The 283,106-nt window shown below is 39.6% G+C and overlaps 7 protein-coding genes across 18 annotated transcripts; 3 read left to right on the top strand and 4 right to left on the bottom strand.

The window, feature by feature from the left end:
• Positions 1 to 22,097: 22,097 nt before the first annotated feature.
• NPTX2 (neuronal pentraxin 2) lies at positions 22,098 to 33,307 on the bottom strand. Its single transcript, XM_080382704.1, has 5 exons — positions 32,617 to 33,307; positions 30,920 to 31,136; positions 27,181 to 27,425; positions 25,568 to 25,747; positions 22,098 to 23,731 (listed from the first exon to the last, which is right to left on the bottom strand). Exons 1-5 carry the CDS (start codon positions 33,067 to 33,069, stop codon positions 23,504 to 23,506), a joined length of 1,323 nt encoding a protein of 440 aa, XP_080238830.1. The 5' UTR covers positions 33,070 to 33,307; the 3' UTR covers positions 22,098 to 23,503.
• A 56,333-nt stretch (positions 33,308 to 89,640) lies between these two features.
• BAIAP2L1 (BAR/IMD domain containing adaptor protein 2 like 1) lies at positions 89,641 to 134,552 on the top strand. 2 transcript variants are annotated; one of them, XM_080382989.1, is made up of 14 exons: positions 89,641 to 89,919; positions 99,040 to 99,115; positions 102,701 to 102,787; positions 120,490 to 120,551; positions 120,649 to 120,720; positions 121,054 to 121,191; positions 122,536 to 122,688; positions 123,150 to 123,317; positions 124,081 to 124,231; positions 125,405 to 125,612; positions 125,922 to 125,999; positions 126,354 to 126,519; positions 131,707 to 131,747; positions 132,285 to 134,552. In XM_080382989.1, exons 1-14 carry the CDS (start codon positions 89,869 to 89,871, stop codon positions 132,358 to 132,360), a joined length of 1,527 nt encoding a protein of 508 aa, XP_080239115.1. In that variant the 5' UTR covers positions 89,641 to 89,868; the 3' UTR covers positions 132,361 to 134,552. The 2 variants fall into 2 exon arrangements, with proteins under 2 accessions (XP_080239115.1, XP_080239116.1); XM_080382990.1 differs by lacking the exons at positions 89,641 to 89,919; positions 99,040 to 99,115; positions 102,701 to 102,787 and adding an exon at positions 102,795 to 119,766.
• On the bottom strand, positions 134,229 to 149,256 carry BRI3 (brain protein I3). The gene is made up of 3 exons (XM_080382995.1): positions 148,802 to 149,256; positions 147,171 to 147,285; positions 134,229 to 134,617 (listed from the first exon to the last, which is right to left on the bottom strand). The coding sequence occupies exons 1-3, from the start codon at positions 148,965 to 148,967 to the stop codon at positions 134,485 to 134,487; spliced, it is 414 nt and encodes a 137-aa protein (XP_080239121.1). The 5' UTR covers positions 148,968 to 149,256; the 3' UTR covers positions 134,229 to 134,484.
• Positions 149,257 to 152,935: 3,679 nt separating this feature from the next.
• TECPR1 (tectonin beta-propeller repeat containing 1) lies at positions 152,936 to 182,018 on the top strand. Of its 5 annotated transcripts, none has more exons than XM_080384241.1 (25): positions 152,937 to 153,231; positions 156,093 to 156,325; positions 158,017 to 158,199; positions 158,716 to 158,838; positions 159,492 to 159,617; positions 161,133 to 161,307; positions 161,404 to 161,504; positions 162,916 to 163,017; positions 163,408 to 163,553; positions 164,409 to 164,932; positions 165,229 to 165,374; positions 166,335 to 166,490; positions 166,986 to 167,135; positions 167,773 to 167,930; positions 169,161 to 169,288; positions 169,572 to 169,674; positions 170,360 to 170,456; positions 170,850 to 170,929; positions 171,243 to 171,299; positions 172,673 to 172,847; positions 174,042 to 174,177; positions 174,524 to 174,616; positions 175,332 to 175,438; positions 175,882 to 176,001; positions 176,700 to 182,018. In XM_080384241.1, exons 2-25 carry the CDS (start codon positions 156,095 to 156,097, stop codon positions 176,895 to 176,897), a joined length of 3,615 nt encoding a protein of 1,204 aa, XP_080240367.1. In that variant the 5' UTR covers positions 152,937 to 153,231; positions 156,093 to 156,094; the 3' UTR covers positions 176,898 to 182,018. The 5 variants fall into 5 exon arrangements, with proteins under 5 accessions (XP_080240368.1, XP_080240367.1, XP_080240365.1 ...); XM_080384239.1 differs by having other exon boundaries at positions 152,938 to 153,235; XM_080384240.1 differs by lacking the exon at positions 152,937 to 153,231 and adding an exon at positions 153,265 to 155,044.
• Positions 181,965 to 185,484, bottom strand: BHLHA15 (basic helix-loop-helix family member a15). 3 transcript variants are annotated; one of them, XM_080384259.1, is made up of 3 exons: positions 184,881 to 185,483; positions 183,770 to 183,837; positions 181,965 to 182,716 (listed from the first exon to the last, which is right to left on the bottom strand). In XM_080384259.1, exon 3 carries the CDS (start codon positions 182,655 to 182,657, stop codon positions 182,157 to 182,159), a length of 501 nt encoding a protein of 166 aa, XP_080240385.1. In that variant the 5' UTR covers positions 182,658 to 182,716; positions 183,770 to 183,837; positions 184,881 to 185,483; the 3' UTR covers positions 181,965 to 182,156. The 3 variants fall into 3 exon arrangements, with proteins under 3 accessions (XP_080240385.1, XP_080240386.1, XP_080240384.1); XM_080384260.1 differs by lacking the exon at positions 183,770 to 183,837 and having other exon boundaries at positions 181,965 to 182,693; positions 184,881 to 185,484; XM_080384258.1 differs by having other exon boundaries at positions 181,965 to 183,837.
• A 1,006-nt stretch (positions 185,485 to 186,490) lies between these two features.
• Positions 186,491 to 243,580, bottom strand: LMTK2 (lemur tyrosine kinase 2). Of its 4 annotated transcripts, XR_013927617.1 has the most exons (15): positions 228,578 to 233,959; positions 215,233 to 215,357; positions 214,278 to 214,422; positions 212,412 to 212,485; positions 211,752 to 211,870; positions 210,287 to 210,374; positions 202,338 to 202,471; positions 199,195 to 199,279; positions 198,468 to 198,589; positions 196,902 to 197,051; positions 193,743 to 196,638; positions 192,266 to 192,401; positions 191,600 to 191,848; positions 190,365 to 190,490; positions 186,491 to 189,691 (listed from the first exon to the last, which is right to left on the bottom strand). XR_013927617.1 is itself a non-coding variant. In XM_080384237.1 (14 exons), exons 2-14 carry the CDS (start codon positions 215,308 to 215,310, stop codon positions 190,462 to 190,464), a joined length of 4,305 nt encoding a protein of 1,434 aa, XP_080240363.1. In that variant the 5' UTR covers positions 215,311 to 215,357; positions 243,479 to 243,580; the 3' UTR covers positions 186,491 to 190,461. The 4 variants fall into 4 exon arrangements, 3 of the variants coding, with proteins under 3 accessions (XP_080240363.1, XP_080240361.1, XP_080240362.1); XM_080384237.1 differs by lacking the exon at positions 228,578 to 233,959 and adding an exon at positions 243,479 to 243,580 and having other exon boundaries at positions 186,491 to 190,490; XM_080384235.1 differs by having other exon boundaries at positions 186,491 to 190,490.
• A 21,572-nt stretch (positions 243,581 to 265,152) lies between these two features.
• Positions 265,153 to 270,024, top strand: LOC308062576 (parvalbumin, thymic). 2 transcript variants are annotated; one of them, XM_080384262.1, is made up of 5 exons: positions 265,153 to 265,226; positions 267,015 to 267,082; positions 267,902 to 268,034; positions 268,301 to 268,410; positions 269,718 to 270,024. In XM_080384262.1, the coding sequence occupies exons 2-5, from the start codon at positions 267,022 to 267,024 to the stop codon at positions 269,741 to 269,743; spliced, it is 330 nt and encodes a 109-aa protein (XP_080240388.1). In that variant the 5' UTR covers positions 265,153 to 265,226; positions 267,015 to 267,021; the 3' UTR covers positions 269,744 to 270,024. The 2 variants fall into 2 exon arrangements, with proteins under 2 accessions (XP_080240388.1, XP_080240387.1); XM_080384261.1 differs by having other exon boundaries at positions 268,301 to 270,024.
• The last annotated feature ends 13,082 nt before the right edge of the window (positions 270,025 to 283,106 follow it).

Raw genomic sequence — 283,106 nt, forward strand, 5'->3', positions numbered from 1 at the left:
GTTCCACAGAGCAGAAAGTTAGGCTACACCCCCTCCCACATGAATATGGTTCTTCATAATTGGATAGGCTTGGCCTGCTTTTAAAAATCTGTTTTGGGTTTGCAGATTCCTGAAAGGTTATTGAAAAAAAACAGAAGAATATGCTAGATCTGGGTAGGTACAGCACTAGGGGCAGGGGGTGCAAGATGGTCGACTCCATTATTCACAAACTAAGAGAGGTAGATGACTCATGAAAAAGGGACAGTCACTAATTTAGTGCACCTAATCTTCTGGTCAGTTGGTAAACACCTAAAGGAAATTTGGAGTTTAATATTAAACAAGACTGCTATTCCCAGTGTAAATAATAGATAAGTCTCTTAATGCATCGGAAAACCCATTCCAATCTTTTGCAGCTGTGTCCTTTGATATGGACAAACAACAAATACACAGTGGGACAAATCTCTCCCAGCGCACCTCTGCTAGCATCAGAGATCAACGTGACCTATAGTATTTAAGTGCGGGTTACCCTAATACAAACCCACTCACAAGCCTGATCCCAATCCATTTTTAAGGAACACAGAGGCTGAAGCAGATGTCACTGACATTAGCATCAGGCTCAGTAACTGAGTCATTACATTTGATACAGGATCTACTTATATCCCAGCTAAGATTAACTGGAACATGTGGTTACCTGTCAGCTGCATTTTGTAACACAAATAACAGTCATGCCTCCCAAACCATAATGGCGAGATACGCCACCTCCATCATCTGTAGAAGCCAGACTGACAGCTGCAGCATTAGAACTAGCATTAAAATGAGCATTAGATGAAAGCAAAGTTTAAAGCTCACTCCTCTACTTGTCCTCTAACCAAAGTCTGTGCACAGCAGCGTTCGAGAGATATGTGCCCTTTGCCTGTCCAAAGCAGGTTCGTTTCAGTGCTAGCGATAAATTGCTATATTGCTGTACACTAGAGGTGCTTCATACTGGTAAAACAAAGATTTCTCTTGATTTATTAGTTAAAATTGAAGGTACTACCCTAAACAGCATGTTTTCCCCTACAAATACTGAGTGCAGGCTACTCTACTACTTTGTTTCTTGTGGTTTTCCTTGTTTTGAATCATCTCAACTCCTGCAGTTTGTACAGGTCGATTCAGTAAGCAAGTTGCAGAGTGTCTGACCAGCACAGCTGCACCAGCTAAAGCCAGTGCACCAGAAATCATTTGTGCATTGTCCTCAAGTGTATTCAATGTGCAGCTTTGCAGGTATAGAGCTGTTCCTGGGAACAGAGCTGGAATAGTAGAGATGCATTCCCATTTTTGTAAAGTACGCCTACTTAACACTGGGCATTGCAATATAAAAATACTTAGAAGGAAAACTGTTGCTAGGTATAATGAAGATTCAGGGGACTGAATTTCAACATGTAAAAAAACAGACTGAATACCAGACTAAAATATCCAGTAGGAAGCATGGTAGGTTCACTACCCAGAGATGTCTGTCAGACACACACACTATTGAGCAACCATGCATAGAAATTGCCATGAATATTTACCAATATTTGTCTGGACTAAAGGATCAGATCTTTGTACAACATAATCACACACTTTAAGTACTGGAAAAGTAGGAAAGTTTCTAGAAGCGTCAAGACAAGGGTGGATAGGATGCTGGTAAATACATGGAGCTATTTTCTACAATCAACTCAACCTAGACCACAGCTTCCATTCGCATGCAGTATTTTAGTGGACAGACTAGCTGTCAGCAGCCTGAGCCAGAGCTCTGCTCCAAGCTTTCACCTTTACCTGCACAAGGCTGTGCGTTATGTACTTGCATCCCCATGAAACCACACTGTCCTGGTGAATCATTTTGTTGGACTGCTAAGACCCATCACATCCCATGATATAGGGTGATGCAAGTCTCTTGGCAATGAACCTAATCTCCTTACTGCTGAAGGGATGGAAGGAGTAAAGCACTGAAGCTTTTGAAATGTAATTAAAAACACGTTGTCTTCCAAATGACTGTGTGATCTTAGAATGGTTCTGGGAGCATTTAAAATAAACTGTGCCCCAGAAAAACAAGACAACAAACTACAACAAACTTGAAAAATATTAACGAGGTACTGTCTAGTTAAAGTTAATTTATCTGGATTAATTAGTGGACTGTTAAGATATTGGTTTGTAAAGCTTTGTAGATACAAGACATTTTCAGTAGAGTACAGTTCTCGCAGTCACTACCAAGACTAATCCCAACATGCTTAACCAGGACGCAAACTCAACAGGCACATGTGGTTATATAAAAATTGCTTTTTAAATTTCCTTTAAAGGAAAATGCATTTCTAGCTGGGAAGAGACCTCAGATAACAGCCAAATGGTGAAAAATCTGAAGGAAGAAACCCTGAAAAATAACTATATGTATATATAGAGTGCATATTTGCATTTTAAACCAAATTTGTGATTTCCTTAGAGTACCTAATGCTGAGAACACAAAAATCATATGTAATCCAAAAGCATTCAACGATTTTGAAGGCTTTCTCAACACATACTAAAAGACGTTACTGAAAGATTCATGCCAGGACCACAGATCACTGGACACAGATTTCTTTGTTGTGCATATGACTTCTCTCATATAGCACTTTAGATATTAGTATAAGGAGCATAGAAAGGGACTGTCATATGTTAAATCCCTGCACAAAAAGCAGTATCATATCTCTCCTTAAATCTAATTATCTGACTGGGCTTCCCAAGGAGGACTCCAACTTCTATCGTATGAAAGATAAAGCACAACTGACACTACCGCAATACTATTTTGGAGCAGACAGGCATGACATGGATATCACCCCTCAGTGCTGTCATTCTCACTGCTTTAGTCCAGGCTGTTTTAATAACACCAGAAAAAGTTTTATTCATATTCATGATAAAGCTTTAGAAGAATGCACGTTTCACTTGTGTTACTAGCTAAGTGGCTGTATTAAGTATCCTAGTTTTCCATGACAGCTCAGTTGTTAGAGCCTGAATTTGAGGAAACATGTTCAGAAGGGTTTCCAGTCAAAGGACTCAGTTTTACAGGGGAACAACCTCCATCAGTACAATCTCAACTTAGGTTCTCTTATCACTAAGACAGCAGAGGGGCTGGATTTGACCCCGGTGATGCAACTTCCCAACCCAAGAGGCAAAAAAGCAACTCTGATTCTCTGCCTCAGAACTCCCTAAGCGCAGGATGACTGTCACAGCCCAGAGGAAAAAGAACACACCTCAGGTGCTACTGTGCTTCAGAAGTCCCAGAGCTGCTACAACAGCCTCTCTGGGATTCTTTCTACAAGGGAGAAGGAAGAAAAGGAAAAAAAAAAAGAAAAAAGAGGCAGTATGGGGGAAGAGAGATCAACACTTCATTGTTCTGCTGGATTACACCGACACTCAGCAGGCTAAAACCTCAGAGAGGTTAGCCCAAACCATTCTGTGCAGGATGCAAAAATAGTACCCAAAGGTTTGATTGTCTAATTAAGTGAGTGTGAGTGGATGGTTGCGCCCTACCCTACAGGCAATAATTCAGACTATCCAACATGCTTTTCAGATTTTGAGGTTGTGAATTACATACAAAACCACTTGGAAACTGATGCAATCATGTTCCCCAGTGCATTTGCAAAAGGCACCAATAAAGATTTCACAACAACAGAGGCTGGTCACAAAGAACTCTTTTTTTTCCTCATCACAGTCTCATGGAAGAGCACCTAATTTTACCTGTAAGTTAGATGAACCTGAACAGAAGCCCAGCTCCCAGGGATATGACCAACAGGAGAGAATTCAAGAGAGCTGCTCTGCATAGCTCATCAACAGAACATGATCAGTCCAGGAGGAAAATCCATACATAGTTCTAGGTTAGGTACCTCTGATTTGGTTCAACATGTGAAATTAAAATAGGCATCACGGCATCTCCAGTTTCGCTAATCTTACAAACACTGTCTCCATTCTGATTACCATTCTCAGGGTCAAATTTGGTTTTCCAAGGAAATAAGTGTGCCTGCTGCACAGGATTATGGACCACACTGCAAAGATCACTCCCACCTCCCTAGGCACTTGAAGGGTTAAATCCAGAACTTTCTGCTTACTGGTGATCTGTTGTTTTTCATCCCAAGAAAGTCACAGTCATAGCAATTGTTCATCTCACTGTGCTTACAGACTGGTAGCTTTCCTTTCCATTGCATTTAATGCTAAATACTTCAAAAATTTCTAGGAAAAGAAGCTGTCAACATCCTATCAAATGTTCAGAACCCCGCTCTTTTTGCCACAGGTATCCATCTTTTGCTCATTCAGGTTTTCTTTATCAGTCCCAGATGAAGTTTTACACTTTTGTGTATTTGTCTATTTGAAAATACTGTTCCTTTAGCCCAGGAAAGCTGTCCATCCCTTGGGAGATATTTCTAAAAACAAGCATCTTGGGCACAAAGGAACACACCATCTAGCTACACTTAGACTCTCCACCCAGCTCCTATGAAATTCCTGTACACTATCCCCTGCCAGTCATTTCAACAAGCCCTTGTATTTGATTTTCAGAGAGAAGCTGGGATATGAACTAATCGGTGTTATGCTCAAGGTAATAGCATCAGAGACCTAATATATATAACCTACTGAAAACAGCACAGACACTTCCCAGCACTGATGGCAGTAAGCTGTTTGGATGTTGCATGTGAGTAGCTGAGTGGGAAAAAAAAAAAAAACAACACCAACGACCTACAAATGGACAAACCTTAACATTAAGGCTCTCTCCTGTGACAAGGCAACCATCTCTGGATATGAAGCCTGGTCATCACCCAAAGAAAAGGGTTTTGTCACCAGGGTAACAGAGGGTGCTATAGGCTGTCCTGCAATAGACAACTTTTTCCAAGAAAGTTCAAGCACCCTTGAAACATCAAGAAAAATCAAGAAAACATCTTCTCCACACATTTCCTTCATTAGCCTTGAACTGACAAAAGCCAGAAATCCCGTGATGGCCTCTCATGGCATAAAGCTGATAACCTACTGTAACCTCTGTCTTGCCCTTAAAGCAGCGTTCACAACTTCCCAAAAATAGAGCGTGTGAGCAGATGTTTCGGAGAAAAGCAAGCAAACATCTGTCTTGCTAGAAATGCAAAACCTCCATACCCACCCCCTGCCACTCTCAGCCTGGCACTGATCCACCCTCAGCTCCTGCAGCACGTGGGCAGGCACAGGGAGCAGCCTGAGCCCCCGTCACAGCAATCAGCTCCACGCTGGATTTTGGGTAATGCATAGCATTAGGCACAGCCCAATATTGCTAATGCAAACCCAGGCTGTCATCCATATTATAGGATCTAAGCAAACAGGCTCTGGGTTAGGCTGGATGTCCTCTATATGTTTACCAAAAGCACTTTTGCAAGTAAAAGGAGATAAACTGCTTGATCATACAATGCCACGTGCACATGTGAACCATGTGTGTACATGTGGTTCTGCTCTTTGTTGCATGTTGCAAGCAACTGCTGAACAAGTGCAAGAAGTCATGGTTGTGCCAGAAGGAAAATCCTAGCTGTTACTTTAATTGAAAGTGTGCTTGTTTGCTATTTTCTCTGCTGGCAGCGCGAGCATTTTAAATAAAACATGACCAGTAATTTATTTAGCAAGCAAGTCTTTGAAAAGTTCCTTTGCACTGCACTGACTAATTTATGCCACACAAGATTAACCATCCTTTTGCTCCACATGTCCACGTGCTTGAAGTGACAGTGGGCAAAATCCACATTAAATGTTGCTCTGAGATACAACATTTGGGCACTTTACTAGCTCTGTTCCAGCCACCTGACCACCTCAAAGCACTTCAGAAAAAATATGATCCAACCAAGGATTCACCTCCTTGTTCCCAAGATTCAGTACGATTCTTAGCACCATCAGTGTTTTTCTTCAGGAATATACATTATTCATTCTACATATTATGTTGCTGATCAAGTGACTGTAGTGCACAGACACCTCTACACAATTGGTACAGCTCCAGCTGTAAATCTGAAATAAGGTGAAAGGTTTTATGCTGTATACATGAAGTATTTACACATGCACAGATGCAGAGTACATGCCAGTATCAGAAAATCCACCACAGTAAAGGACAGAGTCCCTGTGGTTACTCGGAAACATTCCTCTAAGTTTCCACAGCTCTGTGGGTGGGTTTGCACTGTCAGAGCAGTTTACAGCAGATACTGATTCTCTGTTTCAGTCACTCCCTCTTCGCACAGGGGTGAGGAATTATCTGCATATTTGTCTGTACACAAGCAATTTTAGATATGTGTGTGTACATACATGGATATGTATGAAATGTGTTCATACAAGACAAGTATATATACACACAATGTTTGTATACACATAAAATTATTTTCCCTGGGTGAAGGAAAAAAATACTTGTGATGAATAAAAAAAAAACAACACAAAAACACACCCAACCAAACAGTCACCACCCCAACCAACCAACCCCACAACATTTTGCAAATCCAAAGTAGTCAGTTTATCCCTCCTCAAAATGGCACCAACTTCCAAGATAATGACCACAATCGACCAGCAATTTCTTTGGCATTTATGGGCTTGTCTTTCATTTTTTTTATTTTCTATCCAGCCTATATTATTATCTAAATATATCCAGCCTCTCTTGTGCTGAGGAGGAAACTTAATATTTTGAAAGTTTTATGCAGTAATAGGGTTAAGTCATTACAACTTAACCTTATTAAGAGATGCACACTTTATTTCTGTACTCTCAAGCCTTGGTTATGCAGCAATAGCTCTTTACAGCTTCAGAAAGTTCATTTTAATCATGGCACTTTTTCAGCTATTTAGGAACTCTGCTTCAGGAACTTCACGGTCTCTTTGGCTTAAGTCTCAAATTTGGTCAGCTACAAGTGTCAAAGGGATGATGAAAGTATATGTGCATGTATATATATGTACACACACAATATATGTATATATTTTATATATTATAAAATACTACATTTGATCATATTGTTGTTATACAGTAACATTTATAAATGGTCTCATTTTTGTAGCGTTTCTTTTCAGATTGCATTTTGGGAATATGTAAGAGCCAGTTATTTGGATTTGTGTTTGTTCTAGCATATTTAGTAGAAATCTTAGGAGCAGGTTGCAAATAAATTGAAAATAGGAATGTACAAAATTATAAACAATAATATGGTTGAAAGCCAGAACTGCCACTGAGACGTTCTTAAAGATTTGGATTCGCCTCCCACCTCTCACATCAGCACAGACCAGAGCATTCACATCAACAAAACCAACCTTCTAGATACTTAAATTTTAGGCAGAGTTCAAACTGGGTAGAGAACTGTAAAGACCTGAACAAAAATAAATCCACTGAGCCCTAAGTCTCGCTGCAAGTAGACTCTCACTCATATACGACTTCCCATTTTGTTGGAAAAGGTCTATTTGTTTAAGCCAATTTCAAAGGAGTATGTATCTCAATGAAATGCTTTTTCTTCTAGAAGCACTCAAAACTTTCCAAGCCTCATGTAAAAGGTGCATAGTTATGAACATTTACTCTTAACCGTGCTCTTTCATACACTTCTCTGTGTGAGCAGAGTACCAGCGTGTACACAAATTCAGCAGAGCTGATTGATGCTACAAGTCATTTCAGTGTCAGGTAGTTTAACTGGAGGAAAATCAGGTCTGGGGATGTTCAAGCAAACCATCACATCCAGAAAGACCAGCTGGTGAGAACAGCACGTGAACGCCTTCCTGAACATTATCGGAGTTTAAAATCATCATTAAGGAATTAATGATATTTTAAAACCAATTTGATAGTCAAAGACAGTATGGGTTTTCAGAATGAAGTTAATTAAGATCTCGCTTGTCTTGATGAATCCAAGTCTTGAAACCAAGAGGGAATTTTAAGACCTAAGCCGACTAGAAGGAAGCCCAGTCCTCACTGCAGGGATGTCTTTGAGTTTCCCACTGCACAAAGCCTAGCTGAGACCGCGTAACACAGGCCAGCTCTTCACGAACACGAGCTGCTGCCCAGCCAGCTCAGACAGGCACTTCACTACCAACAGCACAACAGGTCCAGCTGAATTAAGGCTGCCCTTGGAAAGCTTTGCTCCTCTCCTTCTGTACGAGGGTGCATTAAGCCCCTCTCACTCCACAGCACTCACTGGACAGCATCTACGTGTCCAGCAGCTCACTGCCTCTGACCATGCTCCCGCTCTCACAACTGGAGCTTGTGCTACAGCTACATCATTGCCAAATAGGATAGGCATCACTGAGCCATGCTGAAATACATTTTCAGCCAGCTGGACTTGATTATTAGCCCGAGTGTCAACATGAAACATCATTTTGCCTAAAAAACCCCCCAATAATAAAAAGATCTTTATTAGCAAATGCAAGCATACTAAATATTTAAGGCACAGTTAAACGATCTATTGCTTAATGTACAGTGCAAAGAGAAAGCAGTACACTGATCTGTTGAACATACAGCTTGGTTCAGCTTAAAGGATCATTGATTAACAGTCAGGATACAGCAGCGCTAGGCACCGGTTATTCCACAACCCAGCAGAGATCATATTTAACAATAATGAACCAACAAGGAAGCCCATCGTTTTCGTGGCTTCAATTTTATTGTCTTCAATAGCTGTTTACAGAGTAGTGGTTGTGGAGAAGAGGGTTCAGCTGTACTTGAAAGAAGTTGTGCAAAGCCTGGTTTAGGAAAGATTAAATCTCATTGTAACCTGCCCAGCCTAGCCAGGCGCAACTCCACTAAAGTCTTTATAGCTGCGTGGCATAAAACTAGCACAGAGATCAGCAGTAAGGATCACATTTGTGATGGAAAGAGAAGGTAAGAAAGACATAATCCAGCTCTTCTGAAGAATATGTTTGTAAAATGGGGTGGTTTTTACACTGTAAAACAAGTAGTTATCAACTCAAAATGCTATATTTAAAACGCACTGTAATTTTAGACTTATTTTGTTTGTGAAGTTGGTGAGGATGGAATAAAAAAAGGGAGAAATTCTTGGATCTCTACCTCCCCCAGACATTTGAGTGCCTAAAATATACACTACTTTGTTACTTGATTCCATGGCAGCAACTGTTCCTTTTCCACAGCTACTGTGCTCACCGGCTGCAAAACCCCTTAGTTCCCTCCAGGCATCCAGCCCCCACCCTTGTACCGCTGACATCCAGAAAATAAACATACTTCATTGTGCCCATATTGATTTTGTAGAGCTAGAACATCTTTAGGAAACAGAGTCTACAACTCGAATAAAGATGATCTGATTAACTCTGCAATTGTACTTATTGCTACTAGACCCCTTTTTGCTTCTTAACTGGATTATCGATTTAGAGTTTATAGCAACTTAAATGTAACAACACGACATGCTGTGCACAAAGATAAAGCAAAGAAAGAAATATTCACTTTTAAGAGGGAGGACAAAATAATACTTCTCCAAGCATATAAATGAAGATAGCACAGCTGTTAAAATAATTGATCTGTCAAGTAGCTCCTTGTAAAACCCAGGGAGGCACGTGCTTGGTGGTGGTCCAAGGGACAGACATTAGCTTTCACCTGATACAGCAGCATCTCCCTCCCTGAGCGTGCTTCTGTCTTCCCCAAGGTGGGTGGCCAGCCTAGTCCTGGTTAGATGCAGCCATGGAGAGATGCCTGGCAGGGAGGAAAGATGTAGGAACTGCCCGTGGGCCAAGGGAGAGGGCCTTCGTTTGGACAGCAAAGTCCCTGCGACTTACACAGCACAGGGGATACAGGCCAGTCATCTTCCCCATCCCATAAGCCTCAGATTTTCTACAAACCTCATATAACAAATAAATGCATATGTAAGAAAAACATACTCATATATAGCAGTCAACACCATTATTATTGACCCGTGATTTTTTTTTTTTTAAATAAATACACACAATAGCACTTTAACACAGCTGCCTCTGGAGTAAGGGACAACAACCAGATAGCACACATTGCGGGGGTAGGAAATGCAGCACAAAATGACAAGTTGTCTTCCTTGGTGGAATTACTCTGCAAAACAGTTGCTGTGCATAGAACTTGCGTTGTTTTGCAGAGCAAAAATCCAGGTTGGTCCTTCAAGGAAAAAAAAACAAAACCACAAAAACCCAAAAAAACCCCACAATGCAAAACCCACAAACCTATACTGGACTTGAATAACTTTCTTCTCCCCCTCATACTGCTATGATTCACAGAGAAAAGGGAAAAAAATCCACCCAAAAAAAAAAGGAAAGAAACCAAAACACCTGGGAAATTATGCATTCACCCTAACAAAATACCAGTCTCCAGTTCTATTTTACAGTTAAAAACATGCTGAAGTGTTTCCCTGAATGAGGCTGGGGCTGTTTACTAGAAGTGCAAAGAAAATCCTCCTATCTCAACTCCCATGAAAGACAAAGTTAACATGTACATCACAGGAATTTTAAAAAAATAAATGGATAGAACAGTTCAGAGACATATTAAAGAGGAATTCAGTGCTAAAACCTGAGCTTGCTGCAGAAGTCTCATCAGAATGTTAATGTCAAGAACCACCTATTCGTAGGGAAACAGTATACACTCTATTGAACAGTCCAAGAGATCCAGCCTGTAAATAAAGGGGCAGGGGTGGGTGGGGAACAAAAGAGAGAAAGTAAGAAGCAAACAGGTATTGACCAGCTCTAGGGAAGTGCTGGGAGGAAAACCACACACAAATTAGGCAGCTGAAGACTACTGGCATCTCAATTTTTTAGATATTTATTGTACCACTTTGTAGTTTCAATCAAAGCCAATGTTAAATGAATTAAAGAGCAGGGGAAGTGGCAGATCTCCAAAAGCAGATGTCCACAGGGAAGTATCAGCAAACAACTGTATGGTGGCATACTCACCACTGTCATTTATGATACTGAAATAAATATACATTCTACTAGCAGCAAACTTACAGACTACACAAAGGACAACACAGTAGTAAATAAGGGTGGAAATAGGCCAATAGAGTGGCCCAGATGGCTTAATAGATTGGGCTCTTTCCAACAAAACAGGTTTCAATAGAGCCAAGACACAAAGCTATATGTCTAGGAACAACAAGCATTCAGCATGAGAAGCTGCATCCTAGAAAGCAGACTGAATAAAGGATTTGGACAACATAAAGAACAAGAATTTGTTAGGCATTCCCAGTGGCAAAGCTATCTAATATCATCCCTGAATAAATGAATCCAAGAACAGCATCTGGGAGCAGAGATGGTATTTGACTTCTTTACAGAGCGTTGGCAATAACCAATTCCTGCCTCAGCCCTGACGTTGAAGACTCATGATAGCAGAAAAAAAAAAAACCACAAAACTGTCAAGGGCTGCAAGAAATACCCAGAATTGCTCCTAGTTGTGCAACGGGCAGAAGATGGCCACAGCTGACTTGCAAGGAAGGTGCCTAAAAGAGATAAGCATGGCAAGGACCAACAAGTGAAACCTGAAGCAGACAAAATCAAATTAGGAAAAAAAGGCGTGCTGCCTTAACCCCGAGAGAACTGGCTGAAACACACTGCAGAGGGAGATGTGTTCTCAGAGCTTGCTGACGTCGTTAGACCCTTTTCCAGGGAATCCATTTTATAGAGCAGATTACAGGCTCAGTAAAGAAATAACCAGGACCTGTGAGGGTCTATAGAGCTTGTTACTTGGAAAATGTTTCACACTGAGAATTGTAATTTACTTTTCTTTGGTAGCTGTTGGGAATAAGGAGTTCTTATATTCCTGTGCTACGCTTTTCAGGAGTACACAGAATAAAATAAGGAATGTAGCCCTTCAAACTCCTTCCTCTCTCCTACAATAGCTCAAATCCAGTCCACCTAATGTTAGGTGCCTTCTGTACCGCCGAAGTTAAGACCATGCTCAGAATTGCCAGTCTCAGCAGGAGAAAGTCATTTCCAAATAACAGCTCAAATGGTAAAGGCATCTTCAGCACACCTCTCTCTTCCACCCGTTAAGGAGAGTTCCTGCGATGACTGCATCACTAACTTGGATCCCTTAAGAGGAATCAGTTCCAACGCTAACTACCTGCAGGGGACTAACAGCACGTTTCACCATGCCCCAGGCCATCAGGCCATGCTTGGACCAGCCTGGTGACCTCACTAAGGTTTCTATAACCGCAACTTTTTCCAAACCTTTTTCTAACTGAAGTCAAATGCTCCCGTTTAATTTTTAACCCTTGTATAATGACAATTTTTTCCTCCACAGTGCACCCTCTGCATTATTAATTTCAACACAAGACAGTGTCTGCTATTAAAAATTTCATAATAAATATTGCCAAGTGCTGATGAGCAGATGTTAAGCAGCATTTAAAGATTACAGGACCAAGGTAGGTCAAGTTATTTTAGTTCTCTCTGGAATCTAGAAAGCTCTTTTAAGCTGATTTTATGATGAACCCGTTTGCCTGCTTTCATTACTAGAAATTCACCATATCTAATCCCCTTGTTTCATGTAGCAGAGTGTGCTGAGTGACACATGAGTGTTTCTCTTCGTTCAGTTTAATCAGCCAGCTGCATTCAATCACCTTTACTGGAGAACAAGACTTCACTCACTATGGCTTCATCTACAGAACAAATTGGTATGCACAAGGAGACCAGGGCTGCTGACGATTGCACCACAATGTTGATTCAGACCTGTAATAATAGTCTGTTTGCATCAGTGACCCAGGATACATGTAAACAGTTTGTGTAAGTCTGAAAATAATGGACAATAATGCAAACTAATTCAGCTTGCAGCTGAACGGAGCAGCACACTACCTAAATGTCAGTTTCTTTGGTGGAGCACCTGATTAAAGCTAGCAAGAACTCACTCCAGCTTTATGAACCTGTTTGTCCTGTCAACAGTCAGAAGGCAGCAAGGGGACATCCTCTGAAGGACAACTGAGCAAAACAGCCAGCAAACTCACTGGATAGAGCTCTCTGGAGGATGCCCAACACACACAGCCTTCCTGGTTGGAAATTAATTTTTGTGATCTGCACCAAAAACGTCAGTCTTGGGGTGGGCTGCATGTCCATGTCTTGAGCACATCCTACTCAAGGGCTCTTACTGACTTCCCCTTCCTACTGTTAGTCTGCATGTAGCTTCCTCCTAGTTTAAATTCTTGCCACCTGCTGTGGTTAAAGGCTATGATAACACACCTAGCTCAAATAGGGAGGGAAGGAAAATGCAGAAGCAGGTACCACCATCATGATTTTTGTACCAGTAGCAAGCGCTGGGGTAACAAAGTCTTTCCAGAGGTACAAAGCCTTTGGGCAGACATATCCAGACGAGATGTTCAACTAAGATTTGGGAACCTCACCCGCTTGCTCTAATGGAAGCAATCAATAGTCACAGTGAAGGTTCCTTTCTCCCATCCCCTGTGTGTTTTAGAGGAAGGCAGACATCAAACCCAAATCTGTGCATTGAAGTACGGCCCCTGCGACAATTATGACAGCAAAATATAGACCAGACTAGAGCTTAAAGGCTCTATACAAGTAGCATTTATCTCTTAAGGGGCTGTTTCAGAAAGACAGCTGAACTCAGAGGCATGGGCTTCAACCTCTTCCCCCCACCCTGCTAACTCGGAAAATAATTCAAATTCCACAAGTGCTAAACCGACCTTGCCTTCTCCTCTGCTTGCCCGCTAATTAGAGTTTAACAAGTGGTGCTTCCAGCCCTTCATAGCACATCCAGAACAAAAAGTGACGCAAATGTGAACTGATAGGATCAGAGAGCTTTACACTACCATCAATTTCTACATATATCCAGATGGGACATCAACAGGAATTTTGCAGACAGGGGATGGCCCGAAGCCAAGATGAAAGCAGCACTAATAAATCTTACTGTGGTCATGTTGTTCTGTTACACTCCCATCCTTTTTTGAGGTTTAAAATACTACAGCAATTCCCATCTGGGGCAAGGCCCAGAATGTAATTTCATTCTCTTCTAATGCTTACAGCTGACGAGACTGTCAACAGGCAAGTTTCAGTCAGTGAAACCGACACAGCTTCAGTGAGCCAGGCACGTTTACAGCTGCAGAGATACACTATACATTAGCAAATGCAATATACCTTAGCACAGCTCTTAATTAAATCAACTTGCAGTCATTGTTTAGGCATTGATAATGCAACATATTACAATGATTTTTTCCAGGAAGAAAGAGAAGTGCTCTAAAAATCTCCCACCAGTCTGGATTTTCTGCCCCAGCTGGATTTTCAAAGTCCTACTTGGAATTCACCCTCCTTGTTATACAATATCCACGTAGACTGTTCTTAGAGGCATAATTTGATTAAACAAAGATTTATGGGGTTTTGTTTCAAATTTGTATTTTTCAAAGCCAAAAAGCATACAGAAGTGTTTTACTAATGTCTGAAATGCTGCTCAGAATACAGTCGAATAACAAAAAGCTCACGTAATTTGATTTGTGCCATGCATTATTATAGCAGCATTGCTAATCCAAGAAGATGCAGAGGTATCAAAGAGATGCTGAGGAAAAGCCACAGCAACGCTTCAGAATCAAGTCGTGTCTGTCAGCTTTTCAAGACACACATTTTACATACAATTACAATGGCCTTTTATGCTTAGGAGAGAAAAGAGAAGGCGCTGTAAGAACAGTTTTCTAGGAGTTTCCCCCACACATCAACAAGCCCTTATTGAAAGTTAAAAAAAAAACTGGGACGCAATATGTTGCATATTGCATAGACTCCAGTGAACAGGGACACTTTATCAGAAGTCCACTAAAGCCAATGGATGGCTCCCAAGGCTTTAGCAGATTCCTGATCAGCCCCTCATACAGTCTACTTCCCTGCCTTTCTGAACTGTAGCAACCACTTTCTGCTAGTTCCAGGTTTTTTTCAGTAGCGAAGAATCGTTTCTTAATACCACTAAAAAAATAAACACAGCTGAAGAGTCTTTATGGCTAACATAGCCCCAGAAGCGCACAAGAACCATTTGCAAGTCTGAGATGGGTTTCTACAGCAACCCACTTTCACCCTGGCAGAACTGACTGCTCTAGAGCACTCCTGTCTGCATCTGGAAAAATAAATTATTGTATTTCTAGTCATGAAAAGGGGTTTGATACATATACACATACACCCCACAGGACAGTAGGATGAAAACAAGCATGTTTGAAGCCAGTTGATGCAGTCCAGCCTCCCAGAAGTACAAACTTGACTTCTGGGCAAAGTCCAAGGGGGAAGATGGTTCTTTCCATATCTGCAATGATCACAACAGACATTATTCCCAATTTCTACTGCTGAATTCTGAGACAACTGTCCCCTTACCACACATGTTGCAATGGTCACTGTTTCCTTCCACTTCTCCTCTCAAACGATTTATGCTGTTTCACCTTCCTCCCTTCAGTGCAAGTCTAAACAGGGGAAAATAGTTACATGAAGAGAACTGCCACTTCTTAGCTCAACAAACACCACTGAAATTTGCATCCCTCACGTGAAACACAAGTATATGACTGACCAGCCTTTGAATTCAAGCACCAAATGGAAAACCAGGACCCAATCCAACCAACGTCAGTAACATTCTGCTGTTACTTATGACAATGAAGGCAGATGATTTTTATTTTTAGTCCCCATCCTCAGCTGCAGGGAACTTGCCCCCAGGGGCTGGCACAAGGGGGAAGAAAACAAGGGGACAAAGAAACCCCCAACACAACCCACCCACCAAAGAGGTGGCCTCAAGATTTACTAAGCAAATGACAAGCATCATCCAGTATGCCACAGAAACAAACAAACAAGGAAGCAAAGTTAATATTTCAATTAAAACAATAAATCAACTGCCTTGTCTTGTTTTCTGAAATGGTTTGATATAAATTCTTGTCTACAATATTTTTGCCATATCAGAAAAGGGACTGCTCCTTTGGCAGTGATATTTATTGTGCTCAGCAAATGCTAGCACATCCCCCCCTTTAACACATATAACCCATCTCTAAAGACTTCTCACTGAGTCCTCAAAATTACTGAGTGGAAATAAAAAAAAAAAAAAATTAAAAAAGGGACATAACAGACTCCAGTGATTCAGAGTAACCTACTCCAGCCTGTGCTTTTAAAAATAGCTTTCAAGTCACACCAGAATTCTCTGTTTCATTTTTACCAGCATGCTCAGACTTGTCTCAGTTTCCTGTTCTTCTCCCATTCAAGTCTATGGGAATTTTGCCTTCAGTGTAATCGGAAGAGGAAATTCCATCATATTCATTTCTCCAGGGTAAATTAACCAGAAAGGCATTAAAGGGCACAGCCTATTGTGGGCACAACTGGATGTCTGTAACGTCGCTTTACCATGCTCCTTTTTCAAGTTCTGCCCACGGGGCAGTACAGAACTGAACTTACTAAATTTCTGAAAACTAAACACCACTACATGCCAATTCAGCTCACAGATTCAATCAGGATTCACTTAAAATCATGGCTACAGCCCTTAACAGGTCACCCTTGCAGTACACTCTGTCTTCATCACTCGGAAAATCCCAGCCTCCAGGAGCAAGCAGCACCTTATCCCTAAACCATCAGATGGCAACCTGAGGTCCAAGACTCATGTATGTAGCAGCCCCTTCCACTTCCCAAGGGCTGTAAAACATGGCCCTTAAATGTCTGCACAGGTGTCATGCTGTGGTGGAGATCTGCAGTCAGCCCTACTCATATCAGCGGAGCTATGCCTGATGGGCACTGATGCAGCTGAGGAAGCCTGTACTCTTCAATAGGTTGCTCTGTTTTGAACATCCTGCTTCCACTTGTGCGCACAAAGCCCTGCCGGCCTTCAGGCAATTCCCAGAACAAATAGACTGGTTTCTATTTTCAGCAGGAGCCACTGTCATTGCTTGGACTCACGTCAAGGCAATGTTTTTCTTACGTTTTTTTCCAAATCCCAAGCATCGGGGAAAAAAAGACATTATCTTCTATGTATTTTGTTCAAACTGATGTGCCAGGTCTTAAATTAACAAGCAAGAGCTGCATTCTGTCCCAAATACTTTGTTTAAAGCTCTTCCAAGCTGACCTGTGCAGTCTATGGTGACTGAGTAACCATAGCAGCATATTTGAACAATGCCAAATACTTGTGAACAGACACACTCAAATTCAAGAGGTGGAACGCACAAAGCGTGGATCTCAGTAAAAAGCAGAACAGCCACTAGAAAAAGCACTGGAGGTGCTGATGAACAGGAGAGCATGGTTAGATCTGCTGTTTATCAAGACCAAAATGAGAGTCACAACAGGCAAGAGAGAGTGCTAGTATAGCCTCAGAATTAAAATGACAGCACAGATATATACCAGTAAAACTGGTGACCACACCAGCTGTGGAAGCCCCCTGAATTGTCCGGATATCTGCGGCCACCAGTTACCCAACTAGCAAAAAGTTGGGTCACTCCCTCCCAAAAGCCCTGTAGGTGCTAATTTCCCCCTTAACAAGAGCCCCCAACAGGCCAGAAGCCCGAAGCACATACTGACAGTTGTTTTCCAGTTACATTAAACTACGCTTGATGCAGAGAGGTATTTACCTGCTGCAATTATCCCTGGAGGTAGAAGTATCTCCAAGATCTTAGAAGCCTTGAAAAAGCTAATTAATGCACTGCCATAAATAATTTGATCTCTTAGGAGCGTATGTACTCTCCACACAGTAACAGCTTTCTTTAATGGAAAAAAAGGATGATTTACCAATGTATATCTACATTTTATTACAAGTGTTTATCAACCATTTATAATTTGCCATAAAGAAAGCAGAAAAGAAAAAAGAGAAACCCTAGCCTAAAACACTGCACGTTCCTGCAAGCTACACCATCCCTAGAAAGCAAATCTAGGTCTGTCCTGCTTTGTCAGACACAAATATCTCCTGCAGGGAAATCTCACACAAAATTCAGAGTCAGTGCAGATCATTTCTCCCAGACCCTTTTGCAGTTGCAGGGATAAAAGGTGGCTGCACAGAACAACTTCTTCCCACCTCTGAGCCAGAGAGGAGGCAACTGCCTCTGTGCTCTCTGAAATGGGAGGAAAACCAATTGCTTTCTGTTGCAGAAAAAATAGCTGCGTCTGGGGCCACAGCATGATGGCAAGGCAGACTTCCCACTGCAAATCAGCACTGAACACCAGTTATAACAAAAAAAAAAAAAAAAGAAAGAAAAAGTTATAGATCACCAACTTAGCTAGTGTCATTACCCAGAAGGTTTTAGCATACTCCTTTTAACATGTGAGGCTGTCCTTTAAATGGGTTTCTTTTTGTCAGGTGAGGTCAGGAAAGCAACCTCTTTGCTGTGGAGGTATGTCTAGGTGAGGCATTATGTGGCAGTAGCACAAGGATTCACACAGTTACTCATAAACTGGTTTAGATGTTTTGAAAGACACAAAGTAAAAGAGCATCTAGTACCTTAAAAACCACCTAAACCCTCCCTGGAAATAGTCATTCGTTACCTTTCTGAATACTTCTCTTGATAAGCACTCCAAAACCGCTTATGGTCTATAAAACAGGGCAAACCGCTTGCAAAGGTCTTTTAATACAGAAGAAAAAGCACACACCGGGCCACAGGCGCTTAAGACTGCCCTTTGCGAGGTAAGCTCCGCTCCCTGTGATGCAGTACAAGCTGACTGGCAGTGATGGAACAAGTGGGTACCGCAAAGTCGACTGCTCAGCATCCTTCACGTGGCAGGAGCACCTGGGAACAGCACTGCTAGGAGCTCAACTGCTTGGACAAACACATGCTGCAAACCACCTCAGGTGAAACATCAAAGTAGTTTTAATAAATAAAACAGTTTTTCGCAGTGGCATTGAGCCATCAGGGCGCTTATGTATTTGAAGCTTTGCCAAAACATCAGCCCAGTCCTCCTGCAGAGAAAGAAATGGACCTTTGAACTCCTTGTGCAAATTTATACTTTTCTAAGTGCAGGCTTTCAGAAATGGCTATAGCCAGGGGTGCAATTAATTCAATTCTTTCCAGAAGATTTTTAGCTCTGTAAAACTCATGTATTATTTAAGACTTACAGCTAAACCATGAACATTACCAAGGTCCAGCTTCTTTGTATGAAAGAAAAAAAAAGAAAAAAAGACATTTTGGTGAAAGTTCTCTGGAAAAATCCTGCAACACCTTCAAAACCCCCAGGCTCCCCATCTACCAATAAAGATCTTCTGTTTCTGCAGTGAGTTTGGCAGTAGCTGATTCCCTCCATCAGCAGGTCTCTGTTTCACTGTGCCTAGCCTCAGGTTCCTAAAGCAGCACCAAGGAAATATCATCTACGGCAACAGCCTCAGTCAGGCCATCTTCTCCTGGCTCTGCACTCCTAGCAGGATGCAGGTGCCCTCAACCACGGTGCAGCAGAAGACGGCTGGTCTTCCCTCCCAGTCTGGATAACTGAAATCAGCTGGGTGAAGAACCCTTACACTCAGGGACAGGTGCCATTAGCAAACAAGAAATGAGTCCAATCTGTAGTCAGGCAAATATTTTTTTAGAACAACAGTTACCCCGACTGAGCTTTAATCACCTAACGCAACGCACCAGCCTCGCTGCTGGCCTGCATTTTGCCTTGAGGAAAGGCCTGAGGGAAACCAGGTTCCTGGAGCAAAACGGAATCAGCTTCTCCCTGGCAGTCTCACATAGTCGAAACACTGGAGAAGCGCATGTAAAAATCAGGGTAGAGCTTTACTGTGTGGTCTTCTTTGCACTTCTGAGACCTAAACTAACAGTTGAACGAGTAAGCACTGCCCAGCAGTTGCCTGCATGAGGCCTGCACAAGGCCTGCACGATGGCACCTCAGCGGCCTGAGCCCTCCCCACAGCAACATTGGGCCCTAGTCACACAGCAAGCGCGTAGCTAAAGCCTTAAATCAAATACCAAACATACCATATGATCTACATTTTCTAATGGCCAGCCAATTAGTCAAAAACCCTTGCCTTTGAAGAAACAGAACCTAGATTTAAACACACCAAATGCTGGATCCTTTGTTGCTCGACAACCATTAAATGCATGCAGTAGACACAAACAGCACAGTGCAGTACGGAAACCAACAGCATTCACACCCAACAAGTCATCCGGAGACACGGCCAGATCCCAGCTCCCAAGAAGCTGACTTGTTAGGATCGCTGATAGCGCTTTCAGGAGTCCTAGCTCTGTCTGTTTTTAAACAGAAACAGATTTTTTAGAAATCTGCATTACTGCATGTTCCAAGTGCTGTAGCTCTCAGTCAGCTTCCCACAAGTTATTACTGCTGTGTATTCAGAGCAGTTTGGGAACTGAAGGTTGTCTTGTCACTTCCACGCTCCATAAACAGTATAGATGCTGGAATATGGTAATATTTACTCCTGTTTTGCCATCTGCTTATATATGCACAAAAAACATGTGACTCCCAGAATCTGGAGCAGCAGAGTAACGGCTGTAGCTTTTCTTTGCAAGATAAAGGTACAAAAATCAATACACATCTTTTCTTTTTAATGAAAAAGGTACTATTGCATAGAAGAAGTATACAGTAAAGAAAAAATTTTAAAACCCCAAGTTTTCGACAGAATACATACTGCTTAGCTTTGATATTTTACTAAAGAGCTGGTGGCTAAAACCAACCACCCCAAACCCTCACCCCAAATCCCTACCATCTTCATTATGTGATCAGTTAAAAAACCAAACCAACCTAAAACCAAAGAACTAAGTTGTTCAGAAGAACAGATCCATCCCCACTCCAAGTCAGGCTACAACAGGATAAACATGCTCACACACCCTGTCACCTGAGCATCATGACGTACCTTAGAAACACCCCAACCTTCAATATTGATTTCCACACCGAAGAGAAGCTCCATCACACTCCTCCGTCACACAGCCCGAGCAGAGAGCGAGGAAGCAAGTGACCAGACCCTGGGCAGGGCCAGCCCCACACCAGCCCCCAGAGCAGGTGCTCCCACTCTGCACCAAGCACAGCAACCACAGCCCCCAGCCGCAAACACACCCCACCCCCCCACCCCGTCCAGGTGGGGCTGCCTACTCAGGTGTTTGCTGTTACAGTCAGCGCTAAAGACAGACCTAGGATTGGGGGTGTTTAAGTAACTAAATAGATCAACGTGGCCAACTGAAGTGTGAAGACCCCCTGCTTCCCTCAACCAACAAATAAATCCAAACACCAAAATAGTGTTTAAAATGACAGAGCATGTCACCACGCAGGCTCATACCCACACAGGAAGGTATCCAAAACAATTTCACCTTTTCAGAACACAGTGAAATATGCAAAACGTGTTTCCTGCAAGGGCAGACCTAGCACAGATAACTCAGGAATTCAGTTCCTTTGGTTTATTTTTAAAAAGGTGATAAAGGTGGATTGACCAGAGGGCTGATGCCTCTGCTGGTCTCTAGGCCCATGTGAGATGTGAATTTTGCACTCTCCCTGATCTTAGGACACAGATTTTTTGGATATTGAGGGGTTTTCTGGTGATTTGTGGGGTTTTTTTTTCCTCAGGGCAGGGGAAGGTGTCTGTTTTAAGGCCAATCAGAATGACAACATTTGAAACAGTTACATGATGTTCCATAGACATCTCAAACCCTCCATGGCCACAGAAGGATGTCAGAGCTGGGTATATTTCTGCCACAGCTGGTTGTTCTCTTCCACAGAGCACTATCAACTTGTTAGTTTACTGAGCAGAGCATTTGGTTTACTGTCACACCCCCCGGGCACTACACAACTTGCACCAGTGTAGTGCCTCTGCTATTGTACTTCAGCCAGTCACGTCACTGTTGAGCAGCTCTTTTCACAGTGGTTTGCCAGTTGCCTACAACAGGTACTTTCACTCAGAAGGGGTCATACTTTCGGTTTCTCGTGACTGTAAAGATAAACATGAACACATGTTCTATGTCCCATCCCACCCCAATGAAACTGCCATGTCCCAGGTCATGCTATAGACTGGTGCCAGCAAAACTGCAGTGGCAGAAGGCAGGTGTCTGCCTAAGCTTCAGACACTCCATCCCATCCAAATGTAGAAGCCCTCTCCCTAGTTAAGGTTACACACACACGCAAGCCCCTTTTCATTGAAGATAGTGATTTAAGACATTTAGGGAATAAGGATAACTTCTTACAGAACTGTACTTCCACCAGTCTACAGAGACGGTAGCTGAACTCATAGCAGCTATGAAAAAGAACATTCAGTGTCTTGCGTGACTATAAAGGAATTAAAAGACTCATTTTACAGTGCATTTTAATTAAAAGTTCATTATAAGAATTTTCTTTTAAGAACAGCATACTACATATTAATGGAAATATGTAACTTTATCCTACAAACGGGACTGTCACCATATTATTCTTACAATTCAAACATATGAAAAATAAAATATGATATTTAGCTTTATAAATTCCCCCTTCCCCCCTTTAAATAATTTTTCTTTTAAATAACAAAAGTATTAACTCTTTCCCAGTACAGTGCATTTGCTATCTGCGAGCCACAAACCAAGTAGTCACATCAATGCCAAGGAAACAGCAACATTATTTGCAAAATATTGAGAGAAAATTATAAAAAAATATAGTAGTCAGCCCAGTGCTTACCAAAGAGACAGTCAACAAGAATTGAAAAAACAGCACACATTTTCATATTACATAGGACCATTATAATAACATAGAAAACAGTGCAGAAGACTTATGCTGGAAAAATATATAACAATTCTCAGCAAGCAGAAACTGAACTTTGGCACTTGCTCATAAAAAGGCCTTTCAAAGCAAAACAGAACGGAAATTCACTTAATCACAGCCTGTATATTTAAAAAAAATAAAAGACATTGACCAAAGCAATAGAAACAATAGAGAAAACTTTACAAGCCAGGTCACTGAATTCAGTACATTCAGCCTACAGAAATTACAAATATAATCTTTCATCCGTCCATCTACTCTGGGATCCTGGCTAGAGAAAGACAGGCTTTGGGACAGAACCTTACCTGAAGCATCTCTGTTTCAATGGAGCTGAGCTAATTACACAGCCCTTTCTTCAAATAGAACTAGAATAGCATGTCTCAAATACGTTGCCTCCTTACCATAAAATAAGGATTTCTAATCTGCAAATTAAAAAGCAAGACCCTTGCACTCAGACAGTGGCTGTTCTGCTCTACCCATCATAGTTGCACCATAACCACTGTAGTGTAAGGATTAAGTGATTTCTTTAAAAAGGGCTAAAAAAGAATGGCTTTAATTCAAAGGGGAGACCACAGCCTGGAAGGAAGGATTCACATTTAGCGCTTCGTCAGCACTGCACATTACCAGAAGGCGCACTATCATTAACACGTGGGCAGCTGTTCCCCCTCCCTGCCAGAAGAACTGATGTACTAAACGCAGGCCTAACCGAAGGCTGCTGAGGCTAAAGCATGGTTTTGGATCAGGCCATAAGAAAGCAAGGGCTGCTCTAGCCAAGAAGTGCTTCTTTCACTGTCAGGCTCAGTGCCCCAAAACTAGCAGCTGTCTTTGCACTGAGGCGGTTCAGTCAATTTTTTATTCTTTTGAGGAGTTAAGATTGGGGAAGGGCAGAGAGAAAAATAAGTGCTTTAGATTGCACAGAAGATTGTCCTACTAAATGGGGCACTTGAATGGGAAACAATTGCAGCTATAAGTCTAGCAGACGCTCTTCACATGTCTCCACAGGCCATTTAGTAGCACCTCCAAACACATCAACATTGTTATCAACCCAGGGTATGATGTTGCCAGGCATGTTGGTAGAGCAGTTAGCAATATTCATGATGTCTTCAGCTTTTAAGACTCTGTCCCATATATTGAACTGGCTCATCTCCCCGACGAAGGCTTGAGTTGCATCAAATCTTCCTCCTACTGTGTCCTTCAGGCAGCAAGAGTTAGGATTAGATAAGGTTATTTCAGCATTTTCCTCCTCAGATTTGAAGACCCTCTCCCCCCCAGGCACACTGCTAGAAGAAGATGCAGAGCTGGATCACAGACACAGACAACTTCAAGTTTCTAGAAGGGCTACTTTGAACGAGATGTTCTATGGAAGAGTTAAAAGCTCTAAGTTGAAATGTGTCAAAACAATTCAAAGCAAGCAGTAGTGACCATACACCGTCACACAAAGGCTACACATAAACAACCCTGCCACCAAGCAGCAGAACAAGGAGGCAGCTTTAGACAGAGGCTAATTTAGGAGCCATTTTGCAAGCTTGGTACAGGACAGCTTCAGCAAGAACTGCATAGATATGTAATATTACTCCAAAAACTTTATGGCTATAGATTAAACTGTAACTGCAGCCCTTGACCAATTGTCTAGGAGCTATAAGATGCAACATTTAGATCTTAATACATAGGCTGCTTCTGGTTATACCAAATGAGTAATTCAAACTGCTACTGCATAAGCCTAAAAGTGTTTGCTTGCTCCATCCACGGCTCAAGGACAGAAATCACAAATTTTGTGCGATCACACTAACATGAATCTGGTAGCAAAAGATAGAACCAAGCATAGTACAGGCAAATGGCGTGAGAGAAAACCTGCCAGCCACCTAATAGTAAACTGGAGTATCTGCTATGCAGAGTGTATTAGGATTCTGAAATTCCCATTCTGTCACTTATGTCATGGATAAATAACTACTAAAATCAGTATCAGGACAAAACTAGTTTTTCATTGTGAACCTGGGAATCCTGGAGAAAGGCTGTTTCCTGCTACGCATTACAATTATTTTTTTTTTAGTATATGTATAATCATACAAAGAACAGGTACAGAAAAAATGTGAAGAGCCACACAATTCATAGGCAATAACTTAATGAGATCTTAACTAAGAAGAGCGAGATTCAAAATCCTTTGGTTTTTTTCAATATTCAAAAAGGACTTAACCTTACGACTGCTTTCTGTTGGCAGCACTAATATTCAAACTTTATTAGCATTTCCATTAGGAGATTTATTTACCTCCATCTTTAATGGGAAACCAAATGTCTGATTTAGAGTTTGTCCCTTTGACTTCAGACTCATCTTTAAAGTAGACATCAAATTCTGAATGAGTGACAGGCTCCACCATCCTAATTCAGTCTAGAGGGAGCTCTCCATAGCAGCCCAAATTATAAAAGATCCTGATATACACACAAGCACTCCAGTGCCCATAGTTGCTGGTCCCCTACCCCCATACACACACTTTCCTTGGTCTGTCCCAGGGCTTGATCACTAACATTCTGGCTATTCTTGGGATAAAGAGGAAAGGGAGGGTGAAAACCAGTAAACTGTTACAGGGAACAGTCAATTTGGCTTCAATTAAAAAGAAATTAAAACAAATCAAAGCAATTATACTTGGTCCACTTTCAGCACGCTCCTTTTTGACTGCTCATACAAGAGTACTCACTAGATCTGTCCTTTTCTGTAACTTCAGTGGCCACATTGCTAGTTACCAGCGATCTAGCTCAAAGGATTTAATTGAAGGCATTATTCAGGTCACTAACAAAGTTGCACGCTGTAGCATTAAGAGTGGGAATAGGAACAGCTACAACATGAATATTCTGAATATTTAATAAATTAAACAAAACTTACCAATGTGTGATTGCATTAAGTATTTATTGCCTTGTTTTCATCTTTCTGATACTGGGTATACAACAAGACCAAGTGTTTAACAAAGACAATTTTCCCACAGCTGCTGTTTGCTTGGAGAGTTCAAACCCTGGAACACCGTCATTTACTCACCTGTTCCTGACCCAGGATCAAGACACCTCCAGGTTTAATTGGGTGCCAAGGAGCCAGATTCTCCCCCATGCCAAGCTTCTCTCCATCCTGAAAAGCCTCCCACATTCCATCTCTGGTTGTCCATGTTATACAGATATGATGCCATTTTCCATCACTAATGAAAAGCGGGAGCTGGGCAACCTACAAAAACCAAAGAATAATGCATGTTGTAAACCAAGTCTATCAGTTCAAGCACAACATTTGAAAATGGACAATATTTACTCTGCCCTCCGAAGTAAAATGTCAAAGACAGAAGTCAGTCCACATCTTTCTATGTTGTTCCAGCTCTCCTGTACTGAGAAATACAGCCACACTTTTTATTCTAGATATGAGCCTTCATTTCATCTAGAATAAAGTGACACAAGTACTACAGTCTAAGCTGCTATCAATGCACTCATCCTGCATTTTAATCTCAGTACTTAGTTCTAACTTTCCATCTAGTGTTCATGTTAAGTTTTTCTTAAAATCTGGTGTTTGCCTGCACCATTTGCATTAACAACTCTGACAAATGGATCTGCCTGCTTCCAGTAAAACTTGTGGGAACTGTTAACATAGGGCTCCGAACAAGGAGGATTTATGCTCCTTTAGGAATCTAACCTGAAAACTTACTAAGTCAACATAAAGACACAAAAGCAGCAGGCTATTGAACGCCTGTGATGTGGTAGAAAGAATAGCCTTACAGAACATTAATAGTACTGACATAAGATTGATGAGAAAAAGTTATCACTACAGATAAACAGACTCAAGCTTCCTTCTCTTCCTCAAACCATTAAAAATAATCAGTTTTTCATTTTTATTGATTTGGGAGGATGACAGGACTGTTAGAAGTCCTTAACTAGCCACATGACTAAACCACCTGAGTTGTGTTGTAGATCTGTAAACACCTGATCCCTAGCAAGTTACTAGGAGACCTAACTGAAGGTGGGGTGAAAGGAACTATTTATAACCTGTTTTAATGCCAACTTTCAGCAAGTCCTGTTTTCCCTCAAGCCTCATTCTGAAGCTTGTCAGAAGCCATCAGTGGTATGAAGTAGTGTAAGACAACTGTTGCTTTTTGTATCTAAAGTCTGGAAAAAATCTATTTAAGCTGATGTTTAGTTATTAAGCATAACAAAACCAGCCACAATTACATGCCTTTTGCTCTCTGTCTTCTGCAAAATTCATTTTAACGTATCTGATCTTCTAGGATTAGAAAGACAGAAATACTGCCGCTGGCTCAGATCTCACTGGTTTTGCGATACTGTGCCTTCAAATACTGCTTCTGTTTCACAAAACAAACAAAAAAAAAAAAAAATAGAAGCCAAGACCTGCTTGGTAAACTCAAAGGACGTGCATAAGTGTGTGCACATCTTGATGTCATGCTGCTTTGTCTCAACACACAAAATGTATGTACTATTTGCCTTTGTTTCAAGTACTTTTATGAACCTACAACAACCCACAAGTAGACACTACCATCTCACAGGTCCAGAGCTGGCTTCTCTCAGGGAGAATAAAAAGAGTTGCTAGAAAGTTATCATGGGTTTGGGCCATATTCTGATTATGCAGACAATAAAGAAGAGTTAGTTGATTCTCACCTTATCATTAATTAACAGTTCAATTGGATTGTTCCCCCATTCTATGAGGACAATTTCATTAGCCTGCCCAGGAACAGCATATGAGAATGGAGTACCAATTCCAGGAGAAGCACTTGATCTCAGCCACAAGCATACAGTAAAAGCATACAGCTCTGGCAGAGTCTTCTTGATCTTCCCATACAAGTAGTTTGTGCGAAGAGGAAGGGAGACTTTGAATTCATCAGGTGATTTAAATGCACTGTTACCTAGAATTACATTGAGGAAGAAAAACCTTTAACATTAAACAAAACAATGTATTTGTAAGTCAGGTTAAGAAACCATACAATTCGTATCAAGAATCTTGGGAATTTTCATCACTTTAGAGAGGTACACAAAAATATACTGAAGTAGTATTACTGAATGTTGATTTTGCAGCACAGAAAAATATAACTAGATTTTATACACATCATGCTAATTACTTCATTTACTTTTCCTGCTCATATAGAGCAGAAGAATACATACATGGCAGACAACTAATGAGAGGGTGTTAAATATTTTCTTCCTTCATTGCTTAGTTCATGGCTGGAGGCCTGCCTATTTCAAACAATCCAAACCATTTTAAAATATATTTACTGTTACTAAACATTGATTCTCTGGTATGCTCATTATGAAAGTATCACAGTGCTTCAGAAACAGTATTTCTTTTCCTACTACTGCTACACAGGGAGCTAGCAGCAGTGTCCCCACTTTACAGATAGCAGGCTGAGAAACAGGTTGATGGTCTCATTTTGGATGGCCACTCTGATATAAGAAAAAGCTGACATATTCCAGAAAGCAGAGTTAAATTCAGAAGAACTGATTTCTGCCCCACAGACAAATTAGGAGATCTGAACAAAAACATACATCTGAAGTACAAAGTGACCTAAGAAAAATGCAATATAAAGTTATGAACTACAAAAACATTAGATATTTGTTTTAATATAAAAGAAGAAACTATTGTTTAGCTTTTTCTAAAAGATGTGATAAAAACCAGCAAGTTATTCCAGAAATGTTTATGAAATTGAGAACACTTATGACCAAAACTTTCTAAAGTTGCAATACTCTCTATTATAGTTTGTGTATAGTTCTAATGTAGCTGCTTACAAGTAATTTTCTAGAATTAAATATTAAGAAAAGAGAAATCCCACATTGTGCCACAAAATAAAACCCCACAGTTCTGTAGTAGAGTGTCACCCTCAACCTTTCAGCAACCTGTTCTTCTGAGTCCCACTCATTTCCTTTACTCACATTCCTGAAACAAATTCAATCCCCTTGCCAAGCTTCACATTCCAATCCAAATGAAGAGCTGTTGTCACAAAAGGTTGCCACAATTCTCATATGTAATTTTTAAACCATTTGCATTCTCTCAGTTCCCAATCCCAGAAGCAACTGAAGTGTTTTGACTGTATTTTTCACAGAACAAGGGGGTGGAAGAAGAAAAAGCTTGTCTGATGCTTGCATCTGTCTTGAGGAACTTACAGACCAAAACCTGAAATATTCTAAATTCTCAGAAAAAAACCACTCAGTGTCTTAGGGCTAACATTGAGCAAGCTTCACAAGGCTGGTACAACCAATCTCATGTATGAAAAAAAGAAGCATACTCCATTAAGGGCATTAGTCACTCTGTGAAAGAACTTAAGGAAGCAATAATGGGTTCAAAAAAGAACAAACAATATTAATCTTTTTATTTTTTTTGGTTTGTTCTCATGACTTGGAAACATCCAGAACTCCAAATGATAACAAGATCCTCCTGTTCTGGGCAATGGGCACATCTGCAGGATAAGACAATCCTTTTCCTAAAGGATCCGAATTATTTTTGGACAAGATGGGCAAGAAATATTGTTACTCCCTTTCAGAGATGAAGAAAATGGATTTTGATGTAGCAAGTGACCTGTTCATGTCTCCAGTAAAGCTAGGAATCAATTTAAGTCCAGGCACTATTCATTGCAAGATTATTCCTCCACCCACTCCTGCTTTTTAATGCATTTAATGCTGTTGATGGAGACAACTGGTGAAGGAATTACCAGAAGCCTTTTCGAATCACAACAGTTGTACAAACTTCAAAATCTTCAGTCCCACTGGTAAAGATAGCTGTCACAACTACAGATAAAAATAAACCCAAAGTTCATGGTGTCACCTTACAAGGTTAGTTTTTTCCTCAATTTACTTAGTCCGAGCATGGGGAGCTTGTGACACTAGTTAGTTGTCAGGAATTGATGCTGAACAATACGGCATTTAAAATAAAAGCACAATAGAAATACTATTTTCAAAGGAGGTCAGATCGCTTCAAATATTGTCTGTATTTAATCCAAAAAAATCATTAAAAAGTTCTTAGATCATTATTACCATCACTTTGATTTGACAGAGGAACCAAAGGCACAGAACAGCTAAACTGCACTGTAATAGAGAACAAATTACACAACTAAAAGAAAGCCTGTGTCTTGGTTCCTGGCCCAAATTCTTTACTTCCCTGGTGAGTTAAGACAGCTCTCTCCCCACACAAAAAATAAAGGTGGGAACAGGCTATTTTTAACCTAACTAAACTACACATTCTCCTTCTCCCACCACTCCCTTTCTCATTCTGACTTGCTGATATGAGTCACATCTTTCAGAGACAAGGACTAGCAATACTTGCTACATAAGACATTAACAGGCCACTAATTCTCCAGAACTTTAGTTGCAGTTTAGGCTTTATCTTGGCTCTCAGGGAACACTAAATGACACAGCCAGTAGAAGATCTCTTCCTCCTTCACGCTTTTGAAATGAAAAAAAAAATAGATACAATATTACACAAATTATTCCATTAGGTCACATTTTAAAATTCATGAGATATGTATGTTTGCACCATTTTGAAAGCATGTCCATTAAGCTGCTTTTAAGCAGAGAGCCGATTCACCTTGGAAAATCATTTAAAGACTAGGCAGTGGTATTTACTGGCACTCTGGTGCTCCACAGTCCACTCTGTAGGTGTATGTAATCAATACAGAAAGATAGCTCTGTTCTTTAGCTCACTTCCATGGGCATTTGTAATTCAAATAAACAGATTCTACTCAAGCATAGAGATCTCAGTAATAATTAATCTAAGCATCTGAATAAATGACTAGGATTAAGAGAGTGTCCCCCAGTGGCACCATGTGTAATCTGCTGTAAACTCTGAAGGCTATATGCTTGGGATAGAACACAATTCAAGTATCTGCAGTTACTCAAAGTCATAAGCAGCAATGAAAGGAAAGACCACCAGCAATACTTCCAAAGCAGCAGGAAACTGTTCTGGTAGAAAAGGCCATTCGTTACATCAAAGGCAGTTGTGCTAATTAAATTTAGCCTATATGATTTTCAGTCCACATAAAAAAAAAAAGTGGCTCTACTTAGATGCATACTTGACATTATGCAGGTATTTACCTGACACCAGTGTAATACCTCTTATTTCTACTTGCCTCCTTATAGAATCTTTCCATCCCCACAAACACTAAGTTTCATCCTAACCACCCACACATGCCAAATTAAGAGACAGGAAGCCAAAGCCATGCAGAGGCCTGTCAAGCAGGAAGCTTGTGACAAAACCAAAAAGAGAATCCAAGTATTTGTGCTGCCACCTACTATATAGTCCAGCACCTTAACTGTCTTTCCCTCAAGGCCCACGTTTAGGCTACTGCACTAGAAGGAGGGAGTAAACAAAATTAATTTGCATGGGGAAATGTTTAGATTCTGTGCAGGTTACCTTTTTCTAATTCAGACACTCTTTCTAGCAATGCATTCAAGGCTGTCTCTGTCTTCTGCCGATGGGCTGACGTTTCATTATGAAGCAAAGACTTTTCATCCTCAAGCTCAGCCACTTTGCTCAGGAGCTGGCGCTCCAGGTCTCCAAGCCTCCGTTGAAGCATCTCTCGAAGGTCATTAGGCAGCGCGGCATATGACACGTTGGCTCGGAGCTGGTGCTTCAGGGGAAATGAGAAGGAAAAAAAATTGTCATTTCTAAAACAGAAACTGCAAAATGCAGATATGCTCCTGATTCAAAGGGAAGGAAGCAAGATCACCACATTCTCCAGCAAGTACAAAAGAGGCATTGCTTTTTAGCACTTGCCATGTTCAGTGCTCTTACTAGCACTGTAGCTAACCAGCTCCTGAAACAAAAGAGCACTTTTGTTAGAGGCTTCCATGTTCCATACGAAGGAGCCTTCATACATTTAAGTTCAAAATAATCAATGTAGGGAGCCAGGTGTGATGCACTTCCATTAGTATAGGTACATGTGAAAATATTAGTCAGATTTTGCTTTAAGTATTGCAAGTGACATTGCCAACATAAGTAAAAACTATTATTTCATTTAAAAACAAAAATCAAGCTACTTTGAAAGCAAGTTTACCAAATGAAAGTTTCCTCAGTTTTGATTTGCAGAGTAAAGAAGTCAGATACTCTTTAGAGCAATGGTATTAGCCAGTGAAAGTATTTTTATGTAAACAAAAAAAAAATAAATCCCGCCCAAAAAAACCCACACTCTTTCACAAATAAAACTGTTATCTTTAGGGATACTAAGAAACCAATGGTTCCACCTACTATTCTAGTGGAGTTTGTCTTCTACAACCCTAACAAAAATGCCTCAACAAGACAGCAACAGTAAAAAACGATGTTACAGTACCAGATTATTCAAAACTGTACTTGAAAGACAGTTTAAAAAGAGTGTTTAAACCTCATAGAATAACCTTTAGGAAGTTACTCCCCACCCTCACACCACCAGCGACTGTTTGTAGGACAGCAGGAGGAGACACATGTCGCTCACAGGGTGTGGAAAGCAAAAGAACATCCAGCATTACTCCTGTGTGAATACTCTATAAAATATTTCTGTGAGTACCACTCAACCATGGCATGGTCCAAAGGCTGATGGAAATTACTTACCAGTAGGTTTGGACCAAGCCCCCTTCCTATTCACAGGCATACAGAATCAGGTTCTTTTTACTCTAAGTCAGCTCTAAATACATCATCTTATCTTCACAATCTGTCCAACACAATCTCCTCATTACCACTGGCATGTTCAGCACCATATGCCAAGGTCTTACTGCCCAAGACGTCAGCTTTATACCTCAAACCCCATGGAGTCACACTCCCGGAGAGATTTAGTCATATTAATACAGAAACTAAGCTGGTGACAGGAAAACCATAATCTCCCCCCACGCAGCGGGAGAACACATCACAGCCAAGCCCTCCGGGGGTTTTACCGTTAAAGCGAGCAGGTAAACAACCGAGACAAGACAAGACAGGCAAGCAGCTCGCTCCCCGGGCTCGGCCAGGCTGGTTTAAGCTTGGCGCAGACACACGCGCTGGCTGTGCCCACCCAGGGCGCCGAGGCCACTGTCACCCTGTCACTGTCACACCTGAAGCCGTCCCAAGTGCCGGGCGGGCGGGCGGGGGGCTGGCCCTACCTCCAGGCTCTCCAGCCGGTCCTTCAGGGTCTGCATAGTGCGGCTCAGCTGGTCGATGACCTGCGCCGGGTCCCGCGGCAGGTCGCCCATAGTGTCCTTGCCCTTGCCCAGCTCGGGCTTCCAGGACCCCGCGGCGGACTTGCCGTCGGCGCCCTCGCAGCGGCTCAGCTTGCCGGTGAGCTCCCGGATGGCCTCCCGCTGGCTCCCGATGGTCTCCTTCTGCTGCAGGACGGTCTCCCGCAGCTGCAGCACCGTGGCCTTCAGCTCCTCCTCGGGGGGCAGCGCGCCGCCCTGCATGGGCACGGGGGGCATGGGGCAGCCCGCGCCGGCGGCGTCCAGCGGCAGCGAGGTGCACACGAAGCGGCTCCCCGGCGGGCTCTCCTGGTCCCCCGCCGCCGACCCCCGGCCGCCCGCGGCTACGGCCAGCAGGAGCCCGGCGACCACCGGCAACATCCCGGCCGGTGAGCGGAGCGGCGCGACGGCTCGGAGGAGACGCCGGGGCGGGGGCCGCCGCGCCGACAGGAGACCAGCCCCGCCGCGCTGACAGGAGGCCAGCCCCGCCGCCCCGTCCCGTCCCGCTCCCGCGCTCGCCGCCGGCCCGCGGCTTTTATCGGCAGGGCGCGCGCGGCGGGGGTGGGGGGGGGCGCCCTGCTCGCGCCGCGCGCGCTGGTTGGCTGCGGCCGGCGCTGACGCCACGCGGCCCCGGGGCGGGGGGGGGGCACCGGGGGGACCGGCGGAGCGGAGTGGCGGGGGGGGGGGGGCACGGCGGCGGCAGCGCGACCCCGGGCCGGCGCTGGCCCGTCCGCCGGGTGCCGCCGGGCGCCCCGCGCTCCTGCCTGCCCGGGGGGGCCGGGGCTTCGTCCAGTCGGGTCCTGGACGTCGCCAGGGGTGGCAGCTGCGCGGCCTCCCTGGGCAACCTCGGCCTCTGGTCCGGTGGCCCCACGGCGAGCAAGCTTCCCCCTGTGCCCCGCGTGAACCGCTCCCGCTTCAACGCGCTCCCGTTGTCCCTTGCCCTCCCGCACGCGGCGCGTTGCACGGCTCCGGCTGGACGGGCTCCCCTCCCGAGATCGCTCCGGCCTGTCGAGGTCTCCCTGTGCTGGGGGGGTGGGGGTGTGGGGTGTGTGCAGCACGGGACACCGTATCGCGATATGACCCAGCCCGTGCCGGCCAAAGGGGACCATCTCTCCACGCCCTCCAACTGCGCTCCTGCTAACGAGGCCGGGACACTGCTGTCACACACACCAGGTACGGTCAAGGTCTAGCTCAGTACTGGGATTTATGATGGAAATTTTGATTATGATAAGAAATTTTGGCAGAGTACCCTAAGCCTGCTGTGGGACGGTAAGACCACTGTGGGTTTAGCTATATTGTTTGTGGTATCCAGTATTTTTAATGCTGTTCACAATTACTTCACATTTATCATCTGTGAGGGCCCGTGTATTTTTCCCAAGTGCATACAAACATCAGCCAAACAGTTCTTGCAAACTTCTAAGAGATACACAAAGGAAACTGTTACCTGTACTAGAAAACCAGGGAAACAGTTTCCTTATGCATCAGCAGAGGCTGCTGAGTAGAATTTCAGAATTGTAGAATTTTTTATATATGGAAATTAAAGACATTTTACCATAGGGTGAGTAGCTCTTACTACGAAATACGTAACTGTTTTTAGTAATAATGAATAAAAAAAAAGGAATCAAGAATACTTAATTGAAAAGATTTTTAGCTGTTTTTTTCAGTCAACATGTGAATTGCTTTGTTACCGCATGAGTTTGCAAGTTTGAAGGAGTGTGTATCACAGCAATAGTGAAATTGTTTCCTGAAGTCCAGTTTCTCCTCCAGCAACATCCCATTTGAAAGCCACGTCAGCCAAAGCTCTCTGCGGACACTGTTAAACCACACAAGTGAGAGATGAAGCTCATGCTGCTTATTCCAGGGGAGAGAACACAGGATGGACAGAGTTCAACAAGGGACTAGAAGCTTCGATTTCTGTCTGAACTTCTTTTGCCTGGAAGCCAGGTCTCAAGAGACTATACTGCATCCCGGTTGAATGGCAAAGAAATACCCACTCAGGTACAGAGGCTCGGAGTGATTCCTGGTCAGACACTTAACTCCCGTCGAGATCAACAGGATATCACTGCTTAATTATTTTGCTGATTAAAGTTCAGGGTGCTGCAATGAGGAGGACCATGCAAGTACACTAGAAGCACCTCATCTGTCAACACAGTGTCTTTCCAGTTCACATAAGTCCAAGAAATATTAAAGCCCATACGCAATAACGTACCAAAATTTCTGCCCTACATGTAAGATCATGCAGTCACATCTGCACCACATTACAGCTCATTTCTCCTGAATGTCTCGTGAAAAAGTATGAAAAAACTTTGTAACTCTACAATAATAGGTTTGCCTGTCCTCTGACACTACTGTAGGACAACAGTAGTCTACTGCTTTTATACAGCTTGATTCCATCCTCTCTAACGTGAACTGTGATGGCACCCTATGAAAATGACCTCACATTACTAAAAATAAAATTCTGATCCTGATTTTAAAACCCACTACACAATTCAGAGTTGTTCTCAAATGGATTTTTGACTCTATGCACAACAGCGACAAAGGTGTTGCTTCTTTTTAAATTCAGGCAATGTATAGCTTTGAAGGTTTTTCTTAATTATAGATAGATTTTTGTCATAATCTCTTATTCAGGCAAGCTGAGAAGTAATACAAGCAGCAGCAAGCAATAAACATCTGACTTCCAAAGTTCTGTAAGGTATATGGTGGTAAATTGCTCATGACAACAGAATTATTGTTCTTTATTACTATACTGTTTCTTTTTGACAGGGGAGGTCAGTAAAACAGGCAAGAATCCCAACAAAGACACTCAGAAATGTCAGTTACCGCACAGTGGGGGCATAAATGTGGAGGAAGGGTGGACAGATGTGGAGAAAGCCAGGGATTATTCATTGTCCTTCTTAACACCCTTAATATTTTTCTATGGTACTTCAGCGCTTTAAAAAAAAAAAATGCCCAAATAACAAATTATCCCACTTTACCCCACTTCCAGATTCTGAGACCTAAATTTAATGCATATCATTAGTTCATTGAAACACTGACTGTAGCCAGTGTTTTTTCATGTTGGAAGGCCTTCATTTTGAGTGACTAACATGTAGCAGAACATTATCATAAATAATAAATCACATACCATTAAAAAAATTAGAAGGTAAATCATCTTCACACCAGTATATTACATGTTAAGGCATAACTAAGCTGAATGCTTGATAATTTGAGATGTTTAAAAAAGGAGGTGTTTTTTTCCTTATGACCAAGAGGAACAGTTCATAGACACAGTGATTATATTTCACTGTAGCATAAAGTTGATGGGGTAGAGGGGGAAGCACAGCGAGTACAGATGACTTACTATTGTATTTGAGAGGTTTTTAAAACTTCTGGCTCTGTGGCTGTCAGGCAGCTTAGCATCTCTGCAGCCCACAGAATAGTTTTTTAATTTTTAATTTAACTTTGACAGTTTCTACTGCCTTCAAAAGGGCTTTATTCTCTTTGGAAATAGCATTTGCATGCTAGCTGCTATCTGTCTTTATCTTTGATGCACAACTGTGAGATCTGATACTGGAACTTCAATATGTATGTAAAATGCATTCGGATTCTCAATAATATAAGGGGTTTGCGTTTAGTATGAAGGTCTGGAATTCAGATCTGACATAACACTTTGCTAACATGCTTGTGTCTCGCCATTATCAGTAACACAATCTTGCAGAAAAAATTAAATAAGTTAGGAGACTGCCTCATTTTTAAAGTGTAGCTTAAGCACATGAAAGGCCATATACAAGTGACTTTAGAGGAAAGGTAGGCTTCTTTTTCTTTTTTTGATGTTCCATTCATTATTGTCCAGATGTTCAGTGAAATATTGGCCTCATTATCAGAAAGGCTCAACTTAGCCTAGACCTACAGATCCAGGTTTAAATCCTTTTTGTATGTGAAAATCAGGTCTTATTGTAATGGAATTTAAGCATTTAGCTGCCTAATGAAATTTTCAAAAGTTTTAACTGTCCAACTTTTGTCAGTAAGTACATAAATTTTACAGCCCGGCCCTAGAGATGTTTGCAAAAAGTATCTTTAATTTCTCCATTCCTCATTTCTCTGTTTATAAAAATAACATATTATTTATTCCCTTTCCTCTCTAGCCTTTCTCATATTATAAACTCTTACCAGGCAGAAATCTATTTCTCTATGTCTGTGCATCACAAAGGGACATAGTCTCACCTGATGCTTATTATTTGTATCAGAGTAATGTTTATATTAGCTGGGTTATACTAGTTTATTTAATCAATTTGCTTCTAAGAAATGCTACTTGGGCTGCTATTTACAAGTCCCAGAAGTTTATAAAAACTAATAATAATTTGAGTCATTCCTTAAGCATGTATCACTTTGTCAAAAAAAGACCAGTTTCACTTGTATCATAACAAGTCTAGCAAAACTATAAAACTATTCACCAGCAATGAAGCCTGAAATTATCCTTTTTCACGTTTGCTGAAGTTATCAGATATGAACAGGCTCTTCACTTAATCTTTAATAGCTACTTCTGACAGCATAAAAGTCTCCTGGCTACTGATTAGAGATGTGCTGCAAAACTAAACTCAAAATTTTTTAAGCATGTGTCAAGCAACTTGGTGTCTGGCAAGTGTTAGTATCAGGAAATCTAGGGGGGAACAGAGACAATTAGCCAGTTACAGAGAAAAAAAATTACGAAACTCGGGTTTGCCTACAGAAGTTAAAAGTCATGGCATCCAGGGATACTGCAGCATGAGGATTTTGTTCAACATACTTTAGATGTTCTTAATAATCCCATCTTATATAGTTTTTATGGATAAAATACAAATAGAATATTAGAAGAAACGAATCATTAAGAGACATACTCCCTTTTTCTTTCCATATCCTAGGCTGGTCTATGAAAATCATAAATGGAAAACGTATTCCCTTTTAAGTCAAGAGGATTTTTGCCACTGATCTGAATAAAGTCAGGATTTCTCTAGATCGTCTAAATGATACATTACTTTCCTGTGAATCACCAGCTAGGATTATCTTCCTTCTAGCAGAAGGAAAACAGAACTTACCGTAGAGGTACTCACTGTAAAAACTTTGTCAGAGAGATTCACTGCAGGAACTTTCAAAGAACATCAGATACTTGAAAGAGAACTCTCTGCCTCTGGTATTCCCATATGCTGCCAGTGACTAAAGGACAGGAATAGGAGACTTTTCCAGGACTACCTACAAGCTGCCTGTCCATCACCAGTCAGCGAAACATGGGGTCAGCCACCGCAGGACCTATTACCTTCCTGGTATTCTACAGACATTTAGCCCAAAATGCCAGGCTTAGAGATAAATTTGAGAAGTGAAATAGGTTAGCTGCATGGAGAACAAACCCTGAGACCTTCCCCTTTATTACTCAATTCCTATTAATGCCTGTCTTCCTGAAGTTGGAAGAATTTTGCCCAGTTCCAAGTGCAATGCAGAACACAGAATTTGGCTAGAGATATGCAAAGTACATGTTGATATATTTTAAAGTCTCCATACATATAAAATATATTGCAAAGCATCAAATGCTTTTACATGTTCAGATCTGGATATTTATTGCTCAAGTTTCTTTTCAAAACTCTTAGTCCACTTAGATTTGGTGGTTTTGCAAAATAAGATGCTAGTGTGAAAAGACCTAACACTGCACTTCTTTCTCTAGCAAGTGAGATGCATTTTCTCTCTACTAACTCCACAGGGACCACTTCCCACATGGACTACAGATTTCAGTGCAATAGCTGTGATACAGTTATTAAACATTGTAGACATCTCAGTGCTTTGCGCAGGAGGGGGATAAATACCCTCCTGTTACATCTCCAAATACCGCAGTATGGATAACTATTACAGTCCACACTCGGGCCTGCTTTCGTGGGTTTCTAGAGTCAATAAGCTTACCAGAGTCCCCTGAAATCCTTTTAGTTCCAATTCCCCTGTTGCTGGCTAGGAAATGGTGTCCTTTGACCAGATGGTTCACTGTCATTATGGTATTGGAAAGTTTAGTTTTCTTTCTATGATACAGTTACATAAACCACAAATATATGTTGGTATCGGTCATTTATATTACTGTATGTGTGTACTAGACGCATGCACACATTCACATGTATATCTTAAATTAAATGGTTTTTTGAAGTCACCACGCCAGAAATACACACCTGGATTTAGAGCTAGAATTCACAGAAGAGAATGTAATGTACCCACCTTGTGACAACAAATGACAGAAAAGAACACATGAGAGATTAGAAATCCAGGACAAAAGGCAGAACTCTCAGTGCCTTTCCATTAGAAAACATTACTATAGGAGAAGCTCAGGTCTTTCATGTCGGTGAGTTAAGTTTTTCAGTTCTGTCAGAAGTGGAGTGATAACCTTGAGTTCTCCCTACAGGGATTTCCCTCCTTCTCTCACTATTTTTGTGTCTCATTCTGTGGCTGACAATTAGAAATGATATTACGTCTTGACACAAACAACATGTGTAATGCCAAAGCACCTGGTGTTCTGAGACAATGTAAGTCACCTCAATAGGTTTTATCTCAAGTTCTAATGAGTGTGACAAAATAACGATCCATGGAGAGGCTCCATAGGGTTCTGATAGGCCACGGAAAAAAAAAAAAGTCATTGTGGAGACAGTTTTTGCAAGAACTAGAATGGACGCAGATGGAAGAAAATTAACACAAGAAAATTACAAAATAAAGGGTATTACAAAATTTAGGTAAGGATTCTGCACCAAGTATGTTTCAGACAAAACACCTGGGGCCAGGCTGTAGATTTGATACTGAATCTGGAGATTCATTTGTTTACACTGGCGGTTAGATTCTGAAGTATTTTGGCTCTGCTGTAATCAATAGCAGCTCCAGTATGGACCTGTGTAGGGTACTTTGCTCCCTAGCTCTGGTAAGGTTATTCGTACTAGGAGATACTTGTGTGTCAGAAGAGTTAACCAGTCCAAATCTTTTCAGATTATAATTGTCAAAAATGCATTTACTTGTCATGGTACTAACTCGATTTGGCCAGGCTGCAATCATATTTTCAGAGTGGTAGATCTAAATAAACTTACTTGATTTTAGTGCTCTTAACAGATTTACCTTCTTACCGTTCCTGTCACTTGCGCAGTTTCATTTTGATTTATCCTGTAGCTTTTCATCATTTAAGACGACAAGATCTTTGGGGAAATGATTTTCTATTTTCTACGTGTTTTATAGTACCCATCTAACTCCTCATAATCACCCCCCATAACATCAAATACAAATACTCAGTATTGTAATGGTATTACCCTCACTTATATCTTCATTATCTAAGATCGGAATTCACTGGTAGTTTTATATTCAATGGCTTTGTTCAGTATCTTTCACACAGTATGCCATCATGAAATGATGTCACAGACTTTTTTTCTTTCTTTGCAGACCAGTGGATGTTCATTAGAAAACATATACCAAAACAGCAGTAATACAATGCAAAATTTTTCAATACTTTGCATTTAAGTGGTTAGAAATATTTTAAGTATTATCAAGTGAATGGCGTTAAGGCAATTTATCGGTGAAACAGATCCCACTCCCATGTTTTCATTCTATAACTCATGTCAAAAATTTGAGTTGCAAATTACATCGATTCAATTTTCAAATAAAATGGAAAATATTTTGCCTTTAAATCCTTAATCTTCAGCCTGTGAAAAATATCCTGGACTATGAAAAAGTATGTTCTACATCCTTGCTGTGCCTCAGCCAGTCTGAACAAAGGTCTAATGAGTTTGTGAATAGTGTGAAAAAAATCACTGATTGTCTGACTAGCTGACTGTAGGGCAGGAAAGAATCCTATTCCGCTAGGTTTGATGGAAACTTGAGTTAACTGTCAGTGCCCACACAAACCGGAAAAACAGGATTAAAGGCCAACGAGATATTAACAGTAGACACGCTGTACATCTGCTTTGACAGATGATTTTCACACTTCACAGGTTTAACTAAAGCTCACTTTCGCAGCAGTTCTTATGAAGATAACCCCCTTCTAAATGAAATGATTGAAAAACAACTGAGGATTAAAGCACCAAAATCCAAGCCCTCATAAAACTATCCAAAATGTTAATAGTGATGATAAACAAAGATGAAGTAGAGCACTTACATACAAATTTTCAAAATAATTAGATGTCTATACATCAAAATCCAATCAATCTGTTTGTACAATGCTAACAGCCTTAGTCATCTATTTATTTCACTAACTCTGTGCATCATTAAGCATACACCAAACTAATTTTTATCTGTGATTATGGAAGTATGATATTATTTCACAGACTGTTAAAATTGTAAGGATGAGACTGAGAGAATCACCTTAGCTTCTTTCTGGTTGTAAAATGACTGCAACCAGCTACCTTCCAAAAACTATGACTTGGAAGTTATTCAGCACATGTGAGCTTATGTATGATGCTGTTTTAGTCTGGATCAATGGCAATTAATTCAATACACAGCCACACAGCTACCACAGTCAAATAAGGAATTTCTTTTCTGTTGTTTCACCTGATAGAGGGCTTAGTGGCAGAGCTGTTCAAGGAAGTGCTACAAACCCAGAAGTGTACGTTCAAATCCTGATCCTGGGTTGTGTGCTAAAGACCACACTCAGTCAGAGCAGGGGTAAAAGAGTACTCAGCTGTTTGAGCTGGAAAGTCAAAGGCGCCAGCCACAGTAGCGTACAACAAGTTACAGATACGTCTACCTCAATGTGCCATCACCATGCTGTGAAGAGATGAGTGAAATTCTTAAAACCAGGAGGAGATTTTGGAATCTCTTCCCTAATATATGAAGAAATTGCAAATATATATTTTTTTGGCAAGAATATTTTTAATGTTTTTGTAAGCGCCGCAAACATTAGGCTGCAAGATTTACTAATTTACATCCGCATTTAATTTTTAGTGTTGTCTTGTCATACTTACATAAAATATTGTTTATGAATGAAAGTCCCTAAAAGGAATATTCTAAAAATAAAAGGAAAAGTAAGGGAATATTCTTAAAATCTTGTCTGACTTACTTGCCACTGTGCTACAACTCAGAGTTGTGATTTATAACATACTGCACTGTGCTCAATCACCAAGCCTGTTCCTCCATTTGCCAAGGTAGAAGATGGAGTTAATGCAACAGTGATGAAACTAATTGCTGGGGAAACTAAACATATTCTCTTCTGATGATTAAGGAACACTTGTTAGAGGTTGTAATATTTCTGCTTTGTTGGAAAGAAAGTTCAAGTGTAGAATTACTTATTGGTAACTGATTTTTAAGTGTTCCCCTGGTTAGTTTTGATACAAGGTCTTGATGCTTAGGATCTACAAAGAGAAAGTAAAACAGAATGAGAACAAGTGTAAGCATACTCCAAAGCAAGGCAGAGGGAGGGAGCTCTTGTGAATGAGGCTCATTACAAAATCAGATTTGCTGCACAGTTTTCCGCCAATGCAGTAAAGGCAAGATTTGTATGAGCATATCATTACTGGCTGCAGCTCTGGGACTCTTGAATAAATGGCTTGATCTTCATAGTACGCGTAACTTTGATACAAAAAGGATTGCTGAGCAGCAACCAGAGGGCTCTAGATTATGACAAGTAGATTATTCCAGGAAGAACCACTTAAAAAGCAATTACCATCAAGACTTTTTATCTACAGCACAGTTCTTTGTGGCTGCTAAAAAGGTTGGGTAAAATTTCTGAGATATTTAGTAACGTAGAGGAAATATCACAGCTCAAAATTCGGAATCTTAACATGCGTGCACCCTCACTTCAACATTATTCTCCTGAGCTTTGGTTTTCATTACTGAAGATGTTTATTTTCAGTTTGATCAATAATCATGAATACTGCCAAAGGGGACACTAACGTCCAGAAGAACTACGTAAAAATGGAAGGTGTATTTATCTTTAAACTGTACTCATTCAAACTCAGTGAATACTCACAGGAGTACGAGTTAGCAACTACTATTTAAAAAAATCACATGTGAGAAAATTACTTTGGAATAATTTGTTTCACAGGATACAAGCTGATGTATCCTAGGTGCATTACTGAATTGTCAGAAAGTACTGAATGTACTGCAGTGGCAGCCTCTAATTAATCCATCGAGTACCATTAATCCAACTGCCGATGTGTGTGTACTGCTTGCATAACAAATACTTTGGAAACAGCACCTTGCATTTGAGCATAATGATGTGACCGCATGAGATAACTGGTATAATTTTAATAGGGCATGTTTATATTTGAAAGCAAATAGATGTCATATTAAGGAACATATATTTTCCACATTAGCTTTCTGGAAAATAATTTTAAACATTTAATTGAAATCCCTTTATACTTTTGTTAATTTGCTAACTCTTCTATACACAAGCCTTATCTGGAATTCATGCTCTACTCATTATTTCTTTCTTCCTGACCATTCACTGGTCTCATGCGGTATTACTTATATGTCAGCTCTCCTCCTCCCCACTGATTTATTTGTGGGTCATATTTAGAATTTTCTTCCAAGTTGTTAGCATCATAAATTTGACTCACTGACTTAATTCTTCAATGATATATTTTCTTTTTCTTGTGGATAGGATGAAATTTATAACATCAAATCTTCTGTGTGGATGCTGTATCTTATGGAGACTGTTGTGCTTACAAAGGTTATGCTGTGATTTTTTCTGTGAAAACTCCCACTCATAAATCCTATTCCCTAAGAATATTTCTAGAAAGCAAATGCAAGAAGCAGCAACACGGCTAAAATAAATTCAACCAACATTGAAACAAACAGTCGCAAAATACATTTGTTTGAAGTCTACTTAGCTGCAAGGGACACTTCTGAAGCATGTTAGATTTCTTTATAGTGAAGTCACTACACTTGTTTAAATCACAAGTTTTGATTATTGCCTTTATTAAAGCTGTATTTCAATAATCTAATCAGTCCAAATATGTCCCTTGTTAAAGCTGTATCAATAACATGCCTGTGTGCTATGTTTGAATAATCTGTAAGCATATTAAGACATTATTTTATGTGGCATTTGTAATATTATGTGCATAGATGAAAGTGGCAAAGGTTTTACCCTCAACAATGAAGCCTCAAAGGAGCAGTTATCGTATAACTACATAGTCTCAACCAGATGTAATTCTTTGGGCTAAAAGATAAAAAGACCCACAATGTATGACAATTATTAATTCTCAAGTCTACTGCTGTAGTGTTCAAGTGCATCCAGGAAATCATTTCCTGAACCAGAAGTAAAAGGCCACAAATAAAATCTATCAGGAAGTCCTTGTGTTGATGCAAAAATATTTTATCCTTCAATTTCAATTAAAATTATTCCTTTGAGAACCCCAGCTTAAGAGGGAGATTCAGAAAGTCAGATACTTGGTGCTTCCAAAAATCAGTTTTGCAAGTGAAGAAAATTAAATGTTTGAAAAGTAAGCTAGAACAAGAAGGAATGTATGTCACCTATGGAAGACCAGATCCTTTTATCATTTGCACTCATATCAGGATGAGTTGTTCTACTTTGTCACCAGCTTTATATCAGTTCTGAAGAAACTCAAAGTGAAACTAAATATAACACACTACATTTTGATATAAAAATATAACCCTCTTTGCCTAGAACACTGTTGTGATTCCACATCATTTGCAGGATTTTGTAGTTGGATGAATTTAACTGTACATAAAAATTCTTGACATAAGAAAACATTTTGACTTACTGCTTTGGCCCTTAGTAAGCATAGCTCCATTAACTTCATTTTCAGCAATCAGTTCACTAACTTTCTGCTGTAAAATGAATGGGTGGTTTTACTTTGGTTGGTTTGGTCTGCAGAGCTAAATAATCAGTTTCTTATACCCCTGTAGATAAAATCGAAGTCCTCTTGAGGCAACAAGAAGGTGATTAGGGCTTTGAGCATACAGATAAGCTTATTACAGCAGACATGGAATCTGTTCCCAGTCACAGCTGTTGAATCTGCTCATGGACTTGTAACACTGATAGGTGTTCAGCTGATCTGCTGCCAGGGACTGAAGCCAAACGTAGATCAGACATTTTCCTATTATTTAAAACTTTAAGTACATATTGGTAATCTAATTACTATCTACCTAATGGCACTGGGACAGACTATTAGTCTATGCAAAAGGTGTCTGTACAGAAGAAAATCTAGCAGGTTTCCTTTAAAAATATTGAAAGAAATTAAATTGTTCAGTTGCCAAATGTGGCTGATCTCTAAAGGTCAGTAAGGATCCTCGTTCTGCCTCTGGCTCTGTACTACATTAAAAATGTGTTCTTGCAGCTCTGTCCTAGGAAAGCTGCTCAATAGTTATCCTTCTGCAGACTTGCTTTGATAGCTTTCAAAAAAAATTATGGTTTTATGTATTTAATAAAAGTATTTTTTAAAATAGCTGAGTAGTGACAGACAACAGAAAATGTGCACGAAAACTCCCTGATGGCACCTTTCTTTCAAAGTTTGAAGAACACGTACAATTATAATTCCACATGGAACTACAGAAAGCTAATGACTGAGCCACATCAGATTGTATTTTAAAGTACTCAGAGTGCAAGGAAAATCCAAAAAGGAAAAGGACAAAAAATTTGGGAATGAACTATCTAGCATATGAGCACATCTCAAAGCAGTCAAGTAAATCTACTTTTGAATGGTCAAATGTTAGGAATTCAGAGAGCCAGCAAGTAATTCAGTTACCTGGAACAGTTATCTTAATGTAGAGAGGTACGTGCTATCCTGGAGAACCGGGAGGTGACACAACTACACTTCTCTACCACTAGTTTTTCATTGTCCAACTGCAGGAAATACGATAAAAACTATGATGGCCAGATTACTGATCTCACAAAAAGAACATTCATGTAGTAGCTGCAAAATAGCTGCCAGGGTCTATTAAGTGTGTTGAACTGAGTCGTATATTCCCTAATCCATACCAGTTTTCTAGCTGTTGGGGCTGCGCAGGATAGCCTGTTACACATGCCCTGTACAGTCACTGTATGAACCCCATTTTCAAGCTCAATTCCCACAGCTATAAGCACTCAGTCACTTTTATATTGTACTGATATAAATCAAGATTTACAAGTCTCACTTGCCATTTCAAAATATGCCTCAGATATCCTTGTAGCATTTAAAAGGTGTTTTTTCACTGTACACATATTAGCATATTATGAAAGAAATAATTAGCATATCAAATGCTGGAGATCAATTAGCTGCCAAAGCACCCGTCTAGACACTAGCTCCTGACACTTGTAATAAAATCAAAGCCAAGCCAGCCAAATGCTGCTGCTAACTCAGTATGGCTTCTCGGAACAGAAGCAGTAAATGTTCATTCATTACCCTCTGCACCAACAGTGCAGAAGCTGATTATCATCTGCTTCCATTTACTGCTACTGTTGAGCCAAATCCTAAATGAGTTCACAGATTCAGCGACTATTCTTTTATTGCCCAAGTCTACTGACTGCGTGTTTTTATTCCGCAGTTGCCACTTGGTTCCAGTAACTCCTGAGCTCTCTTCTGATACGGCTCAGGAGCAGACTACTTCTCCAGACTTCCGCAGGCTGGAAAACAGAAAGCTCCTGCAGAGAGCGAGGGATGCACTCCCGGTGCACAATACAGTTCAGCTGCAAAAGTTCTGCTGTGTCAAGACTCTTTGAGGTTTTGAAGAAGTCTGAAGAGGATTTAACTCATGATGATGAAACAGGGCCAGAACACTGCACTGCACAAAGTAGAGATCAAATACATTTGCCCTCAAAAGAAGCATAAGAAATTGTGAGAGCTGCAATGTCTTGGTGAGCTGAGAATGAACAGCCTGAGGCAATACATGTCCAGAAAGCGGCAAATACAGCAAAACAGCAGCTAAGCACCTCATTCTGCAGTCTAAGTATGACCAATTTCTCCTGAGATTTCCCTATACCTAAAGAGAGAAGGAAGCTTTTTCTTTTAAAGGAAATATAATCAAATCAGAGATCAAATCTCTGCTCTGAATTCACCATACTGTTGTATATCAAATGCTTTCTGACAGCCAAGATTCTTCATTCGTCACTAAAGCTTTGCCACCTTTGAAAAACTTCATGCACTTTTGCCTTAATCACACTTGCAGTGACACAGATGTCTCCAACAGCCATTTACTTCCACAGGACAGTAATCTTTCATGTACCATTATCTAATTTTTATCTGCAGATACTATTTAATACAGAGTCCTATTATAAGACCAGGCATTCAGGAAATGAAGGCGACTGTCTCTGACTGGAATGTCATCCATGTATTAAAGCAGAGACAATACAGGAAAGAAACTGCAGACAGTGGTTAAGCAATAGATTCATTCTCATTAAAAAGAGAAAACCATGCAACAGCTAATGCTTGGTATGACTTGGTTACTTTATGACTCCCACAAAATACTCTTCAACACACAGCATTTTTCTCTTACCTCTTTTCACTTCATCCAAAGAATAAACAGCAGTTCAGCACAGAGACTCATCATTGGGTTTATATGCTTTGTTTTGAACTATATCTCAACAGGATGCTGACAGGCAATAAATACTAGTTTCTAGTGCTCAAATGGAAATTCTTTCTGGAAATACTAATCATACAAATTGACTACGCTGGGAAAGTAACTTTTATTAAAATGTGCAATGCCCATGTTTTTATTTTTATACACTATAGACCCACCATACCATCTTATCTGAATGCTCTATATGTATATTCAGTATTATGTACTGATATCACTACTATGAAATATAAAGATGAGTTGCTTCCACTACTGACCAGCTCCCAGATCTATGCAAAGAAAGTATACTACAACTGCCAAGAAATCCAAGGTTAACTCAATCTTTGCTCCCAAGACTTCACTTTGTGGTTTTCTGATAGGCATTACCTTTATCACTGCTAGACAAGTCAGTCTTTGCCTCCTAAGTGAGAGCTGAAACCTTATAAAGATTCATACCATGATTTTTCAAAGAAATTTATGGATGGCTAATTTATACTTTTGTCTTGTGCCTAAGGTACACTAACATGAACCTTGTACATTAAGGAAGCCAAACTGGAGAGGATGAAAGTCTCCTAAAGGAACAGTGCCACAACATGTCTTCAATTATTTGTGTGGTTACAAATGTTGGGGGATGGGGAGGGTGGAGGGAAGGGATGCATTTTGATTTCAAGTGTTGTCATTAGTGTGGATTTGATGGAATAATTGTAACTCAGGTAAGATAAATTCATAAACATTATCCTAGTAAGAAAACACATCAATATATTCATAATTCAGACATTTTGAACAAAATAATCTATTACTTGTCAAGAACTGAGAAACTCCTTAACATCTGCACTGAGCTCATACAAAATACTACAAATTACTAAGAATTCCCTGAATATTCATTTGTTTGTGTTTAATTTGCAGCATATGACGTTTTATGGTAGTAATTATATAAAATCAACAGTTATGAACAGGATAAAGACCTTCACAGAGTCTAGCAGAAAATGCACTACTATGTAACAATGTAATCCGTTTAAAAGGGAAAAAAAAACCCCACAACCTGGCACCATTTCAAAAACATAAAGTGCTCTGTACAGCTGGAAGAAGCATTTATTATTTATACTCTGGAGGCTTTTCATTCACATCTACCAACATGTTTACCATTTGAAATGAGGATGAATTAGCAAGGCAACGGCCAAAGACTTTTTTTTTTCCCCCCAATAAACTTCAAATCTAGCAACATTCAGGCTAGCCACTGACATTCTTCCTAATGACTTAATGAGATGTGAAAGGCTTATTAAGATATGCTTGGATCAAAGTGGTAGCTGCTATGTCACACTATAATTTATGGATTTGGACATATAGCTGAGGTTAAGCACTAGAAATACATTTGAGCCTGCCAAGGCAGGTTGGTTTCATGAATTACGTATTGCATTCTACCACAGAAAAACAACCGTAACACTTTTTACTTCTATCCATGTAACTGCTGGTCCAAAATACTGAGCATGTATTTTTGACACAAAAGCTGTCTGGGATTTTTGACTGTGCACACGTGGCAAGCGACTGTTCAGAGCACCATTCTAAGTCAACAGTATAAAAAGTTACCAAACTTGCAAAACCACACAGTTACTTTAAAATCTGCCTGCATAATTTGTATTATGTTACTCTTTTATCAGACACAGCAATCATGCACTGCAACTACAGATGTACTTACATGCACAGAAAATAGCATTTCAACATCTCAACAAGCTGTCGAGAACCATTCAGCTATCCCTCAGTGGAGAAAATGGCTTTGCTGAAAAGCACTTGTCATCTAGTTAGTCTTCACCTTATTTCACACTGTAAAAATGCAAATTATCCCGTGACCCTTAAGACAGTACTGGAATACCTCAATTTCTGTAAAAGGAATTTATACTATTTGGAACAATTTCTGCATGTACATCTCAAACTACAAACAAACAGCCTTTGCACAGCTGCATCCCAACCAGTGATAAGCCTCTGCTTCCCAGCACTCCTGACCCTGAAGCTCCCGGAACACTTGGAGCTTCTCCTCGATGCACAGCTCCAATCACCCACTCTGAGCAGTTCTAAAACTTAGTTTGCTGAGGGGTCTCATCTCAGGGTATGTTCAAGACATCCTGTGGCCAGGATAACAGAGTTGTTAAGTTTTTCTTCTGAGTTACAGGTGCTTGTGTTGATATGTGTATTTTAATAATAACCTGGCAATCAGAAAAGTCTTTGATGTAGTGGGAGACCTAGATTCAATTTCCTCTTCAGCCTGAAAGCCTGCAAACCACATCTCCCACTGTCCCAGGAAAAGCTTCCAGTCTGTGATTGCTCTGGAGAGCAGGCAGCCTCCTCCTGCAATTGCTCTGCTGCACAGAAAGGATGCAAGATTCACAGATGAAAGTAAAAAAAGCAAATGTAATGCTATTATTCATATAAATTATTGAATAGAAATCTGAAACCATTTTGCCATTGGCTATTTATCATGCACAGCCAAACTAACATATCAGCTGGAGGAACAAATAATAACATTGCCAGAGCCAATACTCAGTCCCAGCTTCAGCTAATAGTATATGATCAAATTCCTGTCAATAGATACTAATGAAGAGATCCTACTAATTGTGTTGAAGCTTCTAACTTGACAGCAATCTGCCTCCACAAAACCAAACTGCGTATACAAAGCATGCTGAGTGGGTATGAGAAAGTATCTGTTTACTGATTACTACTGAATAAATTTAAAAAAATTAATTGCCCTGTCATGTTCTAGTTTTTATGTACTTCAGAAAAAAAAATTGCAGCCTTCGGCAGGGGAAAAAAACACCCCACTTAATAAGGTATGTTTTCCCCAAATCTGATAAAAACAATCCCAAAGCATCTCTTTAAAAAGTCAGTCTGTACTTTACAGATTTCTATGCTCCTGGCAAAATACCAATTTATACTTAGCTGGAAAGCAAAGTCTACACTGGGCATCAGGGACTAACTTAAAGATGTAGCTGAAATACTTCCTTAGGGCAGCAGGGGGTGAGGGGAAGGAAATACGTGTTCTAAAAAAGAGAACACAGTGTGTTTGGCTTCATTAGTGCTCAGAAACAACTACCTCCATTGCACGAACAGCGGAAGAAAAAGACTGCCTCCAAATATAATTTGCTATCAGAAGGTGTCTGTAGCTCACATTGTCTATCTAAAAGGGCTCAAGGTGCAGGAAAAGAGGACTTTTCCCATGGTCATTACTCTCTTGCTGATGCAGGCGAGGAGGAAAGAGCCCAGGGGAAAAGAGCTGGTGGACCTCAGTCCTGTTAGCAGCAACCATTACTGGCAGACAAGCTACAATAAAGGAGTAACCTGTAACACTGAATAGGCTCAGTGCAGATGGGTCTGCTCTGCGGAAAACAGTGAGTTAGCAAAGAACTGCAACTGTGAGAGACATGTCTGTGTCTCCAGCCTGCTTCTGGCACAGCAAATCTGTGTGTACCACCATGCCTCAGAGCTTACCAAGCCAGCTGGTACTTGGAATGGTCTCACTTGGTACACCAATTGTACTCCCCTCCACGCACACGGACTTCCTTCCTCACACATCATGTCTTTGTGTACACCAACACAGATACTCATTCACCAGAACAGAAAAGCTAGCCTAAACAGATGTAATGCACTTCTGAGAAAAACAGTTCGGTCCAGTTAATTTTAAAAAGTGGCTCATCATGGTTTGGTTCACAGTTCACACCATACCAAGGTAAGGCAGTTCACCTTAACATTACACCACACATTAACAACAATCAACATTAAGATTAGGGCTCTATGTACTTAATCCAAGCTAAATAGTGAACTGTCAGCGAAAAGGTGGTCCTGTGCTGCCCTTGGCCCATGCACCATCATCCCCCAGATGCTGTATGGTCACGTAAGGCATGCAAGAGCAATGCACAGATAAAAACAGAAAACAGGGGAATTTGGGAGCAGCTTGCAGTTACACATTAAATGTAACACTGATGAACCCTTGAATAATAAACCCTGGTGAATCCTTGGATATCATTTACAGACTTTTTAGCATTCACTTCATTAGCACATAATAAGAAGAAAACCAAACCATTTACAAATTAGAATTGTAATAGATGTGACTTCCTTCCAAATTGCTTATAAATACTGGCCTTAAAACCAGACAGATCAACTCAGGAAAAGTCACAGTATGACTTACGATCTCACAAACTAAGCAGGATCATCCTTGAAAAGTTCATAGATGTGTAGAAGACCATAGAAGATAAAAAAATAATCACAGGGCTGTAAGAACTAGCAGCATCAATGAAGCTCTTCCCTCTGTCAGATCCACACCAGCCACTGGCTGGAACAGTCATCTCCCAAATAGCACACTGAGTTCAAGTAATTATAAATACCACAGGACTTTTTACTGGACCAGAAGCTACCAGACTGTGTTATGCTCATGATCTCAATGCAATTTTTAGGTGACTTGTTGGGGGAAAGCACATGGACATATGTATGTGTGCATACGTTTGAAGACAGGCTTCTATTACCGATCACTAAATGGCAGGGGGTGAGGGTGAAGAATAAAAAAATCAACTTCAGCACTTGAATTGGGTCCCCTAATCTCTAGTCCAGCAAGTACAAAGACAAAGCACTGAATATTCTGGGCATCCCTGAGTATAAAAGAAAGGTGTATATTCACATTGGGATGGATGTAAGCATTTTGACAGATGCTGAATAATTAATACCCATCAATATATAGCTGGGTCCCAAGGGTGGATGTAAGGAGACAAGCATCTAGTTGGCCAACTGTGGGGCTGTAAGGAGTTAACTTCTAACCTGGGAAATAAGTTATGAGCCAAAATTTTCTGAAACACAGAAAATGGAGGGAAGTACCCAGGTTAGAAGACTAATGACAAATTAGAGTAAGAATGCTTAAAATAGGAAAAAATTATATTTAAAAAGGACAAGTCAGAAGACAGCATCTTCTTTAAATAATGCTAGAAAGAGATAAGAGCTTAATAAAGCTGAAATAGTAAACAACAAATAAGAATCAATTTAAACTCCTCTATCTGATTTAACTAATACTACTACAAGTTCTTTACACTGCATTATGCAAACTTCTTTCCATTGATCTGACAAATCTGATTAAATGTTTCTAAGTACTCCCCAAGTACTGAGGTCAGGCACAAGATTATTCTCTACAACTCAATTGACTATTGCATCAAAGCAATGTAGTGCAGGTATGAACAGGGATATGTATTTGCTAATGTTGGATCACAATATTAATATTAGGATGGATGTTGATTACAGGTTTCCAACCATCCAGTTTTATCAAATATTAATGTTAAGATGGATGTTGATTATAGGTTTCCCACCATCCAGTTTTATCAGACCTTTGTGAAAAACACTGTGCCTCAAAACTTAGTAAATTTTCTATGGTACAAAACCAAAAACTGTCCCAAGGATCTTTGCAGAGGACAATTTCTCCAATATAAGAAGCCTCCTGCATTTTGCTGAGCGGGAAGTGAACGTGGTGTAGAGAGCTGGGAAAAGTATTCCTAAACCCTGCAATCCCTATATGGGACTTTTGACACTAGTACAAATTACGACAGTCTTCTTGTCAGGGGACAGAAGGTTTGACACTAGAATACCTTCAGGATCATGGACTATGACTCTAATTTAAAGCTTCCTTCTGTACTGTCTCAAGAGTGCTGAGCAGAGTTCACAGATCAATCCGTTGAGGGTCCCACCACAGCTATGCTCAAGTCTGGCACAATAATAGATGCCAAGGTTTTAGCAGCTTGGTGTATAACATTTCTCACCAGTGAAGAAAGGCAGTTGACTTTCCAGTTTGAGGATTTTTTACTCATCTATAGGAAAGAATATAGTATGTAAGGAACTTTTTTTTTTTTATAACACATTAAAAAAATGGAGGACATGGGAAATCTAGGGCAGCTGGATATTCTAGGGAAGTCAGCAGTGACTGACATATGTAGGGAGGTCTATATCTCTGTGTTTCAAACTTCAGCTTCAATCACTGTTGACAATCCAGAAGCACAAGTATATAATGCCAGATTTCTTCCCCTTCTTCCCCAGATTTTGTTTTCATTGCCTATAAAAAGGCACCCTGACAATTGAGATTATGGCAATATAAACCTCCAACATTCATATTAAAAATCTATTAATCCATTAATATTCAAATCCGTTCAAAAGGGAAGGAAACAGTTCACATTGCTCTGTGAGCCCAGTTGAATAGGTATGCTTTGCTGCATTTCAAAAAAGTCACAAGATTGTTAAGGCATCTCCAAAGAAACAGTCAGTTCCAAGTACTAGAGCACTATCAGCAAACTCTCATGAATAATCCTTTCCTAGTCAAACTTATGCCAAATCAAATCCAATTCTCTCTGCTGTTGCAGAATGCCATCCAGAGACAGACAGCATCTTAGACATGTCTCAAAATATATTTTTTTCCTGTTTATTCAACTTGAGAAAACAGATATACTTCTCTTAGAATAAATCTATCTTGGAAAAATCCAGAGGACTAAAAGAATTTCATTGCTTTGTCAATATTTCAAAAGAGTAAATAGTGTGACTTTATACTGCTATGAGTCATCCACCTCAATATTGACTCCAAGGAAAATCATGCAATATCTGTTTAAAGACCATTACTTACTCTTAAAGGATTAATTATGTTTTATGGCACCCAACAAGTTTGGGGGAAGGTAAGTGTTGTCAGATCAAATACTCCCACTAACAAATGACAGAAACCGTTCACAACGTATTTCTGGATGTGTTTTAAGCTTTGAACTCAATACCACACACAATTCTGATTCTGAGAGACAGAAATACTCAGCAGTTATATGACAATAGCAAATTGGAAAATACCTTCTTGATACTACATTTCTTACTAAGTAATTACCAATGATTTAGGGTAAAAAGCAACCCAGAGGACTGATTTTCAGCCCATGACATAATGTATTCTTTTACTATAAATATGGAATTAAAGCTGATAATGTTTGCAAAAGGAACAAGGATTCGATAGAATAGAAAACCATGAACAACAACACAACAATACAGTTTGCTTGGTAAACTGGACTTGAAACATTCTTCTAAACGGTCAAATACAAGGCTTGCAATGTCACAATTAAACCCTGTAACCCCTGACTCTTAAAAGGACTTAAAGAATTGTCGACAGTAAGTATCTGAATACGAGCTACCAATTTGGAAGTTGAACCAATAGCTGAAATTTACGATCTGTGGTTTTGTAGAGAAGCATATTAGATAATCATTATTTTAAATGTTACTACTTGTAAAATCTGTAAGTAACAAGTGCTACAGAAATAATTTGTGCTGTTTCCCCCATGTAATCTTATATCGCATCAATCATAATGCTTTTTCTGCCATTATTGACAGATTCGTAAATTGGAGTTTGTTCTTCAATATTTTTGCAATTCTGACTTTGATACCTGGAGCATATCAGTAAAAAATCTATAGTAGACAGCTATGGGCTTGTCAAGTTTCTCACATTTGATTCAGAGCAAAGCTGCAATGGGTTTGATCAATGATGTACTATGCTGATCCTGGACACAATTATTAACAACCTCACTAGCATTTATATAAAAAACCTTTCACAATTTTCCAAGTAAAATTACAAAACTGTAATAACAGAAACTTACAGGAGCCAAGTCAATGTCAGCTTACTTCATTACATTTTATGGCTACACAGAATTCATCTATCGCTTCTTTGTAAACACTGTGTTGGCCTTGATGCAGTGTGGCTTCTCACAGTACAAAAATAAAATCCTTTTAAATTATCACAATGAGAGGCAGAAGGAAAAACAATGGTATTCGTTAAACCTTCCCTAATTAATTTTTTACACATCTTTTTCTTACCCAGTAAAGTACAACGTAAAAGCTAGCTATTACTATTATTCAGGTTTAAGATTACTAAAGAATAAAATGCTGCAGAATTTGTATCAGATTGAGGAAAGAATGTACAGCAATTTTCTGACACGTTTATAAAAGAAACAGAGATTAAAAGACCAAGCTCTACAATTTGCATTTGTAAAACAGAGATGGATTGAAAAATTACGGGCGGGCGGGGAAGCACGTTCAAACCCTGAAGATTTTGGAAGCATCTGTCTGGTAATATTTCATATTATAGTAGACATTTGGAATGATGATCCAAAGCAAGTCTGTTCTTTTTCCTGGACACAGGGTACAATGTACAGTGGTAATGTTTAAAAAGCAGATCAGAGTACCGTCATCTTCCATTTCAGGAACAGGCTAAAGGGATTTGTTTGCCTCCAATGGCATCTCCACTTTTTCTAATTCTATTAACTGAGCTCTACCAGAAATGATATATAACATAAGCTCACAAGGAGTAAATGTTTGTCTTTGTAATAAAGCAGCATGCACAACGTGCCAGGGATTTCCAAAGCATTTTCCCAGACACATCACTTCTGCCCAATTCCACCTCACTCTTTTTTGCTGATTTTGTATGTTTCTCAGGATCAAAGGCAAACCATGACTATTTTCTGCGAAGTACACAAAACTGTTCACTTTGGAGCATTGGCTAAAGTTATAAAAGACTATCTTTGTTAAATGGAAAAACAGACTATTCAGGGCCTTTCTTTTCTCTGTAACCAGATTATAATGGTTAATTTTGTAAAGAACTGGTTTCTAAAATAGCGGCATTATTGTTGTCACATGATGAACAAAGGCGGTACAAGGTAGAGTGGAGGGGAGAGGATACTGTCAGGTAAGGCTCAGTGTACTCTCTAGAGCTTGGAAATACGAGTAATAACCGAGTAACGATTTCTTGGACAGAGCAAAATGTACTTTAACAGCTGGAATCACTGAAGCTTTGCAGCATGTTTCACACCCCCATTCCTACTGAAGGATATGTAAGAAATACTTCTACTAAGTTCTAAAACTAAATAGCTTAAATTCTGATCTTACAGCAAAAGATTTTGAGAAAGAGTACCACAGCACACTCCACACCAATACCAACAACAAATGTTTAAATCTCATCGAATTCCAGAAAATACTGAAGCATTTCTTTTGTTTGAGTAGCTTAAATGAACATGTTAAGAGGAATGTAAAAAGCATACAGGATGAGATCCTTAAATTATCATCAACTCAGAAATAAAAACTAAATTCCAGAATAGGTGTAATTATAGATTGAATGTGAAAGTTTAACCTCAAAGAGAAACCATTTTCAATCTCTAAAAAAGAGAACTGATCTGATCCAATCCAATTGCAAAGCATTAAAAAAAAGTTATACAATAAGCAATTCAAAGTTTAAAAAGACAAAATGATCAGAAGAATCATTTGTCTGAAGGTATTCTCATGCAACAAGAAGCAGTATTTCAAAGTAGATTAACAAGAACAGAATGAGGTTTTATTAGAACAAGTATTTTGAACATAGCAACTCCTAGCAATGGAATTTTAGAACAGCATCCTGTAACACATATTCTTGCCAGGATCAACTGGGATCTTCACCAGCTTTGTACTGCTACTCTCACTTTCACTTAGTAAACTAAAACACAGAAAATGAGGTGAAATGCCAAACCACTCAGGAGAGCCAGGAGTAGTGACCTCTGTTTTAGTTTAGTAACCAAACTCTTAATTATGCTGCCTTCCAACACTTCTTACAAAGCAGTAACAAAGGGCTTTAAGAGGCTTCTGATGTTCATTCTCTCTAAACAGAGTTCATTAACACAATAGTTTTTATTTTTAGAAGCATGAGCATCTGGTAATAGGCTTAGTAATACAAAGTACCTCAGAAAATTACTTTATTTTTATTGCATGTTGGTAACCAGTGCCAACATCCACACTAGAAACTGTTCCTTCTTTACATATTACTTTTTCTTCTTATATGTCCACTTTTTCATTATCACAATGTACCATATTTCTAGAAAGCATTAGTTCCTGAACAGTACCATAAAATATACCTAATAAAAAGTCCCTGAGAAATGAATAAAATTTGAGTTTTAAGAGTCTACACTAAAATTAAGGAAAAATTTTATTCCTAAGAAATTTTTTTTAAATTGCAAAATCCTATCATTAGGTTATGTTCAATTGTTTATTTTTATTCATAAGGCAACTGTAACCCCATGAAAATATTGATCTCATGAAGTAAAAAAAAGAAAAAAAAACACACAACCAAAAAACCAAACCTGTGTGGCATTAATCTCATGAAAAGATTCTAAATTATACATTTTATTATCCTACAGAGATTTATACTCTCATTATCTCTTACACCCACATAAGACAAAGCAAGTGTAAATCTGTCTTTCCCCATGCAGGGAATTTCTTAATGTTGCATTAGAGAGATGATTATTCTATCCTCACATTTCATAAAATTGTTTTCTTAACAACCAGAAGCACTCACATTTAAGACAGATGTTTTGACTGAAAGCAACTATGGATATGTGCTGAAACGAAAACGAAAGCCCACATGAATAAAAATTGAAATGTACATTAATCCTTATTCTAAGGGTGATCTTCCACCATCAAGTAAGATGCTTGGCCAAGATTTCCTCTAAATATTTGCAGAAGCCAAAGCGATTACATTTTTATGTAACTTTCATAAATCACATTTACTTAAATTGCAAAACACCCAGTTCTTTCTTCTTCTGTTAATTGTGCATAGGGTAGGGCCATCACATCTGTGCCAATTTACACTCATATAAACAACAGAAGTACAGGCTGATTGCATCTAAATTTAGGCACAATTTTTAAAGATTCAAATGGTATGACAATAAATTTTTGTAAATATGTCAATTCTGTGTTTGATGTATTTTCTTGTATCATCCCACAATATGACATACATCATCAATTCAGCTGCAATGGGCTTCTGACTGAAAAGTTAGCTGTCATCCATTCGTATGTGGTAATTACTTGCTCAGACTATTAAAAGATTTCAGCTGTCACGATGTTCCCTGGAGAACAAGGTGGTGCCTTGGGTAGACACAGTCGAGACTTTTGGGTCATTATAGATCAAATTCGTACTGTGACTTAAGAGATTTAATGGGTTTAACCATTAGAAAATAATATGAAGAACTCCTAAAAAATTCTTTATTGTATTGGAAATGGTTGTAGGAATATTATAATAAAACAGAAATAGTCATAATTTGAAACATTCTAGGTTTCTCTCAATAGCACTAAAGGGACATTCTTTGTTCTGTAACACTTGTTAAATTTGCAAATTGCATAGCAACTGAAATGTAATTAATGGAGATGTACTGCAACATGGTTATACATGCCATTTTATAAATGTACATTACAGGGTTTTATATGAACTAACATTTTCATGCAAGAGAGCAGAGTTTAATGAATTGCAAAACTGTGTAATTGAAGCAGCAGTAACACACCTCAGAGAATACTCTCAGCTTGATGCCTGAGAAGGTTTGCATACAAAACAGTATTCCTCAAAATGAAAATATAAACCTCTGGTTTCTCAAGTAAACATTAAAATTCACAGACTGAATTTTTCATTGAAGCTGAGATGCACCCCATATAGCTAGGAGAAGAGGGGGCACATTACCTCCTCTTTCCACTAATCCCACAGCCATCTCAAACCCAGTGCAATAAAGGACATCTTTAATGGTGCTCTGTATTATGCCAAACCCCCAGGTCACTAGTGGTTTACAATCACCTGTGCTCAACAATACTCTAGCCAAATGTTTTTCAGTACCTCTGCAATCAAGTAATCCCCTATTATAGTTCTGTGTCTCCCCACGACAGTCTTCCACAGGGAAATCCCCAACCATCTGGTTAGCTTAGCTTTCAACTAGCTTTGATCCAACAAAGTGGCTCAAAGCAGTAAGGGGGAAAAAAATAATAAAATAGATATGCCTCTCAGTATTTTGCATATATTGAACCTGATTCTGATCCTAGTTTGATTAATGTAAATCCAGAAAAACTTCACTGAGGATAGGGATACATGTCAGGGAATATTATTTTGCTCTTCTGTCCAATATTAAGCACAGCTGTTTTTTAAGTAAACAAATACCACCACTATGCAAAAAAAAAAAAAATACTTAGCTCCTATAAATCAGCATAGCTTCACTAAAGTCAACTGAGTTATGAAAATTTACATCAGCTACAGATTTTCTCCGGTATGTAATGAACAGTGTTCTGTTTGCTCCCCTGGGTCTCAGCTCAGGCTCTGTATGAATACAACTGGATTTTTTTTCCAAAATGAGTATCAACACATTTTCTCAAGTCACATATTCTTAGCTTCTATACACTGCACATTGCCAAGATGACTAAAAAAGCATTAAAAAGTAATTAAATGTTTTTTTCAATAAAAACCATGAAAGACACAATTTTCTTATATGACTTAGAAAACTCACCTCATTTTATTGCCATTTATTGTACCAGAATGCTAAAAAAAAAGTTTGCTGTAGAAAATAGATCTCAGGATAACATATGTTACTGAATAATATGAAAAAGGAAACTCTGAGACAGAACAAACACCACCTCTGAAAAGGCCACACAAAATGATGTGGTGTGACTGATTTTAGCCAGGAATTCAAGGAACAAAATACCAATAAAATTATGATGAATAAAAATTAAGAGTCTGAACACATGTAACTAACTGTGATCTTGGAACCAAAGTTCTTCTTACATTAATTTTATGGATTGAAATTTAAGTACAAATATTTGGATTTCAGAAGAGAAAATAGGCTAAGATCTCCTCCCTTAATGAGCAGGACACATTACATCACAGAGTCCTGAAGTTGGAAGCCTGTTTTTCAAAGAAATTAAAGGTTGTATCTGGATGTCAAAAACCATCATGTTCTTATGTTTCATAGAAAAATTTAGCATTAATATTTTCAAAGCATATACAATACATAATTTTCAAATTTCAGGAAAAAGTATACATTTTAACAAGTCCAGACACTTCTGTGATTATTATTACATTGCCTCATGAAAAAAACTTCTAACCAGAGAAAGAAAGGTACCTATTCAATTTCAGATAACGTACGCAAAGTCTGTCTTGAAAAGTATTAAGTTGTAAAGTCAAGTATGCACCAGTTAGCATCAGAATTAGATCCGTCTGTGTTTATTCAGTTTAGCAAATTCTTGTGTATATGCTGAAACCCTGGGTTGTTACCTTGCTTTTCACATGATCTCTTGTTTTAGTGCACAAAATAACCATTCCTCATTGTTAGGCTTGCAGTAATATGAAGACTATCCTTTTAATACATAAAATATTTGATTCTTAAAGACTTACTCCTGCTGCGCTAAAGCCATTACCAAATGTCAGTCAGATCCAGTGGGATCATGATTAGTCATATTAAATCCTGCTTGAAAGCCCACAGACCTCTGTAACGCTGCTTACAACAGCCGAGAGGTCAGTGCAGAGGGACAACCTTACCTGCTTCCTAGTAAAGTCCTCCACGAGCCCATTAACACATCCTGCTCATGAACCACAGGGCCATAGCTAAATAGCCTTGGTAGACCTGGAGATGGAGAGACTAGCTAAAAGTTACCAGCTCTACCAGATAGGTGAAAATGATTTGTTAAAAGATTTTCAACCAACTCTAACCAGCAATGTTTCCATCAGAAAGTTTAAAATATAAATGCAGGTTTTGATAATGTCATAGCAAGAACAGCATGGTCTTGAAGAAACAGACCTTGTGAAGTTAAGATTTGTAATGGCAGTCCTAGGAATTCACCAAGGAGCAGGATACCAATCACAGAAATAAACTGAACAGTTTCATGTATAGTCAAGGATTATAAGAAAAATAATACTATTTTTCCTTAACACACACACACACCTGCTTTTTTAATAACTTAAATCTGAATAAGAACTTTACTTAATGTAAAGTTAAGGCCTTTCCTCTAACTTTGCTTTTGGTACAATTTCTGCTTATATAAACTGATTATGAGATATATTGCAGCAGGAGGCATCTCTCTAAAGACAGAGCATTAGGAATTCTCATGTAGAAAATTTAGGCTAAAGTACCTTGATTTATATTGGTAAAGATATACAATAACTCCATTTCAAAAAACAACATTGAAATTACAGCGGTATCAACTAGGTAAAAAAACTGGACTCAATGAGGTTAATAGTATAATGTTGATAGAAACAAACAATAAAACTAGAAATTTATATCAGAAGTTTCAGCATGCTTACCACATTCTGGCTGGAAACTGTAGTGGGCATGTTTGTTTTCTTCAGGAAACTAGGAACAGTTGGAAACAAAGCAGGCAGTACAACACTTGAATAGAGAACTGGCCCAGACCTCTGAATTTATCAGTTTTCCTTCCAGCTGTATCATTAACTTTCCAGGTGACCTTGGATAAATTGCTTCTTTTCTCTCTGTCTCAATCTTCTCATCTGCAAATAGGTACAACAATCCTTTGTAAAACCGTTTTTTAAATCCACAGACAGAAAGCACTGTAAGAATTGTCCTTTCCCACCATTAATAACAAGTGTTCGCAATGGAATGGAGTCCGCAGGATCTTCTAAACAATGAGTTCATGCACTAATTTATGTTTAAGTTTCTTAATGCATTTCTGACCTATAATCATGTGTGTTATTTTAAAAGATCTATGACCACAATGTAAATTATGAAGGAATGCTAATATGGTTCTGTGAAACCATATACAACATACCTCAGTGCCCTCTGGTACACCTGGGTCTCCGTATTTGATTGCAAAATAAGCAATAAACCCCTATTAAATAGCTAAAGCAGAATGGCAGTTATCAAATAAAACATCTACATAAATATTTAGAATATATGCCACAGGGGCATTTTATTTTACCTCATCCACCATGCAATGATCAAATATACATCATCTTAACTACTAAGGAATAAATTTTGCTGAAACTACCAGAACGTATTCATGGATTTGAAAATCTACATTAAAATGGCAAATCACAGGAAAAAAAAAAAAAAAGAAGATAAAAAAGTACAACGTGCAGAACCTAATTTATAAATATGGATGTTTAAGTAGACTATACAAATATTAAGATTGAGCGTCAAGTTTTTCATGCAGTCTGTAAGTAGGTTAGATTCAGAGGGGAATTATAGGTAAGAACTGGCTGTGGGATGGGTGGCTGCATAGCAGTCCTGCTCATATACGTGTCCTGTAGCCAGGAAACCAAGCTGGGGTTCCCCTAAAGTTTCCATACTAATAAAGTAAGCATGTGAGGATCATCCTATGTAATACCCACTGCCATGTCCACAGTGTGGAGACAAACAAATTAATCCTTCCTTTTCCAAACCTTCGTCATTGTTCAGTCTGGTCTATGATGTTCTAGTTTCAGTGATTCTGACGATAAAAATAAATTTTTGGTCATTTATGCCTTAACATTAATTTGTTTAGCCACATCCTCTGAAAATTAAGTCTACAATACCATTTAAAAGGCATTTATTCTAAATATTAGTATTCCCTCTTTAACTATTCTGAGAAAAAAAATGGATGCAGGAAGGAACACTCTAAAATACCCAAAGTTGTAAAATGATTCTGTAAGGTGTCTTACACTGCACTGAAAAGAAACTTAAACAAGAGACTTTACCTCCAAAAAACCCAACACATGAAGAAGATAGAAAAGTAATTTTAAGCTGCTCAAGTTTTTTAAGCACCCGGTAGGCTGTAGCAACAGAACTGTTTACAGCAGTTATACATGTTGAGATGCTTAAATCTATCCCCTTTTATCAGGACAGGCAGGTAAAAATACTCCACTACTTAATGATTTGGCAGTTGTTGCAAAGTTAAATATCAACCTGTGAGATTAGGACATAGAACAAAAAAGTAGATCACTTTCCAATACTCAATTTTCAGTGGTGTGTTGCAAAAAATATAACTTAACAGTATTGTCTATTCTAAAACAAAAAATGTACTGTCATCACAGCTGAAGAAAAAAGACCTTACCAGCATACACATTCTGAACTTCAGGGAAGTCTTGATTCTGCTTTGAGCCACTCTAGTTACTTAATTTGTACTACATTTCTTCAGAACTAGAGTCTACATCATTAATTTCAATTTCATGATTATAATTTTAAATACTGCACAGAGTATTTTCATGGAAAGACAGACCTAAAGAAACTTTAATCTTGCTGCAAATGCTTAAGACCCAGTAAATCAAGTTTGTAAGTCCTAATCAAAACCAAAAGAAAAGTAGTTTTTGTAGAAATAGGATGGAGATAAGGTCAGAAACATTCTGTTAGAATTTGGAAGGGACGATGGGATTGTTTACTTAGGTGAACTGACATTACTGAGCATCATGTATCAGCAGTATTTATGCTGTCCTCTTCTTTGCTTGGAAGTACAATTATAGATGCTGCTGTTGATTTGTCAAGTCTAGGCAGAAAGTTACAGACTGGTTTTGGCACAGAACCACCGAACTTGGAACACTCTCTAACCCAAATTTCTTAATTTTCTCTTCCCAGCATGAAGCCCATTTCCTCCCTAGAATTTTGCACGAAATGGATTTGGACTGGAGGCCAAAGTCGTGATAGCTGATGGCAGTTAAGTCATCTTATTGCACTTGTTAAAAATATGGTTTGAAGGATATCTGTTCTCACAACTAACAGTTGTCATTTTGACATAACACTTTTTATGATATGGAAGTGCTCACAGAATTGGGCAACACTTCATTCTTAATACGTAGAGAATCAAGAGCTACTTCAATTTCTTCTTTAAAAGGATGAAAAGTTTAAAATATTTCTATAAAGCACTAAAGAGTATTTTTATTCTCTTTTAGAAGTGTTTTCAAAGAGGGTGTTAACAGCTGATTTGTTTTATTCCTCCCACATTTGTCTGTTTGTCTTCATCATTTCACTTTAAGGAAAAGTTGCTCCAACGTTTTAACTTGGGGGCTTTTTTTATTTTTTTTAGACTGACTAGTGTTGTCACATCCAGCTTCTCTGTAAATCACTCCATAAGGCTCTGCACCTTTCATGAGTTTTTGTTCTTCTGCTGCTGTTATCTGTAAAGTCTGTATCAGAACAATGAATCTGCTCATCCCGTGTTGTACCATACGTCCATGATACGGTTCCAAAATACTTTTTAAGCTTCACATTCTAGATCAATACACTCACATATGTTTATTCACAGCAGCAGCTGCTTCAAGCATTACTGTTGTGTTGGGCACCTAGAAGTATTCAGCCTTAAACAGAAGTGTCAGTGATACATATTTCCTACTTCTTTGATGTTAAATTTGCTGTCACTTTTACCACCTGCCAGCAGGTAAGCTGAGCAGTTTTAAAACATCCATCTCCACATGCCCTCCGACCTTCTGCTATAGGGGGTTGCCTCCATGAGGAAGCATTAATAGCCTTCCGTTAGGCATAAAAAAACAATGCAGAATTCAGGAGAGCCACTTTGCCTGGAAATGGAAGCAATTAAGTTGAATGGCAAAGCCCACAGTAGCCATTCATTTATGAGAATATCTTTTCAGTGATGCACTACCTGAATCCAGCTAAAGAAAAAGAAAATCTGATTTTAGTTAAAGTTTTACAAGTACACTGTACGGCTATGAAGAGCACCCTACTTAAAATGCAGCTTTTATTGTGTTATTTCATTTGGTTCAGTTCTGCTTTTGAAAAAAGAGAGTATTGTCTACATGGACTTTTATCACAAATACGTCAATGATTTCATTGCCTTCAAGTGTCAAAAAAAAGCTGTTTTCTAAGTGGGATGGAAGACATCCTCAAGAATTTGGATTCACTTCCTTGCTCTAACACTATGCTAATGATAGCATAGTTCTTGTGTTAGAGCGAGGAAGTGAATTCAAGTCATATGACTTCTCTTTGCATTAGGTTTCAAGCTGTGAAAGAAACAAGAACTTTCTGCACTTACTACACGGTACTACTGTAAGGCTTCATTAATTCAAACCTTGTTTTTTCATTCCTTGCAGCACATGCCATTTTGACAACTAGCCCCATTAATTCTAGTGAAAATTCTCAGGTGGACTTGTATTGCTCTTTGTGTAGGACACAGAAAATTTTTTATTAAGAAACAGCAGTTGCTTTCCCCCTTCAATGCTTTTTCTAATTAAAAATACATTAGCTACTTGAGAGCACTAGAAATAAAATTATGTTCTTCTCAAGTTGTATTTCTTACCTGCCCTTCTTATAGGGGAAAAAAACACCTTACAACTAAGTTGGTTGAAGCCCTGGCAGCAGAAACAGCAGTTTTCCTTTCTGCGCTATACTTAAAAACATCTACAAGTTCCCTTTTCTTTTTGCTTTAGCCTGAGACTTCCAGTATGTAGAAACCTGCTGCCTAAAATTAAACTTATACATCTAATAAGAATTCAAGGCTGTCTGAAGAGAATTGACTCTTTTATTAACTACATAAGTCTGAAACTCAGTTAGACACTGTTCAGAGTTCTGTAAATATAAGTCTATATTTCAACATGGACATGTTCAGTGACTTAACAGCAACATAAACTGAGTAATTCCCAAATGACCATGGCATCTTTTTCTCAGTGCAGTCATATCCATCCCAGTTACTGGGTACTTTACTGTACTTTATTTCTTACAATGTTCTATGGGTGGGTGTGTGTGGGGGTGTGTGTGTTGGTTTTTTTAATGGGAAAAGAAACTTGCAAAGGATAAGTAGCACATGAATAGCAAAGTTATTGCTCAGGGTTTTATACAACACCCAAACTACCATTACTGCATAGACAATGTTGGTACAACACATTGTTTTGGTTATGAATAGAGATATACTTCTGTGCTAAAAAAAAAAAAAAGACAAACAAAAAACCACAAACAAACTGAAAGAGAGTGCAAAGGGAAAGAAATTCCTTCCCTGCCTAAACTGTAGTGCTATAATGGCTCCATAGCAAGATATCATGCACATGCCATATCTTATTACAGCAGCCCTACCTTTATTAAAAAAAAATAAATATGAAAGAGTAAGCCTAACTGTTGCCATTGGAAAAACTTTACAGGTACAAATACTGAACAACTCTTAAAAATCTAAAAAACCCCACACAAGGTTCTCCTCAGAAACTCGGGGGAAAAACACATACTTTTTCTAAACTGGCAACACTTCCCTATAGAAAAGCTCTGCATCTGCAAAAGATGCCACACATTGACCCATGGGCAAAGACAGTGTATGTGGAAGACTGACAGTGTGGAACCAGTATGGAACCAGTTAGACAGATGAACATGCAACCACTAGCACAAGCACTCTACCAGGCTCTGGCTGCTTCTGCAGCCTCCTTGGTTGGAGAACATGTCCTCACTGGCCAGCCTTACAAATCCATTGACAATTTCAAACTGCAATGCTGATGGAAAGAGGCAGCACCTCCCAGTCCCAAGTACTCAATCCCTGTGCCTGTAATCACCCTTCACGCTGACACAAATACCTGTACAAGTAAAACACAGCCACATGACAGGTTATAACTAATGAGCTGAATCTGCTCCCTGATCCCATTTACCACCTGAACATTGTATCCTACCACCAGAGAGGGAGAGGCAAGAAGCTGGGATCGCACAGCCGGAACAGAAGTTAAAGCAGGGCTTTCAGTGGTAATGCTGGTTTAATTTGCACGGAGCTAGACCCAGACACTAGAGTTAGCAAGGCAAGGAACTCAGTGTAAGACTGATTTGACCCTCATGATTTGAATGGGCACAAAAATTATTTATTTGGAGTCCAAATACAAAAAGGATGCAATATAAGCTCTGTGCAGCAAATTAAAAGGGTATGAACAGAGACCACACAACATGGAAAACATTTGTGGGTCATGAGATGAACTATGTTGAAGGACAAAGACTGTTGAAACTACAAGGACGCACATTTCCTACTAGATATGTGCAAATAACTGCAAAACTCAGACCGCCCTAAAAAGTGACATTAAAGGATTTCAATTAAAGATAGACAGGATTTATTGCTTCCATAATTTTACAACAGAGTTATTGAAGACATTGTAAAAGGACTGAAATTGTAAAACATTTTAATGCTTCTGAAAACAGATAGAGAAGAAACATTTTTTTCCCAGATAGTATTATAACATATAACAGTAAGCCGTCTATATTAATCCTTGCAAAGCAAGCTGGTCATGTATTAGTCGGTAGTGAATGACAGATTTAGCTGTACTGGAGAAACAAAGTACAACAGCAAAGAATTCCATCAAAATTATGTGAAAAGGCAACCAATGTCATGTAAGATGGCATCAAAACCTCACTTTAAAAACTGTTCCAAATTTTTTCAAATATCCGGAGACAACCAAAAATAGAGACTGAACTTATTCATTATACGGCTGTGGAACCACAGCCAAAATTATCTGTGACTAGGCATACTTGTCTTGCCAGCAATGGGGAAAAAAAAAAAAAAAAAAAAGGACAACCTTTATCCATGATGATTTGAGAACAGTTATTATTAACACAGAACTCAAGTGATCAGTGTCCTTTCTCTAAAATACAGAATTTTTCAATTGACAAGCTGACCAATTCACTGGAGCCCAAGTATAAATGGATACTGAAAGGCAATATTTCACACTGAACATGAACTGCAAGGACGATACGAAGACTGCTGAAGAGTTGCAGAGAGCAGAAGTCCTCACCAAGACTTTTACACGGTAGCAGGGATTGATAAAACAGGAAGTAAACGTCCGCAATGTCAGAATCATCAACAAACATAACAAGCGGACTATGACTTCTTCCGTTGGCAACAAATCAACATATGTACAAGGCTGCACGATTTAAGAGTCACATTATCAAAGGTGCTATTATCCTTGCTTAAAGATTGAAAGTTTTGGAAAACATTGCAGCAACAGAATTACATGAATATATAGGGAATTTCCCAGTATTTGTTCGTAACTGTATGTTTTGGCCTTCCTTTTTAAACCCATCATCATCTCACTAGGATTGTTCCCCTCTTGAGTTTAATTAATTTCGTATGTATAGATGATATATATTCTGTTGCTTAAAATGTATAAAATCACAGCTACTGAATAAAGTATCAACAGATGAAACACATTAAAAGTTTCTACAAAAATTGTGACATACTCCATATTACATTTATAATTTCAACTATGTATGTTCCTGCAGCATTACATACTCTTGAAACTTGAAAAAATGTATGCCACGTCTACAGATTTGTCTACAGGTCTACATGTGAACCTGATATTGATTCTGAAAAACCTTTGCCCTAGATTTAAATCTAAACTCAGCAACTTCTGAAGTAAACTAGGCCAAACCAGCCTTTATGTAAGATTCCAGAAATTAAATTCAACATGCAGTCTCATCTTAGCATTGTTAAGAATCTGTTTTGTGAAATTCAGTTTTAAAACTAAAATCAGAATAACCCCAAACAATTTTAAAATCTCATGTTTTATTTTAAGCCAATCCTATGATTTTCAGGAGGTAAGTCGGGCTTCAGAATGCCTGAGACTGGCAGTCCTACACTTGGACCATGCACTACTGTTTTGATATACGCTACCAACATAAGCATTATGCATAATCCAACAGTATTGCATCAGATGGAAAAACTGAGCTGGCAGTTAAATTCTATGCTTAATGCCAGAAAAGAGTTACAGCTCCTGTCCTAGATTTTGCAAACATAAGATTGTAATTTCTACTCAGCCAAATTTCTATAAATGGTCACAATTTTATTCTGATTGTATGATTTTGCATGAGTATTTTTTAAACAGTCATTATTTCTTTCATTGCAGAAACATCAAAATTTGTTCCTCCTTTTGGAGCTGTTGCTTTAATGTTTGGAAGTACTGTTATTTCTATTTAGCTCTGCTCCCTTATGCTACCTGTGATGAATCAGGTCAGCAGCATAGCTTCTTCCCATTCTTCTTACAAATTGGGAAGCTCTTCTTTCCCTGAAGTTTTGGATTTGAAGGTTCTACCAAAAGCAAATGCTATTTGAAATTACTCAGATTTTCATCAGCAGTATGATATACAGAGTTTGTTGGATAGAAATATCTTTAAAGACAACCAAAAATTTACTTTTCTACCACATAAATCACTGTAGGTTTAATAACATTAATTCTCAAATAATGATATTTTAAATTCCTTTATTATGGCTTTTTTCTCTATCGTCATGGTAATATCAGCTGTGCTTTATTTCTATAGACTGTGTTTGATATTAGTAGATTAAATTATTAAATATGAAAGACAGTAACAAAACATGGGCAATAATATAAAATTTTTCCATACTTCGCACTTTTTAGGTTTACCATGAGTTATTTTCATATAATTAAGTGATAGGTAGGGAAAAACCTAGAAAAGATCTGTATCCTAGAAAAGATCTGTATCAGAAAGCCAACCGTATCCCAGGGTGCATCAAAAGCAGTGGGGCCCGCAGGTCAAGGGAGGTGATTCTCCCCCTCTACTCCACTCTTGTGAGAGCCCACCTGGAAAACTGTGTCTAGCCCTGGGCCCGCAATGTAAGAAGGACACGGACCTGTTGGAGTGCGCTCAGAGGAGGCCACAAAAATGATGAGAGGGCTGGAGCCCCTCTGCTGTGAGGACAGGCTGAGAGAGTTGGGGTTGTTCAGCCTGGAGAAGGGCAGGCACCAAGGAGACCTTAAAGCAGCTCCCAGTCCTAAAGGGGATTTCTAAGAAAGATGGGGAGAAACTTTTTAGTAGGGCCTGTTGCAATAGAATAAGGGGTAATGGCTATCAACTATAAAAGGGTAGATTTAGACTAGATGTAAGGAACAAATACTTTACAATGAGGGTGGCAAAACACTAGAACAGGTTGCACAGAGAGGTGGTAGATGCCCCATCCCTGGAAATACTCAAGGTCAGGTTGGACGGGGCTCTGAGCAACCTGATGTAATTGAAGATGTCCCTGCTCACTACTGGGCAGGTTGGACTAGATGGCCTTTAAAGGTCCCTTCCAACCCGAACTGTTCTATGGTTCTATGATCCTACAATGGCAAACAAGAAATCAAAGGGAATACATAACTGACTGAACGACTATTTTTTTAAAAAACAAGATTGTATCATTTCATTATTTATGTTTGGCTGTGGTTCCCAATCCTGCAACTTTTGCTCCTTTTAAAGGATATTTTTAAAAGCCAGAAAGAGCCAAATGGCAAATACCCATGTATATAATGACTACATATGTATATGTAATAGCAAAATTTGCTTTTGAAACCTGAAGGGAAATTGTAGTCCAGTCAAATTTGGTTTGGTTCACCTAAAAACAATTTCCTCATTATATAAATATCTAATGTAGCAAGCAGCAACAAGCATCATAAATAAGAAAGCACAAGGCTAAATTTTATCTAAATCTCTTTATATATATATATATTTTTTTTTTTTAAGAGAAGATTATTCCACAGACAAGATTTTAAACTGGATTTGCCTTTGGTCTCCAGAGGAGCTACACTATATACTAGTAGAGAACTTAGAAAAGAATTAGGGTCAAATCTGCAACAACTTAGTTGTAAGAGGTCTTACTGCAAATAACTGATAGCAGCCACAATATACAGATTACAACAGAATTTTCATTAAAACACACAGGTGTCTGAATCTTGCAGGTGATAACTTGTGCTTACCATCTGCAGCAGAGTTTCCAGTGGTTTGAGGAAAGCAGAGTTAAACAACTGTTTAACAGAAAAGTACTGATTTTCATCAGGTAGGCTGAAATTTCCCAGTCTTGGTTCCAATTTAGAACTGTTATTTTTAAGCATTAGGACATACAAATTCAACCATCTTTTCATTATGGAAAGTGAAAAATGATGCTTACAGTTTTACCACGTACTTGTAAGGCTATACTCTGCCCATGGAACTTGCACCTCTTTACACAAATAGCTTCCCCGAGCTTGGTTAAATCCAATACAACTCAGAAATATTTAAAAAATATAAGCACCTAAACTCAACCAACACCCATGTTTTGAACATCAACACTCAAATAGGCTCAGAAGCATTTCAGTACCTATTCCTAGCTAATTACAATTCAGAAATTGTATGTAAAGATGCTGCCACTGCCTATGTATCTCTGCGGAAGCCAAATACAGCAGGAGTCCCCTTCACACTGAAACAGCTAGGAAGAGAAAGGTGTTGGTTGCACTCCCAGATGCCTGGATTATTTGTGCTTCCAGACCAATGAATTCCCTGTCCACGTAATTCCGAAATAAATTGACTGCAGAGTCAGGTGCTCCTATTCATGCTTTCTTTCTGTGCCCGTTTTGCATCATGGTGCAGCTTCAGGAGACTGAGGACAACAACCCTGTGGGCTGCTCACCACACTGCCCACAGCCTGTGATGGCAACATCCCTCATCTGGATCTTAATTTTGCATTTTGGGGAGCTGTAAAATAGCCTATTACTGTACCTAGTTAGCATAACAGAAAACCATAAATATCTTTTTCAGAACAGACCTATTTTTCTGGTTTAAAGATTACAACAATCTCTGCATTTAAGGCTTTTACCAGAGAGGTGATATATATTCTATTTAGCTTTGGAAGTCTACAGACTGAAAGGTCTAACGTCCTTCTGTCCACTCAGGAGCCAAGAACTGAGTCCGTGTCTGAAATGAGAGACCTCTCCCCAAATTACACAGGTCTGGTGTCAAAACAATGAGGTCTGGAAAATCCATGAAAAAATTCCCTTTTTTTAGGGGAAAAAGACCCAAAATTTACATTAAAATCTGAATCTTTACTTTTAAAACTGCAAGCCAGATACCAGCTTGTCAAGCAGTCCATGGTGAATGGGACTTCTGTTTTTGTACCAAGCCACTTGAATCTGGCACTGCCTCATGCACCTGGAACACTTTATAGAATCACTATAATCAATGATCAACAATCAAGAAGTGCAAATATACAGCTCATACAATTTTAAAATATCTATGCCTTTATTGTACTTTTTCTATAATCTTTACTTACATAATCAAAACATTGTTTCTCAAATAATCCAATATAATAACATGTACTTTTCTTAAGGACTAATTTAGAACTGTGCTCTCTGAAGTGATTTATATTTCAATTCCCATGCACTCATCTAAATTGAATTTAATCTGACTTTTATTACCAAGTTCTATTACATTCTCCTGGAGCTTTTAGTAATCTTTCTAATATTACCTAATTTAAACAAATTTATGACATTACCATGTACTGACGTCCTGCTTTTCACCATGACTCTAGGCAGATAACATAGTAATATATCTGTTGGTGTACAAAGCCCCAGATAACTCCAGTGTTTGGTTTATTTCTAGTCCTTCCCAGTCAGAGATCTTGCCCTTTATGTTTCCTACCTCTTCATGCATTTTGCATGACTGGCAAAACTTTCCCTTTGCCTTAGTTGCTCCAATTTTCCTCAATAATTTTTGTATTAATTACTTCAGCAAAAACCTTTCAAATGTCTAAATATATTATACGTTTCAGTTATCTTTTATTCTATGTTTCATTAAATCCTTCGAGAATTTGTAGCAGTTGAAAAGATGTCATTTAACTTTTAGAAAGCCATGTGGATTTGTCCCTTGAATTACTTTATATAATACCACTTATAAATACATATGTAATATATTTTTGCTACCTTTTATGATCTTCTCAAATGCTTTTCTGGCTCTGAACAACAATTCCTCATATTCTTTTAGGACAAACTGTTATCTTCTAAAGGGATGACTACAAACCTGAGTACTCATCAATCTCTGGCATAGACACAACCGGTAATAGAAAGCTATGGTCTTGCTATAACTATTATTCTAAAAAGCTCTGTAAGATTTCCATCAAAACTTCTGCTAGAAAATTTACCACAATATAGATTTGAGGCCTGATTTCTTCACTTTTCCCCTCCCTTCTTTTGTCAGTTTTTGACTGAAAACATCTGCATTTGTAGTTAAAAGATACTACAGCAGTGTAAAGAATCATTTTTTTCTATCGGTAATAATGGAGTGTTTTTGAATTAATACAAATAAATGGATCGGGAACAAAGCTATCTTGCAAATTCCAGTGAGAGGGGACAACCATTTCTTACCTAAAATATAGACTTGTAATGAATTACAGTATACTCTCACCAGCAGTTATAACAGTTTTGGCCCAAAGAACAACTGCATTACCTGTGTCAGAATGTCTCTGTTGATGTGCCAACACATTGTCGTTAACTGAAACACAAAACTACCTTCAAATAAATCCAACGCTACTGTAACGGGTCATGCTGGTTTGGTTTTGGTTTTTTGGGTTTTTTTACTTTTAAATTAAACTGCAAATAAATATGGAAAGGCAAACCACTATCTTCCTAGAAAACAGCATGTCTGCAGCACAGATAAGATTCTTCCATAACACCAGACAGATGCCTACACATGCTGGTCAGCACTGGAAAACACATTTACTTGGCTTTAAACACTATAAAAGCCTGTTAGTGAAATCCTCAGAACAACAAATATGACAGATGCTATACTCATTCTAAGACTGAGTAACTAGAAAATATGACAGGGTTCACTTTTATGAAACAAGCTACAATAAAGGAGAAAAGATGCAATAAAGGACTCAGGAACATAAAACCTAAGCACAGCTGGCTTTAAGGGATGACCTGTGTCCTACATAAAAAATACAAGGAAAATCAAAACTTGAAACAGCATGCAGAGCAGCAATATGCTAAACACAGAGATGACTAAAGTCAACGCTTGAAGCAGTTGTCTAGAACAAAAAATTGGGATCCATAAGGATAGGTGCAATCCTTGTCTAAGTAAGGGGGCTGCAAAACACTAGCTGCAACCTTATTTATAATAGGGACGTGACATTACATAGTATTAATGAAAAATTAATATAAAGGTTATAGATACTGAGGTACTTCTCCCATGCTTTCAAAGAACTGCCATCACCTAAATCCTGCTGGTTTTCTTTCAAAAAAAAAAAAAAGATTAGAAAAAAGGGCTATGTACATCCTTCCAAAAAAAAGTTGGAAATGCTGTGCTCATTCCACTTCCACTTTTACCCTACATACAAGAGACCCAGGTTCAAGTCCTGCCTCAAGCTGGAGTAACTCAAACCTATAGCTGACATCTCCCATGGAAAAATTATTATGCTTAATTAGAGTATCAACTGTTTCTGTATTTCACATAAAACAGTTACTGGATAAGTGTTAACTAGACAAAATATAGAAACATCTCTAGTAATAAGATCTAGATTGAAAGCCTTTCCTCCCATAGCTGACTTCATGCATCATTAGAATATTACAATCTAGTTCATCCCATCCTTATGTTCAGTAATAATAAATCTCAAATATTTTTCATGCATAGCAGCACACTTCTGATCAAAGAACCACAACATCAGGTGTCCTAAAGTTGAGGCCTCAAAGTTTTAAGATGACAATTTTAGACAGGAGAGCCTACACTATAGCTAAATTTACTCAGCTTAGAACCTTTTTTGGCTCTGACATTACATTCCTGAATAACTGAAATACATTAACTGTCATTTTATAACACAATCAAAATATATGTCATATCTAGACTTCATATAATTTGAAGACTAGAGCTCCTCAAAGTTAGTAGAAGTTGTGACATTTGGCACGCTGAAAGACGGCTGGTAAATGGGGGCTGAAATTGCACTTATTTGCCTCCCCTGCTCTCCTCTCTTGAAAATAATCAAGGTCAATGGCAATGCTTGGGTTTATTGTAAAGACGACAGATATCTGTAGTGAAATGTTCTCCTCGGGGTTCTTAAAAATTCATAATAAAGAAAATAACAATGAACATTATTTGAATATAAATTTTAAAATATATTTCAGTTCTGTAAGTTAATCAGACTTAAATCTCCATGGGAAACTTGCAACACTGTTCTCAGTTTAAATGCTTCCCAACAATTTATAGCTTCATTTTGCAAACTTTTCCCCAAACCAAACTCCCATGAATTTACACCATCTAGAAGGCTATTCGTACAAGAGATGAATAAGGCATGTGAAGAAGAGGTTTAATATGTTGATGAGAAATAGCACAGCAAAAAGCACCAGCAGTTCCTGAAGAAATAAAAGATAATATATTATTGTAGTAAGTATATTCAGGTAGATTAAGTGACATCTAAATTTCAGTGCCTAGTCACCTCTAAAAAGCAATGCAGAGCCCAGGTAAAGCTTTGAGTAGGAAGCCACCTTGAGCAAACCAGTGGGAAACAGTACCACACTGAGACTCAGGTGGGATCAAACCATCTCAATACAGGATCTTCTAGAAATAAACCACACATTAGACATTTACTATGTTATTTTCTTGCTGTAGACAGAAGATTCTATCTCACGCTCAAACGCCACCTATGTGTTTTAATCTACATCATGCCAATACTTATGCATGTATTTATACTTATGTGGATACTTATATTTAACTTTATAATCGAGATTGAAAAGTACAAACAAGAGATAAAGGGCAGGTTACAGTGAATGTGATCTTCTAACTGGGTATAGGTCTGCGCCCCTTCCTCCTGCCTTCCTGTCACAACACTGGGAATGTGTCGATCAGAGCCACTGACTGAAAGAGTACAGCAGACAGATTCCATATCCCAGACAAAACTGCAAGACAAAACAGTATCCTGAAGAAAGGCTCCAGGCAACCATGACTAGGAGCTGCACCTTACATCTGTCTTTGCCAAAGCAGAACAATCTGCCTCTAACTTCAGAGCTGATTCCATGCAAAGTGGACTCACTATATGTACAGACACCACAGAAGTAAGCATCACAAAAATGTAAGTGGGTTCAGAGATTAAGGACTTCCTAGTTAACAAACAACAAATTGTCAGCTTTGGCAAATAACAAGAAACAACATATATATCATTATCACAATGTATTTTTGTTATCCTGCAGTATTTTTCAGTGTTTTCAATTTATAGTCTGAAAATACTAGAACGTCTTATCTTACACAAATAATAGTCATATTTTACACAAACATGCAAGTTGCATAATACTTTTAAACTGCGATTCCAGGTGTCAGAAGGTCTATCCATTTCATTTCTAGATAAAATCAAAGGTCCTCCTTTTTATTCAGATGAAAGGCATCTTAGCAATGCATCACTACTTTCTACATTGTACATCAACATTGGCATATCAATTTTCTTCTTACATTTGCACATCTCTCTATGACCAGAAATGTTAATTAGCATTAGGTTTCTCTGACCTAAAGCCCATCATTTGCATCAAGGTGAGAAAAGTATTAGAGAGGGGGACAGACAGAATGATGCAAAAGCTGCTTAAAAGATGAACAAAACTTACTAGTTTCTCACATTTTGTGCAGATCTGCTAAATTGACTCAAGCTGTGAAACTGTCATAGCATAGAATCTGTTCAAAATCTCTGTTATATGGTGACTAGGTAAAGAGGAAGTGTAACAATATACTATAGCTTCATCTATTTTTCATTTTCCTCTCTGAACCAAAGCATAAAACTGTATGATTTGGAGCAAATGCCAACACTGTTAGCTTCAATACAATTTACTTATAAAGTACATAGAGCTTTATGATCACCATAGGAAGGCAATGCTGCCAATAGATCAGCAAGCTTTGATGATCTATTCTCCTTCTCAGCAAGCAATACAAAGAAACAGAGCCACTATATGTTGAATTTTCTTACCAGGACCCAAAGGAAAGTTAATTCCAAAAGATGAGTTTTGTGTTTAGATACTATTTCAGTTTGTAGAATTAGCAAAAATGAATGAAACTCTTCATGCTAAATGAATGTGGTGAAGGAAGTGGGCACCTGCACCATGAAATCTACAGGCACACCACTCTACTGGAAAAATTCTGCCTCCTCATCTTCATGTCCCTCTCCCATATGCAGTCAGCGTTCAACTTCCAGTACAATACAGTTGTTACATAAATGTCTAAGTATAGATGGAAAAGGATATAGCAGGAATCATGAAGTTGGATGAATATTAGGATGTGGTCCTTGAAGTGGATTTTGTGTTCAGCAATGGCTTATTTGATTACAGTCAGAATACACAGACACACACATACATGTTTTGCAATAAAAAGGAGAATTTCAGCTGTATTTTCACTAGAGACTTTGGGGCTTAAAATGCCTGTTTCCATAGTGAAACAAGACAAAAAGGCAAAAATTCAGAAAAAAACCAGTCTCTTCCCAACCAAACAGAACTGTATCCAGCAAAAGCTTTTGAAGTAGGTAACACTAAATGTTTCAAAATATTTATTTCAGGTTTTTATCTTTTTTTAAAGAAGATGGAGAAATCCAAACATAGAAAGATTTTGTTTCACTGTAATAAATGACATCTAAGCAATTTCAGGACTAAAACAATTATTTTCTTTTTTTTCCAAAAATTAAACTCTCTCTCATGTAAAAGTTCAATTTGAATTCATTAGGCTTTCTAACAAAAACAAACAACAACAAAAAGGCAATCAGAAAAAATAATTAACTGTTCCAGCTATCAGTAGCTTATACATAATTGGCAGTTACTTGATGGCTTTCTTGGCCAACATACTGGGGATTTCATGTGCATCTACTTGCTGCTGCGTGTTACATGCAGCTCTTCTAGAATTGCATTTTCATGCTTGTTCATTCAATGAAAGCCTGAATTCTATTACCTGCTTCATCACTGGTTGTATTTGGTATTATTGTCACTTTCTTTGCAATAACTGTACTTAAGCTAAACTAACTTGCCTTCCCCAGGAGCAACTTCAGCTACAAGGCAGTCAATAGATTAAGTTCCTGTCTCATTATACCCTGTGTGACTTCACAGTATTTATAAGTGGGATCCAAAAGTCTGCATTTATATACAGTAATAACACTATTGCACTGACCTCTGATGATTACTTTTAATTTATATACAGGTTAGTCCTTTTTCACCTTCTGGTCTTGTCAAAGAATATAACACCACAGCAACCTCGACAAAATTAGAATCAACTGTTAATTAGTATTCCATTTAATGGAGATGAAAGTCAAAGCATTCTGACTAAGAGGATACCACACAAGGCATTCTGACTAAGAGGATACTGCACTTATTACATTAAGCTATATATAACTGCATCAAATGGAATATTTAAGCATTTTAACTTGAGCATTTTATGCGTTAGTAATTCACTTAATTATTTTCTCTAGAGAACAAGTGGTATAATATCACGCTCATGCATGGGGAGTTATATGAATAAATCTTCAGGCATCAAGATAGAATCAGATACCCAAGAGCCTTACTTAAATCAATAAAAGCAGGAGGCAGTAGTGGGAAGGATGATGCTTCCAGCTTATTTCACATCACTGCATGTACAGCAGGTACACAAATCATGCTGAAAACCTAGTTGCCTTAACTTAATAACAACGTAGCTCAGAGTTTTGCACTTTCATTTAATAAAGAGCTACCTATCTATATTACATTCTCATTTAAAATATATCTGCTAGCCCTCTTGCTTCATGATAATCGTGTTGTAATGAATTTGAGCTATTTAGGTCACATTATATTTCTACATGGTCACTACAATGTCAGGAAACAAGTGAGCATGAGTCACCAGAAAGAGTGAGAGGGCATAAACAAGAAACTTCACTAACAATTCCCTGCAGATAAATAAATAACATATCAATATTCTTCAACATATAACCTCACTAACTCAACTAAACCAGTCCCTCTCTAAAGTATTTTCTGCGTTGTGGCCTATTTTTATAGCTCTGAATTTGATATAGGAAATACTGTATCTGTAATCAACAACTGAAGAGAGAATTTGAAATGGGAAAGAGCTCTAAAATGAGCAGGAAAGGCAAGGAGAAAGGGAACATAATGTTAAGAGATCTGAAAAGGGGGAACAGGACTTCTTTTAGTTTGTAGGTGGTTTATTTCATACAGTATTTTCATTTTATTATATTGGCAAATAGTAGCTGTAGGTGGGCCAGGACAAATTGAAAATTAAAGAAACAAAGTGAGAGACTGACTAAAAATTGATAAAGCAGCAGCAGCTCAGAATTTGAAGCATACCTGATTCCAGCTGCATCTGACACTACTGGCTGGGTGGCTGCCAGGGAGCTCCCTTTTCAGACCTCAAACTCCACTGCAGCTGAGGTAGAATCTACACCACATGGTGAGTCAGACCAACATTAACATCAAACAGAATTCAGGCTACAGTGTTGCCCTAACTCGTGTGCTGCTACCCACCTTCTTGGTGGACAGTGCTGATAACTGAGTAACTCAGAAACAAACCTCCACCTCTTTTGCTCAGGAATTTCAACAGATTGGACACTTGGGAAGAGTTTACATTAAGCTGCTGTGGTACTTGTCTGTTACTGAGGGATTCCTCCTATGTAAGTGGAAATCCTACCTAGCTGCTTTGGCTGCCTTTTCAACTACTTTGTGCTGCTGCTGAAGGCAAGATGTGATTTTGGCCCACATTGTCTAGAAACTAAGAGCTAACAAAATATTACACATTTTTATATTAGCCCATCGACATTACCCAAACAGCACAAACTGCTGGCTGCACTTAGCAGCTGAATATTTCTGAGTATTTTGGGGAAAATATCCAGTTGCTAGCTGGTGAATCACCATAATAAAATGTTCATTTCTCTCTCTAAAATGTAACCTATCAGTGTAAGCAATGCATAGGTTTAAATTCCCAATTACACAGCCCATTTGACTTGGTCATTTTGACGTCTTTCCTGAGATGATGCTAGGTAGTTGCCATAGTTCTCCCAAAGTCTTGAAAATTCCCCACAGTGAAAGAAAATCAAAGGATATTAGCTATCCTTTTTCCTCCTCCTTGCCTGCAGTTATTCCAGTACTTAGTTTCATTGTTGCTACTAATGAAGGTGTTCAAGATCTCCCTGTCCATTTGCTACAGTGCTATTTATCTTTCACCTTTTTGTTTTCCATGAGTACAGATTTTGGTCCTTGACTGTCAAGGATGCTTTTATTCTTTTATAAGCATTATTCCATTATGCATACATAGCCAACCATAATAAACCCAGATTTCAGCCCTCTCCTTGAGGACAAGCAGTCCTTGTGATGTTGTAATTGTTGCACTGTTACAGCTCTTATCTCACCTTTGTAATTTGCAATGTTCTTTTTTGCCTAAACAGCCATCTGCAGGAAATAGACAGACCCAAACTGGTCACGCTCCCCACAGGTCTCCCAATAATACAGTTCTGCTGCTGAAAGGCTACATGCTTATATAATAAAATTTCAGGAAAAGAAGTTGTAGATACTCTCCCTGCACATTTCCCCTGCAGTGCTGAAGAAGTACTACTTCTATTGATATTTTTTTCATCAGCAGTATTAATTCTACACAACACCTCATTCCTTAGGAATTTCCAGAAAATTCAACAAAACAGGTTAATACTTCAAGTGTTACTTGAAGTGCTAGCCATGAAGTTGAGAATTAAAATGGCCTAGAGGTATAGAACTTCTTGAAAGAAAGATCTATCCCCCGTTCCTCACAGCGTCGATTTTGAAAGATGCAGAAATTGTAGGAGATAGATGAGCCATCTGTTCTGTCAGCTGGGGGAGGAAGGGGACTTAGGATACTGATCTGGAATAAGCACCCAGTAAAATATTGCATCTTCTCTGGGGATTCCAAAAAAGGGGACAATCGTAATTGGGTTTTTTTAATTCACTACTATATATGGTAATACTTTTGTTCCAAACTTGTGTCTTGGGCAAAAGCAGAACCAGGTCACTCTGACCACTTTTCTCACTTCAAAGTATAAAACCAATGGCAGATCCCTGAACTTCTGAAAATTTCAGATCCAAATTGATATCTGAATTTTGCAGCTTAGGCCCTTCTCTGTATCATAAAGAGGGGATTTGAGTGGTTCTTCATTGCTGTTCTTTTGATTTACTTTTAGTTGCTAAGCAGTATTACAATAGTAACAATGTGGGCAGAGAGATAAAACTTTATATAAGGCTTTAGCTGCAAAGTATATGTATTTCTTGATACTAATGAAAAACAGCTTTACAAAGAAATTCCATCTCCATACATAGCACAACCAATTGATGAAAAGCAGGCAATAAAAATGTTGCGTGTACAACAGCTGTCTCCTGAATTTAAGAGTCAAAGGAGAAAATAGTATCAAAGTGTTTCACAAATCCTATCACTGTAAGTTCCTGAGGAACTATTTTCTGTCTTAAAAGTTCACACTACTTAGTTTAACACAAATCAAGAGAATAAAAATGAAAGCTGAGCTTCAATGAAATACATCAAAAACTCCATTGATTCTAGTTTAACCAAAATTTTGTCCTAAATTTAACAGAATGACATGAATCTCACAGATAAGATTGGTCAAAAAAATATCTACTACATGCCTTCTTTCCTAGTTTGGACAAGCAGTATTGTACAGGCTTTCTATACAAAAAAGAAATTTAACATATCATCCAATTAGAAACCCTTGAAGTTAATTAAAATCTAGATATTTGATTCAGTGAATTCTAGGGTGGAGCGGCAGTAATATGCAGCATAGGAGCAACTCCATTTATCTCCTGCATCCAGGTGCAAGGTTCTCTGGTTCCAGGGCAGTTAGTTCTAAAAGATCCCCAGGAATCCCTGAAACTACAGTCCTTATGTGAGAAGGACAAAAGAAATAGTAAAAAGCTTCCTCCTCAGAAGCCATACAACTGAGCAGCTGTCTATATTGTTTCATAACTCAAACAATTCTTACCTAATAATGTATGTACAACTCTAATAATCCACTGGCTTAATATTATGGAAGAATTATGCCTTCGAACCCTACACAAAGTCAGTGGCACACTGCACGGTTATCAGAAGCCAAGTGCTCTTTTTTCCTTGCATGTCAGGTGAGGCTGACACATAAGCTCCTTAGTTCACTCCTAGATACCAGTCTCCTTGATTATCTACATAACACGCGTTACTTTACATGCAGGATCTCTTTTGCTGTTACCTTACGTTTAAAACTAAATTTGAGCTGCACCCTGAGAAAAGCTCATTGCAAGGACCCACCTTAAAGGCCAAACAAATACAATCACATTGGATTTAGCTGCCTCTACTCAGCACACAGTGGAGCATCCACTCTCAGAATCTCACAGCCCTCCTGCCAAGCCCCAGGGCACGCACTTTGTACTTGCAGTATCATCCCACACAAATGGTACTCAGGCAAGCTACAACACAGCCCCCTGATCAGTGCAGACCCTTTGAACTGAAAAACACAAAACAAAGTAATGGTTAAGGGTTTACAGCCCTATGGGTGGAGCCCAGCGGTGACCCAAACCAAGTGCTGGCCAGCATGGATGCAGTCAGTATGCCCTAGAGCAACCCCACCAAGAACCACGTGGATTTGAGCCATCCCACACCACTTTGCCTTGAGGCTAGGAATCACTCCTGCTGATACAGCCCACATTTTTTATTTTCAAATGGGAAAACTGAGCAGAAATTATGAATGTCAAGCCAAACTTTCAGCAAATCCACAGGAACTATATTGACTACAATTAAGACTGTTAATCAGAAGCTGAAAAGCCACTTGTAATCACCATAACTTCCCTAACCATGCTATTTTCCCAATCTCAATGTGACTAGAAGTGAGGTAGTTTGACCCTGGAGCTACCATCTTTCAGACAACCAGATTAATCATCCTCTTCGTCAAAATCTCCAAGGCTGCATTCACCAGTCTAATCTAATCATCATCTTCTCATCTTTGTAGAACACCCCACTGACTCCAACCATCTACCTTCTCAGATGGTTTGCATGCCAGATGCAAGACCTCAAGAGGAGACAGTAACTGTCAGCATCTGCTTTGGAGTCTGCTGTGGAGGCACACTCAGTACACGCCATCAGGTTGCCCACACGCTTGTGATAGGCGTGATTAGGAAAATCCATCATAGGCTGCATGGATCACTCCCAAGGTTTGCATTGTTGAGCATCAACCGTCACTGCCCATACATTTTCTAGAAAGCATTGCTAGTATTGCCACTAGCCAGTGGGTGTCTAGAAACAAGGAGTGGGCAGGCACAGCAGTGTTATATTCTACTTGAGCAGCTTCCTGGAACAGCAACTGAACATAAGATGAGAAGGCAGGCTCATAAGGAGTCCATACAAAGAAACTTCAGTATGGTTCAATCCAAAAATATCCATGTATGGGTTTGGAATCATCGTATTTTTATTACCACAAAATAAAAACTGATTCCTTTTTTTGATAGCAGCACAGCTTCTAAAAAATGTTCACAACTAAATGGTCAAGTTACAGGAAGAATGTAATGGTATTTTCTTTGAATTGTTTACTATTAATACTTTTCCCTGAACATTTTTCTAGTAATTCCCCATTACAGTAAGGCTGCATGAAAGAGAGGGGTTAATAAGCTACAAGTTTCTTTTCAGTATGGAAACGCAGTTCTAGGATTTTTGCCATTTTTCAAGTACAATCAAATTACCAGTATCATGTACTTGTTCTATCCTTTTCTAGCTGTGAAAAGGAAGAGGTAAGGACAGCATCAAAATTCACATTTGACTTCTTTGAAAATACTCACAGACATGCTACTTAACACCTGGTGCACGTTTAGTTCCCAGCCCAGCAACAGTATCACATTCCAGTTAAGGTCTTTATATTCTAGCCCATGGCAAACACTGATCATTCTTACTCTGGTTATAATACTCAATCTACTTATATTACTAAGATCAGCAATGTGCAGATGCTATGTTTAGTGGCAGTACTCTACACTCAGCCTCAGGCAAAACCAGTTTATCCATTTAGAAGAGAGTACACCTGTTGTTAGTTAATCCCCAAGCTGACAAATTACAAAAGAGAAAATAACAAATATGCAGTTATTTAAAATACTGTGTTTTTGGAATGAGTCATCTGGAACCTAAATGGATTAGAAGTTTGTAACATGAGTTTCACCAGAATGCTGGCTTGCTACTAGCGTTGACTTCAAAATAAAGTTACAGATCCCAAGGCATATTTAGATTTCAATAACATGAACATCCTAACAGCACTTACACTCTTGAGACAAAATTCCAAGGCTGCATATAAGCAATATAAAGGCTGCTGCATTTACTTACCACTAGTATCTATCTTGTTACATTATAAAGCACTTCAAGAAAGCCTCGAGTAGATTACGCAAGTTTATTTTGTTCCATAGTGCATAGCTTGCTTGCCATCTAGTGGATACAGCACACGAATTCAAGTAAGCAGATCTTTCAGCAAAAAATGAGCCGTTTACAAAATGTGAGGGTATAACAAGTTTTTGATAAATATTTCAATTAGCAGCAGAAAAAGATTAGCATTGCTAACAGTACTGCCCATTAAATTCCCTTGAATGCTAAATTTTGTCTAAATCCTAAGCAATCTTCCAAGTAAACTTTAAAAATGCATTCTTCTATACCATATATACTTTCAAATCTCAAAAAATAAACCATAATGAAGAAATAAGATTATAATTACTCTTATAATATTGTCAAAATAATTTGCAACATGGGACAATTAAGACACAAAATACAAGCATCCAAAGCATTCATGTCCCAAGACAAAACCATCATCCCTTTTTCAGTCTGGAGAAAGAAGAGTTCATAAAAAGCATTTTGGACCTCTTTGATTCCCACCCACCACCCTCACTAAAGTACAGCGAATTAATTACATGTTTCAATTAAGCATGTAATCAAGTGTCTTCCTTGATCAGAGAGCTAAGTATCTTATTGAATTGACCTGTGGGTCCGAGTTACAGCTCATTTGCTTTGAAGCCAGCCCAGGACAATGAACAGCAGGGAAATAAATGATTTTGTGTGTGCTTGCATCAGTTTAAAAATGGAGTAAATCTATTTAACTAACTAGAGCTGAATCAGACCAAAAGCTTCAGTAAGGCTTCAAAAGTTTTATATAAATTATTTCAAATTTTTGTGAGAGTTTCTGTAAGTTTTGGTGTGCTTTTGTATTGTCAGCTTGAAGGGGATTAAAATGCTAAAATGCTCGAAAAATTCCTTATCAGTGTCAACACAGGACAAAATATATATCTCAATCAGAAAAACAAGCTGGTAGAGTCACTTTAATTTCCTGTTAAGGCAATTTTATTCTGACTCTGAACGATTTTTGTTATGACTAAATAACATGCTGTGTACCTTTGTGTTGTGGTTTTTTTTCTTAATCAAGTTAAACATCTGCTAATGACCACAGGGAATGAAATAGGCCACAGCTGGCTAATATCGTGCATATGTGATTGCTGCTCAGCCACAATCTATGTAATTAGTTACAGTCATATTAAGCTATTTAAAACACGTGTTAAAGATCTAATGATGAGGTGACATTAATGGGTCATTACAGCATGCTTAAATAATTTCCAAAGAATATTTAAATATGCCACTGAGATGCAAATAGGACACTTACAGAAAACAATCATACATCAAAATATTACTTATTTTAAAGAAATACATACATTTATTCACAGGAATATTTCTGAGTATTTATTTTTTCAAAAGATATATTAACAATACCTTTTTGTCATTACAGTTTCAATTCTGTAAAGCTGACAATGCATGGGGAGATTTTTATTGGAACTCATGTTCCAAAGCTTAAACGCTCCAGAGGAGAACTGGTCTTCTGTATGGAATAAATACAAACACTTACTTCGGGTTAGTCCCTTGCCAGCAGTTTTGCTAACAAACCTATGCAATTCTGCCTTTGGCCAATGTGGAATCAACTGCTAGATTCAGGCCCAGAGATTGCATTTCACAGAAATACATGCAGGAAGTTAAGTTCAGATCCAGACGGCCTCAGCTCCAAGCCAGTCCCTGCGCCTGGCTGCTCCTGTTAGCTATGTACCTGTGGAAGGCCAGGAGCATCTTACCCATTGCAAGGACTAGAGCAGGAGATGCTGAAGTCCAAGTCATCTCTTTTAAACTGCCACTATCAAGGGGTCTGCTGGAGACTGTAATTATAGGCCTACAAATCTTTGTTTGACAACAGGAAAGTGTTATGTGAGGCAGAATGACGAGTAGTGAGGATGGAGAGAAGTTTTTTTTTTTTTCTCTATAGGCAACATGTTACAGTCAAATATCAAAGCTCTAGTTACAACATGGAGGATGTCTGTTAAGAATAGGCAACTCGGCTGGATGCGTAACATAGCTCACGGGGTAGCCCCACATAAAAAAAACATAAAGAAAACGCTCTACAGTGTTGTATATGTTATTTGCTGAGTTATATGTTGTTTCAAACAGAGCTATTTCAGTTCTGTTCCTCAACTTTTGCTTTGAAATTCAACTGGCCAAAGCCCTGAGCAACCTAATGCTGAAATTAACCCTACTCTGATGGGAGACTGGATCAGGTAAGCTACTACCCTGCCAGGTTCCCTCTAATCTGAATTACTTCTGAGATGCAGTTATTGCTTGAGGTGCAGTACAAAGACAGCGTCAACAGACATAATTACACCACAAGACGGCTTCACCACCAAAGTAAGAGTATTTCCTTCTTTGTCTTTTCTGGCCAACAAAACAGTATGTTAAAAGTGTCAAAAAAAGGTAATCAGATTAATTTTAGTTCCAATCAGTTCAGACAGCATTTATGATTACTGATCACAGCTAGACTTCTGCTCTGAACTCCCCAGAGCAAAGTTAGCAAGTACTCTTTAGAGTCTAAGAATATTCCAGATTGCACAACCCTGAGCACTCAAACACTGCTGCACCCAAAATTCAGTGCTATTGATGAATATGATAAACCCAAAACATCTCATATTAGTTATTATAAACTCTTAAAGTAGCATGTAGGCAACAGAGTATAAAGATGTATTCCTTAAGGTTTCGGTTTTGCAGGCTATTAAATATTCTGTCCTGATCAGACAAAACACTTTGGTATGTTTCTAGAGGGCTACTGCACTCACATTTAAATGCAAGAGCATCCTTAAGTAACTTGCAAAAATAAGATCTCATTCAACTGTTCTAAGTTCATGTTGTTTGCACACATCAGGATTAATTCCAGCTAAGTTAGTAACATAACATTAACCTTAATATAATGCAATATCAAAACCTCCCTATTAAGACAATAAAATATTTGTATTTATATTACAAACCCAAGCAGACTTTTCTTCTGAGTGAATTTGAAAATTTATGATTTACAGCAAAAGTCCAGGTACTTGTAACTGAGAATTGGATTTGCCTGTCAAGATTTAAGTTTTTCAGTCACACAGTAAAACACAACACTAAACTAGAACACAATAACACTACTAATTATTATGTTTGATACATAAAATATTTCTAACACCACAACAGAAAGAAAACAGATGTTTCCAAATGCTGTACACATTTTTAAGATTCTCAAAATTTGGGAAAAACAATAGAAAACTATGGTGACAAAGGAAAACATGAATAAAGACATTAAAATTATTTTTTACACTATAGTTTTTATACTCGCATCTAATTTCAATAATAAAGCATGTTGTTGCTTTTTTCCTCAATAAACACACAACCTACTCTTATAATGATTCTTTCAGTTATTACTTCTAATGCTTATTTCAGAAATTGGAAGAAACCATTCCTAATTCTTTTACTTTTAATGAGAGGTCAGTCCTGCTTTTTTCCATCTGTTAACACTTGCTCCTATGTTAATTGCCTCAACTATTCATGGTCATTTTTATTTTAACCTGTATGTAGAAGAGTTAATAGAACCATTACCCTAAACTGAGGATTCTTCCTTGCTAACTTGATTTCCCACTTCGGATTCTTTAATCCAAAAATCTTAAAATCTTAAAAGCAGTTTAAAAACTGCTTTTTCTTCTTTTTTTTTTTCTCCACTACTTCATAATTGTATTATTAATTTCAATCTTTATTTTCCTTTTTTAAAATAGTTTACAGCACTAAAAACTTGGAAAAGTTTACATTAAAACTCTAAAAATTGTATATACAGGACAACTGCAGAAACTAACACCAAAGGTCAAGAACACAAGAAAATATGAAGTTCAGTAGACCTTTAAAATATTTACATCTGCTTATGAAGTAAAAAGACCTTTAGAAATGTATATTGTGAAATGTTGAGCATTCCCACAATATAAGTATCAACATTTTTAACCAATTCCACCTACATTAATCATCCATGTCATTTCTTTCTGATATTCATATTTCATCAATGCTTATATTGTCGCTTACTATGACTGAACTTAGCACACCAACTGGAAACAAACACACTGAATCCTAGGTGAGCTCCTAGAGCTCCATAACATTCAGAGGAAATAAGCTTTGCCCCTAACGGGAATACTACACTCCCTGCTACACAACATACGCCCAGCTCCTTTAGCAGGAGTCAGGGAAGAAAAACTCCTTTTCTACATATTCCTTTGGGTATCTGCTCCCTCAAATCTGAATGCCAGCCTGTTAGGGAGAAATATCCTTTCATTGGCATAAGGTAACACAAAAGCAGTAGTACCGAGGCACAGTGTGTTTCCAGAGTTGTAAAGAACTCTTCAGACAAAAGACTTAGGAATAAACTGTGCAATTCTTCATCCCGTGCTCAGGCAAGCAGCCATGTCACATTCAAGAGGGCTGCTTGTATAAACAAGCACTGCTTAATAGGAACGTAAATTGCAGACTTGGCCCCAAAATAATTCACTATACCTATAGGACAGCATCATAGATTGGATTATTACAGAAAGGCAACTAACACCATAAACACCAGAAGCCTCCAAAGACTTTACCTAGGAGCATGAAGTCTCCCTCTCTGCCCAGCATTTTAGCTGTATTCAAGATAACACTCTTTAAGTGCCCACTTTTTTCCCCAGAAGGTAAACTGCCGTTGTAAACATCTCCACATGCTTGAACGAAAACATTTTTACAACTCTCGAAACCTGATAACAACCTCCTCCCACACCAGAGTCCAACATCTAGGGTTCTCTTCCAAGTCCACTTTTTGTTGCATGGCTGCCATGATTTTATTGCTACAATAAAGCAGGGGAAATGGAGAGAAAGCAACCAAGAGAAGGATGTCCAGTGTTTAAGGATGGTGATTACACCTCACACACTCAATACCTAGCACTGTGCCCAAGTTGTAAATACCCAAGGTTATGGAATTCCCACCAAGTCCTTCAAGATAGTGCTGGTATTACATTATCGGAAAGATATTCCGGCTAGCGTACTTTAAATTAATCTCACCATCTCTGGATAGTTTATGGGCCACAAAAATTTATAGCACCCCCCAGCCTTCCTTCCCCCCGCCCCTGGAGGCCTCATGAGTCATTTCACAGAGGAAAGATGACTGTGGGCACCGGTTTTTTTGCTATATATTTAAAAGAAATAGAAAACTTGAGCGTGTAGCACAAAGCTCGGGTGGCACACTGCTCCAGGATTCAGGAGAAAAACAGTTTTGTCCTGGCCCGAGAGGCCCTGAGGAAACCTCTACGCCTCTCCCTCACGGGGGGCTGCTGTGGAAGGGAGAAAGGGGACCATCCCCAGCCTCACCAGCACTGCTACGGCTACGCTAATTAACTCTGACAAGACTAATGAATTAATTCTTACAGAACAGTCGCTTAGTTGTCGGGAGGAACAGTTCACCTCCGACTTCGCTGAGCTCCCGCAGCAGCTCTGCCGCCTGAAGAGGCCTCCACACGGCCCAGGCACCGGCTGCTCCGTGGGCTGCCGAGGCCGCGCAGGGGAAGCCCGGCAGCGCCTACCGCCGCGGGAGCGGGAGCGGCGGCACGAAGCAGGCGGCGGCTCAGGTGGAAGCGAGGCGGCCGTCCCGCCCGCCCGCTCGCTCGCCCTCCCCGCTGAGGAGAGGCGCACCCCGCCCGCCGAGCCAGTCCTGCCGCGTCAGGCAGCCGCGGCCCCACAGGCCCCGCCCCGGCGGCTCTGCCCGGCTGGTTCCACAAGTTTTTGACAGTTTCTTAGCGGCGGAGGGAGAAGCCGAGCCAGCTGCGGTGGTGCGGAGCTAGGGCCGAGGCGCTCTCCGGAGGACGAAGCTCTGCCCACCAGCCGCCTCGCCGCCGGCACCATGTCTCGGGACCCTGAGGAGGTGAACAAGCTGACGGAGAGCACTTACAAAGTGAGTACGGGCCGGCGAGGGGGCTGCCCGCCGCCGCCGCGCCTGAGGAGAGGCGGCGGCCACCTTTGCCCCCGCTGGCCGGCACCGCCGGCGGCTGAGGCGGGGGCCGCTGCCCGCCTCTCCACAGATGAGGCCGGCGGGAGGCTCGGGACAGCCACGGCTCCTCACGCAGAAAGGGAGCAAACTTTTTTTTTTTTCCCTTTTCCCGCCCTCTTTCCCTCCCTTGTGAGTAATCTCGCCCGTCCCAGTGTGTCACAGAGTGGGAGCTGGGTGGCTTGTGCGTAACCCGGAGGGGCTCGGGGGGAGGCCTGGCGACCCCCCGGCGGCGTGGCCCGGGCGGCGGGGCTGTGTCTCACCCCGGCGGGGCACGGCCGCGGGCACGGCGGGCCGGGCCGCTGTGCAGCCGGGAGCGGCGGCTGCTGGACAAGGCAGGCGTTAAGGCTGGCTTCGCCCTCTGCAGCAGGATCAGCTCTCCAGCGAGCCATTAATTCCCTCGGCGTGTTTTGATAGTGATGAGGTGGGGATCCTGGTGCTTGTGGTCCTGTGCTTGAACCGTTTCTTCATGCAGGCCAGAGCCTAAACGCGGCTTAACGCTGAATTCAGTTGCTTGCACGCGAACCCAGCTGCTAATTGAATTTATGATGGTACACCCTAGAACTGCCTCAGACCACCGACTGGTGAGGGTAGTCCCATTTATGTCGGTAGACTTTTAAACTTTCCAAAATGCCTCGTTATTTATAGAATGAAAAATACTTTGCATATCTAATTGGGCAGAATACCCTTAAGAATCATACTTTTGGTATTTCAGTGGCACTGTTGGATCCGTAATCTTCTGTACAATGTATTGTACTAGAGAAAGCAGTTAAACCTGCAAGTGCGTTTAATCATGCAAATGAACTTCCAGCTGCGATGCATTTGCAGCTTTGAGCCCAAAGAAAAGCTTTCTGGAAGATTTTTTTTTTTACTGTTCACTAAATCTTACGGGTTTATTAACAACATCTTCAGAAATATGAAAACACTCGATTGTCATTTAAAGGTCTCAAAATATTTACTAGAGTGCTTTGCTGTTAGTTTTGTTGTTCTCCAACACACTTAAGTTAACTTTACTCCTTCAGGTAGTCATATTGGTATCACATTGCATTTGCTGTTTACTTTCTTTGGACTTGGACACAAATTCATGCAAAACCACTGAAAAATAATATTACTTGACTATAAATTTTGTCTTCTAGAATCAGCGCAGGTCATCTTAAATGGTCTGGTGCTTTTTGATATCAGTTACATTCATGGCAAGGCCATAAGCAAACATAAATTCTTTTTTTCTCAGAAAAGCTGCCTGTAAATACAGGCTCACAGAGGAGAAACCTGGGAAGCTGACTGGCCAGGGCTGTGTTGACAAAGTAATGTCCTTCCCTGTCTATTGACTTCCAGAATATAGCTAAAACAGTTTTACAGAGGAGAGGAAAGAAAGTCTCTTGTGTGGTTTAATGGATATAATATAAAATAGGCTTTAAAGGAATGACAGATCTCTAAATAAACAAAACCTTCCCTGTTATTCAGTACTTATTTCCTGGGAAAGTTTACCCTTTTGTTTTCTTTTTAAAACTAATTCAAAGGGATAGTTAAGACTGAAACAACCAGCAAAAACACAGGAATACAAAGTTAATATTGATAGTGTGGTGAAATGTCTTCTGTGTGGGTATTTTGAGAGGTCTGGTATGTTGCATCACATAGCTAGTACTCATGGGCCTGGAAACCCTCCTGCCCTGCCCTCATTAAAAATTGAAACCTTATCCAGATAAGGTATAAAGGCTGCTTCAGATAGAGAGTGAATTCTGGGTCTACTTTAAAGCAGTTATTTCTATATCAAAATTGAAGACTTGAAAATAGCTCTTCTTAAGGGCAGAGAGCGCTAGGCTGTGTAGTCAGCATTTGCTGTGACTGTAATCACAGCTCCCTCATCTAAAACAAACGAACACCTCTTTGTGCCATGCTTTGGACTGCTCGGTGAGCATGCTCTCCTTTTGTTTGATAATGCTCATGTAACTTATACTTTTGCTGTGTGCTATCCTAGCAATACAGTGCTTAAAGCACCATGCTGGTATTGATAAAATCAGGAGCAGTGTTTTCGTTTCACCTACCTGTAAGACTTGGTCTGGGGAAACGAATTTGATGTAGTGTAGCGATGGCATCTGTGTGCTGCAGGACCAAACACAGGCTTTCAATTTCTGAAAAAAGAAAAAAAAAAAAAAGTCTACTTTTGGGTGACCTGGAAAAATAATAGAAAATTAAGTTGAATGCCTTGCTAGTCTGTTCTGGTTTTGGGATTTTTTTGTCCTTTCTTACAGTGCTAATCCATTGGATTTATTAAATACATAGTAACTTGTGTTCTGCAAAGCTTCAGAATATACTTTCAGAAGTCATCAGGTGGCTAAGTAATGCCCTTGTATTTTTATCTTGTTTGTCCTTTTTGTTGGCAACAACATCGGAAAGTGAATACCTCAACATTTTTTAGCTAACCTGACTAAATAAACAACATAATCCACAAATACGTGTATGTGTGCACACAAAAATCAAGGCTGACATTTACTCTTTATGTAATACCTGAAGAATCACTTTAATGCATGATAGGAATGGCACGTGCAAAATGAAGCCTAAGGGTGTGGGCACCTATGACTAAAGAGCCTCCCTTTTACTGAGGAGCTGCTGAGAGGTTCACTGGTATGACATTGCCCTGCCCTTGTAACTCACTGCAGTGATGGGGCGTGCTGTGAGGGGACGTTGTATGACCCCCTCTGACACAGACTATGTCATACAGTAGCCCTGCGAAAGTTGTTATGTGTTGGTGTGTCACCGCAGCTCATACAGTTTCATTTTATCTGCTTCATGTGGGGGAAAACTCTTTGGCATCCGGCTATGATACACACTGTGCAGGGGAAAGGGGAAAAAACAGGAAAGTACTGAGTTGCAGACCGGCCATTCTGTCTGTATGGGCTAAGGGCTGGGCAGGCAGCTCGCCTATTGCTCCTGTAGTTTGAGGTTTGAGCTCTTGATGATAACTGAAATTTATTGCTGTTGGTAATCTTGGATTTTAAAGATATATATTTCTCTGTATTCAAGTAAATCTTACTCAGAAATTTTGATTATCAACCAAAATTTAATTTGAAATAATATTTGTTCAATGGAGTGCTGTGTTCTGAGAGGCATGTGTTCTTTATAGGGGCATGCAGAATTATTTTGGTAGGCTATATTGTTTTATCATGGGAACTTATCTGATAAATTCAGTTAAAGCCCTGAATTCCATGTTTCCATATTTTAAAAAGACTTGCAATTAGATTAAACTACAGGACTGACTTACCAAAATTAAAATTCACTGATCCGAGCGCATGCTGCAGTAAGGCTGTTGTTTTGCATCACTGAAATACAAATCTAACTTGAGGGAAGAGGAGCCTTTGAGAGTTTGTGTGTGTATAAAGTCCAGGTCTGTCTTAGTGGAAATGATCTCTTTTGATCTTACTTAGAGTTATACCTACTTAGAGTCTATCCTGGGTCATATTTTCAGGTTCATAACCTGAAAAAGTTTGTATTTGAAACACACTGATGGATGATGTATTAATGTTTCTCTTAAACAGGACATGTTCCATCAGGCTGACTAATAATTAGTCGTAAGAATTAGTCTTTTTGAATAAACACTGGCATTTGGATTTATTTTTTCCATTCTATTGAACCTGTTTTAAACCACTGTTAAGCTAACTTACAACTGAGATAGCTTAACATGAGATGTGTTAAGGGCTTAATCGTGCCCTTCTGAAAAACTGTGTTGTGGATTTCAAAAGCTAAAGGAGGAGTTGAAATGCAATAAAGTATAAAATGCTTTATGTATGGTAAAGTACAGCATGATTTATTTTCTGTATGGCTTTTTGAATCTTCTCAAGTGGGTTCTTGGACATAATGTAGTGACACTCAAGACTTTTTCCAAAAACTTAATTTTACTGTTCTCCAAATTGAAGAACAATTTAAATTATTAGTAGCTATACAAAGGTTAGCTGTGAATAGCTATAGTGATGGTAATGTGAGTAATGTTAGACATCAATATCTATTTTTCTGTGCCAACATTCCAGATTTCTACCCAAATACATTGTTATCCACCCTAGCAAAAGTGCCTGCAGGATGTAAACTTGAAACTACAGGGAGTCTATGCATTGTTTAGTTGTATTCATACCTGCTGAGCTATTGTTCTGCAAGGTGTGTCTTTCAATAAAAAGCAAAGCTGAACATTTACAGGAAGGCACTTCTACAATGGTTGTCATTTGTTTTGAAGATTAACATTGTTTATAAGACTACCAGGAACTGCGGAAGATGTGATGCCTGTACACAAGAAGTGGAAATGCAAGGCTTGTTCCTCTTCAGTCATCTCTGTGCTGCCAGGCTGGTTAATTCACATTGATTTCATGTGATGAAAGGCACATTGCAACTCTTACACCGGATTGTATCAGGATTTAATAACTCAAGTGACCAGAATAGGTTTCTCTTATGCTTTTTCTTGGAAGGTCACTTTTACCATCTCTAAAACTCTCCGCATAAGATGATGTTTCCAGTTGCCTGTGTTGAAAGTGTTTCCCTTTATTTCCATTCATCCTAAATAATAGAAAGCTATAGGGTCTGATCATGTGCCTCCTCTTCTAGTTAATTATTCTGTTCATGAGAGGTAGTGTGTCACTAGAATATAGGACACTAGATTGACAATTAGGAGGCCAAGTTTGTGTCACTCACTGTACAGGCAAATGATGTGTTATAAACCACTTTGTCTCTCCCAGGTTTTTTCTTACTTTGTGATGTCTGTTTGGATTAAGATAGAAGTTTTATTCTTATGTCTTTGTACAGCATGGCAGAAACCAAGACTGAAATTGTCTGAGACTTCTGACAATTTTAAATCAGTGGTTCTCTTGACCAGAAATTCTTCTTTGTTCCTCTGTCTATCCTTCTTTAGAAGTTTTGAGATCTGGCTTTCATGTATGACTTGCAATTTTGCGCTGGTGTTCAGTCCCACTAATTTTCATGACCTTTTCCTTAAACTGCAAGTAAGAGAAGCTATAAAACTGTAAGACATCATAAGAAAAAACAGCTGTACAGATTGATTACAGAGTGGCTCTTTTCCCCTATACATTCTGAAACTGAAAAAAACCACCTCGACAGTCACTTTAACTGATGTGAAATGTCTTGGCAATATTAAATTTATACCTGATCCTGAAGAGGTAGTTGCCAGTGACAGTTTCCCTTCTTGAAAAAGTGTTCCAGATACTTCTTCCTGGACAATACTTCAAAGACAGCCAACAGTGGTTAACTGTAAAAAAGAGCACTAGAAGCACAGCCAGGCTTTTGCTTCCTTTGAGAATCTAGTCTTCAGTAGAAAGAAAAAAAAAAGACATATTATGCTTCTTTCTAATGTTGAAGAGAGGAAAATCTAAGAATATTTCATTAAATCATCTTGGAGTGCCAGCAGGGGGGTGGAAGGGGGGAAGCTAAGTCTGTCTATCAAACACGAACCCTTAGTAGGAAAGTAGATGAGCCTTGCACAGTACTGCAAGGGTCAGCTAACCATACACTGTGTTAAACCAAGCAAATTCCAAAGGGGAATTTCCATTGCGAAGGTTTTTGCTGCTTCTCGGGCGTTCACGTCTAGAGACTGGTGCAGACGCTTCTGCTAACAATCAACCACTGTGGCAGTGCAAACACTGACAAACTTCCAGAGGCTGCTTGGTCTGATGAAGAAAAGATCCATTAGTTGTATGCCTTCCAGCTACTGAAGGCACTGAGCTATAAATTGTTTCTTCATCTTTCCCAGCAGTTTTACATATATGTTGAGCAGATGTGATGTACTGGAGCTCTTCCTCAGAATTCTCTGTGTTTCAGTGGACCTGTTGTGTTTCCACAGTGTGGTCTTTATCTGCTATACATAAACACCCAATATATATCAAGTGGGCTAGTGAAAGTAAAGGGCAGTGGGGTCTGGCTTCAGAGAGGGGAGCTGTTGAGGGCATTTCTGTTGGGTTTTGTTTACTTTCTCCTACATGAAAACACAGCTGTAATCACTGTTCTCTGTTTGAAATATGAAATAGAAGATTTCAAGAAAGCTGGAATCTTAACCTCTTAAGACAGTCTGTCCAAAAATCAGTATTTCAAGTCCAATAATTATCATGTTACTGTTAGAATTTTGGGGTAGGTGGCAGTAAGGGTTTTAGTCTGTAAGTTCTTGTTGGGAGGAGCAGGGTAAGCAGGGGCAGGATCTGTCTTCCAAGAAAATTCTTTTCAGTATAGCATGGCAATTCAAGGCATTTGGATTCTTATGTGCCCGGGATACGCACGTTTTCTGTGTCACGTACACCTTTCTTCTCCCCCATATCCTAGAGATAGAGGACTCTATCCTAACACAATCCTCTAAATTACCCATTATTTTTTTCTTGTGATTCACTGGCTCCATATATACCAACAGACATCATCTTTTTAGTACACTGCTGGGAAGAAATGGCAAAAAAACTGGAGTAGGAGGAGACACCTTACACCTTGGAGCAAAAGCCCTCAGCTACAGGGAGGGCAACAGAGGCACAGCAGCAACATTTACAGTAGGAAATTAAAGAGTTGGGGCAGGAGGAGGGATGTTCCCAGACACTAGAGCTTGAAAGTCCATACTGTTAAGTTGTTAGAATAGCCCTTGGCATTGTTGGCCCAACCTGAAACACGCTTTCCCAAATGATTTCTGGATGTGGTTTGTGAGTTAACACAAATCAAGGGCCTGGGGACAATAGGTAGTTTGCTTGCGGTGATCATGTTTGGGTGCGTAAGAGTTTAATGGTGTAGACCAGAAAACAATCCCAGATGCATTTAATTTGTACAAATAAAGGCAGTGGGGTTAGGTGTTGTACTGTGTCTGCTTCTGATGTCCTATACACTGCACTAGTATCAGAACCTGATAGTTTTATATCTTTTTTTAATATCTATAATTTTTTACTGAACATGACTGTTAAAGTATTATTGGTGAAATCTGGAGTTAATTCTTTTCTTCACTTTTTAAATTAACTGGAGTTTGGGTACAGTGCTGGATTTGAAAAATAATAATACAGTTCTGTCTGAATGACCTTGCCTGACAATGAGACAAATGTGATGGTATCCTGTTTTTTCTGGGTCCACATATGTACTAAATATAAATATTTTCACTCTGTTAGTAGGATAACAGACAGAAGCTTGATACTATTTCACTTGTCTTGTGCCCTGTATTTCTTATAAACAGAACGAGTCTGTTTTGAATTTTTTGAAGTTGAAAATTCTGCTGTGTGAACAGTATCTAGAAAAATGTGAGTTGTGTCACAAAAATATTGTCTTAAAAATAGTAAGCATAACAGAATGGTGTCTTCAGGTATTTCATGATCTTCCTTTCATGATAAAATTTTAGAGTAATGTCACAGCTGTAGTTTTGTTAGGCAAATTCTGGGAAAAGAAGGTCTAGAATCTACAAAAACTTTTAAAGTTCTCCTCTGTGGAAATACAGAGCTTATATTATTTATTTATATACATATATTCTCATTACCAAATTGTTCCTGAGCTGGTGTTGTATGAAATCGTATCTTGTATGAAAGAGAAAGAAGAAAGGATAGAACATTGTGGTTAATTGACTATTAAATGACCAGGCACATAACTACCTCTGAACAAGTATTCTAGAATTTACTGTTATCTACATACAAACAAAGGGGGTTTTGTTAAACACGCTGTGTCTTTAATTCAGATAGCGATTCTACCTGAAGAAACTAAGAAGTCACCAAGTAAGTGAAGCTCAGAGAGGTCTCTTTCAGACTTAGCATTGTTCAAAAGTTAATTGAAACACCCAGTATTTTGGAATACAGCTATTTATGCTACATGTGTTTGAGGCATCTTAAAGGGCCTGATTCTGAAGAGTGAATAACTACTGTGTTTATATCAGCATGTCAGCCTTTTTCTTTTTTCAGTGCTTGTAACAGGATAAAAGTAATTTGGGAATGTTGATTTGGGAAGGAGAGGAAAGAGTTACTGTCTTTGACCCAGAAAGAGGGAAACTGAAGCTTTCTTGTTAGGCACAACTCAAACTTTGTGAGTGATTTTCCTTTTCAGAGTGGGCAAAAGCTTCTTTTCCTGTCTTCTTCACCCCCAAAATTTGGGCAAATTCAAATTTGCATTCATGCTTCATGGCTTAGCTTATTTTCTACTTTCTGCAATAGCTTGAAACTTCTGTTTAATGGTGTAGCTGTTTTCTTGCACTATGAAACTGCCACTCATAATTTCTACCACTTCATCAGTTTATAAAATTTGCTGGGTATGAGAGTAGTCATGCTTGGAGCTGCTGGATTTCAGATTCTGGTTATTTCGGCCAATAATTGTATTTAACGCCCAAAGCAGCTGCAGTGGTGTTTGTTTTTTTCTCCTTCTGCTTAAATAAAGTCATCATTTTCTTTCTGAAAGAACTACAGCTTCTCACAAGAAAATGCAGCATTTTCAAACAAACAAACAAAAAGCCCAAGTAATTTCCCTAAATGCTATCTGTAACTTAGAAAAGTAAAGTTGAATAAAGTGCTTAATTTTCCCCTAATCAGATATCTGGTGAATTTATTTTCTTTTATTTTTTCCTTTTCCCAGCATTAGTTTTTTTGGTGTGAGGCAGGGGGTTAAGAACTGAAAATCTTGAACCATTGTCAGAAAGTTCTTTTTATTGTCTGACTTCAGAAAAAAATCAGTGGATAAAGGTTTTTCCCTCATTGTTATTTCACTATCACCTACCATAAAAGAAGGATCTGTGCAAAATTTGATGACATATGTAACATCCTTTTTTATTACTAACAGCCAGATTCCTTTTTACACCTACTGAAATAGTTTATCTTTTTTAATTTGATTTATAAATGCTCAGTTTCTTCTCCTTTCCATCCTTTGCTCTCTTCTTCCTCCCAACGCTTCTGTTTTTCATCCATCCACAGACTTGCCAGATGTATGCTGTACCTATGAAACATAAAACTAGACCTGAGTGACACTGAGATAAATAATTTCATCTCCTGTTGAATTGCCTTGGTTATAACACAGATTTTGTTCTCTGTTGACTAGAATGTTATGGAGCAGTTCAATCCAGGACTGAGGAATTTAATAAATCTGGGGAAGAATTATGAAAAAGCTGTTAACGGTAAGTCTTCCAGGTGCTAATTTTAGAAATAATGTTTCATTTTCATTTAAATATATATATATATATATGGGATGTGAGGGTTGCGTATAAGCTTCATTTCCATGTTGAACTTTGGATGTTTAATTAGGAAACAAAAACTAGCACAAGCGCAAACACCAAACTTGCGTACCTTCTCCCTCCCCTCTTTTTTCTTAGTGTTCTGCAGAAGTTGCATCCCAAATGCTCAGGCACAGAGCTGCTGCAAAATAAACTAGACATAAACTGTAAATAACCCACATTAGAATAATCATAAAAATGGGAAAAAAAACAAAATTTTTTTGTAAAGTAGATTTTGTCCCTTTTTTCTGGAAATATCTTCTAAAGGTATTTCATATTCTTAGATGTGTTCCTGCTCACCTATACACATTGCTACCTAAGTAACCCTATAACAGAACAACTTGAATAAGAGCTGCAGGAGTGGATTAATCTTACTTTTTTCTTGTCTGTTCTAAACCTGATGGTACCTTTTTAATGGCATCAAAATGAGAATGAATAAATTTGAATCTAAGGACCCAGTCTCTCAAACTTTTTGTAATGTGGTTGTGTACTTCTATTATTGACTTCAGAGAAACTATCTAAGAATGGGTTTCCAAGACTGGGCTCTAGGTTCCCAAAGCTTATATTGTAAGACCTGTTTGAGCTTGCTCCATTTCACCACTGCAGACCTGTTGAGCTGCCTGATACCATATTAAAGCAGTGTAAAATCTCTCTTAATTTTGCTTCATTCAAGTCCGTTGCATATCTTTCCCTTACATGTAATCTAGTACTCTGAGAAATGTGACACTGCAGTAGCGCATAGCCAAATAGACACTGAAATCTCTCTTCATGCAAATTTTAGACAAGGCTTGGGAAAAAGATAAAACCAAAGCCTGCTGGAGACAAAAATAGGGAAATGTTGACTTAATTGCAGTAATGCCTAACCTGATGGATTAACAATGTGTTACCTAATATGTAACCTTAGGGATTATAGGTAGTTTTATTACCAGAAGTAATAACAAGTGCTTTCATGTTTGGCTGAGATATTATTTTTTTTTTACCAGTTTCTGAGGGTTCTGCTTTCCACATACTTTACTGTTGGTACATTACATTGTGTCTCTTCTTTAATTCAATTTGTCATTAGTAATTCACAATGTAACTGTGCACAGCAACATTGGAGAGGCTGGCAGGTATTGTGTACCAGCAAGTTTGCCTTTTAAGACTGGCTGATAAAGCATATCTAGCATAAATGCTTAATTTCAAAAATAATAAATGTTTACAATTGTTTTGCAACAACTGTTGAGAAACTACATTAAAGTCATCTTTGGACTCTCATAAATTGTTAAGCTGTTCTCCATAAATTCTGAGTGGTATAAATATACCTGTAACAAGGAGTTGTTGCTAAACAAATATTTTGCAGCTTTCCAAACAAGTCAGAATAGGCTGACAAAGAACATAAAACTTACAAGAACTTCTGATAGATTTATATCTGTATGCATTTTTGAGGATGCAGAAGTAGTTTACTAGCCATGGTACTACTGAAGAGACTATGCAAGTGGAGTTCTTGCTTTAGCTTGATTAGCACAGGTTTGTAGTGTCTGTATTAGGATAAAAGATTGACCTGGGGCTCTCTCGAAAAAACAGTAGATAGTAAGAGTTGGAATTCCATAAAATCTTCACATACAGGTGGCATGCTGCTCTATCAGTAGCACCAGTATAATTCGTCTGTTCATAAAGTTTGACTATAGAGCACCTATGAGACACAGCTTAGATAGAAATTACTCTTGTCTAATGCACAGAGCCTCAAAAAGAATCTGTTTCATTTGGAAGAGTTCCACACTTCTCAGTGAATATACTGTTAGGCAATGAAAGATGTCACCTTTGCTAGTAAAAACTATAAAATACAGAGCTAAAATACTATCATGGCAATTATCAATTATATTCCTCAGAAAAAAAGTATTCTAAAGTCAACAGTGAGAGTCTGCTTGGCTTCCACTTCAGGTTAAGAATGTACCACTACAAAAATATTACAAAGACTTCACTTTCACTGCCTTCTACAACAAAGGCTTGCCAGATTGTCCTTGTTACTTCTTTTCTTTGTGGTGTGCAGATCAATTCCAGATACTGTGAATGTGCAAGGCAACCACTGTAGATCTACTACATACATAACGTGTTTCTCACTACTGGCCTCCCTGCAGTTTGAATCTTGATGATTCTGTGTTCATTCTAGCAAAACTGGCTTTGCTGTTTAAATCAGCTATAACCAGGAAATGATTAACTGAGAATAACTGAAACCTCAGTGATATATATAAAGAGGTTATTGGTTCCTGTAAAACTGGAATTGCACTATGAACAATAAAAGGGGGGGAACTGTCCTGGGGGGTGGGGAAGATGAGCATCCAAGTGTTAACTAGGGTCTGTCTTTTTGGTTGGGAATGTTAAACATTCAAGTTTCTTCTTATACTGTATATGCATCTGTTGCCTGAGGTTTTCATTGCTTAAATAATTTGCAATACAGATTTCTCTGCCATCCCGAGTTCAGTGACAAAGACAGAAGTAGGTGCTTTCCTGGAGTGTCAAAATAACCATGCGCAAACTGTATATTGCGATGCTAATTTTCCACGTCTGTCCAAGAAACCAGAGATCTTCCAACATTTAAGCTCATCAAATTGCTGAAGAATGTAATTGATAATAATATTGGGACCATTGATGGTACATTGAAAATTGAGAAAAGAATACCAATAGGTTATCGCCATAACCTGAACATCATCTTTCAGAGACTTAGTTTTTGAAGTTCTAGCATTTAAGGCCTAAAATGTTTTTTAAATGGAAAAATTGGTGTTCATATGTAGGATTCTCAGATTTCAATGTATTGTTTTGACAAGAAATCATAATTTTCATTGCAGTATATGATGACTGCATAATGGTAATTTCCAGGAGCGGCTGTATCAGATGTATTGAACTTTTCACACTTTTAAATATATCACACCTGGCAAATTGTATTTAATCATAGCTGAAACAGTAACTTGCTTCATAAAAAGCCAACTTATACAGTAAAAGATTATTTGCTTTTGAAGGGCCCCATGTCTCCTGGTTGCAACTGTAGGTCCATTGTCTCGTGGCCAGTAGCCATTTCTCAGACCAGTGGGCTGGCTGGCCAGCACGGGGCAGAGACCTTGCCATTTCTAGTAAGTTTGGGATTGCATTTTGCATTTATCCAACAGCTTTATCTGTACCAAGGAATATTTTTATGTCATGACCAAGGGCTTATGGCTAAACCTACCCACTTGATGCTGATTGCTGCTGGATATGCATGAAAGTTCGAGCTGAATAACAGGCTGAAGGTTCATTAATATATTCTGGTGTTCTTTGTTGCCTAGTTTCACAAATTAGCAGGTAACATAGGGACTTGCGTAACTTTCTTGATAGTGGGATTTCCTTATTGCCACATACCCCTCTCTTAATATGTGTTCTGGATTGTGAGGTTTCATAGGATCATAGATTAATGAAAATGGGAAATACCTTGTATTTTTTTAACACTTTTGTGGTTTTTTTCCTCCCACCCCCAAGCTATGGTAGTAGCTGGAAGAGCATATTATGATAGCCTTGCAAAGATTGGGGATATATCAGCTGATTCTCCAGTTTCTAAAGAATTAGGTAAGTGAAATTTCATTTTTTTAAATTACTTCAAAATATAAACTATATTCTTGTTTTCCTGCTGGCAGTTCACAGAACTAATGTGAAGTAGAGAAGGATCAGGAGAAGTGTGCTTTGTTTTAAATAACACATAGGTGGAAGGAATTAGATTCCTTCAAAGTATATTATTTCTCAAGACACTTATGTTTTGACAAAATCACATTTTTTATTTTTGTGAATATAGTTCTGCCTATGCATTCAAAAGCATGTATTTTTTTAAATTCACATGATTCTAAAATAAATAAGCATGGGAAAAAATGGCTTCATTAGTACAGAGATGAATACTGAAGTATTTCTGTACAGAATATTGGTATGAGAAGTCCTAGTATATGACAGCAGTTCTAAACTAAAACAATTTTCTGGATGAGTTCCACTGTAAAGAGTCTAGTTCTACTTCACTGTTTTTGATGATGAATATAACTAAAAGTTCTCAGATGCATTATTTATTTCCTAGTTAAGCCTTTGAAAAGAGAAACTGTAGAGTCAAAGAGGTAGTATATTTAAATTAATGTAAAATTAATCCAAATTCTGTACTTTCCTGAAAATAATTTCTGAATTTTTGAAAGAGCAGCAGCAGCTTCATTCTGTACTCCTTTGGCTAGCATTGAAATGATACTGCTCAGTCTACAGAAGTGAAGTTGTCATCAAAGTATTTGTAATATTTCTGACAAAAGAGTCTATAATGTCACTACAAAAAACAAAGAAGCGGGAACTGTAAAGAGGAAACATTTGTTTGAAGCCTTCATTTGTTTTTTGACAAAAATAACTTGATAAAGTGTCTTATCTCTGAATTTTTGAGTATGGGCAACGTAGGAATCTTTCCATGACGTAACATGCATCTGCTCCTGTAACTCACAATAGTATGTTAATTCATCTGATTAAAAAGGATGTTTTCAGTAAAAGTTGGGGATTTTTAATGATCGTGCTGAAGCAGAATTGAGGACAAAGACTCTTCCTGAATGGTGGCCACTGGTTTCTAGGTGCCTTCCATACATTTTTATGATTTGTTCTGAAACCACTTCTCTGTGAGTGTTAACATTCTGTGTTGAAAGTTGGGAGCGGCAGAACAGCAAACAGTACAAAGCAAACAGCCCTAATGCAGTCCTGCTCTGTATTTGCCTTGCAGGTTGATTACAGAAAGCAGAGTTGCTGGTTTCAAACTACAGAACAGAAGTATAAGAAAGTTAAAAAAAATAACCATGTGTGGTCTTGTATTATGCATTTGTTGATACTTTTATAACTTTTGCAATCAAGCAGTTGGTGAAATTCATGGAAGTAATCTACTGAACTTTGTTATGAGTATGGGATATTGTCTGCTTGTTTGAAAACATTATCACTGGGTAGCCTTGAGCTGAATTCTGAAAATAACTGGTTTTCCCTATTATTGGGGACAATACAGAATTGTGATTGAAAATATATTTTTTGTTTAACTATGGATTCTTCCCTGTAATTATAAGCTTTTTTCTAGATACGCTGTATTGAGACACATGGCCACCTTCAGGGTCAGCCCTCTAACACTGTTGATCTTCTACTTAAACTGTAACAGCAAAAAAACCCTTTTCTTCTTAAGGAAACCAGCAACTGGCTTTTTTCCTGCTTACCCTCTGATAGAATACTTAATTTAGAGATAAGGAAAGTCAATGAACTTTGGAAAAGGCAGCATAATGTGGTTAGGAGTCTGTGAGAGATCACTTTCATTTTCTTGAAAAAGTCCTTAATTGTTCTAAAGCTGGGCTACAATACTGAACTATTTAGCAAAGAAATATGATATACCCCAGATGTCTCTAAAAATATCTTTGCTTAAAAAGAAAAAAAACAATTTACTGCATCTTTTTGTATTTTAAAAACATTAAAGATGCATGCTAGCAGTATCAGATGTGTAACAACTAGATCAAACCTGCTGCGGTTTGCTCATTTGTGGACCCTATTAACCCCAGTGGAGTTACTGTGGGCACAGCCCACTAGAATTGTCTCTTCTATGAGTTCCTTCAGACTTGCCAAAAGACACATTACTGACCACTAACAGCTCTATTGTGCATAATACTTCTGTTATCTTTGCCAAAAAAGAGGTCAGTAGTCATCAGTTGAGTTTTGTGATAGATCTGTGAACTGGTTTTTTTGGCATCTAGTCTCTTGAGCATGAAGCTGGCACACTAGTTTGTTTTACAAGAGCGACAGTCTAAAGGTGTCTGGCAAAGAAGCAGAGGAGTGATTTCCATAACTTGATGTGTTTGTGTTATCTGGAATATTTCTGTAACTTTTTACTTTTCCCTTGTTTGAAATTACATTGTAAGGCCTCTTCCTGTATCCTGTGTTAACTGAAATCAATAGCAACATTCCCAGAGATGTCAGTAGGAGATAATTATAATTTTTGATACTTAATAGATTATCCTGGCTCTTCACAATCAATTAGATCAGCCAGCAATGACCAAGTTCTAAAGTGTTTTGGAATGCTTTAATATTTGAGAAACAAACAAGCTCCTCCCCTCCATGGTTTACCAGTTTAACCACAGTAAGGACAACTGGTGTATGGATAGCAAGACTTCATAGTGGTCAGAAATCCACAGTCCTGTTTTTTTACCTCATTGTATCATCTACAGCAGAAATGAAGGGAAAGCAGATCTGCCAATTAATTATTTGACTAGTCTTAAATGTACATGCCTCCTCAGTTAGCTCTGCATTTTACCCATCAGCCACTAGGTGCTTTTTGGCTGTTTAACAAGGTGTTAGAAAAGATTTTGCCCCCTTTCTCCAATAGTTAGTATATCAAGCTGTAACTCTTGCAGACACAGTTCATACTAAAATCAGTTTTCTGAATAATGAACAGAGGAATGAGGCAGGAACCAAGTTTTCAGGTCTTTCCTGTAGCTGCTTCACCTTTAGTAGTGGCAGATGAAAAATAATGCATTATGCTAAACTCAGTTGTGTTGCATTAAACTTCTTACACGTAATTATGAACGGACTGTTTGGCTCGGATAGCTAAAACAGAGTATTCCTTAGAATTTATGTGGCATCATTACTGGAATATTGCACTGAGTCATTTTACAGTTCAAACCCAAACTTGCTGGGTGACCTAGAGCATATTTACTGCCAAGTGTGATGTAAAGATCTGTATCAAAACCACAGTAAATCCTTCCTTCTCATAAGGAAACACAGAGCATGGTCTTCCTGTAATGGGACAGTAAAATGGATACCAACCCCACAGCAGGGTAGAAATGGAAAAGAAACGGGGAAGAAAATTTTTGAAGTAGAAGGTAAAATGCATAGTGGGCAGAGAATTAGTGGGGCAAAAAGAATCAAGTGAAAATGCCAGAGTGCTTTCTTCTGTCGAACTAGATTGGAGCAGAAGGAGGAAACACAAGTATGAAATGGAAATCTAGATATTCCAGCTGTTTCAAGCTCTTGTACTAAGTATTTGTATCTTCCAAGTGTGGTTGGAGCTCTCTGAATTGTTTCAATACAGAATAACTTAATATGAGTTAGTTGAGGAAGCAGAGTAATATCCATAAGGATTGTATTATGAGTGCAGTATATGAGATAAGTCAGTTTAGGTCAATGTTCTTTCTAATTTTTTATTCCCCTAAATTTCTCAGCTTGTAGTTCCTCAGACTTGGCTATAAGCTTTTAGGAATGTAACCTGAATTTTGAGTTCAAGTTATTCTGCAATACAGAATTTGCTTATCTCTTTCCTAGGCACCTTCTGGAAATCCTACTAGGAAAAAAAAGATAGGAAATGAGAAACTGCACACTTTGAATAGTATTAATTATTAACATTTTAAATTTCAGCATACCACATCAGCACAAGAAAATTTTGGGTTTGAGTAATGCACTAAAAATAATTTCATGTAGCTACTATACCACTGATGGTGTTAAAATAGTAACTTTCATGATGTGTTGGAAATGTCTTTTTTCTTGCCAAAAATACAGGTCTATGAGGCTTTGTCTTAGCAATTTATAGTGCTTATAATAACTCTCTTCTAGTAACACAGTCTTTGTGGCCTTCTCTTCCTCAAGGAATCAGGAAGTTTTTTGCTGCTCACCCATTTTTATACTCCTCCTCATATCTTCCTAACTATCCTGTTCAGCTCCTGCCAGTTATTTTAGCTACACTCATGTATTATATTGTGGGTGTAAAGTCCCAATTTGTTGTGTGGCAACTGTATCTATAGCAGTCACAATTACATTATGGGTCTGTACCTAGAGCTTATGCCTCAAGAACTATTAAGTGTAAAATGTTCATTGTTTGTCAAAATATTAAAAGCCAAATTGTAAGAAAAATATTACATTGCATGCTCTTGACCAGTGAAACTAAAATGTAGAAATTCAGCATGTCAAAAAAAATCAGAGGAGATAAAATCTCTTCCCTAATCTAACCAAGAGTGATAGTTTACTTAAAGATTACTCTGTTATAGGCTTTTTTTTCATAGTCTCATTCTGTTCAAAATTATCTGGAAACAGGTATGCAAAAGCTTATGCTCATCTACAGTCTGAAATGCAAGAATTCAGAAACAAATTGAGTTCTTTTCAGGAGAAATTTTCTGTTTAAAAACCACTACAGGTAATCTAGAGAAGCAAGTATTGGACTGAAAGATTTCTGTGTCGTGGTACTCATGAGATAGGGAGAGCTGTGGAGAAGAAAACCCAAAAACTTCTAATGGTGCACACAGTAGGTGGAATTTCTGCCTGATGGAGGGTGAGCCCTGAACTTCATATTTCTCTTATGCACAAAAGAAAGGGCTGTTCTTCAGGTCTAAAAGACAGTATTTGAACATATTCATGCGGTGCAGGTTTGCTCATAAAGTGGTGGGTTTTTTAAAGGTCTCTGACTTTGTATTTGACAAAGCATGGCAAAATCTCAATTATGAAGTGTTAGAGTAATACACAGTAATAAAGTAATTACAGTAATACTGTGATACGGATAACTGGGGCAGGGGTTCTTTAGATGCATGTTTCTTTTTTTTGAGACCCCTTACGTTTCTCCTCAGTTAGCCAAATGTCTATAGTTATTGGGGTAACTGCACGTTAGGTTGAGAGTCAAGGCTGATAAACCATTAGTCAGTTAAGAAAATAAGCTAATGGTTAGTGAATAGACCTGCAATTTATCCAATAGTTAGTATTTCTTATGAATCTATGCGAGTAAGCTAGTAAGTTAGAGCTCTTCAATAATGTCTTACAGGAGCATAGAGATCCTTTGGTAACTTTTCTAGCTTTTTTTAAAAGCAACCTAATGATTAACAATTTGATAATGTAAATTTAATACAAATGTAATTAGTGTGAAGTTCAATCTATAGAGAGTTCTGTCTGATTATTTTTGTTAATGATAACCACTTCATTTTACATTTCCAACTAAGAGAAACCCTGTGGACTTCTTTCTTCCTCTCTCACTCTCTTCCCCCCCTTTCCCCGCCCCCATTTCTATTTGCAGAAATGAGATAATTTAGATATCAGAAACTGAGCTTTAAGTGGACAACTTGTATTGAAAAATTTTTGGAACTGAATTGGAAAATTCTATTTTTGCTAAAAAGAACATACCTCCTTGATGAAAAATTTCTAATTGGACTGTAATGTAAGGGAACACCACCTTTTTTAAACACTATCTTGCAAGTATTTGTCATTCAAACCAGTCTATTTCCTTCCTGATTAATAAGCAAAATTGCCACTTGAGCAGGTACTTTTCAAAGCTGTAGCACTCTTGCTACTTCTGTGATATAGCACTTAAGTGGCACTCTCACTGTTGAGAAAGCCAAGCAGAAAATGAGAAAATTCCATAATTTAGGATGAATGTAGCTAGCTGCACACCAATTAAAAAAAAAAGGGGGGGGGGGGCAGTGTTGTTGGCTTACAATAACATTAAATTGACCCTTTCAGCTGGAATCATATTTCACTTGTCTTGGAAAGATGACACCGAGCACTCTTCTCTTCACCTGCTCATTTAAACTAAAGAAGAGATCTGTCATCTTGTCCCATCTTACTTACTGCATCAGTGTCTTCTCTTCTATAGTAGAAATGTTCTGCTTTTGGAATAGGTGATGTTGGATAGAAAGGGAAGTGTGCCAGCAACAACAGAACCCCTTTAGCACCTCATCTGGTGGAAACTTCTGGGAAATTAGTGTAAAGGCTGCAGTCAAGTAGTTAGAATCAGGCCAGCTTTTGCTATGGAGCATTAATAAAACACTCTTCTACTATATTTATAATGAAGTTGCATTGGAAGAAGCCACTTCATTCTTTTCTTGTAAAAAGTACACAGACAGCTACCTTGAAAATACAAAGCAGTCTGTGTTTATACAGGAGTGAGGTTTTTGTGTCTTCTAATTTTACAGTAACATTCTGGGCTTGTGCTATGAGAACCACCGATCTGCTAAAGAAAGATGGAAGGAGATGTGCCAGCCTGTCTAGATATGTTTCTACTGATGAAAATAGTGACTGGATTAGTGGAAACCTTCTGCTATTTATAGTTCTACTTTATAAGGTCAAAATGAGCCAAACAATCATAGTGACAATTTTTTTCCCCCTCTAGAATCAGTATTGTGGCTTTTGATGTTCAGTATTCTGCATGCAAACTTTTAACAAAAGTCTGCTGGAAGAAGGTCTTCAGTCTTAGACTCTTAAATATGAACAGCTTAACTCCACATCTAATAATCTGCTTGATCATCTATTGTAGAGCTATCGGAAGCTGTATATATTCACTGATTTATAAATCAATTTAACTATTCAGATATTCACACACAAGCATGTGCCCTGCCAATGGCCTGACAAAAGCTCCTGCAAGTTTATGTTAATGAGTGGTGGTGAATACTTGGCACTGTGCCATTAATAAACCAAAAAGAAAGGCAAGAGAAACCTGTTACCATGTTGATATCCAGACCTATAATTAACAAACGAATAAAAATCACAAAACAATAAATAATTAGTGAAGAGGGTTGCCACAAAACATGTCTTGGACAATGAGTGATCATGTGGCATCATACAGTGAAGCTGAACAAAGTTGTTAGCTCAAGATCTTTTGGTGGGTTTAAATTCTGTAATCCTTCCCTGCTAAAATATAAATCTTACCAAGAAATGGGGTGAAGAAGAGGTGGGTTTGTTATTAAACATAAATCATGTAAATGCTTAAAAACTGATATTGCACCTTGTCCTTACAGGACTACCCAGAAAAAAAGTTTGTTCTGTGTACAGTCATGTTGTAACTCCTGTTAGGAAGACTTGTAGATAAGGTGAAAATGTTCTGGTTCAAATGGCTGAAGGGAGGAGCAGAATATGAAAATATACAAGGCTTTTTGGGAATGATTGCAGTAGCAGCAGGGGAAGAAAAGAAGACTGATATTCGTAGGACTTCCAGTTATTTTTTCAGATTAAATTCTAGATAATTGGTCGCATTTTTCTGTCCAGTATAGATATTTTATTCTTGCCCTGCCCTGACCTTACAGCAACCTGTAAACTGATGCAGACTCTCCTGATTGTAGTCAGTGATAAGATACAGGTGTAACACTCTTCCAGTATATAGCCCTGAATTTCTCAGGGTGGTTAACTGTTCATAGGTAGCACTGGCAGTACTGTTCCTTGTGGTGCATCCTTACAGTGTTACGGTTAGTGTTAGAGCTGTGACAGCAGTGCAAGTGTCTTTGCAGCTGCTGCTGTAAGTCACCTACTTCTGTACCGTGATTCTGGAGTTTAGCACAGAACATCCGTAATGATACATGTGACCACGCACCCTCGTGGGAAAAATTAGATATTCAAAACACAGCGAGTGTGAGCCTCCTTGATATCTTCACACTGTGCCTCAAAGGCCTGAGAAAATCGTGAAAATACCCTGAAGGGCATCCTTAAAGATGTTCTAACTGTATTGGAACAGCTAAATTTCAGATGAGTCTCACACATAGCGAAGACATCTTCCATCTTGCAGTGGAAACCCTGGCAAGGGCACCCTGAACTTCACCAGTGTGTACGTGCAGTGTTTTTTAGATTGTGGCTAGTGTCTGCCTAGAAAAGAGTAACCTGAAGTGTGACAGCAGGCACTGACAGCGGGCATGTCTTCCCTGGCAGCTCTTTGAACCTGGCTGAGCATAGTATGATCAGAAGGTGTTAGGGCTAGTGCAGCAGGCTGCTCCCTCTTGGCTGAGGCTTAGCAATCTTAGTGTTTCTTCACCACTACCCCCAGGCATGTCTGTTGGCAAAGAAATAAGCCTAAAAGCTGGTGAAAAGAAAATATGTTTAGTTGTCTTCATGGTAAGAGAAATAAATGGAAAGTAAATGACAACATTATGAAGAAAATGACATCGTGTATATAACTACCTTGTAAATCTTTTTAACTGAAAGTGCAACAATATTTTGTATGTACAGCCAGCTCTTCCTGATGAATTATTTCTAAACAAAACAAAAAAAATATCCACTATCAGTTGCAGATGTCCTTAACATTCCTAAGGGCGGGGGGGGGGGGAGGTGACACAACTAACAATTTGGGCAATTATTTTTTTTTGACCCTATTAATACTGTGAAACTTGGTGTCAGTTCCAAAGTGCTGTAATAAAAATTGCAGTGATTTCTTGCATTTTATCAAATGTAATACAATGTTTATAGTATCTTAAATATATATCCTTTCTAGTACTGGAACCTGTAAAGAACCTCAGGTTTTGCTGTTTAGCATGATTTGTGTGTTCCAGTCCTGCTGGAAAATAAAAATTAGCTCTGTTTTATGATCTTTCCTAACTAATCTGCCTAAAAACAGCAGAGCTTCGTACGGGCAAGTTCAGGCTTGTGGTTGTATTGCAACTTTTTTTTGCACCTGACTTGTGCAAGGATTACAACTCACTTGCCTGATACCACTGCAGCTCAAGCCTGAAAAGCTATTGTATGTAAGGCTTTCAAGGCCCTATGAAAGATCAGTCTCTGGCATACGTACCTTAATATATTGTGGGTTTATATGTTTGTGTAAAAAAAAAAAAAAAATGTCTGCAGCAGTCTTCATATATACTAGTAATGAAGTAACAGGTGGAAAAACAAGTTTGCCATTTTTCATGCATTATTTATGTGGCATATGCTTTTCCTTTCCTTTTTTTAACATTAAAATTTAGTTACTATGCTTACCAATCATCTGAAACAAGATTAATATTTCATGTTAATTAACATCTGTTCAGTGATATAGTACGTTTAAAAAATCCTAATCTGAATTCTTTTGACTAAGAGATCAAAACAACTTGGGAGAGAAAGGGGAATTAGACTACCAGACTGAGCTTTACTAAAACTGTAATAAAGTCACATTCCTCTTTAAAATATAATGTAAGCAAATATTTTTGTTCTGTTTAAAGTTGTGAAATAGGAGCATCACATCAAGAACAGACTCAGAGTAACTGGAAATTGTAATGGTCTTGATAATTTCTTAAATATTCACTCCAGTAAAGTCTTATGTGGGAATAGCTAATTTAGGAACAGTTCACTGCCCACTTTACAGCATGTAGTGCATGGTATGAATTTTGTAGCACTTTTTAAAATCACTTGTGTCAAGCTGAAAGAATTTGGCATTAATTTTAGTCTTAAGTAAATTATATTTAAAAAGCATGTTGATCCTTGGGCTTAACCTGAATATGGCTTTTTTTATAAACAGTCATAGACTTTCTGAGGTGTAAAGAGCTGAGTTATTTGTATCCTTTAATGCTTAAATATTCCAGAGTTTTTAAAAAAAACATAATTTTAATTCAAGTAACTTTAAATCTGTCTTATGTATTGGGAAAGTTCCTCATTATGCAGTCTTAAACTATTTTCTTTCACATTATCATCGAGAAATTTTTAAGATAAGGAAAAGATTACTACGTAATTTTGATCCTGAACTACAAGAAAATACTATCATAAATAAGAGGTGCTAGGCTACTACAGTAGAAGCGAACTGTGATCTGTGTCTTCACTGTTGGTCTGAGTATGAAATGCGAAAAGGATTTTTGAATAGCAAGATTCTTTGATTATATTCCTCACGCAGAGAGTAATGTGTAATCGAGGTGTTAAGAGAGTATTGCTAAGTATGTGTTCTAGCAAATTTTATTCTAAATAATATACAGCTAAGCTTGAGAATTGGTGGTTAGGCTTTTTGGTTTTCCCTTTAGAGACAAATTCATTTTGGGTAAAACCCCAGCTTCATCTTATAACTGGTCCTGAATGCATTTTTCCAGCCAGTTCCTCAACCTAATAAGCCTGTGGCTAGAAGATGGAGGTCCTTGTGAAGACGGCAGCCACAGTTGGGCTGTCACCACACTTAATCCCATCAGCCATATGCTCCTGGCTGGATCCAAGAAGCTTGATAGGAGGATGACCAAGAGAAAACAGCAGTGGCAGCCTGCTACTAGCCACCTTTGTTATCTGTTTTTTCCCCTGATGCTATTTGGCTCTGATGCAGAGGGAACAAGCTGTCAGTGAAATGTATAGATAGGTATTTGTACATATATGCTATATATGTACTTATCAAAATAAAGCAAATATTTTGGGAAGCACAGAACTTAGCATTTGCAGTAAAAGGTTCTTTGCTTCCAATAGAGGTATGTTGTACCTAGAAAGTAGTGTCAGCTGATTAAAACAGCTGTGGACTCCTCTTAAAGCATGGTGCCTATGATGTAGCTGGAAAGAAATATCTTGACTGGATAAAAACAGGCCGTATACTTTTTGGTGGTGTTCTCTCCCATCCCCCCCCTTGATTTTGAATTTCAAGTAGATGCGGTTTTGACTATAGTCAAACATACATAAAACCTCTGTGAGTGGGCTAGGTTGTATTTTTTCACTAGGGAGCTATATGAGCCCTATGAGAAGGAGAAAGTAGAGCACTTGAGTTTGTCACCACCTAACACCATAGCTGCCCAGCTCACGCAATAAGCAAGTGCCTTGTGCAATGCTATTTATTGCTTACTGGTTTTGTCTGGACATGCGGGCAAGATACTTAGAGTTGGGCATCTTCCAGGGTCATACAAACTTTGGAGGACTGTTTGTCTCTTCTGTATCAATGAGACTGTAAAACATCTAAAAAGATTTTAAATATATTTAGAAGGAATGGAACTTGTGGAGAAAGTAGCGATAAAATTGAGCTATTAGGGAAATTGAAACTTCTTAACTCTGAGCGTTATATCAGTTTCAGGTAATTATTTGAAATATTGTGAGCTAACTTTAGATGAGAAAAGGTGCTTTGAAAGCAACTTCATATAAAATGCTTACATAAGGGGAGCTGAAAGCATGAGACTATTTGTATGCTAAATGAATAATTGCTGCAATTTATTTTGTGCCGGAGCCTAATGCAAACAACTTTGGCACCACATGCTGTTAACAGGACTACATTTTTATATCTTTATATATCTTTTAACTGTATAGTACTTTAAATTTAATCTTTACAGGTCCAGTAATATCATTTTGTCCAGTTTCATTCCTCATGGTCCATAATCAATACCACTTTTGCATTTTACTGTACTGGACTAGTACATGAATACAGAGATTTCAGCCATTGTGGCACGGTGTGCTTTTTTTTTTTTATTTCCTTTAACCTGTGTTTAATCTGGTTTATATTAATTAACCTATTTGCTTGTTATATCATAGAAACGTATCTGTTGATCACAGCCTTAGTGAGAACTGTCTATATTTTAAAACTAAATGCGGACATCAAGCAAAAATAGAAGCAAAGAGGAACTCTACATTCTACATGGCATTCTTAGATCAATTTTTATTTATTTGCTGATCTAGCAAAACAACTATCTGTTTGGAGGTACTGCTTCAGAGCACTACATCTAGCATGTATAGTGGACTTAAAATACTTTATTGTACTCTGATATCTCCTCCCCTTTTCTCTATTGTAGGTTTTATTCATTTTATTTGTTATTCTTCCCCTTCACCTTCTGCAGTGACCTTCATAAAATGGCATTGAAAGGCCATGTGTCAATGCCATTTTATGAAATGAACTACAGAGGCTCACTCCTTGCCTCCTATTTCATGTTCATTCATGCAGTAAGGAAAGGCAGACTTGACCTAGTCCTATTGATTTATGTGCATATTAGTATTAACTCTACAGATTGTGGGCTTTTTTAAAGCATTCTGGACAAATTGTATTAGAAGCAAAGTACAGTTAGAGCTTAGGAAGTTTTACATTACTTTGCCCTTCTTTATGATTTTATTCTTTCACATTAAGTTCCATTAAGATTTTTTTTTTGCCTTCTTTAAAGCGTCTGTTGCACAATTAAATCCTCATGCAGTAAGTCCTTCCTATGACAGAATGATAAATTTAATACATTTGATCCTTAACAGATGTTTTGTTAAATCATATTTATTTGTTATACTGTATTCCTTTGAAACTTTTTATTTGACTACCTTTTAGGGGCTACTGGCTTCAAAGGACTTTGTTTCTAATTTTCCCTTGTCAGAAATGCCTTTCTTCTGGGCAGAGGGTAACTTGGAAGAAAGAGAGCAAGCATCTTGACAGAAATGGCATCTAATGATACACCCGAACTCTCTTGTCTCCATGTGTAGCTTTGACTCAGCCTTTCATTCTCTTGTTTAATGTAAATAATTATGTGGTTTCATCTTTAAGACATTAAGTTACTGGACCTGTCCTGAATGTAAACAGGGCAACAGGAGATAAATGAGTGATCTAATGAAGTGCTTTGTCCATTCCCAGACATCTAAGAAAGTCTCTCTAAAAGACTTGAATTTTTTCAAGAGTGACCTGCTCTAAATAAAACAAAATTGAAGTATGTATCAAGTAAGGTGATGCAATTAATACTTTTATTTATTCTAATATAGCCAGTTAGTGTATTGAAAGTTTAAGTGATTTTGTTGGTGGCTGTTAATATTTGTTTCTATACAGAACTTTATTGATGGAGTTCAGTTTTTGTTTCTAACTTGAACTAATACTTCTATTCATAAGAACAGTTAACATAAGTTAAAAAGATAAATAACCAGTACAGTCACCCAGCACAAACAGTGAGGCTGAAGTGTAACTGCTGCAGAAGCTCTGTATTCTGGCCTTACAACAAGTATTTCTGTTAGAAATCTTTTCTTGTTTTTCATCTACTGTGAAGGCAGTCTTTTAAGGATGGGATGCTGTGTATAGAGAAATAACTGTAACACATTTTGTGTCAGTGATTATTTTTTTTTAACAAAACCAACAGCATTAATGGGATTTTAGTCTGTCTTATTTTCTCAATAGAAAATAGAGATACGACCAGCAGCCTTGGTTAAGCCTAAAAATATTCCACAAATTCCTGGAGTTTCAGCTTAAAAGAACTTTCTACCTGTACATTGAACCTACTTGAAACTAAAATAAATTTACCAGAGAACTTGGTGTTACTGTTCATGGTCATATCTCATGGTCATTACAGCTGTATTATGCAGCATGGTTTCAAGAACCATACATGAGAAATGTTGAAGTTATTTGAGATGTTCCCCCAAAATCCCTACCTGAAAGAGATTGTTTCTTCTCTTCCCTGTAGTGCACTTATAAGGTAACAGCAAAATAACAGAACAAGTATCTATAAACATGTGCAACTACATTTTTATTTTCTAAAACAAAATGTGGGAATATTTAATGTACATATACTCTTTTAGTCCCAAAGACTTTATGTTTGGGTGTGGGTGAGTGAAAAGCAGAAGTATCTTTGAAAGGCCAGTATTTTAATTGTTACGTTTATCATCAAGACCAGTGGGTTTGGTTTATAAATTTATTGGATAATATAATACCTAAAACTGGTTCAAGTTTACAGTATGTTTGCCACAAGTTGGACTTAAGTGGTTTCTTACCATGCACTCTAGCCATGTCATTATGTTTCATGGGTTTGGGGTTTGCCAATAAATGATGATGAGGTCATTGTGTACTTGGTCATTGTGTATTATGACCTCTTATTAATATATAGCAAAATATTTTTACTCAGTGTGAGAAACATGTTTGTCTTCACCTTAAGTAGTTTTCTGTACCTTTTTACAGGAGAAATAATCATTGAACATTAGAGCTTGGCCTTAGGTTATGCTGTTATTAATCCAGAGTAACCCACTGTCTTCATTAGAGCTATTCTATAATTCACCATTGTAATTAAAACCAAAACGTTTTACTCAAGTTGTTGAGTTTCCATTCCATTTGGACACTGTCACATGTAGGCTAGGGGTTGTTTTGTTTTCCCTGAATCAGTTTTCTACAAAAACTTGTCCCCTTGTATAAACTTTATTTGGGAAGGCTATCAAAATGTGGCTAACCCATTATCTTAAACTGGCAATAAAGAAACATGGTATATGTTCAGTGTAAAAAATTTCTCTATTTATTCAAAGTGCAGAATCTGACCTCTAATTTAAACTACAATTTAAATCTGAATAGGTCAGAGTATGCTTACTATGGGTTCTCTTCAAAACGTGAAAGAGGAACTTAAATGGGTAGGCCAGTACATACAGTGTCTGTGGATTACCGGTGGCAGCAAGGAGATTGCAGCATAGAATGGCTTTTGCCTGATGCGTAGCATGCAGGGAGTCTTTGGTTGAGAGAAATAAGAAAATGCAATTAGAGATACAGTCACTGATATCTAAAAATACCATTTAGAAGTGTTCCAGAACACTCTAAAATAAACTTGTAAAATAAATCCAGCACAAACCACTTAGAAGGAAGTGTTGTTTTTAAAGTTCTCTTGATTTCAGGACATGTTTTGGCAGTATTTTTTTGTAAGAAAGATGAAAAAGCCTGTTTCTAACCAAGCATTCAGAACTAAGACTTGAAGGCTGCAGTCAGTTCAAGTGCTGCGTGAGACAAAAATAACAACCTCCAAGCGTCAGGTTTTCCATTCTTGACACACCAGGTGAATGGGTTGTTTTATTGAGCATTTACACTGTGGTAGCAGGGCAGGCCAGAGGAAGGGAGTGTGAAAGAGCGATGTGAGAGCTGAGTCAATACCCGATGTTGTTGGATGTCTGTCAGTACTCGGAGCGCTAGGGTTGGCCCCCTTAGCGTTGCCAAGTATTAGCTAAGTGTGCTGCTTTGGCAGCAGATGCTCAGAACCTACTTTTTACAAAGAGGGAGAATAAGTTCATTTTCAAAAGAACAAAAATCTATAAGGGCAATTATTTTGAGAGCCATTTCAACACTCACCCTGGGTTTCTGTAACTTCCCAAATAGCTTTCTAGCCCGCAAATTTAAAACCAAACAAACATCATAATTTTATTTGTATTTCTTGATCATTTTTCCTAATTTCTTTTAAAACTATTTTCCTTTTTAAGCTGCAGATAAGTGTTTACAAAACTCTTCTAATTGTAAAAGCCTGTTACAGTCTAAACTGTGTATTTTCAGTTGAGTTTGGTAAAACAGAAACACTACAGACTGAAGCGTGTTTGTTTCTACAGCCTTAAAATAACAAGGCATCTTACTCATGTCCTTACTTCAAGTGTTCATGTAACTACATTGTATTTCTGTATTGCATATGAGCAACTAATTACTATAGCACCTCTCATTTCTCATGGTATTTGTATTGCTGTAGTCACTAGCAACTCTAACAACAAAAAAAAGCATAGCACTCTCTAGGCTGTACAGAAGGACTTAGGAGGAAAAAAATTATATATATATAATACAGCACCCCTCTGATTCTCACATCTACCGTCCAGAGTGCAAATTCTTTTTTTCTTGCTAATCAAGGGGTTGACTGTTCTCATTGTACTCTTAATTCCTTTTTCCAAGTCTCCTCTAGCCTGTTGTACAGACATAGAGATGGGGACTGGGGCATGAAAAGGGCTTCATGAGAAGTCAGGAGACACATGTTTCTTCTGAACCGCTTTGTGTTTCCCCATAAATGATGATGCAGACCCACATTTTACATTATTTAGTTAAAGACCTGCTGGGTCATACTGGTTCACAGGACAGGCGATACAGTTCTTGTTTCAAACTAAAATTTTGAGGTGATATAACTTGAGAATGACAGATAACAAGGGAGAAAAGGTGATAATACATACCCAGGCACTATGGGTATATCTGTGTTATAGGAGATTGTTACCAAATCACTAAGATGCATTGTGGGGAGACAGGTTTTGATGTCTGGGGAGATGCTGAGAAAGGCAAAGATGAGAAGATTCTCATTAAAAGTTCTGTCATTCACTTTAGTTAGCCAAATTTTTTAATTATCTGCACCTTTTGGGAGCTTTTGTGTGCACCTGAAGGAACTGAAGCCTCAGGTCTTTGCTGACTAACTCAGGAGGGGTTCTCAAAGAATATGGATGGTAGAAAACAAGATTTGCAAAGTAGCGTGTTGAGAACTTAATGCATTTTTATTATTTTTTTTCCCTTGAAAAAAGGAAGCTGAGAATCACATAACAAATAGGAGGGGGCACACAGAGCAGTCCTTTGCAGTGACTCTGGCAGTGATAGGTAATCAGAATTACACAATTGTGTGTAGCTTTGTAATCCCTGCCTGTACATTCGGACAGCGCTATTGCAGGTTTAATACTGCAAGCATCTGCATGGCAAATACTTCACGGCAGGATAACTGAAAGATGGTTGAGGAATAGACAGATGACCGGAGGAGGCACGCCAGTGAACCAGCTGTGGAACTGAACCTGCCGTTCTTGCCATGGGAATGGAGTGACAGGGAAACACATCTCTAGTCAAGACTTTCAGATGCGAAAGTTTGGGAATCTGATCGTGGCCCCCAGAACTTCCAGTTTTCTGTAATAGCTCCTGGTTGAGACCCGGTAACTGTCTACAGGTCTAATTTGGGTGAAGCCAAACTGGGCACTTCAGGACACTTGCAGCTGCTCTTCTCGGCACTGTGTTGCAATCTCCCAGACAAGACTGGCACACGCGCAGTGCGTCAGTGCCAGTGCAAAGAAGGGAGTGGGGATGATGTGGCCATCTGTACCCAGAGCAGGATGAGCGGCTGGCTGCACACGGGGCAGGACTGCAGCAGGCACAGTTTACATTGGTTTGCACATAGAACCACACCCAAAGGATTGAGGTATTTTTTTTTCTCTATATCCTCCTAAAGCAAAATGAAACAGTTCAGCTTTTAACTACTCACAAGTAAGCTGTGTAACTTTGCACTGGAAGACAGCAGAGCATAACAGACATATTTAGAATCTCTTGAGAGGATGCTGAGAAATCTGCTGCTTCTTGGCTGTTAATGGCATACAGTCAGGCTGTAATCACTGACAAAACAGCATGGGCAACTGATCAGCGTACCTATGGGATCTGTTTTAGTAGGTGTGCCGTGAATGAAAGTGTAAAGGTTATTTTGTTAATTCTGAAGGTGCACTTAGTTAATAAACATTGAAGTTTAATCTTTCAGACTGAAAACCAGATAGTGGCTATTTGGATAGTAACAACTACCTCCAGCTCTTGTGTGCTATTGACTTGGCAAGAAAAGAGGCTGTTACTAAATCGGTATGAGCTATTCTGGAGAGAAGGAAGTATTTGTTTTGTCTGGCACTCCATGTCCCTTTTGCATGATAATACATAATTAATTATTCTTCTGTCACTTATGAGCTTCTTGGTTTGTCTGTGGCCAGATCTAGTTATTTATTTAAACTGCTGTGATGAGCAACAGCAAGAAGTTTCCTATCCCTCTTAAATATATTCTAGTTAATAAATGTATTGGTTAAATATTTTTTATTACTGCTTTTTGTTAACTAACTTCAGAATTCTACGAGAGAAACAAATATGGTTGTATGTTTATCAACAGGCCAAGTTCTGGTAGAAATGTCAAGAACACACAAGAAACTTAATGACAGTCTAGAGGAGAGTGTAAGTTAAACAATTCCTTTTTAAATTTATTTTCCTTTTGAAATCATAAATTACTTTTGCCAATTTTTAATAACCCTTCATTCATTTGCTTTTAAAGTTCAAAAAATTTCATAAAGACATTATATCTGAACTGGAGAAGAAAACAGACCTGGATGTAAAATATATGAATGTAAGTACATTAAATTCTAAAAGTCATATTTTATTTATCTATTGCTAGTTAAAGAATTTTTCAGGAAATCTTCCCTAACAGTTAATCAATATGTTCAAACTGAGCTTTAGATACATAAATATGGCAAAAAATTTCATGCATATTTTGAGTTTAAAAGGAAACCAATGAAAACTTAATAGCATTTTTAAACTAAAGTTGAGAAAGGCAGCTCTCATGCCTGACTCATTTGGCACGTATTAGTGATATCTCATAATTTATGGTAGCGCTTTTTAGTGACTTACCCAGTTACATGGCTGAGTGCATTGTGAGATGTTTTACATGCTTTGATTGCAGGCAACTTTAAAGAGGTACCAAACTGAGCACAGAAGCAAATTAGATTCTTTAGAGAAGTCTCAGGCTGAGCTGAAAAAAATCAGAAGGAAAAGCCAAGGAGCACGAAATGTAATGAAATATGAACATAAAGAAATGGAGGTCAGTGTATTGTCTCTTACTTGTTTCTTTCCTTGTATGAGAAGTGGTCAACAGAAAATGTTAAGCTATTACAGGCCACATCTGAGTCTGTTTTAGAACTTGACTTCTGAAGCTTACCACAATTTTTGTATATGCAATGTTATTAGTTAATACACATAACTCCTCTGTTAAGTTGTTTGGCCGCAGTTAAACTGCAGTTTCAGAGGACATGCTTTTTTGGTTCATCAGAGTTGGTTTATATTAAAGGCACTCCTCGAGTAGGTATTCCAGTTTAAATTCAGCTCTGGACTGTTCTGCTGTAAATGTACAGAGACTTCTGCTTCAGTTTCTGGACCACTACTTGATTTATTTTTTATAAGTCCCCCTGTAACTACACCATTATGCAGAGGTTTGCACAGGGAGTCAGCTATGCTATGTGAATTCAGTAATAATTTGCTATAAAGGAATTTCCCGAAGTAGACAAATGCCAACTTCTTTTACCACTTATTACCTTTCCTACTGATCCTAGAACAGCAATGTCATCTTGAGGCAAAGTAAGAAATGGCAAGGCAATGAAGACAAACTGGTTTAGATTAGTAAGTCACATTCTGGTTGTCATATGTCTCTCAGAAAATCCTTGCCATTGATCTTTTTATTTGCACAATACTTTGTTCTAGCTTATGTATTTCTTCCGTCCATATTTTTCTATTTTTATTTTCTTTCCAGAGAAAGCTTTGTTTGTAACATAGTATAGCAAACAAATAGTACTAGCTCCTATTTCTTACTACCTTTTAACCTATGTTCATAACAGTTCTTTTTTTTAAGGTGTTGGACTGAGAATTCAAGGATTAGTTAGCATTTAATCACAGTTTAGCCATCAGTCCTCATAACCTCAGATAAATATATTTTAGTCTTTGTAATAATTCTTTTTCCCCTCTGAAATGAAGTAGAATTTCATGATAGCTTTGTGAGAGTAAATGTAACTGCTATGGAACAGATGAAGGTAATTAGTCTAATTGGAACACCTGTGGTCTTAAAATTGCTCAGCACAGTTGCTGCTGTGATGTCGTATTCTTATTTACTGCAGCAGTTTATTTAGAGGCTCAAAGACTGTTACTTGTTTTGCTTCCCCCACCCCCTGAACAGATTATTGATTGCCTGTAATAAGAATATACATTTACCTGATGAGATTAGGGAAGTTAGGTGTGTGCAGGAAAAGAGAAAGACTTGGAAGCAGAGCCACCCTACGCCAGCCTGCCTTTTCCAAAGCCTTTTCTAAGGCTCTTGGAGTTTGCTTTGGTAATTGGATACAGTATGAAATAAAATACAGATACTGTATGTAATTTTCTTCTTTTTTTCCCTTAGTATTTAGAAACCGTGACCTCTCGGCAGAGTGATATTCAGCGATTTATTGCAGAAGGCTGCAGAGAAGCTCTTCTTGAAGAAAAAAGAAGATTCTGTTTCTTGGTTGACAAGCACTGCAGCTTTACCCAGCACATGCACTTCTATCACATTCAGGTCAGTGGCATGAATGTAAACAGAAATAAAACTCCTGAAATCTAATCATATTGGAGATCTTAAGTATCTCCTGCAGTACATAGATCAGACTGCCATAAATAGCTAAGGAACACTGTAGTGCCAGGCAAGTGTTGTGATCAGTTCATAGAAAATGTTTACAATGCAGTATTCTCTTAAATGTATTGTAGCAACAATAAACGGTTACTGTGACTTTTTTAGAATCATATTAAGAGAAAAACATCTGGACTGATCAGGTATTTCTAGTATCTGACACTGAAAAAGGACAGTTTCTTCCTACCATATGTTATTTGTTTCAGAGAGGTATTACTTACAAAAATCTTCAGAAAGACTTTCATTTTGCTGGTGTTACCATTTCGGTGTAATGAAAATTAACAAGTAAGTCCATGCAATGTTATGAAAAAAACTATCTTTGACAAGTACCTTTTTGAACTTGGATGCAGTGTGCGGACTTCCTGAAATCCAAGCTGCCTGGATGGCAGGAAATCTGTAGTGATGCCACCAAAGTACCCGAAAAAGTCAGAATGATGATAGATGAAATAAGGACACCTGGTTCCACTCCAGTGTCAGGAACTCCACAGCCTTCACCAATGATAGAGAGAAATACCACGGTACGTTGTTCTTTAGCGGTTGGAGGTTCTCTCTCAGATGTGAGTAGGGTGGTTTCACTGGCTTCTTTTGTACATAAGCATTTGGGATCAGTTCTGTAACGTACTTCAGTTGGAATATACTGGGCTTGGCTATGAAAGCAGAATCCTTAAGCTGAAGCTCTGCTACTGGAAGAATACACAGTATAGGAGGCAGAAACACGTATCCACACAAGGCTCAGTTTTCAGCTGAGTGCCACGGACTTTTTCTGCAGAGCCCAGCCTCAGGACTACTTTTGTTCTAACCATTTGATTCCTTATGTTCTTATCTGTAAGTAATAGTAATTACATACTTAGTTCAATATAAACTTAAAATATTATTTTCTATTTTCTTTCTTCCATCTGTGATTATTAGCTTATTAGAGTACAGCTTAAATTATAAATTCTGCCTATTTGTATGTTGTGTCACCATTAGTTGTTGAATTTCTAAATTAGTAAATGTCTGAAAAAAAATAATCTGGAGATTATCTAGGTGTAACTGTGCTATTTGTGGTAAAAAAGGCTATCATAGCATTTCCACCAACAAATCAAGGGACACTTTTATCAAGGGACAGAGGCCTCTTACAAACTATTTTACCAGCAATTTCATAGGAACATGAAAACTTTCTGATGGGTCTAAATATGTATTGTTTGGGAATATTTAAGCACTGCTTTCTAGAATTCAGTGTTGCAAGTTAGTTGTCACTGGCTCCTCAGTATTGTGATACTGTTGTTTCTGTGACTCTAGATTGGAAATAATTTTTATCCTCATCATGAAAATGCATCAAAGGTGCCCCCTGCTCCTACAGGTAGGGCGTACACTAGTCCACTAGTTGATATGTTTAACAATCCTGCAACGGTTCCGAAGACATCGTCTGAAAAACTAAGTAATTCAGCAGGTGAGTGTCACTTTGTTGCAAACTATGTAAGGGTAAATGACATACTGTACTGTTCAAAATTATCTTAAGACTTTGTGACTACTCTGATGTGAATTCCAGGGCACACAGAGGAGCAGAAAATGGTCTTTACATAATATTTATGTAAGTTACCTAGCAGGAGAAGTATGCATTATAAGAAGAGAAGAACTGTTTGCAGTAAAATGCAGGCCAAGATAGGTAGATTCTGTTTTAATCACTTTCTGTGTGTCCCTGATTAACCCAGGTTAAGTGCTGTTATGACTTCCAGTCTTATCAGGAGAATACATTCTATAATTTTGAACAAGATACACTGGAGTGATTATTTCAGTGCACATAAATAAACATAAACTACTATTACAGTCTTGCTTTCATTTCCTTTAAGGGCATTTAGCCATTAGGGAAGAATGCACATGGGACAAAACAAGCACAGTCTTGTATTTCTTTCCTGAAATATAAGATTTGTTTTCTAAGTTTTTCTAATATATGGATTTTTATTTTTTTTTTACTTTCTCTGCTATACAAAAGGAAGGGAAAGAACTAAACTTAGATCACAACGTAAGAAATGCAGGACTCTTACAGTGTGATAATAGCAATTCCAGCATTTCTTCCTTAAAAACACATTTACAATGTATTGTACTGGTCAAATACCGTACAGTTTTGAGATCTCCTTTACGTTGTCTTCTGGTAAACATCTGGTGTCTGTGAAGTGCCAAGTATCTGCAACTGCCATTGATTCAGCTGAAGTTGAGTGCTAGGCACATTTGAAAATGAAATCTTGGACTTCTCTGTTTTTTTAAATGGAAAAATTTCAAAGGTCTTTTACGGCTGTGAACGTGTGGCACGTTTCATGCCAAAAGAGGAAAGAAGTAGCAAGTTAAAACTTACATAACTTTTTACCTCTGGTTCAACTTTGTGATGGGGGTGGGTGAATGCCTATATAAATGCACATGCTATTAAGAACTTCATGGTGATAAGAAACATTGGCAGACAATTGAGGTGTCTAAGTGGAAACCAAAGCAGTACAAAGTCTCAGAACTTGGTTTGCACTTGAGTATTCCTCTATTTTATTTTTCCTGTCAGACCACTAATTGTATTTAATTTGTTAGTCTGCGGCTAGTTTTGCTTTGGTTTACTTTGGGTTTCCTTTTTTGACAGAGAATTCAGATGATGCCAGTTTATCACGTTCAACTTCCGTTGCCACGGGGCTAAATATAATGAAAAGGCAAAAAGTAAAGACAATCTTCCCACATACTGCTGGCAGTAACAAGACGTTGCTTAGCTTTGCGCAGGGGGATATCATCACGCTCCTTGTAGCTGAAGAAAAGGACGGCTGGCTTTATGGGGAACATGACGCAACTAAAGTGTAAGATAATCAATATATTACCCAATTTGAACACGAAGGGAAAGCGTGTCTCACAAGATTTTGTTAGCAGATACTAGTAAATGGTTTTCCACCTTTTCTGCTGGCTGTCGCTGACTGGGGACATGGAGTCCTTCTGTAAGGTAACTCACTGCACTTATTTTAGGGATGTTTTGTGCACTCATTTGGTATCATCAGAAATCAGGTCTTTAAAAGTTAAATCTCAGTTTGAGTCCACTGTGTGGTTCACTGTTTTTTGAAAGATCTTTCCAATTTTATATAATATAAAATTGAAAAACTTTCCCGTTACAGAAAAGGATGGTTTCCATCATCGTATACTAGACCACTAGAAGAACCAGCAGAAGAAAAAGCGTTTGTCCCAGTGCCAAGGTAACATTTTGGGCGATTTGCAGAAATGCCCAAATCTTTTCTTAACATTTATTTAAAAAAAAAAAATATCTGCTTGTGTTCTTTGTTGTTTAGTAATATATACAGTAAATACTTCCTAACAGCCTACAGTGTGATGCCTTGATTACATTAAAATGTTTTAATGGTTACACAAAGACCCAAGAACTGGTTTCAGCCCAATTTTAGTTGACAGTCCCACTGACTTCAATGGGATTGTATGCCTTTATTAACTTTCAGCTTATGCTCTTTTGTGTTTTCCTGGTTATTGCTAAAGGTTAAGTGAGAGGGATGTATTATAGGAACTGAAAATGTTATTTGTTGGGTTCTGTCTTGCAGCCCTGCACCAATCCGAAGTATTAGTTCTGTAAATCTTGTGGAAAAAGGTGATGTTGTCCTCCCACCACCAGATTATCTGGGGTCTTTGCAAACAGATAAAAGAGTGGAGTCTTCCAAAGGTACTACTGTTAAAACAACAACCGACAGACCAGAAAATGCAGGTCCGGTAAGTAATCAATACCATGAATCCCAATGTTCTGCCTTGCTTACTTTTCTTGACCTACTTAGCTGAGCTCTTAAATGAGGCCCTGGAACATTCTACCTTACCCGCTTGTGCTTGACTTTGATGTAGCTGTCCTCAGGAGTATCATGTTTTCTTGGCATTTCAATCCATCTGTAGTAATAGGAAGGGAGAATTGTTCAGGGCTATAACTAAGAGTACTAGGAGACTTACTCTGCATAGCAAAATTCCCCAGAACGGCATCTGTCAAACATGAAAAGAAAGTCTTACAGAAAGTAGTACTAATCATCTTAAGTGATTTAGAGCTATAGGGGGACAGGGGGCTTAAAGCACCTTAAACTCTGTATTCAGGAATGCTTTACACAACCCTGTGCAAGTTCGTGTTGGTTTTGTGGATGTTGCCGAGAGGTATGTGTACTAACTGATGGCTATATTCAGCAAAAGCACAGCTGAGCGAAAATACAGTTTTATTAATAGACAATGACATATAAACCTAGCATTTCTGCTATTAAGTCAGCAAACTGATTCAAAATGAAGACTAATCTAATCAAATTTAGCAATTACTAGTCATCTTGCTGCTTGTTTAAGTATTTTGTTGATGTGTATCTAACAGCGATAAATGTTTTTGAGACTTTCTTCAAAAAGCCTCTTGAAGAGATTACATTTTGATGGCAAGAAAGTTTCTATATATGTATTAAATATATATCAATATATATTATATAAATATTTTTATATATTTTTATATATATAAATAAAAATAATGTTGTTTTATATATATATATAAATGCTAAATTTGAGAGACTGTACTAGGGTAAGATGCAAAGTTCCATTAGTAGGTACCATAGCAAACTTCTCAGAAGTCAGGATTCTTGTAGTAAGCTGCCAGTAGCTAAAAAATTTACATTTTATTATTTATTGGTACAACTAAATTATTTTGTATATCAATATAATATCTAAACAAATTCTGGGTTGTCCTTCTGACAGATGTTTCTGCTTTCTAAGTAATCTGTGGAATCATACAGTAGAAACTGAGGTGGCTTTTGCAAATTCATACTTTATGGAAGTAAAATTAACTGAAGAAACTTAAAAAACAGGAGGCGAAAGTTTGTTGCACACTGACTAATGTTGAAAGAGTCCATTTAAGGTCAAAGAATGACCGAATATTTATAATGGTACTCCTGTAAAATAGAAAGGCATCACGAAACAAGGGTTGTCTTTAAAGAAGCCTCCTCTGCTGTTTCATTTAAGTCTACTATGAGGATGTCAGGTGTATCTACATTTTTTACTTTGAGGTCTTAGGCATTGGAGAGGGTTAACAGGTCTTTGTTATACTGACAAGCAAAGAGAATGAACTGTATTTAAAATAAGTAAAAATAGAAATATTCACTTAATAACAAAAATACAACTACCTTCCAATACATCCCTCCAGAACTCTAGGAAAAATACCCTACCATTGGAAAGACACAAGCATGACACAAATAACAGAAATTGTCAGTAACATCTAAATTTTAAACTTTTACCTGCATTTCAGAAGCATGGAGAAAGAATTCTAACAAATGGGAGGAAAGGAAGTGAAACTTCTTATTAATTTTCTTTCTTAAGTGAATACTGTGTCTTCAAAGAAACCACTTCTGTAATATAGAGTTGTATCCAGTTCTTAGAATAGTTCACCCCAATTTTACAAACATAAAAAAAGGGGGAAATTGCTGGAGGTTCAGCTATACAGTCCTTTCAGAAATGTTCCCTGCAGCTGTACTTGGCATTGTAAAGCCACTCTACAGCTATTTCAGAAGAGCAGCTACAGATACAACACAAGAGACGCCTCCTCTAACTATTGCCAAAATGTCTCTTGCAGATGCAGAAATTGAAACAAAGCATCTTTTCCCTGGCGGGGAGGGGGAAAAGGGCTACTGCTTCCCATTACAGAAAAAACTGCATTCCTTAAAATGCATGAAAAACTAGAAGCGGAGCAAAGTCTTTCGTAAGGATGAAAGTTGCTTTCACAAGTCCTGCGACCTGGTGAAGCTCTCCTCTCAGTCACAGATCTCACCCTGTTTAGACTAGACTGACTAGTAATGGTTTGGGATATTTTTATCCCCCTCTGAATACTCCTATTAAAAGATTAGATCTCTTTTTTTTTTTTTTTTTTTTGTCAGAAGAGTCTAATATTAGCATATATATACTTTAATGTGAATTCAAATATGCTCTATTCAAGTAAGTGGTTTTATTTATTGGTGATGAACCTTGTTGTGTGTAATGTGTGCAGTGATGTGTTTCTAGCACAATGTTTCTCTATGAGGAATAAAGCTTTTCCAATGCATGAAATCAGTATCAAGAAATAACATCTAAATTTTAGCGTTCAGTCACTTTTTCAAACTGCATGTCTGGGAACTTCTAAAATTATTATGAAAACGAGCATCTATATTTTGGCACATTTGTGATTTTCATTTTTGGATAAAGAAGCAATGAGTCTTAACAATGATGTAATGTCAGACTTAACACTGGTTCACTTACTGTATGGTTAGCTGTTGAGTCCTATGGGACCGACATGTCCTTCAAATGTAATAATGTTTGCAATAGTTAAAAGATGTATCAGCCTGTGGAAGTTGCCAAGCAAGCAGTACAGTGAGTTCTTTGCCCTGGGACAAGTAAAAGGTGACTGAGTATAGTTTAAAAATTATTGCATCCATTCATTCTGTCAGAATCACTGCACTATGCTGCTCTCTAGTGTGGTAACTGTCCACAGCCGGTTCTCAAGAGCAGTCACCTTAAGGGTTGTTTTGTTTGTCCTGTGGCATTAGTTCAGGGGGGTTAGGAATAAACTTAAGGCTTGTGGACAGATGTCCTTGTTGAACTGAATACCAAGAGGAATGGCAGATCTAGTCTAGGGAGTTGACAGCCAAGGCCAGAATTCTAGTTAGAACAGTACATACTCTCTTTGGAGGGCAGAATGGAAGCCTCTTAGGAGTGGAAAACAAATGTCTTTTAAGATTCTAAATTTCCACTGGGAAAAGGAAGATGACAAGAATAAATTAGGAATTCTGGAATATAAAATCATGACTCCTCTTGTTGAGGTACCTAATAATTCATAGCAGCTACCTTTTTACTGTGACCCCGTGATTATTCTTACCTGTTACCATACAAAATAAGGGAGAGAGCTGTAGAGGAGAGTCGCTGCACTTGCACCCCAGTGTTTCGCTCCAAAGTCACCGTTTACTTTTGTTCTTTTGGAAAGTTGCAGAGCTTCCTTGTCTTTCCCGCTTCTGTGCAAGTCACCAATCCCCACACCACCACAAGGCTTTGGAAATGAGCTCAAGATCATACCAGGCTGGTTTGTAGACTCATACAGAATTTACATACACCTAAAACCAGTATGCTTACAGTGTGGTTTATGCAGAAGCAGGAAATGATTCATTGGGGCATATTATTTTTGTTTCAGAATACACAGAAAAAATAGCTCAGGATTTCAAGAAGGAAAGATGAGGAATGGTTCTTGCAAGTTAAGTTGTTCATGTTGTGTTATGTAGGACAGTACTATGCAGAACGTATCAACTAAAAAAGATTTAGTAGTTGATGGCACTTTGAGGGTTGGGGTTCAGTAAGATGCATGTAATCCAGGCATTTGTTCATTCTAATTAATTTTAAGGGCTCATTAGGCCTAATTCTAAGGTCTTAAGTGTATTTACAACTGATGTACCCCAGTAATTTCATTGGAACCACAAGTCAAGCACAGGCTTAAGAACCCCGCTGAATGAGGTCCTAAATAAACAGATTTCTTCACCTGCATCACAGTATCACGAACACGGTAGCTAGGAACAACTGGGACAGTAGATGGTGTACCTGAATAGGAAAGGCTTACAGGCCCCTTTGTTCAGCAGTGAAATTTTAAGTATTAAAAACAAAATAGCCCTATAGAGTGAATGATTAGTACAAGTCAAGCTGCTATACAAAGGCTGACTTGCATATTCTTGCTTCTACATGCAGGAATATATTCAAATTTTCACTTTGAACTTTATCTGACATCTATTAGAAGCAACAATTAGTTTGCCGTTTAAAATATGTCAGCCGGTATTACTATGAAAAGTTAGAGGGGGGGGAAAACGCAGAAATTAACTATTTGCCTAAACTTCCATGTAGCACAAAAGGCTTGGGAAGGGTAATACTCCATTTTATCCCCGTGAAACAGTGCATCCCGTAGCAGCAGTGTGGCAGAGCGACACTGCCATCTTTTGGGTTACTCTAACTTCACAAGAACGAAGTAACGTTTCGTCACAGAAGTCCTGTGCAAACTGTAGCTACGAAACCAAGTCTTTGTTCAGATTGTACACCTACACATGACAGCTTTGTTACAATGAAACATCAGCAACAGCTATGCAAACTACTCCTTTTGTATCGCTGCCATACAAACGCCAATCATATATGTATGTGCCATCAGCTGTTTGCCTGCTTTCTTTACTCACCACCACTACTCACAAAAGTCATGGGAGATACCTGAACTTGTACTTTGTAAATCAACAATAGCTAAACACAGTAGGCTTGTATAAAAAAACAAAAACCAAACAAACAAATCCAAATCCACAGCACCCTCTGTATCAGAAATGTGCCCTCACTTCAGGCTTCTGGTATTTCAATGTCATTGTGCCGGCTGCTGCCTTTACCGGCAGGACTTTACAGTTACATGAAGATACACTGGCTGTGTTCACTCGGTAGGATCTGATCCAAGCCTAGTTTTGGCATTTTGCTGTGACAACTAGCGGTTTACAAATTACGCTATAGAAACAGTATGGTGTATTTGTGCTGCGAGTAGCTCTGTCCTCTTTCTTTTGGTTGATGGCTGTTGCGGTGACACCTCATTTGCTATGTTAAGGTGTGAAATGCCCAGCCAGACCTCAGGTGATCACTGATCTTAAACCTGGGGGAGTTGAGGGGGTGGTGGACACCTCCAAAAAGCCACAACCAGTTAATGCTAACACCATTTTTTTTAACTTTGCAATTTTGATGTTCTGAGAGAATTCTACCCTCCACAGCTTAACTGAACTACACAATAATTATCCTAAATGGCTAAATATTTTAGCCTGCTTGAATGGTATGCTGTTTTCCTTAGCAGGATAGCAAAATCACCTGTAGCATGTTTTTGTAAATCTGTGTAAATGTTTTCTTTTTCTTTTACAGAAACCTGATATGAATGGCATTATAAAACCACCTTTTCTAAGGTAATTTTTTTAAAAGCTTTTATACTAATGTAGTTACGTTAATTTTTATATGGGCTTGTATTATTGTATTGATTGTGAGGGGAAGTAAGGATGTTCTTCCCAAATTACTGTGCAACCTTTCCTAGGCATTGGTAAAACATAGCTAAAATTGGTTGCACTTCTCTCAAGAGTGGCATCAAGCACAATACAAGGCATAGGCCCTTCTCAGAAAAATAATTGTTTTTCCAGTAGTTTGACAGGAAGCAGGACTTAAACTATGTCTTTGAGGGTTAAAAACAAAAATCTTTGAAACGTGGGAGCTGTTTAAAAAATGTCCAGATGTAGCTGGGCATTGATTTTCCAAATTTTGAATCACTGCAAAGTGAGTTTTCATATGAAGCTTGTTTGAAAAATTGAGTTACACCAAGAGTTGCACAGAATCTTACAGTCTAAAACCATAACTTAGTCTTCTAACAACTTGGATGAAGAAACTGCATGGCTTAAATTTGGTTGTGTGTTGCAGCAAGCCTTCTAGTAACTTTATGCATTTCTTTTCAGTGGAGAAAATCCTTTTGCAACTGTGAAACTCAGACCAACAGTAACAAATGACAGATCAGCACCAATTATTCGATGAATAACATACATATGTCCTTCCTCCTTATAAACACCATTTTCAGTAATGACAGACAATTACTATCTAAACTTGTTCTAAAAAATTATTTAAAATGTAATTACTGTACAATAGAAGCATACTGGAATAGATTTCTGCTCTTTTTTTAAAAAACTTGTAATGAGGTAATTGCTTTGGGCTAATGTTTGAGCACTTTGGCTTGATTTCACAGTATGCCTTTTTTGTAGTAGGAATTGTGAAAATACTGGAGACAGTTTGGATACTCTAGTAAGTCAGTGTAACTAACAGCTCACAGATCTGAATCTTTGGCATTTATTATTTGGAAACTGCAATGGTAAGTTCTAGAATATAAGCCTGCATATGTCACTGGGAAAAAAAAAATCTTTTTCTTAAAACAGAACAATGTAACAACTGCTTTATTCCAGAATAGAGAATTGCCTGTATAAAGTGATTTTACATTATTTTGTTTAAGATATACACCCTAGGTTATAAATAAATATTTATCCTTTAAGAATAGACAATTTGTAATGCTTTGCTTAATGTTCAGATACAAATTTTCAAGCGTTAACATAAACCCATGTTAAGTCTAATGTTGTACTGTCAACACATTCTTCAATGATCATCTTTTCTTTAAAACATGTTGTCAAACTTTAGTCTTATAAAAAGTCGTAATAAAAGTGCCATGATTTTTTCTCAAATGCCAATATAAACAGCTGCCTTTGAAGTTACTCCATTACTGCAACTTTTCACAAAAGCAAAACAGATTAAGCTTGAGAATTTTTAATTAATTAAGGAGCCTAGCACTGGCATAAATGCTGTCACAGTGTAGTAACAGTTAAGTGAAATACAGCTTTTAACTTCAGTCACAAGCAGAGTTGCAGTTTGTTACCTCCGGTGGAGCTAGCTTGTCTGGAAGACATCTCCTACAGGAACCATCTCAGCAACTGGCCTAGAATGTTAGACACTGAGCCCTCACTCCGCACCAGCCGTGGGTGCTTTGCTTTACCACCATACGGGTTAGATGGTGCTTCCCACCTGCTGCACGAAGCCTGTATTGTGACTGCTGCCAGTGATTAATCCTTATTCTAAATCATTCTACTTTATGTATGTCCATGCTTCCTACAGCCTCCCATGGAGAATTCATTTTGCTGTGCCTGCTTCTACCACCATAAACAGTGAAATCAAGTCATGTGAAATGCCTTTCAGTTACTTAATATCAAAAAATAGTATATGAGCATATGATGGCAGCAGAGGTAGAGTCCACTCATTCTGCCTCCTCTCACACTGCCCTTTCACATTCAAGGCTGAGGATGCTTCATTTGCTATGAAACTTTGCATAAATATGCATTATTCAGTTTTGAAACACCAACTTTTCAGAAACTTATACCTGACCCCATTTTCTAAAGCATATTAGGGGTAAGTCAAGGTGGACTGTATAACCTTTCGCTAATTCCACGTCAGAATTAAGTAGTCTGAAATGCAAAAATCTTTGCTCTGGAAACAGAGGCTGTGGCACTGCCACATATGACCTGCCCCAAGCAGAGTGTCCTGCTGCAGCCCTTGGAGGTCACAGGTGTCCCTATATAAGCGAAACCTTCACTAATTAAAGTAAGGCTCACTTTTTATTATTGTTTGTTACTACTAGTGCCTTCAGAAGGCAGAGGGTCCAGTAGCACACCTGTAGCACACACGGCACTTGTAACACTTTCCTCAATAAGCACGTCAGATGTTAAACAAGTACAGCCCTAAACCACATTTTTTTTCTAATCACAAGGATTCTGGCAAATATTTCTCCTCCTTTGTAGTACCTCTACTTTCAGACTGCATGTTATCATACACATTAGTCACATACTTAATAATCTAGCCGCAAGTTGAGGATTGCAAAAGGAAAAGCAGTTTTATTTAGTTTTCAACAGGTGCCACTAAACATGGAAAACAAGTTGGGTTTTCATGTTTTGCAATGCACATGCTCATAAAAGATTAAGTTTAAATTACATGCAAGAGACTAAATTTCTTCACACTTTACAAAACAGGTCTGAAGCAAATAAAATGATTGTACATGACATTTACATTAGAAAGAGTATGCTAACAGTTGTAGCTTCCATAAGCACATCCACATTCATCCCCTTAGCCAAAAGCTGCCCCACAATTAGGGCATCTTCTCTGCCTCAGTGCAAGACAGAACAGAATCCCAATTGGAAAGAATACAATGGCACACAAAACACCAAGACAGGTGAAGGTGTCCTCCAACACGCCAACCCTGTAAAAACGGAAAACAGACTCAGTCAAGGACATCCAGGTTCACCCCAAAGTTATCACTTTGATCTGGCAGTCACTAAAAAACCCACCATTTTATACAGCAAGATAAAAGTACAAAGATGTTTTGGGTTTGCTTCCCCCCCCCCCGTTAAAAGGCCCTTCTTTTCATAGCTTGCAGCAGAAGGTTTTGAATCGTAACACTTAAAAAAAAAAAAAAAAAACAGGAAAGTTGGAGGTGATCAGACTGTAGATAAGAAGCCTAAAAGATTTAATTCAAACTAGCTGTTTCATCCTAGGCAGCAACCATGTCTCCATCACTGCAGTTCACAACTGGTACTTAGATCAAAACAGCCACCACAGCTCTGAGCTGTTCTGTCAACTCCCAATATTGGTTAATGCAGGTACACCAAGGATCACACACTTGCACTTCAGAAAGCTTCAACATGAAAGCCTGCGCCTCTAGAGCCATCTCTGCTCCCTAAAGAATCTGAAAGTCACAGCTTTTCTCCTGGATTCTTGCATCCTAGCTCAACCAACCTTGCCAGGTATAAAAGACCACACATTGAGGACAGAGACTGTAAGCAAGTAGCCAACTTTGTTCCTTGCTAGCCCTTCCTGGGGTCAGGTTTTTGCGTATTGGTAAAGATACATTTTTCTAGAACTAAACCTTAGTGCCACTGAAGTTTACTCTCATAAAAATGGAAGACTGCTTTTAAAATAATTTACTGAGTCTTCTGGAACAATACAGTGCTAAAGATTTAACCATACCAGTGTTGTTACACTGGTCATTGCACACCAAACAACTCCATTTCTCAGCTTTTTAGGTCTTTCACAAAAGGCAGCAGCCATACTTGCCTCATATGCTTTGCTGCCTAGTTTCCACAGTTATCCTGGGGTGAACCCTCTCAGTCCGTTCAACCTCAAGTCTCCCACAGTGTATGTGCACTAGAGCTCTCAGAAAAATTAATCCTTGTTTTCTGAATGTTTTGATCTGATGATTTGGTGTTTTTTCTCACTTTCTTCCTAAGAGAAAGGTTTGAACGGGCAGAATATTGTGTAACCCTAGTTAAAGGTTTCTGGTGAAGCATCCAGCTCACGCTTTCACTAAGCAAGTTAAAATCCCTGCAGACAGTGAGATGCAAACAGGTTTGTTTCAGTTTGTTACTTCAAATTCGTACACAACTCGGCAAGGCTTGGTTCCTGCAGTTGCCAGCACATTCTCTCAGATGTGCTGGCATACCTTTCTTCAGAGAGCACAAGTCAATAATTAACATGCAGAGGGCTAAGTGCACCGAGTATTTAGGGCTCTGACCAATTTCGCAGGATAAGGAGGACTTTAAAACTTACAACTGTAGATTTACAGTGAAAGAATACTTTAAATTTCAGCACTTTGTTGTGGAAGGTGCCAATATAAGTAACTGTGCAGAGCACTATGCTAACTACTCACATTCAGACTCCTAAGTCACTAAAACAGCTCAGAGGTGCAGCACTACTGTCTTAAGCTGTTTAACAAGTTTATTTCTGGTAGCTAGAAAAGGCCAAAGGCCAAACACACATCGCTATTGAAATAACCTTCAGTGGTGTTCCCAGTTCCCACTTCCAAAAACTGATGTCCCTTTAGAACTGCAGGAGAATATGCTATTGATGTCATCTGGCTCCAGCTGAGTCCCAGCTGAATGACCACCCTATGTGGAAAAGTGTTTCAGCAGAGTTGTGTGAGCAGAAATTTACCCAAATTTCACTCCCCAACTTTTCTGAACTGCTGTGTCTAAACATCCCCAAAAATGAAGATGGACAGTAAAGCCAGCCTGAGTATTCAGACTTAAGATGTTTGAGCAGCTATACTAAACAGTCAGAATTTGGGGTTTAGCAAAACACTTGAACAAGATGTCTCCTCTTAAGTCCCTGGTACAGCGAAAGTCAACAAAAACAGAGCTAAGTGACCTTGAAATACATGCTACAAGCAAGGTGCCAAGGCCAACAAGTTCTTGTTTCCCTACAAAGCAGTTCACAGACAATCTATTCTGCACATAAATAGAGTGAAGGAAGATGCAGACTCAGAGACCATTTCCTTACTGCAGCTGGCTAAAACATTACAACTTGATTAAACTTAAGAACCATTCCCCTTCCCCTCAGCCATCACAACAACCCAAAGGCTTTTCAAAGTGCTCTCAATACTCTGCTGCTGGTGCAACTTCATGCTCAGCTCAAGCGTTCAACAGCAGTCCCCTCCCTTTGACGAACTTACTTTATTCTGTTTACAAAGTTCTTGTTAACAGAAGTTGACTTTATATTTGGTATAAAGGTATTGTCACGGTACAGTTGATCCCAGGAGTAGTTTTATGATCTCATATCCTCAAATAACATTCCTTTAAGACGACAAGTTAAAAGATGCAGACTAATGCTCAAGTCATCGTACAGACACTAGTCTCAGCACACAAGTGTCCCGGAGCTCAGACTTTTGTAGCCTATGCTGTTCTTTGTGGTTACTCATTACGCACTCGGTGTAACATCACCCCCTGTTCCTTGAAAGTCCGGCACACGCACTATCAGAGTTCCACCTGTCAGCGCAAGTACTTTATTTTGCCATAACAACGTAAGAATACTCTTGAACACCGACAGCTGTGTGTCCAGAGAGATAAGAACAATAAGATGAGCTCTGCAGCAGTGTTCTGCTTTTGTGACAAACTCTCCAGGACTTTGTATCCAACCATTTTTCCCAGAGCTGGAACAAATTTTGCGGAGTTAGTTTCAGTGGCGCAGGTACCTCCTTTTTTCTCCCATGGCTCCAAAGGACTTCAGGAAAGCCTCCTCAAACATGGAAAAAGTTTCACCTCTCTCTCCAGTACCTTTTAGCTCCTATTCCCATACCTGTATCACCAAATCACAAATCCAGATATCAACGCTGGCCTAAAATAAAACTTTAAAGGTATCCCTGGTGCTGCCCAAATTGATAAAACCACCTTTCTCCAGATGGAGCTGCCATATTCAGTGCACTGATGCAGTCAGCACATGCTCTAAAGCACAATGGTTCTGGCGTGTCACCCACAGATAATATTGTTAGTATTAAAAGTACTAAAAAAGCCTAACACCTACTGAGTACTTTGTACAATAGTTGTGGTATCAGTAATATCTTCCTCTCCAACTGAAGCAAAAGTGATGTTTAAGGAACCAAGCATGAGGTAACAATGGAACTTATAGATAGATTTCTTTATATCTCCAAAAGGATATGACAGTCCCATCGATGAGACTCCAACAGACAGAGTGCCATACCAGACCACTGGTCCAGCTTACCTATGGGGGTTTTGCATTTGATTCAAATTATTCTTGCTGCAATGAGTTGCCGACTTACAGAATGGATGGACTTCACACACAGAATCCCACTTTCCTTTCTGGTATTTCTACTACAAGTTCTAATACTGACCCATCAACTACAGCCACACTCAGCAGCAGCAAGAGCAAGTTTCTTGGAAACAGCGCTGCCGATTGTGATGCAGTTTCCCAGAGCTCTCTCCTGTAGGTCAGGTTTGGCAATGCCTGCATCTGCCCAGTTGATACTGCGAGTGTTTCTTGTGGGCACGACAAGCAGTTCTGTGTGCTGTCAACTTGCCTTTACACTTCTGCTGACCTGATGACAGCTACATCCAGTGGGTGTACGAGGATCAGAGAGAAAGGCATCACGTACCCCCCACCTGGCATGCAATGCATTTCTACCTCTACAGCAAAAGTGCTGACAAAAATGACACCATGTGCCAGCAGACAAGAAGAAGCCAGGCCATTTCTGCTGCAAAGCAGAAACTCACCCTTGTCTTGGTGCGTTAGTCACTGACTCACAGTACTTGCCCTGCACCACCTCAGCAAGCAGCACTCAGAGAAACTACAGGTGCTAGATTTGCTCAGCTTGGTTAATTCAGTGTCTAGTCTTCTGCTACAAAGAACTCTAGCCCAGGACTCTCATCAGCCCATCAGAGCACTGCCTGCTTCCCCTTCCCTCTCACCACAGAGCATTCCCCAAAGTGAAATACCGATGCGGAAAACAGTCAGAGGGAATAGTACTGCCATGGAAAGAAATACAGAAGGAGTTACTGAAAAAATTATGAACAAAACAGCAGTCACTGCCACTACTAGAAAAGAGGCAAATATCATCCAGGGGCATATTGTGAAGTAATTTTCCCCCATATACTCTGGATTATGAATACTTCATACAGACCACTGCATACAGCCTGGTCCGCATTTAAAAAAAAACAAACAAACAAACCAGTATGTGAATTAATGAGAGTCAAAAGGAAAGAAAAATAAAGAAAATGTAGCTCCTATCAATTTACCCTTGCTACCCAACTTTCACATCCTAATCCCAAACCAGTCGTTATACCATTAGCCCATAGCAGGAAACATCAAATTCTGCTTGCTTGGCCAAGTTCAGAGCATACTGACACAAGCAGAGATGCTTACATCAAGATTGACTTTTAAAACAGAGTTGAAGAGCCTCATGTTAACCCTTGCTTCCAGAGATTTCCAACTAGTTGTCCTACCTGAGCATATTACTGTGTTTGAGGGGGGTGTTGTGTAACATGGCTTAAGGCTTCAGCATAATTTCTTTGCCTTACAACCTCTTTGCCGAGAGCACATGTGGACATTAGAACTGTAATATCACATTGCAAGCGACCCTCAAAATTAAGACTGCAATTAAAGAAACAAATCAGTAAACAAGGCTGCCGACTTCATTCACTGGGGAAAAGATGTGCTACTAGAAGTGCCATCTCCTGGGAAGCATCTGCTAATAGGTCTGAAATACAAAGCGATTCAAAACTGTTTAGAGCACCAGACTGGTTAGACACAGTGACAGAAAGGACACTAGTGCTCAACCCAAACCGGCAAGCCTAGATGCAGAAGCTGAATATGGCAATTTGTACTTGTGGAAACGCATGAAATGCTGATCACCCTCAGACCAAATAAAAATCAGCAGAAGCAGCTCAGGAGGTGAGGCCTCTCCATTTTCTGCCTCCACAGGTTAACCCAGTAACATACTGTATGTACCGAGAGGCTGGCTCAGACACAATCTACATGTTTCTGAGTAACAGAAGATTTAGGTAGTTTTCAGTACTACAGATCCATCCAAGGGAGGCAGTCCCTTTTCCAGGCATTTCAGTGACACCAAAAATAACATTACTTTGGGAAATGCATACCAAGTGCGGTACACATCACGTTAGGGCTATTGTATTTCCTGCCTTGGTTAGCTATTACACTAATGGCATCTTTTCCAGTCACACACATTGAGCATTCCTCTCCTGCAGGCATTCAACTCATGCTTTGTTAAATGTTTTTAAATCTTCTCCTTCTCTCCTATGAATTCCATATTCAGTTCCTGCCCTGAAGTATACCTTTGTGACAAGTAAGCCAGTGTGTTTAGTTAAGAGTATAAGCAGCCTAATTTTGATCTGACCTTAAAGAATAAACACACTAATTAAACAGTAGAGAGGGATCTATCAGGGTACTTCTGGTCATCCCCGAGCAGCTGCAAACCCAAGCATAGATGACTGCTGTCAGAGCCATTACAATCAACCCTCCTAATCAGCTTGCAAGGCCCAAGTCTATTGGTCAGTAGATGTCCCTGACACTTTAAACAGAATTTATTTTAAACTCCTTTCCCCCTCAACAGTTATTCACGAAGTGTTCTGTGGTAATGCAGAATGCCAATTAAAAAAAATAATAATTAAAAAAACATAATGGCCATCCGTATGCAACACTGGACCTACGGAAAAGGACCAGTGAGGAACAAGGCAAGCCACAGGGAGCAGTGCTGGGGCAGCAGCAGAGGAAGACCAGGGGCAGCAGGCCAAGTCACCGACAAGTGACACCCATTTGGGAAGCCTATCAGAGCCATATCTGCCTGACCACCACAACATACCTGTTACTTCAGGGCCAGCTCCTGTCACATCTATAGCCCTGCAATTACTACGACAGCATTAACTACACAAACACTTTCTGGCTTCTGTTGATTTGTGTCACCACCTAATTTTAGATGAACACTTATCCAATCACTGCTTAGCCAGTTACTAAATTTAAAAGGAGGAAAAAAAATTTATAAGGCAGACTATGAATATTTTAGTTTTTGCTTGTGTATCTTACCTGAACTGCAGAGTAATTAGAGACTCCATATTCAAACTGTAGATTCACTAATGTAACCAAACAAATTTTGTTCTACAGCATAAACCACATAAAAGCTGATTATAACTGCACCACTCCCAATCTAAAAATAAAGTGCAAAGTTTTATTTATACTGCAAGCAGCGTCTTGGATTTAAGCTATAACTGCAGCTGCCAGCTCCATAAAGTAAGGTCAATTATTCCCACCAACAAGTATTTAAAACCAAATTACTTTTCAGATAACCTCCTTCTTCAAAATAAGTCTTAAAAACATCAATATCTTAAGTCATATGCTTAGGATCAGAGGGCCAATAGCAAGATCTGCACACACAGCACCAGTACAATTTAGCACATGCATTTTTAGACTTAACACTACATCACAGTATTTAAATGTGTGCTGGTCAGCATTTTTCATCCCTTACAAATAAAAGTCAAAGGGTTATCCCAGGTAATCAGAGACAGTTTAGTTGTATGGCAAGCCCTGCAACACCTGAAAAGAATCTGCACTTAAGGCAGCTGCTGTCTTCTACACAGATACTCCCTCACTGATCAAGCAAGTGGATCTTTCAAACCAGTATCCCATCTCTCCTGCCACTGGGGTTGGTTGGGTCTCTGTTTCAGTGGAAACATCAGACCAGCAGCAAGCGTGGACTTCAGAGGCTGCATGCTAAATCTAAATTCTGAACACTAAAACAAACATGGACAGCTTTTCTTTATGTCTGTCCTAGCTAATGCAACTGCTAGGTTAAGCATGTTTAAATTTTACCTGCAAGCAGCAGAAGAAAAGGAACTGACAATTATGTATGCAACTACTGAGTACGCATGGGATGTTTGCAGTTTTAATTTCCACAAAGAGAGGTGCCAGCTCCTCTAGCCTCAGCCTGAAGGCATATTGAACGGTTGCTGATCCACAGTATTCACGGAAAGGAGCCCAGATCTATACATCACCGTGGGCTTCCCCTCCTCAACACAAGCTGTGCATATATGTAAATGCAATTATCCTTAAAAGTCACCTCCCAGTAAGAGACACCATAGTATCTGCAGATTTATCTGAACTTCCTTATGCTTTAGGCCCCACTTCCTATACAGAGGGCTGGCTGCAGAGCCAGAGAAATGCTGGCAGTGGGAACAGCCTGTATCTAGCTGTTGTCTTTCTTGAAATGCCTACAAATCACCAGCCTTCTCTAATGCAGTAGCACCATGACTTGAATTCCAGTTCTGAGAACACACTAATTAAGAGACAAGCTTCATGGCTTCACACCAACAGCCTAGGCTCACAAAGGAGGCTAAGCATGCCAGTTAAAATTCTCTGTAGATGGCAGAAATCTATCCATGACAAACTAGACTGAGATCTGGTGTGTTTTTTCCTCACTCATCTGCATACACAGCCAAACCAGTATCACCTCTGGTTACCAACAGACAAGGCCAGTTTCCTCCTCTCACCCAGAATAACTCAATGCTACAAATAAATCCTAATTATCAAAATACAGACACCAAGATAAATGGTAACATCAATAAAAAAAAAAATAAAATGCTATCAACTCAGTCCCTACGACAGACCGGGCATTAGGGACCAGATTATAATTTTTACACAGTCCCATCAGGGAATACTTCCTGCTGTATCTTATTAATGGCGTAAACTCGCCTGTAGTAGAAAAATCTGTTTTGATTGTTGTCCACAAATCAGTTCAGACCAGTAGAACAAAAATCCTCAGAAGCAACAAGAGCTACGCTGTTCTCACTTGGGACCCTGTTAACAGGCTTACCACCTCCTCTCTGCTGGGCTTAGGTAACAGACTTCCTGCTAAGCAGCTGCATGTCTCTGCTGTTAGGCAGAGGAAAAAAAATAAATAAAAACATTACAGGTATCCTAGTCGGTAATTCCAAATGGCAGACTCGGCATCTGCTCAAGTCTGCTATATCAAGGCTTTCTTCTTTGCAGTCACGTGCCTAAGTCGTTGCTGAATTTCATGCCCTAACTGCTCCAGCCACCAAATTACAGCGCAGCAGGGATGAACGCCCCAGCCTGCCTGAATAGCACACGCTTACAAAAAGCTGCGTGCTGTAGTATAAGGGAGCTACACCAATTCCCAACACAGGGGGAATTTTATGACAAAAAGCAGTGTCAGGAGCTGCTGCAGTATTATAGCTATTCCTCTTTACAGCACTCTTGAAAAGGTACTTCAAAGTTGGCTTCACTCACAAAATTCAAAAGGATCGCTAGCACGTCAGCCTGCTGTTAGAAACTGAAAATCTGCAGGCTTTCCTCAGTGTATCAGATATGCTCTCCAAATAGCTAGGTGGTGGGTTTTTTTTTTTAATTCCTTGCATATTTAACCAGTACATATTATGAAATTATATTAAGAGTATTTACATAAAGTTTAAATATAGTTGTTATAAATAACTATAGAAAAACCGATATCCTGAAGGACTTTTATCAAACCACACGCAGCACTTGGGATTGAAATAACTGAAAACCAGAAGACTGACATTTTGAAGAACTTGATCACCTAAATGCAATTTTCGCAGAGTCCATTCTTTCAGAAGACATACACTTAATTGAAGAAAAAAAAATTTCAACCAAAACCTGTGAACTCACTACTTCGTCAAGCTAAGTAAAAAAAACAAACAAACAAAAAAAACCCACAACACACACACACCCCACCCCAAACCCCCACCAGCCAGAGGAAAAAAAACAACCACCAAACCAAACAAATACAACAAAAAAAAACCCAAACACCTGTGGCATGGCGAAGGCTGTAAGAGATGTGAAAATAATACAGCTTTAATCAAACTTGTATCATCTTCCAGTCCTGGAAGAAGCTTCAGTATTGTAATTTGGGACCCACTATAAAACTTCTCAAGCAGATATTTTGTAATTGTCAAAAGATAAAGCCACCACAAAGCAGCAGCGTTATGTCCTTTCTCTCACCCTTTCTTCCAAGGAACTGACTATTTGTTGAACAGGACAATAAAAACCCAACAGGGCCCATCACAGGCTCTGTCCCAGATTTTGAAAGAACCAGCTTTTGCAAACATCAGAACAACAGAATGTTTTCACAAGTTTTAAAGGAGTCTTTCTTCTGTTAAGTAATAGGAAAGTAAACATTCCTTCGCAGATTTTTTCTACCCAACAACACAAGATTGAGAAAAAGAAAATGAAAGTGACCACAAGAAAAGCAGCCAGGCTCCATTATCCAAGCTAAGACTACATGACAGGATCTCTAAAGTTAGTGGCTGTAATGACTCAATCTGTACTTGGGAGCATAAAATAGTTGAAAAGCAGGACTTGGCCAATCCTTAGATGTCAGCTACAAGTAGTAAAGCTGACAAGATTTTGCAACTCAGTTTAATTCTCTGTACATCAGGGTTGGGAGAAGAACTCGCACCGAGACAACAGGACTACAACCACCCCAGATATTTTAATAATGCAAGGAAGGATGGAACGCACATTAATACTGAAGTCTGTAATTAGAAGGCAACACTGGCCAATGATGAATAAGGAATGATCTGACTAATGCACAACTCTAAGCAAGAGGTACAGCCTGCAAGACAGGAGAGTCATCCGTCAGGTGCAGCAACACTTCAGAGATAGAAGAAAAAAAGATGCAATTACATAGTGACCACGGGCATGCTACCTGCTTGTAGAGAGGCTACCTCTGAAGATACTTCGTACTTTTTCTGGCTTCATACCATAAATCAAGCTTAAAGATCAACTGTAACCAGTTAGGCTAGCTTATTAATCCCAAGATCATTTGGGACTGCAATAAAACAGACTCCTCCCCCAATAACGGACCAATACTGGGTATTTCTGCTCAACACCATATATTTTAAGTTGGAAATGGGTTTGATTTCAATAATCAACGTTCATACATTGCCGTAGTGCAAAAGACTAGTTTGTATTTCTGATGGTAGAAATCCTCTCCATGGGCTTTAGCCTACTCCACCAGTTACATGACTCCACAGCCGCAAACAAGGATTCTTCCTCATGAGCTGAAGCAGTGACTTCTCCAGCGATCATGCACAGCATCAAATCAGAAGAGCAACAGGGCAACTGACCTGGCAGTTTAGTAAGGAAGTTTCTTATGTGCCACTAATAACTTTTTATGTTTATCAATGCCCTTTCAACAACTTTTCTGTTCAGTGTTGCATTCTTCATAAAATAGGTTTCCAGGCCAAGGAAGTAAACTAGAACTATGTTTAAGGTCTAGAGAAGCCTAAGAGGATTGTGACCTCTTCCTCTATGAGGAGCAGATAGCGTAACCTTCCAGGCCATGAACCCTGACCCTTCAGGTTCCCCCGAATATTTCTGATGTGTGCTTCCCAACCAGCCTCCCTGTCCTTTCTCTTGATGTACCAGACTGTCAGTTCCTTAACTAGTCAAAAGACAAGCAACCTGAGATTCTCCCCTCCTTCCTTGACACTTCACTCTTCCTCTAAAGATAATTAGGGAAAAACATAGTGACACCGCAAAGATGACTATGACACACCATCACTAGATACAGTGACTCATTCTTGGGATTCCCTGATCAAGAGTATTTCAGAAGTGCAGAGAAGAGTCCTACAATTTAAGCAGTGCAGTATTATGCCTCACAGTAATCAACATGTCATAGTTCTCACAACTCTTCCCCCGCCCCCAGCCTAGAACAAAACCTGAGGATGCAAGAGTAAACAAGGTTTTTTGGACAGTATTTTGCTTTAGGAAGGAGTCCATGATGGGCACCTCCAGCAGAGCAAGTCTGATGACTTACAAAACTATGCAAGTGAGGTCACTTAGAAAACACCTTACAAAAGATTGCTCATTTTCCCAAATTTGGCTAAAGTTATACTTGCAAATGATTGTTTCAAAGGTGTTTCCTAGAGCATCCTAGGGTAACTTCGGGGGGGGGGGTATAAATCCTAAGAATAGCAGCAAAAGTCTGCCAACCTTAAGTTATTGCAAAGACCACTTCCACAGTAAAATATTTTGAGATTTGTTGGGCTTAGGGCCAGAAGGCCTGTATAAAGACACTGCCTGCCTTTTACCAAGCAATACCATCTTTCCTGTCTTCTGGTTGAGCTAAAGCGTAAGCATTTTAATGCAATTACTCAGGTGGCAGGATCTACCACATCCTCTGAACAGGTCAGTGCTTACTTTCTCTTGCTGTCTACAACATACATCTTCTAGATCAATAGGTCTAACAACAAGTTCTTCAGCCTTAACTAGTGGCCTTTCAGCAGGCACCTGGTTTTACATAGCACCACAACATAGTGCTTATTTGAATCCACCTTTGAAGACAGGTACTGACTCCCAAACACCAACTCTAACAAAACCAAAAGGGGGACAGCCTCTGCCACTGTGACAATCTCCATCACATTTCATGGTGCTGAAACCTGCTATTGTGTCAGCTATTCTAGCAAGTCCATTCCCTATGTGTTTTGAAACGGATGAGGGCTTGGACTTGCAGAATATTGCGTGCCTCCTCGCAAGACACCACAAGGGTAACTCCCATACATTTTAACAGAAAGGAGATGATTCTGCATTTGAGTCAGAGCTGGCCAGGCACACCAGCAGCAATCTGGCTGCCCTCACCCATTAGTTAATATCCTAGGATGAGAAGAACTGAGAAGTGAAAGGGAGCACACAGCTGACTTGCAGCACTGATGTGGAAACAGAGTGCCTCCTTCCCTTTTTCTACGGCTGTTGATGTCTGAGGGAGAAGTTGTTCTTTTGTTGCAACTCCAATAGCTGACCACTTCTTCTGGTTTTCACCACTTCATCAGATTAACACTTGGAATCAAATCTATTAAACCCCCTGTTCTTCTGCAGTAAGAGGTCTTTAAAAGAAAGATTTTTTAAAGCTTTAAGATACTGATGTTTTCAACCAATACTGCCAATCACCCTGCCTGGTTTTGCATAGTTGGGATGCTGGGAACATGGGGGGGACACCACAGCAGCGGAAGCCCTTCTGCCTGGACCGCCAGACAACCAGAAATGACTATGGTCAAGTATTACAGAAAGTTTCACAATAAAATCATGCTACTCACTGTCACCAGACATAAACACATCAGAAAGGACTTCCTGTCATCCTCTCCCCCAAGAAATGACCCTTTACATCTGTTACTGAAGTGCCCTTTCATTAAAAATACCACTTCCAGATCTTCCTCCATCATAAAGAACAGATTCATGTTTTTATATAAGGTCTATTATATTAATTATAGTGGCTGTCACAAGCCCATTAGGACAAGCTCATACTGCCATAAACTAAAGCACTCCACTGCTAAATTTTAGTGCTTTTTAAATTAATCCACTTCTAATACACACACCAAGAGAAACAATTGAAAACCAAGGAACTATATATGGACACCTGTAATTTAAAAAATAAAACCCAAGACTGAGTTTATTTCACAACTGGAGAGCTATTTTACCTGCAGGCAGGACAGCCACCAACTACTACTACAGAAGTGGTGGTAGCAGGCTGTTGAATAATGGTGTACGTGCTCGAATAGTTTGGCTGTGATGTCGGTGGAGGAACAGCATACCCTAAAATAAGAAAAAACTTCAATCACCACACATAAGGCACAAAGAACAATGATAATAATTAAAAAGCATGGAAAGAAAAGAACACACAAAAAATAAATAGAAATGTAGTCTTGATTGAGCACTTTAGGAAGCTCTATCAAAATCAGCATTGGAACACACTACTCAGCACACCTAACAGCAAAGCCACTTCATAAACCCAAGTATCTAGCACAATTTAACCATCTAAAAAGGACACTGAGCTATTAATTAACTTTGAGAATGACCAGTGACCACAACTTTCACTTCTGGATGTTATGTACCAGGTATGCCCCACTCCAGCAGACAAACTAGTTGAAACAAAACTAATATTCCTCTGGTTTCCAGCTTCACTTTCACATACTAAGTTTATATCTGGAGAGAGAGGTAGGAGTGGTAGGAAGCAAGTGGAAAGGAAGCAGGCTGCATGGCATAGAAATAAAAAAAAACAAGAACTTTTCAGGAAACCCATGTTGTTGGCTAGCGAATGTGTCATTTTAACAGCTGTAGGTAGAAAAGACAAGTCATTAATTACTGCATTAACACTGAAAAATTTTAAAAAAAAAAAAAAAATAATTTTTAAAGGGATGGTTAGATGCATGCAGTGCGATTGTACAGTCAGGATACACTTCGCCCATTTTCAGCTTCAAGTTATTCAACTGTAAAGCCCAGCAACCTCACTACTTAAAATTAAACTGAAAGTAATGAGTAATACTTCTAATACAGGAAAATAAACTCCAAGTTATTAGTAGGAAATCAATTTACAGCCTCAAAACTCAGCCCAATGCTTGATGACTAGAGTCTGGGTCTGGGTTCGCTGCATATTTTTTTGTAACTTTTGAAGCATTCCCTTAACTCTACGGTCTTTCTTGAGGGACTACCTCTTCCTTTGATGGAGGTCAGCATTAACCCAGTTAACAGAAGCACGGCGTCTACTCACCTGCCTAAGTCTCTCCAAGACTACTGAAGCGTACCAGGACAAAACAACATTAACCAGAGAACCGTGAGGCGCATGCAAGGAAAAAGGCAAGCTCGGGGTATGTCCTGCGCCTCTTTGCCACTATTTTGAGGCGGAAAACCCCCGCACCCCAGGGGTGCGTGCAAACTGGGGCAGTATGGGGGGGGGGGGGGGGGGGGGGTAGTGAACCACAGCCCCGTTACACCTAAGGCGCCGAGGGGAGGAGGGGAAGGGGAGGTGGCGCTTGGGAACACCTGGGCCCCCCGCGCCGGTTTTAGGCGAGAGACCGGCGGCACCAGCCCCTCACGCGAGGGGGTAGGGGCTTCCCCGCTCCCCTCGCCCCCCACAGGCAGCCCCGCCGCGACGCAGGCCCTTCCCTGCGGCCTGCAGCCCCCCGGGTGCCGCCCGCCGCCCCGCTCCCGGCGGGGGAGCCCCCCCGAGCCGCCCCCCGGCCCGGGGAAGGGGAGCCGGGGGGCGCAAGCCCTCCCCCGCCCGCCGCGCCCGGGGCGGCCGGCCGGCCCTCCCCCGCCGCCTCAGACCCACCTGCGGCGGCCGCGGCGGCCGGGTAGGGGTAGGGCGGGGGCGGCTGGAAGCCGGGCTGCGGGGCGGGGATGGCGCCGTAGTTGCTCTGCCCGTAGTCGTAGCCCGCGCCCGGGGCGGCGGGGCTGTAGGCGGGGGGCCGCTCCTGCAGCAGGGGCTTGCTGTCCATGCTGGGGCGGCGGCGTGGCGCTGCCCGCGGAGCCGAGCGCGGCCGGGAGGGCGAGAAGGAAGCGGCGCCCTCGCCTCCGCGCCCAACTTGGCGGGCGCCGCCCTCCGCCCCGCCCGGGGGCGCCGGAGCTCAGCGGCGGCGCGAGCGCCCCGGCGGCGGCACCCCGCGCATTCGGGGCCGGGCGCGAGGGGGCCGGCGGAGGCGGGAAGCGGCTGAGCGGCCGCTGAGCGCGCGGGCGGCCCCTCCCCCAGCGCCCCGCACCGCGCGCGCGGCCGGTCACAAGACTGCGCCCCACGTGACGCCGCTCCCCAGCGGCGCGGGGCGGCCCGCCGGGAGGCGCCGGGAACCCTCGGCCTTAAAGGGGCCGCGCCGCCCGCCCCGCTCGGCCGCCGCCTCCCGCTGCTGCCGCCAGCTTGCCGGGCTGTTCGCAACTGGGCCGGCGGCGGGGCTCAGAGACCCTTCTGAGCATCGCCCCGCGGGAAGCCGGCGGCCCGAGCAGGGCGCGCACGGCCCCGCGCAGCCCCGCCCGGGGAGCGCCCGAGCTCGGCAGAGGGGCGCGGGAGCTGCCGGTACCGCGCCTGGGCGGACAACGCCGGGACCCGCTCCAAACCATCCGGGAGCCAAACGACTCCAGCTGAGCGCCGGGAGGGGGGAGGGCTGGGGGGGTCGGCGTGTGCGCGCGTGTGTGAGCGCGTGCAGGTGTGCATAGGTACACACATCCCGCGCGGCTGTTGACATGTACGCAGAACCCGCGGTCTCAGGAAAAGGCAAAAATCATCAGGAAACGGTGCTGCGCCCCGCAGTGACTTCTGCGAAGTTCCACGTCCCCGCCGGGAAAAGCCGCGCTGTGTGTTAACGGGAGAGCGAGACGTCGGGGGGGGGGGCGGCGCAGAACGGGAGTGTCGGGCAGAGGGAAAGCTGCTGAAGAGAGATTGAGGAAAAAGCAGAAGCAAACTCACACGGTTCAAAGAAATGCTGAAGTTAGAAAAACACTAAAGAAAGGCAGGGGAAAGCAAGGGGGATGCTGCTTTCTCCTGCACAGCAAACTAAAGGAACGGGTCCAGCCGCACTTCCAGGCTCAGCTCCTTTGGGAAATCCAGGATCACTCAGTGGTCGGACAGGTTAGGCCAATGGCTGAAAGGGTCTTCATGTCTTTATTGCAGTTAAAACTCTAGCCTCTTCCCTCCATACCCTCATCCCTTGAGCTGTCCCGTTCACCAATTCTTTTGGGTTTGAAATACGCCCGGGTTTGCCCTTCACCACACGTACCAACACGGCCCCTATCGCCACGGCAAACGCCGAGCGACTCCCGCGATAGCGCCCCGTGCACTAGGGAAGGTTTAGCCCCATTTCACATCATAAATGGGGGGGGGGGGGGGGGGCAACATGGAAAGAGGAATGCGATTAAACAATTCGCCTTAAAATCAACAAATTTGGAAACAGGGACGCAGATTACACGACCAGTAATTGGCACGCCAACGTACACGCCAACGACAGATTCCAAGCCAGTGCCAGCACCACATGATGGTGAGAGGATCCCTGCCCTCTCGCCTTCTGTCCCCTCCCTCCGGTTGCAGTGCCTGACTCATCTGGAAGGGGCACCGCTCCTGGTTTGCAGCGACATTTAAAGACCGCTCCTGCTCTGAGGAAAGCTTTTATCACACGAGGGTTTTGAAAGAAAAATCTTAAAAGCACAAATCTTAAAGCAATGCAGTACTTCCTTATTAGGGGAAAGATACTTCCCTAAAATGAATGTCAAGTGACAGGAAAAATCCCCCTTTTAAAGAAGCGAGATTTGGGACAGCGCAGACAGTAGGGAAGCTACCTGTACGAACTGTCTCCCACTGCATTAGGACAACGGCTGCAAAATAGTGAGACAGGACTTAAAGCATCTTGACTATACTTTGGACAGAGCAAAGTCTTTCATAGTAACAACAGATTTAAAAGCTCACAAAGTTAATTTTGGAGCGCTCTAGCCTTGCTGAGGTCAGGGATGTGTCCTGGTCACAGGGGTAGACCTCCCCTAACTGCATGTTCCATACAAACCATGGCTTTGCTGTGGTATGCTGCAGGTTGTATTTAGACAGCTACAATTATGGGCAAAACTGAGGGAAATCTCCCAGCCAGCAAGGGCTAGCAACTGTAACTGAGCGAGACCTGGTTCGCTGATGGTAACTCCTTCCTCTCAAGTCACGCAGTAACCATAACCCTGAAGGACAGAAGTAGGAAAGGATACCTGGATGTTTTCTTTCTCTTTCACAAGGCCTCAGAGCCCAGTTCAGGGACAACCCGGGGTGCACCCTTCGCAGGCCACAGCCTAGAGGCGAGCTCACATCAACCCAGTGCCCCAGGATTATAAAGCAAATCCCCCGTTCAAATCAATGGCAAAATGAAAATCGGTTTACATTTGGCTGTTTGATTTTGCAAAACCTTTCTCTTGTTAGCTCCTTATAGAATGGAAGTCTCTGCTGCAACAACAGCAGCTGAACAGGGCTCGGCATCAGACACCCAAAACGAGCAAAAGTTTCCATAAGGCATCAATTTATTCCTAACTTTTACATCAAATTACAGATGTAGCAGAGCCACCAACCGCAAAAAAGTTACGTGCTGCCAGTGCTATGGAAAAATGTTCATTTGGTTTCACACGTAAGGTCCTTTTTAAAATAAGCATGAAAAGAACTGTACTGGTTGTAAATGACTTGTGCAAACTCCTTGCATAATATTCACACTGCCATCCTGTAAGGTTACAGGACTGTGGTTCAAAATCCAAACTGAGAACATCCCAGAAAATGATCCTTAAATTATTCTGCAATCCGGTTCCCATGGAAAACAACAAAAGTCTTGTTTCCACCTGCTTAAAATGGCAACTGGATTGAATACACATTAAATTTGTCAGTCACAACCACTACAAATCTTGCAAAATTAATTTCCTAGGATCCCAAGAGTACTTGGTCTTTATAATGCTACAATGATCAAATCATCAAAACGCTACTGGGATGCAGAAATGCTGTGTTGAAGTATGCACCAATCTGTGCAAGGGGCCAAATCACAGCAGCACGAGTCAGGTGTCCCTGGGGCTTAGAAGGAAACAACCCAAACAGGATGGTTTCGCCTCATGCAGGCATCACTCTAAAGAATTTAATGTGCACCACCAACCCTCCGAACCACAACCCTCTGCCCATTGAAACCAGCTGAACCTACAGGCCACAGAATAAGAGCAAGGCTGACGTATTCTCTTTAACCAGCAACTAGAAACTCCTCAGGCTGGATTCACAATGGATCTGCCAGTTCCCTTTGAAAACTGCCTGAAATGCAAGACGAATGCTTCTCCACCCTCCTCTACCATGCCTTTGAGATACACAGAGATCCAAGATACTTGTTTGCAGAACTCTTTCATGTTTGGTTATTTGAATAGACAGGCATGGAAGTTCTTGCCTATCTTGTCAGGTTTTCTGACTCACTTCAGAACAAACTGGAATGTGATGGCAAAACCTGAGGTTTATAGGCAAGTGCTTCCAAAGGGAGTTTACCATTTTGCAGCAGGGCAGGTGCATGGTGTCCTGCAACAGATGTTAAGCAGCTCCTCCGGAGCCCTTCTGGCAAGGCCCGCTACTATGCTACTACTACACTGCTACAAGCCGTGGCAGTAAAAGCCACCTCCCTCCTCACACCTCAGGCAAGGCATTTACTGATGCATCAAGAGTAAACGCTAATTGCAGGCAAAGGCTGCTTCTCCTAACTGCGGCTGCAGTGACCGCCCCGCCGGGGGCGCTCTGCCTGCAGCAGCCTCTTGCCCTGGCGTTTCCAGCCGAAGCCGGTCCCGGCGCTTCCCCGAGGCCAGGGGCCCTGGCGGCGCCGCTCCCGCAGCGCTCCCCCGCGGAGGCCGGACCGCCCCCGCCGCCGCTCCCCCGGACGAGCCCCCCGCCGCCCCACGGCCGCTCCCCCGCGGAGCCCGGGCCACCCCCGCGCCGCTCCCCCGGGCGGCTCCGCCGCGCCCCCCCGGCCCGGCCCTGCCCTGCCCTGCCCCGCCGCTCCCTCCGCTCTCCCGCGCGGCGCGGTGCCACCCCCCGTCCCGCGCGCTGTGACGCGGCCGCCGCGGCGCCCCCTCGCCCAATGGTGGCGGCGTAGCCAGTGGGGGCGGGGCGCTCTCCGCCGGCCGCCGCCTCCGCGGTGCTGCGGTGCCGCTCTGGCGGAGCGCGGCGCGGAGGCTCCTTCCGCCGGGAGCGGCGGCGGCGGCGGCGGGGAGAGGCGCGGCCGGCGCGAGGCAGGTGAGGGGCGACCCCGGGGGGCCGGGCCCGGGCCGGGCCGCTCGCTGCCAGCCCTCCCGCCGCCGGCAGCGGGGCGGGGCAACGGGGCGCGGCTGGAGATCGGGCCGCCGCCCTTCCCGGGGGCTCCCGTGCCGGCGCGCGAGGCGAGCGGCGTCGCGGCAGGTGCCGGCGGCTCAGCGCAGCCCCCCGGGAAGGCGTGCGGGGCGCTGCGGGGGGCGCTTTCGGGCGGCGGGGCGGCGCCGCCGCCGGAGACCCCGGGCGCGCAGCCGTCCGCCCCCTCCGCGGGGCGCGGGCGCCCTGACCGGCCGCCATGTCGCGCTGCCCAGGGCCGGCCCCGCCGCGCCGTTAAGCCGATCTTGGGGCTTAACGCCGGGGCGCGGAGCGGCGGCAGCGAGCGCCGGCGCGGTCTGGGGCCCGGGCAGGTGTGCGGGCCCCGCCGGTACAGCGGGGGCGGGGGGGCCCGGCCCCCCACGGCCTGGGGACAGGGCACGGCCCCTCTCCTGGGAGGCCTGGTTACCTTTGTCGTGTGCAGGGCGTCGGAGTGCTGAGCTGCGCGGCGGGGGGTGTTGCGCCAGGCAGCCGGGAGTCCCCACAACGTACCGCCTTCAGTGAAACAGGTTTAGATGTATCAGAACTGACCTGGCCGAGCTGAAGGACGGGGAGGAACTTAGCAGGGCCGGAGCAGATGCTTCCCGGCCCCCTGAGGACACCAGGCAGTTTCTGCATCCGCCCAAATGCTTGTGAGCCGCAGTGCTGAGCATCCTTCAAAATCAAGCAACACCTGTCTTCATCTTCTACAGCGCAACCTGCACAAAGGGGCCCAAACTGAAGGCTTACCAGTAGTTTATAATCCCAGATATATTTGGGATTTTCGCACGTATCTCCAAACAGTCCATCTCAAAAGTTCAGAAGAAAGAATATGCAGAATCTCACTTATCTTGGCTGCCTTGAGTACTTTAATCCAGTTGCATCTGTCTGGATTATTTTAATTCTGTCCCATCTCTGTTTTTCCTAACTTCATAATCTTTGGAGCTTTGGCTACTTTTTTCTGAACTGTTCCAGGTACTTTTCAGGAACCGGCCTTCATTTGTATATTTGCCCACCTTTAGCACACCTGAGCATTGCTTTATTATCTGCCCAGGTAGCTATCTTCATTGCTTTGTCCATAATGCTTCCTTTACTCCAGACTCACTGGCATTCTGGTTGCTTAAGAAAGACTGTTTTGCAGAATTTTAAGTGCTAATACTGAAAGGCTTATTTTCGTGGCCTTTATTTTCCCAGTGGTACGCACATTATAATTTTTACCTCATCTTCGCTTTGTTCCATTCCGTGTTTTCTGTATTATGTCCTTCTGTACTATCCTAACATAGAAAGGCAGGATATAAAGAAGATAAATGGCTTGTGCAAGAGCGGACCAAGGCAGCAATACCTGCCTTCGTACTCCCAGTAATGGGGGGGGGGGGGGGGGGGGAAGTCAAAACTAGAGGATTCATCATATTTATGCTGTCACAGCTAATAGGAGAATTTTGCTTGTGAGCTTCCCCTGGCCTCGCTTGTTCTCTGCCACTATAAATTTTCTTCTCGCTGTTGCCTGTTACTCATCTGGTGGATCCAGGTTTTTAGGTACTTGTCAGCAGCAGGAGAGAATTCTGAAACATCCTCCCTGGGATCCCATGTGACTGCTGTGCTGTTCTTTGGCACTGGCCTGGCTGTTTCCAGATCCTCGGCAGTTTCACCTCCACCATTCAAATACACCATTCAAGTTGGTCCCTCTGTACCCCCGCCTACTGTCGGTCAGAAAGCAGGCAGGCAAGTCTCCTGAGGCTCTTGTGTTGAAATCACAGTTGCTCTTTTGGCTGCAAAGCAGCAGTGTACCATGCTGAATCCAGGCAAGGATTCCTCTTTTCTTTCATGGTGTTAGATCCGAGTCCTTTTTCCTGCCTTTTCCCTCCTGGTCCCCCACCACATAGTTAATAGAACGGGAGGCAAAGTTCAAAATACTCATCAGTAGTTCTGACTGTCAGACATACAGAATAACTGAAATTTATTCAGTTTAACGGCACCCAGAAGGCCAAGTGGCAGAAATACTCTGACCTTTCCTGATTTCTGAAAGGACTGGTGTACACCTACCTCACATAAAATGCTGACCCTTCCGTGAAGGGTAGGGCTGCAGTGCCCAGCATGTAGCAGGTTATTAAGTGATAAAACTGGAATGGAACTCAACCAGGTGTCTGCTGTCAAATCATGCTCTGTGTACACTTAAATTCACACCTATGTATATTAAATAAAGATCAGATCCTAAAGATCTGGAAAGAGGTATCCTGGCAACAGTAGGTAATATGTCCATGGATTGAAACTAGATGTGTGCTTGCGGAGAAGCTCCCTTTCACGTCTTTTCCTTGAACCTGTGTAGCTATGCTGGCACACACCAAGAGGAGGCTGGGAAGGACATGTCGTAAGATGTCATGGCTTTGTGGGCTGAGATGAGCAGTGTGTGCAGCACCACCAGCATTACCAGCTCTTGAGAGTGAAGCCTTCTGCTATAAAATGCTCCATGCTGCTTTGTTTCGGTTCAGTGTTGACGCCTGCCAAAGGTGTCCTATTGATGTGAGCTCTTGTAGGATGGACAATCGTGTGCCAGTAGCAAGGTCTCTGATGTGGCTTTTCAGAGGTGTAAATGCACAGCTCTGACTGAAAGAGATCTGCTAGCTTTGCATGGGCTCTTTTTAAAAGATAATTCTTTACATCTTTAATTAATTTGACTGATGATGTCTCGGAGCCGGACTGATCTACAGTAGGCTCAAGATCCATTTTTTAAAACTGTCATTTCCATTAATACCTCCATTTTGCCTTTCAGACATGGCCATGCCCAGTTCCCTTTTGTGGGCTGTTGACATTTTTGGGAGGGTTTACACGCTGTCTACTGTTGGCCAGTACTGGGAGCTCTGTAAGGACACACAGCTGGAATTCAAACGGGTCTCTGCTGTCAAACAGTGCTGCTGGGGAATAGCCTGTGATCATCAAGTATACACCTACGTGTTCTCGGGCGATGTTCCTATTAGATACCAGGAAGAAACCTATGAGAATCAGGTATGACATGTTTCGGGTCATACACTGCCACATGTGTCAGAAATGTAAATCTGTAAATTTGTCAGTAAATCCGTACATCAGCTGTCTCTGCATGTTTTTCTCACGGGAAGGTTGGTTTCATTTGTTTTCATTTTTCACCTGATGTTCCTGAAGAGTGTACATGTGCCAAATAGCAGGTTATTCTTTTAATATTTTGATTCCCAAAGGAAGGTTATGCTTCCCTGCTCTTACCAAAAGTGACACCAGTGTGTGCTACGGCCTGTGTTATGCAAGGCACTTCAGACTGGAACATTCACCATTTTCACCTGATGTTTTAGTTTCCTTAGTGACAAATACACATCCAGCGTAACTTCCAGGCAGCAAAGCTACATTATCAGAAATAAATTATTCCTAAGAAAATGCTGGTTTTTAGTGTTTGGAAAACTTCTCCAATAAAGACATAACTTTCCATTGAAGTGCAATGTTTCCAGCTTTTCTGCATTAAAGTGTTAAGATGAGCCTTCCTATGTGACATACTTCCAAAGAATGTCTTTAAAATACAATTTAAAATGAAATGTATCTATTTTGACTTTAAGTTAACTAGAAGTTATTTGAGAGCAAAAAATTATTTTCTTGAGCACATTTCTCTGATTTCTAATGGGCAATGGGCTAAATACAAGTTGAGAAAAGACATTAACTTATCTGCATGGGTAAAAATACAACAAATTCATTTTATACATTATTTAACATTGATATAACTTTCCGGCCATTTAAGAATGTTCCTTTTGTTGTGTGAAGCCTGTTCTTTAAAAATGCAAAACTTTAGATTTTGTTTGTTAGTTTAAAACTTCTGTTTTGTTTGTTCTAGGCTATGAAAAAATGGAAAACAAAATACTAGAAAGATCAAAAGGGAACATTCTGCAAGATCTAACAACAACAAAATTAAACTCAAATAGTTTACAGATAATGTGCAAAGCAATTTAGGCAGATTCCTAGTAGAAGTACATAATATTTTGCATAGAATTGTAAAAGGATTTTGGACCACTGATTTTCCATGTGCCCTAAAATGTAAGACTGTAATATATGACAAACTTTGCCAGTATTTCTGTAGTAGGTAAGGGGGGGAGGGGGGGCAGAGAGAAAAATCACAGCTGCATTGGCAAAAACCCTAGTAAGTTATTTGTTGTGTAACTGATTAAAGCCAGAGTTGGAAAAAAAACCTCTCTTGGTATAGCGTAAGATACAGGGAAGATTTACTGATACAGTTATCTTGACATAATTTCTGGCACAGAAGCTATGCTATTTTTGTAGCGCAGGCAAGATACTAATAATCTTTCTCATGGGGAGCAGATTAGGGATCCCAGGCCGTCTATACAGCGTTATCCTAATGCTGGAGTATCATGGTGCCATACATCACCAAAGAAAAAGTACTGTTAGTAGTAAAGTGTATCATCAGGCGTTCCTATTTATGTAGCTGAAAATGACTTGGTTGGGACTAGCTGTGTAGTCAGCCCTTCTTTGATACTTAAAAAAGCTTCCTCCAATGACTATGTTAGGCAGGAGCTTACAGTGTGAACACTTTCTTGTTCACCTCAGGAATTTATTTCCCTTCTACTGCAGAAAATAAGAGATGTATCATTTATGTCTCCCTGTAGATGTCCAGTGAGATGATGTGATCTCCAATAAAATATTTTATTTACTATTTCTGGCAGCGCTGGAATCCAGTTGGTGGCTTTTGTGAGAAATTACTCCCCAGTGACCGCTGGCAGTGGAGTGATGTGAGCGGGCTAAAACATCAGCATCTTGATAGTTTCACGCTGCCTTCACCACACTGGGAGTGGGAGTCTGACTGGTATGTGGATGAAAATATTGGAGGGGAACCAACAGAGAAAGGGGTAGGTGAACAATACCAAAAAGAGATCTATTCTGGGAATCCTTAATCTGTAAAATAAAAGACACTTTTATAGAAGTATAAAAGGTCTGTAAAAATAAAAGGCACTTAACTTTTTATAGGTACTTCTTTTCTGGGCAATAGCTCAACTATAATACAACACAAGGAAGGATCTTCTTTGAAGGCTTTTGAAGTCTATAGGAGCTTCTATAGAAGCTTTTTTCTTTTTATCAGCCCATGAAATGCTGGCAACTGGATGCCATTGTTATTCAAGAGCTTCACTATAAAGAAAGTAAAATGCTTTACTGTGTCTTGTTTGCTCTGTGTATATCATGCAGAAGAATTTGGACATGATGCAAAAATCATTTGTGGAATTAGCTGATCTGTTAATCAGGGCTGTTGAGACATGCACAGTAACTTGCACTGTATTTGTAGGAGTGAGTTGTGCAGAATTGCTCCAAGTTACAATTTCAAGCTTTCCTTGGCCCTGATTTTCATACAAGAAAACCTCTGTTTGCAGGGCTGGACTTACGCCATAGACTTCCCCAGCACCTACACAAAGGATAAGAAATGGAATTCTTGTGTCAGACGCAGGAGGTGGATCAGATACAGGAGATACAAATCACGGGACATTTGGGCGAAGGTTCTGGATTTCTTTTAAATATAAAATAAACTGATCTTCTGAAATAATCAATTATAAGTGCAGGGAAGTTTGCCTTTTATCACCGCTCTGTAGGCTGGACCTGGATTCCTTGACTTCAAACTTGTAATTCTTGTAAGCATAAATGGAAGGCTGGGATTTTTCATAGAAACCTGTGGTAATAAGGTGCCAAATCTCATGGGAATGCAGTTGGAGGTGGATGCTTTGCAGATTTGCTCCTTTGCAAATTTCAAATCAACTTTTTAACCTCCTTTGGTTGTTTGACAAAACACTGTCCTTCAAGGTGGCACCTGTCTAGCATCATTCACCAGCTGTGTCCTTTATCTGTATGAATAACCGTTCTTTAAAAAACTGTTGTTCCAGCTTTCCCATTCAAAGAATGTCTGTATGCGCAGTTCTGTGAGTAAAAGTCCCCTTTAGTTAGGGGATGAAACACAGACTTCTTTGTGCTGCTTTGGCAGCGCTTCCCCTCTCTCTGCATAGAGCAGCCTTGAATGAGAGGAAGACTTTCCATGCTCGGCTGCTTTAGTGAGCCATACCTTAACCAGTCTGCAAGAAACAAGTTAGGCCACCAGCCAAATCACCTGTCTGTTTGCAGTGTCTCCTCTTCTCAGTCTTGCTTTGCTTTGCTTCAGATTGTATCCCGTGATGATCCAGATCAGTTGCCAGACCCTTTCAATGATATCTCGGTTGGAGGATGGGAGATCACCGATGAGCCTCTTGGCCGTTTATCAGTATGGGCGGTTTCTTTACAAGGAAGGGTATGTGCATGTTCCCTAAGTTTTCTAATGTAGATTACTACTGAAAAGGGGTTCAATGCTTTTAAATCAAGGCAGGTTTGGTAGTGTCCTGTCCTTAAGAAAATACGCTGCTTGTGTGTCTGGCAGTAGGTGTAAAAGCTGCTTTGGGACTACGTTGCGTAACAACCTGTGTTGGAAATGGCAAGGCTTAGTATCTTATAGGGTTGCTGTTTTATGGAAGCCTTAAACCTCTATAAACAGGTGAATCTTAACAACTTGGGCTGAGTAGCATCTTATATCCTGAAAAATGCCCAGAATGATGACTGGCACAGGTGACAAAGAGAAGAAGCCTTAAAACCTGATAAAGATTCTTGCAAAGCATTGTGCCGTGTCCCCGTGGGGATGAGTCAGGTATGAGTCGAGAAAGAGTTGCCAAAATGGTTTTCTAAGACTTACTGATCAGAAAATGGTAACCTCACTTGGCAATATGGAATCCAGCTCTGGAATGTTTTCCATTTATTTTCTATTGAAAATTATACAACTTTCTTTTTGTTGTTACTGTTTTTAGGCCTACTGTAAGTCTCTTTTTTGCTCAGTGCTGTAAAGATTTGATTCTTACTTTCCTTCTTTCATCCTTACACCATGTATCTGACATTCCTTTGTTTCTAGAAAATTTCTAATTTGTGGTCTCACAGGGAGGAATGTAATACTTTTAACAGATAGCCTGAGGTTTCTGTCACGCTTGGCACTGCCTGGAGAGGCAAGCCCTCTTGCTTAAATTGTTTAAAGTAAAATTCCCTATGCCTCATACTTCCCAGTAGTAAGTGACAAGCATCCCAACTCTACAGGCTTACTTGACTGACGTTGTAAAATGCTTTAATTTCCCAAGTAAAAGTCCCCAGAGAAGTAAAGTATTTCTAAAAATGAGGATTTAGCACTCAGCAGTCATGTTTTAGAGTCCTCATACGACTACCACAGGATGCTTTCTATTTTTGACCTATTTTGACCGTGATCTATAGAAAAGTTTACAGACAGTAGGACCAAGACTAGCAAATGGGCTGGATGTCACTGAAGGCTGCACAGAGAATGGATTTTTTTACCCATATTGTGGCAAGCTTTGTTTGAAAGTGAGGTCAGGCTGTCACCTAACAGTAACATTTTTGTATTATATATTTGTTTGTTCTTGGTTTATGTAACATGTCCTGACATACACTGAAGTGTTTTTTTAAATGTTGAAATATACACAGAACTTGTAGCAATAGGTTACTGTACCCAGTCCAGAGCTGCTTCCACGACAAAAGCTAATCTGTAGAAAAGCCTCCTCCCTTAGTATATAAGGAAATAGCTTCAACTGCATAATCAACATTAAAAAAAAATGCCTTTAAAGTCAGAGTGCATACACTGTGTAAAAGATTTCTATTGTTAAAGGAGGACTGTTCTGCCCAGTTTGTCTTCGCGTCTGTCTCAATGGTTTCATTGTTGTAGTGATATTTTTCTAAGTTTTATTTGTTTGGGCTTTTTTTTAAACTTGTCTAGGTATGGTACAGAGAAAATGTCTGCCATCACAATCCAGAAGGTTCCATGTGGTCCTTAATCACCACTCCTGGTGAAGTTGTACAGATCAGCTGTGGACCGTATGACCTCCTTTGGGCAACTCTTTGGGAAGGGCAAGCTATTGTGAGAGAAGGAATCGATAGGAATAACCCTCAAGGTAAAGTTTGTTAAATTTAGCTGGAAGCCCCTTTGATTTTTATAGTGTTTAGTAGAAAACTAACCTATAATGCCTTCTGGGTTTTGTTTCTTGCAGGCATTTCCTGGAGTACTGTGGAGTCTCCAAGCTCTGAAAATGGGATTATGCATGTCTCTGTGGGTGTTGATGTGGTGTGGTGTGTTACAAAGGATAGAAAAGTAAGAGGTGTCATATTCTGATTCTGTTTTTTTATTCCCATTTTCCTTCTGCTTTTCTCAAACAGGCACGTAACTTTCTTAGGAAACATTGGTAATTTGGACTTAGTATCCCTGTGGCTTGGGGAATTCTGCCTCCCCTTGCTGTTAGAGGAATGCACCATTGTTTCTGATATACATAGTTGCATTTAAGTAAAGGAATACTTTCAGGTTTTCCCTTAGAAGGAATTTTCTAAACCTAAGTCAGGCAGATGTGGGTAGGTGGGTGGGGATGTAATAAGGGCTATTAAGCATCAAAATTGAAGGCACTCCTAGTTGCTCGGTCTTGTTTCTACATGGTCTGAAGGTTACATCAAAACCAGTATGGGGAATATTTTCATCTACACTTTTCTATATGATCCTATTTGTTTATCTTCCTACTGGAACTGTTCCCTCTTCATCAGCCTTTTAATGTAGCTTTTTGTATTTATTAAGTGGCATATCTGTTACATGTATGTGTGATTACTTTCTTACTGGGGTTTTACCTCAGAATCATAGAATATCTCAAGTTGGGAGGGACCCATAAGGATCATCAAGTCCAACTCCCTGCTCCTCACAGCAAGACTTGAAAGAAGAATGTACTAGAATGCTCTTGTGCTCGTTGCAATCAGATCCCCTCATACTGAATTCAAAAACACAGGTGAATTCTGTGCATGTATAGCAGTTTTAAGTAATTGAGTTACTCTGGTTTAAGAGTTACTACGTGTCAACTGAGCCATAGTAACAGACTTGTCCAGCCTGCTCCATCCGCCAAATAAAACCACTATAATAAATGTAGATAATCTAGCATGGTTTTCATCAGATCTGCCACAAGATAGTCAAGTACACTGTGTTGTGATAAAGCCAACAACTCCTAAAGTCACTATATGACTACATGCTAAATACAGGTGGAAGTTTTTCCAGGTAGCCAGCCCACAGGCACTTTCGGATTGGTAAAAACTAATCTAAGGGGAGACAATTTCAAGAGCTGTACTACTGAGAAGAACCCTTTGACCGTTCTGTCCGTCAGCCTGGCTTCTGGGGTTCGAACATAAGAACACTATGTAGAAGCATATTCAGAGTGACCAAAAATAACCTACAGTCGACACGTATTAATAAGAAGTATTTTTCCAATGGCAGAGAAACTAACTGTCACAGAAGGTCTCCTTGTGGGCTGTTCTGGCTGTAGTTATCACCAGATTCTGGGTACTATTAAGGGAATTACTATACTTTAACTGATAAAGAAAAAGAACCAAGGAGGTAAGTGACTTCTTAAGGCAGTGTGGCATATCGTTATTGGAGATTATGACTTATCCACTAAAGAAAATAAATTCCAGCTGTTTGCCTGCTAATGCAGAAAAAGCAGAATTTAGTCTTCCTGCTGTTGTTGTTGTAGGTGTGGTTTAGAAGAGGAGTGAACTCACATAATCCTTGTGGGACAAGCTGGATTGAAATGGTCGGAGAAATGATGATGGTAACTGTAGGCTTAAATAACCAGGTAAGACAGCTGTATACCCGTTGTGAGGATATTATGTACAGTGAATACTCTACAGGCAGTACTCACTTGTGGCGAGGTCTGTCGGCAGTGCCAGTACAGACAGCTGAACAAGAGGTCCATGTGCTTGAACTGCTAGGCAGGAATGCATGGCTGCTTTCTTCACCAGCAGGTAACAGTCAGCATGTCTCGTATGGCACATTCCGGTGAAAACAGTTTTCTCTTGATGGAACAGAATTTTATACTGCTTCTAGAGTATCAGCATTAGGGAGGAACACAAAAGGAAAACGCTGTATCCAGCAGATTTTTGTGCTGAATTTTCCACCACTGCACCTTTTGTGTAGCTACCTGCATTCCGTGCCATTTCTTTCACCAAGCCCTTTCCTTCCCTAGGTTTGGGGAATCAGCTGCGATGACAGAGCAATTTATTTTCGTCAAGGTGTCACACCAAGTGAGCTCAGTGGGAAGACATGGAAGGCAATTGTATCTGGCCGAGAGAGTGACAGATCTCAGACCGGGAGCTCAACAAGTTTGCTCAGGTACTTAGTAAAATACCTACTCGAGACTTTGTACGCCAAGAGTTTCAATGCTTTGCGATATTTCTTTATATTCAAATGGTACAGACAGGGAGGAGCAGGGAAGGCATCTTTAATCATTATATATGCCAAAAAGCATTTGTGTTTTTTGCCATTAAAATTCACAATAAGCAGCAGTTGCTGCACTTGGAGTAGAATCTGAAGCTCCCATTTTGGAATTCACTACGTGCTTGCAGTAAAGTGTGTTTCTCTGGGCTTTACTATCCCTATCTGGAACTAGTCTCTAACAAGAGAAAAGTTTACCTGTGAAATATCATGAAGGAGTGTCAACTCTGCTTAGGAATTATCCTTCTCCTGAGTGTCACTGTACGTTTCCTTTCCTAGAGAGATTAAATTGGTAACTCCCCACTGACTGCTGGCCTCTTGGCTGTGCAAGACATGCCAATGAAGCTGGGAGTGCTGCAAAAGCTACTTGTTTGAGTCAGAGCGTGCTCTGAGTAGAAGCCCGCTTTAGCTAGGACAAAAATCATAAAGTTAATAATGGATTTTAAAAAAATCCTATTCATTATTTCATATCCAGAAAATGTGACGTTGCTTCAGTGTTTTCCTGAGAGTTGTAGGCAACTGACACCACCAATTGTTTGAAAAGATCTGTGAAATATCTTCCAGTGTTTCACTGGTCTGCCAGATTTGTGTTAGACTCTTGCCCCTGATGATAGAGTTTGACCTTTAAAAAAGAAGTCTGCTGTTTCTCTCCTCAAGCTGAAATGCTAGGCTGATTTCTGTATGCCTGTGGCCTAAGGCCTGTACTAATGTATAATGCTTTAAGTGATAGTTAATTATCTATTTGTCCTTCAGTGCTGGCTGTTTCTTTACTGATGATATTCAGAACCAAACGAACGCGATCATTCAGGGTGATGCAGATACTTCCTCTGACACAGAGCTACCGAGTGTACCCGTGAACCTTGCCAACACTCCCCCACTGGGAGCTGCAGCCAGCAGCGGTGGTAACAGCACAGGCCACCAGGCAGCAGAAGTATGTACAAATTTGACTGTGGATCCTCTGGACTGTCATCAGGGAGAAGCCACTGTTGCTTCAACTAGTAATGAGAAAGCTGATCTTGAAATGCAGAAATCTAGAAACCCAAATCCTTCTGCAGAACTGCAGTGGACAAACATTGACTTGAAGGAGGCCCAAAAGCAACCAGTCCTCTCCATCAGCACCTTTGCAGAAACATCCAGCCTGTCCTCCCTTGGCATGTTCTCGGTGGGAGCTGAAGAACAGTACGGAGCCGATGAGCACCCACTGTGGGCCTGGGTGTCTGGGGGAGGCTGTCTGGTAGATTTGCACAGCCCGCTGAAATGGTTCACTGTGCCCTCAGGTACTATCCAGTCACCACAACCGACCTTAATTCTCAATCACAGTTCAGTATGCTCTTTAAGAAAAATGTCAGTTTGTTCTTTTTGCAAGACTATATAATCACCTAGAGATTCCATTTCTACGCATAGTTTACAAAGTTTGGCTGTAATACATTGATTCTGAAGTATAATAATTAGAAAAATTACATTAGACTGATTACATTGATTCAGCGCAGTGTTCAAAGCAGCATCGTGTTTTACCTTTCACAGAACTGTATTCAAAGCTCACTGGAATTTATTGGTTTTGGTTCTGTTGTAGGTTTGTCGTCCTCTGTGCAATCTCTCTCTCTGTCTATCACTCCAGCACAGACAGCAGCATGGCGAAAGCAGATTTTTCAGCAGCTGAGTGAAAGGACAAAGCGGGAACTGGAGAATTTTAGGCATTACGAACAGGCTATTGAGCAAGTAAGCAGTGAGGACACTTACCTCTTATCTACTACACACATCTATCAATACTGGGCATCCATAATACATTTCTGAGGTATTGATCTGAACTTACTGTCACCTTTATATTCTTATCCTTACTTCTGTCTATGACAACTTTCCTGGATTATCACTGTCTGAGCTCCCTGTGGGAAGCTAGCAGCTTATCAAACATGGAGCAGCAATCTTTATCTAAAAGCATGAGCTGATAGTTTTGTGTAGGACCAAATGAAGCATTGGTCAGCATTAGAGTACACTGAAACCTCAAATCCATAGAGAAACATTTGCAACAGTGGAACATAGTATGAATTATTCCACCACAAAATTAGGCTTCCTAACTGAAACAGTGGCTCAAGTAAGTGAACTTTCCCTCTCTGTGAACATTAAGGGATTAATGTAACTTGCATAACTAAAATAATGATGCAAACATCAATAGCAGCACTTAAACAGCAGCACTTTTGCTTGATGTTCCCTTTGTTATGACCTCTTGGCTCTTTTCAGATTCATTCACATTTTTGGTCCCTTCATTGCTAATTGCCAAGTGACATCTGGAATTCATTTGATTAAAAGCACTTGAAGTCCACAAGTTTAATCAAAATTAAAAAGATTACGTCAAAAACCTTTAAAGTCCAAACAGAAGTTGTGTTACAACAGGAGCACACTAGAGTCAATTAGTATCTCTGTGTTACTGCATTCTGGCAGAGGTAAAATGTTAATACTGCTGTACATGTACTATTTTGGCGCCTTTCTATCCACTTTTGTCAGTTTCCATTTTGCCTTCAGCTTTCTGAACACCCTGGTGCACTCCTTGTCAGAATTAACTGATATGGTACAGACTAACCTGCAGCAGACATTTCTTGTGGTCACAAAAAATACTATTTGCCAGAAAGATAGGGAGTCGTGCGGTTTCCTTACTGCTATAAATTTGTGTTTGCATTGCAGTCAGTTTGGGTTAAAACTGGAACCTTGCAATGGTGGAGGAATTGGAAGCCTCATAAATGGATGGATGTTCGAGTCACACTTGAGCAGTTCACTGGGAGCGATGGAATGCGTGACAGCATCCTGTTCATCTATTACATGTATCATGAGGAGAAAAAGGTGTGTTCAGCTTGAGACCCTTGAGAGAGTTGCGTTTGGCAAAGGAAAACCTTCAAAGGGAAAAGTTTTCTCAAGGGAGTTTTGGGAACCAATTCAAATGTAGCTGAGTGCAATAGCAAATTCCAAGCTTTTCTAAGCTATAGCTATGTTAATACAGTGTCATAAATAACCAGTCAGCAACCATCCACATTGCTGAAACTATCAGCTTTGCATGAACTAGGATTCTTTTGGAAGTTCAAAATGTTATTGATTGTGAAGACAGACCAAGCTTGGCTGGCCAGGGTCTTCATGAATTTGGTTAATGCATATGGGCAATAGGAATCAGAGGTAGTGCAGGACTGGAATTGAGCCCCATCCCTTCTGTGCCAAGAACTGATTCTTTGCTATCTTTGGCAGGAATGCCTCATTCGTAGTCCTGAAGTGCAAAAATGCTTACTCTGAGGATGGCACATCTGAATTTGCTTCAGTTGCAATTATTTTTTTCTCTTGTCTTAGTATATCCATGTGTTCCTGAATGAAGTCACTATTATAGTTGAAGTTCTGAATGAAGCCAAACATTCCTTTGCACTCTATACACCTGAGAAGACAAAGCAGCGATGGCCAATCCGCCTGGCAGCCGCAACAGAGCAAGAAATGCATGACTGGGTAATTCTGTGGATTTTTCATTTCAAGCGGGCAATATCTGAAATAAACCATAAAAGCTAGTCTCTGAAATCTCAGCATTACATTTACAGTATCTAGGCTACTTATTTATTTTCACAGTTTAGGTATTTAAAAAGTCCGTTCAAACCTACTCAGAGGCACTTGAGGCTTCTTATCTCCTCTGGATTTCGCACGTTTTCTGATGCCGCAGTCTTGTACAGTAAAACCAATACTGTTTTTCCTTCCCTTCTTATCTCCAGATATAGATCAGGTTGCAAATGAGGTAGGAGTTTAATTGAGTTAGTCTATTTGTCTGTATTGGTAGAACTGTTACCTGTTGCCACTGTTGTAGAGAGCCTTATGTGTAGGCAAACAGCCATATATACGCTGAAGCAATGGAAAACCTGAAAGATACTTCATGATGATCAAATACTGCAAACCACATTGGTTCCAGCAATTGTGGTGTTAATTTTTAAAACACTGAATTCCAGTGCCTTTGAGAAAAAGCTGCAAATTCACTTTGCTGATTTGCAAGAACATGCAAAAGAAAAACTTTGTTTTATAATACTGAAGCTTCTATATGGAAATTTTTTTTCTCACTGTAAATGGAGCTTTTGGTTCTCTGCTTCTGGTTTTGTAGCTGTCTTTGCTGAACATGTCCTGTTGTGAAAGCAGACGGATTCAAGGCCCTCCTTCTCACCATGCTATTTGGTCGGTTACTTGTAAAGGAGACATCTTTGTTAGTGAGCCAAGTCCTGAACTGGAGGCCGGACCACTCCTGATGCCATGTGATCAAATGTAAGAGGTTTCAGAAGCTGTTCTTTCTGCATGGGATGCCACCCAGCAAAGTCTGTCTTCCGTGTCAGTTCCGTGACTTTGATGGGCTGTCGGAGTGTACAGTACCCTGCAGATATCTGTCAATGACAGGCTTAATGGCTGCCTTCATATTCATGAATGCATGTGAAGAAATTTGCCAAATCATATTTTAATTCTTGGGTGCTGGAGCTATTCATGTGATTTCAAAAGTCTTTCTTAGTGAGATCCCACTTGTTTGTGATTGCATCTTTAATGCCATAATTACGTAAATGAAGAGATGGCCTAGACTAGAAGTAAACCTAATCGCTGTCATTGTAATGTAATTTCAGTTCTCAGTTTTATCTGAATAAGGAAATCTGAAATTCTTAGTCCTCCATAGTCACTACAGTCCAGGAGCAGCTCCGTTACAGTTTCTATTACAAGTACAGCAATATAGTACTGCAAAGTCTTCAAGCAACAAAATACCAGGCTCAGAACTGGTGGGTTAAAGGCCAACCTTCAATTTAAAAAATACCTCTAGTTTCTTTGAATAATGCCTTTAGCCCTTTTCCTTCAGGGTAGAGCACTTTCAGCATGTGGCAAATCACAAAGCTGATGTGCTCTTGCATCTTAGTTTGGGGGATCTGTGACCTAGATCATCTCCTGCCTTTCTGATATCTAAAATACTCCTCTGCAATCCCTTTATTTTCCCCGTTCCTCCCCAGAAAAGTGCCATGGCCAACTGGCTGTGTAAAGCCCCAGAAAATAGGAAGAATTAAACACCTTGTTTTTACCAAGTTCCATAGCAAATATATAAATAATTTGTTTTCTTGTCAGATAAAGGCAATTCCTAGATGAAAAAAAAAAAAAATAGGATGAAGTTAAAGCTGAGGTAGTTGATGGCCACTAAGATGTAAAGACACAAGCAAGACCATCCTAACTAGTGTTTAAATACATATAATATAAGCCATAAAATAAAAGGGAAGTAAAATACTTCAAAGCTTGACAATTCCAAGTGGTGGCAGACAGGTTCCTTCCATCTGTTTTTCAGTAGTTGTTCAGAGGGAAGTGCTTTCAGTTGGCAACTGCCTTCACTCCCAGATTGCACAGAGGTTGAACAAGACCATATGAAGTTGCCTGTCCTTCAGGTTGTTGAGTTGTAGGAGAAGAAAGCATACATTCCTGATGGATGTGATGTAGAGTAAATGTAACATGCTGTTCTTTTTCTGGCAGGTTTTGGCGTCAAGTTGGAGGTCATCTTCGACTGATAGAGTGCAATAACCGAGGCATAGTGTGGGGCATAGGATATGATCACACAGCTTGGGTTTATACTGGTGGATACGGAGGTGGCTTCATTCAAGGTAAGGACAGTAGGTCTGCTGCAGTGTGCACATCTCTCGCTTCTCCTCCTGACTGGGTCAGCTGTTAAAGCTATTGCAGCTGTCCTTCCTTTAGCCTTACAAACACGTAGGGCAATGCAGTGAACAGGCCACACGTTAGGAAAGAATTGGTATTGCAGTTTTATATTTTCAGCTGAAGAGTGAGAAATAAAGAGACTGCAATATTACTGTGGGTATTGGAATTTAAAATGTAGCATCTTTAAGGTTTAGCTTTACTATAATCCAAATCATTTATTTCTCACAGGACTGGCCAGCAGTGCTGATAACATTTATATGCAGTCAGATGTGAAATGTATTTACATTTATGAGAACCAACGGTGGAACCCAGTCACTGGATATAGCAGCAGGTTATTTACTTAATTTATTGTATTTATTTACTGTAATTTTTTAATACTGTCAAATGAAACAAAGCGTTTGTTCTAGCTTTTCTGAATAGTAATTACAGTTATTGTATCTTCAGTGTCCTCCAACATTTACTGTTAACCTGAGATGGACACAGCAGTGTGTCTCAATTTTATAGATTTGTAATTATCCATTCAAAGTGCATTTATAACAAAACATTGCAGATTTGTGCTTTGTGAGTGCACAAAGTGTGCCTACTTGCAACATCTTTCATAAGGGCCGTACAGCAAAGTTCTTACTAGGATCTATATATTCGTATACATATTATGCTAGATACATTGGGTCCTTGAATAGTACATTTGAACAGAAGTATTGAAAAAGCATTCATATATATGGGTGTCTATGCCAGAGAAACTCAGGGTCCACCTTCCAATTTTAAATAGTAGTGAGGAATTTCACACTACAGAGGAAAATTTACATGGTCCTCAAGTTTGGTGTAACTGGAAGCAATTGTACAGATTCTTTCCCACTATCCTCATCATTTGCATGGTATTTCTAAATACAGAGATTAATGAGAGTACTGTTCCATGTATGAAAGTAGGAAGTGCTACAAACAGGCTTTTCTTCCCTTGCCTTTTAAATTCTGTGTTGTAAATGACCTTGCATTCCTTGTACACTGTTTCACCACAGAGGTCTGCCCACAGACAGATACATGTGGAGCGATGCATCTGGCCTGCAGGAATGTACAAAAATCAATACCAAGCCTCCTTCTCCGCAGTGGTCTTGGGTAAATTTTGTCTTAAAAGTCTTTTTACTAAGAAGGCAAGGCTTAGGAAGTAGGATACAAGACTTGGGCTCAAGTGACCCAGATTTTCTTCCTGGATTTGTCATAATATTTAACATTGATTTCCCCATTTATACAACAGCAATAATCTTCCACAGTCAAAAGAACATTAAGCATTGAGTGGGATTTTTTGTTTAGTGGCACTTTGACTGCTGCACTGATCCCTTCAACTGAATTAAAAAGACTTGGGAACCTCTGTATGAATTTATATTGCAAGTATTAGAAGGTTTCTAGCACATCGTTGCACTCCAAAAGGTGGAGAGAAATAGAGAAGAGGTTATTTTTATTATACATTAGGTGTTGATTGTGCTTGTTATTGTCTTCTTTTGACAATAGGTATCCGATTGGTATATTGATTTTAATACTTCAGGCGGCACTGATCGGGAAGGCTGGCAGTATGCAGCAGACTTTCCAGCGTAAGGAGATACCTTCTTCTACCTAAAATACTAGCAGGCAAATGTGATACTTAAGTCCTCATTTCTTCTTGTTTGTTGTTTTGCTTTAACAGGGGCAGGTGTGTCTTGATTTCTCCCTTTTTGTGGGGACGCTAACACTGAAATTTGCTGGGGAGGTAGGGCAGCAAGGTGAACTGGAAACTGTAGTTTCAAGTCTTTTAAAGTCTGCAGGCGCGTCTGGTGGGCAGATACATAGACAGTGCTCTTAGGCTGGCACAGACATTGGAGATGCTCTGACATCCTCATGAACACTTATTTAAATCTGTTTTCATAGGTCCTACCATGGTCACAAGACAATGAAAGACTTTGTCCGACGGAGGCGCTGGGCAAGGTGAGGAACTAAGATATAAATAAACGTTTTTAGAAGTCTCATTTAGTTATGAGGGGAAGAGTCTTGTCACCAAATCAACAAAAGCATTAGTAAAGAAACATGCAGTAAATAACATGTCTGCAATGGAGAAGCTGATGATCTTTAGCATTGTGGCTTTAATTTTAAGCCTTTACAGGTGGATACCCTATTGTGTTTTGTGGGATCTGTAGATAAAAGTCAGCTAGGTAGTTATTCTCTGTATCTGATTTTCCTTATGGTAATTGATTAAGGAATAGTAGAGTCTAGGTATATTAGTACATACTAGGTCACTTGTAACAACTGGTAATAAGTCTTTTGTATTAATAGTTTTAACATAGGAGTTCCACATACTGTGTACTAGGCCACAGATAATACCAACCCCATTTAAGTCACAGTACACTATATTGTTACACAGTACACTCATTGTTACTGATGCTACAAAGCTAGTACTTCGGCCCTTGTACAAAAATCTTTAACGGAAGGTCCCAAAGCATCAAACTGTTGTTGTTCCAGGATACGCAACAAAACAAACAACATCCAATCAATCAAAATGGTGACTTGAAATAAAAAAAGGCAACTTGAGAAATACCCTCAAGTCTAAATATTTCTCTTTTTTTAAACTATCAGTTTTAATTGTCAGTTGAAAATCGAAAACAAATAGGGAACAGCTCAGGGCTGGATCCAGTGTTGCAGAACTGGAGAATGGAGGAATGTGCTGAGTTTTTCAGGACATTCTTCATACACAGAAGTTAATTTTGTGATGATGGAATCTAACATAATTTCTTTAATAGACAGCACTACTTTGTTGCAGTTTCCACAGAAAAAATATACCAATTCCCAGAATGACCTACCTCCAACTCTTTATATAAAGCTGCCTTATCTCTGCCTACCTACATAACTTTTTAACAAGCCCCACCAAAAAAACTAATTGAAAACCAATTACCTTAACCAAGACAGAGGCAGGAATGGACCAGGTGTGGAGTTCCGCAATGGGATTCTCAGCTGGGGTCAAATATTCATTATCCAGCTGTTGCCCACTGTGAGTTTTAGAGAACTAGAGAGCAGTGTAGCACAAGCTGCAGGCTTCTTGGTTGGCCTTGGTTTTATAAAGTAACTTTTCTAAAAAAAAACCACAGAAGCTTTGAGAAATCAGTAATACGTCAAAAGTTAAAACCTGATGCAAAACACTAATGATTGTTATAAATCTCTTTGAAATGAAAAATGCTAATACTTACTGTACCTACTTAATGAAAAGACTTCAGGATTGTTTGCACTGAAGTCAACAATGGACCAGGAAACAAATTCAGTTATAGAAAGTACATACTTCTGATGGGCGTGGGTTTTTTCTGCTTCAGAAAATGTAAGATAGTCACCAACGGGCCGTGGCTGGAAGTGCCTCCTGTTACCCTGTGGGACATCTCCATAATTCCCAGTTCAGATGCAGACGATGAAGAAGCAGTAGCACTGTGGGCAATCAGTGACAAAGGAGACGTGCTCTGCAGGCTTGGAGTGACACAGCAAAATCCAGCTGTAAGGCTCCCTGTTTTTACTGCCTTATTGTCATACTTAATGTAATTATGGAAGTACATACAGTCATGCAGTGTCCTCTCTCAAAGCACCTTGTTATTTTTTTTCACTTTTATGTCCCAGATTTGAAGGTCCTTGTCCATCAACTGAAACAGTTTGCTGCCCACAGTTCTTACAACAGCACTTCCCTTGCATAATCTACCTTAGCTTGTGCCACGTCACTTGCAGGAACTTATGTCAGCTCCTGTAGGTCTTCTTGTGAGGCATTTGACTTCCACCTTCTGCACTGAAGCTTAGTTCCTTTTTTTTTTTTTTAATTGTTGACAATATGCATGTCCCATTTAAATGAACTGCTGAGGATCAGAATTTCTCTGAAGTATGGTCCCAGTCTAATGCCCACTGATACCACTAGGAGTTTGTCGTTTGACTTTTCTGGGCCTGGAACTGGCTGCTTATTTAAGACAGGTGGGCCTGGACTAACCTATGGATTTAACTTTTTTTTTATGGACTGTGACAGAAGTAATGAGTGAATATCCAGTAAAATACGCAGAAAGGAACAAATAGTCCCAGCAAGTTCAATAGGAATAGTTATTTCCTACTAATAGACATATGCTGAAACACCAGATTAGGGTTGATAGGCACTGATTTTAAACCGTATTTACAATGGGGGCTCGGAGGCGGGGAATCTTAACAATATACTTTAGTGGAGTTTGGAGAAGAACTGCCAGTTGAAAATCGATAGGAATGGGTTTTTTAGTTTTTTTTTCTTGCTGTTCAATCAGTTACAATAGCACAGATCTGTAAGGCAGTGCAACAGCAAGAACTGAAATACCATGTCTGGAATCTGAAGCTCCATATCTTATTTTTGTGAGACTGTTGTTCTATGTAATCAAAACCAAGGGATTATTTGAAAAAAGAAGGCTCTAGCCCAGCTATTCAGAGACATGTAGGTGCCTAAATTCTGGTGATTTCAACAGAAAGGCTCTGTTATAGTCCAGTGTAGCTATTTTCAAAGAGTTTTATATCCAAATATCTTTGACAATCAGGGACCTTGTTTCTGTTCAGCTGTAAAATTATGTAAGAATTATTCTTCAGAATCTTTTTCACTATGTAGGGCTTTTCCCATTTGGGAATTATCAACAATATTTGTCATGGAGTTTTTAACTGCTTTACAATTAATCTTACGTGATTTGTTAGGGAACGTCCTGGCTGCACGTGGGAACAGATCAGCCCTTCATTTCCATCTCAATTGGAGCATTTTACCAAGTGTGGGCTATTGCTAGAGATGGTTCTGCCTTCTATCGGGGTTCAGTGTCTCCAAAAAAACCTGCAGGTAAGTACTTGCCCTTTTTGAGCAGTCTTCTTTTTACACATTGTGTAAGCTTTACTACACTGCGACATCTGAACAAGACGAGTCAGTTTAGCAGACGGCTTTCCAATAGCTGTGCAAAACACAGTGCATATGAATAATACTGATTGATAATTATAGCAGTTAATTTGCTCTTCACTTGTGTGATTTAAAGTGTTTGCTTCTATAAACAAGCTAGTAAGAATCTATTAAGTGTAATGTCATTCACAGCTTTCTCCTCAGCTATGTATTTCAACTGCAGGCATTTCCAAGACTTGTCATACATAATTTTGTCTTCTCAAAATTTTACTCAAGTATTTCTGACCTTTAGGTGACTGTTGGTACCATATTCCTTCACCTCAAAAACAAAAGTTAAAACAAGTCTCAGTAGGACGAACGTCTGTGTTTGTGTTGGATAAAAATGGTAAGGATCTTTAAAAATTATTTATCAATGTTACAAAAAACAAATCAGTATACATCAGACCGATTTAAAAAGCAGAGGCTAAGTTAGAGCTTCTGCTTGGACAGACAATTACTGTTGCTTCAAGACGAGTAATATTTCATATTGAAAGAGATGGTGTACCTGTTTTTTGTTACATCTGATAGTGCCCTAGGTAGCAACAGTCTAGCATCTACACTGTTCTTGGGGGGGGGGGGGGGGGGCGGGAGTAAATGAATGTCAAAGAAAAGAATTGTATGGCAGGATTTTGTCCGAAACCCTAGAACGTACAAAACTGAAGAGGAATATTTTGTTGTTGCAAAACCTAGAAATGGCACCACCATTGCAAGATAAATTACGAAGCATCCTTTTGTAAAATAAACAAGTCTTCAACACCAGTCTCCTTCAAAGATCTTTATCTCATTTGCTTTAGTGCTCTAGTGCATAGTTCCTTATATGAACATTTTTCCCAAAGAAGTTTTACAGAACAGAGTTGTTTTTTTTCCAGAAAAGTTAGAAAGATTAACTGTAGAAACACAAATTCCAAAGTAGGAACTTCATTGTCCTTCACTGTAACACATTAGTCAAAACCATAATACATATCCACAGAACACAAAGCATGAACTACTGATTTGTTATCTTGTTTACTAACACTTTATACAAAGCAGATAAACTGTTACCAGGACTGGTTATTTTATAGGCAATCTTTGGTACCGGCAAGGTATTACACCAAGCTACCCTCAAGGATCTACGTGGGATCACGTTTCAAATAATATCCGTAAAATGTCTGTAGGGCCCCTGGACCAGGTGTGTATTAAGCTTCCTTGTTTAAACGTTAGTTTATTAGTGACTTAACATCCTTTTGTAATTAAATGTTCTTCATAATTATTTGTGTTTAACTTTATTTATTCTCCAAGGTCATTGTCTAAATGCTAGAATACTGATACCAACACAAAAGTCATGCCAATGAAATAGTGATACAGCCAGCCCTTTGCTGTAAAAAGCCTTGTTAATTTTCAGTTAACAAGACTATTCTATATATTTAATCTCTTTCCTGCCAAGTCTTACTATCTGGCAGTTTTAATTATAACACTGCTATCTAGTTGGCTGTTTGGGTGTGCCTCTGACTAAATTAGAGCAGGTTTGGCCAATTCAAGATCAAGACTGATGTCTGAAAGAGGTCAAACAGACTGCACCTGGGAAGAGCAGCACCAAGAGCACATGCTACTGCCTCCCTTTGTTTTCTTGAGGTCTGGGTGATAGCTGACAAAGTGCAAGGAAGTCATAGTCTGAGCTGTGGGACAGTCTGCCATCGCACCGGTGTTCAGCCAATGGAACCTAAAGGCCTCTCATGGGATTATGGTATTGGGGTAAGTGCTGGGGGCATAAAACTGCCTAAAAGCTGTGTATCCAAATACCTGTGGGCACGTGTAGAAAGGAAAGTGCCGTCCTGCTCCAGCTGGCAAGCTTCCTACAGCTTGCATATACCTGCAGGAAACTGACCTTCGTTCTTCAGTTTTATGTTCCTTTTTTAAGTTAATACTACAGGTTATGCAATTATAGCTGGGAAGTAATGTATTTGCATTTGATAAGCATTCATTTTAAACAGGTAATTAAAAAGTTATAATGGAAAAATTAGTAAAGTAAGTGCTGTTTTTAAGAAGTGGAATTTTTCCTAGTCTGCAGGTTATTATTCCTCTGTGTTGTTCTCTATATTACCCTCAATGTTTGAAGAAAGACTGTTTCATGGTTTTGGCCCCTTTTAAGTTGGTGGAAAACCTGCTGTGGCTCTATTATGAATGCCTGACCCTAATAATCTTAATTCCTTGTAATAAAAATAATCCTCAAGTTTACTACCTCTATACCTCCCTGTCAGGACGATACATTGTGTTTTGTTTTGTTTTGTTTTGTTTAACAAGGAGCCTTTTTTCTGATTCAGCCCAGAGCAGGATTACTTTCCTCATGAGTAAACAGTATAAAACTGGTAGTGCACATAAAGCATCGCATTAGATATGGTACTTGCAAGGTGACATTTCTCCTTTTTTATTTCTTTATCAATCTTTTACAGGGTGGGTGGGAGCACATTACAGTCAGAGGAAACACAACTGAAGCATCTAGGGTTGCTATGCATGACACTTCCGAGGAAAGCCTTGCGGTATCAAAGGATTTAGAAGATGAGGAGAGTAAAGGGAAAACAGAACACTCTAAAACCCCTCTGATGGTCAGTGACAGTCAGGAATTGGACAGAAATACTGTTAATTGTTAAGTTGTCGCCATCTACATGTTGCAGACAAGCAGTAATCAGTATAATTTAAAAAGAAACTTAATGTCTATTGCCTGGAGAGAAAAACATGGCCTTTTTGTGCTACTAATACTTTTTACTGAACTGGAGTTTGCAATGGGGTATTTTAAATACTGACTTAATCTACTACATCATGTGTAAAACGTGACTTGATAGAGCTAATTGGCTTTGTCAAAGCAGGCAGGCTTTTTAGCCACAATGTATTTCTGACCCTTTGCCATAGCTGCTATACAACCATACAAATGTGGATATCTTCACAGATGATTACTACATTTACTTATTTTTCTGTGAATATTACAGTTCTCTTCCCTATATTTCATATTCACACACCTTGCAAATTATTCTCCAGAGTCATGTTTGAGCAGAGGTGAAGTTATAAATTTAAATGAATTACAGGCAAATATAACTGTCCTGACTATACAAGCATTGACACATGCATGTAACTGTTCAGGTGAGTCCTGCTTATATCAGCATGTGTACCATGCTTGGGTCTTGCTCCCATCAGCGATATTAAATTGTATACAGCTCAACAGGGTGCAGCTACCAGTAAGAGCCAATTTTTGCTCACAGTGAGCAATATCTTAATCAAGAATGGAACCACTGGTTTCAGCAGGACTGTGTAGAGAGCACAGTCCTATTCAGTCTAAGTGACAAAGCTTCATTCTAAATTGTCCGCCTAAATGGTGATAAATCATGTTTTGTCTTCATCTTAACTGGAACCCCACAATAACTGAAGTGTACAGATGCCTACCTAATGTGGTTGGAAGGCGTCAGACACTTGAGGAGTTAGGCTGCATTCCAAATCATCGCAAATCATGCTTTCATAGCCTAAAAGAAAAGAGGAGGTCTTAAGTAAGATTCTGACTTCACAGTGGTAGGAGTGCTAAACAGCTTTACTGATATCAAGTGGAATTTGCCAATGTACACTAACATGGGTTCAGAATGAAGCTCTGCTCTTTGTTTTTAATACATGATTGATTCATCCCTGCTTTCAACAAGAAACGACTTTTTATTCTCAAAAAAAGCTTTTTTTCCTGTCTTACTTATCATAATTGGACCATGATGTGAAATCCTTATTTGAAATCCAGTCCTTGTGCTGAAAAAGCCTCTCCCAGTAGCTTCAGGAAAGCACTGTTTTTCCCCTGGCAGCAGTTTACATTGATTTTTCCTCTCTGTGTGTGACTGTATATGGAGTTATTTTTATATGATGAGCAGTGTGGTGTGGTCTCAGTACTGTATTTGTAGAAGTAAAACATGTTTGCACGTATTTAAGGAATACATTTGGCATTTTAATGCCAAGGAGAGCACTGTTTCCAAGTCCAAATGTGAAAGAAGATTCAAGATGCTTTACTGTTTAAAAGAAACTGTTGATCTTTCCAGTATGTGATTAGAAATTTCTGGTTTATACATACATTGTGGGATTACCATGAATAACATGTTTGCATTAATTACCATAATAAGTTTTGCATAACTTGCACAGTGTCTTGTCCAAATAAATAACTTTATTACATGTATTTGTGGATAATTATTAGGACTGTATTTTCTCTGCATCGTATGAAAAATATTTTAATAGTGTTTACATATCCAACAATCAAACTGATTTCATACAATAAGCTTTATAATGTACCTTTAAGTCTTTCCCTACATTGCCAAGTTTCACTTACTTTACTGTAAAAGCTGGGTTTAAGTGAACAAGAGATAAGTTGTTTATGCTCGAGTACTAAATATTTGCCTTCTGAAACTATTATTTAGAAATCTATTTATTTAATTTAAAAATGTAATGTCATTGTTGTGGCTAGTTAAAATAAGGAAAAGTGACTTTAAATTGAAGCAGTTTTCAAAAATAAAAGTAATTTATCAGAAAAAAATGCTTCTTACGAAATCCCTTTTGACATGTCCAAGAAATGCAGCACTTTGTAGCAAAGTACATTGTGGAACTAGCAGTTGCCATTCCATTAAAACACGTTATGTCCTGTGCCCAACTATTCACTGGGGATGGCTGCTTTCAGAGAAGGGGTAACCTTCACGTCTTCTCTGCTACTGTACTTGCAGCTAGGTGTTACATGCCGTCTGGGGCTTCATATTTGAAATGCCTCTGTTTTCAGGAAGTCCTGTCAGAAATACACTGCCATAAGCATTTAAACTTTGTATTTGTAACAGTAATATCAGTGTAATTGGTTCTCAAAGTGATGTGCAATTCTTCACCAATGGCACTGTTGAAAGTTTTTCAAACTCATTGGTTTCCATCCTCTGCTAAAGTAACCAAATAGCAATTTAAACCCATATATCCCATAAAAACATTGCAGACATGACATTTAGTATAAACCTACGTATGACCTTACAACGCACTGTTCTAGCAGACTAATGACCTTTAAAGAATTGTACCAAAAAAAAGACTATTACCTACAGGTGCTTAGTCCTTACTTACTGTATAATAGACAGAACCACAGCATTCAGGCTGGATGGCCCTGAGGAAGCCACCTGGCCCAGCCCCTGCGGGGCTAACACAGCCAGGGGGCTCCCAGCCGTGCCTAGTCAATGCCCGAACACCCCGATGAGGATGCCGGAGGCTCCACCACAAGCAGCTGGCACGGGTGTTTGACGGCTGCTGCAGCCCATGGCAGAGGCCCCAGGCTCTACCCGCAGCCCACACCCGGGCTGTAATGTCTTCCCCCTGAGGTGGAGGTCCCTGCTACAACACAGCGCCCGGTCTCTGGCCTTGTGGGGCCTTCATACAGGCTCCAAGCTGTCCTCAGCAGGGCTGCCGCTCAGCCCCAGCACCTGTCCCTCTCACCACCGGCCTCTCCCAGCAGCAAGCACAGCCGACGGTGCCAGACCACGCCGGCGCTATGGTGGGAGCCGCAGCAGGTAAGGGGACCCCGCAGCCTCGCCGCTCCGCCCTCAGCTCCTCTCAGGAGAGGACGAGCCCGCCAAAACGCCTCACGGCCGCTGCCCCTCGGCTCCTCTCGCTAGGGGACGAGCCCGCCAAAACGCCTCACGGCAGCGGCCCCTCAGTGCTGCCGCCCGGTGCCTGCTCGCTCGCACCACAGCGGCGTCGCGCCAAGCCCCAACCGCGCCCCTTCCCGCGTACCTCGCCACAACCGCCCCCCGAGCCGGGGCAGCCCACCCGCGGCCGCCGCGCCTGGCCTCCACCGCGCCCTTTCTTCTGGCGGCGCGGCCTGTCCGGAGCAGCTCGCCCGAGGCTTGGAGGGTCCCCCCGGCCCTGCGCCAGGGGCCGGGTCACTCCCCAGCCTCCGGGGACTGCCAGCGGGGCAAGGACGCGGAAAAAACGCCACCCTCCCCTGGCCGCCGCTCCCCAGCACCGCCGCAGCGTAACCTGCGAAGTTGCACGGACCCGATTAATGCACCCATTTAGCCCACGCAGCATGGCCAGGCACCCCAGGCCCCGCACCCTGCCATGCCTCACACCCACACCTGCCTGCCGCCAACAGCTGCCCAGCAGGGCCTCTGTGCCTCCATCATCAACCCAGCACCTCTGCGGGCAAGGGAGTAACTGAAACAACTGAAAAAAAATGCCTCGGTGATACAGATTTCTCCTGTTATAATCTGGTAACACACAAATACAGTAAGGGCTTTACCAATGAGGAGCAGCTATTGAATGAAGCAAGGCAGAGCGCTGTTACAGCAAGTCAAATCTTAAAGACACTAGCCGATACCTTCATTAGCATTTGAATACTTCGAGGTCTAATCACAACTATTTTAGTGTGAAAATAGCTTTACTGATATCAAATGGAATTTGCCAACATATACTAATATGTTAGTTATATAACCTAAGAAAATCCCAAGTCAAGTCAGGATGCAAATAGAGCTACGGTGAAGAAAAATAACTCGCAGCCCTTACGCCTGTCTGGAAAATCTTACCTTTTAGTCTGAATGAAACTGTCACACGATCAGCCCTGCTGGAGCAAAATAAATACCATGTTATGAACCATCACCCTCCAGTGATGGACCAGATAAATTCTCAGCCACCACTCCTTGGATGGCCCTGCTGTGCAGGGAGGACCATGCCACACATGGTCCTGCCACACAATCCCGCCAGCACATGAAATGCCAGTTTCTACACCTTTGCTACCCACGCCACAGAGCAACAGCGGTCCTGCCAGCGCGGGATGCTGGGGATGTGGGTAGGAAGGGCTGTAACACAGGGGCTCCACAGGCAGCAGCTCCAGCAGAAGGCACCTCAGCTTGTTCTCCAGGTATGAGAATACAAGAGGAAATGAAGGTTCCTCAGTGACATAAAACTTTTTAAACTAAGATGGGAAATGAGGGGAGAGAAAGAAAAAAAGCAGCTTATTTTCCTTTTTGAAGAGTTCCTGCTTCATTTTATTGTGTTTTACAATACCAGAATCTACCACTAACCCAGAAAGAATCCTGATCACATTACAAGCTTCATTAGCAAATAATTTGTAATTGGATAGATTGGTAACTTATGCCAATACTAAAGCATTTTTATCATAGTTTTAGCAAAAATAAGTCATTTGTCTCTTATTTATTATTTGCATTAAAATGGCACTCAGACACCCACTAACAAAAAGCTCCATGAGACTAGATGCTCTGGAAATACAGACCAGAAAATGTCCTTACTCTAGAGAGCTTACAATCTAAGAAAGCTTTGTAGATGTTTACATTAACAAGTACTTTAAAAGATTTTATGCTTTTCAAGGCTCAAAATTACCAGAGCAGATCCAAACCACTCAAGGTAAACACTCATATTTGGTGGCAAATTCACCCTCACACACACTACTTCACTCAAGTTAGTCAAATGTTGCATCAATTTTAATTTCCTCTGTAGCAGACTTAAGAACAGTCCCTGACAGTCTGGTGAACAGCGCTACAGCCAAGATTCTCAACAAGCTCTAGTGAACTCACATGCCACAGGCCTTACGTGCTTCACTCACAACCCTTCCAGTGAGGGTAATTTTCAGGAGTTACTAAATCTTTACTGAAGTCAAACCTGATGTACCACACAAATATATCCACTAAGCTCTGAAAAATTCTTACAATTTAAGGTCATTTTTAAAATGTGCCTTACAAGCTATAGCCATGAGTGTTACCTGTTTGTCTTTCTAAGAAAAAATGGGGGATAGCTGGAGGCAAAAATACTCTCTTAAAATCTCTATGTACTGACAGGTATTATCACACAAGAAAGAAAAAGAATGATGGTAGTAGCTAACTGCAGGTGTTTTGGCTGAAGCTTTGAATCTATGGAGAATATTTTGGTAGATGTTCATCATGATCATCATCCCCATGTTGCTGTTGATAATGCTGGTACAATTTGGACCCCCAGGCTCCCCCCATACCTTCTGCCGCTGGGAAGTGTCCATTGGACATATTGAGTATAATGGAGGTCAAGGATTTAATGTAATTTTTGGCCAGTGTGAGTGTCTCTATTTTGGAAAGTTTATTCTCAGCTCTCACATGAGGGATGACCTCTCTCAAAGCCTGGAATGCATTGTTGAGCTTGTGCATTCTCTGCCTCTCCCGCTCATTGCTTTCCAGTCTCCTCAAATGCCTGTCCTTATTACTCCAGGAATGCTTGGCTCTGGCTGTAGTGATCTTGCTGCTCTCCTTGTTTCCCCCACTTCTCCTTCCTTTGTGTCGCAAACATTTCACCAGTTCTTTTTTTCTCATTGCCGACTCCTCAGAAAATGCTTCTTTGTCAACAGTATGCCTTTGCTTCTTTCCTTTGGTTTTAGTCTTCATTTTTTGGTAGATGTACTGGCATTAAGCATCAATGTGCTGTAAAAACATGACACTAATATCTTTAACTGTTGCACAACTCCATGCTGAACAAGTAATCTGATGCAGGTTTGTTTGATTCATTTGTTTACTTGTTCACTACTGGAAAACCATCATTGGCTTTCAAGTTGTGAACGTGATTGCTCAGGACGATCTACGCAGATGAACAGAGGAGTAAATCATTTTTTAGAGAACAGATCCTTCTTCAGCTGGAAGGAAGAGGTTACGCAGGGAGCAGAGGCCAAATGAGTAGAACCACTGAAACAAAGATGCAGTGAATCACCTACTGGTGTCCTCACGTATGGGAAACCAAGTGAAAAAATAAGACACCCCTCTACTTTCTTATAATAGGCCTCAAACTGGAGAGACTTCTCTCACTGCACATAGAAAATGCTCTCCATGCTGATCTTCCCGCGGGAAAAGTGAACCACAACTCAAAAATATATCAGGAGTACAACGGTCAGTTAGGTTTAATAACACATTGCCTCTGTTTTTGATCGCACATGCCTCTGTCTTCTCCCAGCTCTAGTTACCACAAGTTATAATAAACCCATACGTCACTTCATTGCACACATGCAGGCTTACATTTAGGGTATTAGACAGAACCTTCAGGGTCTTACTCAGGAATTAACTTTTCCTTGAACTCCGGGTAATTGCTTTTCGTAAGAACAGGTTTCCGCTGTATTTTTGAGCAGTCCACTAGAGGGCAACATGACACACCAACTCATACAGAAGCTCAGAAACTCAGCCAGGAGCACATTTTCGCCCACGGCATTTCTTGCATTCTGGGCTAGTCCTCGCCACACGCACACAAAACAGCACTTCCCTCTTCCAACAACAATCAAAAAACAGTGGGGCTCAACTGCAGTTCCTCCCCCAGCTGAACAGCAGCAGCGCAGTATTTATTCTCCAGGTTATCCAAAAAGACACAGTGATGTTCCTTCCTCACAAGTTAGGCAAGGCAGATGACAGCACTGAAATTTTACCCTCCCTCAGCTCAGATTCTGTGCCAACCCTACATCTGAAGACAGCAGCTTCAGAGCAACCCTGCCTCTACCACCAAGGATCAGTGTAACTGAGACTCTATTTCCAAAATGCTTCCTTCCACTTTCTTCCAGTTCATGTGGCCTTCGAAAAGTTCAGTCTAAAAAAAAAAATATTTTTATGATGATGCTGTTATGTAAGAGCAGTTAGACAGTTGGTGAGCCAACAAAAAAAACCCTCAAAACCTAGCCGCAGAAGCTTGACCATCCCATTACAGACCATCAACCTTAGCCAGAGCAGGTGGCAAGCAGTTTCTGGGCATGCTGCAGTAAATATCACTTCCTCTCTCATTTCTTTAGAGACATCTTCAGCTGCTCAGCATTTGCAGTGACTCAGTTCTCCACTTGTGCGGGTATCCTGGCCATCCCTGGGTTCCTTACTACCAGGGAGGTAACTTTGCCAGAAAAAGAGAAATTTCCCAAGCAGTTTGGCTAGGGTAGCAGCCAGGTGATGAATGCGGAGAGAGACAGTACTGAATAGCTTGTGTTGTGAGACCCTTGAAGAAATGCTAGAGACACACAAGTATCTTATGCAAGAAAACAGGACTAAAACCAAGCACTGGGTTTGTTCTGAACAGTCAGTCTAATTTACTTGGCAGAAAATGCATAATTGCAGGACAGGAAAAGTAAAGGTGGGCACAAAGGAGACCATCAACTTCCCCCTCAACGCAGAAAGCACTGTCTGGCAAAGCAGAGAAATGAGCAGCTGATGTTTGAAAGGAAAACTTGGTGAAGGACTTGGTGAAGAGGGAAGTCCATGGAGGCAGCCAGCAGAGAAAGCTGGAAAAAAATCAAGAAAGGAAGCTTCAGCAAACTGTGGGAGCAAAGTAGCCTTTAAAACTGCAGGCTAGGGGAAAGCAAATGGGATGATGCGGGAAAAGAGGGTGCTTAGCTGGTAGAGGTTTGCTTTCAGGCTGCTGCACACTGCTGTAACCCTGAGAAACCCGCTCAGGGAGTCACAGCTAGGCTGCCGGGACCCCTAGGGAGATGGCATGGGTGCACAAGAAAGAAATGGAGACAGAGAGGGGATCAGGAGCAACAGACTGCAGTGGTCAACAGAAACCAGAGAGCAAGCAGCCAAACACCAAGTATTCCACCCTCTGCATTCATCCATCGGGGCTGGCATCCCTCCTCCACGACTTACCACTGCCACCAGCTGCGGAGAAGGTGCCTAGGGCCCGAGGGGTGACAGCAGAGACCTGCAGGACGCCAGGAGCAGCAGAAGGGTCTGTGGGGGCAACAGGGGCACCACCGTCTGTCCTCCGGGCTGAGCCAGGGGCTGCCGGCGGGAGCCACTGAAGGACTAGGCCCTGCCTCACCCGAGTAGAGCCGCAGGGCCCAAGCGGGCAGGCGCTGCCCCGCGGCGCCCCGGTGCGGAGCCCCGGCTGGAGCCGTGGCCGCCCCGCGGCCCGCCCGCCCCGGCCCCGCCGCAGGTGGCCGCGCTGCCGCGACACGTTGCTTTAGCGGCGGGGGCGGGCCCGGGGCGGGCGGCGGTGGCGCTGGCGCCTGGCTGAGCAGCTGGTCCGCACGGCGGCCGCGCGAGCGCCAGGTCTAAGCAACGGAATCATGCGGGGGCACACGACCCCCGGCTCTTACCACACACCCCCGCGGGGTGGGCGCGGGGCTGAGCCCAGAGACAGCAGCCAGCGCAGGGCTCCTGACTTCTGGGTGGGCGCAGGGCTCTCGGGGACAATAAAATGGCAGGGGGGGCAGCACTCAATGCCAGCACTGCTGCTGCGTACGTGTCCAGGCGCTGCCACCAGAGGGGTCAGTCTCGTTCTTCAGTAGTTGGAGGAGGAAAGTCTGTCTCGACGCTGTACTGCCAAGGGCTGTGCAGGTTGCCATACCACCTGCATTACAAAGCATGGCCATCCCTCACAAGGCAGCTGTTGATGATAACGATGGCAAGCGCTCCAACTCTTTGAAAGTCGGTTCTACATAAGATGACAAATCTTGTGCCATGGGATCTTTTACATCTGTTCTCAATAACGACCACTGTCTTGGTCAAATGTCAGCTCAGAAGTTATATTTTACCTAATGAAATTAAGTCATCTGGATATCAGTTTCTCATTCCCAGGTCTCAACAGTTGCCAGGACTCAGAACAGCTGCGATACGATGTGGGGGCTTCCACAACAGTCTCCATTAACCACTGACATTGCTGCGACCTCTCATCACCACATTAACAGTTAACAGGTTAAGAGGAAAAAACAGCACTCTCCTGCCTCTCAGAGTGCACAGGCTGGAACAGTCTCAATCTCGTGTGAAAGAAGCTACCAAATCACACAAGTACTACATTTACCTGGAGATCTTAGGTCCATTCAGCACGTGCACTTAAGATTAAAAAAACCCAAGAAAATAATCTTCTAGAAACAATTCAATGAATACTGAGAAAACATAACATAAACCTGTTCTCTGAAGGGTACTTAGAAATTTTCAAGTCTCCATTCTTCCTATAGATGCTTCATTCTAAGATTAAAAGCAATATTCAGCTTTCAGAAATACACTGTATTTCAAGTACTGCGGCTCTACTGACTGCATATATACGTTACCTGAAGTTCACACAATGGTGATATTAGAAGAAATTACAGGTGACTATGCTATTTGGTGGAGACTCAACTGCTGGGACTGTAGCTTTCAGCATTTAGTACCTTCTCAACCTCTGGACACTAACAAATGTATCTTAGATTAGAACTATATTGTGGACCTGTTCCATTGCTGGCATCTGTTTAAGAATGAACAAACCGACAAAAAGATTATAAATATATAACTGTATTTTATTTTTAATATTAAATATTTTTAAATTACAAGCAGTTTCTTGAATCACACTATGCATGATAATCAATATACAGTAGAAATTACAATTTAAAAATGTACACAATTTGAAGACATTTTGACCTGAAATTTCATTAACTATGATATATTGCCATAAACCTCATACCTGTATTAAATTACAATAGGAAAACCTCATACCTATGATTTTGTTACATAGTTTCTCATTTACAAATAGAATTAAACATTATATATACACACACATCAGTACCATTTAAGTTACACCTACATCTGTGCAAGTTCAAACAATTTCATAAACAAAACTAACTGTAAGTCATATTCAAGTTTCTGAAAAACAGGCTGCTGGTATTACAAATACTTATTTTCAATAAGTTTATATGATGTTTGACTCTCCTCTAGATTTTTTCCAGTCTTGTACCAAAACCATTAACATAGAAGGATATTTCTGTATGACTTAAAGCTGAAGTAATTTTGTACACTCCATTCTTATTTAAGGCTATTTCTTATAAGGCTAATATACTTGGATTCCACCTTTCACCAACTCCAACAAAAATAGCCATGTAACTAACACCTGACAATGCTGACATTTTAGCATAGTGCTTCATCATAAAAAAAAAAAAAAAAGTCTTTCTACCAACCAGCCTCCTCATGAAAAAGATTGAGTACTACATAAAAATCTGCTAAAAATACTGATAAAAAGAATGAGGCTTAAATGGCTTTCATTAGTGCATCAACAAGGATATGAAAAATGTTTAATCCGCTCATTTCCATGAAAATGGCAGTTTCCATAAATGCAGTTATACACACAACATATCTGCAGCTTCGGGATTTGGGAGAGTACAGGTGTTGCCATTAAAACTGGACGCTCTTCTCACTCTGTTGGCTTCTCACTACAGATTCTCATTTTTAAACAAACTTCCTTAGGTGGGAAAAATCAGATCTTTTAAATAACTTTAGTAGCCAAATTGAGACAATGCCTTCATTATTCAAATAATCAAGGTATTCTACTAGAGAAGGAATTAAAATGTAACCAGTTCTCATAATAAACCATTGAAAATAGATACATGTACTTTTAAAACAGAAACCGTGCTTAAGTAGCTAGTGCAAGAAATTACATATAGTTTAATGAATGATTGGTAACAAATCCCCTTATTATAATGTAAGAAGTTGGAATTTTGATTCATCTTCATTGTGCCACTGACTGCTAGGAAGCTAGTGAAATATTGCTAGTAGTTGATCAGATTTTTTACTATAAATTTTTCCACAAAAGGCCTTCTATATTATTGCAATCCAGCCTACTGGATTACTGAAATTAGAATTCATGTTTAAGTGAGGTGACTCAACTTTAAATATTTCTTTCTCTTCATTGTACAGCTAAGAAGGGCATTACGTTGCTTAATATCATACACATCCCAGCTTGTTTTGGAAAAAATGCTCCTTTGGCAATTTATTAGCAGTAAGTCCATTTGGACAAAGTAGTAAACTTTCACTTACGTAAAATTTTCTTTAAACCTGGGTAAAGAGCAAAAAATCTTAGATTTCCATCAAGCAAAGGAAATTCCTGATGTAAAAGACAAACATCTGCTTTTTCCAGAATTAGAAGAAACAAAACACATAACCAAATTGTAACATTCTGGAGCATAAGCTTTTATTTAACCTTGGACTGTATTTTATACCAAATTATTCAAAATTAAGGCCGAACTCCAGGTCTGATGGATTTTTTTTCACCATGCAAGGCAGATAAGCCCACACATTCTTTGCAGACTGTTATGGAGTTCCATTCTTACTACGGTAAGAATTAAAGACAACACATGAGGTACCTTAAACTAGCTGTATCAAAGAGTTTAACATTGGAATTTCTAAGCAGTAATTTGTGCACAAAGTCTATAACCTATATTTTAAAATACTGAGTAGCGCACAGCTTGCTTAAACGCTCTACAGTATATGCTGTAAGCCTGTATTAGTAACTGCTTGGCTTTGCCTCTTAAACCACGTTTTGGGAAAAGTCAGTGAAAAATCCAGTTCCTCACTTCATACTGAAGAATAGTTCTGACTAACTCTGAACCTGAGTGCCTCATCAGAAAAAAGTTACCTCAACAATACATTGGCAACTTTAAATAACATTATAGCTAAATCATTCCCTTTTGATCCGTATGGAAACCATTCTGGTTAAGGACTAAATAATGCTGGAAAAAAATTAACATATTCTTGTCATTTAAAAACATACTTAAAAATCAAAATGTATATAGAGGTATACCAAAACAAACTTTACACATCTGAAAATATCTAGTCCTCCCATACTTCATGTAATGAAAATCCTCTGGTGACTGGATCTGGACACAGAGTGCTTGGACCACCATGATCTGAAGCCTTGCCAAAATAGCCACTAAAATACAAAGTACTTAGTACTTTTGTATTTTAGGACACTAAAATACAAAGCCAGGTAAACTGTTCCTATCAGTGTTCCCTGCAGATCCACAGCTGCATAAGGCATGTCAAGAGGTCAGGGATTTGCTTCTCAAGTGAACTCACTCTGGAGTAATAATTAAGGATTTTTACTTCCCCCCCCAAGCAGTTTAAAGGATTAAACTAGCTAAATGCATGGTGGAGCATAAAGGTTAAAACCCCCTACATTGTATTCCCTTCCCTACAGACAGCCTCAGAGCAAACTTGACTACACCGCAGCTTTTGGTCAGTATGCATTTCAAGTTGTACCACGGAGCCTTGCAGAAATCTTAAAACAGGTTTGGCCTTATAAAGGGTGCAAAACTGGGCATTAACCATTGATCTAATTCTTAATTGTCGTAACATCACTGAGAGGTAGATTTACCACAGGCCTCTGAATGGCAGCCCCAACCTGCAGTCAGCAGAAGAGTGAGCCTCAGAAGTCACAGAATGTACAACTGAAGAGTCAAGTGTGCCCAAATCCAGTCTATTGAAATCAGTCTTTTTATAAGATTCGTAAATTCCAGTTTTGTACAGCCAATTTTTCCTCTTCTCTCTCCAAGGCAGAAAATGTAGTAAAAACTGGAAGGCCCTTGATTATGATATAGTCAGATGCTATTACAGTTTAAGCAGTCAGTAGGATCATATTCAGGAATTAAGAGACATTATCTCTTTCATCTAAAAATTTCAGAGTATATCACATATTCTTTTCCAGTTTCCTATAAAACATGAACACTTAACAATCAATCTATAATCATTATCATTTAGAAATGGTACTGAATATAAGATTTCAGCAAGTCTAACATAACACTCAGAAGTTATGTACGTTTTACAAGTACCGTGCATAGCAAAGGCTACAAAAAGGACAAATTAAACTGGATAACTGGGCCAATTCAACTTGTCTTATTTTCCTTGAAAGATTTAAGATTTTGACTCTGTACATCAGGAAATAAAGGAAGAATAATCCATAGTGCAATTGTAATAAGCAAAGTAATATGTAGTGATATCTTTCTGAATAAATATGGCTCACTACTGATCACCTATCATTCATACAGTTTCAGCAACACAGTCACCTGTTGCACAGGACAGTTATACACAATTCTACAACAGGTGTATGTTCAAATAGATAATGAACTACATGGAAAAATATAAAAAGAATATTATACAATCTCATACATAAACCAGACTGTAGTGTAATTGCTTTACTTGTTTCTTAAGTTATCTGAAAAATACTTCAAGTACTTGAAAACAGCGGCAGAATCATCTTTCAATGAAAAGCAGAATTGCACTGATTTAAAAATACATTACAAAGTTAAATACACATTCAAATTAATGTCCTGATTTAACATTGCTTTCAGTGTTTACTTTCACTTCTTAGTACTTCTTGATTACCTGCATTACTCCAGGAGGATCCAGAGTTTAGATAAAGTAGTTTCAGACACAAAGTCTGTGTGTTTTATGTATGCAGTCCAAGGAAGTTTTCATTAGTTTAATCTTTCTCTCCATCTTCACTGCTTCCTATTGGTAGAGGAAAGGTCATAAAGTACAGTGAGATTCTTCTGCATAACCCTCACTCCTTTGTAAGACTCCCCTTAGAACTTGGCGGTCTGCTGTTTTGCACTTCCAAGTTTTGGTTAATCTTTCCCTACAGCTTTCAACTACTGCAAACATTTGGTATGTTTGTAGATAGACATCTGTCTGAATTGCACAGTTCAATGTCACTTCTTAGGACACATAAGGCAATGCAGGATCTCCAAAATAATCTCTTATCTGTAAGTTACTAAGCAGCAAACATTATCTAATCAATAAGCTCAATACAGGAACAATACAACTCTATATAACACCAATTACATATTTATAGACATTGAACATTAGCAAGGCTTAGCAGTCAGCAATATTTAATTATGCAACATTTTATCAAGATTAATAATACGCTGAACTGATCCAAGTCTGCTTACTCTTGCTTCTCTTAACCCTCAAAAATTTATCAAAGCTTAAAAAAAGCTTCTGATACAGACAAGAAAGCTTCTATTAATAAATACCATTAGTACTCAATATTGCTATGAACAGATTGTTTGGCTCTCTTAACAGAAACTATCCTACTCACAGCTCTAGAAAAGATGCTGCAATTCTTGAATGTCAAGAACGCACTTTCTGAAGAGCAATATGAAAAGAAACTGAACTGTAAAATTAGCTTAGATAACAGTGGCAGAAACATCACTTAGCATCCTGACCCTGCGCAATGAAAATAAAATTGTGACTTAGGTTAGTGCAACAACAAGAACTGCTCAACTGCTATAGTGTGGCAGCTATACAGAAGTGCTTAAGGACTGCATAGATTTATATAAATATAGCATTAGCTTTTTGAACAGAAAAATTTTGACCTTCTCCTGTAAATGTTCTGTAGAACATTCAGCCACAAGGCTGTACTTGCACTTGGATGCAAATAATCTCAATTTAAATGGAAAGCTATGTCTTAACTGAAATACAAGACCAGACATTACTTTTATAGCATTAAAAATGTGTTTCTAAACTAAGTATCTAAATTAGAATTAGATTTGCCATATCTATCACTTACACCTTTGCATAATTTGTCGTTTAAAAATAATTATAACTAAATCACTTACCTCCTTGTTCTATATCTGAATCTGTAAGATGTGTAAGAGAAAAGCTTGCCATGTTTGCAGGAGAGATAGAGAATCTGGAATAAGGGGATGAATGTGACCAGTTCTGATCAACAGTCCGGGAAGGTGGAGGTGGAGAGAAGTACTTTGATGATTGAAGAGGTGGTTTAGAACTAATAAGACTATTAGCTGCCTTTGATATAAAGGATGGCTCTGGAGAAGAGAAGTCATCATCCCACTCAAAACCCCCACCTTGGGGGGTGGTGGTGTGGCGGGGAAGGAAAGAAAAAAAAAAAAGAGGCCATTTACATTAATGTAAAGTCATGTACAATTTTAAAAGCAAACCCCTGGAAGACTGCATTAACCCAAAACAAAACTTCCAGCTTTTCTGTTTTAGCCCTGCAAGCCACAAACATTTGTCATCCATAGTTTGGCTGACCTCTCAAGATAGCCTAGACACCTCAATATACTACCCCCCAGTATTACACCGGAGGTTCTGATAGCCAGTAACACCAGTATCTGAGCCTAGCTGAAGCGTACACTTCAGATGCAAAACCAAAACCAATTACGGTACAGTGAATTTACAAATCACATGTAATTTCAAATGACATTTCATTAAATACTATCATTCTGTTTCAGCCCCTGCTGTATATAAATATACTCAAGTACCTTCTTCATCTGTTGAGCTTTCTGAATTTGCAAATCTGTTTAAGTAACTAAAACTTGAAGATGGAACAGGAGTGCTGTGAGAGTCTTCCCCATTCATGTCTACTGCACGGTTTCCCAGCTCCTTAGTTGGCGTTTCCTAAGAGAAACAAAATTTAACACTTGTACCCACAATGTATCCATCCATGCATGCATTCAAAAACCATGTAGGAAATTACTATTTCTGTATTATGTATAAGGTGGTTTCATATTTGTAGGAAGAAAGCTAAAACAACTTTCAATTGAAAACAGTTCCCTTGTCAGCCTGACGCTCCTTTTTAATAAAGCCTTATCCCATCTCCCAACATTTTTGGTTTTTTTTTTTTTTTTTTTTTTACCCCTTAATCATGCTTCAGGATAAAGAGACAGACTTTGTATGACTGGTATTGGAAGCAGCCAACATTTTATCAGTTACTGTAACAATAAAGACAACTAAAACTAGTTTAAACACAGCTAATTTTTTTCCCTTTCTGACAAAAGGATTACTATTCTACAGGCTGCCCCAACACAAATATATCACCTATGTTTTCTATTACAAAACTCCAATATTTATGTGCGTCATCATAAGCAACATTTCCAAAGCTTGACAGTATGACTGTTCTTTTAAACTCACTGTGCTAGTTTAGTTGCCAAAATGTTAAAATACAATCCCCTCCATATCAAGTTACAGAAGTTAAAAATTGATAAAGCAGATCGGGAAACAAAGGTAACCTTGAATTTTATAAGCAGATCAGTATTCCACTGAACCTGAATCATAGGATTAATAAAAAGTAGCATTACCATCTAAATAGCATTCTCATCTTTGATTACGGTTTAAGGTAAATTTACTTTAACAGTAACTAACACAAGATTCAGACTTAGGTTGCAGTCTGGGGTTTTTTGGGTTTTGTTTGGTTTTGGTGGTTTGTTTTTTTTATTTGGATGTGTTTTTGTCTTTCCTTTTATAAAGGCATTTGAACTTAAAAAGTCCTCAAACTTGTTAAACAGATAAACTGCTTCTATAAAGTTACAACAACATTCTGGTAAAATGAATTAATCAAATCTGGTCCACAACAATGCTGTCTCACATATTCAATTAATTACAAAGACCAGAAAGACATCGCTAAAAACCACCATTTCATTCAGCGCTGCAGTCAAGTGTCCAAAAGCAATGGAGATTCAGGACTTAACAACCCACGCTGCCCAAAGCAAAGCCCTCCTTCACTTCAAATTAGTGCTGTTATTCTACCAGCAGCACACAACTGCACCTAGCAAAGAAAAGTTTTCTTTTCTCTTTAAATAAAAATAAAAAATAACCCACGTCACAAACAAGATCTAACCCTGCCAAAAAAGAAAGGTGAGCTTGTAACAGTGTGTCCACAAATATTAAGGTATTCTACCACGTCTTTTTTAAGAAAACCCAAAGCAACAAAAACTTTACTTAGTAAATAAAAAAGGATACCTGATCAAACAAATAGACTGTCACATCATCAAAGAATGTTACAGCCTTTTTCTCATTTTTCCAATGCTCATGTTGCCTTTCATCAAGTGGTTTTGGAAGTTTCAACAAGCTTCTCAGATTTTTTCCATCATCCTTGTCAGTAAGTATCTCAGGTACTTGATGAACAGTTTCATCTTCACTGTCAGAACTCAGACTATGCATATGAAAAGTCCTCATATCATCCTCAGAATCACTGTTTTCATCTTCCTCATCCGCATCATCACCATCTTCTAAATCCAGCATTCCAGAAACACTGAGTTTGCCGAGGTATTTTCCTTCAATATCTGGCTCTTTCAGTTTTTGCCCTTCAGTGTGATAGAAGGACTTATCACTGTTACTCAGATCTAAATGACTATTTATGTTATGCACAGACTTCAAGTCTCTGTGTGAAAGAAGTTCTGAAGTGTTAGTGCCAACACAAGAGACACTTTTATGGGAAGTCTCAGACAGGTTACTTTCCATTGGTATTTCCAGGGAATTCAGAGTTGCCTCTGCCCACTCATCAGGACACCCCTGCATCCCTACATCCATCTCTTGGATCTCCAAGTTATGATTTAGTTCTAGTTCTGCATTTTGATTATTGGTATCCTGGTAATTCCTTACACCACACTTTTGCTGCCTCTCTTCCAAACTGTAATCCTCTTCAGTATTATCGTCTCCTATATTTGAAGGGACAACACATGCAGTCTCTCTTGACAGATTCACAGTCTCTTCTGCTTTTTTATCTGGCTCAGAATCATTATCAGAGAAGTAGGCAGAGTCTCTATATGAGTTTTGATTTCCACCCAGAAAAACCTTTGGGGTTATTTCAAAATTGCTGTTCACTGCATCTAAACAAGCTGCTGCTTCTGAAACGATTATGACTGGATTAGAAGGTAAAGCACTGACATTGCCCTCACTGACAACACAGAGAGTAGTCTCTACACTAGAAGCATCGTCAACAGTGATGTGGGAAGTCCACTCCGGAGATTCCAGGTTCTCTGTTTCATAGCCACTGTCAGCTGGTTTATCAGGTGGCAAAAGTTTCTGAGGACTTTGAACCTGTAAAGATTCCAAAACCTCATTTACATCTAAAGAATCCAAAGAATCGGGTGTCTCTAAGGCTTGTTCTACAGTTTGTAAAGGAGACGGGCTGTCGTCCAGAAGACTATCCTGGCTTGTACAATCTGAAGTAGCAACAGAAATTAAGGTCATCTCTTCTGGAATATCCTTACAGTTCTCAAAACGATTTGATGTTTCTTGTCTTTCCTCCAATAAACATTCATCTTTTAATATGGGAGACTTATCTTGCAAGTTTCTTTTCATATCTTCCTGATCACTACTTTTTTCTCTATTAAAAGCTACTTCATCAGGTTTGAAAAGCATTCCCTGCTTTATTTGTGCATCACACTCATCTGTTTCAACAGCAATGTTGTAATATGGATTGTTGCCAACATCATTATTTTTGGCATTATTGGATAGCTCTTCCTGACAGACAGTATCAATGTTACAGGACACAACTTCATTCAATTCCACATTTCTAAGTTTTCCCTCATCCTTCAAATAAGGAAGATTTGCACATTTATCACGTAACTTATGTCCTGCAGATGGACTAGAGGATGCCTGCATCTCTACAGTAGTGTGAGACTGAGAATTCAGATCTTTATTCATTGTCACAGGGTTAAAATTTTCATCTTTCACTGTTCTAAGACTTTCATGTATTAAAGAAAAGACCTGTGCATTTTCAGCCAGCACAGGCTCAGGCTCTACAGAGTTTCTATTTGAGGTTTCTAATATACGTTTTAGAACATCTGGTTTCTGCGCAAAATCACTGCTGGTTTTGTTAGACAATAACCCTGTTAACAAGTTTTTCTCTTGAAGAAATAAGAAGTTATCAGAAAGTTCTTCTAAAGTTACCAAGTCAGACTGGTTAGAGATATTTTCACATAAGGGAGCTGTTTCGTTTTCAGAAGCATGACTAGAATGTTCCTTCTCAGAAAGGCCTACTGCCTTTCTAGCATCTGTGTTTGCATTCAAAACAGCTACTTTAAAGTCTTTAGGAGTATCATTTGTTTCAGCAAAACCAAGTATTTTTCTGTTTGTCAATTCTTCTGATCTGTCAGTGTCATTAAACACATTCTGGAAAGGACTTTCTGGACTACCAGTAGCAGGCAAAAATTCCTCTTTAGGATCTGTATTGTAGTGGAAGAAGTCCCCATCAGTGCTAGATTCCTCAACATCAAGATCCCTGAGAACTGTGAAATGAGAACTTTTTTCTTGTACGGCTTCTTGACGATCAACTTCTGTAGTTAGGACAACTGATTGGTTATCAAAATTCATGCTGCAGCCACTTCCTTTTTCCTCTAATTGGATATAGTAGTCATTTCCAACAGAAAGCTTGTGTGCATCAAACACAGGTAACACCCCAGGGACAGCAAGCGATGCTTCTTGACCGCTTCCATCCTGTGCTCCCGACCCTTGCTCTGAAAGTGACCTCTCAAAAACCTCCACTGGAAAGAAAATACTTGTGTACGTCATTGCATCCTCAGGATTCACATGACCACATTCATCAAAATGATCATGTTTAGCTGCCTCCCAGATATATTCAAAGCTGAGACCCTGGCTTGTTTCAGTTACAGTAAGAACTTCCTCCATCTCATGGCCAAGTCTATCTCCTGTGAAGTGATCTAAGATTGGAAATGCAGAATTATTTGTTTCTCTGTTTGAGGTGTTCGGTTTAAGAGCGTTCCACTGCTGTTCAAAATCAATCTCCGAGTCCCTTTGGCTTTGCATGCGAAGGTAAGTTAAGAGTCTATGCACTTCTTCTGCTGTTGGTCTCTTTTCTGGAGGTAGCCAGCAGAACTGCAGAACTTCATACCTATACAAATAAGAAACATGTTTCAATAGGTTTCACACTGAAAAGGAACTTACAAAATTCAGATACCTAGCAAGCTAAGGAGTAACAATTAATATCACAGGCAGGACTTTCCATCTATAGCAACTGATTTTACTCCTTTTACCTAGGGTTTCTTTGCCAAGAGCTTGATATCACATAGCGATTTCAATATATTTAAGAGAACAGAGTATTCTGAGAAACTACTTCAGCAGCTTTAAGAATAAAGAAAAACATCTAAAGTTTACCATCTATCAGAGTATGGCTGCTCCAGACGTGGCTTGAAGAGCTTGACCTGCTTCTCCCTTATGACATGGGTTAAGACCTCCCTGTCAGAAAAGTCCGAGTAAGGCTGAGCAGCATTCTCAAACAGCTCCCATAATGTTACACCCAGGGACCTGAAGAAGAGCAGCAAATGACCGTGCGTTCCAAGAACTATTTTAAAGTTGCTTTCTAAGAATGTAAGGATTGTGCAAAGCATAACTAATAAGAACAAATACCACTCTCCCATTGGCTCTATAACAACTGCAGAATCTGTTAACTCATTTTGACAGAACACTAGAAGCCTCAAGAATAAAGTTGCTTGAAGGCAACAAAATGCAACAGGCCTCAAATGATTCAACTATGGAAGAAACCCCCACACATTAAAAAAATAGAAAATGCCTATTTAGAGAAGATAAAAAACCCTTACGGTTAACAACAGGAAAAGCTTTCATCAGGAATTGCAGTTACGGGTCCAACTGCTAGAAAACTAATCTTTGTTCCAGTTTTCATAAAATTACTTCCTTTTAACCTGCAGTAGTCAGAGGCCACCCCTTTCCTCAGTGCTGTATACTTATCATATACATCACTAATCACATTTTCAGTTATTAACCTTGATACTGATCTTTGAGCAACTTTCCTTGCTCAAAATGTAAATTAACGGAGACTGCATGTATTATAATAATTTAGACTGGAAGGGGGTCTCTGGAAGTCATCTAGTCCAGATCTGTTCAAAGCAGCTCTGTATACAGAGGCACCAAAATTCAAGTTTGCAACCTTAAGACCCTGGCTGCTTGTAGTTTAGGTGAACAGTATGATCTGAGGAAGTCTGCAAGGAAATCAGTATTTGGGCAATTTCTATCTATCCCACTTGCTTTCTGCAACCCTACTTTTAAATTAGCAAATAAAACCTAGTTTACTATTTAATACCCTTAGAATATAAAAGCAGGAATTTAACTACAATGTTTTCAGAAATGTTAGCCTAAGTCCTAATTTCCATTAACCAAATTTCTTAGGACTTGAGAACTGCAATGGAACTTGGTGATTTCAAAAAAGTTCATCAAGATTTTCACCAGCCATTGTCTGTAAGCTCTCTGGTAGCAGAGACAAACAGTTCATTGCAGCCCTCAAATGCTGCAGCAATTAAAATGCTAGGGTTCTGCCAATGGAACTTAATCAGGCTTTAGTGGGATCAACTTGTCATCCACAGCTATTACATTACTGGAAAAATAATTTACCATTTCCTTCCTTTATAAACATTTGAAGGCAACTGGCAAACATACAGTAATGACGTTTATTAGTATAAACACCTATTCTGCTAAACTTTTTTTCTTAGCATAACTGTGCTCTCAACAGATGTCTAAGCATCCTTCCACAGCAAGATATAGCTTCAGGTTTGTAGAGATTAACCTACTGTACATCTGATGAAATAAAAAAGCAGTGTATCAAGCCAATATTCAATTTAACTATAAATATTATTTATTCGTTTATGTAACATTTGAAAATATGTTCACAAATCTTTCATTGAAATTATTTTGAAGACTGCTACATACCATATGTTACTGTATCTATTTTGCTCTGCTGATAACAGTCTGTCTTGGAAACTCGTTACTAACTCAGGTGCAGTCCATCGAAGAGGAATAAGTTTCTTCTCATCTGTCTCAATATAATCTTCCTAAATTATTGATAAAAAGCAGAAAAAGACTGAACAAACATTGGATCAACTTCCAGAAGTTGACAGTAGTTTCCTTAACATGGTTTTACGTGAACCCTATGCAAAAAATTAGAATGTAAAAAATTAATCCCATTTTCCCCAAGTAGTAAAGAATAATGCTATGGAAGAAAGACACTCACTCCTTACCACAACAAAAAAACTGTTGTAAGGGTCAGTACTCAAAAAACATTTTTAATTAATGCCTTGATTTTTTCCACTTTCTTGATTTTTATCACATTTAAATACTCTGAACATTTTCATTAAGAAACTCAAATTTTTCCTTTCTTAAAACATTAAAATGAATTTGTGCGTATTTTAGGACTACTGTAAATAGGACCTAAAACCTGGTAGATATAAGCAGAAGCTTTCTTGTACAAGCATGAACTCCACTTGTCTCTAGAAAGACCACCTATTCTGTTACATGAGCTTGCCACAGTTATTTCCCAGTTACACTTCAAAAGTTATTCAAATAAAGGACAATCTTGTTTATAACTTTAAAGTATGCTTGTTGTAACCTTAGGCCCCAAACCCTTTAAAAAAAGTGGTACATGACTATATTAACTTACCTTATACCTACTGAATCCTATACCATAATCTCCTACTTTGACATTTAAATCTGATGTAAGAAAGCAATTCCGTAAGGCCAAGTCACTGAAAAAGAAAACAAATAAACAATAAGACCAAACCAAGGAATCTTCAACGCAAATTAAAACAAGTGGGTTAACAAAAGTGACACTACTTAGGTGCTATGGATTCAACATCCACACTACAGGTTTTTTTTCCATTGATTTTATCCAACAATTTTACCTGCATGAGCTGTAGTCTGATCCCATAGACCTACATCCTCCTAAAGGCTGAAGCAAGCCAGCTGCAAGAAAGGTGTGCTTTGGAGGTACCCTCCTGATTCTCTTTGGACAAAATTAAACCAGTCCATGCCTTCCAAAAGACCAACTCATAATGCGAAGCCAGGCACAGTAACTGGAGTTATTAATGTAAAAAGCACAATTTTGATCCAAACTAAATGTTAGGATAGTTCTTTTGCTGCTTACATTTTCATTAAGTTTTAGAACCTGTACAAGCCAATAATTGATCCCATATCTCACTGGAATACTGCGGACACCATAGTTCTATAGAAACACTCAGCACTTTTAGAAAAAACCAAACACTGACAGGGTCTCTCGTCATGACAGACTCATCAGACAAGATCTGTTTTGTGGCCACAAGGATATGATTGCCCTTAGGCCCTCCCACATTTTCAAAGGAGCATCAGTTTAGAGCCACAAAACCAAGCAGAACCTGTGTTCTGGAATCAAAGAAAACTAAACATAGTGACAAAGCAATTGCATTTAAAGATTTTATGCAAAAACCCCTAGACTATTATACTGTCCTTTATAAAAAGTTCAAAATGTAGTCACTTTACTCTAGAGTAGTGAAGTATACTCCTAAGCATTCAAACGACACAGTTTATATGCGATTATTTAATTCTATTAATAATCCTATAATGTAGTTACCTATGCTGTTCACATGCTATAGTGATGTAGGTCCCTCTTTACCCGACACCTATCACTACATGTCTTGCATTCCAATTGTCACAAGCAGGCACCATCAACAATTCAGATCAGGTTTAAATACTTACAGTATAATACTAAGCAACTAGTAGCATTTTACACCTAAAGCTAAGTGCCTCTAAATAACAAAACCATATATTACACATGAACTAGAACTACAGACAGTCCTTGAAAAAGACCATCAGAAGAAGTATTTCATAAAGTTCTTTAATAAACAAATCACAAAGCTCTTGAATACACACAGAAGTAGTTTCCAGCTCCCACCATAAATCAGACAAGTACTTATAGCCAGCAGTGCTGCTGTAATAATACCAAGAAGGCGTTTCAGAAAACTCATCATGCAAACTCAGAAATTTATGCAAGTTTAATGAAGCCATGTGCTTACTACAGAACTGTAGCTGTGACAGCAAAGAGCTCAGCAGACTAATTGCTCAAATATTTTGCTTCTCAGTTTCACAGAAGGGTACAAGGCAATTAAGTGCACTGGAAGAACTCCACGATTGCTTCTGTGTGGCTAAAAAAGAAGTCTCTAATGTACAAACAGTCTGAAAACCACACACCTTTCCTACTTCAAAGTAGTAAGAAAATGTTTTCCTTTCCAGAGTCACTGAAATACACAGGTCAAACATATTTGTAACCCTCAGGTATGTCCCAAACTTTCCAGCTTGTTTTATACTATTTAAATAAATATCCTGGAAGAGAAAATAGAAATTTTGGCTGCTTGAATTTACCACTAACAACAAAATCGCTGATGCTGGAGCTTTACCACTTACTCTGACAGCATCAGGATAGTGTTGCTAGAAGTAAACATTTACAGTGAGAAACTTGCAGATCCACAGATTAATGATCAAGTTTAACTATTTCACTGAGAGCGTACTGTTACATTTAATACCTACGGAGCCATACTGCTGCAACACAAGAAACAGTGATCAATCCGTCTGGCAGGTACCACTGGTACTACCTTCAAGTCACTCGAAATGTTAAAGGGGTTAAAGGAATAGCTCTGCCCATCAGCCACCACCAGAGTCCAGGCTTTGGTGTTTTCGCAGGGTCTTGCTGTCATTTTACACCTGCGCCTTTCAAGACTTCAGTCGGATAGTTCAGCTTCTTCCTGAACACAAGGTCTCTGCTTTCTCTAGGTAGCAAGATGTGCACCAATAAGCTCTAGCCCAAGTTTCTAGCTTGCCGAAAGGGATGATACAAGCACTGTTTCTATGGCAAAGAACAGACTGATCCAACATAAAATCAAAGTATCTTGTGATAGCCAAGGTTTCATCAGGTAAGCCACGTTTGTGGAACAAGCATGCTTTACTATTTTAGTCATTACAGATCTAAAGTTGATGTCTTCCAGTTCCTTAACACCTTTCCATTTAAAGCCAAAAAAATGTATTTTGGCATATTTCTGAGCAATTAGTTTCACGAACACATTTTTTTCTCCAGCATTTTACAACTACTGCCATTTTTTCAGTATCAGCTGTGCCAACCTTAAAGAAATCTAGCATTTCCCCCCCCAATTAAAACAAAATTATTCTCCCATCATGATCTTCTAAATCTGACTGCCTCTGTTACTGAAGATTAAAAGGTTACATGAACAATAATTCAGTGAGAAAGTATCTGCTTCAATCAATTTTTCATCTAAAGTCAGCTTCTAGCTTCTCCCTTACTGCATTAGAAAGGCAGCATTTTCCTTTTGGGGTTCCCTCCCATTTTTAGTAACAAAGGTAACAGATTACCAAACAGAAGTTCTAATTTGCTACAATTATTAAAACCACACAGCAGGTATAAGACTCATTCTAACAAAATTCTAACATCCCTCTCCCCACAACAAACAAAGCAAGTTTAACTTGGCTCAGAATTCATCAACAACTACAGCTTCTGGAGTGGCTTAGCGATAGGTTGTGTTCTGTGGGCTTCAAACCTAAAAAGCAGGTGCTTGGCTTTCAGCCAGGCTGGAGCTGTATCACCACACCACTGCAGTTGAATGAGCATCTTCCTAAGCATCACACCTTCATGACTTAGGATACGGAAGTTAGATGGAAGTTTGTTAAACACAATCTTCAGTAAACACGGATTTTAATGAAAATACCTGCATGAATTTTAGAGTGCATCATAACTAAAAGCAATTTATCTGGAAAGCATACCTATGCACAAAATTGTGTTTATGCATTACAGCAAGTCCAGCAGCAATCTCACACGCCATTCTCTGTAGCAGCATTATTTGTGAATCTCCTTTAACGTGTTCCTGCTCATTGCAGATATACGTTTTTAGGTCACCCTGTAAAAGAAGTTGAAAATACTTATCAGCCTTGTATATTGGTTGAATCTGAAAAATACTTAATGAAGAACCCACTATCCACATTATTGATTAGTCATATTTGTGCTTAATTAAAAATCTCAAGTTTCCAGTCTCCATACGGATTCTTACAGAAGTCATCTAAGGCATATGGTACTGTCCTTTTAAGGGTTTTTAATCAAATCGTTTAATAATTAACAACCTAGATCAGACTGCCACATAAAACCAGTCATACAATAATATTTGCCATTACAAGACAGTTTGATGAGCTTCTCTTTTTAAATTACATGAGTTTTGAAGTGCTCCAAATTAGCAAAGTTGACTGTCTGGAATTTCCAAGGGGATGAAAGGGAGAAACCAGAGAAAAGGGATTCAGACACTGCTAGCTCACTGGAGCTTTAGATATAAACCCCACGGTAATAGACCCCATTCCAGTCAAAGAATTGCAATTATGGCAGCAGTTTCACCAAACCTAGGCAAAGCTGAGCAACAGACACGTAATTAATGAGCCCACAGAAGCACTCCATACATTACTTAAAAAAAAAAGTTTTGAAATACAGAGAAAATAACTAAAAGTTGTCCAACATTCAGGAAAAGTAAGTGAACCCAAGCAAGAGAAGAGAACAAGTTTCTCATGGCATTACTGTTCCTACTTTCACAGCTGGACTTTTAACCTAGCACTCCTGTAATTTTGTTATTTAAAATATAGTCTTTCTGTAAGTTTAGCAAATTACTACAGAGGGTATTTTTGTAATGAGACCTTGCAACATACTACATCACAATGTATTTCACCAGCGTAACATTCTGGCTCTAACTGTCCATGTCCACTGCGTCCCTAAATCTCGAGCCAGGAAGCAGACTGAACTCAAGTCTTGAGACTGAGCAGACACGAAGGCAGTCTGAACTGGATAAAAAGTGCTCTGACGTTCACAAAAGACTGAAGATCACTAAATTTCCCATTTCTCTGGTGCGCAGGTACATTAGGGAGCTACAACTGAAGCATCTCATTCGTCCTTAACATGGTTAATTCATGATGACAATTTACAATTCTAATAGTTCAAGCAGTAGGTGTCTGTGTGGAGCATTAAAACCTAACAGTGCAGCGATAGCCGAGGCGACTGGCTGGACAGTCACAAACCTGCGTTCTACTTTATTAAGTAAGAAGCAATGGGACAAAGTCTACTTGAAAGCAGATACTACTCCTGTGTAAAACAACTTTTTAATTTTTAAAAATATTAATATATTCTACAGTACTTGAAAGCAGCTATTCTATCTTCATCTGCTTTATATGTACTGATTATGCTGCAAGTAGCTGTACCACCTTGTGAGAAAGCATGCATAATTTCTAATACTATTTCATGTTGTAGAAGCCTTCATTAGGTTCTCTTTATCCTGTTTTTAGCTACTAATTAGGCAACATTTACATACTTGCATCCTACAGAATTACATTTAAAAAAAATGTTTCCCCAAAGATTCTTCTGATTTACAATTACAGCTTTAATATCATACTGGCTCACATATATATGTGTAAATATTATATATAAACACATGCACCCCATTCTACCTTGCCAGAGAAGATTTACTACAGCAGAGTTCCAAAGAACCGCGCAGCCCAATACCAGCACACACCACCAAGCTTAACTGACTGTAGGTGGCAGCAAGTGCCTGAAGTCAAACTCTCCAAAATTGTCATTCATTAAAACAGCAACCGGTTACTTTGGGTTTGTCCCAGGTGGATTAAGTTCCTAGGATGCCTGAAACGCACCAAGGAATTACTTTTTAATTTTTAAATGCATTAGGAACAGTAGTGCTGCGTGGCATCCCTTACTTACTAAACAATTCACGTAGGCATATATTTTTGTAGAAAATACAGCTTCTATTAAATGCAGCACCTTGAAACGTGCTGGTTCCATTTTCTCATTCTACTCTAATTAAGGCTACAATCAAGGTTAAAAATATAAACCAGGTGGTTTTGATAATGCTTTAAAGGGACATTGCTTATACCAAACTGAGGGAACCAATGCACACACTCAAGTGCTGGACTGCCATCCAGAGGGACCTGGGCAGGCTGGAAGAAAGGTCCAACAGGAACCTTAGGAAACTCCAGAAGGACAAAAGCACCTGGGGAAGGTAAAACCCCCTTGCAGCAATACAAACTGAGGACTGACCAGGTGGGCAGCAGCTCTGCAGTAAGGGACCTGGGGATCTTGGCAGACCGCAAGCTGAACATCTGCTCACCTACGTGCCCTGGCAGCAAAGACCACAAGCAGCATCCTGAGCTGCATAAACAGGACCGTAGCCAGCAGACCAAGGGAAGGTATTATGCCCTTCTACTCAGCATCTGTCAGACCGCATTTAGATCCTGTGTCCGGTATTGGCAGCCCCAAAACAACACAGACAACAAACTGGAACAAGTTCAGCAGAGGGGCACCAAGACAATCACGGGGTCAGAGCACTTCACCATGAGGAGAGGCTAAGGGAACTGAGTTCACTCCGCCTGGAGAAAGGAAGACTTAGGGAGCACCTATTAGCAGCTGTCCAGTATGTATGAAGTTCTTAAAGACTGAGCCAGGCTCTTTGCTGTGGAGCATGGAGGGAAAATGAGAGACAACAGGCATGAGTTGAAACACAAGAAGTTCAGACTGCGTACATGGAAAACTGTTCTCCACATGAGGACACTGGAGCAGAAGCCCAGGTTGCCCAGACAGACTGCGCAGTTGCCATCCATGGATGCTTTCAGGATCTAACTGGACAAAACCCTGAGAAATCTGGTCTGCCCTCAGGCTGACACTGCTTTGAGCAGGAGGTTGGAGACCTCCTAAACTCCTTGCTAGCCTGAATTATCCTCTGATGCTTCCCTGCCTATAAGCAGACAGTAGCAATACATCAAATACTATTCCCATACTATTTAATGAGCCAAAACCCAGCCCTTTACAAGACAGACTTTTAAACACAGTAAATATGAAAGGTTAAACATATCTGAATAAATACAGTTCTACAAAATTCACTGTGCAGAGACCTAAGTATAAAAAGCTCAAGAATCATGTTTGAGGAAGGCTCTGCTTTCTCTCCAACTTCCTCTGTTCCTCTGCCTCTTCCCTCCTCTCCTGGGACTACATGAAGAACTACATTCCGCCTTTCCTCGCATCCTTCTCAGTTCTAGTCAGGATCAGGTCAGCCATCTCTGTAAGTCAGTCTTCCCATGCTTTTTCTCTGTAGCAGCCAGAAGCCGGGGGCGTATTTACATGCAGTCTCTTTGATAGTTCTCTTGTTTGTGCAAATTCTGCATTTGGTTCACATGAGCACCCAAACAAATAGCTGACATGACTTTTTAAACCAGTAGGTACAGACGGTAGGGTTTTAAAAGTATAAAGAGGTTACCAAATTATGTTGACTAACAATTTCTACCAAGCTGGAAAGCTACCTGCCAAGTCACACAATACCACATAATCACCCCTTCTGAAGTTCTTAAGAAAACTGAAAATACTACCCCTGCCTCCTCCCTCCAATGTTGCTTCACATTGTAAGTACCTGCAGTCAATACCATTAAAATGCCTGAAACTGGGGTATGGTATAGAGCACCTATACCATCAGAAAGTTGTTTAGACATACGTACATTTAAGAACTATTAAACGGTTCTGAGAGCACAGTCTTTGAACCCAACAGACATGATTTCTGAAGTTTTCATGAATTGTCAACCCCCTTTTTCTTTTCTTCAACCTCCTTTTTCTTTTTTAAAAACACACACCAGAGATACCCATTTGCCTCATATCAATATTGACTATGATTATTAAACAGATTTGTTGGACTCTTCGGTTAAGAAGTTTTCAGTGCAAAGATTCTTTGTTGATTTGAAGATAATGTTTTCAAGTGGCAGTAATCAGAAAAAGCCCAAACAGAGGAGACAACCAACCACTACAGGCAGGCATCTTCCACTAACAGCAACATCCCTAAAGCAAGCTACAGGGCATTCCAGGCAAATACTGCATCCTGCTGATCTCATCTGCTCAGGGAATTGCAAGACGTGAAGAATTTCTGTAAGAATTTGATAGGCAAATCAGGCTTACAATATACATAAAACTTCCACATTTGAATAACTTTCCTTTACTCATAAATTATGTCAATTCATTAGGGGATTTGCTATGCTGACAAAACGCTGGCCACACATGGCTGAGTAATATATTAAAGTTATAAGCCAGCTACCACTATTTTTAACCTGGCATCATTCTACAATGTTTAACAGTGAGCAGTTAACTATTCATAGAGGACAGCACCAACACACTAAGCAAACTAATATGGGGGGAGGGTGGTGTGTGTGTGCGCGTAAGAATTTATTGAGCATTTCTTTTTTTATTTACCATTTTTAAACAATTCTAACACAGGTAAAGGAAAATTAGGATTTAAAAGCTTAAATCACTTATGTGCTGCTGACATTTCTTGCCCAGCTCTGCAAAGCCAGGGACATAGAGTAACTTGGATTACATTATAAAACAGGCTAAATTTTAACAAATACAGTTACTGCATGTACAACCAAGCAATCTCGGGTAACAGAAAAGTACAAGTAGTTTATACAGCCAAGAAAACAAGTAAGCCAGCCTGCATGACATTCAGCGCCACTGAAAGTGCCAAGGAGCCTGGGAACTGATAATCCAACAGGGCTGCCTGAGCAGCCAAGGTCAAGCAGCCCTAAAAAGGCTCTAAATCCTAGTATGAAAAGTTGCAGAAGAGGGACATGCTGTGATAGACTATGAATTTGATGGAGTGCAGAGAAAACAACTGCTGTACACTCTAGTCTGCGTTCGTCAGTAGAATAGCCCTGTTTTTCATTACTTAATATGCAAAACTTGCAAAATGAGGTCTACACCGCTGAAAAGAGCTTCAAAAGAACTTGTCACCTGAAGATATTTAAATTTCAAATCCAACACAGCTGATTTGCCACTTTTTTCTTAACCATCAAACTCTTAATCACATAAATACAAGGGATTAAAACAAATTATTCTTTGCTGTATATACATATACAGCACCAGTAACGCAAGGCAAAGAGCTTTAGCATAGCGTTATGCTACTGCTAGCAAAACAGGAACATGTTTCTCATCCTTCCCATTTGAACAATACATAGTCACCACAGATACTAGAACCTTTGGTCAACCACTTCAACTGCATCTGCCCCTGCGGTCTGTGCTGAAGAATCAAGACTCTTGCCTGTTTTGGAAGCACCTCCATACCACTCAATCTACCCAATTCAGAAAAAAAAGGTACAAAAGAAGCTACCAGCTTTTGAGATCACTTACAGAATGCTTGAAAAGTGTGAGTAACTGCTACCCCAGCCACAGTGATAAAAAGCAGCTTCTAGAATATCAGCCTACTGACACTCCACTAAAAACCTGTCTACTAAAAAAAGCTATCTAGCCATACCTTCTATTCCAAATGGTGCCGTCTGGCTTCCTTCACATTTCTCCCTTCTTCATGTCTCTCCTCTCCCCTCACTCTGATACTGCTACCTCCCACACTAGGCCCTGGGACTACAAGAAGAATTACTGACATACAGCAATACTGAGCTAACTTACTGCACTTATCTCCATCTGCGTAAAACTGTTAAAGTGAACACAGTTTTGTCTGCCTAGCCCCTGCATATTTGTGTGCACAGTGAATAAAATACTACGATGTTGAAGCGTTACTCAGCTCTAACAAGTAAGAGCTCTTTAAGTGAGCCAGACTTCCAGTGTGAAAGTCATGTTTAACTCACTACAATACACAATTTTCTAAAAACAAGTTCCAATTCACTTGGAATTGAAATCGGCACAGACATTTATTTTCCATTCCAAAGAAATCACCCAACTACATTTGAATTTATAAAACTACCACTTCAGCTGTCAAGCTTAGTGCCCCCTGTTAAAGTGAAAATCTCTTTTATCCCCTTAAGTAAAATCCTCTCCAGATTACTCTACAGGATCATGAAAATTTCTGGCATTAATCATCAGGCATCAAACAAGGATATTTTTTTCCTGTATACTTAAAGTAGGGCAATCTTTAAAAGTTACTCCATCTTCAAATTCAAAGTTGGATTAAATAGTATACCTATTTAAAAACACGGCAGCAATTAAATCTGATATGGATGCATATCTGTTAAGACTCTGTAAAACACAATTCTCTTTCAAGGGTATTTTAAAGAACCTCCAATGTGAGTAGCACATTTAAAAACTGGTAAGAAATATTCTATTTCTACATATTGAAACGCTATAAAAAACATTATCTGGTTAACCTTAGGCACCTACTTTTTAATTCTTAGCAAAACCGGAACATTTCACTTTGATCAGTCACTTAAAACATTCAGGCGTTTCTTCCATTTAGAAAAGAATTATCTTATCAGCACTTCTGCCTCATTAATTTACCACAGCTAATAAATCTGAGTGAAAGAGCAGTAATGACAAAGATAGTTATTTAAGGTCACAGATTAACTGATGCTTCTCAAGAAAACTCAAAAGTTTAGTGTTAACCCATTTAAATTGCTTGAGGCAAGTGACGTAACTAGAACCATATTTGTGCACCTGAGTTTAAAGGAAAATTCAGTAGCAGTGAAGCTGGTAAAAGATCTTACTGAATTTTATAAATGCAAATTATTTTTGTTCTGAAAGACTTGGTTCCTAATAACATACATGCACTTTGAGTTAATTTGCCTTGACGTTTTCCAAGGAATGATATCCAGATCACAAACTTTAGAAGCAGCTATTGAACCAATGTTCCGATAGCCACCTGGAGTTCTGGGTTTGTGTGTTTTTTAATAATGTGTTATGCTCCAATAAAGCAACTCAAGTCTTTCCAGACCATGGCTCCATGGCCATATCCAAATTTTAGTCTCTGGAGACTCTGTGTATACTGGGCACAGTTCAAAGCATCTATACATGCTTAACACCCTCTTTCTCACAGCATTCACATGAATTCCAACACATGCCCAGGAATGCAGTGGCTGAGCAAGGTTTCTGCGTGACTACCCTTCCCATCTTCAGTGGCCTTTGTGGCACTAACAGTAAAGCAGAAAGCAGTGAGAACACCTTTCACTGTGCTCTTCACATTTCTGCTGGTGTTCAGGAAGCATAATAAGGCTGTTCCTTTGGGTGGGAAGGGAAAAAAGAATGGTAAGAAGTAGGGAAGAGAAGAACACAGTAACAGAAAAGATCAGTAAGAGAACAGGATGACAATAGGATGATACTGAAAATTCTATTCATTAGAATACACACTACCGAATCTGCAAGTGAGCCCACAATTGTATTTTAGGTCAAAGCTGCACATCACGGGTAAAATTTGCGCGCTCTCGAGGCAGGGAGGCAGCAGGGAGGAAATTCTTTCCTCAGTTTTCTTCAACTAACATTTTTATGGAAATGGTAATAAAAGCACATTAAGATTGCACAGACAGAAAATAGAATTTAGGAGGTGATGTGAGCATGTGATACTGGACCACAATAAAAAGCTTCCTTCTATGACCTTCCTTCCCCTCCAAGCTCCCTGTTATATGATGTAGGCAGACCGAGACAGACCAGTAATTCTGTTATCAAAGAACAAACAGCTGTTTTCCTCTTCAGAACATTCACAAGCACCTAGAATTTACATGATGAATTGAAAAGAATATAAACAAAAAATTACACTTGAGGTAAAACAAACAAGCCTGTCTTGTGAAATTCTGTTTATTCAAAAAATGCCCCAGAAAGAAAAAAAATTATTTCATGAGTGAAGGGCAATACACTACAAAATTTACACCAATGGAAAAACAACAGTAGCCTTTTGTGTAAGTGTACTTACCAAGTCACAGAACTCAAAAACTAGGAGATAAGGAATAGCTTCCACACATTGCCCAATACACTGGAGAACATTTGGATGCTGAAGAATGCTGGAGTGAAAAGATAACAGTTAAAGCCAGAAAGATCACACTATACATTATTTGCAGGATAATGCAACACCCTGAAATCCCTACCAGAAGTTTCAACACATAACATTGGTGGGCGGGGGCAGCACAAACAGAAGGTACAATTATCCAAGGCCACAGATTCCATTTGCACCTTTAAAACTCCTTCGTATTGCTGCAGCATATCACTGAAGGCAGCTGAAACTCAGAGGATGTCAAAACCATGAAAGCCAGCACTGCCACAAGAAAAAGTCACACCCGCCCTCCCACCATCCCTTATACCAAAAATAAGTGCATGCAACTGGTTTGTGAACTACACCAAGGAGCTGATCTGGCTAAAAGCTAAACCTTTTGTAGCCAGGATAGCTCCCAGCCAGATCAGTTACTTTTTCTAAATTGCTTCAAAAACACTTGTGCCAATGCAGCAGAAGGCACAAAATTTCTTCTTCTGACAGCTGCCAACAATCTAAACCTAAATGCAAATATAACTAGGACATCAGAAAGCATTAAGAACAGAAAGCTCTCTATGATCACTCATTGTAGCATATTCAGGTAAGGTAATCCACTCGGTGAGGTATGACTAGTGGACTACAATATGCCTACCTTTTCCAGTCATCTACTAAAGCCATTAACCTGTGGCAGTTAGCTCTTCAGAGAATTCTCACTATTCCGAAAATATAGGAAGAGAAATTACACTCCCTTTAATATACCAAATTCATTTCTAGTACATAAAGACCTAGAAGCAAGTATCCTCCAAGCATAACACAAGAGGAAGAGAACACCAAACAATCATGTTTTATTGACATTTCCAGTCAGATCAATGATTTCTCAATGGTAGAATACTACTGGACTGAAGTTTGTATGATTCTCGGGGCGAGGTGGGGTGCACAAACCTCCTTGCAAGCCTACCTGAACAAATCAGTTTACTATGATGTTGTATTTAATTTTTTGAAAAAGGTAACTTCAAAGAAATTAATGAGTATCTGATAACAAAGTGTTGCCAGTTCCCCTGCTTCTAGCAGGAAAGCCAAGTACAGGAGTTAAACCTCATTTCTCAGGGGCAAGTAATTACACATGAAGTTACTTCGCAACATCAGGACTTTGCTCCAAACAGCTACAGAAGAAAATGAGATAAAGCAAACCAAGTGTGTTCTCCAGTCATGAGCAATAACTACCAAATGCATTTAAGCGAAGACCTTATTTTTATTTCTAAGCAAACTCAACTTTTTCTCACTTTGAATTGAATTACAGTTTTAATTTCACTTATAAGGGAGGGCAAGTAGAGACAGTAACACTGAACAAAAGAAACACCCATAATTCATATGAAGTGTGTAAGTTAACCAAGTGTGAAACATTACTTACTAATATGGCTCTCCATTTCTTAAAAACTGTTCTTGCTCCTTGGGACCTGCACTTGCCTTCAACTCCTTCACTATTACCCTTGCTACACTAGTGCCAGTGTAGATCTCTCCTAGCAGAACCTGAAAAAAGATAACCATTGTGTCTTTAAACAGAGGGAAAAAAAACTTTAAGAATCTATTCAAGGAAAAACAAGAGCTAAAACCACACTGTAAGAAAGATTTTCTGGCTTTTTTTGTCAACGCATGCAGAGCTTTGATAATTAAACACCCATACTTAATATATCTTGACAACAGATCTACACATCAACTTTCAGAAAACATGTTTTCTAGCAAAGACCACTTATTTACTTAAGGGTGGGTTTTTTTCTAGAGAGAATTGGTAATAACAGGAATGTATTAATTCATATCCACAGAAATGGAATGTCTACCTAGTAAGTGACTCTAGTAAGAAACTACACGTAAATTAAAGAAGCACTGCTCAGCACTGTGACTGCTGCTAAAGAGTGCATGCAAGGAAACATCTAATTTCAACTCCAGGTTTTCTTATGCTATTACTACTTTTTTTTTTTTTTTGAGTACCATTTTAAAGGAAATACAGTAGCTTAGTCAGTTAGGAGTAAGACTCAAAACAGCAGTACAGTATTAAAATGTAACTTCTCACCTTTCCAAACCAACCATTTCCAATTTCCTGGATGTAGTTTAGACTCTGACGTGAAACTTGAGACTTTGATCCATCTGTCACACACAACAGAACAAACGTAGCACATATCAAACCACTCAGATGGCCAAAGTTATCGACTGTCAAGGAAATAATGCAAGCTTCTACAACATTTATTTCCAATTACATGCATACATTCAGACCAAGCAACAAAACCTAGTTAGACATAGATAAAGTACAAAGGTAACGTTCTGACAATAGCACCCAAATGAAACTTTTTCTCAACTCCAGCTTCTAAACCATACTAGAATGCACCCCCTACACAGTGATTCTCCTTATGAAATGTAAACTTTCCTTTTTTTAACACATTCAGTAAGAAAGCAAAAAGGCTAAGTTCTAATCCTAATATAAAAGTGTATCATACACTGTAGTTGGGTAGAGCAAATAACCTACTTTCAAAAGTTTCCTATGTAAATAAGAGTTGAAAACCAAGACAACACTCATGGCTTATACATCTTAACATTTATAGTTATATAGAGAGTTACCATTTTAAGGGAAAGGGTTCGACTGCTTTATTCTTCAGCCCAACTGCCCTACTTATAGCTACCATCTGGAAAGAGGACATTTTCTGACTAAAAATACTTCACGTAAAGAGTCCAGAGAGGGAGAGGACAGAAAACAAGACCCAGATCTTGGCAGAGGATGGACAGTTACAATGGCAGACTCTACACTACAGAAGAGATTCAGCAGTGTTTATCCCTCTGCTGCTTAATTGGTCAGGAACACTGATGAATAGATGTACACAAAAACTTTCCATCATTACTACTTGTCTCATTGAGAATTCTAGCCCACATTTTTGTTTTCACAAGCCACATTTACACCAGTATTATTTTACTGGAACAACCATAGCTGTATAGTATATTGTCAATGTGCTCCTAAGCATGGAGAAGGCTGTAATAGCACAACTACAATTTTACCAGTATACCTTACTCAAGTACACTGCCTCACTAGTGGCAAAATAACTTCTAGTGACAGAAGGTATAGTTTTAACAATTACAGCAATGTAGGAGAGCTGACAAAATTCTTCAGATAATTTTCCCTCACTCATTAAAACACTGAGGAGTAACATTTCTTCTGTATTAAAGGCACATTGACAGTTTCTTGAAATTTGTAGGTACAGAAATTTACTAGAAGCTTCCCTGAATATCTAATGGTTAACCAACACAAGCAATATATAAGTTGTACATGAAGTAGTATGAGAAAAACTACTTTATGCTAAGCCATGCTTGTAATATTTAAGATGCCTAGGTTTCCTCTTACAAAAATTGTATTTTAAATAACACACTCCAAAAAACCTTTCACACAAGGAAAAGAAACCTAATGCTCTGTATGACCAATATACACATTTACAGCATGAAAAGTCTACAGTGACATTAAGAAAGTAATGCAGCTGAAACAGCAGCACTGCTGTCAAGTTAGAGATTCACTCTTCGCTCCATTCAAGGCTAATGGCTAAAATCCAATGACAACTTAGCCATGAAGAAAACCACTGAAGAGCAGAAGTCACTAACATCCTAGAGTACTTCAAACCTTTTACGTATATAGAGGCATAATAAAAGCACTCTAGAGAGATTTATTTAAGCTACTTTTCATTCTTTTAAGTTACCTACCTTATGTGGCACCCTGCCATAAGTTAACATTTATGAAATAATATTTCACATTTCATCCTACACCCTACAAAATATTTTTTTACTCAGTTTATGTAAGTTTGTAATAATTTCTTACAGTAAAGTCAATCAATCAGCTACACTTCATTTTTGACACTGAAATTGCCTACTTTTGTTTTTTCATTAAAAAGCAGTAATTTACCTGTACAAGACGGAAACTGGGAGGGAGTTGGTAAAGTAATATTGGGAACTGAAAGAGTAAACACTTCTGCTGGAGACTGAACAGATGGAGTATCTTCTGCTGGAGGTGTAAAATCTATTTCATCATCAAAGTTATCTTCAAATTCCTGGGGGGCGGCAGGAAAGTATCTTAGTAAACAAGCTGATCTTTTTCTTAAAATTAGCACTAATACATTTCTTTTAGTTTGAATGAGCAATGTTAAGGAAGCTTAACTTTTTTCCAAGGACAGTGACAGACTGGTAGTTTTCTATTCCTTATTTTCAATTTATTATTGTTTTAAAGAAACTAAAGTATCAAGTATTGCTTTTAACAAAAAGGGTTTATTTTGGATTTTTGTTTGGTTTTTTTTTTTATTTTATTTTAAATGCTATCTAGCTTTAAATGAATAAACATGAACTGCTGAGGCCAAATACTCTCCATTTAGAAATGAGAGTAAAACTCCATTTTAGGAACACTGATAACCAATGTTCCAAAAGTAACTGTTCTCCGATTTTGACAATTTCTCAAGTTTTGCTGTAGTGGATATGTATATTCAGTATTTTTTTTCAATAGTATCTTTAAACCCTATCAGCAGGCTAAGGAAAACAAATCAAAAGAATAGACAGAAAAGCAACAAACATTCTCTACAGCAAAATTGTCTCAAGGGTATACTTTTACTACTGATCCTGATAGCTAGTAATGACTCTGAAAAGACATTAAAGATCCTTACTGCAACACGGACCAAGTACTTAAAATAAATGGTTGCAGCAAGACTTCACAGCATGTATAAACACAGTGGTTGGCTATTTCAGAAGAGAGAATCTACAGTGACACTGAAGTGTCAATAACTGCAGAGCACAAATAATCAAGCATTCTGGATCCCAGAATACAGCTAAGAATGCCACTCGCATACACCTTTTTAAGTTCAGATGCTTACCTTGAAATCTATCTCAGGGTCTTTACAGCAGGAGACACAGTTTGCAAGCAGTATTATCAGTACTATTAGAGTACACATAGACAGAATCACAAAAGATGAGGGAACTTCAGCTGTAGCTCCTTCACCTAGAAATAAACAGTATGTAGTATTATATAGATGTTTAACATTTAAAGCAGTTCCTTCAAAACATATTTCCAGTCTGCATTTATTTAAAAGGTGGTGTTTGAACATTTAACCCTGCGGATATGATAAAATATAAGAGGAAACTAAATAGTAGAAAGGACACACCGGAAAAATATATCTGTGCTTTACCACCTGCCTGCACCATTCTGGACTTACTTGATTCAAGCTAAGAGGCCTCAAACAACATGATTTACTGAAGTAGCTGATAACAGTGCCACTCCCAAGCCTCAGGATTCTGTTTAAGTCTACAAATTTATATAGGTGTCTAAACACAGATCTTAGAAATCCGGTCTTTTTGAAGACACTTCCCATGAGCTAAAAAACCTGTCCTAGAAGAAAAGGCAGCTAGAAGAAATCTTCACTTAAACTGCGTACAAATTTAAAATATATTTCTATAAGGCAGTACTGTCTCTTTCAATAAACACGTTCATGACAGTCTGCCAAATATAAAAGCTGCTTTCACAAGTGCAACAGATCTAATCAGCTCCACCCCAATTTCTATTTCTTCTGATTCATTAAATGATTTGCCTCCATTTCAAGAATTTTAGATCCCTAACCATTTTGCAAATACTTCCAAATAATTTTCCAGAATTTTATATATGAGTATTCTACAACACATTTTCTATGATTATGTCAGGTTACTCACACAAGATTAAAAGCCTCAAATGGCATTTATAAAAATCTTAAGTCTTTGCCAGGGGAATTAAACTGATTTTCATCCCTGTTTTCATCTTAAGTAGAGAACAAAGATACGTAGTTCCCTAGGTTTTTGGTGGTGTTTCATTTTAAACCTCTTTTTACAGGTACTGCCATTGGGACTGGAAGAGTAGTTGGACCTTATCTGATTAAAATATATTTAGATATTATATCCATGTTAGAGTTTAATAATGTCAGGTGACTTGGACTGACTGGATTTCATGGGAATGTCTGAGTATCAATGGGAATGTCTGGCAACAGAATACAGTATGAATGAGGCCTCAAAAATAAAGAAAAATCAGAAGCTGATCACTAGTGAAGGGACATACAAACGTTGTCCACATACCTTTTAAACCTTCAAAAAAGCTACAAAAAGGAATAAGAGATTTCCAGAAAAAGCTTTTCATCATGTTCCCCAGAAAACTCACAAAATAGTTATTTTAATTACATGTAAAGCATAAATTGATATAATCAAAAGACTGCTTTAAAGAATACTAGCATACTTTTGGAAGATCACACATTTTTTGTACAATTAGGAATATTGTCTACACAGCAATAAAAGTTAACCAAAACCCAGAAGGTTTTCAAATAAGTGATACTAGTAGTTTCCAGTCTCCACAACAGCTCTGGCATTCTAACCTCATTAGAGGATACGAATACGCCATTTGTAGATGTTCTGTACTGTTCAAACACTCATCAACCATGACGTGAAGCAACTCACTACCTTTTAGTCAAAATTTTGAAAAGGAAAAAGAAAAAAAATCTCTGAAGAGGGTGCTCAATAGAATAATTTATATTAATTTAAATCAAGACTTCTACATAACACCCATATATTTTTCCATTTGTAAGCATCAACAAGAAAAAAGGGAAGGTAACAGCCGATTTATGTTTACTTCCTTCAGATGTTCAGTAATCCAAGTAGACTGAAAAATAACTAAACCACAAATATAAGCATTCTGTGAAGTCATTAGCTAAATTACTGTAACACACACACACATTAAGTTAGATAAAATTTAAATGATTCCTTTGAACTTCTAACTGAAGCCAAGCAGTAAAAGGTAATTTTACTACAAAAAAAAGTAACCCTATTTCTGTTACCAGGTATTACTAATTGAAATAGAAGACATTTTTCCAAAACCTCCCCACTTAATTTCCAGACAATTTCCTCACCTTCACCACCAACTTCACTGAAATGGAAAGTCAGCTCACCACAGGCGCAGATTTCCCTGACTAATGAACACCCCGGAACCCACCACCACAATTACAATATATATTCCTCCCAGTAAGAGATCAAGACTCCTGAATCCCCTAGAAGTTTCATCCTGTGTACTGGACAGGGAATATGGGAAAGTTAGCCAAGCAAAAGTAAATCAGTACATGATGAACTTGGACACCCAAGAGCATTTTTTATTATTCACGGAACACATTACTAGCACATCTTAAGAGACTGCTATTTGAAGACTAACTTCAGACCAGATCCCCAAGAGGGAGGTATAAGGCACCTCAGCTGTCAGATGCATGAAACGCGCCAAAAAAAATCTATCATATTTTTTTGTTGGTTATTTATGGTACAGTCATTTCCTTTTTGATGCTCACATGGCTGACATGAATTTCACAGCCTCTTCCTGTTCCCTACAGGAGACGAGCACCCTTCCTTGCTCCAAATACCATCGCTTCTTCTAGATGCTCTTTTTGACCACCCTCTACCAAACCTTTGAGCAATTCTTTAAGATTTGCTTTACTGCTTTCAATCTTACTGCTGCTTTTAGAGATATGACAAGGTCTTGAATTGAAAAACCACAATTTTATTAGGTGCTTTAGCACAAGATGTTTTCTCCACCTATGAGCTTCCCACCTATGCCCTACATGGGGCACAACTATAACAGCTTGACCACAACATGTATTTGCATAAACATTATCGTGCTCACTCCAACTTAGGATCCCACTTTTGACCTCCCAGGTGTTACAAATTGCCACAGCAAAAACAACTAGGAGGATTCAAGCTCCTGGTGGTCTTATGCCAAGTTTTCTAGTTTATTTAACTCACAACAAGGCATAACAAGTACTAACAATCATAAACTGCATGTATTGTACATTAGACAGCTGAATACATGTGCACTTTATTTTATATGAAAAAGGCAACATATTTTGGTTGGAATTCCTTCTGTAAAGCAAACTGCACGTTTATCAAGCCTAAAAATCTGAAGTGTTTTATACAAGTTATACTCTTTTCCATAATGTAACCATCTCCTTTAAGCGTCCTGGAATGAACACAGAAAAAAAAAATACTGCTGCTGTTCATTATGTTACTTCCTAACCTTATAGACCTTTTCTAATTCCCTAAAAAGAAACTGTGTGAACTAACAGTAATAAATTGGAGAAGGTAATGAAGTTTTGTTGCTTTTTTCCTAAAAAAAAAAAAAAAAAAAAAAAGAAAGATCTCCTTTGAAAAGACAGCTAACCATTAACAGTTCATTAAGAAGATGGAAATAGTCTAAACTTCCAAAAGCAAGGCAAATTTCACATACAAAGTCATAGAAAGATGCTTTAATAGAAGAAAACCACCCATCGTCACGGGCAAGTTTCTGCAACACTTAAAGAACAGCATCTCAGATGACTCATACAAGAGCTACTTACTAAGAATTGCAGAATCCATTTCTCTTCAGATAAACTTTGAAGTCTCTCACAGTCATTAATAAGTAGTATTTTTTAATTTCCACTTCTTTTAAAAAAATGAATGTAAAATTAAGTACGAAATGATGGCAAACTGTAATTGGCCTAAAATTTATTATAAGTTATTTTAATAGCTTGCATAAATACATACTCAGTGATGGAAGTCACTTACTAAGTATTGGAACTGGCATTTGACAAAGTGCTGAAAAATCTGCTGCAGTGTAACCTCTTTTGCATTTTTTTTAAAAAAATTTACAATACACTGTAAATTTAATTACTTTTAATCTAAAGCTAGGTAAAATCCAATAAATATCACTCACAATTTCATAATGAATGCAGAATTTAAGAGTCTTAATATATTCTAAAAGCAGTGAACTTAATAAACTTACACAGCATTATCATCTCAGTTTAAAAACCTACCACATCTAATGAAACCCTACACAGTACCAACCAACTACATCTTAATACCTATCCAGAAGTCAGAATTTGTTCTTTATGAAAGGAACTGCAAAAGAGATCCACAAAATACTGTCTGTAAAATGCCAACAATATAAGGGTTCCTGTCAGTTAATATAAACAGTCTAGACTACTTTGGTCTGGTATATCCAAACTACTTAAGCAGGGGGAAGAGGACTGGATCATATCACTACTATATTAAAATAAGCAGGAGATGCAGTGTGTCTGTGTTACTATATGTGTTACTGCAAGGTTAACACAACATGCTTTACTAAGAACTCTGTGCTAGTAAATGTTCCATCTCAAAATGGCATCTAGATGGTCCTAAATTATCAACACAGAAAATAAAGTCTTTTTTCAAAGCATCACAGTATTAAATACTGATTCTATGCTGTTACTTACGCACTTTGTAAAAGCACATGGTATCATAAACAATTCAATGCCCTGGCTGAGGCAGGTATTTAATTAACAGCTATTGAAGCAGATTCTTCAGCACCTCCAAAGCCTGCCATTTCATAAGGAAATTTTACACTAAAGTCTAAATTTGAGCACAGTACATCTGATGTCAAACCCTGTACACAGGCAAGTACATGAACAGGTTCACTGAAAAAACAATGATGACAAACTATGCTGGCATTCTCAGGATCAAGTATAGACATGAGAATATATCCTTCACTATGTATTAGAATGTTTCAAGGGGTAGAAAGATGTTATTTTCATACAAAGCACATTTCAAAGCAACTTATATAGGTCAGGATTCTCTATACCTTCCCCTAAGTTTCTTTCAAGTCTACTTTGTTCATAAGATAGTTCACTGACTACAAACACAACAACTGAGCAAACAATTTTATTTCTCACTAGAACTGGTTTACTTCTCTATCCCATTTCCCAGTCTTCCCACAATATTCTTAAATACCCACGTCATCCACCTGTGGCATCCTTTACTACCGTTAATTAGGAGCAACAGGCATGCCAGCTAGCCACATGTTCCATCCATGTTCACTCGCCAACCAACAGCCACCACTCAAAACGATACAGGACAAGACATAACTGCCTGTCCCTACGAGGGATGGCAGGCTTGCTTTTCTTCTACTACCAGATTAAGAAAGGCCATAACGTTTGAACACTGCCTCTCACAAATTTGGTTCAGTGTGATTAATCATGTTATTAAGATCTCAACCTTCAGGAAATTGGGCTAAAAAAATGCATGACAACACACAGTTCTAAGCTTGGGCGTACAAAGAAAAATGTACATGACAGGCATTACTGAGTAGACTAATAAAAGACATTCACTACTTCGATAAAGGCAGTGCAAGGCCCAGATAAATTAAGCATTATTAGGGCACCATGAATTTCAAGGGAGCATCTGATTTTAAGCTTTCAGCACAGTAGTTGCTATGCGACAACAGTCCCACTGCATAAGCAAGAGCCTCTTTTCTTCCAAGAGCAGCCATATAAACGGCAGTTCTGCACTAATAGCTATAACTATTTCCAGCACAAATCTAGCATGACAGCAGTCACTTAAACCGTCTCTTGCACACCCTCAAATTATATGATCATGAACTGAGATGCTACTTTTACGACACCAAATCGGAACAGAGCAGCCTTTAAAATACTAATGAATGACCAAAGCAACTTCGCTACCTACCTACTTCCACAGTATCTTTCATAAACTTAATCAGTTTACTTACTCTGCATTTAATACACATTAATGTAACCAGATTAGAAAGTGTAACATTACCCTCATTTAGAGTGGTTTTGAGAAAAAGCTATACCAACTTTCCTAAATAATGCTGTCATTCTCTTCTATGCTAGCAATTAAGTGGGAAAGTGTTCCTGACTCCTACCCAGTTCTTCATAAGACAGATTCGGATCATTATCTTTTCCTCACAAAGGGTTTCTCCTGCATTTACTTACTGCCTGAAATCTTCAGATGTTTGCTACTAAATAGGCACAAAACCAAAACAGATATAACCAGGCCTATAAATTCTGAAAGCCTACAGGTAACAGGTAGAATACTAAACCAAAAGCCTATTCAAAACAATTTTAGACACATCTATTGCGTAATGTCTGATTTGTATGACAAGGTAAAGCACAACATGCATTGTTATTTCACAAAAAAACCCCAACCAGCTCAAGAGCACATTCCATTAGTTACTGCATTCCTGTAATGTTAATTTTTTCCTGCTATGCCCCATTTAACAACTGAGCTAAAAAACCGCATCATTTTTAAGAGTAAGTTTCAGCAGAAATGTGTGCAGTACCATCATTCAGTTGTGCAATGCCGTATTACAACAGGCTTTAAAATACTATATTAGAACAGCATTCAAATCACCATCAACCTTCAACTAAGATACAACACAAACAAAAACTTAACCCAAGTTCTGAAGGAGTGTTATTTGCACTTCAGACATTCGGGGGGGGGGGGGGGGGGGGGGGGGGGGGGGGGCGGGGGGGAGAGGCAGGGAGAAGAAGAGAACTTTAGGATGAGAGGCACTCCAAATTCCACTCAGCCCTTTGATTTGAATGACCATCACCGGTACAACAGGAAGAAACATTCCCAAGATGCCAGGTGACTTTCATTGACTTGATGTCCTCAACACAACTCCAGCACCTTAGTGAGATCTGGAACTGTCTTCAAATGCCCAAAGTATTTCAGGCGGAGACTGGAAATGTTCCTTCACTGAGCAAATCCCCAAGAACATATATATATATATATGAAAAATACTCCTTAAGAGACTTTAAAGAGGTTCTCAGGGGTTTTTATATATATATATATATATATATATTTGTACACACAGACACCCACCCCTGAACTTTTCAGCTTTCAGATTTTTAGTACTTCTTGCCATTCAAAGAAAACAAATTTTTTTAATTTTAAAACAATCAAAATTATCTGGAACAAACTATTGAAAATTTCATTAATGGAAGAAAGTTAGTTCAAAAGCCTATCCTCTCATGACACTATTACTGCCCTTATATTGGATAATGCAAAGTTTGTATAACAGAAGGAACCTTCAGTATGGATATTACAAATGCATCTTTATGCAAAACCACTTTATCACCTGATTTTCTTTTCCCTTCTTCCTTACAACTATGGAAAATCCTGATTCCTAGATACAGTCTCAAGAAAAAAAACTCTTAAAGATGTTAAGGAGTTACTTGCATACACTTGCATTTAATCTTTCTGAATACAAGCAGCAGTAATTTACAGTTTGTCAATGAAATTATTTCCTACCTAAATCCAAACTGTTACAAGACCTAAATCAGACTCATGTTTAGAAAAAGATGCAAGTAAGATGACAAGACTTTCAACAGTAGCAGGGGAAAAAATTTAAAAAAAATTAAAAAATCAAGTCACATACAAGTTACTCTGTCGCTATATTCTTCTAGATATAAATTGAAACATTTCACCCCTCTACTCAACTTGTCCATTATGATCCTGATTTTATCCTAGAACTCTATTATTTAAGTCCCCCACGAGGACACAACAGTGGCACAGGTTACATATCCTAAGGTAAGAATATCTGGGGCAATGCTGGATTCTCATGTCGTACAGCACCCTCGGAACCACACAGCTCTGATCCTCATTTTCTCTGAACACTTGTCCTGGCCCGAGTGTTGCCTGAGCAGCTGGTAACTAGTGAAACTGTGAGGTGGGGTTAGTTTTACATTTGTGTCCTTATTCTATTACCCTACAAAGCTTCCAAGTAATGTCAAAGAATTACTCACACAACAGCATACTGCTCAATTTTAATAAGGACTAAATATAGGCTAGTACTTCAAGCATTTACAGAGCAAGATCTGTTTGAAGTTTCAGTGTTAGAATCTCATGTTTGCACAAAGGCATCTTAAGACAAGGTAAAAAATATACATGCTAAATAATCACATACCTTATGCCTTCATGGCAGTGTTTCTGGAAAATCTGGGTAGCATTATTATCTTGCAAAGGTACCGTCTGATTCTTAAGTGTGTACGTATATATATATACACAGAAAAATAAAAATTCTGCTGAGCATACTTTACACTGCTAGATGTTGGTTTCGACAATTAATTCCTGCTCAAGTACAGTATGCTTTTATCTGCTATACCATTTCTCCAATGGTGCACCACAGGAGTTACAGATTTTTCTTTTTGAAACAGGGCAGACCACAACCATTTAAAGCAGCATGAGAAAATTAAACATCATGGTATCTCAAACCATCAGAAGTACCAGCAGCACTGAAACCAAAACAAGTTATCTCTTCCACCATTTGACAGGAATACAGCCTATTAAGATATACTGGTTTTGAAGAGACTAATTGTTGTTGTTGTTCATGTGAAAGGAACCCATACCTTCAACCTTCACATGACCAGATTTTCTAGAATCTTGATTTTACAGTAGATGCATTTCCAACTCCAACGTATAACTGGATTAAGAAATGCAGGGGAAAAAAAAGAAAGAAGCAGCATTTCACCAAAAGAGCTTATTCAGCTCTATTTCTCATCACTATTCATAGCTGAAAGATCCCTATGAAGAATGGGCCATAGAATGACTGACTGATTTTGGAAAACTGGATCTGATCTACAGGCTAAAAGCTTATAAGCTGGCACTCAAAATTCTACTGTTACAATTTCCTACAACTCTCTCATACTAAAGAGGTCTCAGGGTGCAATGGTAGTTCCTGAAAAAGTCACCTCACTTAAGTCACTGCAGTGTTTCCTTACCATTAAGGAAACTTTTGTAAGTGCAGTAGTGTTGGACAAGGTGTTACTTTGGACCAGCATTTCATACTAACGATCCCTCAGAAGAAATTCACTGACCTAACTTGCTTCACACCATCATCTTGCCTAAGCGACATGTGGCACAACACCTTGCTACAGGTTGTGCTTAAACTACGCATGTAGACTGTAACAGCTATCCTGACACACTTTCCAAATTTCTGGTTATAAAAGCCTCTACAAAAATGTTTCTAGTGTCACTGATGTTGCTCAAGACCTTTCATAACAGCAGCACAATGAAAACAAAGAGCTTATACAGAGCAATAAAAGCACTGAAGCTATGGTAAATTGTATCCAGAAATGTATCAAGCTGCAGATAGTAGATGCACACATCAAATAGGAAGGCAGACCCAAAATAACATCTAAGGAAGACTCCAGGACTCCCTGTGCTGTCCTTCTGCTGCAGAACTGGAGCATAAGAACTGAAACAGAGAACTACAATTTCTGTATCCCCTGGCATTATAATACCTGAGGGCCCCTTTATCCTGCACAGGTAAACCACGCGCGGGTAGCGACTGAAACCAGACTACAGCAAACATCCAGCAAATTACCTCTATTCAAATTTGCTTGACAGTTGTTCAGTAGCCCCTCAAATATGATTTCGTCTTCCGTGATTTTCAACTAGAATGCTGATCTCACTATGTAACACACACTTTTTTTTATACATGATCTGGGGCAAAACCAGCACTAACAAACAGGCCCTTCCAAACCAACGACCCGAACCTGATGCAATGACAACGTACCTTTAGGCTGTCTCTGATCACTGCTAACTTAATACACTGCAGTGCTACCTGAGGAATTATCAAATATACCCAAGCATTCAAGATGTGAGAAGTGCCCTCAGAAAGCAGCCTCCTCCTATAAGGACCTCTTTAGCTGGAGCAAAGTCCAGACACTTTACAGCCAGAGGCAGAGAAAGCAGACCAAGCCTGTGAACAAAGCCTGGTGTGGAACATCCCTGCAGGGCATCTGAGACAGAAGCTAGAAAAAGAAATATAGGCTGAAGTAAACAAGTTTAGTGCTTGAAAGGGGGAGGAAAGACAGACCACTCCCAAGAAAAGTATATACCATAAATTAAAATCCCCACTTAACAAGCAGGGTTTTTCTTAACTTCAAGTGATCCGAGCTGTTAACTCACCTGTAATAAGAAAAGCGATTTTCTAAGTATATGCAAGTGTCAGGCATTTTACATCACACTAAACCACATGCCACCTCAACATTTGGGCCTCAGCCTGACAGAACTCCAAGTGAAACATCAAGCCAAAGCAACTGAAAAGCAACAGTTTCCCCCAGAGTATACATATGCTACAGAACTCGCCTTAATAAAAAATAATTACTTAATCTCAATTTAATTTTTCATCTATGGCGAGCTGACTATATTAGATACAGCTGTACAAACATCTCTATACTCGAGATGGATGTCTCTGGATACTATACATCAATTTCTAAGCATCTTTGCCTGGATTGCATATGGCCAAGATCATCAGCAAGGACTCATCGCCATGACTTTCAACTGGTCCATTCACTCCCATGACTGAGGTTCTCAGCACAAACCAAGAAAGCACACAGGCACCAGTCCAGCAGCTTCAATTCAAGTGAATAGACTCTAATTTATCACAAATGTAAAACTAAACACCTGTCAAAAAAGCTACCACCCATTCAAGTTTTACAGGAAAAGAAGAGTATTTTGGAGCTCCTGTTGTATTTGCAAAGACTTCACAGAGCACAGAGATGACAGAAATACTGTCTGACGTTACACACAAACTCTTGCTTCAGATTTTCAGCTTTCTTGAAGAGACAGCTGAATTAAGGTCAAGTATGGAAATCAAGTCAAAGGAACAGAGAGAGAGCCTGAATGTAAAGCTTTAGCACAGTAAAGCAGATGTCTACTGTTACAATGCACTACGTCTGGCTGCAGAATACTGCTGCTAAAGAGTAGTTCCCAAATGCCCTTATTTCAGCCACACAATACAAAAAGTGGAAGTCATCTCAGCCTGATGCATTCAGGTAAAATCATCAGTCCTCCACAGGCTCAAAACTACTACAGCACTTCATGAACTCCTTTCTAGCAGACCTGCACCCAGCTCTCACCTCCAGTGTAAAGGGAAACCTTAAAATCAGAACTATCACCGTACATGTCAGTGTCCTCCTCTTCCATTCACAGAATAAATTAAATATAAGTTGGTGAAAGTATTTTTAGCTAGTAGCCTCTTCAACATCTTGTTTTTCCTATTTCCTACAGTAATTGCTGTGAACTCTACCAGGGAAACAGCTAAAACCTTATTTCCTTTACCTCCTCTTCTTATTGCTGAAAGGAAATAAAAAAATTAAATGAGTTTTAGAAATATAACCTCAAACATGCAAGACAAATAATAGAACACATCATCACTGCACGCCTTCATCTGCAAACACTATAAAGCCATACTTAAAAAGAGCGTCATCATTCACCTCGATCAAGGCCCTGGGAACTTGACACTTCCCCAGTCATACTGTCTGGCAGACTTCCACAGCAGTTCCACAAAATGAAGCATTTTTGAACAAGGAATCCAATCTAGTCTTGCTAGAACCTGCCCAACACCACTTCCTGGTCTCCGGCTTCCTCAAAAAACAAGTTAATTTATTATGGGTATATTCCATGAACTATTCCGCAAAGTTCACCAAAACAGCTACAGTCATCCTCCTTTTTCTGTGGATTCTCACCTTTCCTGTAACAAGCTCAGGGCAACACACATCAAAACGTTTCTCCATTGCCAAAGAAGCAACCCTACTTGCTAGGTGAGGAATTGTGGAATCCTGAAATAATTCCGAAACCAGTTACTAATTATTTTATGAAAAGCCCACTAAATTCTTCACAAGATTATCAAGTTGTATGTATCAGTCTGAGTGTTACGGTGAACTGCAAAAACCACCAAATCCCAGAACAGAGACCATCAGTAATTGCCAATCCCAATACAGGAAATCAAAGCAACCTGTCATTGGACATATGAGAGAAATTCACAACATAGCTGAAGCTGTTTAAGCACAACTCACGATTCTTAATCCAGCAAAATAAAGTCACAGGTTTGCCTTCCAGACAGGTTATAAGATTTGCCTAGTATAACAGAGAAGGTTCAAGACAAAACAGTCTCACCGACATCCACTGCTAAACCCTTCATAGGGAAGGGGGGAAGCCCTTGTAGCTCTCCAACTGCTTACTGTTGTTGTGATGATACAAGACACACTGCAGACAGAGATTATGTTGCATGCAAACCCATTTGCACACATTACTTCATTCAGTAGGAAGCCTTACCAGCAAAAACAGAAAAAGGCAGAAAAGACCTCCATACAGAACTGATTCAGCTGTCCTACCTTATGGCTTAATGACAAGTTAACATTATTTGGACAAACTTCAGGTATTTCATAAATGAGAAAACTATTGTTTAGTCTCAAAGGACATAGAGATTTGACTGATAGTTTTCTCTTTCTCAGAAGTTTACTTTTATAGAAACTAAGAATGACCTCAAAGAAGGCTGATGGAGGGAGTAACGAACAATTCAGAAATGCTCTTGGGAAGAAAAAAACTGGGAAAGAGGCATAGGTCCCAAAATAAAAGAAGTATAGGTTCCACTCCCAGTTTTGATATTTTCTGTGGAACAGCAGCCAAATTACCTAATCTCTGTGCTTCAGATCTCTCCCTCCCCACTGCTTGTCCTCCTCCTCCTCTCTGAACATATTGTCTATTTCAGCTGTTCAACTCTTCATGGCTAGAAATGCATCTCAGTAGACATTCAAATCAAACCTAACAAAATTCAGTCTCAATACAATGTTATGTTTGCAAGCCCCAATGAAATACGCCCCAAAAACGCCTAAATAAAAAAGATGGTTGTTACCTATCTAATAATAAACCTCTGATGGGTAACACACACGATTGAGTTGACGTTTTTTAGTTTGTGCTTTTAAGACAAACAAGAAAATAAGCAAGAAAATAGAAGGAAGTTAGCATTACCTAATATAAGAGACAAATAGATGTGCACTACACGGCTATTTAGAGAGTGGACGGGGCGCGGGGTGGGGGATCGAACTAATCTGACCGGAAAGGAGGGAAACGCCGTGTGCCCTGAAGAGCCGCCACCCAGGAACGGGAGTCCCGGTGATTCACGGTCAGAATAAGAAAAATAATCCCGCTGAGGTGTCTATAGGCTAAACCGGCAGCCGCTACAGAAAGCGCGCATGTCGGCAAGCCCACCGAAGAGGCACGTAGTTCAGCCCCACGAGACCGAGTCACCCGGAGCGGGGCTCACTGCCACCGGTACGAGACGTGACCTCCAGGATGGAGCCGCAGCCGCCGTACCCCATCCACCCGCCGCGCCCTTCCCGACGCTTCGCCGAGGGGCGAGCGCCGAGCCCTGCCCATAGCACGGGGGAAGGACGGGGCTTCGGGCAGCCGCAGTCCCCCCGCCTCACCGCCACCGCGCCCCCCGCGCCCCAAGCGGGAGCGCCGAGCCCCCGCCGCTGCCCGTGCGTCCCCCCGCAGGCCCCGCCGCGGCGCCGCCCCCTCCCCCAACCCCGCTCCGCTCCGCCGCCTCCCGCGCCTCACCTGCACCTGCCCGCGGAAGCGGAGCCGCCCCGCCGCTCCCCACGAGAAGCGACAGCAGGAGGACGAGACCGAGCGGGCGCCGGGGTCCGAGGGGCAGCGGGCCGCCCCCCTGCCGCCCGGCGCCCCCGCCGAACCCCCCGCGCTGCTGCATGCCCTCTGCTCCCGGCCCGAGGCTCGGTGCCGAACGAGGGGCCAAAGGTTCTCAGCGTCTCCGGCGAGCCCCCGCGGCAGCCGCTGCTCCCCGCCTTCGCGGCGCGGCTGCCCGCGGCATCGGCCCCCGCCGCCCCGCTCCCCTCACAAAACCCCGCTAGCCCCTGCGGACGCCACCGCCGCCGCCATCTTCCGGGCTACCTGACCGGGAGGGGGTGGAGCGCTTTGCTGACTGACAGCCCAACGCGCCAATCAGCCCGCGCCTCGCCCTCAGGAGGGGGATCACTGGCTGGGACGGGGCTAATCCTTGATTGACAGCCAGGTCAGCCAGTCACTCCGCGCAGGGCGAAGGCTGCGGCGCGAGAGCGACGGAGCGCGTTTGCCAATCAAGCCGCACTCGGGGAACCGGCAGGAGGGCGGGGCTACCCTCGGCGTGAAGGCGCGGCTCCCCAGGTCGGGGCGGGAGCAGGAGGCGGGGCTTGGCTGAGCCCGTGCGAAGGACACGCGGGCGTACAGAACAGCGCCGCCCGCAGGCGGGGCGCCTCACCGCGGCGCGCTCGGTGGCCTCGCCAGGGCCGCGCTTAACGTCGGTGCGGCTGAGGCAGGGCGGCCCTGCGGAGCGAGGGGCCCATGGCCACAGGAGGGCCGCCCCCACGCTGGGGAGCACAGCCCCTGCCTGGGCCCTCGGGTGTTTCAGCCTGGGCCCGGGGACTCCCGCGGGGACTGAGCCAGCGTGGCCGAGCTACCCGCCCGCCAGGCCCTGCTCGGCTGTCCCGCACTGTACCGGGGACCGACCGCGGAAACCCGAGAGAACCGGTAAAAGGCAGCAGAGCCCCGGCACCCTGCGGCGGAGCGTCCCCGAGGAGCGGCAGCGGCCCCGCCTCGCCGCGCTCCTTCTCCCACCTCCGGGCTGGGCCGAGGCCGCCCGCGCCGCGGCGGGAGTGTGGCGAGGGTCGGCCCTGCACGGCGATGGGCGTCAGCGACCCTCTGCTGCCTGTGCGCTGCCACGGCTGGAAGTGACCTCGTTAAATTAATGTACAAGCAGGATTCTGAAATACAGATTATTCTGGTTCAGGCCGGCAATTTGCTTAATTTAGAGTATGTGAAAACGAGGTGACAGTTTTAAGTAGCATAAATAGAAGTGTTAATCCTAAGGAATCAGGGGCTCTATATAGTGAGGAAACAGGGAAATACCCTACAACTGAAAAAACAGGTTCCCATTTTCCAAATAATTTAGCAAAAAGGCCAATTATGTCAAGATTGTACAGTGATTTTGGGAGCACTGATCGTCCAAAGACACATAGGAGTGCACGGCCGGGACTTCCCAAAGGACAGTTTTGTGCTCAGAGTAGTAGTTGGAACGTGATACCCAGGAAGACGCAACATAAACCTACCCCCCCCCCCTCTGTCCCTGCAATTTTTTTCTGGGCGTTCTCCCACCCTGGGGATGTACTTCAGTCAACCCCCTTGCCTCTTACCAAGCCTGTGCCTACCCCCAGATACCCTCTCTCTGGCTTGAAGACGCTGATTGTATTACCAAATGACCCATATTTTTTTAAATGTTCTAATTAGGTTTTCTTCCAGGGGAAATATTGTACTTGAATAACAATATGGAGGACAATCTTAGTCTTTTTTTGTTTTACTAAACTATTATTAATGCATTATGTTGCTTCTTGTGAATTATTTTTTAAAAGCAATATAAACCAATAAATAGTCCCAAAGTATTTCTTGTCTGACTGTCTAGATTTTATGGACTCACAGAACAGCAAAATGTGGTCCTTCCCCTTTAAAATCAATGATAAGTAATATGCAATATGTGACACATGATTTTTTAATTGCCATGTACAAACAGCCACCATCTCAATTTAAATAGCTCTGTACTGATGTAAAACTGATGATGGTGACAAGCGTGCAGCCAGGTCTTTCTCTGTGTATACCATAAATATTCAGTGGAAACTTCAAGGTTAGTCCTTTATATATCTTCCCTATATCCTATATAAATCTCCTTCCACTGAGTATGAACATCAGGGCTGGGGCCTCTGGATGTGAACATGTCTCCTAGTTGGCATTACAGTCACACTTTTAAATGACGGTTATTCAAACTACACTGCACTATTGTGGTATAACTACATGGGCAAACCTAGTGGACCTAACACCACCATATCTAGGGTCTGAAGTACTTCTGAGATCCATCACTGACTTTAGGCAAATTCCATATGTAAATGATTTTGCGGTTCATAGCAGCTACAGACATAAAGCTTAGAACTTCAATTGTAGCCTATCAGTAGGTTTACAATGCAAGGGTGTTCTCATTTCAATAGTGAAAACAATTCACTGCGTTTTAAACAGAGCACACAGCTTTATTTCCCAACCCACCCTATCATAATTGAATGTTAGGTTTTTGATGTAATTTTCTGATAAAAAATCATGTTGCAATATCATCAGGGAAGTTATGGCAGCATACCATTAAAAGGACTTGTCAGAGCATTATTCTGTAATGATGGTACACTTAAGGTTAGCTGTGAATTAGTCACTGGTAGAAGCTAAATAACCAAACCTTCCAATCCTTTGTTCTCCGTGTTAGTCACAGTTGCTCCCTATCTTCTAAAACACCACGAACATCACAAAAAAACCGAAGATGCAAAGCCTAATCTCCTATCTGCCATCATCAGGAATGTTCCCATTCACCCACTGACATTTCTGCAGTTAAACATTTGTAGTAACTACATGAGACTAATGGGATGAGCAACCTAATAGCAACTAGTCCAAAAGGTACTTAAAAATATATATTTACTTAAACAAAACTCTTCCTGTACACAAAATGGGATGTATTACCACATATCACAGCCTCGTGTTTCTTGATTATGTGCTGTTATCGTTGCCAAATTACTGAAGCTGCTGTTCTGTGTGGGAGGTGTTAAAACCTTTTTTTAGAGACAGATAATTGGATCAACTAAAGGATGTTGATGGTTTTATTTTCAGTTGGTTTTCTTCAATATTTTTGATAACATTATTGGTGCAGAAGGAATATTGTCTAGCAGACTGAGCAAGTTGCCAGAGGGGTTGAAAGGTCTTCAATGTGACTGTGGATAAAGCCCCAAAAGATTCACACTTTGCTTACTACAAAATGGAGTATCACTGTGCATCGGGAACATAGCTGATGAAAGAACCAAGGTGTTTATTCCAGGTTACTGTTTTAAGCATAAAGATCTGTTTCCATATATATGAATGCTGAGACACACATCCCGCTCTGCCTTCTCCCGAAAGAATGTCTCATCCTTTCATATTTAACCTTCTCTTTCCCTGTCAGTGGTGTCTTTTTATACTTAATGAAGTGATTTGCTTCTCCCTGTGATAGAGACAAAATAAATATCACTGATTTTCACCTCCACTTTCAGTCATAAGTGATCTAATCGTGTTTTTATATAACTGGAGGCATCTTCCTCAGTTCCAATACTACAGCATCCAAAATTATTTTTCATAGCTCCCAAGGAAAATTGCCTAAAGAAAACTGGGTATAAAACAATCAGTAAAGGACATTTGCTTATTTGAGTCAAATGTTTTCCCCTTACTGTCACTCAAAAATGGGCTTAGAACAGAATTTTCTGATTTCTTCCCACAAATGCTTAAGCGTGCACATGGAGAAACAAAACTCTGAAAAATATGGCTGGGCATATTTTGAATCACTGGTAGAAAATTCAGTTTGTACTAATTTTAAAATGTGTTAAATAAAGATCCAGCAGCTCTTGTTAATCCATTCCTTGTAAATCCATTAAGGAATTGCATTCTTCTTGGGAAGTATTTCATATGTGGATTTGCATCTGCCACTAAAGTCCTGGAAAATTTAGTACAAATTTCATTTCTGTTGACTCGGGAATAGCTACTGTATTTTGATGGGTCTGATCTAGAAGGGCACTACCTACTTTGGCTTCAAACAGGTGTACTTTGAAGAGGTTTTAACATTAAGATATGAAGATGGATCATAATTGTATCTTACTCAATTCATCTAAATTTATTTACTTTATTAAATCAAATTCATTTCACCTTAGTCCACTAAACCATCCTATGGAACCAATGGAGTTAATAATATGAATGAATTTTTGTGAAAGAGCATTTAAGTAGTCTCTCAAAAAAGCACAAGAAGTGCCAACATCAGTGTAAATTTCTCCTCGACGGGATTCCATCCTGGCTTACAAGAAATAGAGTCATGAGTGGGCAAATTTCTTTCCCCACATATTACTCTCTGACGATGTTGCCAGCTAAAATGCCAATTCATGCCAATTTTGAAACTGGTTTTTATGCCACTGACAACTGTCTAATGCTGGACTAAAAGATCTATCTGTGGTGATAGATCTGTATCTTGAAGCTTCCTATAGAACCTTTCACCAATATTTTAAGAGAGAAATGATGTGTGTCTATTCTCTCCACCGGTATAGGAGACATAATAAATTAATTTCCTTTAACACAAAAGGAAATGCAAAATGATGACATCTGTGTAAAGAAGCTGTTGTAAAACTTTCATAGCTACATTAGAAGTTCCTTGCCACCCTCTCCTATTTCCTTTTAGCCAACACTAAACTGTGTACTCTATTAAATTTTGCTCCAGCTGCAGCAACACAGTACTGAATACAGTGAGAAACCATTTAGCCAAATGAGTGTTTAAAGCAGTACTGGTCTAAATATACATTATATGTGTGTCAAGGGAAAAAAAACCCAACCAAAACAGAAAGAGTATTCTCAGAAACAGACCGAGTAAGATGCAATAGATCAAACGATGAGGGTGCAATTCAGCCTTTCATCGTGCAACGCTTTCATTTAAGGCAATAGTTGTGGAAGCTGCTCAGCAACTCTTAAAAACTTGTCCCATCTGAGATTACTCAAATAAGCAAGTGTTGCTGCTAAAGGCTTCATGTGTTTTTACACTGTAGGTGTAATATGACAAGAACAGCACTCCTGCACAGGAATAGTTCAGTAACATTTCAGCCTAAGTGCAAGGGTTTAGTAGCACTACCTACAAGTTACAGAACCAGTGCCTCTTTGAAAACAAACAATCTACAGGCTGCAGTGAACAGTCCTGTAATTAGCCATGTTAAATAAGTATCTCACTTGTGTAATCTCTGTTCACACAAGCTTGCCGAAAAAGCGTTACCTCTTTCTTGACTTCTAGATCAGCAGGAATCTCTTCATCACAAATCCTTTCAATAAAGGAAGGCAAACATTTGAGCAGAAGTTCTAATACTAAAGTATTCTAATTCTAAAGTAGTTCTAATACTAAATTTTGATAAATATTATACATTACCACTTGAATGTGTCACCTGTTGAAAAATTGTTTTGAGTCCTTTCAAACAGGGTATTCTTGATCAACCTGCCTATTAATGTAATACTTTCCATTTCCATACCACTTTATACCTAACTTGATAAGAAAGAATTAAGAAAAAACGTCATACAAGTACTAGTTCTCATTAACATTGAGAAAGCAGAAGCTCAGGGAAGATTAAAGAACAATATTTTTTTACATATGTAGGCACTCACCTCTTAAGTATCTTTAATAACCTGATCCCAAGTAACTGATCCAAAATTAAACCAAAAATTATCTTAAGAATACTTGCATTCCCCTTCAACAGTCTCTCATTGGCTCCCACACTTAGTTTTAGTGAAAGCATAAGCAAAGACTTCAGGCTAAGGACCACTCTGTGTGGGGGAAGATTATCCCAATTTCAAAAAAAAAATGCGATACTGACAAAAGGAATTTTTGAAAGAAGCACTTGGATCTAGAGCCCAGACCCAGAAGGGGATAAGTAAAACGCAGCAAGCAAGCTGCTAACGTACAGAAAACAGGTGTTCTGGATGCTTTCAGCTGAAGTGCACACTTGGAAGAAAACCACAAGGATTCAAGATTTAGAGGAGGCAAAGCTGATTGAAGCACTGTAAGGGAAGAAAGGATCTACCTTGTACTGAAATGCTGATGCTTTGCAATTCCACTTATTGTTCTTCTATGAATGAATTTTGCCTTCCAAAGCACTGAAATTTCAACATGACCAATTAGGCAGAAAAGAGTCAAGGTGAATCAAGACAAATTAAGCAGTATCAGGAAGAATCTTGGCAACTGAGCAATGAGCACAGACCAATATATCCAGCACAAGTACACTGGAAGACATATTTTTTTTTACTTTCATTTATTTTTAAATAGGTATGGGTTCAAAAGACCGAATTCAGAACAAGAACCATTTATCAAAGGCAGTAATCAGACAGAAATTTCTGTACTATGGTAATCAGAACAGAAGGAGGTATAAAATACCTCAGTGAAAATTTCTTACAGAGAAAGCAATGAAAACCAATGAGCAAAGTTTATTCCACAGAGAAGGAACAACTCACTAGAAACAAATTGCAGATGCATTTTAAAAAAACTTGGCACTATTAAGGACAGTATCTTATTTTAAAAGTTTACTTATTAATTTTAACTGGTTACTTACAATAAACACACAGACCTGAAATATGTAGCCTATTTTCCTTATCCTTGCAGTCTGAGAGTCTAAAGATCATCCAAGAATTAAAGACCTCCTATCTTCCAGAATCCCTTCCTCATCTTTTTAATAAAACTATTTCAACAGAAACTGGTTGACAAAATTATTTAAAGGTTTGGAGTCTTACAGATGAATTCGCTTTGCAAGCAGGATTATAAAATAGAGACAGACAAAAAGATAGTGACAATTTAAGCAAGGATCATACTTACTGCAACAGTTTTTTCATCTCCAAAGTAACAACTTAATGAGCTCAACTGGCTGTGTAGAATATTATTTTCCCCTCCTTGTTACAGTATCATAGGAGTATCGCATGTCCTTTAATTCTGCACTATATTGTTTTGGCCATATCCTACAAGGAAGTAGGGCTGCTTATGTGATTGCTGTTACTTACGGGCACTAGCATATGCAGAAATATGCCTCATATTTTTCCTGATGAACTCTAGGAGAATCCAAGGAATGATCCCATCCTGTATGAGAAGTAGCTACCTGAGCACAAAAGACATTTTTCAAAACACTCACCTCTTTGCTACTTTTCAAAGCTTTGACTAAATTGAAAAGGTCTAACTTCATTCAATAAATGTCAGTAGTTTCACTTTTCTTCTCCAATCCAGGAAAGGAAAAATTTGTCCAAATAAAAAATGCATTTATCTTTATGAGAGAACTGGTGTTTTCTTTTGCTATCAAAGTAATGTAGGAACCAATAAATATACCTTAGCGGGATGTTGGGATGTTTATAGTATATCAGACAACACAGAATCTAAATGACTTCTGAACAGTAGAAAGGCATCGGACAATAAATTGCCGACTATGAATCTTGCGAATCAACCTCTATATACACTGAGTAATTGGGAAGAAGTGGTGGCTGACAAGGTGCATTTTTTTATCATAATTTCTGAATGTAAAGTATTTGAACATGAAGGAAATTCCAAAGCTAATCAAAATCCAAGGGCTGTAGGATGTTCAGCAAGAGAATCTCTTATTCAGATCTGTACACTAAATACCAAAAGGATGTGCTGGGGTACAGTGACTATCACTGTAAACTGAGAAAAAAAACATCATAAGAGATAATACTAGATGAAGAAACAGTTAACAGCACCTTTGCCAAAATTTTAATTCCTCTGCAAGTGCATGTTACCAGCGCTAAGTAATTTTTGACCATCCAAATGTTTTTAGAACATGGCAGGTGATGTACCTACTCCAAAACATTAGAAAATGTTACAAACCACATCTATTTGAAACTAAACTTCCTTTTAATGCAGAAGCAGACTAGGATTTTAAAGATAACGAAAAAACACCGACTCTATGTCATAAGGTACCAGATAAACATAAAACATGATTTCCTCTTGCGTTATGAGCATGCACCATCAGCACATGGCTGGAAAGCTGCCTAACAAGCTGACAACTCTGAATTAACTTTCTGTGAACACAGCTCAGGTTATCTGTTTATAAGGTCATACCACAGGTGTTGCCTACAGTGGGATATTACAATAACAATAAGCAGCAGTTAACAGAGCTATTCTCCTTTTGATATGAGCCAGGTGCTCAGTTGTGCCTTATCAGTCTTTTTAGCTAGTGCTCTCAGTTAGAAATTCAGAGAGCCTGGCACCTGGCACAGGAAGACAACAGAAATTAACATTACCATTTCCTAGGGCTCATGGATTAAACATGGCTTGCACCTGCTCTGTTTACTGCTGAGCTGGCAAAAGCAAGATTATCACTTTTACACTTTCATTGGTTAAATTTTACAGCATAACCATCCAACATAGTATGGACCATTTTTTAATTTGACCCAAATATAATCTTCATCCCACACAAACCTCTAGACACATTTATTTTTGTCAAGATGTGTCTCAAAAATGCTGAATCACTGAACGTAGGTAACATAAAATGTTCTTTTTCTCAAGTAAATTAACACAATCCTTATTACATTCCTACACGTTTAAATACTCCTGTCTTGCATGAAAATCTTCCACTGTTCTTTGTGCATAAGGAGAAACACCCGTGTATCATGACTGATTTTTCCTCTGCATAGTATTTGATTACAGTTGTTGGAGATCAGGATAGTTACAAAAGCTTTCCTCTTCACTGGCAGGGTTGAACAATTAGCTGGTCTCATCACTGGGAATGGGCTCGTACACACGTCCTTGCTGCAAGGTGCTTTGCTGCAGCTGGCAAAGACAAGCCTGGCATTCTCTATCTATTAGCATTCTCCATGCTGATGTAAATTCCCTGCCTGGGCAGACCCACTGGAGTGGAAATGTCTGTGCTAAGGATTCCTTGTCTTGTCTACTGGAAGCCTCATCCTGTAGAGGAGGTGCTAGTAGGAAAGAAAGTAAAGTGTGCTGGTTTTGGCTGGGATAGAGTTAATTTTCTTCATAGCAGCTGGTATGGGGCTATATTTTAGATTTGTGCTGAAAACTGTGGATCATACGGGGATGTTTTCATTATTGCTGAGCAGTGCTTACACAGAGTCAAGGTCCTTTCTGCTCCCCACCAGTGAGTAGGCTTGGGGGGCCACAAGGAGTTGGGAGAGGACACAGCCGGGATGGCTAACCCCAGCTGACCCAAGGGATATACCATACGATATGACATCATGCTCAGCATATAAAGCTGGGGGAAGAAGAAGGAAATGGGGGGACATTCAGAGTTACAGCATTTGTCTTCCCAAGTAACCATTATGTGTGATGGAGCCCTACTGTCCTGGAGGTGGCTGAACACCTGCCTGCCCATGGGAAGTGCTGAATTAATTCCTTGTTTTGCTTTGCATGTGTGCACAGCTTTTGCTTTACCTGTTAAATTGTCTTTATCTCAACCCATAGGTTTTCTCACCTTTACCCTTCTGATTCTCTCTCCCATCCCACTGAGGGGGAGTAAGTGACAGCTGTGTGGGGCTGCGTCGCTGGCTGGGGTTAAACCACAAGAAGGAAAGTCTCTAGAACACCAGGATGATCACTGAAAGGCAGGCGATCCTGTGCCCCACCATCATCTGCCAATGACTCCCACAGAGATCTGAACCACACCAGTTAAAGCTGGAACCCAGACTAATCTCTGTAAGCTCTTGTGCTGTGGCACTTACACAGGTGGCTCGGTTAATGTGCACAGTTCTCCTTAGAGTAAACTCTGCATAAGAAACACGCAGGAGTTCCGCCATGGATTGGTTTAGTGTCCAAAGAGCCCACCAGTGGATATTGCTACCCATATGTGCTCTAACTGTCATTCCTGTCCTTGTACAAAATACAGTTTTGTCCACCACTGAGAAATTAAGTACATCTCCAGATGGATATTTTCCTCCTTTAAGCAGAGTTTTGTACTGCTGTATAGAATTGCAAGACATTACAGACTATCAGAGAAAGTATGCTTAGTGCTGTACAAGGAAAGCACAATGCTCAGCCCACTGTTAAAGAGGCTAAAAACTAATTAAGACCTAGATATGAAGGTCATTATTTGGAACACAGCAGGTCCATGATAACTTAAGGATTTGCTGACACCGTGCTGAAGGAATCTTACATTAAGGATTTTTACATATATATATATATATATATAAAATCCGTATAGAAAAAGAGTATTCATTACATTCAGAGGACCAATCCATTAGCTGTTGTACACTGAAAATGTATTGACAATAAAAATTTAAATAGGGTTTTTTTTTCACTGCTACTGCATAACGAACAATTAGCATATGCACTTGTGATAATTACAAATTTAAATATGCAATTGGTCATGCATTTTGTGTATGTAATTTTGAGTCCAATTCATCAGCTGGCCCAGGAAATACTTGGGGAAAGCTATTATGTATAGTCATGATACAGCACTCTGGAAAAGAAAGAGGGACTGCGTCGCCGGGCTTGCATGGTTTCCTGCATGATCAGTGTATAGCGATCTTAGTATGTGAGACATAGTCAAATGGATTTCAAGTAGAACAGGCATTCATGTGTTCTCTGCCTACTGCATTATCATTGATATGCTTTTGCTTTTTGCTTCATGCTACTACATTTGGCAAAAGAACTCGGGCTCCTGCCTAATCTTAAAAAAACAAGAATAACTGAGGAAGGACAGAAAAGGAATTCCACAGATAGATTTGCAGGTGACAGACATACATCAGAATGCACATAGAATGCTGAAGAAACAATGTCTACATTAGCGCTACAAATTCTGTAAGCCTTTAAGCTGCTCCAGAATACCTGATTCTGCACTTTTTTTAACTGCTACAGACTTCAATAGCAGTTCCAGCCATTCACAGAATGAAGGGTCAGCCCCTGAGAGACTGATAAGATACTGTAGAGATTGCTAGAAAGGAAGAAATACACCCACTTAGGGCTTACTCTCCTAAAAAAGGATATCCTAGGAAGAAAACAGTGTCTTTCAGAATGGAACTACAAGAAGCCGAAATTAGGGATCTGCCTTGTATTATGGCTATGTTTAGAAGCACAATATGACCTTATTTATGCAAGGGCCTCAACTCAAATTAGTTACCTCCCATTACCAAGACTAGGAAAAGAAGATATAACATACATTCATTTAAAACTCCTTTCAGACTTACTCATCACTCATCATACAGTTCTGTAGATGCTGAAAAATTAGTCCCTACCTGAGAAATTAAAAAGGAAGCACACCAAGAGTGAAACAAATACAGTATGGGAATAAGATGAGAACCTAAGGAAAATTTCATTTCCCAAAAGTAAGCTTCTGTCAGAAAGATGATCATGACTGCATTAACAAGCCTCCTAGTTATTCCCAGCAACATGACTTTCAACAGTGTTTGATACACATAATGACAACTTTACGGTATTAAAGCTTAATTTGTTGTGAGTAGAACTCTCCCTTGATTTTTCTCTCCACCGGCTCTGATGCAATTAATTCCCTTGACAATGCCACTTACAAAACCAGATAAGTCAAGTTAAAGCAGTTAATAACAAATATATAGAGACCACACATTTTTTCCCCTGCCTGCAATATCCTGTGCTTATCTTTATGCAGAAACAATGACTATTCTTGAAAATATTATATAGTTAATGTGATAAGAGGCTGGAATTCTTGCTTTTACATACATATGCATTAATGACCTTAAGAAGAAAACTGCTGCAAGCCAGAACTTTATGTAGCTTTCAGAAATGAGAACTGGATCTAGGTCAAAACTGAAGCTTTAAATAAATACCACAGACTTTGGGGAAATTGAGGTCTAGACTGTGCAGCTTTGGTTCTGTAAACAGGAAAGATTATTCTGTACTTTCACTGGCATGTTATTCACATTACAATGAAGTTTTGAACAAACAAATATGCGATCACTTATAAAACATTTTCCCTAACTTCTAATGAATATGTGTTTAAACAAGATAACAGGCTAGGATGTTGGGATCTTCCATTCTGCCCAATCCTCAAACAAACATCCCCTGGAAACTCATAGTATGAATCTCCAGAATATAGAATAAGATGTGAGATACTGAGTAAGGCTTCTCTATCACACAAGACAATTGAATCTTTTCACTTTGATTCTGCAGTCAGAAGAACTTCAACTGTATGGGTCCTAATGTTGACCCGTGTGCATCTCAGAGCATCACAATCCTGATTTGGTAATACTGCCTGAAAGAGTTACAATCACAATGAAAGTTCCCATTGTAAAGCTTTTTATTGAAACCATAATGTGAATATAATGCTTTGGAAAGACCTGGATTGATGCTGTAGGCTATAAATAGCTGAACTGGTAACTGCCTTGACCGTGAAGGCACGAAAACTACTTGTTTTTCCAAACCATTCAGTCATCCCTAATTGGACCTGGGACATATATTGGGAGATAGGTACTACTGAAATACAAATAGTATTAACAATAGTTTCATTAATACTATCATATACTTGCACTGGTACCTCTAAGAAACATGACACATACCATGCAGTTGTGCCCATAGAACAATCAATGTTTCAGGTTTGTTTTGTCATCTCTATTAAGCTATCACACATACTGCTGCATGTACAAAACTCCACCTCGGTTGGAGCTGAAAGATTATGTTCAGAAACAGCACACATTTGCCCAATTTTCTTCATCAGCATTTAATGATGGTTGTGTTTGCAGTGACATGCTGCCTAAGACCTGAAGTAATAAACAAAATCATATCTACCCAATGGAGCTTACAACCCAAGCAGTACTATACAGACTGCATGGAATTACTCATATGAATCCCTCAAGCTGGATCTGCTCACCAACCTCAAGCAAGATTCATGTTCACTCTCCATCCCAAAACTGCAGGCACAATATCAGGTGTTTATTTCAGCTGTCGTTTCCCACCTGTAATTCTTCCCCCATATGAAACAACTCTCCTGTCTCACCCACCTATCAGCTGAGGCACGCAAAAAGAACTGGCAACAGAAAGCATACCAGTCTGCTCCAAACCCTTGCCTGCAAATCTGTTGACTTCAATGGAGTTACAACAGGCAAAAGATGTTTCAGTTCCTAATGAAGTTAGAATGAGGGAGGATGCTGGCTTTGTCCTATTCTAGATGGATTCCATTGCTTCCTCAAGTTAACCATTTCATATCTACATCACCTACAGTCTCATTCACCGGAAGTATAAATTCCCCTTTGGCTCTCCCAGCCAGATAGAAGCAAGCTTAGAATAACACTGTGCAATTTAGCAAATATTAGTACTATCAAATACTAGATCAGGTTGCACAGTCGCATCCAGGCAGGTTTTGAACAACAGCACAGCCTCTGTGGGCAGCCTGTGCCCGTGCTCCGGCACCCTCCAGGGAAAGGAGTTCTGCCTCGTGTTCAGGTGGAGCTTCCAGTGCCGCACCTTGTGCCCGTTGCCCTTGTCCTGCCGCTGGGCACCACCGAAAAGAGCCCGGCCCCGTCCTCCTGGCACCTGCCCTTAAGGTGTTTGTAGACCTTGAGAAGCTCCCCTCAGCCTTCCCTGCTCCGGGCTGAACAGGCCCAGCTCCCTCAGCCTCCCCTCACAGGGGAGATGCTCCGGGCCCCCCATCACCTCCGCAGCCCCCGCTGGCCCCTCTCCAGCAGCTCCCTGTCTCTCCTGACCTGGGGAGCCCAGCACCGGACACCGCACTCCAGATGCGGCCTCACCAGGGCAGAGCAGAGGGGGGGGATCCCCTCCCCCGTCCTGCTGGCCACGCTCCTCCTCGTGCACCCCGGGACACCACTGGCCTTCTGGGCCACACGGGCACGCTGCTGGCCCATGGGCAACGTGCTGCCCACCAGCACTTGCCAGGCCCTTCTCCGCAGAGCTGCCCCCAGCAGCTCAGCCCCAGCCTGCACTGGCTGGTGTGTGGGATGGTTCCTCCCCAGGTGCAGGACCCAACACTTGCCTTTGTTCATGAACTTCATGAGGTTCCTTCTCCACCCAGCTCTCCAGCCTGCCCAGGTCTCACTGAACGGCAGCGCAGCCTCCTGGTGTATCAGCCACTCCTCCCAGTTTGGTATCATCAGCGAACCTGCTGAGGGTGGGCTCAGTCCCTTTATCCAGGTCACTGATGAACAAGCTGAACGGGACTGGGCCCAGCACTGACCCCAGGGGAACACCGTGAGCTACAGGCCCCCAGCCAGACTGCGCCGCTGGTCACAGGCCTCTGAGCTCTGCCATTCAGCCAGAATTTTGCAGCAGTCAGTCCCCAAACTACTCATCTGTTCAAAAATTATTCTGAGCACCAAACAGAGCCCACAGAAACACCTGTGGGACATTCCAATACTAGATTTGCTGTTCCTGTTCTTTCTATTTAGAGATGACCTCCTCATATACTCTGAAAACTACGAATTAAGACCCACTAAAAACTTTTGCAGATACAACATGCCAGGTAAGCACCAATCCTATCTGTAAGTAACATACTACGGTGGAAAGGCATGTGAACAGCAGTAGTGAAAGCAGTAGTCAAAAAGTATAGATAACAGGCAGGAGAGTTACTGTAGTTGAATTAATAATTGCAGTTAATGAAGGCTGTTATTGCTACACAGAGAAATGCAGTAGTCCTGACCAGAGCTGCTAAACTGTAAACATTGTGAAACTGCTGGGATGCTGTTGCTGGCACTTACCTTTGAAGAGGATTTGAGCTATTTTTGATCTGATGGACTGGTTGAAGATGAGTCAGATATAAAATTATAACTCTTTCTCCAATTCACTGAACCTTTTGCTGCACTCCCCCTTTCTAATGTAATTTTACATCTCTGAAAAATTAAGCATGATGCACTGCAGCCCATAGTAACAGATGAAAGGGAAAACATTACCTGAACCACACAGTAGAAGTCTCGTCCTGATTCAGGAGACAAGAATATCTCTTTCGACTCACTGTCATCCCTTCCCTTCAGGCTCCAGCTACAATGCATTCTGCCCTTAGCTATTATTTAACATTGAAATGCACAATATTTACTTTCTGAAAACAGTTGCTCCTGACCGTATGATGGCAATTCTTCATTGTGCAAATATTTGAAAAATGCTTTGCATCATCCAGCTCTGTCTGGAGGCGCCCCCAACAACAGCATTTGGGTGTGTGCCACCATGAGTGACTGGGGTGAAAAGAACTTGAGCAATGTAATTTTTCAACAAGTCTTTTTTTTTGTTTGTTTGATGCTGCACTCACTGCCAAGAAGAAAATCTCTGGGATCAGATATGTGGGAGTGCATTGCTCCCCTGTCTGAAATTTATAATCTCAGTGAATACTTTTATGATGTAGCTAAAATAAGTTCTCTGAAGAACTAAAGATCAAGTAAGACATACACATGACTTGTTAGCTCAAATAGATCTCTCAATAGGAACTGCCGTGACTATTCTCTCATTGGCTTTGGATGCCAGAAAAATACTGAAAAAACGGCATCCACAGGGGAACAAATCAATAAGCCTGAAAATCAGTTTCTGTACTCTTAACTTTATATTAATACTTCTCTCTGATAACCGTGAGAGGGTAGTTAGGGCCTGAGGACCTATGGAGTCAGGGTGTTCAGACAGGCAGCTAAATTATCAAACGTCTATTTCAGACCATCTTTGACTGTGAAAAGTATCCAATTACCAGCTGACCACTGGCAGTGCACAGCTTCTCTTCTGCATGCCTTAGGCAGGTCGTGCCCCATCTCTTCTGAAAATTGTCTTGCATAGACAGAATGGCAATGCCAAAGGCTGTTAGAAATCAGAAGCTCCCAGGTCTATATACAACTCTGCTGGTGCATGGAGATGCCTCCTGCACTTCAGCTGGGGACAAAATATTCCCACTAATGCACTACATAGCGAGCTTCTTATGAAAGACAGAAACGAGAGCAGGGGAGGAAGGGTATCACTGAATGTTAAGGAAATGGCTGAGTGTAAAGAAATCTGTAATCACATTGATGAAATAGATTCTGTTTGGGTGTCCCCTCTCTGGGATAAGAGATGGCACAAACTGCCCCAGAAGGATGCTGTTGAGGATCTTTTACAGCCTCCTTCCTCTATTCAAGCTTGGGTATAAATTATAAGGGATATAAAACTACAGGAAAATAATAAATATAATTTCTTGTTTATGGAAGACTAACTTCCTAGACACAAACCGGAAAAGAAATGCTACCAATGATGGCAGAGCTCCATCAAAGACATAGGGGTGGTAAAAGATAGTTTTCTACAATAATCAATTAAATAACAAAAGATTGCGTTACTTCAGAGGAAGCAAAGAGGACCTTTGCTTTGATTTACGTAAGGCTAATGACAGATGGGAATGATATATAAAGGAAAGAGTACGATAATAGAAATCACAATATCTTAGGAGAAACAAGCTATATTTCTTAATGCAAAAAACATTGAGGGATACCTACAATCTATTCCCAAGCATATTGAAATAACTGGTGTATGAAATTACAAGTAAAAGCAGACAGTGTTTAATGAATTTGAATGAAAGCTAGCCTAGGGTTTCAGTATGGCAAATATGTTTATATTCTAAAAAGTATTTTTACAAAGTATATATATTCTAAAATGTATTTTTTTACATTCAGTATAATGCTAAGTCTTAGAACAAATTTTGAAAGAAAGGACAATTAATCATAAGGAAGCAAACAGAATGTGTAGAAAAAATGCCTGGTTTACCAAAGTAGAGGATGTCAGACTGAGCTAGTATATTTTGAGTAAGATAACTGCCTTTTCAGAACTGAATAATGCCACGAACTCCATCTACTGAAGTTGAAACATATCATTTGATGCAGTGCTCCATAGGAAATCATCACTGAAAGTGGAGATGATAGGGACTAATACAAAAGCAATGTGAACAAGGAGCAACAGGTTACAGTAAAAAAGGAGTTGTAAGACTGGAGCAAATTACCTGACAGTGTTCCTCACGGATCAGTCTTTGGAGCAACATCATTTAATGTATACTTCCATGAATTAGGAATAATGATCAGGCACAGCCTCAAAAAATTTGTATGTGATGCAAAGCTGGAAGGTATTGCCAATGCTGAGGAGGACCGGATCATCACACTGGAATTAGATGACCTTCTTGCCTTCAGTGATAGAAATTTAATAATGTGAACTGCAAAGTCATGTTCTTGGGATTCATGGGCTGGAAGCAACAGTGAAGGAAAAAGATCTGAGTGTTCTGATAGATTGTCAGTGTGCCAGAGCTCCCAGTATGGCACAGCTGTAGAAACACATAATGTAATGTTCAGATGGGTTAGGTGAGATTTTTAGTAGAGAAGGAAATATTGGGACTTTTAGACAAGGCCCTGGTAAGATTTTATGTGAAGTATTTATACAGTTCCAGTCAACAGTGCTAAAAAATATTAGCTTAAACTGGAATCAGTGCAGACTAGCTATTAAAATGATTACAGAAATATCAGTTTTCGGGAGAGATAAAAAGAGCATGATTTGTTCAGGGTGACAGTGGAGAAACAATATGCAAGTCCTTTATAAATAGATTTTGAGATAAATATAATGGAAAAAGAACTAAGTTAAAGGTTAGCATGACTGCGAGATCAAATTCTTATCATATGATCAGCAGTATGTTTAGACTGAAAACTAAAGAAAACATTTCTAACTATTCCAAGGAGATTACACATTAGCATGATCTTTGAAAGAGACCAGTAAGGGCAAGGAACGTAATAGTCTTAAAATGGCATTTGATATAGCCATAGAAGAGTTGTATAACTAAGTCAGCAAATGAGTCTGCAGTCAATAAATATTTTAGATATACCTAAAGAGGCCTGAAACAGGACTAGATCTCTCTTGCTCTGTATTTCCTGTGTATGGATCCCATGCTTCACAGAGCTTTCTGATTGCTAAAAGGTTCCATCCATCAAGAGGGAACCAAGGTGTCCCTCCCAACACATCGCCACTACTGCACAAGTTAGCTTCTGAGGTTTTTTCACATTTCTTTGAAACACTGGAGCTTTGCCAACTGTTCAGTTTCACCCCTGAAAGAAGACATCTGCCTGGGAAGTGCACGTTGCATTGGATGAGACATAGCTAATGATCTAGTTCTCATACCAGACAGCTGTGATTTGTACCTGGGTGTACTGATGTATGGAAGGACACACACACGATGGGACCTCACTGGACCAGCTCCTCCTCTCCAGTCCCTTTCTGCTGCACTAGCTCAGTGCAGTACATGTCACCTAATAGTACAGTCTGGCTCTCCCTTTTCAAATGTAATGCACTCTCTTCTATTGCCTAAACTAATTATTGGTTGACATTTTATCCTCAACAATCTTATGGCTGAATTTTCATTCCTTAAGTGCTTGCTTTTTCTATTCTTATTTATCTTGGTATAAATCAGGAGTAACCCTCCTGTATGCTGCCCCCCCCCTCCCCTTGGTAATTGAAATTGGACATGGGTTATTACAGAAGACTTGAGAAACTTGGATTGCTTATTATATTATTTTCAAGTACCCTCTGCCTCCTAAGAATTCTATTAGCATCACCTGTTCAGTCTACATTCTCTGTTTTATTGAGTCTTCTTTCTTTTATCAAAGTATGGTATGCGATAAAGAACTTTTACTGTGATACTGTGTAAGTTCAAGGACAACACTTCTGTGCCTGCCAAAGGTGAGTCTCTGAACTACAGTAGGAGGCTGAATGTCTTTATGTTATTCTTTTCTCTACAGCTATCATCTTCCCCACCCTATTTAGTGAGGAAAGAAAAACAGAATAGTTACATAACATGTTCTCAACAGGAAGCAAAGTAATTGTCAATATAGTTTTTATTTGTTTGCATGTCAAACTGAAAAAAAGCTTATATCCCGCTGTGAACTACCTAGCCAAATATAATCCCTTCTTATATGTCTCAGAAATTCCTATGCCATCTCAAACATTTGTGGTAATGGTATTAACAGCAGTAACAACAACAACACATTTACCATGGTTTGAACTCACTAATATTCCTTTTAAGCTCTTTCCTGATGGTAATATAATCTGTCTCTAGAGCTCTCACATAGAGCACTCAGGTTGTCCATCACATGAAAACTTTTCTTATTTTCTGGCTTTTTGAACATGTGAAATTGGTATGACTAATTCTGATCTAATCACAAAATACTCTGTAACTTGTAGCCTGTCGGTATAAACTGGTTTATTCTCTTAGAACAAGTGTAATTCCAATAGGCTCTGACTGTGCACTTTAGACACTTCTGCATCCCAATGGATATAGCACTGCAGGATATTTCAAATCCCAAAGGACTGCTTCGTTTGAAACTAGGTCTTTTATTCATTTGAGGATCCACTTTCTGAGGTTTCTACATACTACAAGGCATCTATGTAAGATATAGCATGGGTGGATATGATTCAGGTAGTGATGCCAATGGGAGCTATTCATAGCCTGATGAGAGAATCAAGACTAAAGGGGGAAAATCTTTCTGGAGAACTAAACCTCCACTGTGGAGAAATGCACTAGGAAAGATGGCAGCGGGATGAAGGCTCATGCACAACATACCCTGGCAGGATGGAAGAGGTTTGGCTTACCTCAGAGCAGCTCTACGCTCACCTGCAGGAACCAGAGGGGACACAAAACAACAGAGCAGCTGGAAGGGGCAGCACTGGCAACTTCCTTGACTTTGCTGCTGACATTTTGTCTCTTGATTTTCACACTGCAGGGCAGGATTTAGTGACTAATCAATAAACGGTCCTATTCATCCTGCCAGCTAACTCAGCAGTGTAAGAGGGGTAGATTTTTCCCTGAAGTATGATTACAAGTTTTTTTACAGGCTTGATTTTTTACATACTTACAGCGTCAGCTTGTCTGTGTAGCTTGCATGCACATTGTAGAACTCAACAGCATGCCGACAAGAGATTAAGTTCTGCGGGAACGCGGTTTAACTCACAACCTGATGCTGCTGCCTCCTGGCACGGAGGCACCCCTCGTCACCCCCCCCTTTGCCGCAGCAGCCCTGGGGACCCTGCCGGTGGCCCCGCAGCCACAAGGTGGCGCTCAGCAACCCCGGCTGCGGGCACTGCGCCCGGCTGTCTGAACGGCGAGATGCTGAGCTGGGCTAGAGGCTGCCTCGGGGCTGGGAGCCAAGCTGGGCGAGTACTTCGCACGCTTAGCTCCTTGAGCAAATGTTTCCTACATCAGTATTTGCAAATTCTCCACGTCTAACGGCTTTACATTTTAAGAAGTCTTAGGAAGTGTAACAAACATACTAAGGTAAGATAGGAAGGGAAAGAAAATTGGGGTAGCCAAGAGACATCCTAACATCCTGATGTCACTCCTACCAGAGCTTGTAACTTGGTATTTGCAGCCTTAACACACTTGTCCTATTCTTTCTGCCAAGTTCAGCCAATGCTAGCAAAAGCAGGAAGGGCAAGACAGCCCGAGGTGTGTAGTAAAAGACAATATCTTGTTCACATTTTCACTCTTGTTATTTTCCTGTCTCATTCCCTTCTCCCTGCCTATTTATTTCTCTTCAGTCTCCATTCTCTGCTTCTGCTGTACAGTTTCTCAGAAAACACAAAGGAAGAAGACTCAGTAAGCCAACCCCTGACTGACATCTTGCCATCATGGCTGCAGCAAAGCCGTACTGCAGGGGGCAATTCAGAGATGGATCTGTGGATCTGATGGATCAGAGTGAAGGAAAGACTGCTAGACCTCACTGATGACAATAAAAAGCTCTCCCTAAATAGTTGCTGTGATCACACCCTCTGTTCCTTATATTTTTCCTGTAAAAGGTCAGGCCATGTATGCTTTATTCACATAATCATGTCAACATGCATCACATGCACTGTGTGCTACCTGTGGTGATACTAACTGGGCAAGATTAGGTATCTGTATTTATTTATATTGTACTTCATCTTGGAACAGGTGGTCTCCCTGATTTCTTGGCATCACCAACATGTGTGAGGCCCATTCTTGCATGCACTGACGTCTATGGCTGCTATAGTTGTATGACTTATCTCTGGGTAATGCCAACTACATCAAAATTATGTTTATGCATAAGAACTGCTTTATTTTTCAGGCATCCAGCTTTAGTGCAGGCAGCTCAAAAATGCCTTCCTTTCTTTTCTCCTTAATACCTTGTCAGAATTTGATTAGCGCATTACCCCTTCTATTCTTCTAGGACCAGCCTTTAAGCAACAGAATTCGCTCTTCTTTTCCATCCTATTATTATGACATTTCCTCTTAGGCAAATCCTGCCTGCTCCGTGAACACAGAGGACTCCAGAAATAATCTAATCTGCAAGGACTGACTGCCAAGTGGGTGTAGAATTTAACAGAGTCCATGCACAGCGGCTACATCCTTTGCAAAGACTAGTTCCATGGTTGTTGACTGTTACATACCTAGAAAGTGTAATGGAGCGCAAGGTGCATGTTTGGAATAAATAAAAATCCACTGCCACTGCTCCGTATCACCCTCCAGGAGCATCACAGCAACATCAGAGCCATTAAAAAGCCTCTGGTGGCACTGTGCCCATTGGCCCTGGTGAGACAGCTTTGAGCCACTGCTGAATGCCTCAACTAAGCTAGAGGAACAGTATTTATCCTTCTGCTTTGGTTTTAGTTAGACAAGTCAATTTGCCCAGCTTGATCCCTCTACTGCTCCAGCAATAATTACCCAAGATACAGCATTCCTTTGACCATTATAGGAGCAGAATACTCCACAGCTGACTGCTCCAACAGCATAGTTTAAGCTATACTTCATCCAAAAGCAAAGTACTGCACATCTGCTACAAAAAGCTGGAAGACCTCAATTCCCATCCTGCTGCTTCAGCCACTTCGAAACAAGTCTTGAACTTTAAATGCCATTCAGAGATCACAGAGATGCATTACCGTATCCATGATGATTTACCATTTGTTCAGTTGCCCCTTTGTCAATTAAAACAATCAAAGTTACCTTTCCTTTTCCAAAAGTTTGGAAAAGGCCTGCTGAACATTCAAAGGATGGCAGTATCTATCACAGTAGAGAAAGATGTGCTTGCTTTCCCATTGCTAGTTTCAGCTTTGGGGGGGTGGTGTCTATAAGCCAGCCATAAACAGCTACTTTTATTTACAATTAAGATCCAGATGTTCACCCACCAAAGTAAGATAAATCTGCAATGTGTTTATATGTTTGTGCCTTATTTAAAGGAGACACACCAAGAAAAATTTCAGTGCAGAATTGCTGACTGATGGAACAACAGCTAAAATTTGCATGATCTTTACCCACATTTTTACACTGGCTTGGTCTGTAACATTACTTAAAACATTCTCTACTCCTCAGACTAATCTGACTGACTTACATATTTATTCTTGCACTGCTCCAAACCCCTGTACAACAATTACCTCCCAAAGAATGTGAATTTTGGAAAAAAACCACACAAAATCAGATCTAGATAGGAGTTTCATTCTATGATTGACTCCTTCCCTCCCTCTTTCACACAAATACTGTTAATCCGTGCTTTATAAAAGTAGCTGTTGTGCAGCTGTCTAAAAATAGAAAGCTTTACATTTTTTACTTTAAAAAAAAAGGCAAAACAGAGAAATTATTCTCTGATTACTCTCTTTCTGATGCTTTTCTTTTGAAAGTAAGTTATTGATTGAAAAATGTCATTTCCTCTTAACACCAAAGGCTTTTTTTATATGAGGTGTATATGTATATACACGAGGTACATAGTTGGTAGAAAGTCACATCAGGTTTTCAGTGTGAAAGATGCTTAAAGAACAAAATCATGACCATAAGCATTTACTTTTATGATAATTGTTGAGCCTGTAACAACTAATATATGTGACTACCAGTAGAAAAGCAGTGACTGGCCCTTTCCTTAAAAAGGAAGCACTTTGCTCCATCTTCTGGACAAAAAGTGGCTGAACAGGATGGCCAGTTTTGCAGCCAGGCCACTCCACGCAATCATACACTAAAGTCCCAGTGATGAGGAGCTTAGTGTACTGAGTTTGTGACAAGAATTTAGCAGATTTCAGATCTAACCCAGGCTCTAACCCTGGCTCCAATATGGATTTGCAAAGCACAGTATTGTGCTGTAATACCACACAGTAACCACTTTTGCCACAACCTAGACCACAGCTCCTCTTTAGCCACCACTTACAAGGGTCACGTTAGTACATGTAAATTAGTGAAGATGGAGGGTTAATGTAGTCCAGTGTCAGCATGTCACTTCTTAGCTTCAGTAAGCTGGGGATCTTGTGTCTGCACTGAGGAATGATTCATTTTAAAAGAATGTAGGTATCAAAATGCAGGCAGTTCTCCAACTACATACAAGTTAGACTATCTGTTTCTTGCTGATACAAATTTTCACACGCTAGGGGGAAAAGTGCTGGTTTCATGCATCACTTTGTACTGGATTGCATCCAGTTGCTTTACTTATCATTATGCAACTTAACCCAGGGCAATTCAACACCCAAAGACAAAATTAGAAATACATAAATATGTTTGTACTGTTTCTTTGCTCTCCATAACAATATTTCTTTCGCTCCCCAACCCAAGATGAACTGTACTACATGAAATATAGGAAATATAGAAAAAATACCAGTAATTTTATTTTCCTGAATTCAGTACTATGCCATTTATTATTGTCTTGCATAGCAAATCAGATGGGACTGTTTCAGTTTAGAATAAAACCTGATAACTGGGAAAATTCATACACAGACCAAATCTACCATAAAGCAGCCCTAAAACAGCCAAAATTTCAAATTACTTCCCATAGAAGCAGAAGCTTTGTCAACGTAGGGATAAGCAAGGACTCAGGACTAATGTAAGTCAAATTCTTTTTTTACCAAAACGAATAGCATATAGAAAAACTTAAAAAGAAAAAAGAACTCACCTGTATTTAAGGACAATTTTCCATCTCTAGAGATGGAATTAATTAATGGTAACTTGCAAGCTCATACAACACCTTTTTAAGTCACTAAAAGAGATTACCCATGTTTTACTTATAGGGAAACAGCATCTTAACATATAGGAACAACTTTGTGATACACTTACACTGATCTTACTGTCAGACTCACCCATCCTGTAATGAAGCAGTTTATAGCACAAGAATCTATTCAACATACACTGAGGTGATACCACAATTTCCCTTTTGGCTTTGTCCTCTTTCTCTCTCTCTCTTTTAGGGACAAAGCCTATCGCTTAAATGCATGAGTGGCCAACTGCACAGGGAGGTACCGACACAAAGCACACAATAAATATTAACTGTCCAGGCCCACAGGGACACTCAACATCAACATCAGAATTAGAATTCAGATATCCTGTCCTGGGTTTTGCATGTGTCTCCCTGATAAATGTAAATGATGTGAATAGAAAGACAGAAGTAACCTGGTGGAAGAACTACGGCATGTACAGTAGTGGGGTCCAGTCCTGTACTTGCTGTTGATCCCTAACAGAGCAGATCCTTACTCCAAATACCAGCCTGCTGCCATTCCTGGGGATCCTGCAACCATTGCTGTTTCAAGAGTATCTGTTTCCTCCTTCTACTAAAAATTACCATTCTTCTTTGGCCACATGTTGAAATATTCCTCTTTTGACTGGAAAGTAAATTTAAGAATACGGCTAATATTCTGAAGAATGTGACTGATTATAACCACATTGCCTTAACAGAAACTTCCATTTATTTTGACAGAGTCCACAAAGTAGGTTTCACTAATAATACTACTATGATGGCTTTAACCACAATGAGCTATAGGATGAAAAATTTAAAGAGCTTGATAAAAACAAGAACACTATTTAATTTTAAATCAAAGTAGTAGAGTAACAAAGAAAGATTCACAGCTTCTGTAGCTATCAGATCCTCCTCTCATTAAGCAGCTTCCCAATGCTAATTACATCATAATTTTAATGGGCAACATTTGTCTTATTGTGGTCCAGATTCTTTTGGCACTGAAATCAATGGGAATTTTGCCATTGACTTCAATGGAAACAGGAAGTCTCTGTATAGTAGGCATTTATAAGTATCATATGTTTGTCCCTATAATTTATAAATGATTGCTCTGCTTGGAAGACTGAATCTTACTCCAGTCCCTGTAAAAAGCCAAGGAATTTCCTTGTCTTGGACCCAGGAACAGTGTGTAGGCTGTGTATTGTATTCATTCCTGTAAGGGAAAGTTAATTTCATTCTGCAATCTCATCTGTTCTCTAGCCAAAACAGAAATGACAGCAGCAGCCTCTGAAAGAGCTATGCCCAGCTCCCATCAGCCAAAGTGACAGTCACTGTGCTATATGAACCAGCAAGACTAAAGAGGTAGGACACAGGCGTATCACTGGCCTCGGACAGAGTACAGGGATACCCAGGGTGAGATGCACTGAGACTTAACTAGATTCATTTGCCCAGAAAAAGTTTTGCTGGTCAGAGGGATTCCTTAATGAAGGATAAAATCACCTAATTACTATCAGTTGTTATGAAGTGCAATTCTCTGAGCATCCTCATCTTATAAAGTTATAAATACAAAAAAGCATAAAGAAAAGTTTGACAGAGCTACCACACAAATACAGAGTCTGCCTTTCCAGGCACAGGGGAAAATCCTTTCCAAGTGCTACCAACTTGAAAAGATCATTTCTTTGTAAGTTGTTCAGCTGGGGGGATTTAAATACAAATGCTAAGTTAAGAGGCCACAATCCCAATGCTGAGAAACTCAAAAGTTCTATAAGAATGAAAAGCAAAGAAAATAATATAAATAGGAGCAGGTAATAAATTTCAGTGTTGTCATACTCACTAATGCAATACAAAAAATGCTATTACATAGGCACTTTACCCTAATCAAAACAAATTAAGAGATTGATTCCACAATCTGTATTCATTAAATTCCCACTCACTCCTTACCAGAGCTCTGATTAGAAATTTGCAAAATCTTCTGTTTCCTAAAACTTCACAGCTGTAGAATTTACAATCTAATTCACCACTGAGCAAGCGCTGCCTGCAGAAATGTCAGATGAAGCAAAATATCTCAGAAAGATCTGGAAAGTGCTCAGCGTTCCGCAGAAATGAAATAGCCATTATCATCAGGGTAAAATTCCTGTCACATATGATTCAAAGAAATGGACTTTAGAACGTTAATTGCATGTATTTTAAAGTCAACACAATGCAGACAGTGCATTACATTTGTTTGGGGAGGTGGCCTGGTGGCCTAAATTTCAATGTTAAGAGGAGTCATTTTGCCCAGGTTTTACACTGTACCAGCAGCTTCTACTACAATAGTTGCAGACAGATTTTTAAAACTCAGCATTCAGTATGCAGCTCTTCCAAAAACCTTACTCTAGTAGTCTAATGTTTTCAACCATGAGATAAAGGCAAAAATAGGTGTTTTGTCCATATTGTGCAGGAGACACACTGTTAGCTCAGTTGTAAAGATGTGCTCTAGGCATCATCAGAAAGTATGTCCCTTCTCCCTAGCTTGTCAAGATCGCACTTTTTCACCTGCATGAAAAGAAAGGAAATACGATGCTGCATTTTTACCAATGCTAAGGAGAAAAGAGACTAAGTCCTTGAGAGTAGTTAAAAATTGGATTCATATAAAGAAAATGTCTCCCATGTATTCACCTCAAAACCGTATCACCTTCCCCAAACAAGCACAATCTGATAAAATTTGAAACCAGTACGTGGGATGTAATCAACAGGAGAAGCTAGGGAGAATTTGGATTCCAGTGACTCTTTTGGGTACGGAGGCAGAGTGTATTACCCAAACAGAACTCAGTGTTTTTGTTAAATATAGCCCTAAACTCTCGCTATGCTTGAAAGTATGTGTCAGCTTTATCTGCATTGACCAGTCTGTAATTTTACACCCTGTCAGGGATCTGTAAAAACAGTCTTAACACAAACTAGCTCTGTTTAGCTCACTGAGAGCCTGCCCTTTTAGAAAACCCTGGGGCTAGAGTAAAATTCATGGTCTTTTTCCAATTTTGTACTGTTGCTTTTGCACCGACAGCACCCCATTGGTACTGTGAGCAGCAGACAAGCTAGATAGTTCTTACTACAGCATTACTCAGCTTTGCTCTGTATAAGCACAGTGGCAGTAAGATACATGACCCTTAGGGACTAGAATTTTGAAAAAAATCATTTAAGGGTCCTACAAAGATTTCTGCTTTTCACTTACAATTTTAGTGGAGAGAATTTCCCACCAACAAAAGGGATCCATTAAGCTCTTTTTATTTCCTACTTAACTCATCGTTATTAATGAATTGCCTAAATAATAGCAAAAAAATAAGAATATTCAAGTCACCATCCTTTAATTCTGAGGTTTCTGATATTTATGCCATTATCTTTTAAATTAAATCCTCTGCCATGATCAGGTAAACAAGTCTGTTAGTCACTAAGTCTGCATGGCTCTCTTAAGAATGGTGCTAAAGCCATCATGGAGATTTTGGGTCAGCTGAGACATAGGATATCTGATCTAGCAGATCCAAACTGGAATTTCCTTAGTAGCTGAAACAGTAGAGGACAAGCTGAATTATCAAATTCATCAGACAACTTTAAATGGTCCTAAATTAAGTGGTGGAGTTAAACATACTAATTTGCTTTTGCTAGGCTGGAGTGCAGGAAAACAAAGATCATTTTGAAAAGCATTGAGTCAAATGACTTTGATTCTAAACGGAGTTAACAATAATTCTTGTATGTCAAGACTTTTTCACCCTAACGCCTTTCAAAATAATCAGGGAAGAGACATACACAGAAACTCATGTTTGTCACTTTAATTGTGAACATTTCTCATCTATAATTCTATGCTTTTTTAATCTCTTCCATCTGCTCCGCATGTGTTCAGCATTCTCTGGACAAAGACAGTTTAGTAACTATATTAGCTCAGTTCTGAATTTCTTACATCAAGCCCATGTCATTACAAGCAAGTAGGTTAAGATATTTAGTCTTACTCCTACTGATAGCAAGGCTGTACAATTGTAGCAAATGGCCCACAGTCCACTGCTTGCTCTTTGAAGTACATGCTGTAAAATCACTTTAGGGAAACAAATTGCTGCTCTGTTTCAATGGGGTTTACCCAGACTATTTTATATAAACAAGAGAAAACTCAAACTCTCCTTTGGTATATGTAATGAGACAGTATCTCAAAACAGATTTTGCTCTGTTGAGAAAGCTGAATTTCAGGCTATTATTCTTCCTAGAGGCACATTGCATAGCTGTGCAATGTGAGTTAGGCTATGTAACGATGGCTTCTGTGCTGCCCACAGCCACCTGCAATCTCCACGAGCTGCCATGGGCTCTAACCAGGCTTACTGAAGAAGCTGAGATAACAAGGGCCAAAGCACCATGGCCTCACCCCAGAGTCAGCACTCTCAAATCTCACCTCCCAGGCAATATCCCAGCACAGGGGATACTCCAGGGTACAGCCTCCAGGAGGTTTATGGATGTTTCCTTCAATATAGCATAAAAGCAATTGTGGAAAGGGGTTACAGCATTTTAACTTCTAAAGATTGCACTTTTATTTTCCATTTTACTGATTGGTTTTTTTTCTCTAATAGCTGTCTTGCTATTTTTGCCATTGTTGTTTACACAGTTTTCCTTGGAAAACTCTAGGAGGTTGCTGAAGAACTGGCAGAATGAGGACACCAAGACACAGTGAAAGTGATGCCTGATTATCAGATTGTGTTTTTCATACTTCTAGTTTAAAGAGTGGGTGAAATCCAATTCTACTTTCCCAAAAGAAATCCTCCTTTTGGAAGATGAACTGCTGGCCATATTGGCAGAGGATGAGTTCTCATATTTTTCTTTGTTTTGTTAATAACAGTTAGCTAGATGCTGTCCATATACCCAGGGTCTAAATAGCAGTGTGTTCTGAAAATAAGGCTGATCGTAGGTGTTCAAGCAAACACCCCAGATCCGCAGGTCACCCCTACATAGGAAGTCACTCTCCCTCAGACCCATCAAAGCCACTGCTCATCAGAAAGCTCCCTAGACTCCCTAGACTAGCTACGTCAAAATGGAACAGACTGAGAAAGATTAAGCTGATCATTTCAGCTGCCTGCATCCATAAAGGCACGGCACTGACATAACTGCTCATAGATATTGTAATTTAAGGGATGTGGCCTTATATCCCAACTTCGACAAGGCTTAAAACGACTTCCAAACGTTATTCAATGGAAGCTTCTCTGTTTTGTAATACCTACATATTTAATAAAAAAATATGCTTGGTTACCCCAATATTCATGGACATTAAACCATGTCTAACTTTGTACTTTTCTCCAAAGCATGACTTGAATTCTTCTATTAGTTCTAATAATGCATACACTTTTAATTCCTGTGACAAAAATTTCCATCATTCATAACCAGAAGCATTCATAATTTAAATGGCTGTCTCTGCTGTTGATGACACCATCAATTATAAGGTTATGTGATAGGAAAGATCTGCACAGATTAGCATGCATTTTTCAACAAAGTTTTATATAGCTGTAACTTTCAGGAAATAGCTGGGATTTGGTATTCTGGAATTACCTTACCATGGTATTCTGAGATACAACCTTTGAAGCACTGCTTAGTAAAGGCTTCACATTTCATATGATAATCAGATTTCAGTAACATTGCATTGTGCACAGAAGTAATTAACATTCCAGCAAAAATGATGAGTGCCAAATTTTGCCCAGAACTACAGCTTGTACAGCCCAGTTCAGCATTGTGTAGCACAAACAATACATTTGCAAAATGGTCTTACTTTTTGAGTTCAGCAAAGCAGTTAAGCATATATCCTGCTTAACACCTGCTTCCAGCCACCTCTACTCAGAAAAGGTCAAGCCAATATGGAGAATTCAGGAATCAGCAAGATATCTTCTGCTCTCACTTTCTGGATTTTCAGATCTGGAGGTCGCTACACAGTATATTCAAATGCAAAAGTTAAAAAATAATGAGTCAAATCCTTCAAAAATTGTAAGATTGATCCAAGAATCACCTATTTGTTGTCCATGTGTTATAATGCTACTCTGCGAGTTATCTCAGAGAATAACAGATGCAGTCAAGCATCTCTACATCTACAGTTGGCAGGCCTTGTCTTGTGTGAGCAAGAGCTCATGGTCAGTTTTGTAACAGTTCAAGGACATTTTCTGCTGTAACAGCTAACCAGTCACAGCCAGACTTGAATTCTTGTTAAGAGGAGACAGGCCTCCTGCCCTAGAGAATCACAGAATCACAGAAGGTCGGGGGTGGAAGGGACCTCTGGGGATCATCCAGCCCAGCCCCCGCCACAGCAGGGTCGCCTGGGGCAGGTCACACAGAGCCACATCCAGGCGGGTTCTGAACGTCTCCAGAGGAGGAGACAGCGCAGCCTCTGCGGGCAGCCTGTGCCCGTGCTCCGGCACCCTCCAGGGAAAGGAGTTCTGCCTCGTGTTCAGGTGGAGCTTCCAGTGCCGCACCTTGTGCCCGTTGCCCTTGTCCTGCCGCTGGGCACCACCGAAAAGAGCCCGGCCCCGTCCTCCTGGCACCTGCCCTTAAGGTGTTTGTAGACCTTGAGAAGCTCCCCTCAGCCTTCCCTGCTCCGGGCTGAACAGGCCCAGCTCCCTCAGCCTCCCCTCACAGGGGAGATGCTCCGGGCCCCCCATCACCTCCGCAGCCCCCGCTGGCCCCTCTCCAGCAGCTCCCTGTCTCTCCTGACCTGGGGAGCCCAGCACCGGACACCGCACTCCAGATGCGGCCTCACCAGGGCAGAGCAGAGGGGGGGGATCCCCTCCCTCGTCCTGCTGGCCACGCTCCTCCTCGTGCACCCCGGGACACCACTGGCCTTCTGGGCCACACGGGCACGCTGCTGGCCCATGGGCAACGTGCTGCCCACCAGCACTTGCCAGGCCCTTCTCCGCAGAGCTGCCCCCAGCAGCTCAGCCCCAGCCTGCACTGGCTGGTGTGTGGGATGGTTCCTCCCCAGGTGCAGGACCCAACACTTGCCTTTGTTCATGAACTTCATGAGGTTCCTTCTCCACCCAGCTCTCCAGCCTGCCCAGGTCTCACTGAACGGCAGCGCAGCCTCCTGGTGTATCAGCCACTCCTCCCAGTTTGGTATCATCAGCGAACCTGCTGAGGGTGGGCTCAGTCCCTTTATCCAGGTCACTGATGAATGAATTCACCTAGCCTTTTCCTCCTGAAGTTTCCAGGTTAGTAAAATTCCTTTTAAAATGTACCCTTTTAATAAAGTGCAAGCAGTGCTATAATTCAGCTCGGGTGGAAGACATTACAATTCAAGGAAAGACTGCTATGTGAATTTATCACTAGAATACAGTAAATGTATTTTTTCTTTCAGAGCAACAGATCTGAAGTGATTTACTTTACACCTGACTACAGCAATTTGCTAACAGGGTCCATGGTGAATATAATGCAGTTTGTCCATCAATGAATAATAAGAACTTACATTTTCTGTCTGTATGGTTCTATACTATACAATAAAGCTTGAAATCACTGGACTATCTGGACACTAGTATTACCCAGGAGCACTGTATAGGAAGAACAATACCCGCTTCTGTCTTCTCATCCCACTGACCCTTCAAACATTTGAACAGTGGAATCACTTCATTGATGCACCATTTGATTAAACCAGGCCTATCTCTCAAACACTCAATGAATTCTTGTTTGTAAAGACTTTATGCTTTCATATCTGATGCCGTTATGTCTCTAGTACCAATTTCCATATTAATTCGGCTTACTTTTCTGTAGCCCTCACTCTAATTATTGTCAGTGTTGTTGGCAATGTCTAATGAGGGACGAAGGAATGCTTCTGAGTTCCTGAGCCTGGGTGCATGCCCTGGAGACATGAACTCCACATTGGGACAATACCCAAACACACATCAGCCCCTTATCACGCTCTAGTTTCCATAGAAAAGAAGTGCAAGCACACAGCCTGGACTGGAGCTGTGATGAGTTTTGATGGTTTCTGGACCTCAGTAAATGGAGGAGGAGGGAGTTAAGTCACACCTCACCAGGCACCTACAAATCAGATTGTGTATGGGCTTTGTACACAGGACTCAAAGAGTCGACTTTATGTCAGTTAGCATTTGGGTTTTTTGAAACCCATATACCCTTGAAATATATATATATATCCTTGACAAGCAACTCTACCAGAAAAAATCAAAGGCGCTGCTCTATTCAGCAATATCAGTACTAGATTAGTATATGCATGAATAATGACCCAATTCTTATTTCACGCTCCTGCAATTACATAACTGCAAGGAGTTGTTTCTGTTTATAGTGGGATACACTGTTTACACAGTATGATAAGGACTATACAAGAATATACAGACAGGCTCAAAAACGTCTGAGTTCATTTCAAACATAGCTATATTTGAAAGCCTGATGCAACTGATGATTATTTATAGTGCTTATAAACCACAGTCACAGAGCAGGACTGCATTGGGCTATACAGTGTAAACATGCAGACTAATGTTACAAATCCTGTAACAGGGACCCTCTTTAGGGATGTTATCAGACTGGACTTGAAGAACAGAGCTCAAGAACAGAATATAGTAGATCAAATACTGAATAGAACTTGTTTCCAGCGTGTATCTTCACTTCCAACTTAGCTAGAGAAGATCGCCTTGACAGACCTGATTTTATTTTCTACTCAAAAAAACATTATTATCCTACACATACCTTTTTACTGGCAATTTTATTAGGACATTTCCAAAAATTGTAAGCTTTTTGCTTCAGAATTAAAGCAGGCAAATTATTTATTCTGCAGGCTTTCTGACACTTGCTGCATGTAATTTGTAAAGTATGAATAGAGTTATCTGGAGATTCAAGTATTTTGTCCATTTATGAATGATTGTATCTGATTTAAATGTCTCAGGAATCTGTAATTTCAAAATTTATTTATGTGAATTTATTTCTGGAGGAAAAAAAGCCTTTTCTTTCTGCATCAATGCATGAACAAGAAACAGAAATGGAAGTGAACTGTAAAGTTTGAATTCAGAAACAAAAATCTCAAGCTACAGCTAGAGAAATGACATAGATTTCACATCTGGACCATACTCCTTTCAAATTTGGGAATCAGAATTGAAACTCTCTCTTACAAGTTTCAGATATGCAGAACCAGAAATTGTCTGATTTATGTAAAAAATCCAACTGGCTTAAAAATTATATTTTACACATCTAAGAAAATTATGACTGAAAAAATTTGTACATTAGCACTTTGAAGGACACCTTTCAACTTTAAAGTTGAAAAGTTACATTGTAAATTCTTAGAATCTCTGAAAATCTACCCCAGAGGTTGAAGCCACTTCATACAAGAATGATAGCAGCTGAAGAATGAATTACTTACTTTTTGTGATTCATTAAAGTTTTCAAAAATAAAACAATGTTATTTGGTGTAATTACCATGTACAGCTTCCTCACTCCATAGCAACTGTTCTAGCATTTTCCTTTTTCAGCATTTTACTGGGGGGAGTTAATATATATGTATTTGTAGATATTAGGTTAAGTAATATAAACTTAAAACCACTCACAAATATTTCCAGATCACCTCAAGAGTTACGTTCCTCAAATGACAGAAGCATGATGCATTAATACAATTACACTAAATTACATTCATACCATTTCTTTCATCTCATACATTCCCAAAGCAAATTAAAGCTGAATGAACATTCCACTTTCCCTATTCAAATGTCATTTAACTATAGGTTAAACATATTATATAAGGTGATTTCTGTTCCTTGACTGATGACTATGGATAAGTTTATCATAAGAATTCAGGGAAAGTGATCTCAGGTATATACAAGGGCAGGAAATCACACTTATTTAAATTAAAGTAGGCATTCACAACTGTTTAGTGTATTTTTGTTATTCTACTGCACACATGATTCATGTCAGCACTTGAAGAAGAATGCCAAGAATATATTGTAGAACAGCCAGAGAACTTATGATGACCTAAAATATAGGAATAAAATAACAATAGAGGAGCATTCCATTAAAGAGTCCTCTGGAAGGCAAAGTGAAATGCTCAAGTCCCAGGGTTTAAAATCGCTTTTAGCAGTAACCTGACAATCTCAAAGGGATATATTCTCCTTACATTTTAATGCTTCCCCAGTTCCTCTCCCTGCCAAGTTGGATGGCAGCTGAAAAGTTACTAACAGTATTTGATTTAAGAAAGTAAAAATGACCAGACAGATGTTTTTGCAATCTCTAATGTAGGGCTTGAAAATAAAATGGTTGCTGGAGGCTGGTTGTAAATAGAGTTACATGATCCTTGTGCATTTCATCCTGCCAGCCAGTGCACGTGTTCTGGATCTCTAGTGCCTCCAATCTCACTGCAAAAGTGACTCCAAAATTTGCTGGTCTGAATGCAGCTCAACAGACTAGAGCCATAAATCATTTGATGTTCATGCTTTATTCTTAAAATTTCAGAGAACAGAAGGAATCATCTTGTTGAAGCCTCTTAGAAAACAAAGCACACTTTTAAAGACTGCATCCTTATGTGATTCACATACAAAAGTTCAAACTAATGGCAACAGTCCACAGGCATTAAGGGAAATAACAGCAATCAATGCTATTTTTAAAGGGAAGAGTGGGGGCGAGGGGTTAACATATGTGGAATTAGCTCTGGGCAAAATGAGAAGCCATTGCATCTAAAATCAAATGCATTCTCTGAAACAGACACCAGAGACCAAATTCCCATGTAGACTCCTGCGGTCCAAGAGTTTCAGCAGAATTTGGCCTTCCTCTTAACTTAGCTTCATTAGGTCATATCATGCCATCAGTTTTTATGTTGGACCCTCTACTTACTTCACATCAGTTGTTGGCACTATGTAGGCAATTTTCCGAATTGGAGGGGGAGAAAAGGGTGGTGTGTGCACAAAAGAGAAGAAGTTTGTTCTCATGTAGAATAAAAGTAATTTCCTGGGAGAGTTTGAGGGGGGTAAGTGATATTTGTATCCTTTCTACCAGATGTCACCAGTGGCAACAGCAGCCAGTATTAAATATCTATCCAGCAAATTCTTCTTGAAACTTTTCAGCGTCAGCTGGTCAACAACCCATTCAGAAAACTGGGAAAGCTGCAATCTTCCACAGTCATTCTTAACCAATGGTACTTTCCCTCACAAGAATTATCTGTGTCTGAAACTTTTTCATGGAGGACAAACATGCAGGATTTGTAAAAAGAAAAACCCAAACTTCTAGCAATAATTTTTCTTATGTTTAGATGCAGTAAGTGAAGTAATACCCCTACCATACACGGTATCTTTTGCAATAGTCTTTTGTTGCTTTTTCATCAGCTGCTGTCAATGCTGGGTGCATTAAGGTCTCATAGGTACCTCATTTGTCACTTTTTCTGCCTCACATGATGATTTATTAGTCATTGGCTTCAGTGTTTGGCTAGGTTTCTCTTCCACCTTACAGAGAAATGCTTTGAAAAAAAGATGCCTTGATACTCTCTGACAATGAGACAAGCCTCTGCACTGTCACCTCTTACTGTGCCACCACCTCAAGCTGTGATGCCAATTGCGCTGTCATCCCTTGCCATCCCTTACCCCTGGCCGTAACACTACCTTGTGCTGTCATCCATATGACTTGTCTTTTGCTGTTCTGCTGCCTCAAGCCACAAGTGAGAGCCAAGCTGACAGGCTCCTCACCCAGTTAGGCTACAACATTCGTGAAAGAAAACTGAGATGATCAAATTGTTTCTGTGCTAGTTAAAAAAAAAAAATGTTACTAGCACAAAGGAACACTTGGAAACAGCACTGGCCAAAACATGAGAAAAAATAATCACTTGTCTAAAACAGATCAGAAGGTAGGCTACAAAATTGCAAAGACACTCTTCACATACTGTTTCCTGCAGTGATGCTGCTATCAAAATTTTTCTCTCTATTCTGAAAGCAAAGTTATTTCATGCAGGGCTCAGGGGCTTTTGTCTCAGAGACAGCTGGGTAGATCACAACCGCTTTGCTTCATATACATGCGACTAAACAGGATGTCAGAACCTTGCAGAATTGTAAGATTTTCCCTGGAAACATACCAGACAAAATACCCTCCCCCAACCAACTGTTCCAATGGATTGACATAATATTATTTTACCTCCTGTAGCAACAAATTCACTGTGTGTTAGGGTTTTTTTCAAAACAACAGACCAGACATTCTGGGAGACAACACGACTATTATTTTCCCTAAATGGTTTGCTACACAAACAATATTTGAGCAGGATATTTTAAAATATTTTTTTCATCATCCAATGATGAAACTTAATCACATGTAGCATCTACACATAACAAGTTATCACATTAAAACATTCATTAAAGGTATCTTTTCAGAAGTTAGTAGTGCTTCATTTCATCTGACTCCTTGTATCAAGCATATCAGATAGTGGGTTTTCTCCTGCCCTACATCATATGGAGACTTAGTATTTTCTGCTTAAATCAGAAGAAATTTAATATGACTCTGTCCTTTTCACCTATCTGGCCACTCATCTTGTTTCGTTTGCAAATATCATATGTATTCTCTTGAGATAAAAATAGTGCAAGATGATTAGTTAGGCAAGTTCATTTGACACCATTCCCGCTTCGTGACGCTGAAATCTAAAATCTGTATATGGTATACAACTTAAAGTATATATATGCAAGCTCAGCTCTGCTGGAGACACACAGCAAGTACGTTCCTTCCAACCAGACTGCTTCCTTATCCAGTCAAGAAGACCACAAAGGTAAGCTGATTAGATCCTCTGCTTTCAGAAAAAGAAACACAAAAGCAAAATGCTCCCTAAATGGAAAGCACCTATGCAATTAAAATATCTGTTCTTATATCAGATGCCAGTATGTCGTATCTTTACAAGCTAACATAGAACAGAATCAGCATTCAGATCACAGGATGGAAAAAGACAGGAACGATGCCCCTTGTGAAAAATGCTGCAATTTTTAGGTTTTCCTTCAACTCTTCCCCATTTTTAATCCTGTCAGCAGTGAGAATTAGGTAAATGGCAGAGCTCCAAATTATCTTGCCTAGTGCTGAGAGGGGGGAGTACTTTACACAAGAAGCCGCTGGGACAAAATAATTGCTAGCAGAACAAAAGTAACTCATGTGCCTTAGCTGGAGAAGTACCCATTGTCATCAGCATGATTTTGTCCCATTGTCTCCTTACACCTTCTGAGATACTCATAAAGGAACTGAAATGATTGACTATTTTCTCTGCTGCAAACCAGTGGGTAAAGAGGCAGCCATTTCATATTTTATGCAAAGTTTAAACCTGTGTGTAGATCTCAAACCAGCACACAGACTATAAATGGTTACCAGCACTGGTTTCTTTCTCATGAATGCTGCTTTCCATGCTTAGACAAAAGAATGATGTTGTTGAAGATCAGTTAGGGATTCATGAAAATATACTTCTGTTCTCTTATGGGTTTCAAGAATAACTTATCTATGCCTTAGTTCCCCTCCTTTCATTAATATGAAGCTACTTTACAGTAATGTCGTAAGTTTTAAATTGTAACCAGTCCGCACTGCTGTGTGCAGTTTACCAAACTGTAAAAATGTATTGTATGTTCACACAAAAAATTGACTAGAAATTCAGACCTGGTAGCATTTTCTTAAGTGATACATATTACATTGGCAAACTACTGCAGCTGTTGGTGGCTGAATGGGACAAAAAGTATCTTTTGTCAAATGCTGCTGTATCAGAAGAAAATCCCTCCTTCACTCTACTAGGAATGAATATTAAGTCTCAATACCTCTGTTCTAAGCACATCAATATACTGAAATGCCAAAACCTGGACAAAAATCTGGTTTATTATCACCTACATGGAATTAAAAACAAACAAACAACCCACACACACACAGCATACCTAAGAAAACTTTGTTATAAAGCTATCATGAAATGTAGTCTTTTAATGATGCAGCAGCCCAGCAAGCCAAATTTATAGTGTAGTTATGTTTATTGTTGCAACTAAACAAAGGAGGAACTTACTCTCCAAATTTATATTTCCTTGAAATGAGTAAAATTATTATTACTTATCCTATACTACTATTTTCATTCTTTGAAAAGATCACTACATTTATTGATAATAATACTAGATTTTCTAAATTCCAAAAACATTTATCCCAGATATAGTCCTAGACCACACACTAAGCCATAATTTTTATGTATGCTGTAAATATATGCCAATTTTAATTGAGTAATAATCCACCTCCAGGCAAACCTACACAGAAGTCATCAAGTTTTGTGGGCTAGACACCTTTGATTTGCTGTCCCAGTGCAGTACAGGCATCAGATCTTCCTGAGGCCCCACACTCCGGCATGCAGAATTCCTCCCTCATTACCCAGCTTTAAGTGGAAGCACCTGCTGCAGACATCTGTTACAGTACGCTCCGCTTACAATTAAATGAATAATGTCTCCCCTATCATATACTGTCACAGCAGCAACTTCAAATAGAACCATGAAAGAGGTAGAGAAGTCATTTTAATGACTAAGTAGCTCACATTTAATTTATTTTACAGTTCAACAATGGCCATCACTGACATCCTTTCTGCTAAAGATATTGAATCTGCTCTCTCCAGCTGCCAGGGTAAGGAATGGTCTCTCTGCAGCCAGAAGATGCATATCATTTTTATGTCTTAAGATGACATGCCTATCATTTTCCCCTTAGATTCCTTCCCCGTGAGATCTCTTTCTAGCTACATTACAGTGTAGCCCCTTGAATTCAGAATGTCTCACAAATGGTTACTTGCTGGGTAACATTCCCCAAAACACAGAACTGCAATTAAAAGGCCACGGTTTCAGTTAGGGCTGGCTTAACTCTAAACTCTGTCAATTTTTGTCAATAGTTCGCCTTTTCCTTCCAAATGTCAAAAAAAAAACCCTCAGCTTGCAGAATCAAAATGTCATTTCTGAAGTAATGACCAGTCTCAGTTCTCTCAAGAGTTCCTTGGCAAGATCAAGCCAATTTTCCAAATGCTCAGGAGTTATTTTGACTGTGAATTACTTACTTTTCTACCAAATTCTTCACCAAAGTAAGGACTACGTGAAAATGAAGTAAAAATTTTAAGAGTTGGTCTGTAAAACACAGTGGCACACTCTAAATATTTATTATTAATTGTGTGTTAATAATAAATATTAATAGTGTTTGTTATTTTTAATAAAGCATGCTTTAGCAGAATGTGCATTGTAGCAGAAAACTTCAAACTGGCTAAAAGGATATATCACCACAGGCACAGAGTGGTTAGAAAGGGAAATTATCCACTGCATCTTCTTTTCTGCTACACTGGGAAACAAGGGAAAGAGGAGCAGGCTGATGCTTAAGAAAAGACATACACATTCTGAAGGAATACATACAGTAGGAGCAACTTCAAGGGAAAACAATTTAAACTACTTATGTTTCTTTCAGCTGATGATTCTTTCAACTACAAGTCTTTCTTCTCCACGGTTGGTTTATCCAGCAAAAGCCCTGATCAGATAAAGAAAGTTTTTGGAATCCTTGATCAGGACAAGAGTGGTTTCATTGAAGAAGAAGAGCTTCAGTAAGTACTGTTCAGCTGATTATTTCTTTTAAAAATGTAAACCTTTGAACTCACTTGGTGTCCTAGAAGAAACTTGCTGTTATTTTAAAAATAAAACATAGTTCTTTGTCTTTCCTTGAATCTGTGTGGATTTCCTCAGATAGTAAGAGCAGGCACTACCTTATGGGGGTTTTGGCATGGGTTTCAGAAAACCAGAAATACAAATATGCCAAGGATATTTCAGAAAATAAAACTGAAGCACAGTACTCTATCCTCTTCTATTTCAGGCTGTTTCTGAAGAATTTCTCTTCAAGTGCCAGAGTCCTCACCTCTGCGGAGACCAAGGCTTTTCTGGCTGCAGGTGATTCTGATGGTGATGGCAAAATTGGAGTGGAAGGTGAGACTTTTGGAAACTTCATAAAATTTGTGTTTTAAAATGCACGCATTTAGGACTGAATTTAAACTGTGTCATGAAGAATACATCCAAGTACTCTGGCCTGGTAATTTCTCCACAATTTTTATACTAGCGAATACTCCTTTATTTTCATAGCTTTATTCCCATTTGGTCTCTGTTGCAGCAATAGCATATTTAGGCCCAGTATAGAGCCTGTTCTTCCAATCAATAATAACAGCTTGGGGGTCAATTCTGCCATGGGTTTGATCCATAGACCCAATGTGCCAGATTTTTAAAACATCTTGAACACCTATTATTTGAATTTCCATTTTGGCAGTGGATGCTCTGCACTTCTGGCCATATAATGCTTTCATTTTAAAACACACTTCCACCTAAACAAATTTATTTCTTCATTTACCACTATCAACCACTGGCCAATATTACTAAGTGGTCAATTCAACAAAGTAAAATCAGACTGGTGTTGTTTTTCAAAGCTAGAACTGCTGCAATGCAGCACAGAATTTTGTGCTGGAGAGTTACTTGATCAGTGCAAATTTCACTAGGCAGTCCCTCTATGAGAAACTAAATCCAATTCCTAAAGAAAACCTCACAGGGATGATGTGAACTGGCCAGGATATTTCTTTTAGAAATTGCAGCAAAGGAAAATAGGACATTATGCATCATGTATTAGAGATGAAGTCACTGAAAACGGGGCTGTCTCAGCTGAACTAGGACAGGTGGCAATAACTCTAACAGACACACGTGCTAATCTTAGCCAGAGTTTGGGAGGGGAGAGAGATACACTGTTGGAGGAATTTGCTTTAGCAGCAGATTTTGCAGCTTCTGTTTATAAGCCCCAAATAGGGCATTATATTATGCAGATCTTAGCCCTTAACCATTGAATCTCCCATTCTGAAATCACATCACTACTGTTATCTTTAATTGTGGAATAACAAAACCAAAAAAATCCCTCATATTGAAAGCTACAGGCTCGACCTAATTAACTCTCTGCTTCCTTGGCTATTATCAGAGTTTGTAATGGGTTAAAGATAGTTTACCTTTAAGTCAGGATTTCCCACAAATATGAATTTACAGACGCACTCCTCTCTGCACTTACTTTTTTTAAGGAGTGAAAAATCTGTTACGCCCCCAGAATCTCAGTTTAGCAGTAGGTTGTGCAGTGTTATAATAACTTTGGGAGCCCTCCATGGCTAGGAGTTTAAGTCATTTTTATCTATCTTTTCTAAAGATGTTTAAAACCACTTGCACCTAGTTTTACTCCCTGCCTTTCTTATTTTCTTCCTTGACAGAATTCCAGTCTCTGGTGAAGGCATAAACAGCATTAGACCAAAGGCAACCTTGGACTGACTCTTCCAATTACCTCGTCCAACAAGCACTTGGCACTCAGCGTGTGTTTGTACATTTTTTATATTGTTTCAGCCATTAACAATTCCCCATACATGAAGTTCACACACTGGATTGCTGAGAAATCTTGCAATGTACAGATGTTTTGGTCATGTGGTATTGTTACATTTCCATTGTAAAGAAGGCACTTTGTGATTTTCAACCACTCATAATGTTGAAACTGTGTCTGGAAGAAGGGAGAAAAAAAATTTTTAACAAAACAACTTAGGGGGAAAAAGCTGCTTTTAAAATTTTGTTTAGGTTTTCCATCATCATACTTGACCATGCTGAATCACCAGATGCAGTTTTGAAGATCTTAAACAATATGACATCTTTTAAGGCTTAACTGTACTGATTTCATTGAGTTTTATTTCTGCTTAATTCTCTGATCCTTGAGAAAAAGCAATGCTAACAAGACAGCTAAAAATAACCTATATTAAGTCCCAACCCTGAGAATATGAGAACAAAAATTTAGAGGAGTTGACACATAGCTTAAATCATGGAATAAATTTGTGTGTGATTTTACAAAATTAAGTACTAGGCTACAGCATGCATCGTCAGAAAGTATTTATGGCTTAAAATGTAACTCTCCTTTAAGAAGATTTATCTTTCATGAAATCTAAGGCAACTGTGAGATAGAAGAGAAGGGTCTAATCCCAACTCTGACACTGTCACAAGTCACAGTCCCCTGACAACATGGGCCACAGGCCTGGAGGTCTTCCTTGTGAATCATGAACACGTTGCTTATTATTTCTTAATATATACAAGACAATAATACTTTGCCACATTTGTGAATGTCTGTATTTCCTACAGACAAAACAATGGCCAGTCTTGCTGTTTGATTACCTTAAAGCTCTGTTACAATGCTAAATAATGGCTTTTACTCAATTCTTTCATTTATAATATGAATAATCATCTATATAATTCATAATATTAGCAAATTTTCTTAAGTCTGAAAATTTCTAAGAGCAAGTCTTTCCTTTAATAAGTGTCTTACAGGATTCAGAGCAAGTTATAACATTGTCTTCTTTAATGGACTAAGTAAATAATGTTCATGGTGAAATGCAGAGCTCAACAGACTGAGTAGATGTGCATTTCTGGCTGAGTGGGTTGGAAATTTCCCCACCAACATTTAGTTGTCTCCTTTCCCAGCTACCATGATGTGGTTCCAGCTCACAAGTAGACTGTCATTTTAATACTCCCTGCTGAAACTGGATGATAATTATAACATAATTTGGCAGCTGTTTCGAAGAAGAGCAGAAACAAAGCCTTCTGGAACTTTTATGTAACACTCAGTGTTGGCATTTCCATGAATTGTGAGATGATTATGTGAGGCAAGTACAGCTCACTCATACCCAGGCATGGAAGAGAGCTGTTCGGCAGATTTAAGATGGCTAATGCAAAAGAGGAATTCTAGCAATCAAACTCACTGAAGCCTTGGCAGAATTATAACTAATATAAATCCTAATTCTATCCCCACCGCCTTTGATGTTAAATATGGGCTTAAATTATAGCTGCTGTTAATTGCAGCACTGAAATATTTTGCATAATGATGAGACTCTGTTGGTTCCTTTTTCCTATCTGCTGAAGAAGAAAACCCAGAGCAATCCAGATCTGCAGCAATATACAGATCTAATATATACATTAGCTCTTCATGCTGCTAATCCCTAAAATATCACGTCATTAGTTCACAAGCAGATGGCACAGAAAATACCATAAGTGACAGACCTGATACTGCATTCCTTGCGCATCTGAAAGTCTCATGTGGAATGCAAGACATGCAAGACTGCATAGTGGCCTATCCTGTATTTCAGAGATGCTAAATAACTGTGTGTCCCTGCCTTCTGATGCCACAAGGGGGAACTAAGTACTTCTGAGGATCAGGCGTATGTTGCAACTTTACATACAGCTTCAAGAGTATTTTGTTTATGAGAAAATCTGTTCTTCTTAAACAGTAACTTGTGGCAAGAAGATGAGTTTAATCTTATTAAAACCATCCAGCCAATTCGTTTTAAAGAATTACAATAAAACTCCAAAAAGTCTCCAATTTCACAAAAAGCCCATAGACTGTTCAGCAAAACCAATGCCTAGTCACTATTGTGACTTCTGTCGGCACAAGGTTCCACATTTTTAGAGCTAATCAAACTAGAGAGGAATATTTCGCACCTAAAGGAAACAAATGTCAAAAATGAAAAGTTTTCTTGGAAGGTTAATTTCAATGAATTTAAGTTCAGCCAGTGGCAGCCTTCAATTTTCTTAGGGAATAGCACAGAGTGTTCTCTGAACTTGACAATGTCATTGCTCTAGAGAAAATCTTTGATTGCAGGATGTCTGTTGGATGCCATCTGAAGTAGTAGAGAAACAAATAGTGATATCACAATTTTATCAAAATTAAGGTATAGAATCACAAGAGTAATTCATGCTGGAAAGGATCTCTGGAAGTGTCCCAATCACTTCATCAGAAGGCAAATTGCTCTGAGTTTGAGCATCTTCAAGGATGTAGGTTCTATAGCTTCTCTGGGCCACCTAATAAGTAAGGATTAAATCTTCTGCATTAAGCTTTTATGAATGAAGTACACAAATAAAACACTGCTGAGTACACCATTAAAACCCAAAACTCTGTTAGAAACTGTTTGTGCAACATCAAATCAGAAAAGATCTAAAAACACTCTGTATTATCACACTGATAACTTGCTCTCAGGTTTAGAGTAAGACCATCCTAGTCAGTATAATACTCAGTATAATATTGCTTCATAATTCCCAGGATAAAGGAAATGTTGTTTATGTATTTTACCTTTATTGTATCAATTAAAGAGCAACCCAAAAAGTGAGTGGCAGATCTGAACGCCAATGAGCCCAAAACCTGAGTTCTCAGACACGCCTCAGTTCCCCCATTACCCTGTATGAGCAGTTTAAACTCTTATTCTCCCAACACTTCTTGTGAAATAAAGATGTACTATGATCTCTTTAAGTGGGAATGAAACACAAAGAAATTGATTGTCCTACATAAGCTCTTAGAAAAAAGCATATTAGAGGGCCAGGGTGTTGAACCCAATATCCCAAACCCACCCTAACATTCTAGCCACTGAATCAATCATCTCACTTAAACCGAAACTTTGGGTTGTCCTGAATAAATCAGCAGAATCATGCATAAGATCTCCTGGTAATTAATGGAAGCTGGCTGCCTCCTAACTTCATGTTCCTTTGGAAATCCCAACCTAGAGCCATTTGTAAACTTCAGATTCAATTTCAGCTCTCCAACTGTTTGAAATCTCACAGTCATCTTCTAACAAGTAAGACAGCACAGAAAGGGCAAGGGTATGTCAGAACATTCATCGCACACATCGACTGGTAAAGTTTCTCCCTTGAGTTAGCAGCCAGCCCATGTGGAAAATCTTTGATGCAGCATCATCAGAGGCCCCTGGAGCTCTTCACACCAAACAGTGTGGGCAGAGGAGGCCAAGGCTGGATTAATTTCCTGGAATGGGTTACTGAAATAGATACATCTTGATTAAATCCCTGAAGAGATACATACCTAACATTTTCATGTTTAATTGTTCATATATTTTAAAACATTTTAATAAGTGGATGCTGTGGAATATGAACTAATGTAAAGTGTTCACATTTTTTTTAAATTTAATTTCCACATTACTTTTCCTTGCAAGCACAGAAAGATACCATTACATTGGTATGGACTTTCTGGTACATTTTCAGCACTAAAGTCCTATATATCTAGCAGTTGTGATATGGCTGCTCCATAACTTTGGATTTGTTTGTCAGCATGTCCTATGCTCATGAAAACAAGAAAATCAGAGGGTTTGTGTAATCAAGCTCCAGAAAAGAAAATCAGATCATCACATCAGTTATAATATGGAAAGAAGGTACCCCTAGACAATGCAGTACCCTACAGTTACAGAGATATTACTGACCCCAAGTTCGAAGGGGAACTTATGTCAAAGCAGAATATGCAAATACTTAACTCAAAGGGAATCCCATTAGTTTCATCACAACTAGATATTATCAGCTGGTTTTTCATAGATACTAACTTTCTGCTCTAACTCCCAGGCCTCCAGAACAAGCTGATCTTGTATTTGCAATTATCTCCCTAACAGACTGCAACACTTAGCCAGCATAAAAATAAACACAGTAAAACCTGGCTTTGTTAGACAGACAAAACAACCTGTTCTTCCTAATCATCGTTAAAGAAAAATCCTCTGGAATTCTTTCAGAGTTTTCAATTTAGTCTGTTTGTATTCCAGTCTTTCAAGTGATTTGGTAGACTAGACTTTTTTTCTTTTAAATATCTTTTCCTTCCTCTTTTCTTCCTTGCTCATGAGCGCCCACCTGCTAACGTGTTCTCATTCTCAGTTCCTTGGTTTTCTCGCACCCCAAGTAATCCCGGAGAGATTTCATGGCTGGACTTGACTGTCTTTGGTGCCATCTACAGGCAAGTTCTGGTTTGCCACAGAAATACTCGAACTTTTTATCGATAATGCTTTGTAAACTCAATGTGGTCTTCTCACAAGGATTATTTCTTGAATGTCCAGTAATTCCAACACAACTATCAGATCCTGTCTGATCTCAGGCCATACTCTCAATTACTTCCTAGGAATCTGAAGCACAGACAAAGCTAGATTCCCACATGGGAAGGCTGGATCACTTAGTTTATATATCCACCAGCTGAGAACAGAATGTCCTTAAAAGTAACTTGCTCACTTGATCTTATATAGTCCAGAAATATAAAATGTAAAACAAAAACAAAACAAATTTTTTTTCACAATATAGAATTTACCACACAGCATAGGTTTGGAATAATATGATTAGCGCTTCTCCTAAGCATTCTTCTCTTAAAGAAATGATCAAGGGAAACTTAGGATGTACAAGATGAGGTTTTGTCTGTATTTTCACTTATATAATTTTTGAAAGACAGCAATTTTATGTTATATTGACCAAGTGTTAGGCTTTATTTTAAATGTAATGGCATTACTCACATATTATTTAAATCTACAATGCTAATCTGTGCACATTTATGTATGTGTCAGTGTGAAATGTTCTCCTAATGGCTTTTACACCATTGGCCAATTTCAGCCATTCTTGAGGCCATTAGGTTCTAACAGATTTCATGAGATAGCCAAGTGGAGGATCCTATTAATAACTAGTAAGAGAAAAGCTGCAGCTGGAGTTTAGCTATTATCGGAATCTTTACAGGAGTTTATTTTTTCACTACAGAAAGAACCAAATACCACAGATTTCACTGCTCATTTTCATTCCTTACTATTAATTGATGCATACTGCTGTGTGCTGACGAACAACCGACAACCTTCATTCTATAAATGGACACATTTCTTTTCATGATTTAAAATGTGCACCATGCAATGGATTAATACCAAGCAAATGTCTTCAATGTTATACTTTTATAGCCTAAAGTACCTATTTCAGTAATTGGGTAGCCAAAGCTTATATATCAGCTTATTAAAAATACTTTGGGCTAATTTAAAATTAAAATTTTTATCTGTGACATTCTACTTGTATGTCAAGATATATCTATCACAAATGTATCACTATTAGTATTATTTGAAGATTATTTGGGCAGGAGAAATGTTTCATGGGTAATGCCATCAGGATCAGGCCTTTGAAAGTCAAAGTCTACCATGGAGCTGTCCATTTGTTGCTATCATTATGCAATATTAAAAAATAATTTTATTTTTCATTCACAGATCAAATATCAATCACTAGACTAAAAATAGATGCAAGCTAAGAGCATTTACTTTGTATGGCACTAAACCTTATATATTGTCTAAGACACCATGCACATTCCTTTGGGATATAACTACCAATCTGATTAGCTAGCAAGTCTCGTCAGCCACAGTAACTTATCCCCTGGGGCATCTGAGCCATCACGTGGCTCTAGGACATCTGTAGAAGGTCAAGAGGACTTTACTAAGGTCCATGTAAGTCATTATCTCTGTCATTTGAAAAAGAATTAAGTCAAGAGGACTCTGCAGATCTTTTACCTTACTTTTTTTCTGTTCTTGGCTTGGGGAAAACTAGAGTGCCAAGGTGAGTTCAACCTTTCCTCTGGAGCTTTTGAAGACATCACAATAACCCACACAAAAAATGCATGGCAAGAACCAAAAATCCCCAGATGCTGAATACATGTATTTTGCCCTCAGCTTGTGCACCTGAAGACTTAACTAGAAATAATAAGCCAGTTAGCTCCTGCAGAGCAGCTCCTCTGGTTTGCCCTAGGATCTATGTTTCAACTGCCCCACTAATCAAACCTGGCTGTCCTCACTGGGCAGCATTAAAGACTGACAGAGCAAGACCAACATGAACTCTACCCAATATTATTTTTCATTTTACAGTAGCTTTGACATGGCTCTTTCTGGTATCCTGACAGAAGCTGAAATTGTGGCTTGCCTACAAAGCTGTCAAGGTAACATTTATGTTTTACATTTGGCTTTTCAGTTTATCTAGCAAATTCTTTTGTCGTCACTACCCAACATCCCAATTCCAATGGAAACAGAAAAGGCTGAAAGGATGAACTAGACAGTATAATGTCGATTTCTTCTCCAGAGTACATGGTAAAATGTTCTTCTTATGTTTATTTGCTAATTATGTTTTAATTGTCTTATCAAAAAGAGAAAAAGGATGCAAGGTAATGGAATATATGCAAGTTTTAATCTTTGCCAGCCACGGTACAGGTACCCATCATTACTTATGCATTGTAGCAATCTTATATATAAAAAAATCTAGAGGCTGAAATACTGGCTTTTTCAGAGAATAATAATAAAATTCCTGCTGATTTCAATACAGACACAATATTTATCATCAAGTTCTATGAATTTATGTTTGAGTGAAGTATCTATTTACAAATGTCTGTACTTGCATAATGAAGACCACAGTCAATATTTATCTTCCTAGGTTTGAGAGATCATTAATGGAAAAATCCCATTAGTCTGAAATAAACTCAGGAAAACCAAAGATTTGTTGACTGAGGTTTGTAATGACCCTCAATGTACTGCAGAACAGTTCACTGCTTTTTGACCAAAAGCCTGATACTTCTTTTGTTCCAGATCTTTAACTACTTTCCTTCATCTCTTCCTGCTTATTTCAGCTGCTGATTCATTCAATTACAAAAACTTTTTTGTCAAAGTTGGTCTCAACTCCAAATCCAAAGACTAGCTCACAAAAGCCTTCCGAATTCTTTACTGGGACAGGAGTGGCTTTATGGAGGAAGATGAACTGAAGTAAGTAAATAAACGAGTTACCAACAGGCTTGTGTTTTATTGTCTAAAAATGCAGGATAACATCAGAACTATTCCCTTTCCTTCTGTCTCTTTGGATGAGAGACAATTGTGTGTCTCTGTGCACACACTTGGGCTGAAGGAGCTGCAAGACAAATAACAAAGGAAAGGCTAGATCTCAACGAGAAAACACTCTGATAGCACTGAAAGTACTTGTTCCATGTAGGGATAACTGACAGACTGTGAAGATAAAAATAGCAGTTCTGCTAGAGTCTGCTTTTTATTATTGTAAGATTTTTTACTAACTGAATTCAAAGAGCTTTTTTCTCTCATCTTTCTTTTTATCACATGAATTCTATCTTACAGTTCATATTAATCTGACTGAAGTTAAAAAGCAAGGTTAGAAAAATTCTTGCAGCTCTCAAAAGTCTACCACTCTCAAAAGTCTACATCTTAGGAGAAAAGAAGGAAGATAACAGAGAAGGGAAGATGAATCCTGCCACTATGGAGTCAGTTTTATTTTTGCCTTTTTAATTCAATGAAACCAAAATGTCACCAAGGATTTTCACATGTTGTGATGCCATAACCTCTTACTTTCTTACCCTTATTCTCACTGAAGTTAGAGGAAGTTTTGCCATTTAATTCAAAATTATTGACAAAGAGCTTTCAAAATAGTCTCAAGAATTGAATCAGGCTCAGAATTTTACAGCTATTACCAATACCAAACTCTAAATGCTTTTGGTACCGAGTATAGCTCACTCATTTGTGCTTTCACCTTTAACAGATTTTTCCTGCAGAGTTTATCAGCCCATGCCAGAGCTTTGACTGATGCTGAGACCAAGGCATTCCTGGCAGCAGGTGACAGCGATGGAGATGGTAAAATTGGAGTGGATGGTAAGACTGCCTTTATTAAACAGAGTAATACCTGCCTCTGAGACTTCCTAATGGCTAGCTCGAGGCAGCTGCCCTACTCCATACATTGGATGTTATGGAACTGATTCTGAGGTGCTCAGATCTGCTCTGTATTGTAGAAAGGACCTAACATAGCAGCTGGTCTATATTTTGCCCTTAGCTACAGGTGGTCAGTCCCTTTTTTATCTACAGAGATTGTTTTCAGGACTGGAATCTAAAGTAATGTATTTATAAGATTTCAGTATATAATTTCACTGGTTTTTTACTATTGAACTATGGTACAATGTGAGCTGTGGTACAGTTTTACAGTACGTTTAAAATTAAGAAAGTACTTTTTTGACTGTGCAATTACAAAATATGGTCCCATTTCATTGTTCTGTTATTTCTTTTTCAGAGTTCCAAGTTCTGGTCAAATCTTAAGAAGCAGTCAAGATACAGACCAAGATATCTGTGCCATTAACAATCTTTCCTGTTGTAAGCCTACTATTTGTTTATATATTTTGTACCCTGGAAGGTCATGAACAATTGCTGGCAAGTGATTTCATATTGCTGGTAAACATCTGAAGTAGTGCAAGGACTATTTAAACCACATTCCTCAATGTTTTAAGCAGAAGATCTTTATACCACTGGGAGACTGAACTGGAATCCATTCTGCTTATCTGAATTTTGGGCATTAAAGATACTATATAATTATATTATAGAATTATAATTATTATATAATTAATATAAAATCAACCAGATCCAAGATTAATCTAATTACTGAAATAGCAATACATTTCAAATTCTCCAAGAAATCACTCGCCTTCCTGCCCACCTGATGGCACTATTGTTCCACTTACAGGAAGTTAAAACAGTTAAGTTAGTAACGAAGTCAGGGTTCTGGTTGAAAATTAAGTGTGATGACGTCATCGTGGTTTTGTCACAATACAAACACACAGAGCAATGATATTAGGTTACAAAAATGAACTAGTTGCTAATGGTTCCTATCTAGACACTATGGTGTGGGGTTTTTTTTAGTCTTACATATATGATAAAAATAAACTGACATCCAAACAGCCCCTTAAAAATCTAGATGGCTTTAACCATCCAGAACATTATACTTCCAACATGATAGTTACTCTTATGTACTCTTTTTGAAAAACTTGGAACTCATGAGAAAATCTGTTCTTGGGCATCGATTTTGCAAAAACCTGCACAACTGTCTCGTACTGTATTTGTTGGAATTATTTAAGAAGACGTTTCAGTATTTGCAGATCAAAAATCTTCATTTCAAAATTATCTGTTAATGCTATAGTGGTGCTGATGCATAACACATTTATGATAAGACATTATGGAGATGGAAGGAAACATCAATACAACGTTGGAGAAATCATATTACACAAAATTAATACAATCTACAAGACTTTAATGAATACTCAATAATGTGTTCATGCCTTATACATTAGCCAAAAATATATTTCCATTAACTCTAATGAATTAATTGGGCCCTAATACTGTAGAATTTTCCTTAACAATAAAAAAATAATTATCCATCAAATACATTCACGTTATTTCAATACCATCTCAGGAGAGCAATAAACAAAGGAAATTCTGACGAAGTAGTAACTACAGTCCAACTACAGGGCTAAAAGCTCTCATTATTGTCAGGAAGTGCTATGTATCTCAGCTGATACCACGTTTTATATTTTCACCATGAAATATGGGTCACCTGAAAATCTTCAAGCATCGTACCAATATTAATGCCTTAAATGAGAGAGGAAGGCAGAGACAGCCCAGGTAACTTTTGAGTTAGTAGGCAGCTCCTTTATTTAACTGCACTTACTTCCACACTGATTAGCCTGCTAGGTCTACAAATCTAAGACAATTTCAGCACTTACCATTCCATTAAGAACAGTAAAAAATTAATGACAAGGTAAGTCTGATATCAGCTTCACTGATCACTCCAGAAAGTTAAGAAGAGCTTGTGACTAGAGACATTTTTAGACCTTTTCCTTCTTTCAGTACTACCGCTAAGCAGATTGGTAGAGAAAATGCTGTTTTCTGTCTAGAAAAATACACTCATTTACTTTCTTCTCCTCTCTGTCTCTCACACAGGCTGTCAGGTACTGTGCGATTTCTGTAACTGTTTACTCTTCAAATTGTGCCTGTAAGGCCACAGCTGGAAAGACTGCTGCATGATCATAAAACATACATAGCCTCACAGCTCCCTTAAAGTGAAGAACACTCTTTTGGAACCATAAATTTGGAGGTCTGAGACCATGGTCTGTATTCTGCAAACGTTTCCATCCAATCCTTTCCACCAGAGTCCCTAAGTACGTGGTTACCTTTTGTCAATGGAATTTTGTCACATGCTTTATGCACATGTTTTAAGCACTTGTCTGAATCTAGACACCTGCTTCTCCTTTATTCAGAAGGCCATTTCTGTTAAACAAGTGACTTATTATGATTACTTATGATGATAAGATTAATTATAGGGTATTTTTACTTTATACATCCTCCTACTCCTGAAATTAATGGCAGAAATCCCACTGACACCAATGAGGATACTCAGTGAATACAGAAATAGTTGGAACCAACTCAGTGCTATTTGTTTTATTTTACCATGGCTTCTCACACCGTGGGTCATAGTGAAATACAGCCATGTGCAAAAAGCCTTTGGTAACAGTATAGTACCACTGTGCATATCTTTTACACGCCACAAAAAGCATCCAGATCATTTCACAGCCTCCAACCTTAGGGCACAGTTATTCTTAAAATACACAGAAAACATGAACAATTTAGACGTTTAAAAATCACTCAATCTGATGCTGTCTATAATGCTGACAGAAGACAGAAACATCTTAGACGATTACATTTAGGGTCAGAGACAGAAAATTGTGTTAAGAGTCACAGAAGCACTTGCAAGTGCTTTTAAAGACAGAGTATATCAAATGCTAGCAGTCTTCCAGGACAGCTTTTTAAGTGAGAAAATATCCTGATCAGACCAATCTCTATGAATTAGTTATGCTATTGATCAGTTGCTAGTCTATTCTGCTATCATTTTCAAACAGAAATCAATCTCATTTACACAGAATGATAAGGACATAATTTAAACTGAGGAAAGTACACAAGACATTTCTGCTAAGGTGAGAGAAGTACCTGTCTTTGTTTAGTTCCAGACCCACCGTGCTGCAGAAGGTATCTTGGATTCTACAGTCCAGATCTCAGCTTGGTGCCCTGGGTAATATCCTATCCCTGCTGCAGGGAAAGAAAGCTTTGTCACTGAGGCTTCCAAGTCCTGTATTTCATCATTCATTGTAATAATGCACAGTATCAAAAAAGTCACATGCTAACCCATGTTCTGTGTTAAATATGGTAAAAAACTATGGCCCAAGCAACCATTCAAATCAGATCCTGTAATTATTTCTGTATGATTCAAGCACGTGCCCTAAGAGATTACTTGAAGTGGCAGAATACAACTCATTTTGTTGTAAAGGCCCTTTTCAATGATTATAGGTGTATTAAGACTAAGATTCTCTGCCATCACCATTGAGACATCAATATTAATGATCAACCACATAGGTTACTGAGTATCTATTTTAGTTACTTCCAAACTCATTACAAAGGCAGAACCTGTTACCCAGGATCATGATACAATTGTTCTGGCCCTAACACAACCAGAGCTGAAAGATGGGAGTTGTGTGGGTTTTAGAACAGCTGCTACAGCATCTCTTTACACTATTGTAGTTGGTCTCAGGTTAACACCTCTCCTCTGATCTCACCTGAGACAACTGCTGATGTTTCTTTTGCATCTGCTTGAAGTCATGTACTTGGTTGATTGCTACTGCTAATTAACTCTGTACTTTATACTAAACAGAACTCAAAGAGTACAAGACTAGTCTACAATCTGACAATGATTTACCAAAATACAACTTTGCTTATTAGAGAAGTGAACAGTACTTGATTTGAAAACAGTTGGTTTGTATGTTTACATTCCTAGCAAGAACTTGGCAATAGGAATGTTCTGTATTTCTAAGAACTACACCTTCAAGTTTAATTCTAGAAGTTTGAAACAAAAAAAAGGCTTTAATATTCCTGTATATACTGTGCATAAAGACACCTTGCTAGAAAACAACAAAACGAAAGTTATAGAAGTACATAAATCTTCAGATGAACAACTCAATAGCACTTTCAGATGATCCTTAGTAGAGCAAAAACCCAAAACCAAATAAACAAACAAAAATAATAATTTTTCTTGAATTTCCTAGGTACAAGTGCTAAACATTCCTGAAAACTGTGTAATGCTCAGATTCTGTGCCAGATTTTGCACTATTGTTAACTGTCCGTTACCTAGCAGCTGTTGTTCTGGTTGAATTATTAGGTATTTTCTTTATAGCACTGCATTGCTTGCATAATAGTTTTTAGAAAATTTGTTTTATAGAGCTCAGTTTTCAAACCCCTAAAGTGATTGCAATCACCTACACTAACACATACCCCAGAAGTAAGGAAAACAGGCAGATAATTTAGCTGTAAAATAGATTACCTATTTAAAACATCCCCTTATATACTGTACTTATCCCTGATGATTTCATTCTAATTGTAGTGGAGGGAAACCTGTACTTCAGATGAAGTGTCATTAATAAATAAATAAAAACCAGTAACCCTAGATTCCCACCTGTATCAATATACAGTGACATCAACTTGATTCTGAAATTCAGCTCTTTTGGGCTTTTGTAAACCATCTTTCAGCCAGGATTAGCATCACTTTTGTTGTCAGTGTTGAATTTCAAACATTAAAAGACCTCTTCGTAAGCAATAATAGTGAAGTTATTGTAGCGATTAGCTCACTTTTATTTGAGAACATATTTTAATATAATACTAATTCTGGCTACTTTACTACTGTTCAATACATGTAAAAACAGTTCAGCACCCTGTGTGCCATGGCAGAGTGTATGACGAGGTAACCAGATGCTATTCTTTGAGCATTTGGTGCTTATATTTTAATACAATGCCCAAATCAGTTGTAGACATATTTGAGCTTGAGTATTATATGCTCCCCTTGATCTCATTTTCCTCTACTTCATTTCAATTCCCTCATTCTCATTAGCTTTTAATGATTAGTGTTGTACGACAAATCAAAAATTTAAATTACGCAAG

Source organism: Falco punctatus, assembly GCF_963210335.1.
Source record: "Falco punctatus genome assembly, chromosome: 4".
In the NCBI taxonomy this organism is placed as follows: Eukaryota; Metazoa; Chordata; class Aves; order Falconiformes; family Falconidae; genus Falco; species Falco punctatus.

What these genes read in the sequence shown, in the direction of transcription:
- BAIAP2L1 (XM_080382989.1), top strand. Translation starts at nt 89,869, where the DNA reads ATGTCTCGGGACCCTGAGGAGGTGAACAAGCTGACGGAGAGCACTTAC. An exon ending in GCGTTTGTCCCAGTGCCAAG is followed by an intron (nt 126,000 to 126,353) that starts GTAACATTTTGG and finishes TCTGTCTTGCAG; the next exon opens with CCCTGCACCAATCCGAAGTA. An exon ending in ATAAAACCACCTTTTCTAAG is followed by an intron (nt 131,748 to 132,284) that starts GTAATTTTTTTA and finishes ATTTCTTTTCAG; the next exon opens with TGGAGAAAATCCTTTTGCAA.
- NPTX2 (XM_080382704.1), bottom strand. Translation starts at nt 33,069, where the DNA reads ATGTTGCCGGTGGTCGCCGGGCTCCTGCTGGCCGTAGCCGCGGGCGGC. An exon ending in AACTGTTAATTAATGATAAG is followed by an intron (nt 25,748 to 27,180) that starts GTGAGAATCAAC and finishes TGGTTTTTGTAG; the next exon opens with GTTGCCCAGCTCCCGCTTTT. An exon ending in TGATCCTGGGTCAGGAACAG is followed by an intron (nt 23,732 to 25,567) that starts GTGAGTAAATGA and finishes TGCTGCCTGAAG; the next exon opens with GACACAGTAGGAGGAAGATT.
- LOC308062576 (XM_080384261.1), top strand. Translation starts at nt 267,022, where the DNA reads ATGGCCATCACTGACATCCTTTCTGCTAAAGATATTGAATCTGCTCTC. An exon ending in TGCTCTCTCCAGCTGCCAGG is followed by an intron (nt 267,083 to 267,901) that starts GTAAGGAATGGT and finishes TGTTTCTTTCAG; the next exon opens with CTGATGATTCTTTCAACTAC. An exon ending in ATTGAAGAAGAAGAGCTTCA is followed by an intron (nt 268,035 to 268,300) that starts GTAAGTACTGTT and finishes CTTCTATTTCAG; the next exon opens with GCTGTTTCTGAAGAATTTCT.
- TECPR1 (XM_080384241.1), top strand. Translation starts at nt 156,095, where the DNA reads ATGGCCATGCCCAGTTCCCTTTTGTGGGCTGTTGACATTTTTGGGAGG. An exon ending in AGCAAGAAATGCATGACTGG is followed by an intron (nt 167,136 to 167,772) that starts GTAATTCTGTGG and finishes CTGGTTTTGTAG; the next exon opens with CTGTCTTTGCTGAACATGTC. An exon ending in GTCACTGGATATAGCAGCAG is followed by an intron (nt 169,675 to 170,359) that starts GTTATTTACTTA and finishes GTTTCACCACAG; the next exon opens with AGGTCTGCCCACAGACAGAT.
- BHLHA15 (XM_080384260.1), bottom strand. Translation starts at nt 182,657, where the DNA reads ATGAAGACTAAAACCAAAGGAAAGAAGCAAAGGCATACTGTTGACAAA.
- BRI3 (XM_080382995.1), bottom strand. Translation starts at nt 148,967, where the DNA reads ATGGACAGCAAGCCCCTGCTGCAGGAGCGGCCCCCCGCCTACAGCCCC. An exon ending in GGCCGCCGCGGCCGCCGCAG is followed by an intron (nt 147,286 to 148,801) that starts GTGGGTCTGAGG and finishes TTCTTATTTTAG; the next exon opens with GGTATGCTGTTCCTCCACCG. An exon ending in GGTGGCTGTCCTGCCTGCAG is followed by an intron (nt 134,618 to 147,170) that starts GTAAAATAGCTC and finishes CCGTTTTTACAG; the next exon opens with GGTTGGCGTGTTGGAGGACA.
- LMTK2 (XM_080384235.1), bottom strand. Translation starts at nt 228,728, where the DNA reads ATGCAGCAGCGCGGGGGGTTCGGCGGGGGCGCCGGGCGGCAGGGGGGC. An exon ending in TAGGATTCAGTAGGTATAAG is followed by an intron (nt 198,590 to 199,194) that starts GTAAGTTAATAT and finishes TCAATAATTTAG; the next exon opens with GAAGATTATATTGAGACAGA. An exon ending in CAGTCTATTTGTTTGATCAG is followed by an intron (nt 192,402 to 193,742) that starts GTATCCTTTTTT and finishes TGTTTCTCTTAG; the next exon opens with GAAACGCCAACTAAGGAGCT.